Source organism: Schistocerca piceifrons, chromosome 1, assembly GCF_021461385.2.
Source record: "Schistocerca piceifrons isolate TAMUIC-IGC-003096 chromosome 1, iqSchPice1.1, whole genome shotgun sequence".
NCBI lineage: Eukaryota > Metazoa > Arthropoda > Insecta > Orthoptera > Acrididae > Schistocerca > Schistocerca piceifrons.
In genome coordinates this window covers 1,060,247,151-1,060,535,508 of record NC_060138.1, presented here as the reverse complement: position 1 = coordinate 1,060,535,508, position 288,358 = coordinate 1,060,247,151, and the positions used below count along the sequence as shown (strand labels likewise).

Genomic DNA, 288,358 nt, shown 5'->3' with positions numbered 1-288,358 from the left:
AAATGTGTATAAAATGAGATTGACAGGAAGTGCAAAATGGCTAAGCAGAAATGGTTAGAGAGCAGATGATCTAGAAGCATATTTCACTAAGGGAAAGATAGATAATGCCCACATGAAAATTAGAGGCCCTTAGAGAAAAGAGAAGCAGCTGTATGAATATTAAGTCAGATGGAATACCAGTCCTAAGCAAAGAAGGGAAAGGTAGGAGTATATAAAGGATATATACAAGAGAGAGGAGCTTGAAGGCAATGTTACAGAACTGGAAGAGGATGTAGATGATGTGATGGAAGATATGATATTGTAATAAGAATTTGACTGAAAGACCTAAGTCCAAGCAAGGCAAAAGTGGTAGATGACATGGACAGAATTACTAACAGCCTTTGGAGAGCTCCCTATGACAAAACTCTTCCATGTGGTATGCAATGTGTAGGAGACAGGCAAAATACCCTCAGACTTCAAGAAGAATATAATAATTCCAATTAAGTAAGCAGGTGCAGACAGGTGTATTACTGAACTATCAGTTTAATAAGTCATGGTTACAAAATAACATAGATTATTTACAGAAGAGTGGAGAAACTGTTAGAATCCAACCTCGAGGAAGATCAATTTGGAATCTGGAGAAATGTAGGAAAACGTAGGGCATTATTGACCCTACAACTTCACATAAAAGGTAGGTTATGAAAAGGCAAACCTACGTTTATAGTATTTGTAAACTAGGAAAAGCTTTTGACAATGTTTACTGGACTGCTCTGTTTGAATTCTGAGGGTAGCAGGGGTAAAACACAGGGGGAGAGAGGCTATTTATAACTTGTACAGAAACCAGGTGGCAGTTACAAGAGTGGAAGGAGAGGAAGGGAAATGAAAGGGAAGCAGTGGTTGAGAAGGGAGTGGGGGGGGGGGGGGGGGGTAGCCAGTCACCAGTTTTACTTGATCCTTATATTGAGCAAGCGGTAGAGGAAACCAAAGAAAAATTTGGAGCATGAATTAAAGTTCAGGAAGAAGAAATAAAAACTTCAAGATTGTTGATGACATTGTAATTCTGCCAGAGACAGCAAAGAACTTGGAAGAGCAGTTTAATGGAATGGACAGTGTTTTGAAAGGAGAATATAAGATGAACATCAACAAAAGCAAAATGAGGATAATGGGATGTAGTCGAACTAAATCAGGTGATGCTGACTGAATTAGAATAGGAAATGACACACTTATAGTAGTTGAGTTTTGGTATTTGGGCAGCAAAATAACTGGTGATGCCTGAAACAGAGAGGATATAAAATGTAGACTAGCAATTGCAAAAAAGAGAAATTTAATGCCAAATATAGATTTAACTGCCTTGTTATTCAAATATGAAGAGGCTTGCACAGGATTAACATGGAGAGCTGCATCAAACCAGTCTTTGAAGACCCCCAACAGCAACATTTAATCTACTCTTCATTTGGAAATACTAATTAAAAACTTCATTTCAACATTTCATGTGCCAAATAACTTCTTCAGTAAATTTCTCTCTTATTTCCACCTCTTCCTCTCACTAGAATGCATACATTGTCCAAAATTATATATTCTTCATGAAAGCAAATGTTTTTTGAGAGCTGTACATACATTTACTTGCTTGTCTTAAGAGTTAAAAAAAAGTGCATTGATATTTGTAAAAATGTTGCTTAAATAGGTAACATGAAGGGGACAATTTCTACCAAATAATCTTTCAATTTGAAACTGTGCACTAAAAACCACATACCTCATCCCTCATCTAAAAGTGAGTTATCAATTCTTGAGATAAGCATTTGCCTTCAGTATGGAAAGTAAGTGAGATGCAATTTCTTCTGTGGTTTCAGGCAGATCCCATTTCATTAGGTACAACAGATGCTCTTCCCATGTCCTCATTACGATCTTGAATAAAGGATTATAATGTTGTAGTTTTTATGATGTTAATGACATCAAGCACTTTCTTTTCCTGCCTATGGGTCATTCTGTGGATACGAGAAGTTTTTGGTAATATTTTCAAACAATGGAACATCCAAGACGGAATGTAACAATATAACGTCCTCCCATCACCACCTACCCGAGTCCCGACACAAACATCACCTATCCCATCAAAACCAGTCGTGTGATCTACAAGCCAAGCTGCAACCACTGTGCTGCATTCTATATGGGCACGACAACCAACAAGTTGTCTGTCTGTATGAATGGTCACCGACAAATTGTGGCCAAGAAACAAATGGACCACCCTCTTGCTGAACAAGCTGCCAAACATGGCATCCTTCATTTCAGTCACGGCTTCACAGCCTGTACCATATGGATCCTTCCCACCAACACCAGGTGGGAACTTTCTATGCAATACATCCTACGTTCCTGTAACCCTCCTAGCCTCAACCTTCATTAGTCACTGTCATCACGAATCCAGACCCTTCCCTGTTCCCATTCTAGCACTACACAGCTGTCATTCCACCATCTCATCCAGTCTTTTTACTTCACTCCTTTTCCACTACTCCTTACCCTCTCTCCACCTCTCTTCTGCTCTCCATCTAACCTGCAGCACTTCACTGTCTGCCACCCCTACCATACTATCCCTCCTTCTCCCCACTCCACGCCCCAGCCTCCTCATTAACCTCACCCAGTCGCCACTCCCATCATGCACTGGTGCTGCTGCTCGCAGTGTGGTTTGTCGCCTGAGACTGCAGTCGTGTTTGTGAGTTGTGCGTGTGTAGTCTATTATTGACAATGGCCTTACAGCTGAAAGCTTTATTTGTGACAGTCTTTTTATTGTGCCTATCTGTGACTCAGCATCTCCACTGTTTGGTAATGTTTTAATTTTCTGTGCAACATTATTAGTTATGCCTCTCACATTCTTTGTTCCACTGGTACAGCAATTCAGTTGCCTTGTGGTATTTTACTCTCTTCGAGAAAAGGACTTAGGGAATCAAATATTTCACCTCCAGTATTAAATGTTTGTGAGACTAGCATAGAACAACCTCCAGCAATGAGATGTCTTGGTGGTACCTAACAATTACAATTAACACTGAGAGACTAACTACACTTTTGTGAAGGAAACTTTCATGACTTTTTAAGTACAGTAGGTTCATACTTTATATTGGTTGCTAAATTTATGATGCACTGGGCTGCCATGTCGTCCTAAAGGGGGATTCTATCTGATTCTTTTGCAGACTGTTCAGCTAAAATACATTTTTCTGTCTCTGTAAGTTAAAGTTTAATATCATTTTCTGTAGCAGAGTAAACTTCACCATATTGAGTTGTCTCATAGCCAACTTAAAAAAAAAAAAACCCTTGATTGCGGTTTGAACCATAAACATTATTAATTTTAAATGTAAAGTCACATTTTCAAATGAAGGATTCAACTTTTTCCTGTAAGCTCACTGTGAGCAGGTTCCTAGTTTTTTTAGTATCTGCCTTAGGGTAACTACTCATAGAAGCATTAACTGGCATTACTGCTGTTGAGGTATATCCATTGGTGTCATTTTCATTACTACCATAGTTCTCTTTAGTTAAAGAGCTAGGTATAAGGTTTGAAGTACACATTATGTTCTACAATAGAATGCTTTAGAGACCTCTCCATCCTGCAACAAACTATAGTCGCAGCTACATTTTAAGGTTGAATGAAATTTAAAGGGTCTCATTCACGATATTTTTAACAGCAGAAATATAAAACTCAAAGGGAACTATTAATACAGGCATTCACTTTTATGATTTCATTAAAAAGGTGGTTCAGGGGGAGTTTTATAGGAATTGATAACAAACGTACAAGCACTCATCATTTATAAATAAGGTTTACAAAGCATAATTCACCTGGTCTCTGAAAAATACACCATTATTCAGTATTATGATTCATACCAACTGTACAAATTGGTAAGTGGATGTGAGGGTTAGCTGTTCTATTTTTTAGATGTGTTGATTTTTGTTTTTGAAGTTACATTGAGTGTTATAAAAGGGCATGTGACTTCCACAGGACCCTTGTGTAATCTCCATGGAACCCAGAGTTCAGTGTAAAACAGTTTAAGAAACACTTTTTGATGCAGTTACCATAAAAATAATTGCTGCTGTTGCAGTATTAATTGTATTGTTGGTCTCTTTTGATGACTTTTGTCTGCACTGTGGGTCTGTGACTCCAAACTCAGCAGAATGTCCTCTTCAAATAGCAAATCAGGAGGCATGCTATGGATCCAAAAATCATGGGTGTAGTATTCATGTGCACTTTTGTGGAATTTGATCAAAGGTTTATTAGTAAAGTCAAAAACCATCAGATGTTGTCCTTGCACTGTTCCTAGGTATAGACTCCCAAACTATTAAGGGAGATGGTTTCTTTGAAGAAGGTAGCTCATAAGTCTGTTACAATGAGAAGGTAATCCATTTTAAAATGGCCATGTTTTAGATAGAGGTACACTGATTTATTACACTTCCTGAAGATGTGCTAGAGAGTAATCTGAAGAATAACCCTTCAGTTTAAATGCGATTGGCTTATTTTGACTGGAAGAAATGCAGTTATTTATATTTCGCATCTCAGGTCATAAGTCTCCCCTGACCTGCAGTTCTTGGTGGCTTTCCCGAAATCTACCCCTTTTCCTAGACCTCTCCAGTTCTTTTCCTTCACCTCTCTTCCTTCCCCTTCAACAGTTTTGCCTGAAGGAGGAGCCACTGGCTCTGAAAGCTTGCCTGATTACAATCTCTTTTATGTGTGTGTTCTGCTGCTGCTTGGTGAGTAGATTTTTTTTACTTATCCAATTACACTATGCTGATTAACTTCGTTAGACAAGATTTTTCTCTTTGTCCTTATCTACTGTGATTTAGAATTAGTGAAGATTTTGGGAATCAGATTATGTCTAATGTGTAATGTATCAAGTGAGCCTTGACACAGATATTCCTGAAGTGTGTGCTTTTGCTGTAGATATGTTCAACAAACTATCAGATGAGATGGTCTTAATGGTGTTCCGTTGGCTACCAAAAAAGACACTTGCACTCACAGCACGTGTCTGTAAGAGATGGAAAAGGATTTCCTTAGATGAAGCATTATGGACTCGTATAGATCTTGGATCCCGCGTTTTACAGTCTGGAAGTATGGAGCATATCATGAAAAGAGGTGTCCTGATTCTTCGTCTTTCACAGGCAGTTGTAAGTATTTAATATTCTTGCAATTTCATTATTTTTTGCTCTATACTTCAGAATTACCAGAACAATAATTTGTTTGAAAATAGTAGCCTATACATTTATTACACAATAAAGCTCTTCCCATGTTAAAGAAATACGCACCAGACATGTGCAAAAGAATCCTCAAGTTTTCATTTATCTTTGCTACAGTTGTTTGCTTCTGTAGCTGGTAAATGTATCCACTTCCTCTTCAGTATTGTTGCTAACAATAGAAAGGCTCAGTGTAATGAAATGTGAAGTTAGTTCAAGATGATCTGTGAGCTTGTTTTTGAATCGAGCTAGGTTTTCTGATCTGTTTGAGGTAGCATGGCAGAAAAATATGTAGGATACTGAAAAGTTCTAAACTCTTGACACTCTTGACACTCCTGATGGAAATGCTAAAACCTATTTCTGGTCATATCAGCTGTCATTGTACATTCATTATTGTAAAGTGCTTGAACTAATCTGTCAACTTTGCAGTAGCTGTTCATTATTTAGCAAGAGGTAAAGCGCTGACAAACAAAGTAGGGGTGATCAGTTATGTTGTGCCCCCCCCCCCCTCTTCTGTCATAATGACTAATGGTGAATAAATGCTTGACAGAAATACACTTCGTAAATAAGTATCTGTTAACATTTCTCTACCATACAATTCAGAGTTTGGAGAGAAGCTGCAACCTTGATCATGTGTATATAACATTTTAAGGAGACAGTATATCTGGCCAGAATGTGTTAAAGTGAAATGTGTGGTCCTCCACTCTAATAAGACATGCTGAACAATTTGTACTTAGTTGCAGAAGCGCTTGAACGTTCCTCCATTACAGAGATAAAATTTTCTGTAGTCATTACAAAATTGTTATTACGATCAAAATATTATTTAGAACCATTAGGCTGGAAGAACCTTCAGTATTCTTAAATGGTCTCTCATTAATATTTTTCCACATATCTTTGCCATGACAAATTGCCTTTTCACTTCTGCCTGTTTCTTCAGCAGACATTAGTTTGAAAATTTTTCTGTCCTCCGCCTGCATGAGTGGCTGACATTGTCAAAGCTTCACCTTCCATTGCTGATAGCAGACTAGTCGAATTTGTGGCTGCAGATAAGTCCCTGGAATGCCAATGTCTGAGGCTTTTTCTGTGGTTGTTACCACTGTAGTGCTCTGTGTTACCTGAAATAAACATTTGCTGCAGCATGGTAATCCAGGATCCATTCTCCTTGAGGCTTTTCTCTTTCTTGTTGTCGTGTATGGATTTCTATAGCTACGTTGAATGAGTGAGTGTTAGCTCTTACCTACAGCAAGAACTTCTGTGTAGAGTAATTTTATTAACAATATAATGAAAAGGGAAGATGCTACTCACCATATAGTGGAGATGCTGAGTCGCAGATAGGCCACGAAAGCTATGTGACGGTCTTCTTGTTGTGCCTATCTGTGAATCAGCATCTCCACTATATGGTGAACAGCAACTTTCCTTTTCATAATATTGTTACATTCCATCCTGGATTTTCCATTGTTTGGTTAATTTTATGTGGTTGGTTGGACACTGTGCATGCTGTGCCACAGCTGATTTCTCCACTTCTCCCGTATGGCAGTGCCACTTCTGTTCGGTGATCCTTAGTTTGGTTGATCGTATAGTCATTCCAACACAGCTTTTCCACATGTATGTGATACGCAGTATATTCCAGACACCGAAAGTGTCTCCATTTTATCATTTGCCGATTGGAGGGTGATTCTGTGATGTTGGGAATGTACAACAGAAAGGCTGTACCCGACATGTTTCTTTGTGATTTCTCTCTTCACTATATTTGTGATTCTATGAAACTTCTTATGTAGCTGGTGGAGAACCCATTGTTCCTCGGAATGTTTTCCAGGTGTTGTATCCTGTGTATGAGCTACTGATGCTCACATATGTCTTCCGCACATTAAAAACATATTAATTATTCCTTTTTCTGGCTCAAGTGGTAATTAGATAGCTCGTACAGGTATTGGTTTGTGTGTATCAGTTTTGGATACATTTTGTGTTCCAGTTTTCATCATTCAACATAACCCATCTAGAAAGGGTGCTGTTGCTCCTTTTCTACCTCCAAAGTAAATTTTGTTGACATCAAGACTGTTCAGATGTTGCAAGAAGTCACCAAGCTGATCCTCACCATCACTTCACACAAGGAAGTTATCATCGTCGTAGCTGCTCCACACCTTAATTTTACAGTCTCTCATCGTGAGACATGCACGAAAGAGCTATTTCATGTAGAATGGCAACTTTACGAACAGCTGTAATGCGTCTAAATGGGTAGTCCACTTAGTCAGGTGGTGGCAAACTACTTCATGGGACATTTTGAAACACAGGCACTGGACTTGAGATGTTATAAAAGTAATTTGTGGTATAGATACATTGAAGATTCCTTCATTGTGGGGAACCATGGTGAGGAACAGCTCAATACGTTCCTGAGACATCTGAACAATTTTGATTTCAACATAAAATTTACTATTGCGATAGAAAAGGACCAACAACTAAACTTTTTAGATGAGGGATGGTGAAAACCTGGAACACAGTGTGTACTGAAAACTAACACACACCGACTGATGCCTACATAATCTCTCATCCACTACCTGAGCCAGACAAGAGGGATGATTAACTCCCCTAACTTGGTGGGGAACGCCGGCAGACTTTAATACATTATAAAATGCTCCGCATGTGGGGACAGCCTTTGTCCTCACCCACGAGATTTGCATGCGGTTTTTTGTCAGGGCACTGATTACCATGATGTTGAGTGCCCCATCAACCATCATTATTAGGGATGATTAATACACTTGTAAATCTCAAAATATAAATGTGGGAGCCTCAATACCTTATATGTGAGATAGGACACCTGAAAAGCGTTCTGAAGAGCAATGGGCACTCCATTAGTTATGAAACAAGTGTCATGGAATCACTCGGCAATGCACATTGGAAGAAGAAATGTTGCATACCAACTGCCTGCCATACATTCCCGGAGATACAGATTCAGCAGTCTATTGCATAAACAAGGCATAAAGATAATGTCAAAGATGATCAAAGAGGTCTCAGATTTTGCAAAGGACAAAAGGGACCCACTTGCAATGTTGAGAGAATACTGCATACTAGGTACATGTGATAGTCTGTTGGAATGACTGGATGATCAATCAACACCAGGATCACCGAAAATAAACAGCGCTGCTGGTTGGGACAAGTGAAGTCGGTTGTGGCAGGGTATGTGCTTTGTAAGGCTTACCACATAATAAAATTTGCCGACATTGAAGTTCTTGCCATGAATAGCTTCAACAAGAGGAAATCCTCAAGGTGAATTGAGCTTGGATTGCTGTGCTGAAGTGAACAACCATTGCAGGTAGCAAGGGAGGAACCACAGCAGTAACAACCATGTAAAAGCCATAAGCTTTACTGCAGTCCACCACTATCAGCGGACAGTGAAACTTTAACATTGCCAGCCACTCATGTTGCTGAAATGTCAGAATAATCATCAAACATTGCCCACAGAACCCGAGACAGAAACCAAAGGCAATTTGTCAAGAAGTGGCTATGAAAACTTAACAATTTTGCCTTTTTGCCTTGTTTTTGAAAGTGAAAACTCAAGTTGATATGGATGAAGTGTCTTTGGATGTGGGAAGGTCCATTTCTTTCTAACGGATACCAATTGTGACTACATTTCAGTTTATAAAATAAACATACTCAGTCGTGAAACTAGAATAGTTTGCAAGTTTTTCTACTGTGCCCACTCACAATTTCCTAAAAAGTTCATTGCTGTTGACATAAATTGATCAAGATAGTACTATTGAAGTTTTTGCCAAATATTTAATCATGGTTTTTGTATCTTAAAAGCTTAATTTTTTCCTTTTCCTTTTTCTTTTTCAGATTCCTGACCCAGTTTTCCTATCCAGCTGTCCACTGACAGAAGAATGCAGACTACAATATTTAGACCTTAGTATGGCTAGTGTTTCTGAAAAAGGTAAAGCCACCTTGTGGTTGTGTGGATGTTACATTTGGTGACTTTTTGAACTGTTTGTATGGTAAATATTGTTGATAGTTGCTGAACTTGCTGCGATATTTCATTGCTTATAGTGAGAAATGCACTAAATCCTTTATCTATGCAATGTAAGGTGTTTTGTGTAGATGGTTTGTATAATGTCAAGTGGCACTGAAACTTCATGCAAGCCGTTATTGAGAGCTTTGAGAGTTTATGTACTTTGAGTTATTTGGTTTCCTGTGTAATATTAAAACATAAAATATTGTAAGAGTAGACTCCTGCAGATATAAAAGTGATTGTCATACATTATTTGTGGGATAAAAAAACGTTAGCCATCATCCAAACTGCATTTTTGTGTACACTGTTGTGTCTAAGGTTAAATGCAGTTCTTTAGTTTTTGTGCACAAGTGTATTAATGTGCCCTAAACATTCCACCTTACCAAAATTAATTTTTGTTTCTAGAATTTTATCCCTAATAACTTCAGAATTACGAAGTGTGAATTCCAGTCAACATTGCCAACTTTTTGTTAATTTGCAAATGTTATAAATGTGTTTTTGTCTCTCCAACCTGCCATTGCTGTTCAGTTTAACTTTCTCCCTTTATGTATTTTTTAGTAGGCCTAACAATGCAATTTGGACTCACAGTTTACTTATCAAACATTGATGTATCCTGCATACCAGGTGGAACAGTTTTACAGTTGATTCTCCCAAGGATCTAAATAGTTCAGAGTGAATATCTGCTCCAGATATCTTGTTTTTACACTTTGTCAGTGCGTCTCATACAAAGTTATTTGCTTGGCGCTGGCGGCGCTAATTTGGATTACTTGGTTTGTCGCCAGCCGTTCTTGACATTGAGAGATTGTAAATTGTTAAGTTTTACTAATCTCGTAGTTAGTTCTCATAAGTTTTCAACCCTGTTCCCCCACTTTCATGAAATTTCAATGATACACATACGCAAATAAGTACAAAACTTGGTTCATATATTTATTTGCATTGTCTTTGGTACTTAGTATTTCTCTTTTATATGATATGCAACAAAACAGTCTCCAAGATGTAATGCAACTCCACAAGACTTGCACTGTAAGTTTGTTGTTCTCTTGTTTGTTTCTGGAAAATGTATGGCAGTGTCTTCGTTTTCGTTTCGGAAATATGTAGGCCTATTAGTTGGTGTTGCTTTGTTACTGGAAAGTCTGTCAACCGGATCATGAGACGTATGCGATGCAGTGACAACCTCCAAGTTATGCTCTGTGCATTCATCGTAAATAATTGTCATCTCTTTCGTCTGCCACGATGAAAGTGCACAAATACTTATAAAAACAAAAAACTTGTTGATGTATGTAACTTAGTGTTACCTAAACAGAACACCAACAGAATGCAAAAGATAGTAAAGTGCTGTCACTGGCTACTGTGCGATACTATGCTCACGACACCACTGTGGTGTCGCCGGCCGCTGTGCGATACTATGCTCACGACACCGCTGTGGTGTCGCCGGCCGCTGTGCGATACTATGCTCACGACACCGCTGTGGTGTCGCCGGCCGCTGTGCGATACTATGCTCACGACACCGCTGTGGTGTCGCCGGCCGCTGTGCGATACTATGCTCACGACGCCGCTGTGGTGTCGCCGGCCGCTGTGCGATACTATGCTCACGACGCCGCTGTGGTGTCGCCGGCCGCTGTGCGATACTATGCTCACGACGCCGCTGTGGTGTCGCCGGCCGCTGTGCGATACTATGCTCACGACGCCGCTGTGGTGTCGCCGGCCGCAGTGCGATACTATGCTCACGACGCCGCTGTGGTGTCGCCGGCCGCTGTGCGATACTATGCTCACGACGCCGCTGTGGTGTCGCCGGCCGCCGTGCGATACTATGCTCACGACACCGCTGTGGTGTCGCCGGCCACCGGTGTGTTAATTTAGAAGTTTCAGTATTTTGTCTAATTTTCACATCTCCCATCTTCATTCCTTTCCATAATATTGTCTTAGTTCATTACCTTTCCCTTTAATATACACCTTCCATCTTCCAGCTTTCCCTTCTTTTCTTTGCTTTGTTTTGGCTTGCCATCTGAAAACTTTATATTTATGCAGCCCTTTTATTATTTTTTATTTTTTTTAAGATGACTTCAATTTTTCTACATGTGTTGTCCATCTTTCCCATAGTCATGTGTGCTTCTACAGTCTTCTGTTAGTTGTCTCACTGTCCTTGATATACAATTTTGCACTTTCTTTCATCTCGTATTTTAGATATCAGTTTTCTGTTTTACTTACTTCATTTGCTGCCTTCTGTATTTTCTTCTTCTATCAGTTGAAATCAATGTCCTATGTCTTAACCAAGGATTTATATTGCACATTTTTGTTTTACTTAGTTGTTCCTAAGCTGCCTTCACTATTTTATCTCTTGAAACTACCCATTCTAATTTTACTGAATTTATTTATCTTTTGTCATCCAAGGACCCTCACAATGATACAGGGTTTGTCAAGGTAATACAGTGCCAGTTAATTGACCAAAATATGATTCTACATACATACATACATACATACATAATGTGCTTTAAGAAGATAGGACAGGTAGCCTGTGGGGATAGGACAGGTGGTCAGCTGTGGTCTTGATTAAGGAACCATCCCGACATTTGCATAGCAAAGCAGGAAAAATCCCAATCAGGATGGCTAAACGGAGCAGCTCCATCCTCCCAAATATGAGGTCAACAGCTGTACTGCCTCACTCAGTAATTCTCTATTGTATAGTCCAGTCACTATAATTTCCTGCAGCAGTTTCTTCAGTTTCAATCTGTCATCCAAACAATAGAAAATCCAGTATGGAATAGTGACAATATTATGAAGAAGATATTTGCTCCTCACCATGTAGCAGAGATACTGAGTCACAGATAGGCACAACAAAGGCTGTCAAAGCTTTTGGCCAACCAGGCCTTCATCTGAATAAATCTCTAGCTGTCAAGGCCAGACTGTGAGCAGTAGTGCGTGATGGGAGAAGCATGCTGGGTTGTGGAGTTGTAAGGAAGAGGATGGGGTGAGGAGGACAAGGACAGCAGAGTCGGGGTGGGGGACAGTAAAGCGCTGCTTGTGGGAGCATACAGGGACATAAGGTGGCGCAAGGGTAGGGTAGCTAGGTGCAATTGGGAGAGTGGAGGGAGGGTTCAGTGGAAAAGAGGTAAAGACTGCAGGTGCATTGATGGACTACACAGCTGTGTAGTGCTGGAATGGGAACAGGGAAGGGGATAGGTGGATAAAGGACAATGACTAATGACTAATAGAGGTTGGGGGCCAGGAGGATACAGGAATGTAGGATATACCGTAGAGAGAGTAACTATCTGTGCAATTTAGAAAAGCTAGTGTTGTTGAGAATGATCCAGATGGCACAGGCTGTGAAGCAGTCATTGAGATGATGGTGATGTTGGGCAGTGTGCTCAGCTTGTTAGTTGTCATGCCCATGTAGTATTCAGCATAGTGGTTGCAGCTTAACTCATAGATCACAGAACTGGTTTCACAGGTAGCTCTGCCTTTTATGGGATAGGTAATGCTTGTGACAGGACTGGAATAGGTGGTGGTGGTGGTGGTGGTGGTGGTGGTGGTGGTGGTGGGAGGGATAGGTCTTGCATGTCGGCCTGTTAAAGGGATATGAACCATGAGGTTAGGAGTTGGGAACAGAGATTGTGTAGGCAGGGACATTGATATTGTGAAGGTTCAGTGGGTGGTGGATTACCAAAGTGGGAAGGATAATGGGTAGGACATTCCTCATTTCTGGGCATGATGAGAATGTTGAAACCCTGGCAGAGAACGTGATTCAGTTGCTCCATTCCTGGGTGGTGCCAAGTCATGAGGGAAATACTGCTCTGCGGCCAGATGGTGGGACTTTGGGAGGTGGTGGGTGACTGGAGAGATAAGGCACGGGAGATCTGTTTTCGTGCTGGGCTGGGAAGGTAATTACATCCTGTGAAGGCTTCAGTATCTTTAAAGAGGGACTGCTCATTACTGCATATGCAACAGCCCTGAGTGACTAGGCTGTATGGAAGGGACTTCTTGGTACAGAAGGCTGGCAGCTAACGACGTGGTGGTATTGCTGGTGGTTGGTCTGTTTGATATGTAAGGGGGTACTGATGTGTAGCAATCTTCGAGGTGGTCAGTCTATAGTTCAAGCTCGGAAGTATGAGCAGTCCACATTGCACTTGGAAATGTTTCGCAGTGTAAAACCTGATTTCTGAATCTCTCAGGGTGCCTGGGCCCCTTCCTCATATTCAACTTACTTTCATAATTCTTAAAGTGTTTGTAGCATGGTTAATTTTTTTATGTGAAAAATTCTACTGGCTGGCTGCTGCTTCCCTTCTTTTTTCTAGTAGTTCAGGTTTTCTCTTCTTTGTCTTCTTTTTCGCATTAGCAAATTACAATCACAATTAAATTTTTCTTTTTATATACTGATTTTCACATCATACATCTTTTCTTTATCTTCATCTGCTGAATTAGTATGCATGTACTGTTTGTTCATTCTTCATGCAAAGGCTGTTGGGAAGCCTGTGCTTAAGCCGCTGTGGGGAGCAGAATAGTGTTAGAGGGATGGCACCAACCAAGCTTATATGCAGGAGGGGACAGGGGATGCCAGCTCCCCCTCCCTAAGAAGAAATTATAATATTCATAAACAAAACTTGGATCCTACTCTGCCACACAGGCGATTGTATCAATTCCATCTAAGTTTGACTAAATATAGAACAAAAAATAGATGTTCAGTGGTAACTAGTGTATGCAAACAATTCATCCAGAAATGTGAAACCTAATTCGTTGTTCAATGTTATTTTCCATCTACTTGAAGAGTAGATGACTCTGGGTTCTGAAAACATAGTGTAGCATTTCTGTTTTGGAGGGTACATGTACTTGTGCTGTGCTGTGGGGTGATCGATATGGTTGACCGTGAACACACTTTGTACTCTGCAGTCGCAGTGCAGACAAATTTACTGCTCCAAGATGACCAGTTTCAACAGTATTAACCTGTCACCAGCTGATGAAGGTACATGGAATATTGTATATATCCGGTGTATGTACTGTAGTCTCTCTCTACCCCCCTCCATTACACCTTTTTCCTCTTAGATTAGATGATGGCAGCATAAGACTGTTGAAACTAGTCATCTTGTAGCAATAAGTATGTGCACTGCGATAACACACATGTGGTGTGTTCATTTTCAGTTTCTCCTTCGTATTGTGGTTCTTCCCCTTTTCTGTACCAGCAATTGTTAAGATCTACAAAAAGTATTATTATAGGTTGTATTCACATATATCTGATGTTACCTGGCTTACAGCTAAATAATTGTTAAAATCTCATATCTATAATCTTTCAATTTTGCAAGTTTGTGAAGTATTTGGAAGGTCCCTTAAGTCGTGCAGATAAAAATGTAAATGAGACAAGATAGGCATAACATAAAAATGAGTTATGTCATTATGGCTGCTCAGTGCCATTTTCTGTTGTGCATGTGGATTACTATTTTTCCAGTGCAGCTGAGCTGCACCACTCACTTTGGAAAATGCACGACTGTCAGTCTCAGCACAAATCTATCTTCGAGCTATATTCACTACTGTGGTCATAAAACAATCCATTCAATGGGGATTTACTAATTTTTGTTGTGGCATGATAAAGATATCTGAACTTTCCCCTCTCCTACAAAATAGTTAATATAAGCTACATTATCTACTTTGAGTAAAGTACTCGTTATGGAAGTAGTATGACAGGGAGTATACAACCCGGGAAATCTGGGAAAAACCCGGGAATTCTTTCATCCAGGAGAAAACCGGGAAAAACCTGGGAATTTTTCATTGTTTTAGTTTTTAGTTAAAAGTTTTGACTAGTAAGAATTGGTTCTCTAGCAAAGAATGTTACTGTATCCTGCCACTGGAGAATGATACTGCAGCAATAAAATATAAGGGAGGAAAACAATAAAACTGTAGTGGCAGTGGAAATGCTCAATTTACAACAAAAAACACTGTGCATGCACAAGCGTCTGCGAATAGCAAAAATATGTCAAAGGCTGTAGGGTGAAGATTATGTAATTCTTCGAAACAATAAACTGCTTGCTGTGAGCATGACATCACAACTGTTAACATTAGGTTTGTTTGACCACTTGCCAGTGGGCTGATGCGCATCCGTAGTTGACTCACATATGGGCAGTACCTTCTCCTGCTTCCTGCTACTTGAAGTGTGGCTGTTAGCTGTATGGGCAGTAGCAGTAAACAGCCAGATGCAAATGAGAAAAATTTTTCCTGCGCGCCCTAGCTGCCAGATTCGCGCATGTGTAGAGTTGTCAGAGTTGTAGTGGGGAGGGGGTTAGTCTCCTCATGACCCGTATTTGCGTTAAGTGACATTTAGTGATTTCGCTGCTTCTCTTGGTTAACAGCTCCCACGTCAAATGAAAACAAAATGGGTTACTGTGACTGGGAGCTATCAAGTGAATTAAAATACATTCTCATAATTACAGAGGGGAAAAATATATTATTAGTTTTCTGATTTTATTTTATTTCCAAGTTACTAGCAGTCAAGAATTAATCGCCTTGCAGAACAGTAAAGTTATTTTTGCAAGTTTGCTAAAGAAATTTGGCTTTATTAATCTTTCCACTGAGGCAACATTTTATTTGAAACAAAGTGTTTCATTCCACAGCATTGGCTAGTTCCAACTGTTTGCTGAATTTGAAGTGCACATCATCATCTTCTGCCATGTATGGCATTATGCCATAATAAAGAACCAAAAATGAGATTGTAGAGTATCAGATGGGACCTGCTTCAGTGTGAACCTGGAAAAAACCAATGTGCACTTCAAGCCGAATTATGCCTTTTAGTATGGTTTACGTGTGGGTATAACATTAACCATTGAAAGTATTTATAAGTTTTACGGTTCCGAAGGAAAATCTACAGAAAACCTACTGTCACTTAGCACGGAAAAAGTGTATTTTCGCCCGGGAAAAATCATAATTTTTAAAATGGGATATCTGGGAATATGCTGGGAGTAATCAGGGATTTTTTCCTTGTCTCCGTGTACACCCTGTATGACAATATTGTTCTTTAATTTGAATGTATGAGCACTTAAACACGGATTGAAGGAATGGTTAAAAAATACAGCTGTCTTGTGGAGAATGGTTGCATGGTTAAGTACTGATACCGTTATTACATGAATGGTGTGTTGGTATCTTATCTCACTGATAAGAATCTGACCAAGTATTGTTCCCAAACAAGTTCTTTAATTACTAAATTGAGGTAGAGGGTCTGCCTTTTTGCTATAGCCAATGTAGCGGTTGAGGGATGGCTACGATGCAGGATGGCTACGATGCAGGATGGCTACGATGCAGGATAGCAGACCAGTGAAGGCCCAGAGACCTGGCTGTCAAAATTAACACTGTATTTTACTTGTACATTTGTGCATCAGTGTCTGGTAGCCTCCACTCCACCTGGGGAGAACCTGGTGGCCAGCGAGATGACAGCCAGCTTTCAAACAGCTGGCTGCACATCTACCCACAGCTTTGCTTATGTCTGTGCTTGGTGTGTGATGCAAGAGCCCATTGCACAGCTCATAGTGCACAAAGGCTGTTGACAAACTTGCTGTGGTGAATGACAGTGCCCCAGCTGCTGTTGGTGTGCAGTACACACACCACAATAGTGGAAGACAGCTGTCGTGCTACCCCTGTGGGCAAGAGTCCAGGTTGCTGATGGAGTGTGCCTGGGGTGTCCCACTGTACCCTGGCACTAACAAGGGAACCCCATCTGCACACCATCACCAATATAATTCAAATTTGTGGTATACGCATGTGATTGACGTGGGAGTTGAGGATGACCAAGCATTAAGAAAAATTAGCATGTCTGACATGAGTCAAGTGACTCAGGAGCTCCAATGCAGCAGTTGACGCAGCAGGAAGTGTATACTGTAGAATGTTAATCGTAAGGTTATGTGATAATTTGTTTTATTTTCGGTTTTTTATTTTCGGTTTTTTATTTTCGGTTTTTTATTTTCGGTTTTTTATTTTCGGTTTTTTATTTTCGGTTTTTTATTTTCGGTTTTTTATTTTCGGTTTTTTATTTTCGGTTTTTTATTTTCGGTTTTTTATTTTCGGTTTTTTATTTTCGGTTTTTTATTTTCGGTTTTTTATTTTCGGTTTTTTATTTTCGGTTTTTTATTTTCGGTTTTTTATTTTCGGTTTTTTATTTTCGGTTTTTTATTTTCGGTTTTTTATTTTCGGTTTTTTATTTTCGGTTTTTTATTTTCGGTTTTTTATTTTCGGTTTTTTATTTTCGGTTTTTTATTTTCGGTTTTTTATTTTCGGTTTTTTATTTTCGGTTTTTTATTTTCGGTTTTTTATTTTCGGTTTTTTATTTTCGGTTTTTTATTTTCGGTTTTTTATTTTCGGTTTTTTATTTTCGGTTTTTTATTTTCGGTTTTTTATTTTCGGTTTTTTATTTTCGGTTTTTTATTTTCGGTTTTTTATTTTCGGTTTTTTATTTTCGGTTTTTTATTTTCGGTTTTTTATTTTCGGTTTTTTATTTTCGGTTTTTTATTTTCGGTTTTTTATTTTCGGTTTTTTATTTTCGGTTTTTTATTTTCGGTTTTTTATTTTCGGTTTTTTATTTTCGGTTTTTTATTTTCGGTTTTTTATTTTCGGTTTTTTATTTTCGGTTTTTTATTTTCGGTTTTTTATTTTCGGTTTTTTATTTTCGGTTTTTTATTTTCGGTTTTTTATTTTCGGTTTTTTATTTTCGGTTTTTTATTTTCGGTTTTTTATTTTCGGTTTTTTATTTTCGGTTTTTTATTTTCGGTTTTTTATTTTCGGTTTTTTATTTTCGGTTTTTTATTTTCGGTTTTTTATTTTCGGTTTTTTATTTTCGGTTTTTTATTTTCGGTTTTTTATTTTCGGTTTTTTATTTTCGGTTTTTTATTTTCGGTTTTTTATTTTCGGTTTTTTATTTTCGGTTTTTTATTTTCGGTTTTTTATTTTCGGTTTTTTATTTTCGGTTTTTTATTTTCGGTTTTTTATTTTCGGTTTTTTATTTTCGGTTTTTTATTTTCGGTTTTTTATTTTCGGTTTTTTATTTTCGGTTTTTTATTTTCGGTTTTTTATTTTCGGTTTTTTATTTTCGGTTTTTTATTTTCGGTTTTTTATTTTCGGTTTTTTATTTTCGGTTTTTTATTTTCGGTTTTTTATTTTCGGTTTTTTATTTTCGGTTTTTTATTTTCGGTTTTTTATTTTCGGTTTTTTATTTTCGGTTTTTTATTTTCGGTTTTTTATTTTCGGTTTTTTATTTTCGGTTTTTTATCTTCGGTTTTTTATTGCTCACTCTGCAAATTAACCAAAATAGTGCCCAGTATATTATATTTATTATTATTTTCATAATAGACACAAAAAGGAAAGAAACAGGAAAATTTAGATTTCAAATAAATTTTTCAAGAAAGGTTATATTTAAAGTGTCCACGATTACTCTAAAAATAATGTTGTAAGAGGTGCTTGCAATTAAAACTTAGTTATAAAAGTGGTGTTTGTAATGTTAAAGATGTTGAGAAAATTACTGCCTGCCCTGTTTTTATGATGAATATCACCACAGTGTGTAAAAATTGACAATTGTAAAATAATGTGTGTCTGATTTTACCTATGGAGCTCTCTCATGTATGCCTTAACTTCCCTTCTTGGAAAATTATTTGCAATCCATATTTTTCCCTTGTCTTTCCTTTTCATGCCTCTTATGACAAAATGTATAAATACCATATACTGAGCATTACTAAGGTTTATTTGTGGTGTAAGTAACATGAAAATAAACATAAGATGAACTCGAGCCCATGACCCTTGAGTTACCATTCTGTACTCTTTCTGCTGCCCCGAGTGCCACCTGGGAGTACTCTACCACAAATGCTCATTCATTGCCCGACCAGTGCCAAAAATGCTGTTTTTTCTGAACACATGGCTGTCTAGAGCTTCCACTTGCCGCATTCATTCCTGGTCAAGCCCTGCCTACACCATAAATTTGGGTGAGATTGATGATGATCAGTAGGCATGATCCTCTTGTAAGTTCGAAAGTTGCATTTAGAGCAGGAAGGTGGTACTGCAGTGGAGATCCAAACACGTGACAGCTGCTTGCAGCTCCATGTGGTCTCCTCATCTGGTGTAATCCCCATGCCCTGGTAGAATTGCTGGTCTGCAAATGAAACTGCTGCAAAAATGATAGCAGTGCAGCTGTTAACACCAATGTGCCTCTTCTAGTCATGTTCTTGGCAACACCAATGGAACCTGTTGGTGGAGAAATTCCCTTGCCTATATTGCAAGAACAGTGCATGACCAGTGCACTGGCATATTTCACCAAGTGAGCTCGGTCTGTCCTGCTATAATTCAACAGCTTTGTTGCTGTAAGTGAAATTCTCCACCACAAACTGGCAGGTTTCCCCATGAAGTGGCAGTGGCACTATACTGCTATCATATTTTTTGGATTAATTAGCACCTATCCAAACAGCCTTTTTTAGCAGACTCTACATAGTTATTTGATACATAAGGAATCTTTTGTGAGCTGCGTAGCTAGTAGGTAACTGATTTTATGCAGTAATAATCACTTACACTACAAAATCTCTAAAATAATCACAGAAATATGTAATTTCCACTTATTCAGTATTAAAACAACTGAGTTTGAAGTAAAATTTGCTCTAAATGCTTAAAATGTTAAATAAGGCTACAAAACGTCATAAAGTCATTATTTTTTCTTAAATTTTACTGTAAAGTATCATATTTGTACAGATATCCACCTCTCTTTTGTTCCAGAGTGTAATGAAATTTTGGAAGAATTCAAAGATAAATCCCTTCCTTTTGTTTATAACAGGAAGAACTTCTTTTTGCGTTACACGGATTTAGCAGTTTGTGTAAAACAGTACTTGCTTGCTCTGTTATGTATTGCTCGTAAAACAGTGTCAGTTAACGTCTCCAATATTCAAAATTGGATGTATCCTAAGTTTCGTGAAGAGCATTGCAGTATTTAAAGAGCACATATGCAATATAATTTATTTTTAAATTAAGCAACCATAGCTGCTTCCTTGGTGAGATTAGTTCTCTCTCTTGTGCAATACAGCTGCACATTTGCCATGTTCAGTTATTTGAGTCAGCTGTATCAGGCCAAAGCCCCAAGATCGCCAGATGAGAGAACCATGGATTTTGGAAGTTATAGAATATTCAAAATTAAAAACAGACAAGAGTCCTTACAAATACTTGATTTGGGAGCTACGTTAATATGTTCTTAGTTATGTAATTGTGAACAGACTGTCTCAAAATGTGCAAATAAAATGTAGAGTGGAACCGTGTGTAGCGTTTATAATTCGTTCCAGAATTTTACTCATACTGTGAAACACTTGTTAAGCAAGACAGTTTATCTCATATAAATTAATGTAAAATATGATGATGTGTTCCATGCAGAAAAAGTACTAGAATTTTTGTTTTATTCATACTATTTATTCAAAGAAGATTATACATAGCGTATTATGTACTTTATTAGTCACAATACGTAATTAATTATTGTGTACTGGGAAGCTATCTATGGCCATTTGCTTCTGCTGACACTTCAACACTTGTCAAAAATGTGACACAGCATTATTGCCAAATAAATTTTTAGCATGTGTAGCCACTGCTTTATTGGCATGATTATTTTCAGTGTAAAAGCAACTGATTTCCATGCTTTCAACATTTCTCTTATTGCACCAGATGATGCTGCTTTGCTGTTGCTGCCGCTGCCTCTTAGGAACTCCTCTCCACAACTTCCTGCTGTGAAACACACTGCAACTCCATAAGCTCTTAGTGATCATTTCTTGGCCGTGATCTTCCACAAGCTTATCAATATCGTTGTTATCCACTTCTAGTCCCATGATCTTGGGTAAAGACAGTATGCCTGTCACATTTGACAGTGCACTCAGTCCAAAGCTGCTTCCAAGCAGAAGTGAGAGTCCTCGTGGTAACCCCTTCTCACACCTTGATAGTCTTGATGCAGTCAACAACATTGAAGTGATAATTTTAAAAACTCTGAGAGTGAAATTGGTAGCTTTTCAGTCAACTCAAAGCAATGCTCAGTGTGTGTTTGAGTGTAGAGCCTATTAAAATTAGAAATAATTTGCTGGTCCATAGGCTGATTGAACAGAGTGGTGTTGGGAAGCAGAAATTGGATCTTGATGAATTGAAATTCTTCAAGGTGGTGGTGTTGTAGGCTTGGTGAATGGGCAGAAGTGTTGTCCATAGTGAGCAAGGCATGGCGTGGTAGATTAATCTCCAGCAAATATTTTTTCACCAAAGGACCAAACATTTCATTGATCCAATCACAAAAAAGATCACGTCATTCAAGCCTTGTGGTTGGACCTCCACATCACATTTAACCAACTCTTCTGGACTTTACACTTCAAGGCTCATGGAGTTTCTGAATGGTAAACAAGCAGTAGTTTAATTTCCAAATCACCACTTGCATTGGCACAGAATAGCAGTGTGAGGCGGTCTTTCATTGGCTTGTGACCAGGCAATGCAGAGATGTCACAGCTCTGTCACAGAGCTGACCTCAGGTGCGACTGAGCCGGCCAGCCCACCCTCTCCTCAGTGTGGGTGGAGGACTGTGTCGAGGTCTCGAGCCTCAAGGCAAAGGGTGCATGGGGATACAGGCTCCTTCCAAATCCGATGAACTTTGCAAATAGATTCAGTGTGCTATCTGATGCTGGGGGGAGGCTGAGCTGGATCAGAATGCACCTTCTGCCAGGATAGTGGCCGCTCCTTCAGCAAGGTCCAGATAGGCACATGAGGGTTGGGGTTTGTTAGTTACTGGGAGCTCCAATGTTAGGCATGACATGGAGCACCTCAGGAACATAGCGGCTAGGGCAGGGAAGTAGTCAAACATTCACTCGGTGTGCTTGCTGGGGGGCCTTGTCAGAGATGTGGAAGAGGGTCTTCCAGCGGCTATTGAGCTTGCAGGGTGCAGCCAGCGGCAGATTGTTGCACATGTCGGCACCAATGATGCCTGTCGCCGGGGCTCCGAGGAAATCCTGGGTCCTTCAGACACCTGACTAAGTTGGGGAACGCAGCCTCCATCTCTCGAGGAGTGGAATTCAAGCTGACAATCTGCGGCATCGAACGCAGGGTGGACCGGGGTCCTCTGGTTTGAAGTCGAATGGAGAATCTAAACCAGAGGCTACATTGACTCTGTGACAAAAATTCCTAGACCTATGCTATGGGGTGGAAGATTGCAGGACACCTCTCGATAGATCAGGGGTGCACTACACATGGGTAGCACAGTACTTCTGGTGTGCACATGGTTTTTTTTAGATTAGGTTCCTCCCCATGGGAAACAAACTGTTGGCCTGAAAAATTACCAGTTCATGACTCTGATGTGGGTGTGCCAACTGTAAAAATTGTTAGTTCACCTAAACAAGTCATTCCAAAGGATTTAAATACGCTAAATCTCATGTTAGTAAGATTCCAGAGTTACTCTCCAAAATAAACAGTAGTAATGCCAATATTGTATTAGGTGCTGAAAACTTGTTGAAACCAGACATAAATAGCAGTGAAATTTTTAACTTGGATTGGACAATGTTTAGGAAGGATAGGACTGATGCTATGGGCGGTGATGTGTTCATTGCAGTTACTAGCTGTTTAAATGCAGTTGAGTTTGATAGTGGGTCGGATTGTGAAATAGTCTGGATAAAGCTGTCAGACAAGGATTGGCCATTGTATTAGGATGTTTCTATAGACCACCAGCATCCGCAACAAATGTCACAGAACGTTTCAAAGGAAGCCTTGAGTGCATAGGAAATAAGTATCCAAATTATCCATTAGTTATAGGTGGAGACTTTAATCTGGCATTTGTTGACTGGGAAAATTACAAGTTTATCACAGGGGGCAGAAGCAAAGACTCACATGAAGTTATTCTAGGAGCGCTCTCAACATACAACCTTGAGCAATTTGTTAGAAATCAAACTCGAGATGGGGAAAATATTAGATATCGTGGCAACTAACAGACCTGACCTTTTTGAGGTAGTTAATCTAGAAGAAGGTATTAGTGACCATAATGTCGTTGTGGCTTCTATGTCAGTAGAAGTTGCAAAAAAAAAAAACAAAGAAACAGCGAGTTTTCTTGTTTGGGAAAACAGTGTCATTAATGAATGTCTTCATAGTCAGCTTCATGCATTCACTGCAGGACAGAAAGATATTGATCATTTTTGGTCGGAATTTAAAGGTATTGTCCACCACGTGCTAGAGAAGTATGTGCCTAGCAAAAATATACCACCTTGGTACAACAAACATATTAGGAAGTTTCTGAGAAAGCAGAGAATTTTGCACAGTCGTTTTAAACGTAGTCACTGCCCCGCTCACAAACAGAAATTATGTGAAATGAAAGCAGCTGTCAAAAGGTCAATGGGAGATTCTTTTAATGAATTTGAAAGCAATATTTTATCTGCAGATTTTAAAAATAACCCCCAAAAATTTTGATCCTACCTAAAATCTATGAACACTACAGATAATTCAACACCTTCTCTTGCTGACAGTACGGGTAATGTAACGGATGATGATAAACAGAAGGCCAAAATTCTAAACCTAGCTTTCAAAAACTCGTTTATGGTAGAGGACTGCAGCACCATTCCCCCTTTCAATTATTGAACAAACGTAAGAATGGCTGACGTAGTGTTTAGTGTATCTGGGATTGTAAAACAGTTAATATCCTTAAACGCCAGGAAGGCATCGGGCCCAGACAGTATCCCCATAAGATTTTATGTTGATTATGCTACAAATATAGCACCATTCTTATCCATCATCTATCAGAGATCAATGGAAGAGCAGAAAGTTCCATGAGACTGGAAGAAGGCCCAGATCATAGCAATCTATAAAAAGGGTAGAAAACCGGATGCACATAATTATTGGCCAATTTCACTGACATTGATTTGTTGAAGAATCATGGAACATATTTTGTGTTCACACATAATGACCTTTCTAGACTGAGAAGCTCATCTGCAGGAACCAGCACGGTTTTAGGAAACAGCGGTTATGCGAGACACAGCTGGCCCTCTTTGTGCATCATATAGAACAGGCTCTAGATACTGGCTCCCAGGTTGATGCCATGTTTCTCAACTTTCAAAAGGCATTCGACTCAGTTCCACACTTTCACTTGCTCCAAAAAGTGCGCACTTACGGTCTGTCCGATGACATATGTGGTTGGATAGAAAGTTTTCTAACAGACAGAGAGCAGTATGTTGTCCTGAATGGGGTGACTTCAACAGAAACTTCAGGTGTGCCCCAGGACAGCGTAATAGGTCCACTGCTTTTTACGATTTACATAAAGATCTGGTTGATGGTATTGACAGCAGCATTAGACTGTTTGCCAATGATGGCGTAGTCTTCAGGAAAGTTGTATCACACAAAAGTTGTGAACAATCAACGAGGATTTGCAGAAAATAAATGTGTCGTGTAATGACTGGCAGTTATCTCTCTATATTAGTAAGTGTAACCTACTGCGTATAACAAGGCTAAAAACCCTATTAATGTAAGAGTACAAAGTAAATGCCCAGTCTTTGGAAGTGGTAACATCCGTCAAGTATCTGGGTGTGACTATTCAAAATGATCTCAAATGAAATGATCAGATTACACAAGTAACGGTCAAGGCGAACTTTAGATTGCGGTTTATTGGTAGAGTCCTGAAGCTGCGCAGTCCTTCAACGAAGGAAATTGCTTACAATATTTTAGTTTGTCCAGTCTTAGAATATTGTTCGTCTGTATGGGACCTTTATCAGTTGGGTCTGATTCAAAGAGATTGAGAAGGTCCAAAGAAGAGCAGCAAGATTTGTGACTGGTACATTTAGCCATTGCAGGAGTGTTACAAATGATACCTAGGAACAACAACAATAAGAATAATAACTGTACTTATCTTTAAACCAATTATGCAGTATGAAAACAAACAGTCACAGATGTTTTCTAAAGGCCTTGAATGTTATTTTTCTTCTATACATTGCATTTTATTGCAACAACCTCAATTAATTTAATGTTCCTTGCTACAAATTAGTACTGCATTTGAAAAAAAAAAAAAAAAACTCTGTGTAATGCGCATTCATGAATCCATGAGACTTCTGTGGCAAAAGTTATACCATGCGCACACACCCGTGATATCTACTGGAAGACAAAGTATGTTGTGAAATATTACTCTCTCTATAAGTATTTTTTTTTGTTACTGAGCAGGAAAATTGCACTTAATTGAGGGAAAACTGTGATTTTAATAAGCTGTTAGTGTTAGTTGACGTTTCTGGAATGGGGTAAAAGTTGATAGATGCATGTCAGTACAAAATACAGTTGAGATCCACATGCCACAAGAATACTGGATTGGGGCACATGCAGCCCACAGGCTGCCGTTTGATGACTACCGTGCCACAGCTTGTAGCAATAGAGCACACTGCTGATGGTAGGATACCACACTGTAGAATGCTACAGCTGCATTATTGCAGGGCCTAGCTGCAGAATTATGTAGGTGGCTGGCCTGCATACCCTTGCAGGTTGCAATGGTCCGATTGAGGCCAATGCCGGAACAACTGTTACACAATGTGTAAACATTGACCTTGACAATTAATGCTTTATCTTTTACTGAAACACTAAATGGTACAAAATCCATGGTAAAATTCAGGGTGAAATTTCAGAACATTTTGAAATTGAAACAGGAATGAGACAAGCTGATGGACTCCCTCCATTGCTTTCCAACTGTGTCTTAGTAGTAGTACTGTATTTAAAGAGTAGAAGACGACCCTCTTTTTCTCAAGAAGCTTCTTGAGAAAATTCTATTTTTAACGTATTTTGACTAATGTTACAAAATTTTGACAAAGTATCTGCCTAAAAAGTCAACATTATACCTGTTCTAAATTTGTCCCCTTTATTGTCTACATTTGAATAATACAAGAAGAAATAAAATAAACAAAGAGAAACAGTGTACATTAATTTGCAGACCATTTTCATTCCTACATATTTTGCTTTCTAATCCTGCTATCTGTAGTTTCACAATTTTTAATCATTGTGCAAATAGCACAGTGTGAAATTTATATCTTTGATTCCCATATCTTTGGCTGTTTCTTCTGAATGTTGAGTTCTGAGGTTGTGGTTTCTGTGGGACCAGAGAACACAGCTATTTTAATTTGAACACATCAGATTTTGCTACTATACTGACATGAGAATGTTAGTGGTTCTTGCTTCCAAATGTATTGTTTGCTCACCACTCTTTGTTTCCATAGAACCAGCAGCTGACATGACGACTTTAGTTTCCATCATATGTCAGCTGAGTGTCGACAGCATTGCAGCACGAAACACACAAGCACACCACTGGCCCCTATCTAGATTTTCGCAGTCTCCTGAACACATGGAAACGTATGTTGAGTATTTGTCCAATTTTAAAGTCAATTCAGACTATAAATGGATTCAGGCAAACTGCGGTTTAAACACGGTAAATGTTCCCAAAAGCCAAAGTACAGTTGTAGATTCCCACAGTTAGTAATATGACATAATTTGCTGCCAGCTCACTGCTCCCCTTTACGCACTCATCTACTTCTTAGCCGAAACTGGAACCAGTGTTCCTCCTCCAACCCTTCTATAGTGGTGTGCTTGAGCAACTGTGAAACATGAACTGCAATATCTTCTAGGTTGTAGGTCATAGGTAACAGCAACTAATACGTAAATAAGATCTCGTACTTTGTTCGTTTCTTTGAGCTACTCATGAGTGGTACTTTCTCCACAACGGGTCTTTCCACTGCAATTTATTCTTGTGACAATAATCGCAGTTAATAGGATTTGTGTTTTTTAAACATGTATTATAGATTAATTTTCCTTATGGTTTCATCTGATTGTCACCATAATGTTCTAAAGCGGATTCAAAGCTGGTAGCATTTTTACCTGGTATTAATATGTGAACAGCGACTGAATGTATTTGCGACCTACTTAATAAATTATTACAGTCTCTCATAAACAAATAAAATACTGATCTGGATTCAGAATAAAGTAATATTTCTTGAAGGACATTATTTCCACTTTTGAATGTTACTTATTCTTAAAAAGCAGCATTCATTTTTGTACATGGTATCCATAGGTGTATGAACTTGTATTCCAAACCTGTTCAGGTACAACAAGAGTTTGTGAGATAGAATTTAGTGCTATTTCCTCCTGTGCCTCACAAAATTGTCGAATTTTAAGCAGATCAATAGATTTTTTGTAGTGGCTAGTTCATAGTTTCTTTTGTATTGTGTATACTATGGCGTGAGAATCAAATGTCGTGTGACTGTTCGAGCTACATCGATATTGTATCAAGCACTTCAGAAAATCTTGAGCCTGTTGGAACACAAGTATCATTTGCCCAGCCCTTCAGATTTCTTCAAAATAAAGCTGCACATGGCCTCAATATCCAAAGCTTCATCTGTAAATGTAAGACAATCCCTATATACTCTATTAAACTACGTAAAAATGTTAGCATCTGCAGCAATAATTTAATCTGCAAATGTAAGATGACCCTGTGTTTTTCAAATGACGGATCTGGGAAAAAACCTTGTCTTATATTCAGGTAAACATGATAATCCAAGTCTGGCAGAAACTAAAATCAGTTAAAAATGAATGAACCAGTCAAATTAGGAACAAGACAATATTAGGATAGAATGCTCAGCTTTTTCAGACAACCTGGCAGTTCCATGTCATGACAGTGAAACAGCAGAAAAAAAAATAGAAATTCTTGAAGGAACAGTGGGAAGAGTAGGCTTAAAATTCAGCATGTTTCAAAAAAAATTTATTTAATTTGGGGGTACTTCGATATAAGAGATTTTTCACAGTAGCAAAGATTAAAAAGTGCTCATAGTTCTTAAGGTTTTCAATTTAGAGCCCATATTTATGACATTTTTGTTTTAATGTGTGGAACATGTCCACAAAGTTTTCTTGTAACACACTATATTGTATGGAAAAAAATACATGTTGAACAACAACCTGCTATCTAAAATCCTGAAAACTAATATGGGAAAATTTGAGTTCAATTCAAGTATTTACTGTATTTTATGGATTGTAAGATGTTATGGACTATAAGATGCATCTTAATTTCAGGCATTTTAAAAAATTTTACCATTTTTATTTGATTACAAAACCAGATAAAAAAATCTTAGGTCATAAAACTGAACTGACCTTTAAAATCCTGGAAAGTCATGTGCACACACGCACAGTCACCCAGAACCGTGCGTCGGGGGAGACTTACTGGATCTTTCCTTCTCATCCCGTCCGGTAAGTCTTCCTTGACGCGCAGTTCTGGGTGACTATTCAGAAATCCACCCCTTTTCCTTCACCTCTCTTCCTTCCCCTTCAACCCTTCTGCCAGGAGGTGGTGCCACTGGCTCCGAAAGCTTCTGTAAGTATAACTTTCATGTGTGTGCGTGTGCTGCCATCACTTGGTGAGTAGGCTTTATCTTTCCAATTACATTGTTGTGTTGCTTGATTGTAGGTAGTTTCAAAGCTACCTCTGGCACGAATTCATGTTGGGTTTCTTCCATTTGTTCCATTTCTCTTGTTTACACTTTAAATGATTCATTTATTGAGACATCAAGAGGTTGCAGTTGTGAAGTCCTCCCAGAATAACAGCAAGCTCTGTATTTTCCTCTTTGTTCCTCGTTAATAGAATTTTTCAAGCGACTAGTAAACTGATCTAGCACAAGAAGAGAACTTCTATTCAATAAAGCACCTTTCCTTGTCTCCCAAACTGTTGATCGATAATTTCATACCAGCCTTGTCCGTCCAGTACTTGTAATGTACGTGAACACCACCTGGTGGTATTTTGGAAGGTTTTGGCATAGTTTTGTGCTTGACAATGATTGTTGGATTAAGATTAGTATCAGCACAACATGAAAGGACAACAGTGTAGTGCATTTCATCTTGTCCACTTTTTTCGTAGTAATAGTTTTAGCACCTTTCATGCCAACAGTTCTGTTATTTGGCACATCAAATGTCAGTAGTACATATTTGGTATTTGGCTTAGTTCCACATTGATTTTCTTTTGATGTTGAATAATAAAGTGACAGAAACAGATTACTCTTTATACTCTTTATGGCATTTTCTGAGATTTTGGTTTTCGTTCGCATGCTAAGTACATGACGCTTCGTAAACCTGTACCAACATCTAACTCCACCCTTACACTATGGTGCTAATTTAAGAGCGTGTATTTGAATCATTTTTTTTATTAATTTCAGTGCCATTTTGATGGTATGCTTGAATCCATTCAATACGTGCTCTTCTAGTTTTGGCCATTTCGGATTCAGTGCTCTAGTTGCGCATTTAGTCTTCCTAAATTTTTTCAGTCCTCCTATGCTAGCCCACCAATCATGAATGGTTTTTTCTGTTGGAGGACTGAAGTCTCACTCAGCTGCTCTGTTACCGTGTTCTGCACATGCTATTAATTTAAATTTGTAGCCCACATCATATGAATACCTTTTTATTTTTTTCCATTACTGAAGTAGCTACTATCACTTTCAATTCAGGATGCCAAATTAAAAACCTTTCAGCCAAACCTTTTTTTACTTGGCAACCAGTTTCAGCTTTTTGATATACCATCTTCAGGCCCCTGACCCGCGTGTAGGAAGATTCTACCTCGGTTGTGATCAAAATAGGCCAGCAATACTGGTATTCGTAGATTTGCTATAGTGATCACTTCAGTCCTCAAGATAGCATATTAAAATGCTGAATCTGGTTGCCAAATAAAATAAAGTTGGAAACTAGATGGCTGAAAGGTGTTTATTTTGACATCCTGTATCAAACAGCTGAGTCCTGCAACCATCTCTGCAAAGATGAACATAAACTTTCAGTTCAATTTCACTGGTGCTGTAGACTGCAATGATGCATCATAGGCTAGATAGTGTTCTGGGTTTTTGATGGCAGTGCAGGAGGAGGAGACTTAGCGTGCTTGTGAATCCCTGCAACTCATGTTGGTCGCATTGGTGCTCTGCTGCTACTAGTTGAATCCAATGTTGCCAGATAAAGATAGGTTTTACACATCATTGAATATATGGCCATTTTTAAAAGTGACAGGAATTTAAAATCAAACACTGGACATTTTTATATTAGAGTATGATGCAACGTGAATTTCGGAGACAGTTTTTCAAAGGAAATAGTCCATGTTATAGTCCATAAAATACAGTTATGTGGCAAGTTTTCAAAATGCTGGCATTGCATGCACTGTAGTGGAAGTCATTTTCTGTATCGTATGAGACTGCTGTAACTATGCTACTCTAATTAGATTATTTATATTGTGCCAGAGATTTTTTTATTACCTTGCCTGAAATACCAAGTGGTGCAAACAAGGATTCGTAGTGTCATATGGTATGGGATGCAGTGAAATATAATCTGCTATACACATAAATACTGGTCATTGAAATTTTCTGTATACAGTTCAGGTTCTGGTAGTATGATCCTAGAAAGCTGTCCATATAGTATTGAGCTTCTCATTGATTTGTGTTCGTCGTTTGGGGTTCTAAGTGATTACCATTCCCAGTTGCTTTATCATGTCAGTCTGCTGCGACCAGATAGACTGAATGTATTATTTGTGCGGCCCTAAAATTAACAGATAGGTTTCCTTTTCACTCACTTTTGCTTCACTTGCTAAGTGAAGTGTCACAGATAATGGGCATCTCTGTTCTATGGCTTGTTTCATCTTGATGGGTTGTATTAAATGTCAGTCTATTTTTATTTTGGAATGGGTGCCAGTAATGCCTTGTTCAGTTATTTTGGTTGCTTTCTTGCTGAAGCGCATTCTTGTTACTTACAGCAGAAACATATGGGTAACTCAATCAAAAGCCTTGTCAAAATGAAGGCAAGGCAAGTGCTGCCTTGGTTTAACGACAAGTATGTTAAGATCCCTTTGCTCTGCTAAAGTGTTTAACGTGACAATTCGTAACTGCATTCATTCAGTAATGTCCAATAACTTCAAGCAACAGTGGTTTGATCCTATTATTAATTACCCATGTAAAAATTTTAAAATCTGTATTCAATAAGGTGTGGAGCTGCTGTAGGATTAACCCTTAACCAGAATCGTGAGTCATTTTGGACCCACCGTCAATAATAAAACCATCTAACAAAGGAAATGTGCAGAGTTTCAGCTTCGCGCACCTGTGACATCTCAGTACACTGTGAGGTGCACCAGGGACCGGGAGCTCGCTGCTTGAAATTTACTGGAAGTGGAGGCAAGTGCCATCCCAGGGTCTAATTTGACCAGAGATTCCAGATACAGTACTTTTTTAGTCAGTGTATATTGACTTATTTTGTGGTGTTTCAGGCTTTTTATTGCCACAATGCAACTTGGTCTCACTGATAAAGAAATATGAACTATTATTGGATGAAAATTATTCACACGCAGAATATGTAAGTGATTTTCAACCTTGTGACAAAGAGAAATAAGTGACGATGAAAATACACAAGGAATTTCTTCTGATTCAAGTAATTCATCGTCTGATGATTCAGTAGAGATAGTTGGCTGTCAAGTAGTGCATATTTTCAAGGTAAAAAGCAATTAAAGTGGTCTACTCATGTACCAGATAGGTCCAGAGTCAGAAGCCACATCATCACTCACCTGCCTGGTCTCATTGGTACAGTTCGTAAAAACGAAACATGTCACAAAGTGAATCATGGTAATTGCTGATATCAGATAAAATGAGTGCACGTATTAGCACACTAATCAGAAAATAACAGAATATTCAGAAAAGTATAAAACTAATGTTACTTACACTAACCATGTGAGTATCGTGGAAATGAAAGCATTTGTTGGGTGATTGCTATTATCAGGTGTGTTCAAATCTGGCCATGAAGATATAGTTAGTCTATGGGCAACTGATGGGACAGGCAGAGGTATATTCAGAATAACAATGTTAGTCAAGCGATTTATGTTCCTGTTATTTGCTTTGAGATTTGATGATGTGAATTCTATGGAAGAAAGAATAATAATGATCGCACTGCTCTCATCTCAGAAATATTTGAAAATTTCATTCAGAACTGTCAAAAATCTATAGCTGCTCAGAATATTTGACAGTTGATGAAATGATTTGCACTTTTAGAGGGAAATGTGTTTTCAGGGTTTATATGAAATCGAAGCCTGCTAAATATGGCATCACGATTATGTGCCTTTGCGATGCTAAAACACACTATTTATACAATGCTTTTATCAATACAGGCAAAGCAATCACTAATAAAACAAGCCAACTTTCAGTTGTAGCTTGCAGAACCTTTATTTGGAACAAACAGAAATATAACTGGTCCTCTTCTCTGGAGCTGGTTGATAAACTGATTGAAAATGGTGTGACTTAATGTTGGAATGATGTGCAAAAATAAAAGGGAAATACCACCAGAATTTTTAGCCAATAAACAATGTGTAGTAGGCTTTACGTTATTCGGTTTCGTGAAGAGAAAAACATTGGCATCTTATATCCCAAAAAGAATCAAAGCATAGTGGTGATCTCATCAAAGCACCGTGACAGTTCAGTAAATGAAAACAGTGGGAACCCTGAGATGGTTGAATTTTACAACAGAACAAAAGGTGGTGTTGATACATTAGATCAGAAATGCACCAATTATTCAGTCTCTAGAACAATTCGACGAAGGCCATGTGTAATTTTTTCAGCAATATTGAATGTTGCAAGTGCAAATAGATTCATATTCTATAAGGCATCAAATGGTGGAAAACGTATGAAACATTATCATTACATATAAGAAATTGGACTAAATTTGATAATACCATTTATCACCAAAAGTAAGATGGAGTATTGAAAGGAAGATGGAGCATTCTTCATTTTCAGTAGATTTGAAGAGTAGGATAGATAATTTTCTAGGGGCAGCTGATGAACCACAAAATGACCTAAGACTAGAAAATTCACCTTGTAATCAAAGTGGCTCATGAAAAAGAGGAAGATGTTATTTATGTGGTCCTAAAACTGACAGCAAACAATCACAAAAATGTGACAGATGTTTTAAATTCATCTGTAAAAGACGCGCAGAAAAATTGTGTACTAAGTGCCATTCTTAGTTCAGGTACTGATATAGATAACATTTGGACACTTCCATGTTTTGTTTTCATTATTTTTGTTTGATTGATGGCATAGAGACTATCTATTTATGTTAAGGGGAAGTTACGAGAAACTCCATAGTATATCTAGGTTTTCTAATCTAAGCCTTTTTTGTAATCATGTAGCATTCAAAGGTAAGGTACTACATATTCTTGTAAAATATGAGACATAGGACTTAAAGTTAAAAAATAATACAATGAAAAATTTTTGCTTAATAAAAGTTGATTCACATTTGAAATAAAATTTATTTTAATACAATCATTACACATTAATGCAGATGAATAGAAAAAAGAATCCTGTAATGTTTGAATACTCCATCAGTAGTGTAGTGCTTGGCACAGTCACATTGATTAAATATTTGGGCGTAACATTGCAGAGCGATATGAAGTGGGACAAGCATGTAATGGCAGTTGTGGGGAAGGCGGATGGTCGTCTTCGGTTCATTGGTAGAATTTTGGGGAGATGTGGTTCATCTGTAAAGGAGACTGCTTATAGAACACTGGTGCGACCTATTCTTGAGTACTGCTCGAGCGTTTGGGATCCCTATCGGGTTGGACTGAGGGAGGACATAGAAGCAATTCAGAGGCTGGCTGCTAGATTTGTTACTGGTAGGTTTGATCATCACGCGAGTGTTACAGAAATGCTTCAGGAATTCGGGTGGGAGTCTCTAGAAGAAAGGAATAGTTCTTTTCGTGAATCACTACTGAGGAAATTTAGAGAACCAGCATTTCAGGCTGACTGCTGTAAAATTTTACTGTCGCCAACTTACATTTCGCGGAATAACCACAAAGATAAGAGAGATTAGGACTCGTACAGAGGCATATAGGCAGTAATTTTTCCCTCGTTCTGTTTGGGAGTGGAACAGGGAGAGAAGATGCTAGTTGTGATACGAGGTACCCTCCGTCATGCACCGTATGGTGGATTGCAGAGTATGGATGTAGATGTTGAGTACTCTGATAGGAGGAAACCAGCTCATTCAAGAAGTGTGAGGGTGCGTGCCCCTGCATGGTGCCAGCTGGACTAACGGTGGCAGTGCTGTATTTTGGCAGGTGGTAGTGATGGGTGGGATAGGTAGAGGTGTAGAGAGAGGGAGGTGGAGAGCAAGTAAATGGGCTAGGCATGTTCTGCATGATTGTAGAGGCCATTGGGATGTGATGCATGCTGAAGGTGACATGAATTGGCAGGGGGTGACAGTATGTAGGAAGGGGAAAGTGTTTGGTGGAGGGCACAGGAGCAATGGGTTACCTGAGATTGAGGCCAGGGTGATTATGGAAGCGGAGGATGTGTTTTAAGGATAAATTCCATCTGCATAGTTCAGTGATGCTAGTAGTGGAGGAAAGATCCAGATGGCTTGGGTTGTGAAACAAGCCATTGAAATTTACAATGTTGTGCCACCAGGTGATCAACATTGTTCTTGGCAAGTTTGGCGGTGGCCATTCAACCTGGTGGATATCTAGTTACAGCTTTTTATGTTGATACGACTATGCCGCCTCCGCCTCCGCCTCCGCCTCCGCCTCCGCCTCCTCCTCCGCCTCCTCCTCCGCCTCCTCCTCCGCCTCCTCCTCCGCCTCCTCCTCCGCCTCCTCCTCCGCCTCCTCCTCCTCCTCCTCCTCCTCCTCCTCCTCCTCCTCCTCCTCCCCCCACAAAACCATGGACCTTGCTGTTGGTGAGGCGGCTTGCATGCCTCAGTGAGACAGATAACTGTACTGTAGGTGCAACCACAACAGAGGCATATCTGTTGAGAGGCCAGACGAACAGTTGGTTCCTGAAGAGTGGCAGCAGCTTTTCAGTAGTTGCAGAGGCAACAGTCTGGATGACAGATTGATCTTACACTGTGACATCAATAAAAACAACCATTCAGTGCTGGTACTGTGGATGACTGAAAGCGAGGAAAAACTACAGCCATAATTTTTCCCAAGGGGCAAGCAGCTCTACTGTATGGTTGAATGAAATGGCAATATCGTGAGTGAAATATTCCTGAGGTCCCCTCAGGGGCTCAGCATTGATTTGCTGAGTACGAACTTGCCAACGCAAGGGTTCCAGAGTTGTGGACTGGTAAGTGCCTCTAGTAAGGGGCCAGTAGGGGGGGTGCTGAGGATCCACCACTCCGTGAAGTTTGTAGCATGCCACTTTCAGCTCCTCACATTGTGGCAACATGTGTCCTATATGCTGATATTAGGGCAGCCCTCAGTCTCAATGGAGATCTGCCCACCATCCTCGCAGATACTGAGTCCAGTGTTAAAAAGAGTGGTGAACTGTCAGGGCTCCTCCCTAAATTGGTGGGGAAAGGAGGCAGACTTTAACACATTATAAACTGCTCCGCATGCAGGGACAGCCTTCATCCCCATCCGTGAGATTAGCATGCTGACTTTACATCAGGGTTCTGATGAGCGTGATGTCAAGTGCCCCTCACCTCAAATCATCGTAATATTCCAGTTGTAAAATAGTCCCCCATTAGGATCTCCAGGTGGGGATTACTCAGGAGGATGTTGTTATCAGGAGAAACAAAACTGGATTTCTACAGATCAGAATGTGTAACAGCACATCACTTAATCAAACAGGAGGTTAGAAAATGGATAGGTTAAAGTTATAGTGGAAGTCAGTGAAGTTCGGTGGCAGGAGGAACAAGACTTCTGTCAGGTGAATGCAGGGTTATAAATACACAATCAAATACGAGTAGTGCAAGAGTCAGTTTAATGATGAATAAGAAAATAGGAAATGCAGGTAAGCTAGTATGAGCAGCATAGGGAACACACATGCCAACTAGCCCAACAGATGACGAAGAGATTGAAAAATGTATTATGAGGTAAAAGAAATTAGATAATTGAGGAAGCTGATGAGGGACTGGAATTCGATAGTAGGATACTGCATAGCATACCATTCATTTCCGATCATTTCAAAGAATATGATTGAGTTCCTGCAACTGTCTTCCATCTTTTGGACTGACTGTATGAAAACTTGCACTATTTTATTCAAGACCAGAGAGATCTCATTTTAAACTTCGAGAGGCATTTCGAGGAGGAGTGGACATATTTGCACCACTGGAAGGCTTCACAGAAAGGCATCCATCTCATCCACTGACGTTTTATCGCATTACATATAAGAAAAAAATTTTAAATTATTTTCAGATTTGTCTAATGCGTCACCAGGCCGAGATTCCTGACATCTGTTAACACAACATTACGGTAATACAAATGGAAGACACAAGTTAGGGGTCCACTGATAGTGATATGGAAGCAAAAAGTAAAAAATGTAACTCCCGTCTAGTTCATGTTCTTCAGTAAGAATCTTTCCCCATCATTAGCTTTCTTACTTTGTGATGAGTGCTTGAAAAGTCATGAAAAAAGAATAAAAATTTGTTCATTTCGTTGTCTAAAAGGCTTCTGTTTCTTGTTTACCACCTAAATAGGACCTAAATCTTCTCATTTAGTTTTCAGTTAGTCTGTAAGTGTGCAATCCGCTAAAAAATTGTGATCAAAAACTTCCTGTGATAACCGATCTTCAACAACTTAAAATGGTATTAGTTACGTGAGAGTTCGTGTTCTGACCACCACTTGTTGGAATACTTGTTGGAATAAGTAATTCACTGCTTGAATTTTGAAGCCAAGTCACTTACATGTGTTACAAAGCACAATACCACCAAGTCATCTCCTCAGCTGGCCTCCTTCACTACACTTTTAACTGTATGGTTATCGTCCTTGGGATAGTGTACAGTCATAATAAAAGTCAATAGAACATGTTTGTAGAATGCCATACTGCTTTGAGAGAGTGATAAAAACTGATTCATGGCACAAGTAACAGTTCTTTTATTGCTATCAGTTTAAGCACTTTCCTTATTAATCGCATTCCGTTTGTATGCTGTCAGTCAATACTTAATGAACAGTCATTTCTTTCAGAGGGTCTGACTTCTGTTGGTCTGATGCTTGAGAAATTTACATGTGGAGCTTATCACAAGCATGGCAAACATCCTTCAGTGGTTTCTTGATATGAATATTCAGCTGGTCAAACAGTTTTGGATACACAGCTAAATGTATGGACTGCTCAGACTCAACATGTGTGGGTGTGTTGTCTGTAGTGAGGTGGGAGGTAAGGTTTAACTTTTTCTTGTATAGTGACTTCCGTATAATGATGTAGTGTTTATGCACTACATTCCTTACGGCCTTGCCATCTGTGGACATTGTCTGCAGTGGAAAGCAGGTAGCGCTGAAATGTACTGATAACCTTACCAGAGCCTTTACTGTCGGCTCATCCATAAACAAATCTCTGTGCCATCTGCTCCTCTGACACCAGTAAACCTGTTAACTAGCGTCCAACCAGCATTCTTCTGATCATCCAGCATCATTGTGACATTGAAAAGCTCACCATATCCTCCACCAGGGTTTAGACTACCTTTTGTCATCCCCTGAGATAAGGGATATCCCACTCACATCCCCCAAAGTAGTGTTCCACCACACACGCAACCTAGAGACCATCCTTGTCCATACCTGTTCCAATGCTGCATCCCATGGGTCACTCACTTGTGGTCGCCCCTATTGCAGAATCTGTCACACCCCCACCTGCCACGTGTTACTGCAGTACAATCATGGACTTTCCTTTCCAATAAAAGGCAGGGATATGTGTGAAAGCATATCACCTGTGCTGCAATTACTGTACAGCATTCTATGGAGGCATGACACTTAACCAATTCTCTACTCTCATGAATGGCCACCACCAAATAGTAGCAAACTGCAAACTTGGCCATCCAGTTGCCAAACAGGCTGAATACCATAGCACAAATGACTTCAGCAGCTGCTTCACTATGGAGGCCCTACAGATACTCCTTTCTAGTGTAAGTTACTCTGAACTGCACAGATGGGAATTCTCTCTTTATCAAATCCTGTGTGCTCTCAATCCCCTTGGCCTAAATCTCCCCTGCCATGTCGGTGCGCATGATGTTTTTCCCTATCCTCAGTGCTCTTTCCATCTTGTTATGCAAATGTGGAGTCATCTGTCCAAAGAACTGCCTGTTTCCCACTACCCCCTTTTTGTATCCTCCTCAACCGTCTGCCCCCATCTCCCTTCAGCTCAGGCAACTGTTTTTATTGATCAGGTACCAATAATCAGTAGTGCCGTGGCCACAGGAGTGTGAGAGAGACTCTGTGTGACGGTGGGTACTTCTGCTAGAAAAAGATGCATGAAAGTGTTAATGCCGTTTTCTGTTACGTGTTTCTATGCTCTATGCATCAGTCTAAGGTGACTGCCTTTCTTCTATTTACATATTACTCCATCCAGGAGTTTCCATTATTGTTAAATTATAACTAATTTAACTTCAACTTGTTTCATAAATATTTATTTATCTTCACATTTCTAGTGAAAGGCACGTTCTAATTCCTGAAAATACATGAGAAAACTTTAGCTTTCTGGCTGTAGAAGTATCAGATGAGCTGTTCAACAAACAATTTGTTTTATTTTTGCAAACAAGTTAGTGTTCTCTTTCTGCTTCAGTGACCTCCCATGTGCTTGGTCAAATGTATTTTCTGTTGTCACCAAAACCAAAAATACACTGCTGACCACCCAAAATGCAACATTCTGAAGGAAGCAACCAAATTTGGTGAAATTTGCAGCACGTGTTTCTGGCAGTGAAAGCTGCACGTGATTATCATTTCAGCAAAGGTACACATCATGGGTGCCAGTAATGCCAGGTTCAAGCTCTTCATAGAGGAAATAGATGGGCAAGTGGACATACTGTAATTGTTCTTTCATGCAGTTGTTTTGCATAAGCAGCTTCAGTATGCCTCACAGAAGACAGCAAGCATCATTAGTGCATGTTTTGGAGTTAGACCGAGAAGAAATAGTTGCCTGTAGGGATTGTGTTTTATCCTTCAGAGACATGGGTGATAGTGTCAGACAGAACCAACCAACTGCTAGATGCAGGGAGGAATGACAGACTGATGGGACCAATGGAACCTCTTGTTGCACCAGTACACGTGACCACAAGCATATTGCGTGCATGGCATTGATGGATTGCTCTGCCACATCATGAACCGTATCAAAACAAATCCAGTCCATTGCACAACAATCAATGTCCACACATACCATTCAGCATTGTTTGTAGTAGAGCAGACTGTCCACAGGATGTTCATTGCCATGTTTACGGCTGAGTCAACACCAAAGACATTTGTGCTGGCAATGGTGCGATGAATAACAGACGTGGACAATAAAATGGAACAACATTGTCTTTTCTGACAAATCCCAACTCTGCCTGCACCACTATAATGATCGGATTAGTCTCTTGACAGATTGTGGTGAGAGACTGTTGAACTGTTGCCTTATGCATTGCCACACTGGTCCTGCAGCCGGTATTATTTGGGGTTGTATTTGATTCCACTCCTACACCCCCTAGTATGCATTGCCAGTACTCTAACCAGCTCTGAAATGCTGGAGCCTGAGCTTGCTGACAGCCACATTGCAACAGGATAATGCACAACCACATGTGGCATGCAACGTTCAAGATAACTTTGTCACTCATAGGATTGTGCTGCTGTCTTGGCTTCCCTTTCCTCCCTATCTGGTTGATGACTGCAGAATGAATGCTACATCAGGTCAACTTTGGCAATATGTGGAAGCAGTATGAATTGCTACACTGCATCAGCACAACCAAAGCCCATTTGAGTCAATACTGAGTGTGCAGCAGTAGTTATAGCCACCAATGGCAGTAACAGGCAGTATTGATTTCATCATTTTACTCACTTCATGTGGGACTGTATTTTCAACTGTGATCTTTGTACAGTGTGTTATCCCCCAAATCTGACTGGCTGTGATATCTCTGGTCATTCTTGGTGTTGCATTTTTGATGGTCAGCAGTGAAGATTATCCTTCTACTTACGTTCTAAGGCTGCACAACATTTCCAATGACCATCTTGTCCATTTTGGAGTCAGACTTTACTCTGCTTTTTCTCTTGATCAGCTTCTTCGTGTTTTCATTCTTGTCATATGGAGCAACCAAAATTTCGGTGTCAATCAGGGCACTGCAGACTTTCATACAATCATCAAAGTGTACAGAATTGTCAAATGTCACATTTTTTCCCATCATGAGGATGGTCCCAGGTGTCATGATTAAGTGAATCAATTTCACTGCTCTCTTGTTGTGGCAGTTGGTTATTTGCCTCATTGATGATCAACATTTATTGGATCAGTTCAAAACTGTCACAGTAGCTTGTTTCCATGCTTACCAGTAATGGTCATCACTGCCAAAACTTATGTTCAACATCATATTTAACACCATCCAACACAATTGTCTCAACTTCTTTGCAGTACAAAGTTTGAAAATTCTGAATTAGTCTGTGGCCAAGCAGTTGTAATTTCAAGGAGGGGTTCTCGGGAAAACAGTAAGTGTCACATTACCTGGAGGTGGTGGGATATTGTAAACTGTGCAATTGTCTAGAAAATGCACACTTTCGCATCTGTTTCGCCATATTTTTGTCCAGGTTCAAGGGCCACTGTTGGAGCAATAACAGAGGAAATCATCTAATACCCATGAACTATCTAAAATTACCAGCTTTTATTACCACAAGACACTTCAGTTTCTTACATCCATCCATGTTCACTACAAGCAACAGTGCTAACCTTCTTTGTCATGTTTTCTCCCTTCCTGTAGAATGACACAGATCTTATCTTTGCCAGCAGCGAAATTACTTGATTTTTCCATGCTAAATAAGCTGTCATCAGTGCTCGCATTCTCACCATAAAGCATCATAAAAATTGTTTTTTTCTTTTTATTTCTTAACAAGGTACCCCTCACTAGCGGTGAATGACTTAGCCTTATCTATAAGCATATACCGTAACCTCCAATAGGCATATTTTGCCACTCTGTGTTCTACGGGCCCAATAAACTACTGCTTTTTTGTGATAGACTAACTTTTTTGAAGATAGTTTTACTACTAATTTATGTACTGTGATATGTTACATATTGTTGAGTAAGCAAAGGGATATTGCAGTGGCTTGAGACTACCAGAACAGTTAAGTGTTAGATAGGTATTGACTTTGAATAAGTATTTTCTGTTTTCTAGTGATGTGTTGTCAACCATTTCAATTTGAGTGCACCAGAACACAAGATTTCTTTGATTTATTAGGACTTTTTTGCAAAAGTACAAGCAATTAGTGAATTTATTGAGGAATTTGATTCATCAGGGTTTGAATTAGGAAGAGTAGATTTAATACCCTTTTGATAAAGTTGTTATTCCCTGGAAGAAAATGCTATTATCTTATTTTTCTTTTTTTGGTCTTACAACTTTCCAACCAAAGAAAAGTGAATTTCTTACATCATGATCTATTACCTTATTTGTTACATTGAAATTACAGGCATTAAGAATCTGTCTTCCCCATTGTTAACTGTGGTGATATTTATGTGACATTTCTCACAATAGTAAATTGATTTGTATGTATTTCCCTAGGAATGGCCCAGCTCCTGTCAGCATGTCACTTTCTGCGCAAACTTAGTTTAGAGAACTGTGTTTTGAATCCTGATTGCTGTGCAGCCATTGGTGAGAATTCTGGTTTGGAAGTCCTTAACATGTCTGGCTGTGAAGGTGTGAATGAGGGAGGAATTACCAGTATAATCACTGGTTGCTCCAGGTACGTTTGTTTAGCATTGTGTAGATAGACTGTATATCAGTGATATAAGTAAACATTAACTTTAATATTCTCCCTTGCCTGTCCACAGCAGTAGATCATAAACTATGTTTTGGTTCTTTTCAACCATCATTTTATTATCTGAAGCAAAAGAGAATTTGTATGCCAGCACTAAATCAATACAGCACAAGAAATTAAAGTAATAAAGTTAACTATATTTAAATATTTTGCTTTCTTAGCTTTTAAGTGAAACCTTAGAGAGGAAAGGATGTGAATGTTTTGCTAGCTCATATTAGAAAGTATTGGACGTTGTCACTCAGTGAGACTTCAGTCAGCCACAGGCATTTAGAATGAGCCCATTTCCTCTGTACCTGGTTAGCTGAAAAACTCTTTCACGCCAAACATCACCACCTCATGGAGTAATAAGCATACAAAATAAAGCTGTTCTATTCTACACTTGTTTATTAATATATTTGACTTTCACATCCATAGCTTCCACCTAAGTCGCAAAATGTGTTCAGATGTTTGCTGAACTGAGAGCGTTAAATGGTTTGACTGGAAATACTCTCTTCTTGAAGCAATGATTAAGAGTGCAGCATGGCTTTTAAAATTTGTTAGGAATCAGGGCTTGCCTCAAATTGTTAGGGAACAGATTTAGCAGTTGTAGTTACTTCATATATTTTTTATATCGATATTCAGCTAGTCACATGTGCCCCCAGGAAAGATTGAGCCCAACTAACCTTAATTTCACAAAGTAATATTTTATGTTAAAATTGCCATCATTTTGCATGGAAGGACATGTTCTTGAGTGTATTTGGTACCACAACCACTGTCATTCATATTTTTATTCTTTGTTTTAATATATTTCTTATTTTAAAGTGTAAATAATTTTAAATTTATAAAAAGTAACCTTTGTGTTTTAAGGTTACCCATCCAATGTAGTTTTTAACTAAGATGATAATGAGATGGCATTGGCATTTGAGTGTTGGCTCTCTGCATGTCTTGTAATGCATACTCTGTCAGAAACTGACATCATAAAACTTTGTCAGAAAACACTAATTTACACTGCTGGAAAAAAATACAGTGCTCAAGGACTGTGGTCAGGAGCACTGAGGTATAATATGTGTATACTGAAGAGTTTGTGTTGGTGATTCATCAATAGTCAGATGGTGCTCAGGGGGCCTGTCTGGGCACCCTCAGTTTGGACTCTGCAGGCAGTAACTCTGCCAAGTTAGAGGTGAACAGTGTTGGCATAATTCATTGTAGGCTACAACTATACCCCACTAAAAAAGTAGATACTCCTGCTGAACAGCTTCAATCACTAGAACTGGGTCCCATAGTGAGCATGTGGGAAGCTGTAGAGAAACATATCAACAGATTGCTGCACATATTGAGCACAGTGTATTGGTGGTGTCGCTGCTTTCAACAGTTGTCTGCGGAACATTCCCACACCTGGTCCACAGGTTCTGAACATCTGTGTAGTACAGATGCATATAAAGATCTTTGCATTGTGCGCATGATGCTGGCCTACAAATCATCCATGGATGTAATTCGGACACATGTTTCACCTGCTATGTCATCAGGGACCATTAGGAACCATCTGCTTGCAGCAGGATTAAGGTAAAGGGTGCCTCTGGCCAGGCTGCCACTCTACCACAACACAGCCAAGGATGGCTACTCTGGTGTTGTGAAAGAGTTGACTGGAGAGTGAAATGGTGTGCTGCTGTTTTCACTGATGAGTGTAGGTTCTGTCTGTATGCGAATGATGGACATCTGTATGCGAATGATGGACATACCTTGTATGCCATAGACCTGGTGAGCTGCCTATTCCAGAGTGCATTTGCCCAAAACACACAGGTCTGATATCAGACTTTATGGTGTGGGGTGCCGTCATTACAACTTGCAGTCACATTGATATTTCTACAGGGTAAACTAACCAGTATCTGTTACTTTGCAGAGGCTATTAGCCCCACGCCACTGCCATTTCTTCGACAGGAAGGTGACATATTCTTTCAGCAGGACAATGAACATCCACATACGGCTGCTGTGCCACAGCATGACCTTCATGATGTACAACTGGCCTGACAAGCAAGGTCACATATGGAACATGATGAAATGGGGACTTGCTCCAACAAAAGTTGCGAGCTGCTAGGAACAATTTATAACAAGATGCCATTTAACACCTTCATGATAGTTTGCATACAAGAATATACGTATGCATCCCTTATAGAGAGGAGGGTACACTATGTGTCAATAAGACTATTTAGGCACCCTTTACTGTGACATGTTTCCTTGATTCCACTACTGGTGAGGTGCAATGCAAACAATGTCAAAACAATAGCTTAAATTAGTGCAAGTTACTAATTTTTCTACAAAAAAGAATCTTCGGTGTATTTAAATCCAGATAACCAGAAAAGACAAAATCAAAGCAGCAGTTTACATTGGTGTAAATGACTGATACTACATACGTCCTCTTCGTGAGAGTGGGGATGAGACTGTGGAATAGGATACAGAATCCCAAAAAGGGTTGTGGTTTTGCACAAGGTATGTAAAAAAAAAAAGGGGGGGGGGGCACTCCAAAGGAGAGGGGGGGGGGGGGGGGCGGGCAAGGTGTCAGCAACCTGCAAGGCACAGACAATGTGCCAGAAACAGGAATGGTTTACTAAACAGTGGTCCAGCCGCGCATACTCTACACTTGTTCGGAAAGGACTGTACGGGCAGTATGTAAAATTTACACATACACATTCAGCAAGGGTGCTGATAATCAAGCCATTGAGTACCCTAAAACTAGAATTGTCTTCAATCCATCTCCTCCTCCTCCTCCTCCTCCTCCTCGTCCATCATCATCATATCTTGTCGCACAGGAATAGGGCACAGTTATCCGTTGTAATAAGGTATTTTCAAGATTGAACTTATCCATGTGTTCAACCAGTACCAATTCTACTGCACGATATTTTGAGAACTGCAGTTTGCACAATATTTTGTCTGTTTGAATTTACCTGAATGCCATCTGGGCTTCATGGCAAAGCACAAACCCTTCAGCTATTCATGGATGTACATTTAGCATTCTGCTATATGTATGTTGATGGCATCTACACTCATGATGTCGCAAGGGTCTCTAAACTCATTTTGAGTATACGTGTGGTGAGCATGGAGCCCCAAGCAATTGCTGTACTTCCTTCTTGTGCTGCAGTCTTTCTCTCTTACTGTATTTGTCCTCAGATATAGTCTCTAGTATAGGTTCCCTGTTGTAAACTAAGCTTGTTTGAAGGACATACATTGTGGCCTGTACAGCGCTCTTGGATTTAACGCATTTGTCTTCCACAACTTCAGAGGCAAAACCAAAAATTTGACATTGAATGCACAGATACTCTGCATTTGTTTCCAGTCAGTCTTTCTAAACAGAACTATTTTCCGAACTTATTTAACATTCCTTGTTACAACTGTAGCTACTGGTGTTATAACTGCTGTTTAATCCCTGTTTCCTTTCTCTTTAACTATTTTGAAAATTTTAAATTTTTTAGTTACTCTGAAGTCATACTAGAAGTCTCCAATATTTGCGCTGCTGCCGAAAATGAATTACTGCACAACACTCCAATTTATCAGTTGATTGTGTCATTTTGTTTTGGTTCTTTCAGCCGCATGCTGTGGTATTGTGGCATGAGGATTTCAGTGGTTACCAGGAATGGAAACATCTGCCTGCAAACAAATAAAAAAATTACCTAACTTTGTTTGAGGTGATAACTAGAGCTAACTATACCTAGTACTCTAACCTGAGTAGCAGCTTCTGTTTTGTAGTGTACATCTGACTTGTTGCACGGAGCCCTACAGTTGTACAGCCAATATCTGAGTTTAAGATGACTACATTGGAAACTGTCATAGAATTGTCAGAGCCTTTGATTTAAAACCCTCTGCTTGATTGCAAACCAGAGGATCACAATTGAGTACAATACTGCAAAAGGGAGTCGTGCTTCTACCATCTATGTGAGGCTAGATGTCTTGTCTAATTCAGTCAGCAGTTCAAACTATCAGGATGGTCTCAGAGCTGAGGCAATGACCATAAGCTTTCTTGCCAAGGTCTTTCCTCAGAGTGTAAATTATTTACAATTGACTAACTGTCATGCATAGTTAACAATTTTCTTCACATTGCCAAAGTAAAAAATTTTCATACCTCATGCTCAGGTCATGTTTTGTTCACTTGATTTGGAAGATGCAAAGTGCCTTATAAATGTATCAACAATAAATTGTTCATGATATTTGGACCAGAGGACTCACAGATAAAATGTCTTCAGGAAGAATTACTGTGACTTTATATTAACTGGATGTTTTTCTATGGTCCTGTGTTAAATTTGTTTGCAGTATAGATCCTCTAAGACACCGCACAGACAATTTTTAACAATATTGTTACTAAATGGCAATAATTTTCGGAGCACTGAATTAATTGGCTCTGCTTTCCTCACCAGTAAGTGTCTAACATTTTGGTGACTTGGTGTGAGTGTGGGTCTGGGTTATACTGAATTATTTCCCCAAATTACATTCCACTTCTTTACAAGATGACTTACTTTGGGTTTGTAGCCACTCTTCTCTACTGATAGCTGGCTGCTGGAAACACTCTTGACTTCTTCTGTCAAATAATGCTAGGTACAGGAAACCTCTTTCTACTAGTGAAATAAGTAGCCACTTAAACTTTACTTTTGTCAATCAACGATGTATTAGACTTTAAAGCACAATAACAATTCCCACTTTCAACATAATATGTAACTTCAGTAAGTCTCTCTTACAGTCGCATGTTAGAAACAAATTGATTTACAGTTAAGACAGTTGGCTTGACTACCATGACTTTCTTAAAATGAATCAGAAAATACGTCTTGCCTCCACCAAGGCTGAGTCAAGAGTCTAAAAGAGTACTTTTTCAAGTGTTCTTGTTTCACATAACAATAGTCAGTGACACAATAAGCACAGAGCAGCATATAAACTGCATTGTTCTTCCTTACACATGCACTAAAACCTGTATGGGTTGCCCGACAGGTACTTGTCGGTGCCAGTCGACCGCCGCGTCTACTTTCTTCCCGCGACCGATTTTAAACCTGCACACACACAAACATGTGATGTACAGTAGGTAGGATTTTACCATCCCACTCTCGTATCTAGAATATCATGTGTTCGAGATGGTAGAAGACTTGAGTGGTTCTAGAATTTACACAGAAATTCTCGAATCACTAAAAGTGTTGCACTGATTTTTGAGCCAATTATTGGTGTTGTCATTGTAATTTGCTTTCTTGTTCACACTGAAAAAAAACAATGGTTTGGTATTTAAATGGGACTCAGTTGCTTATCATTTGTAGCTGTGAAACTGTAAATGTCACTAAGTGTCCTCCGCAAAAAGTTTCACTATTTTGTTTCCCAGGTCTCTTATGTCAGTTGGTGAAGTTCAGATAGTGTTTGCTTTATTGTTATTGTCGGAACAGCAACGGCAAGTAAGGAATATTTGCTGTATTGTTTTGTTTATATTTAGTGTTTGATTAGCCTCTTACACCACTGACAGGAAGAAATATTAGACATGTCTATCATCCCAGCAACTTTCCTGTATGTTGCTGATTTTATGGAGATAATGTTGGCCTGGTCTGGAAATTGTCTGGTGTGATAGCCCTTGAGTGGATCAGAAACTGTCCAGCACATACTAGCGGAATGGTGCAGTTTGGTGGCCTTCAATGAAGATTGTCAGACTCCTTGTGTCACTAAATTGTAATACAGTAACCATAGCCACTGCATTTATGATATTCTGAGAACTCTGTGTATCGTTTTATTGAAGTAGCTTTGCCAGTCTGTTATCTGTAGGTTACAAATGAACGAAGTATGTGCCAGTTTTAATTTGATGACAGGAACATGTTCTGCAAGTGGTGTTGCCATCACCCGACCAGCATGGTTGGCTGAGTTGGTGCTGAATCAGGAACTTCCTTATGCAGATTAAAACAGGCTGGAATATGTGGTGTTCTTTTGTAGTCTGTTGTCCATTACTCCAGGTAATGTGGTTTCACATACCAGCTGAATCACTTTGAATTAGTTTTCAGTGTCTGTAGCATTAAAACTGCAGTGAAAAAGCAGTCATTTTTTCTCAAATCTCACTCAGTACTGAAATAATGAGATGAAACAAAAAACAATGGTTGCTGAATGTCTGCCACATTTTTCTAAATGATAAATACCTGGTGACTGAAAATCACAGACTGGTATATGTAGACAAAAGCTGATGTTAAAGCTTTCAAACCTGATGATTGGGGAGGAAATCTTTTATTTCCATATCCTAAAACACCTTCCCAACTGGATGAGGCATAGTAAATGGGAAAGCAAATCAAAGTTAGCTTTTGTTTCTGGGTTCCGCTCAGTTACTGAGTGGGGTAGCTCAGTTACTGAGTGGGGTAGCTCAGTTACTGAGTGGGGTAGCTCAGTTACTGAGTGGGGTAGCTCAGTTACTGAGTGGGGTAGCTCAGTTTTAGCACACTGGACTCGCATTCGGAAGGACAACACTTCAAACCCAGGTCCAGCCATCCTGATTTAGGTTTCCCTAAATTCCTTAAGGCAAGTGCTAGGATGGTTGAAGGTTATGGCCGCCTTCCTTCTCCATCCTTCCCTAATCAGAGCATGTGTTCCATCTCTAATGACCTCGTTGCCGATGGGATGTTAAACACTGAACTCCTCGTCCTCCTCGTCCTCGTCCTCCTCCTCCTCGTCCTCCTCCTCCTCGTCCTCCTCCTCCTCGTCCTCCTCCTCCTCGTCCTCCTCCTCCTCGTCCTCCTCCTCCTCGTCCTCCTCCTCCTCGTCCTCCTCCTCCTCGTCCTCCTCCTCCTCGTCCTCCTCCTCCTCCTCGTCCTCCTCCTCGTCCTCCTCCTCCTCCTCGTCCTCCTCCTCCTCGTCGTCCTCGTCCTCCTCCTCCTCGTCGTCCTCGTCCTCCTCCTCCTCGTCGTCCTCGTCCTCCTCCTCCTCGTCCTCCTCGTCCTCCTCCTCCTCGTCCTCCTCGTCCTCGTCCTCCTCGTCCTCCTCGTCCTCGTCCTCCTCGTCCTCGTCCTCGCCGTCCTCGTCCTCGTCCTCGCCGTCCTCGTCCTCGTCCTCGCCGTCCTCGTCCTCGTCCTCGCCGTCCTCGTCCTCGTCCTCGCCGTCCTCGTCCTCGTCCTCGCCGTCCTCGTCCTCGTCCTCGCCGTCCTCGTCCTCGTCCTCGCCGTCCTCGTCCTCGTCCTCGCCGTCCTCGCCGTCCTCGTCCTCGCCGTCCTCGTCCTCGTCCTCGCCGTCCTCGCCGTCCTCGTCCTCGCCGTCCTCGTCCTCGTCCTCGCCGTCCTCGCCGTCCTCGTCCTCGCCGTCCTCGTCCTCGTCCTCGCCGTCCTCGTCCTCGTCCTCGCCGTCCTCGTCCTCGTCCTCGCCGTCCTCGTCCTCGTCCTCGCCGTCCTCGTCCTCGTCCTCGCCGTCCTCGTCCTCGTCCTCGCCGTCCTCGTCCTCGCCGTCCTCGTCCTCGTCCTCGCCGTCCTCGTCCTCGCCGTCCTCGTCCTCGTCCTCGCCGTCCTCGTCCTCGCCGTCCTCGTCCTCGTCCTCGCCGTCCTCGTCCTCGTCCTCGCCGTCCTCGTCCTCGCCGTCCTCGTCCTCGCCGTCCTCGTCCTCGTCCTCGCCGTCCTCGTCCTCGCCGTCCTCGTCCTCGCCGTCCTCGTCCTCGTCCTCGCCGTCCTCGTCCTCGCCGTCCTCGTCCTCGTCCTCGCCGTCCTCGTCCTCGTCCTCGTCCTCGCCGTCCTCGTCCTCGTCCTCGTCCTCGCCGTCCTCGTCCTCGTCCTCGCCGTCCTCGTCCTCGTCCTCGTCCTCGTCCTCGCCGTCCTCGTCCTCGCCGTCCTCGTCCTCGCCGTCCTCGTCCTCGTCCTCGTCCTCGCCGTCCTCGTCCTCGTCCTCGTCCTCGTCCTCGCCGTCCTCGTCCTCGCCGTCCTCGTCCTCGCCGTCCTCGTCCTCGTCCTCGTCCTCGCCGTCCTCGTCCTCGCCGTCCTCGTCCTCGCCGTCCTCGTCCTCGTCCTCGTCCTCGCCGTCCTCGTCCTCGTCCTCGCCGTCCTCGTCCTCGTCCTCGCCGTCCTCGTCCTCGTCCTCGCCGTCCTCGTCCTCGTCCTCGCCGTCCTCGTCCTCGTCCTCGCCGTCCTCGTCCTCGTCCTCGCCGTCCTCGTCCTCGTCCTCGCCGTCCTCGTCCTCGCCGTCCTCGTCCTCGTCCTCGCCGTCCTCGTCCTCGTCCTCGTCCTCGTCCTCGCCGTCCTCGTCCTCGCCGTCCTCGTCCTCGCCGTCCTCGTCCTCCTCGTCCTCGTCCTCGTCCTCGTCCTCGTCCTCGCCGTCCTCGTCCTCGCCGTCCTCGTCCTCGTCCTCGCCGTCCTCGTCCTCGCCGTCCTCGCCGTCCTCGTCCTCGTCCTCGCCGTCCTCGTCCTCGTCCTCGCCGTCCTCGTCCTCGTCCTCGTCCTCGCCGTCCTCGTCCTCGCCGTCCTCGTCCTCGTCCTCGTCCTCGCCGTCCTCGTCCTCGTCCTCGCCGTCCTCGTCCTCGTCCTCGCCGTCCTCGTCCTCGTCCTCGCCGTCCTCGTCCTCGCCGTCCTCGTCCTCGCCGTCCTCGTCCTCGCCGTCCTCGTCCTCGTCCTCGTCCTCGCCGTCCTCGTCCTCGCCGTCCTCGTCCTCGTCCTCGCCGTCCTCGTCCTCGTCCTCGCCGTCCTCGTCCTCGTCCTCGCCGTCCTCGTCCTCGCCGTCCTCGCCGTCCTCGTCCTCGCCGTCCTCGCCGTCCTCGTCCTCGCCGTCCTCGTCCTCGTCCTCGCCGTCCTCGTCCTCGTCCTCGCCGTCCTCGTCCTCGCCGTCCTCGTCCTCGTCCTCGTCCTCGCCGTCCTCGTCCTCCTCGTCCTCGCCGTCCTCGTCCTCGCCGTCCTCGTCCTCGCCGTCCTCGTCCTCGCCGTCCTCGTCCTCGCCGTCCTCGTCCTCGCCGTCCTCGTCCTCGCCGTCCTCGTCCTCGCCGTCCTCGTCCTCGCCGTCCTCGTCCTCGCCGTCCTCGTCCTCGTCCTCCTCGTCCTCGCCGTCCTCGTCCTCGCCGTCCTCGTCCTCCTCGTCCTCCTCGTCCTCGCCGTCCTCGTCCTCGTCCTCCTCGTCCTCGCCGTCCTCGTCCTCCTCGTCCTCGCCGTCCTCGTCCTCCTCGCCGTCCTCGTCCTCCTCGTCCTCGCCGTCCTCGTCCTCCTCGCCGTCCTCGTCCTCCTCGTCCTCGCCGTCCTCGTCCTCCTCGCCGTCCTCGTCCTCGCCGTCCTCGTCCTCGTCCTCCTCGTCCTCGCCGTCCTCGTCCTCGTCCTCCTCGTCCTCGCCGTCCTCGTCCTCGTCCTCCTCCCAGTTACGTCTTAGTAAATAAGCAGTTTATACCTTTGTTTCTAGTTTGCAGTGCAGCTGCTTTATCTAACATGAGTTGCTGCTAGTAATGTGTGACAGTAGTTTGATCACATACTTCCATGTCAATCTTCTGGACTTCATCACCAGAGCTGTATTGTTGTTGTTGTGGTCTTCAGTCCTGAGACTGGTTTGATGCAGCTCTCCATGCTACTCTATCCTGTGCAAGCTTTTTCATCTCCCAGTACCTACTGCAACCTACATCCTTCTGAATCTGCTTAGTGTATTCATCTCTTGGTCTCCCTCTACGATTTTTACCCTCCATGCTGCCCTCCAATACTAAATTGGTGATCCCTTGATGCCTCAGAACATGTCCCACCAACCGATCCCTTCTTCTGGTCAAGTTGTGCCACAAACTTCTCTTCTCCCCAATCCTATTCAATACTTCCTCATTAGTTATGTGATCTACCCATCTAACCTTCAGCATTCTTCTGTAGCACCACATTTCGAAAGCTTCTATTCAGAGCTGTATATATTCTTTTATACGAAAAAAAGTTGTTTCTTCGACACTAAATTTCAATATTAAATTTCTGTACCAATTGTAATCTAACATTGGATGTAATTTGTCAATATGTAAGATACATTAACAACTTCAAACAAAGCTGAGATGTTATTTCACAGTTAAATAGTTTTCTCTCTCCCAAAAGTTTGTCTAGTTACCTTTTCAGTATGATTGTTTTGTTGCTATATTTTTTCTTGTGAAATCTGTGTATCTCCAGAACAGGGTGGCAATTCGTGAGATGCTTATTTCCACGTCCTACAGATATTTCTTCTTGCTAAATCCCCATGGCCGCTGTCTCATGCTGAAGATGTGCATTGTTCCTCAATATAGCTCTTGATATGCACAACAAAATAAGATAATGCAAGATAGCTGAATCTTGATATTGCATGTCTTACCTTAAGTTGCTATTTTCTTAATACATAAATTACTGTTGTATCATTCATTGGTGACATGTAGGGATACACCTCACTTCCCTAGAGTGATGTGTAATTCTACAAGTTTTGTTGCTTTTATAGATGTCACATTTTAATATTAAGACTTTCTTTCCTTCCCATAGATTATCATCACTGAATCTGGCCTGGACTAATCTCAGTAAAGGTGCACTAGAAATGTTGTGTTCTAAAGTACCAAAATCACTCCAAAGACTGAATATAAGTGGCTGCAAAAAAACAATGGAGGATAAAAGTAAGTGATTAACCTTGTAGAGCTTTGAGATTAATATTGTGGTAGTAAAAAAACTAATACTATTTATTTAGAGCAGTGGGTCTCAAATTTTTTGAGCTTCGAGTGCATTCAAAAGGCCGCAAATAATTGTGGGTGCACTACATGCACATTTCTGAGGAATATTTTACAACAGTCAATACAGAAAAAATACTGTGATAAAATAACAATTAAGGCATTTTATTTTGAATTTTGCACCGAGACTACAGAAAATACAACTTACATCAATAAAAACCACGCATTATCACAATATGAACAAATAGTTTTTGTATAAATAATGAATCATGAAGCACAATTTTTACCCAAATGCGACTGCCGAGTGCCATTTTGCCTCCTACCCTGCCAAGACTAAAGGCAAGAGAAACTGTTAAGTGAAGCATATTGAAATGAAATAATGCAATAAAACTAACGATTAATTCAGATTATAGAGAAAAGTAATAATGCAATACAAATGAAACTTACCTTATGTCTAATCTTTCTAGTGATCATGAAAAACGTGGGCCTGATATGTCCTCGCGATTTCTTCAAGGGTTGGAGATATATTTTAAAGACAAAACTCTCATTTCCTCATCAATACATTCAAAAGTTCCTCTTTTTTTACATTTAATTGTGGTGAGGGCAGAAAATCCCAATTCACATAAATGACATTGAAAATTGAAGTAAAATGTTGAGACTTTTTAGATATTGACACGTATTATTCTTTTATAGAAATCCAAAAAGCTTCAAGAGACAATTCCTTGAGCTTAATCATCAGTCCATAGTCAGTAGATGTAGCTGCCAGTTCTTCATCTGTTAATGTTAAGCCAAAATCACCTGAAGTTTTCATGAATGAATTTCAAATCCAATTAAACTGTTCAGTGTTGAGGGATGAAAAATATTAGCTCAGTTTCTCCTTTAAACTTATTAAAAGATCTACTACTATTGGAAGTATATCATTTATGCACATGCTTGTTACCAATGGGAACATTTCCTAGTTACCGTGAACAACTTTTCTCTTCCATATTTGTAGTTTTCTGTGAAATGCTTTAATTTTGTTGGATGTGAGGATATTTTCTTCTTTCCCTTGCATGCTAGTGTTCAAAATATTAAACTGCTGAAATTTCGGCCAAATACTGCACAAAGGCAATAAAAAATTCACTCTGAAGGAGGTTGCAAAAATGTAAATGTTCCACTTCTTCGAAAATCACGAAGTCCTTGTTGTATCTCGTGCACACAGGTAAGTACTTCCCCCTCAACCACCACCTGACTTCTGTGTGTAAAAGCAATCATCTGTGTTGCAACTCCATGTCGATACAAAGTTTTTCGAATAAACTGGTTTTGACAGGTCTTGTTTTAATAAAGTTTACCATCTGATCAACTTGCTCGAAGACTTCTCTCTGTTTTTCTCCCAATGATTTTGCTTTTAACACCTCTGTATGAAGAAAGCAGTGAGTTACGATAACACCTTCATTTGGTTTTTTTACGAAAATAGTAAGGCATTTAACACAGCCTACCATTGAAGGGGTGTCATCTGTACAAATGATTACACATGACTTCCGTGTTAACTGCCACTTAAGATAATCTTCTAAAATGTTGAAAACCTCCTCACCTTTAGTAGACACATTTAATTCTTTGCAAAAAAAAGAAACTGATTTACTATTTGTTCTTGATTAATGAAATGGACAAATGCTAAGAATTGCGATTGGTTGGTAATATCTGTTGATTCATCAACTTGCAATGCAAAGTTTGAGTGCTTGAGTTTATTAGTGCATACAGTTTTCTCAAAATCAGTAGATATTTCTATAATATGCCTGTGAACTGTATCATTCGACAAAGGAATCTTGCTTTTCATAGTTGCTTCATTTCCTAGCATTGTCATGACCATTTGTTTACAAGCAGGCAAAATAAGTGACTCACCCATAGTACGAGCTTCCACACTCTTTGCTATTAGTTCAGAGACTTGGTAGGAAGTGATCAGATCTTTATCAAAAACTGCCATTACACTTTCAAAAACAATTTGCTCCTTTGTTTGCTGTTCACACAAGCTCTTGAAATACATTATGGGCTTACCTTGCAAATGGTCAGTGCATTGTTTTAAAGTGCTTGCTCAGTTTACTAGGAAGCAGAGATTCATTTGCTTTTTTATGCCCACATACTAAGCATAGTGGGAAAGGATAATCTTCATTCCCAGTCCAAGTGAAACCATAGCTTAAGTAGCTTTCATTTTACTTACTAGTAGCCTGCTATTTTGCTTTTTTACTTGCACTTAGTGTGTGTTCACTTCCAGAATCGGATTCTTTGACGGCATGCTTGTTTTTCACTTTTCTGTCTGCCTCAGACATATATGCATAATCGTTAAAGCCAGGTTTGTGGAGAAGAGAACACTCAATGAAAGCAAATTCTGAGAACATGCAAGTCCACGTAAAATGATGGATCAAAATCCAAGAAACAGAATATCACTGATGGTAGCTCTTGCAATAGACTGTATTAGATTGAATCGTGGCTGCCTGACATGACCCTTTGCTGTTGCTACTCATCATAAATGAGTTGCAAAAAGGAACAATGAAAACCAATCCCTCCAACCAAAGACAATCTAATCCTAACATTGAATCCTGCTTCTCCCAGTTTGTACCTCCTCCCCTCCCACCTAGCCAACTATTGGTAACCTTCTAGGATTTCCTAACATCCATCTTGGCCTCACCATCCTTCCTCAGCTCTCCTTCCTGAGAACACAAACAGTTCAGCAGAAGAAAGGACAGTCACAAAACAGATCCTCACTTAATTATCTTACTAGCAGACAAAGGTTCCACCAGGCAGTGACTGCCTGGCAGAAGGCCTGTACCAATTGTCTGACTCATCCACCTATAACTTCTGCCAGTGGTCCCACCTCAGAAGTCCAACATAACCTCCAATCCCTGCTTAAAGCTTTAGATCCTTCCCAGAACCTCCCCTTCCAGGAATCATTTCCCTCCCTCCCCCCCTCCCTGTGGGTCTGGGGGCTAGAATAGGCCCGAGGTGTTCCTGCCTGTCGTAAGAGGTGACTAAAGGAGTCTCTTACTTTTTGGCCCTACAAGTTCCGGTCCCATATTATGGTTTGACCTGCCACTTTCCAAATTCTACAGAAGTGTGGGCCATATGGGTGGTGAATGGATTATGCATAGTGTCCTTAGATTTGACCTCCTGAACATCTTCTCATGTCTTTGCATCTCCCCTCGCAATTCAACTATCTGGGCAAGGACACTTTCCGGGGTATGTCATCTACTTCTGTTGTCTCCTGTCCTCTTTTGCCACCATGACTATTGGATTTCTCTTCACCCAATGTCCAGCACAGTAGCCAGTTTGTTGCGGTGGGGCTGTCATGTACCCATTTGGTGGTAGCCCCCTGACAACACAGGGGTCCCACTACTGATGCCTGAGCTGTAAACTCCCTATGTACGCCAAGGAATAGATGCCTGTCTTCCTGGGACATCAGGACTCCTGGCAACAGCCACAAAGCCAGGTAGCCTTTGCTGTGGCTGGGTGCCGCCCGTAAGGAGAGCCCCTGATTTTAGTGGGTGGCATCAGGGCGGATGACCTGCAATGAAGCGGACTAAGTCATCTTTTGCTGGTGACCGTACAGCACCAGCAGTCTCTAAGAAGGGCAAGATTGAGTACAATGCTGACAGATATGACCCTAAATCGTTTCCCTCCCTTGCTACACCATGGGAGGAACATAGGGCTACAGAAAGAGAGAGCCATATTTGCCTCAGTATTTAGTATGTAGCAGAATGGGCAGGGACTGCTTCATACCTATGAAGTCTGTTTTTTGTTGACCATCTTGAGGATAAGTTTGAGGAAGTGACAGTGCTGTCAAAGATGACAAGTGGTGCAGCATCCCCAGCCCAATCCTTGGTGTTACTCACTTGTGACCGGTTGGGTGACATTCCTGTTTCTGTCACTCCCCATGAAAGCCTCAACATGGTCCAGGAGATTATTTTTCATCGCAACTTCCACTTGCAGTCTGATGATGAGCTCCACACCAATCTAGAACAGTGGGGTGTTCATTTCATTCGCCGTGTTTACAGGGGACCCAAAGACAACAGGGTTGCTACCGGTGCCTTCATCTTGGCCTTTGAGGTCAAGGTGATGGTTTACCGCTGTGATGTTAAACCATGCGTCCCTCCCCCTATGTGAAGCTTTAAGTGCTGGAAGTTCGGGCAATTGTCTTCCCGCTGCACTTTCAATGCCACATGTCAAGACTGCGGACATCCACTGCATCCAGATATTCCCTGTGCCCCTACTCCCACTTGTATCAACTGTGGAGAGCAGCACTCCCCCTCCTCGCCAGACTACACATACTCCAAAAGGAGTGGAAAATTGTGGAGTGAAAGACTTAGGACTGGTTGACTTACCAAGAGGATAAATATAAATTTGAACGATTATATCTCGTTTGATTGACGACCACATATGCTGCAGCTACATTACCATCACAATTACCAATTGTACCACACACTGTGCCACGAACAGTTGGCCCACTGGGCCTCCAGAATACGAGAATACGTCTTCCCCTTGGAGGTAGGGGGAAAATCTCCTTCTGTTGCTCCCAAAGTACATACTTAGGGAGCAAATCCCCCCCGCCCCTGCCCCCGCAAGCACAGGGGACATCGGTCCCTCCTCTTCAGCCGTAGAAGCAACAGCCTCCTCTGGCTCCTCTCATGTGGAAGGGGTCCCTTGGGACCCTCTCTCCCAAGGTCTCCACTAATGCCACAATGGACGCTCGCCTGTGGCTAAAGGAGCCAAAAGCTGCTAGACAAAGAGCTTCACAATCCTCCTCGGTGCCTGAAGCTACTCCAGATAAGTCCTCTCAGCAAGCCCCTAAAGAGAAGTGAGAGGGCAAGCAAGCAAACAAACAAAGGAATCTGATAAGAAAAAGGATCCTCCGGTGGTGGCACCACCACCACCACCACCACCACCACCTACCAATTCTGCACCTGCAGATGAGGTGGAGATATCAGCATCCCCTGACAACCTGGGTCTCACTGATTCCTCATCCACAAAAGGAATGGATACAAATACTCAATCGGTGGCAGCATGTAACCCTGAGGTGTAACCTGCCTCTTTGCATGCTTCATGCCTTCCCAGTCTCCCCACTTTCTCGTCGAGGCATTGCAGTCCTGCCCATCCTCCATTTCTTGGGCAAGGACACCTTCATGGGTGCATTTTCCTCCATCCAGTATGCAAAGTCGTTTTCTGTGCCAACGATGGCCATGGAATTCTTTGCACCTCATATCCAAACACTGTAGCCAGTCCGTTGTATTGGGGCCACCATGTACCCTGTTGGTTGTAGCACCCTGACTACACAGGGATTGCTCTGCTGATGCCTGCAACACTAACTCCCCTTGTATGCCAAGCAGTAGATGCCTGTCACCCTGGGGCATCGGGACTCCCAGCAATGGCCATCCTGCCAGGTGGCCTTTGCTGCAGCTGGGTGGCACCTGTGGGGAGGTCAGAGTGGGTGGCATCAGGCCAGGTGACGCGGGATGAAGCGTATGACATCACCACTTGGTGGTGATCAAATGCCAGTGGTCTCTTAAGCATTCCAAGTCTCAGTACAATGCAAGGAAGTATGATCCTAAATCATTCCCCTCCCTGGCCACACCACGGGAGGAAGGCTAGGCTATGGAAGGCAGCGAACCTTATTCGCCCCAGAACGTCATATGTTCGAGAGCTGATGGGGGCTCCTTTGTCTCGATGAAGCCTCAGTTTTTTGTAGAGCATTTAGAGAACAAGTTCAGGGAGGTGGAGGGCTTGTCCAAAATGCGGTCAGGTTCAGTCTTGATGAAAACAGCATCCTCTGCCCAGTCACGAGTATTACTCACTTGTGAAAAGCTGGGGGATGTTTAGGTTACCATCACCCCTCATAAGAGCTTAAATATGGTCCAGAGTATTATATTCCACAGGGTCCTTCATTTGCAGTCCGGCAACGAGCTGTGCGCCAACTTAGAACGATGAGGAGTTTATTACATCTGGCACATCTCTTGGGATCCAAGGGATAATCAGTTTGCCACCCGTGCCTTCATCTTGGCCTTTCGGGGTGACACATTACCCAAGATGGTCAAGGTGATGGTCTACCTCTGTGATGTCAAGCCATATATCCCTCCCCCAATCTGGTGCTTTAAGTGCTGAAAGTTCGGCCATATGTCTTCCTGCTGTACTTCCAGTATCACATGTTGAGAATGTGGACACCCATCCCATCACAATACTCAAAGTGCCCTGCCTCACATCTGTGTCAGCTGCAGAGTGTGTCGTTCCCCTTGGTCACCAGACTGCAGGATTTTACAGCGAGAAAGGTAAATCATGGAATACAAGACCCTGGACCGACTGACCTACACTGAGGCTAAGAGTAAATATGAATGCCTACATCCTTGGCTATGACCTCCTCTTACGCTGCCGCTGTGAGAACAGTTGTAGCCTCCTCAGTTCCACAAGTTCCTGTCAGCTCTCAGGGCCGGAAGCCTACACCTGCCCCCTTGATGGTGGGGGGCAGTTCCCTCCCTGTTCCTCCCGCACCACCTACCTTGGGAGCACTGTCCCCCCAACCATCAGGGACACCAGTCCCCACTTCTGAGCTGCAGGAGCGTAAGTCTTCTTCGGCTCCTCTCACTAAGAAGGGGTCCCTTGGTTCACTACCCTTCCAGGTTTATGCCAGTGGGTAAGATGACACCCCCCAGTGGCTGAAGAGCCCAGAAGCAGCTGGTCGTAGGTCTTCACGATCATCCTCCATCCCGGAGATGGACGCCCTCCCAGCCAGAGAAACCCAAGGAGCAGCAAGAGAAATCCAAACCAAGGGAAATGTGTTGGCACCCACACCACCACTACCTACAAGCTCTGCGTCTGCGGATGAGGTGAAGATTCTGGCATCCGCTGAGTACCTAGATCTCACCAGACCCTCAGGCACAATGGATATAGACTGCTTAGGCAAAAAGTCGGTGGCAGCAGGTGACTCTGAGGCGTAGACTGCCTCATTGAGTGTTCCATGCCTTCCCAGCCTCATGATCACGGGTTACCCTCCAGTGGAATTGCTGTGGTTTTTTCGGCCACCTGACTGAGCTACGGCAACTGTTAAGCTTCACACCTGCTTTCTGCATTGCCCTCCAGGAAACCTGGTTCCTGGCAATGCAGACCCCTGCCCTTTGCGGCTATAGCGGATGTTAAAAGAACTATAGTGACTATAATAGTGTCAGGTGGAGCTTGCATTTATGTCCTAAACTCAGTCTGTAGTGAACCTGTGCTCCTTCAAACACCTCTTGAAGCTGTGCCTGTCAGAATGACAATGATGCAGGAAATAACTGTCTGCTATGTATATCTTCCTCCAAATGGTGCACTACCCCTGAACGCAATGGTTGCACTGATTCGTCAACTCCCTAAACCTTTCCTACATTTGGGAGATTTTAATGCCCATAACCCCGCGTGGTGTGGCACTGCGCGTACTGGCCGATGTAGACATGTCGAAACTTTACTGTCTAGTTAAACCTCTGCCTCTTAAATACTGGGTCCACCACACATTTCAGTGTGGCTCATGGTAGTTACTCTGCCATTGATTTATCCCTCTGCAGTCCAGGACTTCACCAATCTGTCCACTGGAGAGCCCACGATGACTAGTGTGGTAGACCATTTCCTGTCACCCCCCCAGCGCCATTCCCCTGGACGTCTACCAGGATGGGCTGTAAACAAGGCAGACTGGGATGCTTTCACCTGTGCTGTCACAGTTGAATCTCCCCCACATGGTATCATCGATGTGATAGTTGAGCAGGTCACTAGAATGATCATTCCTGCGGCGGAAAACACGCACGCTTGTTCTGTAGTGTGCCTCCAGGGAAAATCGATACCTTGGTGGTTGCTGGAAATCGCTGAAGCCATTAAAGAGTGTCGGCGAGCTCTACAGTGACATAAGCAACACCCTTTCTTACAGCACCTAATAGCTTTTAAACAGCTCTGTGCACGCATTGGCCAGCTTATAAAAAGACGGAAACAGGAGTGTTGGGAGAGGTATGTCTCGGCCATTGGGTGCCATACATCACCTTCCCAAGTCTGGACAAAGATCAGACATGTTTGTGGGTACCAGACCCTGACAGGTATTACTGGCATTAACTTCAATGACATGTTATCTACTGACACAAACGCAATTGCCGAGCACTTTGCTGAGCACTATGCTCGAGCCTCCACGTCAGAATTATCCGCCAGCATTTCGCACCATCAAACAGGGGATGGAAAGGAAAGCCCTCTCGTTCACTGAACATCAGAGTGAACCCTATAATGCTCCATTTGCAGAGTGGGAGCTCCTCAGTGTCCTTGCACATTGCCCTGACTCAGTTCCTGGGCTGGATCAGATCCAATCAGATGATCAAACATCGCTCCTCCGACTACAAGTGACATCTCCTAGTAGTCCTCTTCAACCGGATGGTGTCTTTCCATTGCAATGGCGGGAGAGGACCATTCTTCCAGTGCTCAAACCTGGTAAAAACCCACATGATGTGGATAGCTATTGGCACATCAGCCTCACCAACATTCTTTGTAAGCTGTTAAAATGTATGGTAAGTCAGTGATTGGGTTGGACCCTGGAGTCACGTGGCCTACTGGCTCCATGCCAGGGTGGTTTCTGCCAGGGTCGCTCTACCATTGATAATCTAGTTTCCTTAAAGTCTGCCATCCGAACAGCCTTTTCCAGGCGTCAGCACCTGGAGGCTGTCTTTTGATTTATGAAAAGCTTAAGAAACAACCTGGTGACGTCATATCCTTGCCACATTATAGGAGTGTAGTCTCCGGGGCCCACACCAGATTTTTATCAAAAATTTCCTATTGTTCAGTACTTTCCATGTCCAAGTTGGTGCCTCCCATAGTTGCCTCCATATCCAGGTGAATGGGGTCCTGCAGGGCTCTGTAGTGAATGTATCTTTATTTTTAGTGGCCATTAATGGTCTATCAGAAGCTGTCAGGCTGTTGGTCTCATCTTCTGTGTATGCAGACGACTTCTGCATCTTGTACTGCTCCTCCAGTACTGGTGTTGCCGAGCGGTGCCTACAGGGAGCCATCGACAAGGCAGTCATGGGCTCTAGCCCACAGCTTCCAGTTTTCAGCCGTGAAGTCGTGTATCATGCACTGCTGTCGGTGTCATACTGTTCATCCGGACCCAGAACTTTACCTTAATGACGGTCCACTCATGGTAGTAGAGACCAATCGATTCTTAGGACTGATTTTCGATACCCTATTGACGTGGCTTCCTCATCTTCGTCAGCTGAAGTGGAAGTACAGGCAGCACCTCAATGCCCTCTGTTGCTGCAGCTCTACAGAGCTCTTGTTCAATTCCACCTTGACTTTGGGAGTCTGGTTTATGTTTCGGCAGTGCTCTCAGCACTGCATTTACTTGACCCAGTGCACCACTGTGGTGATAGGGTAGCGACTGGAGCTTTTAGGATGAGTTTGGTGACCAGCGTCCTGGTGGAGGCTGGAGTCCCTCCATTGAAGGTTAGGTGTGCACAACTGCTCACCAGTTACATTGCACACATTCATAATTCTCCTGAGCATCCGCAGTTGTTCATCTTCTGCATTGGACGCCCAGGTCAGGGCTTAAGATCGCAGTTCGTGTCCGATCTCTCTTGTCCGACGTGGAGTCCTTGCCTTTGCCACCTATACTAGAGGTCCATTCACATACACCTGCATGGTGTACACCTAGTTCGTAGCTTCACCTGGATCTTTCACATAAGTTAAACCCGCAGCTCTTCGCTGTCGATTCCTCTCAATTCTTCACGTGTACCGCGACCATGAAGTGGTTTACACTGACGGCTCAATGACTGATGGTCACGTTGGCTTCGTGTATGTTCATGGAGGACATATTGAGCAGCACTCCTTGGCACTGCAGAGCTGGCGGCCATTTCTCGTGCTCTTGAGCGCACCCACTCATGTCCTCGCGAGTCGTTTCTCCTCTGTACTGACTCCTTGAGCAGCCTGCAAGCTATCAACCAGTGCTACCCCCGCCACTTTGCTAGCGACCATCCAGGAGTCCATCTATGCCCTGGAACGGTCCAGTGTGGTGTTTGTGTGGTCCTCAGGCCACGTTGGAATCCCAGGAAATGAAATTGACGACAGGCTAGCCAAACAGGGTACATGGAAACTGCTTCTGGAGATCGACATCGCTGTAACTGACGTGTGATCATTATTACACCACAACGTTTTTCCAGCTTTGGGAGACTGAATGGCATAATCTCGGTACGCACAAGAAACTGCGTGCCCTTAAGGAGACTATGAATGTGTGGAAGACCTCCATGCGGGCCTCTCGACTCTGTGGTTCTCTGCTGGGTCTGCATTTGCCATACATGGCTAACACATGGCTACCTCCTCCGTTGCTATGACACATCTCAGTGTCACTGTGGCTCACATATGACTGTCGTCCACATCTTGCTGGACTGTCCACTTTTAGCTGTTCTGCAGCAGACTTTTAACCTTCCCAGCACCCTACCTTCGGTGTTCGGTGACAATGCCTCAACAGCAGACTTAGTTTTAAGTTTATCCGTGTGGGAGGGTTTTTATTGTACCATCTAAGGGTGAGCATTTAGCCAACTCTCCAAGGTAGCCACCCTCCCTCCATTTTAACTCTGTCGCACTTTCTTTGCATCAGTTTGTATCAGTTTGTCTTGGTGGATATCTTTTCCCTACATGTGTTCATCTCAGCTTGTCTTTTTGGGGTGGACATTCTAATGTGTTGCAGAGTGGCTGGCTCACTGGCTCATCCTCTTTTATTATTGTGATCAGTTAGCCCATACCATCTGCTCTATGGTTTTAATACCTTCTTCTACTTTTCCTTGTGGTCCGTGTTTTCCCACTTTTTTGTTTGTTCCATTTGTTTGGTGTTGGGTGTTTTTTGTACCTTGAGCCTTGCTTGTGCCAGGAAAAAGGGACTGGTGTCCTTGTACTTTGATGCCTTTGTACCCTCAACCAATCTCCTCACCCTCATGAAATGCGTGTGCCCCCCCCCCCCCCCCCCTCCGTGCCACACACACATACACACACACACACACACACACACACACACACACACACACACACGGCACTGAAAGAATGTTGGCCCTCGTTGACCAGTGCCTCAAGCAAATTGTCTGATATCTAGCCTCCCATGTCAATGATATCAACCATTTCCTTCACTGAATCTTCACCATCCCCAACCCTTTACCTCCTGGATTCAGACTCATCTTGTTGATGCCGTTTCCTTACACACCAACATCCCTTATGCCCATGATCTTGCTGTTATTGAACACTACCTCTTCCAGTGTCTTTCAGACCCCAAACCCGCCATCACATTCCTCATATGCCTTACTAACTGTATGAACCTAACAAATAACTTCTTATTGTTTGAAGTGAAGGAATACAAAAAAATGTGGCACAGCCATGGACACCCACATGGCACCCTCTTACACCAACCTGTTGATGAGCCATGTAGAGGAAACCTTCCTAGTCTCCCAAAACTCCAAACACCTGCTCTGGGTCAGGTTCATTGGTGATATCTTCATGATCTGGGCTATTGACAAAGACATCCTACCCTCATTACTTCACAACCTCAATACCTTCTGTCCCATTCACCAGGTCCTACTCACCCTGCATGTCACGGTCCTGGATATTGACCACCTCATCTCTGATGGTTCCATCCACACCTCTGCCCACATTAAACCCACCAACCACCTGCGATTAACCTTTACGCATCAAAAAATCACTCCCATACAGCCTTGCCACCTGTGAGTGGCTAGTATGCCAAAGGTCTCACAAGGACATTAACAGGTGCATGGTGTTTTTTTTTTAAGAAGGCTTTGACCAAAAGCTCAATTTGTAACAGGCTTGTTGTGTCTGCAACTCAATGTGTCTTTATAGTGAACAGCAGTCTATCCTTTTTATAATATTGTTTGTATACCAATTTGGACTTTCCAAACTGTGTACTTACCTATTACTGAAAGAGGAACAATAGGATTCAAATTATTTTTACTACTGTATGTGTATTTTCCTTATTGAGAAAAAATAAGTTTAACATTAGGTGCTACATATGCTGGAAGAAAATATTGCTCCAAACGCAGGACTGATGGAGAGACAAGCGGCAGCACGAATTTAAAAATAACAGTTGGGTGATAAGGTGTTCATAGAAGGTGGTGGTGGCTTGTTTAGCTTCTTATATGGATTGTAATACTTGCTACATCCATAGCATATTTACTGGTATGTCTTGCCTCAGTGCCATACAGTTAGCAGTACAGAACATATCAACAGTGATGGAGTTTTGATTTGGCAAAGCTGAGGTTCACAAGTTGACAGTTAATTAACATCACCATTAATTTAAAAACATAAGCTGTGAGTGTTCTTTTGTGACCACCTTTGTGTGCTGTGGTGGAATGTTGCCACTGGGACCTTGGCTTGGTTACCTGTTTCACGAGAATGATACAGGCATGAGTTCTTCAGAGGTTAAACTACCAAAAAACTGTGGAGAGTTTTGAAGCCTTTTGAATAGAGAGAGAAATCCCAATGCATTGTAAAGAAAAGACTGAGTTAAGAATTCCTGAGTTAATCCTTTGATTGTATGGGTGAGCACCTGGATGATTTCAGTATAGGTTCAAGGTGTAATGAGAAGTAGGGTTCTCCAGGACAGCAAATGAAAAGTTGCCCAGGCAGTGACAAAGAATTGCACTTCTTTTGTTACCAGCTGCCATGACCCATGTTTGTCAGTCAAACAATTGCTGAAGGAAGTGGGTAACACACCAGCTGTAAGAATGAAATAGTTTACAACTACACTCTACATGATAGGGAATTTAACACTGTCTGTGACATCTCTCTCTGCACCGAGAATTCTTTTTAATCTATCATGGAGCACAATTTCCTTACAAGGAGGCAAAACATGCTATTCAATTAAAACTTGGGAAGGGCCCATATCTGCATCGTGAATAGTGTTGCTTTTGCTATTTGTTTGGAGTAATGCCTTAGGTTGGTTTGTCAATTGCAGCCTTGTCTGGATCATGGAATCGAGCAGTTTCTTATTCACTTTTAGTGTAGATTCAGAGGACCACCAGGCATAACCTTACTCTGCTGGATATGCCTTTGCAAAATGCTTTCTAAACGAGGCATGAGAAGCTGCATGGCTCTGCTTGGAGGCTCAATATCCTCATAAGTTGTAGGGACATATCCCTTTTTATGATCCCTGTTTAATTACTAAGTTGATAGCATCTTTGATTTCATTTCATGTCAAAGAATTGTATTCCTAAAGTAACTTTAATTGTGAATTTCTTGAATTGTTGTAAATATCGTAAGATACAGTGGGCATCCCATTAAATGTTCCTAGTTTATGAGGATTTTTAAATTTCCTGCCCTTCTTCTACTCCCTCAGCATTTGCGTGGCAGTTGTAGTTAGCAACTAGCAGGCTGGATGTGTAAGAAAAACCAGTTCAAAATTTTAGTGTGAGAAATCGGTGTGTGTTATTCTTAACAGTGACATTGATGTTAATCTTCCTGAAACTTGAATATGACACCATGTCATATTTGAAAGATTCAGTTGGTTCTCTGGGCCTTACTTTCAATGAGTATGTTCCCTAGTTGCCTTACCTGAAGGAGCTCTAAAATGGTTGATCATTGTGTTTGATATATTTTAAAATTCATCAGGCACAAAACATGGATAGTAGGAAAAAAAAACTACTCTGCATTTGGTTTGGCTATGTTTGCACAGCAAATGAGCCTGTACCCACCATACATGTGATGTCAAAGCAGGAAATCATTGGCAAAAGTCAATTGTTGCTGAATGTTCATACAAACCTTAACACGCACAAAAGATTACTGATATGTTTTTGTGTTAGTTATATCCTGTTGCAGACTTGCTGTCTCTTACTGTTATCAACTGATCGCAACCCTGAGCAGTTCCAAACCTTTCATATCAAATAAACTGCTGTTGGATTACCCCTTACTCAGAACATAGAGAACATGGTGATCATCATCCTGACTGTTCCTGATAGTTACTGAATATTTATTCTAACTGAACTTGATGCTGACCATATGCACAGTGCTGTCAAAAAGTTTCTAGTCTAACAAATTCAAAATCAAAGGTCTAACTGTTTTTTGTCAGAAGCTTCTTTTCGTTAAGAATTTGTAGATCATAACTTTCTGGATCTTCTAGAGTCACACCCTGTTTTAAGTACTGGAAAGAGAAAATATTCAGGAGCTGATATATCAAATGACTAAGGTGGATGATGTTATATTGACTTTTTATCTAGAAACTGGTGGTTCATTGCTAGGAAATGAGTGTGGTATTACACACACACACACACACACACACACACACACACACACACCGGGGGGGGGGGGGGGGGTCCTAACAGTGGGTAGTAATAAGCCATGCATGGTGAGGTCCTGCCATCACATTCATCATACCAAACACTATTGTGCAATGCAATGCAGTCAGCCTGACCCCTTTCTGACTAAAGCACTGTCCATTAACATAAAACTGCACCAGAACAACACCACCACCACCCCCCCCCCCCCTTCTCCCCATCTACACGCTGGACATCAGCCTTACCTTTTAAGCTAGAAGTTTAATTGTGTTAGTGGTTTGTGTGCTCATTTTCGGTTCATAGGAGACTAACTACATTTGTGGGTTTCATTGGTTCAGGTTTACAATGATCACATGTGCACGCCGCTGCCGCCATACATACACACTTGCTTTTAAATGCGTTTAGCAAGTAAACCAAAAATACTACAATTTTTTTAACTGATTGATTGCTTTTATTTTCCAGATGTTGAACAGTTAGTTAACAGGTGCCCAGATCTTGTAGAATTGGATTTAAGTGATTGTATTAACCTGACTGATGCTACATTAACAGCCGTTTGTCAACTAAGTAAAATAGAGTATGTTGCTTGCAGTCGTTGTTATGGTATAACACCAGCTGGATATTAGTAAGTAATTACACAATATTCTTTATGATAACATGTTCTATGTGCCATCCTTTTGAGGTAGAATTAGTGCCAGTACTATAAAATGTGACTCTCAAAAAGCAATGCTGTTGGATTTATAGTAGACATTACACATGCTAATATGTCAACAAAAACAATTTTTAAAAATTTATTATAAGTGGCTATATTCTGGTGCTATCCTTGTCTCGAATGTATTAATAAGCTACTTCGACAAAGCCATTACTTCCTAAAATCATGCCCTGATAAGAGGTCCATTTTACTTGACAGAACGGCTTTTCATCGACACGCATGTGGGCTGCCGAGCTAGCTGCTCAAGACAATTTTTAGAAAACATGTTCATAAGTATTTCACATGACTTGTCTGTCTGTACCCCCCACCCCACAATGTATCCAGACATCCCAGTCTATATTCGGCAGGTTAAAGTCTCCTCCAACTAGTATTGCATGATTTTGGTAATTGTACGCTGTTGACTGTAGCTTTCTTTGAATGACTCTAGAACGCTCATAGTGGAATTGGGTGGCTGGTAAAAAATCCAGCAATTACCAGAATGGGAATTTCACTCTGCAGCGGAGTGTGCGCTGATATGAAACTTCCTGGCAGATTAAAACTGTGTGTCCGACCGAGACTTGAACTCGGGACCTTTGCCTTTCGCGGGCAAGTGCTCTACCATCTGAGCTACCGAAGCGCGACTCACGCCTGGTCCACACAGCTTTACTTCTGCCACTATCTCGTCTCCTACCTTCAAAGGAAAGCTGTTAGGACCGGGCGTGAGTCGTGCTTCGGTAGCTCAGATGGTAGAGCACTTGCCCGCGAAAGGCAAAGGTCCCGAGTTCGAGTCTCGGTCGGGCACACAGTTTTAATCTGCCAGAAGTTTCATCCAGCAATTAACTTAGTTCCACCTTCACCTGTTATACACAAGATGATTTCACTGTCACACTCAGCTTTGACTTCACTAGAGACAATAATTTTGTCAACTGCAATGAACACTCCCCCTCGTATGGCCTCTAATCTGTCTTTCCGGTGTATGTTCCATGACTCACTAAATACCTCAGAGCCTTCCTCTTTAGGTTTCAGCCAGCTCTTGGTCCCAAGAATAATTTGAGCATGAAAACTTTCCTGGAGGGCAGTAAATTCGATAACGTTATTATTAATACAATAACAGTTTGCTGACCTATCAAGGGGTGCCCTACAAATCCCCACACGATTCTTCTCGCAGACTTGAGTTTCTCAGGACTCTGCAAGTTGAAACTGGCGTTACAACCTGTCCTTGGTTCTCGCCACCCACCTGGCCTCCGTTTACGTAAATTTCTTCGGTTTGGCATTTATTTTCAGTAAGTATTGCTTTCTTCCCTGCCTTTAGTTTTCTATATACACTCCTGGAAATTGAAATAAGAACACCATGAATTCATTGTCCCAGGAAGGGGAAACTTTATTGACACATTCCTGGGGTCAGATACATCACATGATCACACTGACAGAACCACAGGCACATAGACACAGGCAACAGAGCATGCACAATGTCGGCACTAGTACGGTGTATATCCACCTTTCGCAGCAATGCAGACTGCTATTCTCCCATGGAGACGATCGTAGAGATGCTGGATGTAGTCCTGTGGAACGGCTTGCCATGCCATTTCCACCTGGCGCCTCAGTTGGACCAGCGTTCGTGCTGGACGTGCAGACCATGTGAGACGACGCTTCATCCAGTCCCAAACATGCTCAATGGGGGACAGATCCGGAGATCTTGCTAGCCAGGGTAGTTGACTTAAACCTTCTAGAGCACGTTGGGTGGCACGGGATACATGCGGACGTGCATTGTCCTGTTGGAACAGCAAGTTCCCTTGCCGGTCTAGGAATGGTAGAACGATGGGTTCGATGACGGTTTGGATGTACCGTGCACTATTCAGTGTCCCCTCGATGATCACCAGTGGTGTACGGCCAGTGTAGGAGATCGCTCCCCACACCATGATGCCGGGTGTTGGCCCTGTGTGCCTCGGTCGTATGCAGTCCTGATTGTGGCGCTCACCTGCACGGCGCAAAACACGCATACGACCATCATTGGCACCAAGGCAGAAGCGACTCTCATTGCTGAAGACGACACGTCTCCATTCGTCCCTCCATTCACGCCTGTCGCGACACCACTGGAGGCGGGCTGCACGATGTTGGGGCGTGAGCGGAAGACGGCCTAACGGTGTGCGGGACCGTAGCCCAGCTTCATGGAGACGGTTGCGAATGGTCCTCGCCGATACCCCAGGAGCAACAGTGTCCCTAATTTGCTGGGAAGTGGCGGTGCGGTCCCCTACGGCACTGCGTAGGATCCTACGGTCTTGGCGTGCATCCGTGCGTCGCTGCGGTCCGGTCCCAGGTCGACGGGCACGTGCACCTTCCGCCGACCACTGGCGACATCATCGATGTACTGTGGAGACCTCACGCCCCACGTGTTGAGCAATTCGGCGGTATGTCCACCCGGCCTCCCGCATGCCCACTATACACCCTCGCTCAAAGTCCGTCAACTGCACATACGGTTCACGTCCACGCTGTCGCGGCATGCTACCAGTGTTAAAGACTGCGATGGAGCTCCGTATGCCACGGCAAACTGGCTGACACTGACGGCGGCGGTGCACAAATGCTGCGCAGCTAGCGCCATTCGACGGCCAACACCGCGGTTCCTGGTGTGTCCGTTGTGCCGTGCGTGTGATCATTGCTTGTACAGCCCTCTCGCAGCGTCCGGAGCAAGTATGGTGTGTCTGACACACCGGTGTCAATGTGTTCTTTTTTCCATTTCCAGGAGTGTATTTTATCTTCTGACTTGTCTATTTTTCATTGCCCCCGCCCCCATCTCCATCTGCCTACCACATATAATACACTTGGCTTTCCACTCTTATTACATCTTGCATGATATTTTGTCAAAATCTTTGTCTTGCTTATTACCCTTCTTCCACATCAGAGCTCTCATGTTTTCAAATCTTACCCATTGCAGTCTCCAACAGTCGACCTTTCCTTCTCATTCCATCAGGTAAGTGTCCCCCCCCTACCTGAGGTTCTGGGCAACTTTTCAGCAACTCTCCCAATTTCCTAAACCTTTCCAGTCCTTTTCCTTCATCTTTCTTCCTTCTTCTTCAATCCTTCTGCAGGAGGAGGAGCCACTGGGTCCAAAAGCTTGCATATTTCCTTACCTTTTGTGTCCTTCCTCCTGCTGCTGCATGTTGGGTAGATTTTTTACCCATACAATTACATTACATTACACACTCTTAATTTTTATAATGTTTATGTATCACCAGTGTTTGTGAATAAATGTTCAATACACACAGTGTGTCCTTCTGCAAGTATTCCAAAAGCTGTTTTTAATACAGGAACTGCTGATCCAGGAGCCTGACTATACAATGTTAGAAGAAAGATTCTCGTGATAAAAGCAGCCATCTTTTAATGTATTAAAACAACTGTTATTTGTATTTGCTCACCATTACTGGTACTTTGATTTATAATGTAATTGAAGTAATTGGATAGATAGTCTACTCACCAAGTGGCAGCAGGAGAACACACACAAAAAAGGTTTTACATGTACAAGCTTTAGGAACCTGAACTTCCATCCTCCTGAAGGAGGATTGAAGGAGAAGGAAGAGAGGAGTGAAGGAAAAGGTCTGGAGAGATTTAGGAAATGGTTAGAGTTTGGAAATGTCATCCGGAACCCCTAATCAGAGGAGACTCGAGATGGGATCCTTCTCATCCCATCAACTATTTCTTGCTGCCTCAGGAGGTGCCCTATCAACCCGTCATTTTTTTCTTCCCGTTTGCTTTAGTACCTGTTCGTTGGTTATTTGATCTACCTGTCTGTTCTTCAGCATTATGTAGCACCATATTCCAAAAGGTTCTGTTTTCTTGTGTGTTTCACTTCCACATACAGCCACATTCTAAAAAAATACTTTGAGAAAAGACTTCTTAACACTCAACTTTATGAATACTAGGCGTTGTGCTTCAGTGATTGTATACAATATAAAAATGACATTCAAATCACAATTTACTTTCATTCTGACTACTTATTATAACTGAAAGAAGTTACCTCCAGTAGAATGAAAATAAACTATGATTTGGGCTGTAACTGTCTCTTACTATTTAAATTTATATTTAGTGTTAACACATTACTTTTTCAGGAAAGCATTCCTTGTTATTGGCAATCAAATTTTGTATCCTCTTTACTTCTGTCATCAGTTGTTTGCTGCCCCAATACCAAAGTTACCTACTACTTAGTCTCATTTCCATTTAACTAGTCGTAGTCTGTTGCAGTCTTTTCCAGCTTTATGAAATTATTACCAAAGCTTAAATACTCTTCTTCCTGAACTTCGCTTCTTTCCAAATTTCTCCTTGGTTTCATTCTGTTTGCTCGGTTTATAAACTGAATGACATGAGGGATAGGTTGCAACCCTGTCTCAGTACTTTCTGAACTATTGCATATCTTTCACATCCTTCAGCTCGCATAATTGCAGTTGATAAAAAAATTACTCTTTTTTTTTTGTTTGCAAGTCTCACTTGGAACAATTTCTTTGACAAGAACTCTAGTACATATTGAGCAAGTAGTGAATCTTAAATATCAGGTCTTCATATGTTTGATGATGCTGGGCTACAATAATACCCAAATGTATGTTGGAAATCCATTCCTGGTTAATGGCTAATAGGCTGACATTAAAATATATAAAACACATTACATTCAGCTCCACACCTGTCTGATGTGGATGACATTTTACTTATCTACAAAGAAGGTTAGTGAATTATTTTAATGATTGAGGATAGAAACACATTTTGCAAAATAAGTTTAATGCAATTCCCTTTTTTAATTAGAATATTTTCCACCTTACCTGTGATACATGTAAACTGATTTACTTCACATACTCCCTTCCCTAAATCATATATGACATATTTTGGGGTAAACCAGTATAGTTGTACATGACATTTTTAGTTTAAAAGTTTGCTTTTGGGCCCATGTGGCATTAATATATGAAACTCTTGTAGATGACTGTTTCACAAGCTGGTGACACTTACTCCGTGATCACTATACATCTTCCCTCCAATGAGATTTGTTAATAAGTGCTAATCTGAAAATGACTCGGAGGTATCTAGATGTGCTGCCCAAGTTTTTATTTGCTATCAAGATAGTACAGCATATGTTTTAAAGAGGGCTTTTACATTATTCGCCATTTGTCCTTGACAACAATCTTGTTTTCAAGACCAAGTGAATACTTTTCTCATGCTTAACTTCTTTTCTCTGCTAAAGCCCACTTCATTATCAAAATGAAATTTCAAACATAATATTTGCGTAATAACTCAGCTATGCTACTTAGTTATCTTGATTTCTCTCTCCCAAATCATTCCATGTGAGTGCTGTGACGGTTATCATCATTCAACTTTAGCTGTTACTATCCCCATTATTAGTAATTTGATATTGACATCTTAAACAACCCTGTCATTTTTTGTACTTATTCTTCTCTCAGTATAGAGCCATGTCCTGTGCTTATTGCAAAATTGTCATGGTCCTGCAAGTAAAATCTGTTTGTAATTTCTCAGAGGTTATAACTGAATGCAGTCTGTTAATGCCATCTGAAATCCCTGTAAAAGGGAAAATAATTTAAGTTTTATTGTGGATACAATAGGTGTGATTTTCAAATGAAAATTTGGTGGTTTCCAAGGCATTTGTGATACCAGAACATTTTGACAACTACGAGGTTTGTTCAAAAAATATTGAATTTGCTTTTTTCTCCGTAAAGCGATGCTTTGTGTGGTGAAGGTGTAGTTATGGTTATTCACGTGCAGTTGTGAATTTTTTTTCACTAGCAGAATGTGCTACTTGCAGGAAGTCAGCCTATGAGTAATGTTACGTAGTGAGCACTCGTCAGTTTTCAGTAAGTTGTAATACGACGGAAAGAAGTAGAGCAGCGATATTTCATTAAATTTTGCCAAAAGCTTGGTGATACACAAGCTGCAACTATTTGCAATATTCAGCTGCCTTCCAAGGAGGTTGCCGAGAGCAACTAATGGGTAATGGAGTGGTGAAACCGGATCGAAGATGGCCCCATCTGTGGACAATAAACATCATTTAGGCTGATCGCCAACAAGCCTAAAAGGCAATGTTGTTGAACAAGCATGGATTTTGGTTGTGGAGGACACTGTATCACAATAGGAGAACTTGAATGAGTTAGAGAGGAGAGCATCTGCAGAACTTGGACCAAAGTTACTGACAATAAAGGAGCAGCAATGCCATCTGGAAATACCATAGGACATGTTCGAAAATGCAATTACCCCAATTTTCTGAATACTGTGAGCACAGGTGATGAGACATCAGTTTGTGGATATGACCAAGAAACAGAGATGCAGTCATCACAATGGACACAAATCATTCCCAAGGACAAATAATAAAAATTGCAACTTTGTGGAAATATTGAGGTCAAATCAACCATTTTCTTACATTCATAGGGTGGTGCATCATGAGTATGATGCCAAATGATCACAAAGTAATGTTTTATGAGGTCATTATTCACCATCGTGGTCCGACACAGTGCAAATGGTCAGATCTGTAAGCACAAAAACTTGGTACCCATCCTTTCTGGGCATCTATTTCAACTTTCCTCGCCAAATAAAACATTCATGTTGTTATTCAGGCTGTCTGCTCCTATGACATACCTCTGTGTGACTTCTATTTCCCAATCTGAAAAGTCACTAAAAGGAACATAATTTGAGTCAGGAGAAGACATAGTGCAGAATATAATGGCCTTGACTCATCTTTATTCCAGAAGACTTTTCCAGGAGTGTTACCAACAATGGTGTCTGTGCTGTTAGAAGTGTGCATGATACCAAGGAGCTTTGAAACGGATGAGAGTTCTGTTCTTTCAAACCAATAAATGTATTTCTGCCAACCAAAGGTCCAATACTTTTTGGACAAACCTCATATATACCCTAATGTTCTGTTCATGCAAAATACTGGTTATTAGGATGGTGCTACGTGTCTTTATTATTGAACAAAGTAAGTTTACTCTTCAATATTGGTTAAAGTACTTTCACTGACTAATATTTTTGTGTGTTTTTATTTCATATAGCCAGTTAGCATCAGTTACTTCACTGGCATACCTGGATATATTCAACCTCTTTCAAAAGCCAGCACTTGCAGCAATACAGTTAAAACTACCAAATGTTGAGATAAACAAGTTCCTTTTCTCAAGTGTTGCCCGCCCTACGGTTGGTATACGTCGCACTAGTATATGGGGCTTACGTGTACGTGACTAACATGCTGCTTATTCTTGTGATTTTGGATTGTAGTACTTTCATAGAACAGTAGTTGTGAAATATGCTCAAGTATTGAATTGAAAGGTCTATGATCTCAGTTTCTGTGAAACAGCTTAAGAATGTGTTCATACATAATAGTTCAAAAGCAAAAGTATTTCATAAGGTGTTCTGAAAATGAAGAATTTGCATTTTGAAGTGACAGTATGTTTATTTATTGTTGTTTAGTTTAAGTTAATATTTGTTGTACTGCGGTTGAGGATTGTACATGTGCGTGGTTTGAATTTAAGGTCCCTTCCTCCACAAGTCATAATATCAGATTAACTTACCTTTAGTGCCAGAAGCTTGTACAAAGGTTTATTCGTATTTACTGTTTGTACGGACATAACAAAGTTTAAGAGATTGTGATTTACATGAAGCCTGTTTGTGCAGGGGTATTCTTTAATTTTGCACGTTGGTGGTGATTTTTAACCAAACAGAATCCAAATTCAAGTATCTGTGATAAATTTAACATTGTATATTTGCTGCATACTATCTGGAAAAATTTTTCCCCGAGAGTGACTTTAATTCAATATTTTTGCAGCTTATTTTTGTTAATATGTTGTTAAAAACATTTTCGTATTGGATATGAAATCTGTCATATTTTTTAGACCTGTTTTATCTGTAAGTGTGTGTGTGTTTTTTTAAGAATAAGTTTACATAAATTTGTTGCGAACCTTCCAGAAATATTCTTTTCAGCTGTGTAATATGTTTGTAAAGTGTAATATTGAAGTTAACTGCATAATTATCAGCTGAGTATTTGCAACAACCCCTCATTTTATGCTATTGGTTGTAACATTTTTTTATGTTAAATTTCAGATGTGTTGTACTGGTTAGTGTAAATAGAACTGGATCTATGTTATGTGACTGGGTGATCATTTGATCATAAAGTCTGTGGTATGTTTGTAATAAAACCATTATTTTGAATTTTTGTTTATCAAATTTTTGTCCCCATCAGTCCACAGTTTCAGTGGTTACTTGGGCAATAGAACAGTGTGAAAAGTGTAGACTACAGTGTGATATTTACAATGTTACACAAATGGGCCATATAAGATACTTCCTGGACGTGCATTACGAGTGATACCCCTTGCATGTTCTCACACTCATGTGTGAATGTACTTAATGTTGCATAAACAACACAGAACATTTCTAAGCTTCCAGACAGTGTCCCCCTCCTGAGCAAACTAGTAACAGACCTGCATGACTACACTGTCACAGCTGGCTACATTCTAGTGACATTATAGTTCACGTCGGTTGAGTGGCTCTATTGGGTGAAGCTGGTTATAGGAGAAAGGTATGGGCTACAGTGGTTACTAAATCCATCAAGAAGGCTAGGAGAGGTTTTACCCTGGATAGAGCAAATAAGTGGCTGTTAACATCTCACTTAATGAACAGATGTAATTTAGTTCTAATATGATGAACATACAGGAATAACGGATCAAGTTTAAAGTGTAAATCATACTCTTGAGAAATATATGCCAAGTAAGCGAATTATGGATGAAAAAGACCCACCTATGTTTAATGACAAAATTACTGAGAAAAAAAGATTGTTGCAGTCTCTGTTCAAAAAAAGACACAAACATCAGCAGGTGAAAGTTAGAAATTCATCTGTTCATGAAAAGAGCCATGAAAGAAGCATAAGACAAATTCCGCAGTCATAGGTTACCAAAATGACAAGCTGAGAATCCTAGAAAATTGTGTTCCTGCATGAAGTCGCTAAGTGTGTTGAAGCCTTCTGTGCAATCATTTCTAGACCAATCTGATTTGGCAGAAGACAGCAAAGGGCAAGCTGAAATTCTAAATTTTGTATTTAGAAAATTGTACACGTAGGGTTGTACAGGCATAACATCGTTTGGCCACCTCCTACATGTAGGGCACAATAGTAGCATCCCTGGTGCCGAAAAGCAGATGAAAGAGTTCAGAACAAATAAGTTGCTAGGTCCAGATGGAACCCACAATTCAGTTTTACACTCTGTGGTTGACCATTACTTAGCTTGCATGTATCGGAAAAGTCACACCAGGTGGAAAGTTCCAAGAGACTGAAGAAAGTGCAGGTCAATCCCATGAAGGAAGGAAAAGGGTAAAAGTACATACCTCTCAAAATTACAGGCCAATATGTTTTAACATTTGTGTGCTCCAGAATTCTTGAACACATTAAAAGTTTCAGTATAACAAATATCCTTGAGAGAGAAGAGCTCCAATCTGCATATCGTTACGGATTTAGACCATATTGCTCGTGTGAAACTCGGCTTACTCTCTTCTTTCACAATGGTGTACAAACCATATATAAAGGGCAGCAGGCCATGTTCCACATTTCTAAATCTCTGGAAAGCATTTGACACTGCTGACTGTTAAACAATGTCTGAGCAAAAAGAATAGATCCTCAGATATGTTAGTGGCTGAAAGACTTCTTACGTGATCGAACCCAGTATATTGTTCTGCGGTGTGTTCATCAGTGACTAAGGTACCATCAGGAGTGCCTCCAGAAAATGTGATATGACTGCTCTTTTTCACACATACATATACACTGACAGATGGGGGTGCAAACAATGGAAAATCCAGGATGGAATGTAACAGTACACAATACATGAAAAAGAAACTTGCTACTCATCATATAGTGGAGGTGTTGAGTTGCACGTGCAACACACACACACACACACACACACACACACACACACACACACACACTCAGCAGCCTCTGGCAGCTGAAGCCACAGCTATCAGGACTGTTTGCTGATGTTGCTGTCGCTTGCAGGACAGTGTTGTCTTTGGTAGGATGAGACAAGATGTCAAGACAGAATTTTTAGGTGGTGTGATGAACACCAGATTGCTCTAAATGTATAAAAATGCAAATTCATGCAGATGAGTAGTAAAAACTGTCCTGTAATGTTTAACTATAGCATTAGTGGTGTGTAGTCAAATTGATTAAATATTTGGACATAACTTGCTGAATGACACACAATGGGATAGGTACAGAAGGTTGGTTGCAGGGAATGTGAATGAACGACTTTGGTTTATTGGGAGAATTCTAGAAAAGTGCGGCTCATATAAACTGAAGAACCAAAGAAACTATTACACTTGCCTAATATCCTGTAGAGCCCCACAAGCACGCAGGAATACCACAACACGATGTCTCATGGACTTGACTAATGTCTAAAGTAGTGCTGGAGAAATTGACACCATTAATCCTGCAGGACTGTCCATACATCTATAAGAGTACAAGGGGGTGGAGATCTCTACTGAACAGCACATTGCAAGGCATCCCACAAACGCTCAAAATTGATATCTGGGGAGTTTGGTGGCCAGCAATGTACATTTCGTGTAGGGAGCGCAAGAACAAGATGAGAAATTGAGGCTCACACAGAAGCATACAGGTAGTTGTTTTTCCCTCGCTCCATTTGTTAATGGAACAGGAAAGAGAATGACTAGCAATAGTACAAGGTACCTGCATTAGGCACTGTGTAATGACTTATGAAATATATTTGTAGGTGTAAGTACAATTAGAGAGAAGATTGGCTGGCTGCTGGGAGGCAGAGGCAGCAAATACATGTGATAAGAACATTGTTACCATTGAGCTCATTCTGCTGCTGGCAGGGATAGGTGCGTATTGCATACAGTGATGTGATGGCTGGGAAGAGTAGGGTATGTGTGTGTAGAATGACTGATGTCTGGTGGGGAGGAGATTCCACAGGGAAAAATAAGCAGGGACTAGCAGAGATTGACCACGTGTTGAACCAACATTCATCCTGACCTCAGCAATATAGTGTTAAATTATTTATATTCCATTCATATTTGTACTTAATGTTTTTTTATTTCAGTTAACCAGCTTGAAAAAAAAGCAGGCTATCTGAAGTTTCCAACTGCTTGTAACTTCTCACTCATGGACTCCCTTCCTTCTATAACTTTCTTGCCATAGGTCTTAAAATTTCTGTTTTCTTTTGTTCTGAATTCCCTTCCCTTCCTTCTATAACTTTCTTGCCATAGGTCTTAAAATTTGTTTTCTTTTGTTCTGAATTCCCTTGAAGTATTTCTTGTAACTTGCATCTTCAAATTTTATTGTAGTCTTGCTCCAATACTTAATATCTCCATAAGACTATATGTTTATGGTTGAGATTGATGTGCATTCTTACCAGTATCCAGCTTCTTAATATACACAGTAAGCTTTACTTATCACCACTGTGCATACAGTTCTGTGTGTTGCACATTTTTATCATCGGATTTATGATACATCTCTGTAATGTTGTGTGTGTTTGGGTTGGTTTTTTAGCCCTAATATTCTGTTGTAAGTATACCTGACAGAACATGTCCTGTCAACTATTAAACAAGTCAGAAAAACACCAATCTTATATTTACCCTTTACCAATGGATCAGGGCTCAAACTCAAATCCCTTCTTTCAACAGACAGTCCTCTTTAAAAACTTCCACTCTGAAGCAGTAAAAGATTCATTCTGTGTTGCAAGGTAATTCAGTCTTGATAATCATGTCAGGCTTTGATGCAAATTGATTTCTGAAACTTTCGGGTTACCTGTGAAATGGCATAGGTCCTCCAATGAAACATGCAGGAATTTGATTTGAACCCAGGTTTCGAAGGTAGAGGTATTTATAATTCCACTTTTTCCTTACAGTTAAGATAATTTGTTTGCCAGTGACACTTCCATTCCCAGAGTTATTGTAAATATATTTTATTTGTAAAGTAGTAGTTCCTTTGAAGAAAACTGGTCAATCACAAGATGCTGTTTTTCCTTATTCACTCCAGCTAGAATGATTAACATGTTAATACATCCAAATTAATATGCTGGTTACATTCTTGATAGGTGTAAAGACAAAACATCAAATCTATTCATGTAATCAGTGTGTTGCAAAAATAGATTAAATTCTATGACCTCTAATTGAAATGTAAAGTCCCAAAGACTTTCCTCTCAAAGTTAATACACTTCTTCATTTATGCGTGAGTGCCTGTGTGCGCGTGCACACACACACACACACACACACACACGCACACGCACACACACACACACACACACACACACACACACACACACACAGTGCTTCAGTACTTCAGGTCACACACAGATTTAATTTGATTATTTCAGGAGGGTGTAACAGGTTACAGTTGTACCAGCACTGCTGAATGTGTGGAGGAGGGGGGTGGGGGGCAGCACCAATTTTGTCAAGGTAGCAACAGTAGGAATGCTTCTTGCATACCTTGCTTAATTTAGATCTCTACCCAGTTAATACAGCAGGTTGTCTGAATCGAAATTTGATTTGACCTGAACAATTTTATAAATGAACAAATTCTCAGCAGCACTAGTAGAGTAGACATTTCTATGGGAGACACATGAACTTTGACATAGTTAGGTTCACACAGCACAGCCGAAACATGGGATCATAAATGAAACGAGGTTCAACAGTGGTGCCAGAGCAGTTATTCCTTGACACCATTATTGATTTTCAAGGTTGGCAACAAATGTGGAGCACTCTTAGCCCAAAGTCTTCAATTTCTGAAAATTCAGCAGTGAGGAGCTGATAGAATAACATATTATTGTTATTCCTTTGCTTAATACTGTAGGAACAGTAAATTGTGGCGATAGCTAATAGATGCAAATCACAGCTGTCACTCTATTGAGAAATTTTGATCTAAGAGTGTGCTGTTCACAACTTAAACAAACAATACAAAAGTAATTTTAAGTTAGTGGCTGTTTTGACACAGATGACAAACAATAATGCAGTGGGAAGAAAATTTGATTTCACAGATGCAAAAGTTTGTAGATAGCATCAAATGAAGAATGATTTATTGTTGGTAGTTCTACATGTCGTGCTTTGAGGACCAAATTGGGAATTAAAAAGTACAAGCTGATGCGTGATGATGAAGAGGGCTGGAATTAAGTTACAATGCATAACTACTCTAGATCAGAGACTTCTTGCAGTTTTTACTGAAAAACTACATGCATGTCTGTGTCCTACACTGTATAATCTAAGAAAACAGTACGACTTTTAAATAGGTAGTGTTAATGTTTTTAGGTGTTCTTAAGATACCTTATTAATAAAATGGTTTACAAATTTGAGGTGAGAAATAAAAATTTCTAAAGCAACCTCTTCAAAAAAAGGGTCATCTTATGTTCAGGGTTGGCTCATTGTCTGGGAAATAAGATAGTTTTATTACCCATGAAGTTCCTTACATCGCTCATTAGATGGCCAAAACTTTTTTATGGCTGAATGCCTCATTCCTTTCTGTGCCACACTGCAGGTTAGTGGTTAATAGTGTAAACCATTTTTCCTGCTATTATTTTTATGAATGTTGTTGTTTCCAAACTGTGATTGAATGTTTGTTGACTACAAACTACAGAAGAGAATAAATGTACTGTCAGTATGCCCAACTGTTTAAAAGAAGTGTCTACAAGAGATTCTAGAGTGGACACAACACATTATCCTTCTGCTTCTGTGGAACAATAACTTTTCAGGGTTCCATACCTCAACCAGTAAAAGTAGGGCCATTATTGGATGCTTTGTCAATCTGTCTGTCCATCTGTGAAGACCCCTTTTTTCACAGGGAACAGATAGATATTACATTGAAATTTGTCAAATACTAAGGTCTTTAGTCCATTGGTAATGTAAAAAAAATTAAGCTTCTAAGTCAGTGCAATGAGAAGATATCATCACCCATCAAAACATATTAATGAAGTGTTTGTATACAAAATTAAGTTTGTATGGGAGCCTCAGAATGCAGATACTGCTTGCACTTGCCTGATTTTTTTCCCTCACTCAGTGATGAGTTACCCCAGAAGTGATGCTATATGACGTTCTATTACTTCATTTCTTGAACTGTCGATGTCCATTTTCTGAGCTGCTTCAAGGAAATGGTTTTTAAATATGATTACCTTCTAATCATTATGATTTATTACTTGGCTTTTGCATTAACAGTGGCGTCCTCACATTCCTTAACTGTTATGTTTCCCTTTTAACTAAGCCATATAAATTTAATTTCATTATCTGAATTACTGATTTCAGACATTGTGCAGAGATTTAGGATTAAAAATAAGTTTTCTTGAGACAGCACGCTATTTCCTTTAATATGAAATTAATCCTACGTCTGGTCGTCCTAACTATTTCAATTTCATTTTACTTGCACATGATTTTAATCCCTAAAGCAGCTGTTAAAGATTGATAGTAACCTGTACGTAAAAATATTATATTTGTGATTGGTGTGTATTCCATTATACACACACCTCCAGTCAGTGTCTTGTAAGGCTGCCTTGAAACTTTCTGTTGTCTGTTCATTAATTACTGTTTCCCATGATACCACTTCATTTTAATCGGGTAAGTTGTTTGGTATGACTAGTTGTGCATCATGGTCAGAGACGATTCTCTACGGGATAAACTTATATGTTTGTAGGAAGTACAGTACTCGGTGTAGTAGTTATACATAACAGTGACTAACATGTACAATTCCAAACAAATAAATGTTATTGTGTACAAGATACAAAGCATATTGTCACAAACATTGATTATAGTGAACTAACTGAGAGTCCTGAGAGGATAGCTGAGCTACCTCACGGCAGCTAGGTTTTCCTAGACGACTCCATGGAGTTACGTCCCCACACTGGCAGCTCCCCCTCCCACCCATAGTGTGGAGCATGTGAGAGAAAGCTGTGTGCGCTAATGGGATGTTGGTGCAGTGGAGGTGTTAATCACTGAAATATTGTAACCTGCAATGTGCACCAGTGGGCATAAGGCGCAGCCAAAGTGTGAATTGGGTGGAGCCGCCGGAGGCTGAGGTGAGGGGGATGGCGATATGGTGGAATATTGGTCTGCAGTCGGCGAGGCAGCAAGAGGCACGACATCATCGGCACAGAGGAGGGGGTAGTATACCAGGCATGACGATTAGAGGCTCGCAAGGTGGCAGGAGATACAGCATAGTGAGTGGCAGGAGCAGCGTATACAGGGGCAGTGGTGATGAGGGAGAGAGGCAGATTTGTTCCCTTTTGTTCTTACGTGTGGCATATCCCCAAAGTGTCAACCAAATATCCAATGAAGATGACACAGAATTGCCATAGTTGGCATTTATTGTTATTAATTATGATTCTGTGTGCCCCTAACTTGTCCAACACGGTACGAAAATTAATCTTGTGTTCATCGGGAGACTGCAAGAAAATTATCACGTCATCTATGTAAATACAGAAGGATGCATTAAATAGGAGTTCAATGAATCTCTGCGAGGTCTGAGCTGCGTGTTTGAACCCATATGACATAAATAAAAACTTGAACGGACCAAATGGTGAGATAATTGCAGTTTTTCATATATCCTCATCAGCCATAAGTATCTGTAAATAGGCAGTTTTACAGTCAACAACATGGAATATAGTGGCACCAACAAGTTTGTGAGCGAACTCTTGCAAGTTTGATACCGGGTAACTGTCTTTTATAGTCTGGGCATTGAGGTACCGATAATCACCACACAATCGCTGAGTGTTATCCTCTTTGAATAGAAGCTTGATAGGAGAAGCCCACATACTGTCAGATGGCCGTACAATACCAGCATGCAAGAGTTCATTCACGGTGGCTTTTGCCACTTTAAGTTTGTGGGAGGTAGGTGTGAGGACAACAGCGGATCGGCGGGCCTGGGATTGTGTTGGTGCATCCCGTCACGGATGGTACAAATAGTCTATGGCTGGATGGGCTGGCTTGCAGTTGGGACCAAGGGCATAGCAACAGGTGTTGTAACACCATAGTCGGCAGACAAACCAGTTACGGAGGCACCATCAATAACACCGGGTGTGATAGGGCGAGCACCATTTGGTAATGGCACTTGACTGACATGTCGTGAGTCTGACATTATGTCTTCGTTGTTGGGCAGTGGATGTAGATATTGTAGAACGCTGAGTTGCTATTGAAATGTTTGAAGCTGACTACATGTCTTAGCGATGCACGATTGGAGGTGGTCATTCGTTGCTCACATATCAGAGTTATAATGCTGGAGATCTGAGTGCATGGTGGTGTCATGCGGAGCTCATATGGAAGCGTTTGACACTTCCAGATGAGATTGAGAGGCATCTCTGACTACGAAGTAAGAGACGGAGGTGTATCATTGGCAAGGAGGGAGTTGCTAATCTTACCACTGATGAAACCTGGTCATAGTGCTGCAGGAGAAGAGCTCTGTTCAGGTCTGGCAGTAAATGATAGTGTCTGAGGAAGTTGGCTCCTAACCATGGGTTCCACCGTATCAGCCAAGTACATCCAGGGCATATGTGCGTGGTTGCTGAGACCGAAAGTGATGGAGGTGCTGCCAGGCACTGGTATCAAGGGGGTCATCAGCTGCGCACAGTTGCATGGACGAGATAAAAGTGTACGGGGAGCAAAATACAGTGGAATTGTGCTGACATTGACTCCATTGTCAACCAGAAGGTAAGAATTCAGTTGTGTGTCGTAAGCGAAGAAGTGAGAGCCATCCGATCAGGAATGAGACCTGCAGCGCTATCACATAGTAGTGATCTGTGGCGATCTAAAGAGGACAAGTGACCTGGTGCACTGGTATCGGACTGAGAGAACTTTGTGTATGAGCAAGGCTGTCTACAATGTAGTGCGCTGGAGCCGAAGCGATTGTGGAACCAGCACAGGCAGTGCGCATGGTTAGGCATAGTGCCTGGCCGCTCGCATTGTTTTGACTGTCAGGTATGGGTCAGTGATTGGGTGGAGGCCACTGATGTTAGTCTGCACAGTAGGTGGTAGTTTGTTTGTCAGCTGGCAGACCCCATGGAGCAGTAGCAGGTGCCAGATTGACTAGGTTCAGCAAGTCAAGGTCGACATCAGATGGCCAAAGTCTGTGCGGTAGAAGGTGCAATGTAGTGGCTGGGACTGCAGCCAGGTCATTGTCTAGGCCCACCCGGGGTTGTATGTTGTCAGCATTGCAGTTGAGGTCTTTGTCAGCTGTAGTATAGTTATGAAGAGAATTAATAAACAAGTGATGCTGTTCGAGTGCTAGCATTATGTCAGCCAGGTGTAGTTTGAAATCTACTTGAGCGTCCTTGTACTTAAACATAGCCATTTGAATGCCCTCTGGCGGTTATAATAGCCATAAGATTTACAGGGCACGATCCAGGTGTAGGCTCATATCAATTTGCAGGCAAAGCTAGCACCATAGCGCAGAAAGCGTACTGTGACAGTGACGTTTCACTTATAACTATATGAAGTTGTTGCTTTGGTAAACAGGATAGGCATTGGACCAGAAGTGCTTTGACAGTCTCATAATTGTTTGTTTGTGTGTACACAGGAAGCAGAAAGTAGCTAATGAGATTGATGATATCACCGAGGTGGTTGAGAAGTACTGCAAATTTGTCATTATCCTTAGTGACGCCTGCAGACTGCATTAGGCACTCATTAGGTGCGAATCATATGTAGGTGAGTCCATGTCCAACAGGGGGCGTTTCGACCGAGGACGTGCAGAATGCTAAGGGCCACGGTTATTTTAGGCTTGCACCATCATGATGTGAGCATAGCCCAGCATAGTAGATGTGGCAGGAGAGGAGGCATTGTGGATCAGTGCATTATAAAGTGGTGAAGAGATTGCGACACAGCAGGCGCGGAAGCATTGGGAGCGGCGCTTTGTTAAATGGTAGAGAAATGCAGAAGAATCAGGGTGGAGTGCGTCATACTGGAACAGACATGTGCAGCATGTTAGACGCGAGCCAAGCATGAAGGTAGACATGATCAGCAGTTGTGATTTGTAGTGCTGGTCCACGGAAGCTGCTGGATGCAGTGAGTATGTGATATGCTCATGAGGTTATGAATCTAGTAAGGCAGTTGCATTGAATCCTGGCATTACACGAGGAGGAGGAGTTAGAGTGCCTGTGCATTGTGTGTAGTGGTGGCAGCTGCAAGCAAACATGGTGTGGGTGGTGGAGTTGTGACGTCACTCAGGTGATGTGGTGGCCATCACGACACAGATGACAATTGCGAATGTTGCTTGATGATATAGTCCGTGTTGGATAATTCACTTTTACAGCCAGGAAGACCTCTCGAACCCACGTTATTTTGTCTGGGATGTGGTAAATAGTTGGAAACAATTTGAGGATTGTTTAGCGGGGCCATTGTTGACCAACTGTTGTGGCATTCTGGTGGATGTCCATGTAGTTTTGCAAAACACTGGGAATGTTAATGCACGTTAATTCACTGGCACCAAAGGAATGTCCATGGGAATAAATGCCATTATTTCCTGCGTGAAAGTTCAGGGCACTATGTGTACTGAGGAATGGGGTGGCAGGAAGCCATTGTTCATGCAGAATCTAATTCGTTGTCGCAGAAATGCTAGGTAAATAGTCACCCAGCCATTACAGTGCTATCACTGATAATGATACATTGAGAATTCGAGACACATCATCGGCCGGTTTTGTGTGAAGTGGCAAGAGTTTGACACGGTAGACGTGGAAACAGTAGAAGCATATTCGTCGGTTCACTACACGCCGCTGAATCGGAGGTTTTGTTCAGCTTTGACGAAATTGTACCAAACTAAGGTATGGAAAGTTAGTGAAGTTCAGAAGCTCTGATGAAGAGGCGAGTGTGACATCCCTCGGAGTAGGAAAGGTTGAGCTGGAGGTAGCTGTCGCATTACAATGGACTGGGGCAAGAGATTTTACATTTTAAACAAGGCGCGGTTGAAATTTCTGGCACCACTATAGGAAGTATGACACTTCGGATAGCAGTTACATGTAACAACAGCTAACAGGTTGTACTATTCCACACAGATATATTTCATTGTCCTACAAGGTACAAAGCATGTTGTCACGAACTTCAATCAGAGTTAACTAACTACAGGTCCAGAGAAGTTAGTTTAGCAGCCTCAGGGCAGCGATATTGTTCTGGGCGACTCCATGGAGCTATGTCACCACATGTTATTAAGATCACGTACAAAAATGTTGTCTATTATCTTTTGCTTTCCTGTTTAATACTGTAGGAAGATTAACAGAACAAATGTTATAAGTGTTAAGTAATGTTTCCAAATCATTCCTTTTATCTGAACATTCCAGGAAATTAATATTAAATATCTCCCCAGACTATAATTTCCTCTCTTTTGTCTGCTTGGTGGCATAATGACAACTCACATTTTTGTAAGACTATTTGAAAGTTTTTCAGTGGGGGTATTACATACTTCAATAATTATCGACGACTTTTCTGGTTGTATCAGTTAACAATCACTGGCTTCCAATTGTTTTTCTAAGCAGAAACTGCTGATATCAGTAGAATTTAACTTTACATTAATTTACATACACAATAATTCTCATTTCTCCACATTTTTCATACAGAATTGACTGTTAATTTATAGTCCTATGTTTAACATATGGATGTCCGCCACCGTAGCTGAATGGGCAGTGCGTCGGCTTCTCATGCAAGAGGGCCCAGGTTCGATTCCTGACTGGGTTGGAGATTCTGGGTGTTTGTGTCATTTTCACCATCATTATTTCATCCTCATCAATGCGCATGCCACCGAAGTGGCGTCACCTCAAAAGACTTGCACCAGGCGTTTAGGTCTACCTGCTGGGAGGCCCTCGCCACACGACATTGCATTTCAACGTATGGATTCCTGTTTTTGCACGGTCCTTATAGACATAATACATAGCTTTCTAATGATCTTATGCATAGTGATAAAGTCATTCAAAGAAGTTTCTTTGTTTTTGGCATTTTATTTACCAGGACGCCTTTTAATGAATGAGATGTTTAACCTAAAAAAGGCTTACCTCTCTCACCTTTAATCACATAAATTCTACCATTGGTGACGGTATGCCCCACCCTCTACCCCGTTTTGTTTCCAGCCATCAGTATGGCTAATCTGTCTTGCCTCTTCCTGTTAAGTTGTAGGCAATGTCTTGTGTAGTCCCACCACCCACTAGCAGCAGCTGACACAGCATCCATGTGACCTCATTTGTCAGTTCCTGGTAAATGCTCCAGATGGCTTTGTTCATCCAGGGTTGATTGTTTCACTGCTGGATCCCACGCTTGTTTGTGATGTTGCTGCACGTAGTTTCTCAAGGTCATTCTTGGTACTGTATTGTCTATTTTTGACCAGGCTGTTGTCTGCTCCCTCAGTTGTCAAGACATGGTTCTCTTTTCTCAGATCCCTAGAATGTGCCTCAATATCCTCTATTACCTGGCTAAGGCTAGTGCTATGTTTTATAATAATTGTGACCTGGCACCTTGAACATAGTACATCCTGCAGATGTTGTCATACACCTATCCTGTGGCTGAGTGCTACCTAGCAGCAAGACCTCTCTCTTTCTATTCATCTTAATAACCTATTTATCCATGGGACAGCCTCACTATGAATCCCACCTTCTGTCACACTGCAGTCACCTCAGTGAAACCATTATTCAGCCCCCACACACTAATCTCAAACTATTAACTAACCTATTGCAACATGCACATTTGTCTCCCGCAGTTGTACCATTATCAATAATTAAGCTGATAGCTGTTTTTGTGTATTAGTGATGTAACATGCACATTTGTCCCCCTTGGTTGTTCTATTATAATTAATTACACTGGTAGCTGTTTTTATGTATTAGTGACCTGTTACGGTTGTGTTTACGCTGACTGATCCCTCTAAACAAATTATGCCTAAAGGTCGTGACTTTTAACACTGAGTAAACTTACATAAACTTGACCAAAATCAAACCTGCATTAACTTTTGTTTATAAACTCTAAGGGTTTTGTTACTTAATCTTCTATGTGAAATGTAAATAAATAAATAAATAAATGAAAATGAATTATTAACCCATGTTTAATAAACAAATTTTAGCCTGAGAATGTGATTTTCCTTCTAATGATTTTTTTTTTTTTTTTAAATTGATAATGCAGCTGCAAACATGCAACATTTTTATTATGAACTGGAACAGGCACAAATACATTTATTTACTATGCAGTATGGACAAAATTAATTGTTAAAATCCAACTAATAATGCAACTTTGCAGTAGCGTGGAATGACAGTATCTCATCTATTATAATGTGCTGCCGTAGTTACCGGTACATGAGCATGTGGCTTTCACTCATGTGATAGTGTTTTTCGTACATGAACAGTATCACAATTGTTTGGAGTAATATTTATAATATTTTATCTTACTTATAACTGCTCAGTAAAGAATGTTTATAGGAAAGAAAACAGGATTATTATCTGAATTAAATCATGAAAACAGCATTATTTTGTGTACCAGGATGGCGATTCTTCTGGAAAACCTAGAATTCTCAGTGAATAAAATTATACCTATAAAAATCGGGGAAATATCTGGGAATTTCATAAAATCTCAGGGAATTTTGTGCTTTTAACCTAGCATTGAAATTTGATTTTTAGTTTTATAAATCACAAATTTTAAAATACATAATACCTCAAAGTGTGTAAATTATATGAATATTATTCCATATAAATTGCTGATGTTTAAAAAACTGAGGTTAAACTACTGTTCATGGTTAGTACATCTCAGCTGAGAAGAGAGGAAAGTCGTTACTGTGGCAGGCTACCCCACCCTCCATACTCACTGCCCCCCCCCCCTCCCCGCTGTTAATTTATCAGGACCTTATTAAGACAACTTCTTCATCTTGGACAGTTTCCAGCCACTGGCTGGGTCTGTCGGGAACACAAGCCTCTCCATCGTGTTCTGTCTTTCCACCATTCCCCCTCTTCCACCTTCGTCCAGTTCTCTCCTCTTCTCATCACACATTCCTTTACTCCCTTCACCCATCTATCTCTTGGTCTTCCTCTGGGCCTCTTCCCCTCCAGTTGCAGATCAAACATCCTCTTTGGAATTCTTCCCTCATCCATTCTCTTCATGTGTCCATACCACTGCAGTCTTGATTTTTCTATCCTGTCCTGTACTGGTTCCTCCTTTAGTCTTTCCCTCACATACAAATTTCGCAATCTGTCTCGTCTTGTTACACCCAACCTGCTCCTCTGGAACTTCATTTCACTAGCCTGTATTCTACTTTTGTCGCTTTTGTGCATTACCCATGTCTCACTTCCGTATGTCAATACGGGGACAAAGTAGGTTCGGTATATAATTCCCTTGGATTTCTGTGGCACCTCCTTGCTCCAAATAAGCCCCCTAATGCATTTGTAGAACTGCCCTGCTTTTCTGCACCTTTCATTTATTTCCATTGCGTTTCCCCCCTTACTTTCAATCACGCTTCCCAGGTACTTGAAGTTCTCTACCACTTGTAGTTTTTCCCCTCCACAAGTTATATCCACATTTGGCCTATTCTTCTTCCTTGTTGTGACGATTATTTCACTTTTCTTTGCAGAGAAATGCATTCCATATTGTGCTGCCGTTGCCTCCCATGCATCTAACTGCTCTTGCACCTCCTTCACGCAATTTCCCCATAACATCAGGTCATCGGCAAAGAGCACTGCTTTCATTTTATGATCTCCAATTGCATCTGATACTTGCTGTAGGATTTCATCCATAACAATAATAAACAATAAAGGCGAAAGTGCACTTCCCTGTCGCAGCCCATTTTCCAGCTTGAACCATGCAGTACGTTCCCTCCCCACTTTCACACAACTCTCACTTCCCTCATACATTTTTCTGACTTTTCGTGTTATCTCTTCATCTATCCCTTTTGCGTTCAGCACATCCCAGAGCTTGTCCCTACAGATACTGTCATACGCCTTCTCAGTATCCAAAAAGGCCATGATTAAGTCCTTCCCGTACTCATAGTGCCTTTCCTGCAGTTGCCTTACCGCAAATATGAGGTCCGTTGTTGATCTTCCCGGTCTGAAACCGTACTGCTCCTCTTGCAGTCTACTTTCAATACTGCTTCTTATTCTCTTCTCCAGCATCTTTTCATAGATTTTTCCACAGTGGCATAGCAGGGTGATTCCTCTGTAGTTCTCACATCTCCTTTTATCCCCTTTCTTGAAGATCGGGACTATAATTCCTTTCTTCCAATCCTCAGGAATTCTGTTCTCCTTCCACACCACCCTCAGCACTCTGTATAGCCACTGGGTTCCTACTTCTCCTGCTGCTCGTATCATATCCACTGTTACTTCGTCCCAACCTGGTGCCTTGCCCCCTTTCATCCTCTTTATGGCTTCTTCCACTTCATTCCAAGTTAGATCATCAATTTCCCCACTATTATAATCATCTGCTGCCTTAGGCTCTCCATCGCTGTTAGTTACCCGCTTGGCGGCATTCAACAGATCTTCAAAGTACTCCTTCCAAATCTTTTTGAGCTCATGCATTTCCTCCACAACTCTTCCATTATTATCCATGATCCTCAGGCACTCGCTTCTGTCGTTCCTCTTATTTCTTACCATGGTGTAAAGTACTTTTTTGTTCCCTTCACTGTCCTCTTCTAACATTCTTGTCCATTTTTCCATCCACTTCTTCTTCTCCGCCCTTACTATGGTCTGTGCCGCTTTCTTGCTTTCCTTATATTTTACCCTAGCTTCCTCTGTTCGGGTCTGGAACCATTCTCTGAAGGCTTTGTTCTTTCGAAGTACTGCCTCTTTACATATGTTGTTCCACCATGGGGTTTCTCTACTTCTCCTCTTTGTGCTAGTTCTTCCGCACACAGTCTCAGCTGCCTCAACTAGAGCCCTCTTAAAATCGCCCCATTCTTCTTCCACTGTTCTCTGATCTTCCTTTGGCAGCTTCTTCCTGATCAGTGTCTGGTACTGGGTCCTCCGTTCATCCTCTTTCAGCATCCATGTCTTCAACCTTTTCTCCTGTATATCTGTTGCCCTCCTATCTTTTTTCTCTCTCAGGGTGGCTACCAACAGCCGATGGTCACTGTCTAAGGCCTAAGATGGTATGACCTTAACATCTGTGAGGCTGCTCATCATCTGCCTATCCACTAGTACATAGTCTACTACTGAAGTTTGGGACCAGTCGCCACTGTACCAAGTTATTTTGTGACTACTCCTCTTCTTGTACCAGGAATTTGCGATCGCCAGCCCATTCCTCTTGCAGAATTCCAGCAACAATTTTCCTTCTCTATTTTGGTTCCCCCAGCCCTCTGGTCCCATTATCTCCTCGAATCCTTTCCTGTCTGTGCCAACATGTGCATTGAGGTCCCCTATTATAATCTGATTTCCTCCATTTAGCTGCTTTTGCATGTCATCTTCAAATTTCTCCTTCTCCTTTTTTGTACACCCCACCTGTGGGGCATATGCTTGGATGATTTCAATGCTTTTTCCTTTCACCCGTACTCTGGCTTTTATCATTCGATCATTGATACCTTCCACCTCCTCCTGCAGACCCTCTCTGACCACTATTGCCACTCCATTTCTTCCCCTCTCATTCCCTATCCAGTACAGTTTACATCCTTTACTTAGTGGTTTTTCACCAACTCCTCTCCACCTAGTCTCAGCAAGTCCCAAGATGTCCAATTTCCTCCTTTCCATCATTTCTACAATTTCTTCTAACTTCCCAGTTAGAGTCCTTACGTTTAAGGTGCCCAGCCGTAAACCATCTCGTAATCCTTTTCCATTGCTTGGTCGGTTTCCTTTAAATCCGTTCCGTGATCCGAGGCATGTTTCCTTTTTAAAAGCAATTGATTTATCCACTACTGGCTTGCTAGGCCTATCGCAGCTTCACCAGAGCCCCGTTAGCCGTCACGTTTCAGGGTTCCCATAGGGCCTTCTCAGCTACCGTAGCGGTCCTGGGGCACACAAAGTCCCCGCTGTACGTCGCCCCTAAAGGCAATCCCCTACTTTGTGCCGTTGCCCATCTCCCACGACTTGGACGAGGGGTTGGACATTTTCCTCATTTCCATGCATGGAATTCGCAGTGATTCTTAATAGCCACACTGTGTGTGGACATATATCACAGTTTATCTGCTTATGGCTACTTGTTGAAAATGAAGATGCAAGTCATTATGCAAATGTCTGCTTGTGTGTGTGTGTGTGTGTGGGGGGGGGGGGGGGGGGGGGGGGCGCGTGCATATACCTGTCCTTTTTTCCCCCTAAGTTAAGTCTTTCCGCTCCCAGGATTGGAATGACTCCTTACCCTCTCCCTTAAAACCCGCATCCTTTCGTCTTTCCCTCTCCTTCCCTCTTTCCTGATGAAGCAACCGTTGGTTGCGAAAGCTTGAATTTTGTGTGTATGTTTGTGTGTCTATCAACCTGCCAGCACTTTCGTTTATTAGATTTGATAGGTTGGAGTATTTTTCAAAAGTGTGGTTGAAAAATTAACAAAACCACTATGAGGGGACTTCAGAAATTAAGTCAAGTAATAGTAAATGAGTCAGAATGTTTTACCAATCGTTCAGTTCATCTACAATAGAAATTTGCTGCTTGGTCCTGGAGCCATTCGATAACACCTGTGTGAATACCATTGTTTGAAAATATTTTTCGTATTGGTCTTCTTTCAGCATGCCAAAAAGTTGGAAATCGCATCGTGCAGGAAGTGAACTTCCCAATAAGCATAGCTGCATCTGTGCAGCACATTGTTGGCAGAATTTCACTATGGGATGTGACATTGCATTCTGTCCGTATGCTGCCAGTACTCCATGTTGAATCTGTGTGCACTGTAGATTTGTGCCCAGAAGAATTATACAGTCTTGCATACTTCAACTTTAGAGTACATTTCCAGTTGGCACGCCATTTGTGTTGTGCACTATGATGCATCTGTTTTCTGTACCACAGTGGTTGTGGTGTGGGACATAACTTCAATTATTTGATTTTTTTCAAATATCTCAATGCCAGGTAAGATACATTTTAATCCAGATATGGCAAGAAAGTTTGAAGACTGCAAATAAAAAAAAAATTAAACCAGTTGCTAAATGTACTTCTTATTCATGTTGTAAACACAACACAGTCAACTGTGGAACAGACATGGCTGACTATGTTTCAGAAATTCAAAATAGGAATAGACTTCACATAGTTTACAAGATTCATTGTGACCCAAGACTAATTTTGACTTGTTTGTTAGACGATTTTCATTATGGCTGCTAATATCAATTACATCCAAGCTTGTATTGGCTGATGCACATTTTGATACCCAACTCTAGGGCATGTTCTCTCCATTCTGAAATTTACCAGATTATAAACTGTTATCTCAAGATTATATCTCCAAGTGCGTAGAGAAACTGTTTATTTCACACTTTGGTTGAATGCATATATTAAAAGTCCCCCTTCCATTTTGAAATTTACTAAGTCCTGCCAACTTTGTGCCTGCTTAAGTTCATATGTACGGCTGTATCAAGAGTGTTTTTCAACTCTCACAAATCAAATTCAAAACTTGTATAAACTTATAAAAATCACATTTCAGTGCTGGTTGTCTGTAATTAATTTTCTAAAAGGAGAAATGCCCTGAAAATCCTTGTGTGAACCACATATTTGTCCATGTGAGCTGATAAAACTTAAATCAGATTTCATAATAATTGGTGCTTTGCACAAGCCATCTTATTGCCCCTGACACTAATGAGAGATATTCAAGAATCTAAGGTGGTTTACCATTCACTCTTCCTCCAGTCATTTTGTGAGGCATATTTGGTAGTAATCTTGTTTGATTCTTCTAAAACTTACTCAAAATTTTAATGCTAAATCATTCCTTTTACAGAGATCACTTCCAAAACACTTTCAGTGCATAATTTGGAAATTAATTTAAAACTATAACTTCTAAGACTTGTCTCTTCATTTGTTGAATGGAACCTCATGCCTCTAAACAGGTTCTTTCATTGTGTTTGATCCTCTTTTTTCATAAAAAAGATCCTGTCATTTAAATCCATATTTAAACATTTGCATGCATATTTTATCTCGTTTATAAATAAAGCTGCCCATCACAGTGGTTTTATAATTTACCTGTTCAGAACATTTTATACTAACTAAACATTTTTTGTGCAAAAAAAAAGTAATAATTAAAACAAAGTCTTATGGGTCTGTGCTGGAGTTGCATATTTCGGTACTACAGCTTCCACCAGTTCTGTCATCTGAAAGGCAGCTGGATGCATAGTAGTTTGTCTCCTGTTCTGTTGTGTGATGTCATTTTGTGTTCCACTGACTATGGACTGCTGCTTGAAAACTCAGAATTTGGTAAATGCAAAATACAGATTGTGAGGGAACACATTGACATAAAATCTGTATTTGTTTTATTCTCATTTTGTGGTTCTGTATGCTTTTGTACCTTATCATCTACTTCCCTTGTAAGTAAACATGGCTAGTTACCAATGAAATTAATGAAAACAAATGTATTTGAACTATTTTTCTTAATACCTCTTGATATCAACTGTACTCTTGCAAACTGAGATTTATAGTCTGTTCATACAAACTGCTTTCCCAGAAATACTTTCTGTGTTACATTTGATTAAAGTTTTCTGTATTAGCTTTATTCTCTCTGCTGCTCATCAAACTAACTGTTATAAGTAAAAACAAAGATGAGGTGACTTACCGAACAAAAGCGCTGGCAGGTCGATAGACACACAAACAAACACAAACATACACACAAAATTCAAGCTTTCGCAACAAACTGTTGCCTCATCAGGAAAGAGGGAAGGAGAGGGGAAGACGAAAGGAAGTGGGTTTTAAGGGAGAGGGTAAGGAGTCATTCCAATCCCGGGAGCGGAAAGACTTACCTTAGGGGGAAAAAAGGACAGGTATACACTCGCACACACGCACATATCCATCCACACATACAGACACAAGCAGACATATTTAAAGACAAAGAGTTTGGGCAGAGATGTCAGTCGAGGCAGAAGTGTAGAGGCAAAGAAGTTGTTGAAAGACAGGTGAGGTATGAGTGGCGGCAACTTGAAATTAGCGGAGATTGAGGCCTGGCGGATGACGAGAAGAGAGGATATACTGAAGGGCAAGTTCCCATCTCCGGAGTTCGGATAGGTTGGTGTTGGTGGGAAGTATCCAGATAACCCGGACGGTGTAACACTGTGCCAAGATGTGCTGGCTGTGCACCAAGGCATGTTTAGCCACAGGGTGATCCTCATTACCAACAAACACTGTCTGCCTGTGTCCATTCATGCGAATGGACAGTTTGTTGCTGGTCATTCCCACATAGAATGCATCACAGTGTAGGCAGGTCAGTTGGTAAATCACGTGGGTGCTTTCACACGTGGCTCTGCCTCTGATCGTGTACACCTTCCGGGTTACAGGACTGGAGTAGGTGGTGGTGGGAGGGTGCATGGGACAGGTTTTGCATCGGGGGCGGTTACAAGGATAGGAGCCAGAGGGTAGGGAAGGTGGTTTGGGGATTTCATGGGGATGAACTAACAGGTTACGAAGGTTAGGTGGGCGGCGGAAAGACACTCTTGGCGGAGTGGGGAGGATTTCATGAAGGATGGATCTCATTTCAGGGCAGGATTTGAGGAAGTCGTATCCCTGCTGGAGAGCCACATTCAGAGTCTGGTCCAGTCCCGGAAAGTATCCTGTCACAAGCGGGGCACTTTTGTGGTTCTTCTGTGGGGGATTCTGGGTTTGAGGGGACGAGGAAGTGGCTCTGGTTATTTGCTTCTGTACCAGGTCGGGAGGGTAGTTGCGGGATGCGAAAGCTGTTTTCAGGTTGTTGGTGTACTGATTCAGGGATTCCGGACTGGAGCAGATTCGTTTGCCACGAAGACCTAGGCTGTAGGGAAGGGACCGTTTGATGTGGAATGGGTGGCAGCTGTCATAATGGAGGTACTGTTGCTTGTTGGTGGGTTTGATGTGGACGGATGTGTGAAGTTGGCCATTGGACAGGTGGAGGTCAACGTCAAGGAAAGTGGCATGGGATTTGGAGTAGGACCAGGTGAAACTGATGGAACGTGGAATGTTTCCTTCCATCACATTAACTGTTATAAGTGTTACTTACTTACCTACCTTTCTTCTTGTCATGTCTTTTCTTCTTTCTTCTCCTTCTGAAGTAGAACAGTTATAGATTTGCTGCCTAATACTTCATAGATATTCTGTAAATAATTTTGCAAGTCCCTTTCATATTCTTTACCATCATCTATTAACATTTCTGTTGAAATACCATCCCATTTTAGTCCTAACTAGAATAACATGTTTCTTGTAATTTTGCATTACTTCCAGAATGGCACTATTTTCATTACAAATTACCTGATTTCCTGATTCATCATTTGCATTATAACATTCATTCATTTTGTTACTGCATCTTTTGCTGTCTAAACTGATGAAGTAGGGTCTTCTCAACAGAAGTTTGTTTTATCTTCATACTGTTACTGCTATCAGTTGTTTATCTAGGTCAGGTTTCAATATATCTTTACACATCCTCTAAAAGACAGATTTTTGAAAACTACACTGTATTTGATCTTGTAGCGCCAGATTCAACTGTCAGGCATGTGACAAAGCTTCTTAGAATTCTCGTAGCCCTACTAAACATATTTTCAAAATATTATTGTTTTCTTGCCTTCATGATACAGTTTCTTGGCCCAAATGAGCTATCTACATGAATGCACAATATTAACAGTGCAGTTTATTTTTTGTGTATACGTAATAACCAGACACTTTTGGGATAATTTACATAGGAAATACACCAGATATGTTCTGGCACATAAGAGACAATTGCTCACTAATTCATTGATGTCACTGAGCACAATCAGTGTGACCCTATGTTCTGGGATAATTTGATTTCACTTTTAATGACCTCCCTGGGCCCTTTGTCTCAGGCTTCACAGAATCAAACTGAGTGTATTTGCATGACTCAGATACATTTTGTATTCACTTTGTGGGGCAAACAGAGACTTGTACTGGCTTGGCACTGCAGTGACTCCATGGTGGAGAGTAGTACTTCCTCAAATCCTTCATCATCTTAAATGACTGAATTGACTTAGGAAAGATCCATTATAAAGCATCTATAACCTTAATGTTACATGCCAAAGTTTGTCACATACGTTATCACTTATCATACAAAACACAACAATTGATTTAAATTACACACACCAATTTTCTATTAATAGTTCTCCAACATATTACATGCATGCAAATGTTCCCCAATAATCTTTCTCGTAGGAAGAACACAACACAGCTATAATCGAAAAATCCAATAACTAATAAATGGATACAGCAATTCAGCTTTTAGTTGAGGCAGTGCTTCTGGTTCACCTTGGAATGGGTGAATTCTACTCAAATGGACAATTTTATGGGTTGGGAGTAATATTTTAGTATTAACTGGGGATGTTGCTTTGACTTCCTGGTGGGATCTTTGGTACTACAGAATTAACTATTTTGTTTTCCTCTTTGGAACATAGGGTTTAGATATCATAATCTACTGCCCAATTTGATAGATTGATTTCACTTTTTTATTGTGATTGTTTTCTGTCTTTCTAGAGTCTTTGTGTTCCTTTTTTTTGACCTGACATCATACTCCTTTTACCCTTTTAGAAAATCATGAACATAGGATACATCCTCCCCTGTAGTAGTTCAATGTAATACAAAAGCTGAGGGCATTTTCTGAGCAAAAACGACCTTGTAGGGCTAAAAACCCATGTTTTTGTAGACTTGTGAATCGTATGTGCTGACAACATACTGTAATAGGGTGTCCCAATCATCGTAGCTACTATTCACATAACAAATTTGCATTTTACGCAGTGTCTTATGAGATCTCTCTGTTCTTCCATTCACTTGTGGGTGAAGGACACTGGTTAGTAACTTCTTGATGTGCAATAGTCAACATAGCTGCTTAAATAGTTCTGACATAAAGTTCGTGCCTTAGCCTGTTGTCGTTGCTTTTGGTGTGCCAAATTTCAGTAGCCATTGGTTAATGAAAGCATGAGTCACAGTGCCTGCTAGTTGATATGGTATTGTGATCATGTCCAAGTGATGTCAGAAATGATCAATCGTAGTTAACACATCTGTTTCCCACTGGTGTTTGTACAAAAGGGCCAAGAATGTCAAGGCCGACCCTTTGGAAAGGTTTCTCTGCCACAGGCAGTCTTTGCAATGGGATTAACTGTCAGCTCAGCTCGGCACTTTGAGCGCAAGAGATACAGTTCCTTAAGTAACATTCAATGTATTGTTTCCTCTGTAGCAAACAGTAATTTTCCATAATACTTTGTCCTGTAAACAGGCTGGCAGCACAATGTGACGGCTATACCATTTTTGCTTGTAAAGCTCTGTCACCAGAGCTGAACGGCTTATGTTTTGTGTACCGCTGACAATAGAGGTTGGCAGCATGAGCTCTGTGCCATTCCTCTGTGCTTATTCCAATGCATTCCATCGCATGTACTTTGTAGCTTAACCTGTCAACTGATATGAGACTTCCCTGGATGATGTATTGCCTCAAAATTGAACTCACTGAGCCTTAAGGCCCAGCATGTCAGCCTACTGGCTGTATCCTTCAATTCCAGAAGCCATTTTAGTGCAGCATGTTCTTTTATGACCTCAAAACGCCTCCCATGCAGATAGCAACCATAAAATGAGATACCAAATATTACTACCAATATTTCCTTTATTGTTGTTGAATAGTTCTTTTCTACTTAATTCAATTGCCTGGCAACATAACCTATGGGGTGTTTCTTCCTATCCACTTCTTGGCTCAGAACACAGCTGAGGGCATGGTTGTTTGTATCATAAGACAAAATCCAGCTGTTTTTTATAGTCTGGAAAAATTAGAACTGGAATCATGGTGAGTAATCCTTCAACCATTGACATGTGTCTTGACAGTCTGGAATCCAGTTAAATTTTACACCATCTTTAGCAAATGTCTAAAGGGTCTTCCTACTTCCCCATATTTTGGAATATATTTTCTGTAGAAAATCGTGATCCCAATACACAATTGTGCTCCTTTTACCTTGCTAGGCATTGTAAAATTGAGGGTCAGTACACACGCTGTACTAGTCAATAATGTGACCAAAATAGCAGACTTCCTGCAATATAGAGCGATAATTTTCTGAGGCAGATGTGCTGCATGAATCCATTCAAATACTTTTCGCAGTTGCACCATGTGCTCCTGGATGACCTTTTAGTGTATTGTTATGTTATCTAGATACACTCTTGTGCACTGGTCTTACCCAAAGTCTCAGGTGTTCTTTGCGAAAGTTTGGCTCTTTCAGCCATAAAATCAAGACAGTACAATGTCTCATCCAGCTCTACTGTGGGCTGTGCAGATCGACTTTGGCATGACGTTTACTCAGGAAGTCCAGACACAGAATGATGTCATAGCTAACACCCATGGAAAGCAGAACTACCACACACATTCACTCAAAAACTCACATGTGGAACTGAGAGAATTCACACTTTCACCACCCATACCACTTAACCTACAATGTGGTGGGCTGAAACTCACCATCTTACATGACTTTCCATTTATACTGCAAATAAACAAACTTATTTTGCACCAGGTGTCCCATAGTTGAACTTACTGGGAGCATTACACAGTGTCACACCACCCTCCTGGCCCGTTTAACCCAGGAGCCCATGTGCTTCATAGATTGCACCACCTATGCACCTGTGGACACTTCTGAATAGAATGTTCCACTTGCTTGCACTTCTGACATTGTGGCTTCATGCAGAAATGTTGAATGTGGCCTAGAGCACCACACCTATAACATGTAATCTCTGCGTTAACTACTACCCATTTTCAGTTATAGAATCAATTTCAGTCAAAGCTACTGCAGTTGCCACTACCTCGTCCAGGGTTCTCAAAAACTTCATTTGTACATTCCGTGACATTTCAGGTGACAGTTCCCACAAAAACTCGTAAGTGTCCTTTGTTCTGCCTCCTGCGCAGTGGCTTTATTGACACGATTACCATTCATTAATTTGTACATACTGACCCTGATTTTCCTGATGCGGTCCACCAAACTCTTTATTCATTCTCCTTGCTTTTACGTTACACCAAGACCAAGTGTCCCACAAGTTCTCTATGCACATCAGGTATGTCCTGACACCCCCTACCAATCTAAGAAGAGCTATACTTAACAACTATTTATCACTCCAGTTCCCTAATTTTTCAGCTGCATGCAAACTAACCAATACAAAAATATCTTCCCCAGACTTATTGGAAAACAGTGTCATCAATGATAGGTGAAGGCATGCCTGAAGATTGCCCTTGCCTTCTTTCATCCTTAAAATGATTCACTTTTCTACACACTACTTCATTGTCAGCTCTAACCTTAGCTACCTCATTTAGTAGATACTGAACTGCCTTCTGGGTTGTTGCTTTCCCAGGGACATTCATTTCAATTGGACCCATCACAAGCATATAATATACCCAAGACAGAAGGGAAAAGACTCACACACTAGGCATCTGACTTGTGAGCAGGACAACTGGGTCCGAATCGCAGATGTGGTACAAATTTTAATTCGACACTTTAGTCTGCATATATGCAAGAGTAAGACAGGCCCAAAACAAAACACTGGTTGCCGGTACTTGCTTGAAAACATGCTCTGAACCCCAATGTTGCTGCACCACCTCCTCCTCAAGGCTCCTTTGGACAACCAATTCCAACCCCAGCAGGTATTCTGACACCAATATGGTAACAGATCATCTGTACGGAAAGTTGTGGACAAGTGGTTCTCTGCTGGAGATTATTGATGGAGCAGGAGAAGAAGGTGGCCAATCAGCTGACAGACATAAACAGGAATTGTTCAGCAGATCCGAAAGACAGACAGACTGCAGATGAGAGGGGGTGATCCTTGGACCTCAACACATCAGTGTGGATGTGCTGATCCAGATAGTCCCTGTGGAAGGTAGCAGTGGCCCAGCTTCCATAGCGTGCTGGCACATGCAGCTGATGGCCGCAAGGATGTGGCGTGGCAACAAGTGGACACTCAGGCAGCGGTCGTTGGTTTGCGGCCAAACGGAAGCAGTGTCATAGGTGCCACAAAGACTGACACAGGACAGCGCATCATTGGATGGCCCAGTTGTGATGACTTACTGACCAGATGATCCTGATGGTTTAAGTATGCTTTCTATGTGCCGACAGTTGTGGCAGGCCCCTGTGTCTGGACCCCCCAGGGACTCGTGGTTCTTTAGTGAGTTCGTGCATGGCACACCGAGGCCCTGAGCTATTGCAGCCCATTTTTCCTTCCCTGGCTGCATTTCCTTCACTGTGCCCCCTCCATCCCTCCCCACCTCCCTCCCCACCTCCTTCCCCCCTCCCTCCCTCCCCCTCCCTCCCCCTCCCTCCCTCCCTCCCCCCTCCCTCCCTCCCTCCTCCCTCCCTCCTCCCTCCTCCTCCCTCCCTCCTCCCTCCCTCCCCCCTCCCTCCCCCCGTCCTCCCTCCTCCCTCCCCCCTCCCTCCCCCCTCCCTACCTCCCCCTTCCCTCCCTCCCCCCTCCTCCCCCCTTCCCTCCCTCCCCCCTCCTCCCTCCCCCCCTCCCCACCTCCTCCCTCCCTCCCCACCTCCTTCCCTCCCTCCCCACCTCCTCCCTCCCCCCACCTCCCCCCTCCCACCTCCCTCCCTCCCCACCTCCCTCCCTCCCCACCTCCCTCCCTCCCCACCTCCCTCCCCACCTCCCTCCCTCCCCACCTCCCTCCCCACCTCCCTCCCTCCCCACCTCCCTCCCCACCTCCCCACCTCCCTCCCTCCCTCCCCACCTCCCTCCCTCCCTCCCCACCTCCTCCCTCCCTCCCCACCTCCTCCCTCCCTCCCCACCTCCCTCCCTCCCTCCCTCCCCACCTCCCTCCCTCCCTCCCCACCTCCCTCCCTCCCTCCCCACCTCCCTCCCTCCCCTCCCTCCCCACCTCCCTCCCCACCTCCCTCCCTCCCTCCCCACCTCACTCCCTCCCTCCCCACCTCACTCCCTCCCTCCCCACCTCACTCCCTCCCCTCCCCACCTCACTCCCTCCCCCCCTCCCTCCCTCCCTCCCCTCCCCCCTCCCTCCCTCCCCTCCCCCCCCTCCCCCCTCCCTCCCTCCCCTCCCCCCTCCCTCCCTCCCTCCCCCCCTCCCTCCCTCCCCTCCCCACCTCCCTCCCTCCCTCCCTCCCCACCTCCCTCCCTCCCTCCCTCCCCACCTCCCTCCCCACCTCCCTCCCTCCCTCCCCACCTCCATCCCTCCCTCCCCACCTCCCTCCCTCCCCACCTCCCTCCCTCCCTCCCTCCCTCCCCACCTCCCTCCCTCCCTCCCCACCTCCCTCCCTCCCTCTCCCTCCCTCTCCACCTCTCCCCACCTCTCTCCCCCTCCCTCCCTCTCCACCTCTCCCCACCCTCTCTCCCCCTCCCTCCCTCTCCCCACCTCTCCCTCCCTCCCCCCTCCCTCCTCCCTCCCCCCTCCTTCCCTCCCCCCTCCCTCCCTCTCCACCTCCCTCCCTCCCCACCTCACTCCCCCTCCCTTCCTCCCCTCCCTCCCCCCTCCTTCCCCCATCCTTCCCCCTCCCTCCCCCCTACCTCCCCCCTCCCCCCTCTCCCTCCCTCCCTATCCTCGCTCCATTTTCTATTTCAGATTCTACTGTTTTCCAACAGATCACTTTACTTTTGCACCATTTGTTTTAGGTGAAAGGGTAAATGGTGACATCTTTACTATTTTTAATAAGATCTTAGTTTTCATAATTCTGAACCTAAGAACCTTGTTGCCTTCATAATCTATTTTTAAAATCACCCGAGCTCTTCTCTCCGTCGCCACCGAGTGAGGGAGGATGACGGTTCAAATCCACATCCGGCCATCCTGATTCAGGTTTTCTGTGATTTCGCTAAATTATTTCAGGCAAATGCGAGGATGGTTCCTTCAAAAGTGCATGGCCGACTTCCTTCCCTAATCTAATGGGACAGATGACCAAGCTTTTTGGTCCCCTCTCCTGAATCAACCAAGCCACTAACAAACCTCTCCACCCCAGACATTTCTTCTTAAATAAAAAGCATTCATTGCAGAACAATGAGCAGTAAAAATTAAAGTGCTGTATGGATCCAAATATCTGGGGATTGGTCTCCAGGTAGCCCCACGCTTTTTGTCAGTTATCACTTCTTTCAGCTTTGGCAATGCCTGACAATGTGAAAAATGCTGACTTGCCCCTAGGTCCCTGATAATTGGACAAGTCAGTTCAAAGGTCTGAGAAAGGCAAGGGTGTACCATTTCCCACAGGGCCTAGTGTGTCAAAGCTCTGTGATTTTCAAACAAACCATTGGGTACGTAACAGCACGTTACATACTAATGTTTGATGTAGATGACTGTTTAATTAATTACATATGCTAATAGCTTTACAATACATATATTGCCTTGTGATGATTATTCTTATTCGCTGTTGAAAAAACAGCAGTCATTTTAAAATTTATAATAGAATTTTTTTAAAGTCACAATTTAATGTGAAAGAAAAATGTTTATTAAGCAATGAAGAAAATCAAAAATTTCTGGCAGACAATAACAACCTCATTAAGCACTCTGCTTATTATAAAAGGAACTCCTGAGTATTCTGTTGACAATAAAGTCAACACTATAAAAGGTTTTTGGAGTGTGGCATCAATCTACAGGTTTCCTGTTTCATGGGAACCTGTCCCCATACACATTCTCCAGCTTCTCTTTCATTGATATTCTGTCCTCTGTTCTTAATAAGTCCTTTCATGTGACATCATCAGAGCTTTTGACCCCACTCTATCCTATATTACTCACAAAATTCAACTGTTGACTCATTATTATTTATTTAGCGTATGGTTAATACAGACATATCATTAAATTAAATTACATATACATATTATGTACATATTGACACACAAGAAACATAAGTTTGTCTTTACAACTGAATATCCAGTCCTTCAATTCAGCGCACTGCATCTGGAGTTGCTAGCAGGAAGTCCTCTTTGGCGCCATGATAGGCTCGAATCCTGCATTAACTGACAATCTGGTATGGAGCCCCGCAGTCACAGGCTGGATCAGGCAGCTTCTTCCACTTAAGAGAGCATTCCTGCATCGACCATGGCAGGTACGGATTCTGTTGAGAGTAGTCCAGGTCTTGCGTGGTAGGTCGAGTCCACTTGGAAGTTTAGCACTAGAGATGATGTTATGCAGGTGCACATCTGTCACTGCTGCCCACCGACCTTTCCATTCTTCAAGAGGTTTGAAATCTTTAGCAGCCATGTCAGCAGCATCGCACAGAGTTGGATGGCGTGATTTCAGCCTCTTGTGATTTAAAAGTGGCAGGTCGCTATGTACGGGTAGGTTAGAATTCCTGGAGATCTTGTGGAATTCTCTCATAAGGGCAGTACATCTGCGTAGATAAGGAGGCATTATACCGGTTAACAGTGGAAGCCAATAAACTGGAGTATATCTGATTGTGCCAAATATTATGCGCATTGTCGTATTCAGCTGGGTATCAACAAGCCTTGTATGATGACTGTTCATCCAAACAGGTGCACAGTACTCAGCACTTGAGTACACCAAGCCCAGAGCTGAAGATCCCCAGGTAGTTCCGCATAGCTTATGGAGGATGTTGTTTCGAGTCCTCAACTTCTGAGCTAAGTTAAGAAGGTGTTGTTTGAAGCATAGTGTACGATCCAGGATGACACCAAGATATTTTGGGTTCCAGTTATGATGAAGAATTCTGCCTCTGAAACTTACTTCCAGTTTTACGTTCACCAACCGGTTGTTTAGATGGAAGCAACACACTTATGTTTTACTGACACTGGGTTGGAGTCTCCAGATTTTGAAATAATTATCTAATGCAGACAGGTCGTTGGCTAGGATCTCTTCTGTTGTCTTCATTTCCTGGTGTTTTACGGCTAGAGCCAGGTCATCGGCATAGCAGTATTTTCTGGATGAAGTGTCAGGTAGATCAAAATATATATAGGTTGAACAGTAAGGGTGAAAGGACGGACCCTTGAGGCAATCCGTTGTTCAGCTTCCTCTCCTCACTTATGTTGTTTCCAGTGATTACCTGGAACTTCCGATCACTTAGCATGCTGTTAATCAGTCGAGCCATTGTTCTGCAGGGTATGATGCGGAGAAATTTGACTCATTGATCATGGGTTAGAGAGACTAATAGTGATACTTTTGTGTCGCTTAGAGACACCATTCATCACCACCATAAATATTTAGGTGTATAGGTTTTGCTGATCCATATACCTAGCAATCCATAATTGTGCCACATGACTTGTGTTGCTGGATTGTAGGTGTGCCTTGAACAGTGTAAATAAGCAGTCAGTTTTTCTCAGGTGTAAACCTCAAACTAGTGTGTGCCATCCGCTTCTGAAATTCTGTGATGGTCATCAGCAACTGTCAGACTATTGCTGCAGGTCTGAAAGAGCAAAATATTGTGAAATCGTCCAAAAATAGGGAGGCCTCTACTGGCTCCGTAACTGTGGACACAATGCTGTTAATAACAATTGCAGAGGTGCCAAGCTCAGGACACATCACTGAGGTACAATTCACCTACTCAAACTTGTCTCTCATAACTTCTCTAACCCAGTACCTGGAGTTTATTATTTATTTAGCATACAGATAATAAACACAGTGGTCTACAGATGTATACATTTATGCAAATGAGGAACAATGAACTTGACAAGGTTACATGTGTTTCATAACTGAATGTCCAGTTCTTCAATCCAGTGCGCATCATGTGGTGTGGCTTGTGGGAAATCTTCATTACTGTGATAAGCTCAAATCTGATGGTCACTGACAGTCCAATAATTGCTGACAATGTCACTTAGTCTGGTATGGAGTTCCACAGACACAATCTGGAGTGGGCAGTGTTTTGCACTTGTAGGGTGCACCATTGCTCTTGCCATGGCCCATTTGGATTCAGTTCAGGGTAGTCAGTCTTGTGCGATAGGTGAGGTCCACTTGGGAGTTTAGCACCAGAGACGATGGTATACAGTTACACATCTGTTACTACTACTCACCAACCTTTTGATTCTTCAAGTGGTTTACAACCTCTGGCAACCTGGCCAGAAGAATTGTGCAGAGTAGGATGTCATGATTGTAGTCTTTAAAGATTTAAAAGTTGCAGGTCACTATGTGTGGGCAGATTAGGATTCCTTGAGATATTGTTGGCTTGTCTTGTAAGAGCAGTAATTCTGTACAATTCAGGTGACTTAATACCTGTTAACCTTGGAAGATCTGAAAGCACCAGATATATTCACATGGTTTTATTCAACTGGGTGTTGTCACCAAACTCAAGGCTGAAGATAGTTGTGTGGTTCCTGATGATCGCCAGATAGTTACACACAACTTATGGAGGATGTTGTTGTTGTTGTTGTTGGTGGTGGTGGTGGTGGTGGTGGTGGTGGTGGTCTTCAGTCCTGAGACTGGTTTGATGCAGCTCTCCATGCTACTCTATCCTGTGCAAGCTGCTTCATCTCCCAGTACGTACTGCAGCCTACATCCTTCTGAATCTGCTTAATGTATTCATCTCTTGGTCTTCCTCTATGGTTTTTACCCTCCACACTGCCCTCCAATACTAAATTGGTGATCCCTTGATGCCTCAGAACATGTCCTACTAACCGATCCCTTCTTCTAGTCAAGTTGTGCCACAAACTCCTCTTCTCCCCAATTCTATTCAATACCTCCTCATTAGTTATGTGATCTACCCATTTAATCTTCCATCATTCTTCTGTAGCACCACATTTCGAAAGCTTCTGTTCTCTTCTTGTTGCAACTATTTATCGTTCATGTTTCACTTCCATACATGGCTACACTCCATACAAATACTCTTAGAAACGACTTCCTGACACTTAAATCTATCCTCGATGTAACAAATTTCTCTTCTTCAGAAATGCTTTCCTTCCCATTGCCAGTCTGCATTTTATATCCTCTCTACTCCAACCATCATCAGTTATTTTGCTCCCCAAATAGCAAAACTCCTTTACTACTTTAAGTGTCTCATTTCCTTATCTAATTCCCTCAGCATCACCCGACTTAATTCGACTACGTTCCATTATCCTCATTTTGCTTTTGTTGATGTTCATCTTATATCCTCCTTTCAAGACACTATCCATTCCGTTCAACTGCTCTTCCAAGTCCTTTACTGTCTCTGACAGAATTACAACGTCATCAGCAAACCCAAAGTTTTTATTTCTTCTCCATGGATTTTAATACCTACTCCGAATTTTTCTTTTGTTTCTTTTATTGCTTGCTCAATATACAGATTGAATAGTATTGGGGAGAGGCTACAACCCTGTCTCACTCCCTTCCCAACCACTGCTTCCCTTTGATGTCCCTCAACTCTTATAATTGCCATCTGGTTTCTGTACAAATTGTAAATAGCCTTTCGCTCTCTGCATTTTACCCCTGCCACCTTCAAAATTTGAGAGAGAGTATTCCAGTCAACATTGTTAAAAGCTTTCTCTAAGTCTACAAATGCTAGAAACGTACGTTTGCCTTTCCTTAATCTATTTCTAAGATAAGTCGTAGGGTCAGTATTGTCTCACGTGTTCCAACGTTTCTACGGAATCCAAACTGATCTTCCCCGAGGTCGGCTTCTACCAGATTTCCATTTGTCTGTAAAGAATTTGCGTTAGTATTTTGCAGCCGTGACTTATTAAACTGATAGTTCGGTAATTTTCACATCTGTCAACACCTGCTTTCTTTGGGATTGGAATTATTATATTCTTCTTGAAGTCTGAGGGTATTTCGCCTGTCTCATACATTTTGCACACCAGATGGTAGAGTTTTGTGAGGCCTGGCCGTCAGTAGTTCTAATGGAATGTTGTCTATTCCCGGGGCCTTGTTTTGACTTAGGTCTTCCAGTGCTCTGTCAAACTCTTCACGCAGTATTGTATCTCCCATTTCATCTTCCATCTACATCCTCTTCTGTTTCCATAATATTGCCCTCAAGTACCTCGCCCTTGTATAGACCCTCTATATACTCCTTCCACCTTTCTGCTTTCCCTTCTTTGCTTAGAACTGGATTTCCATCTGAACTCTTGATATTCATACAAGTGGTTCTCTTTTCTCCCAAGGTCTCTTTAATTTTCCTGTAGGCAGTATCTACCTTACTCCTAGTTAAATAAGCCTCTACATCCTACTCCTAGTTAAATAAGCCTCTACATCCTTACATTTGTCCTCTAGCCATCCCTGCTTAGCCATTATGCACTTCCTGTCGATCTCATTTTTGAGACATTTGTATTCCTTTTTGCCTGCTTCATTTACTGCATTTTTATATTTTCTCCTTTATTCAGTTAAATTCAGTATTTCTTCTGTCACCCAAGGATTTCTACTAGCCATCATCTTTTTACCTACTTGATCCTCCACTGCCTTCACTACTTCATCCCTCAGAGCTACCCATTCTTCTTCTACTGTATTTCTTTCCCCCATTCTTGTCAATTGTTCCCTTATGCTCTCCCAGAAACTCTGTACAACCTCTGGTTTAGTCAGTTTATCCAGATCCCATCTCCTTAAATTCCCACCTTTTTGCAGTTTCTTCAGTTTTAATCTGCAGATCACAACCAATAGATAGTGTTCAGATGGAAACGTCTTACAATTTAAAACCTGGTTCCTAAATCTGTCTTACCATTATATAATCTATCTGAAACCTTCCAGTATCTCCCAGCTTCTTCCATGTATACAACCTTCTTTTATGATTCTTGAACCAAGTGTTAGCTATGATTAAGTTAAGCTGTGTGCAAAATTCTACCAGGCAGCTTCCTCTTTCATTTCTTACCCCCCAATCCATATTCAACTACCTCGTTTCCTTCTTTTCCTATTCCTACTATTGAATTCCAGTCACCCATGACTATTAAATTTTCGTCTCCCTATCTGAGCAATTTCTGTTACCTCATCATACATTTCTTCAATTTCTTCGTCATCTGCAGAACTAGTTGGCATATAAACTTGTACTACTGTAGTAGGCGTGGGCTTCATATCTATCTTGGCCACAACAATGTGTTCACTATGCTGTTTGTAGTAGCTTACCCGCACTCCTATTTTTTTATTCTTATTAAACCTACTCCTGCATTACCCCTATTTGATTTTGTATTTGTAACCCTGTATTCACCTGACCAAAAGTCTTGTTCCTCCTGCTTCCGAACTTCGCTAATTCCCTCTATATCTAACTTTAACCTACCCATTCCCATTTTAAATTTTCTAACCTACCTGCCCGATTAAGGGATCTGACATTCCACTCTCTGATCCATAGAATGCCAGTTTTCTTTCTCCTGATAACAACGTCCTCTTGAGTAGTCCCCTCCCGGAGATCCGAATGAGGGACTATTTTACCCAAAAGAACACCATCATCATTTAACCACACAGTAAAGCTACATGTCTTCGGGAAAAATTACGGCTGTAGTTTCCCTTTGCTTTCAGCCGTTCGCAGTACCAGTACAGCAAGGCCGTTTTGGTTAGTGTTACAAGGCCAGATCAGTCAATCATCCAGCCTGTTGCCCCTGCAACTACTGAAAAGGCTGCTGCCCCTCTTCAGTAACCACACGTTTGTCTGGCCTCGCAACAGATACTCCTCTGTTGTGGTTGCACTTACGGTACGGCTATCTGTATCGCTGAGACACGCAAGCCTCCCCACCAACAGTAAGGTCTATGGTTCATGGGGCGGAGGGTATTGTTAAGAGTCTTCAGTTTCTGGGCTAGGTTCAGGTGGTGTCCATAGGAGGACAGCTTTGGCTGAAGATGACTTGTAGACATTTTGGGTTAGAGTTATGATTAGGAACCCTGCCTCTAAAACTTACATTCAGTTTCACATCTGCCAGATAATTATTCAGAAGTAAGTGAAGCATCTCTGTTGTGTTCACTTGTGGATGGAGACTCTAGATTTTAAAATAAACACGTGTGTGGTCGGTATCTTTTCTGTTTGTTCCACTCCCTCATGTTGTATGGCAAAAGCAATGTCATTGGCATAGCAGAATATTCTAGTCTGGACAGTATCAGGAAGTCCAGACAGGTACAAGTTTAACAGTAATAGTAAGAGAACTGCTCTGTGGGGCAGTCTGTTGCTGAACTTACTCTCCCTGCTTATCTTGCTTCCAGTGATTACCTGGAATCTCTGCTCACTTAGCGTGCTGTTAACAAGTCATGCCAACTTTATGCAGCATATAATTTGAAGTAGCTGATAGATTACGACTTCCCTCCACACTGTGTGGAAGACAGCAGCGAAACCAAACACCATGGATATTTTTAGCTTTATTTGGAACCCTGCCTCCATGAGTTATGTAAGAGACAAAATTTGGTCACAGCAGCTGCACTGTGGTTTGTAGCCTGCATGAACAATTGGAATGTTCCCTAGGACAGCATTATTTATTCCATTATAGACCAGCCTTTCAAAAAGTTTGTAACAGCAGTTAAGAAGGGCTGTGGGGCAATAGCTTTCTACCTCATTGCTAGGTTTACCAGGTTCCAAATTATATGTTGTTTTCACCTTCTTAAACTCCATTGAAGGCGACAAGTAACCAGGACATCAGTAAAGAAATCTGTCAGATTGCTTGTTGGCTTACCGTCCCATATGAATCAGGAATTCAGGGTGTATGCCATCAGATCAAGTAGCCTTAAAAGGTTTGAAGTCCTTCTGTGCTAAGTCAATGTCTGGATCTGTGAGGGCCTTGCATATTCTAATGGAGATGCAGATGTTTCCATATCATAAAACTGACATCTAATACAAGTGGTGTGCAGTAATGATGTGGGAATCAATGTGATCTGCTGTCACTTAGAAAATTTTCTGCAAACTGGTCCACTTTCTCGTGATCTTCTCAAAAGACTGCTTTCCTGCTCAAGTGAGTAAAGTCCATATCCCTGACTGTACTGCCCACTTTTTTCTTGGAGATAGGTTCAAGCTAAATGAAAGTACAGTTGCTATCCCAGGTCCCCACTTTGCTGGAAGGATTGATACAGTGTTTCACTTTCTATCCCAGAATTTAGTCTTTTCGATATCCTCTTGGCATAAACATTCTACCTGTTGCCGTGATTGAACCCGTGAAGCATTGGTAGTTGTTATGTGATAGAAGGTTACAGCAAATACACTTGTCGAGTTTCTACAGAAAACTTCTTCCAGTCATATTTTTGGAAGTTCATTGAGCATGTGGAGCTGATCAGATGACAGGGGCTGTGATGCCAACTTTAGTAATAAACGTTTGTTGCTGCCTGCGAGGAAAGGCATGTATCACTTGTCTTGTGATGTTTATGGGAAAGCCCTTTTCATTGTATCTAACAAAATGTATTGTGGAAGTTGAGTTCGTGCTCTAAGCAGCTGACCTGAAAGTACCTTGATTTGTTTGCCTCAAAAAACCTTTCTGCAAGCATGCATCATTGATGGAGTACTTCCAAAAGTTGTTGTGACTGTTGAAGTGTCTTGCATAATGGCAGGGTGTTGTGTAGTCTGAATGACAAAATTGGAGAATTGTCTTAGGTTGTATGTAAAAAATTTTGATATGATACAACAGAATTTTATGACAACAGTATAAATCTCTGTCTACACATTTTCACTAATTGGGGAAAGCCTCATTTGTATTTCTACAGACATATATAGCAACTCCATATGACCTGTGGTATGTTACTCCAAGCTCAGTGTAACCAGGAATTTGACATCTACTTCAGAATTGTTCGTTGGAAGCAAGTGTTTCCTGAATGGGGACAGTATCAATATCATTGTCCAGCAAGAATTTTGACAAGTAGTGACACCTTGCCTCACTAATACTTTTGAAGTTCATTTGGGGGAGTTGATTAATTGGTCCCATGTTCCTCATTAATGATCTCTGAGAAGAACTGTTTCTGCTGTTTGGTTGATGTGTCATTGTGTGCAACTCCTGAGAGATCCAGAGGATGGTCTGGGTTCCAGTATCGCCGTTGTTCATTTATCACTAGCCAGGAATCATGTGTTGCTTAAAGAATGCTATGAATGTGAACAACTTTACCTCACAATATCTGGAGTATCAAAAAGATAGGAAGAACCATAAAAAGGTGAGGAAGTTTACCCAGCACCAACACTGATTTTGTTTTCCGAGGATTTTGCACCTCCCCAAGTGGCATTACAGGCCTTCTAAAGATTGAAAAATACACAGACTAGGTGATGTCTGCATAGGAAAGCCTGCTGTATAGCTGTCTCAAGTATTCAGGTTATCATTGGTCATGTGATACCTCTTTAACCACAATTGGAAGCAGACTAAATAATTGTCTGGTTTCAAAAAACATAGACCAAGTGGCAGCTCCCTATTCACTCCAGAACTTCCCCATGTGAGGTACTACTACTACTACTACTACTACTACTACAAAAAATACAGTGCCCTCCTAGTGCCAGGAGTGGCATTAAGACTGCATCCGTCAGTGTGTTGGAAAGGGGTTCTGTGTCTCCCTATTAGGTTGCAGCATAGCTGAAACAACCCTGGGCCAACCCACTTGTTGCCACACATGTGTAGAGTATGCAGCAGATGTTTTGCTGGGACACCCTTATTCATCCTCGATATGGTCCTGATCTCTCCACCCAAGTGATTTCCATATTTTTTGGAGTCTTGAAGAGAGACATCCATGGCTGTCAATTTGCTTTAGATGAAGAGGTGCATGCCTGGGTATAATCATGGTTCTGCAGGCAACTGCAATATTTTTCCATGAAGACACTGGCCATTGTGTCTTACAGTGGAATAAATGTATTAACAGTTATGGAGATTATTTTTGACATAGTAAACAGTTTACTTACTTTTTTTCTGTCTGCCTTGTTTTGACTTTACTATCTCTTATATTTTATTGTAACTAGATACCTTGCCATGATGAGTCTACTATGCTGACTGCAGCTTCCAGTTAAAGAAGGAGCAGTTAAGAAATTCCTCATTCGCAGAACAAAAACATCTATTGCCTTGTCAATTACGGCATTGTGCTTCTGTGAAAGTGATTTCTGGCCAGCTATAGTTGTCTCTCTGGTTAAAAGTTCTGTGATTGTGTTGTTTCTCACGTTCAACTGTAGACTATTATTTGAAATTGGCTCAGTAACTGGGCACTTTCCACCATGTTCAGAAATGTTCCTCATAGTTACCCATGCAGTGGTGGACTTGGTGATATGATTTTGGTGTTAAGCAAGTCACGTCACAATCTCTTCCTGCTCTTAATAATTTGGCTGTAACTACCACATAAACTGCAATATTTTCTCCAGTTAATTGGCATTTAAATAAAATCAGAGCATTATGCCAGTCCTTATTTGCAGAGCCACACTCCTAATTTAACCAAAAGTCAATCTCTCTGTCTTTGCCAATTTTGGTGACTTCCTTTCGGGCACTGTTCAGTCTGTTTGGTGATTCTAGGTTGGGAAGTTGGCACATGTGTGCATATAGTTTTCCACTTTCCTTTGAGGAGAAACTGCAAGAGCTGGAGAGCCTAATTTGAAATTAATGACAGATGACAACCCCATAGGAATACTGAAACACACAGTGCATCCCATGTCTAGAAAAAACTCCTGGGACAGAGTGGTTAGAGCACCATAACATGCCATGTACAAATAAAGTTGAGAAGTATGTTTGTCATGATGCTGATTTAAGAACTAAAATAGCTACAAACACACTCAACTTTGATGTCGTCATGACTTACATGATATAAAATCAATGCGTACTCTCATAATTAGCAATATTTCACTCAGCGTTAAGACTGTCAACACAGACATGCATATTAAGGCAATGAGGCCATGTAAATGGAGGTAAAAACAGTCTTTCTGTTACTGAGTTGCTGTGTTTCCCTTACTGAACTTCCTGTGAATTGCTGGTTCACCATGTATGGTCATAGTAACGATGCCAGGTTTATTCTCAGGACCAGGTGTGGTCACATTGTGGAGGGTGCCTTTACCTGGCTTGATTATTTTCTGCAGGCTGTTAGGCTGCAAGCCCTCACTTGGACTAGACTTCAGGCAGCTAACTTTATTAAAATGTTCTTGTAATTTTTTAGAATTTCTTGTCATTTTGATGACACTTACTTTTAATTTAACTGCATGTCAGTTAAGTAGTTTTGTAATTGATATGTAGAGAAATATAAATGCTTTTAATAAAATATTCAACGGGTTGCATTGTGGGATGGGGGGCTCATGACCATCTGTGACTGTCATCCCCTTTCCCCTGACAACTACTCATGGTTGTACCAGTATAAAATATGTTTAGAAACTGCTGCCAAAGTAGATGTTTAGGAAATTTGTAACCACATTTAGATACAAGAAGAGAAAAGGATCTACATAGATTTTGTAGAGACCATAGAATCCGCAGATGGATCCACAGGGTATGAAATGTCATATGCGCTATTTAAAACAGTGTAAAGTTATTCGTGAATGAAGGCAGTGCACACACAATTCTACAATACTATAAAAGCTACTATATATTTGTATCTTTTCAACTCCTTTTTTTTCCCCTATAGGTAGCATACTGAAGATATCTTGCATTAGTATAACATTTTTTTGTAACTTGGGGTATTGCTGTGTACATATCCATGATGATTTCTAGTTCCATAAATAACTTGGATTGATGCTATAAATGCTTAATTAGACAAACATGGTTTGGTGAATCTATCAATAATTATTTTATTTCTCTAAACTACTATCCCATTGTAGGTAAATGGCTATTTGTATATTAAGTTCACGCCTTATTTGCAGAAATTAATACACGAAAATAAAAGAAACTTTCCAGGTCTTTACTTAAGCACTGTGTAAAGATAAAATAATAAGATCTTTGCACAGCAAAAAATATATATATCTTTGGTTGTTAGGTCTGCTGAAAGTGTTTGTTGATAGTGGTTCAATGCGTGTGCCAACCGTGCACGTCAGTGTCAGGTATAGTGATTCACGGACAAAATTGGAACGGAAGCATGGGTGTTGTCAGTTTTTAAATAGTTCTGTGTTTCCTTGTGTTTTATTTCGAGGGGCTGTATAGCTCTTAATATAGTAAGAGGACGAAAACTACAAAGTTTTTGTCTCGAAAGGTACTGGCATCAACGAGCCCAACAGAATTGTGGAAGTATAGTGTTTACGGCATGGAAAATTTACTGGAACACGAGCGAACAGCTGGTGGTGTACCAAGTGTGTCACCAGATGTGAGAATTAACATAGAAGGCAGAACGGAAAATAGTCTTCCGACAAGTAATGTGGACAATATTCTTTTGTCAGAAGGTGACAACAATCGGAATCCTGCCGGAAAACCATCGAAAGACCTAAATGCAGCGTTTATTCAAAAGGAAAGTGCAACAACAGATGCTTTAGGAAGTGCGAAAAGAAAGCGTAATAATAGTTCAGAAAGTTTAAGTAATGCTGATGAAGTAGAAGGGGAAGGTAAGTATATATTTTTTGACACTTCTCTTTCAGAACTGGTATTACACCATAACGGTTGTTAGGAAGTGGGCACATGTTTGGTTGGGCTTGGTTACATTAGTGAACATTTTGTGATTATAGTTTACGCCCGTAACGAATAAGATCATTCAAGAATGTGAAACGAATCGAGGTTGACATTAATAAGCGAAAGACGCCGTTGTCTGACAACAAATTACGTATACGATTACTGATGTTTGTTATTAATAGGTAGCCTTTGAAATATACTTCTACTAAACCAAAATGACAATTTCTTGCTTGGCATAAAAGAATCTGAGCAGAAAACAGAACAAAATTAAAGATAGTTAAAAACCAATGCAATAGGAAGCAATGAGAGCTTGGAATACACACAGTAAAACTCCAAGGTGAAATCTGGACAATTTCTTGACCAGTACTATTTTTAAGAAAGGTAGGAAAATAACATAATTTATTAAATAATAGGAATGTACATCTAAGTCATGTAAGTGGTGGCATTTCTTGCACACAACTTTTCGCAAACTTACTACTGGACGTGATACTAAGTCTCGGTTGAAAAAAATGTTACTACCGTCTGAATTTGTGAACTGAATACCGAGATTGCATGTGTAACCGAACGTTGGCTTCGCAAAGACTATGTTAGGTCAACTATGTTCCCTGTATGCAAACTTGCCATTTATTTATTGCAGAACCAATAGTAAGTGTGATGGAACAGCTATTTTTGAAAAAGATTATTTAAATTTTACAGCAGTAGAAAAGTATCAAAACCCGACAAGAAGTAAGTGTGTGAACTATCTGTAGCTAAATGATATAAAATGTGATGAAATGAAATCAGTTGTGTGTGGAAGTTTAATTGTGGTCTTTTTGCAAAATTCCGATTATAGAAATGAGATGTTAAATATAGCCAGCAGTTTTGGTTTTATACAGACAGTAACTCTCCAACTAGAATTGCTGTCAAAAGTGTAACTGCTGTTGACCAAATTTCTGTAAGACTGTGACCTTAACTATAACACCATACAATGATCGCAAAGCTCCTGTGCTTTGAACTAAACACTGACAGTAAATGCAGGCCAAGAACTAAAGTAATTGATCGGTGAGAGTTCAGTGATGACAGTATCAGTGTGTTCAACTTTATGCTGTCAAGGCAAACATGGCAGGAATATCCACTGTAAACCTTAAGTGAATAGCGTATTTGACAGTTTCCACAATGTGTATCTGGGTCATTCCGTGGTAATTCATGTTACAAAGTGATGTTTATATTATAGGTTTTGGACGATTAACAGAAGGAAATGTTTCTATTAAATATTTTTTACACCTCAAAACATACCTTATACAGAATGCTCTATAAACCTATGTCACAATAATTGTTACATTACTACATTTATAAAACCATACCTTATAATTATTCTTGGTAACTCAAGTTACATTTCCAAGATATGGCTTTTGCATATGATACATTTCTTGTAAGTTTTACACACAATACCAGAAGATCTTAAAAGTGTTTTATCAAAGTTCCAAACATTTAATCTCCAATAAAATAAATATTAAAACATAATGAACAGGTAACTCGCATTGCAACATATGGTAACTCACGTTACATTGTCACAGATCAGTCGAACTTGAAATAACCACGGGAATTTACAACACTTGGAGTGTTCAGTTTTATGACAGGCTTGTCTTTAGTGTAGTATATCTCATCTATAATTTTAGGCCACTTCCAAAACTTCCCATCTTTCATCATAACATCAACTATAAACTCACCATTTCCAATTTTAGTAACATTACCAGGAAAATATGAATTGTCACATTTTACCACCACCCAGTCGTCTACTTGTATATGTAGTGATTTTTCTGTTCTGTTAGTGTTTTCCTCTGCATCTGATGTAGTGGTGTGTCCTACAACTTAATTATTATAGAGTTCCTAGTGATTAATTTTAGAAATGTTCAAGAAAGGTTTGCAGTTCTTGATTAATCAGAGAGATGTAGTTTTTTGCTTCTTTGGCTAAAGTCTTATTCACCCATAAGGACTGCTATCACATTAGAAGAAGAATTCAACAATGCTTTTACAGAAAATCTTTTGCATTGTTTACAACACATGTCCTGCTTTTCACATTAGACCAAACTTGGCATTTGACAGCCCCACCAATTCCATCCACTGGCCGCTTCCCATGAGAAGTTGCAAAGCTCTTCCATGTAATTCTTTTGGCATGATTCTTACTCTTACTTAGAACTTTTATAGCCTCTGCAATATATCTTTTTTTAAACTGGGAAGCAGGACCATCTGACCACATTGTATCTTCTCTAATATTTTTTGGCAGTTCTTCAAGAAATCTATCAACATAGGAATGACAGTGTTTTTTGTGTGGTCCATATTAGCAGATACCATCAAGTAGTACCTGATTGCCAAATCATGGCAGTAAAAATACTAATTTGATTCTGCTGCCAATGTGCACATTGAATTTCATCTTGACTTACACATGTAAATTTTTCAGAAAAGTAGATTTGCATCATGGCAGTTGGCATCGCAGAAGGCAGTCATTGTTTATCACTCTGATAGTTCTCGGATTGCTCCCTCTTAAAGTAGCCGTGCTCTAAAAATTTAAGTCCCATGGTAAGAATATGATCATTAAGGTTCTGTAATGTACCTTCTTCCTCTACTTTCAAAATTCTGCCATCACTCTCCTGCCACACATACTATTTCACACCGTACTCTTGTACACCAGTATATAAATCAAGAAGTTTGACTGCCAATAAATCTTTACATTTCATTCACTTTCTCATACAACAATTGGCTGTAGGCTCTGCTCATAGAAAAAATTGTGGCAAGTTACTGGTGTACTTTGGTATTTGAGGTACTGGGCTATGAAGAGAGTTAATAGCGCAGATGAAAATAAGAGTAAGTTGCAAATACAATGTCTTTGCATCCAGGGGCCTGTCTGCTAATGTCATCCCTTTCATAGAATTGCTCACTGCGCTTACTATTTCATCACTTATTTTTTGTTTAGAGATTCTTTCTACTTCTAAAGGTTCAACAAATGAATGATACAGTGATCTAATAACACCTTTATGTTTTCTGGGTGATGCGGGAAGTACACGTTTCACTTTTGATATGGCTTTTCCCATTGAAGACCTATTTTTATATCGTGGAGAAGCAGAACTATTTGGTGTAGCCGAAGATGCTTCCTTTAGCCACTTCCTGTACTGGGCAGCTCTTTCTCTAACATTCCGTTTCTTGACTGCAGCAATCCTTTCTTGTTCTCTTGTACTCAAACATTTTTCCTGCTCCTGCTTCTTTTCCCTGAATTTTTTCATAGTTTTCTTGTGTTTGATTTTATACTCTTCATATCTGCCTTTGTCTTTCAATTTCTGCCTTCTTCTTCTCATCTTTTTAATTACACTGAAAGGCATTCTGCAAAAATTGCAAATTGTTGTAAAGTAGAAATAGCTATTCCCTATGAGATTTTATGTGGCATATGGAGTTAAGTATACGTTAAGTATGTTGAAATATATTGTTAGTTGTGTTGCATGTAATTCAGAACCAATCTGACAGCTCAAAATTATAACTAATCCTACAAAAATTATTGTAACTCACATTACGTAAGTTAACTCATGTTACGTGAATTAAATATCCTATACCAGGAAAAGGCTTCCAGGTGGAAATTTATTTGAGATCCCAAATTATCAGGTACACTCATGTGAATGACAGCATGGCATATAAGTTTCTATGCTTTAATGTATTTTGTGAAAATCGTAAAAAAAAATTGGCATTTGGTAACTCATGTTACACATTTTGGGTTAGGTTATATAAATGTTTTTATGTTTATCGTTAAATTGTTTGCTTCTAGAAATATACCAAACAGAAGAAGTTACACACTTTAAAGTTATATACAAACCATAAAGAATTATTATAAATTTCATGATTTTTTTCTTACATTCAAATTGATCAGATCTTCTGCATGAACAGACTCAACAATAGTCTTCAAAACAATGGCTCCCACAAGTAAACAATAGGTCTTGGAGGGAAAAACCAATCTTGCCAGCAAAATTCAATACCCAACCTACATATGTAACGGGGGGGGGGGGGGGGGGGGGGGAATATTCGCACAGAAAAATTAATTTTTTGGTTGTGATTCTTCGTTTACATGGAATGACCCATCTGCATTATTTTCACATAGCATTTCTAATTAAAAAGAAAGCTTAAGATTGTAAAAAACAAATTTTGGATAAAAATGGTATTACAACTTCCAGTAGAAAGAGGAAAAATTCTCCACTCTGTCAAACACAAGAATACATCAGAATATAGAAATTATGTGTGTGTGGGGGGGGGGGGGGGCGATATTCAACAGGGTAGTAAAAGATGGCAAATAAGAACCACATTTCAAGTGCAAAAAATAAAATGAAAGCTGTCTCGAAGGCTATTGGAGCAGAAGCTGGCACAGAATGGTCTTCATCAAAGAATATATCTCTGCAAATTGAAAATAACTCACCCTCAAATCCAAAAGATGTAGCTCATAAGTTTAACATGTATTTTATGTTTATAGCAAATCAGTGTGAATACAGACCTATGTGGCTACCAAATTTATTTAAATACTATTGTTAAGTTGTGTTCCTTCAAGAAGTCAGAGAGAGAGAGAGAGAAATATGAAGCAAATACTGAGGTCACTCAAAAACAAATATTCTTGTGGGCTGAATGGTGTGCCAGATTGCATACTCAAAAACTCCTCTCATTATGCAATAAAACCACTAATGTATGTTGTAAACATACCCTTATCAACTGAAATCTTTCTCGGAAGTGTAAAAGCAGCTAAAGTAACTCCTCTGTTCAGAAAGAAGGGGACACTGAAAATGTGAAAAACTATTTTACAGCATCACAACTCATTGTTTTCTCAACAGTAGGTTTCAAAGTTACACTACAAAAACATTCATTACTGTCACCAAATCAGCATGGCTTCAGCAAGTCCAAATCTTCATTAGGCCTAACAGCTATGTATGAGTACTTAGCTCTTTTTAAAGCACTGGATGCTCGTATTTTTGTAAGTCTCTCAAAAGCATTTGACATAATTGACCATTACCTTTTTTAGTCACAAATTTGCTCAAAATGGTGTCGGAGGGATCCCAAATCAGTGTATAAGATCTTAACTAGAAGACAGCAGCAGATGGCGATTTTAAGGCATAATAACATTAAAGAAAATGTCATTATATCAACAACATCACATCTATCCAATAAATCATCAATAAAAGGCTCTTTGCTAAGAACTTTATTTTTCCTTCTTTGTATTGATGATTTAAATGACATTAAAGTGAAAAAATAAATCTTACATAATGGCGGTGAAGACACTGTGCAAGTTCAAAAAATCACAGAAAATGACTGGGAAACGACAACAGTAGTAAAACTCGGCATGTTATCACACCTCAAAGAAAGGAGACAAACACCCAACATCAAAGCCATTACAAGTTGTAGATTGTGCAGCAGACCACAGCTACCAACATAAACATTCAGTAGTTTCATGTAAGAAAGGAAACAAAGTAATCCACCGAAGATAGCACAAAAAAGTGATGCAACATGTCTGGGTGAGGGAAAATTCTTACGGTCTCTTGCATAAGGCAGGATTCCTCATCCAACAGTTAAATTATTCAGCAGCCCACCTAATGAGTTAAAATTGCAGCAACATAAAAATATATTTAAATATAAACACACACACACACACACAAATAAATTTGACTTGTCTTATATTCAGTACACCATTTAAATATGTAATGAATCAAATGGACCAAATAAATGAAATTAAATGTCAGATCAGGTGGAAGTTTACTAGTTTGTTATGTTTTTATTTTTGTAGTCAGCGGAAAATTGCGTTAGGTAAGTACAAACAAACCACATTGTATTCTATGAAAAACAAGTGTGTGTGTGTGTGTGTGTGTGTGTGTGTGTGTGTGTGTGTGTGTGTGTGTGTGTTGATGACACAAGCTTTCATATTTTTCATATGAAAGTGAATTTGCTGATGGAAGCCACTACTGTTTATGCCATTTCTTCTCATTTCCTGCCCTACTGTTTGATAAGTTGGAAAGGATTAATTTACTTTACCCTTTACTTGCTAAATCGTTTTTTTTCTCCCCATTGTGATGCAGTGTAACAAACTAGATTCTTCATACAGTTATTTCCAAATGATTAAAACTTTTAATGCATGTTAAAACTCACATTACCCAGTGTTTCACTAGCAGGCACATAAAATGGACATGCTAGTGATAACCCTTTTTGCTGTTAACTGTACATACTGAGCAGCTCCCAATACCTTGTCACATTTACATTTAAACACTGAGACCCATACTACACTGGGAAAGAATTTTGTCAAATATTTCTTATAAAAGACATTTTAGAACATCTTTGACAGTGTACTGGAGTATTTTTATCATAACTTTTTTAAAAGTTGAAGCATTGTCCTAGCTTTCATAAAAGGTCTGTCAAAAATCTTTGACAGTGTAACATAGTGCTAGTGACCTACCCATGACCGATTTCACAGCATAGCTAGGTACATAGCCTTTTTCGTAAAGAAGCCATCGATAATGCAAATTTCGTTTAGTGCAGTTAATTAATGATTCCATTTTTTATACTTGCCTCGCATGACTCATCTTGGTAATACTGGTGTCAAAGATTTGTATTTTGGCATAAGAAATGTTCATGTAGTATCATCGTGTTTAGTGCCTATTTTGTTACCTACTGTGTAATAATATATGAATATTATTGTGGTAAGGAAATGCCAAACCCTTCTGCCTCTACATCACAAATGACAACCTCAAAAATTTGTGAGTTGTAGTTAGATACATAGTTTTTCTGTTTATAACGAATGTGAGATAGTGAAGTTTGGTCCTCCTCAGTTTAAAGTGACTAGGCAGACATGTTAAATGTATGCTATGTCTTTACACACAGTTTTAGTTGTCACTTGGCTAATGTTTTTAAGCACCGACATCACATTTCCTGAAAGACTGTTGAAGCTGTTTTAGCTTAAGCAGAGGAAGACTGTGGTGCAGTTTGGAAGTACTTAAGCTACAATCAAAATATTTGTGTGGCTTAATTAGTGAAATATAAAGTGACAGTAATAGAAGAAACAGAAAAAGTCAAACAGATCTCTTGTATTTTCTAATTACCCATTGTGTGTCATTCACCAGCCATAGCTGGGCAGACAGCATCAAGTTTACGGTAATATTAGTACAGTAAAATGATACAATGTTGCAGTTCAAACTATGACATTAAAATGAACACTATAAAATATAAAGTTAAGAATTAGATTACAGTATACTTTACAGTAAAAAGATAATCAGTATTAGAACACAGTGAAGTAAAATATCAGAATTGCTGTTTTGATAATCACTAGAGTTCCAGCTCAGATAGGCACTGTTTTATTACCAGAGAAGCATTCTTCAGTACTGTGCAATGGTTACTCTTTTAATATGCAAAAAAAAGTTCTAAATTATTTGATGAGTAATGAATGAATATTGTTAAGTAGAGGATGAATAACGTTAGTGGCATGTTGACCTGTCTATACTGCCTTTGTAGTGAGTGCTGTATTGATGAACTTCTTTTCTCTTTCTGTGGTCTTATTACTTGTACTGTGGAACATTGCTTGGGCTACTGTTAGTTTAAGTAAACACTATCAACCATATAACATAGGAGTCAGCTTAATTTTTCAAGAAACTCCTAGACAGAATAGAAGGAAATTTTTCAGTCTCATTTGAAGCGTGTGGATTACTGCTAAGATTTTTGAATTCTTGTGATAGCTTATTGAAATTGGAAGCAGCAGTATACTGCACACCTTTCTGCACAAGTCAAGGAAATGCAATCCTAATGCAGGTCGAACTGCCCGTTTCCGGGCCAAAAATATTCTTTGATAATGGGAAGAGTTACCCAAAATATAATACCATACGACATAAGCAAATGAAAATAAACAAAGTAGACTAATTTTTGTGCCTTGTGATCATTTAACTTCAGATATCATTTGAATGGGGGGGGCGGCAGCATTAAGTCTCTGAACAAGATCTTGAGCATGGGCTTTCCACGACAATTTACTAAACACCTAGAAATTTGAACTTTTCAGTTTCACCAATCATATGGCCATTCTGTGAAATTAAAATGTCGTGTTTTGTTGAATTGTGTGCTAAAAATAGTAAAAACTGGGTCTTATTGTGATTTAGCAGTAGTTTATTTTCTACAAGCCATGTACTTAGGTCACGAACTACCCTGCTTGAAACACAGCCATTGTTGCACATAACACCCTTTACTACCAAACTGGTGCATTAAACAAACAGAAATATTTTACAATTACCTGTGATACTTTAGTATTACGGGCATATCATTTATATAAATAAGGAACAGGAGTGGGCCCAACACTGATTCCTGGTGTACCCCAATTTGCCGTGCCCCACCCAGACTCCACATCACAGCCATTCTCAACACTGTGAATAATGACCTTTTGCTGTCTGTTGTTAAAGTAAGAGGTGAACCAATTGTGAGCTACTCTCCGTATTCCATAATGGTCCAACTTCTGGAGCAATATTCTGTGATCAACACAATCAAACACCATAGTTAAATCAAAAAATCTGCCTAGCGTTCGAAACCTTTTGTTTAACCAATCCAATACATGTTGGAGAAAAGTGAATATAGCATTTTCAGTTGTTAAAGCACTTCTAAGCTGAACTGTGCATATGATAGCAAATTATGTGATATAAAAAAATGATCAGTTATCCTTACTTTTCAATAACTTGAGCAAACACTGATGGCATAGAAATAGGTCTAAAAATTATCTACATTAGGGTCAGTCCATTTCAAATCACCCAAGCGGTGTTGCTCAACATTTTTGATTTTCTCGATTTTTTTATCATGAGTTCCCTATAGGCAGTCATTCACAAAACACTGTTTTAAAATTTTTTATAAGTGATAGTTTTTATCTGGCAGCCGTTTTTACAATGGCGGTTGGGCAAATTTTAGTGGAAATCGACGTTTGCGGAAAGTTTAATTGCCATGTTATTTTAAAAGATATCAGAATAATTCAAAAACCAGTGTGCTCAGCATGAAATGAACTTCAGGCATATTTTTTTTTTTTTTTTTTAATTTTTCTATCATGTACGAGTCACTCAAACTCTTTCTGTAAAGCCGCTGATAAAATTTATCGATCTTCACTTTTTAAGGTCTTCAGTTTTCATGAAGGAAGAGAGACTCACTAATAATATGTTATCTCTGTGTTGTGTACTTACATAACTACCTGCAGTAAAAGTTGCAGTCCTGAGAATGCACTCCTGCTTTTTCTAGAGCTTTTAAAAAATGGCCAAAACCCTTATAACGTCAATTTTTGCAGGTCAATATCTAAAAAGGGACTGAATGAAAACAAGTGAAAATTTTACAGAATGTTCTTTATTCTCATGGGAATATCTCACAAAAAAATTATGACTGAGACTCAACTACATGGAGAGTAATAGAGCAGCAAATTTAAGTAAAAACGCTACCCCTCTACATGCTCATGCAGTGCCAAGTTAGCAAACAAGGGCTTGAAATGATTACAGTTGACATTGGTCAAATGATGTTTAAATCATTACATATAATAAATGATCAAATATTTCTACTTTTAAATAACAATGGGCAGAGATAACAATTGGTAAGAGTTCTATTTCTTAAAATTAACGGTACATTTGTTGTACTACACTTGCGTACAGTATACACATAATAATGTTTCTCCATGTACACAGATTTAAAACTTCAGTTGTAACTACTTGCCAGCTGCAATTTTCATTAGGGAGTTAAACAAACACGATATTTCATAGCATAGTTTATCAGTTATGTTGTGTGTTCTACCAGACACTTTGTGAATTCCTTTGGAGTTACTTTTCATATTACTTTCTTTGCAGGACCCAAGACAATAAATAAGTGAATAATAGTTTTGTAAGTGTAGATCTGAAGTCTCCAATCTTCAACTGTTTTCAAGAATAGTAGATTTTTCAAGTATTGAAATGAGTTGTTTTGTAGCTGAACTAATAAGTGAACAGTTCCATAAACAACACTGCAAGAAGAAAGTGCATCCAGAATTGATAAGAGTGAGTGACTTGCCAGCTGAAGAACAATGTTTGTTAAAAATAATAATTTCGAAAGAAATTTCTAATATTTGTTATTATCACAAAGATAAATATTTAGACAAATACAACCACATTTTTGGTAAAAAGTGTTGTGACCCATTTGGTACTCACAAAAAGCCAGTTAAAAATGGTTTGCGTAAAATACTAGTTGAACACCTAAACAAAACAAAATGTGGATATTAACCTAATTCCTGGACAAGCTCTATGCCCAACTTGCACATCAAGAATATTTGTAAATAAACCAGCTGAAAAAGTGGCAATTAGTCTTGAGAATGATCCTGAATTTCTTCCTGGGCCTTTTGAATTGGTTGAGGATGATCCTTGCATCAAGTAGAATCAATCTGTGAAACTTTGGAATTATCTCCTTTATGTAAAATAATAAAGCTCAACAAAGACCAGCGACTATCAGCTTTACAAAGAAAAACTGATAAAATTACAAGTGCTGTCAAGCAAAAATTGGAAGAATCTTTCCATAATGACTTAGATGCTCAGAATGTAAATAGTACAGAAAATGTACAAAGTGAGTATGATATAACCAAAATGAAAGAAAAATTCAAAGTTTCCAGTAAAGATGACAAAATAAAGATAATTAGCCTCTTCCCAAGATCATGGTCAAAGAAAAAAAACAATCGAGGAATTTGGTGCATCTGAATACATGGTGAAGTTAACTAGGCAGCTAGTTATGGATCAAGGTATCTTACCACATCTTTCGAAAAGACAATTTGCCAACAAAATAAGTGAAGTTGTTATTAATAGTGTTAAAGAATTTTACGAGGATGATGACAACAGTCGCATGTGTCCTGGTAAAAAGGAATGTGTTTCAACTGTGATTGACAATGTTAAAGTGCAGAAGCTGAAAAGGTTAATTCTTCTCTCGCTGAATGAGCTCTACAGCCTCTATAAACAAAAATACCCAGATAACAAAATTGGCCGCTTTATGTTTTGTGTTCTATGACCAAAGTGGTGTGTTCTTCTGGGTTCATCAGGAACTCATACTGTATGTGTTTGCAAACACCATCAAAATGCAAAGCTTATGATGGAAGGAGCAAAGCTTAATGCAAATTATAAAGATCTAATAGCTTTCATGGTGTGTGATATTGATAATGAAAAATGTATGCTTGACATATGTGCAGGATGTCCTGGACCAGATATCTTAAAAAATGAACTTCACATCTTGCCTGATGAAGTAGTTTTCAAACAATGGGTACAAACTGATAGAGTTGACCTTATTACATAGGTAATGCCCAGTGAGGAATTTTTACCGTCTCTTGTCGATAAGCTGGTGCTTTTAAAATCCCATCACTTTATCTCAAAAGCTCAAGCCCAGTATTTTAAGGAAACGAAAGAAAACCTGAAAGAAACCCACTGTTTAGTGATTGGTGATTTTGCACTCCACTGGAACTCACAACAGTGTCTGGTAGAACACACAACATAACTGATAAACTATGCAATGAAATATCGTGTTTGTTTAACTCCCTAATGAAAATTGCAGCTGGCAAGTAGTTACAACTGAACATCTTCAATTTTTGGGTCCTGTCCTCCTCAGTTGCGCGTAATACTACGGTATGTTGATGATTTTCACTTATGGACCGTCTGACAGCAACTGAATAAAACACAATTTTAGTGCCATACGCGTTTCGCCTTTATTTTCTGCAAGGCATCATCAGTGGCCTGTAATATGTACATATGTTAGCTATTTTATTTACATTTTTTGTCACTGTGCCTATAGGTTATAAACAGTTCTGGTGGTTGGTATTTCCTATTAAGTAGTAATGTTTTGAACTGTACTTACAGGTTGCGTAGACAGTTTCTTACATATTACGCTCCTGTTGCATTTTTGGTCATGTTCTTCTTCCTATGAGCGCCAATTTGCTGTTTTTTCTGCATTCCACAGCACTATGCACTGAACGCTTTTTTTAATGCAATGTTTTGGTTTCTGTTGCCGACTGTCAAATGTTTTTGCCAAAGATCGAATATTACTGCCAAACTTATGAGTGTAACTATCGAAGTATCAGTGGTCTGTTCGTGTATGCATTTTTTTTTGTGTGTGTGTGTGTGTGGTGTGTGTGTGTGTGTGTGTGTGTGTGTGTGTATTTTTGTTTATGTCCTGTGTATGTGTGTGTGTGTTTTGGTGTGATATATATATATATATATATATATATATATATTTTGTGCTGTGTATGTGTGTCTGTCTGTATTTTGGTGTTTTGCAATTTTTTTTTTTTTTTTTTTTTTTTTTATTTTTTTTTTTGAGTGTGTGTGTGTGTGTGTGTGTGTGTGTGTGTGTGTGTGTGTGTGTGTGTGTATTTTGGTGTTATATACTTTTTTTATGTTATCATTTCCTTTATTAAGTGTAGTAAGGAGCCTGTGCTGATGTGTGTTTGTTCATTTATCACATGTTTGTTTTCTGCTATGGCTTTCTGGATGTGGAAGTTCTCTTGCATTTGTATAAGATGTTTGTCATGGTTGCTTATTCTCATTATTTTCATTTCTTGTTCCATGTTTGTAGGATGATGGTTGTAGTGTTTTAAATGCTCTGCAAATGTGGAATGGTTTGTTTCATACTTCCAACATCTGATATGTTCTTTGTATCTTGTTTCAAAATTCCTGCATGTCATGCCTATGTATACTGCATCACAACTTTGACATTCAAGTTTATATATTCCTGATTGTTGGAATTTGTCCCTCTTGGTAGCTGGCTGGCTTAGGTGTGATTGAAGGGTTTGCCCAGGCTTATATGCTATTTTGAAGCCCTGTCTCTTTAGGATGTTTGCAACTCTGTGTGTTAGTTTATGTGTGTAGGTCATGGTGTACCATCTGGTTCTTTTCTGTGTGGTGTTGTCATTGTGTGTGTTTGTTGAGTGTGTTTGTAAGTTTTCAGCTTGTGAGTTCTTTTGTATTGTGGAAATGTTGTGTTTGTTTTTTATTTGTGTTTTTATTTTTTGATTGAGCCTGTGTACCACATGTGTGTCATACCCGTTGTTCCTAGCTATTTGTATGATCGTGTTCATTTCTTGTTCATAGTTTCTCTTACTGAGTGGGATTCTGTTTAATCTATGTAACATGTGCCTTAGTGCTGCAAATTTCTGGCTTTGGGGGTTGTTGGATGTGGAATGTATTATTGTGTCCGTGGCTGTTGGTTTTCTAAAGATGTTAAATGTGTGTTTTCCATTTTCTTTTTTAATTGTAATGTCAAGAAAATTTATTTGATTTTCTTTTTCAAGTGTGAATTTTATGTTCTTATGAGCTTTGTTTATTTCTGAATGGAGTTCATCTATTTTTTCACTTGGCTCGTCTACCAAACAAATAATGTCATCCACGTATCTGTACCAATATATGATTTTGAAACTTTCATTTGTGGTTATCTTATCAAATATCAGATTTTCAAGGTGACTGATGAAAATGTTTGCTAGTGTTCCTGATATTGGGGATCCCATGGGCAGTCCATCAGTTTGTAGATAATATTCTTCCTCAAACTGAAAGTAGTTTTGTTCAGTTGTCAGTCTGAGCATATCTGTTATTTCTTTTATTGCGTCTGTGGTGAGGTTGCTGTGGGATGAGAGATTTTGTTCTATGATTTCTATTGTTTCTGTGATAGGGATGGAGGTATACATATTTTCTATATCGAATGAAATCAGTGATGCTGTGTGTGGTACCTGTATGTTCTGTATATTTTCTATTAGGTTTCCTGTGTTTATCACTGTTCTGTTGTTTTCTACTTTATAGTGTTTTGTAACTAACTTTTGGAGGTGTTTGGCTATGCGGTATGTTGGGGCTTTCTTGAAGTTGATAACAGGTCTCATTGGCATTCCGTCTTTATGTACTTTCGGTTGACTGCGGAGTGTTGGTGCTTGTGGGTTTTTCTGTGTTAAGTAGTATTTTTGTTTGTCTGTGTGCAATTGTCAACGTGTACAACAGGTTCAAGAAAATACATCTGAGACTCTATAAGACGATACAGCATATAAAATTCAACAGAACATGCAAAAAGAACGATTTAATTCCAAGCTACATTAATGTAAAGGTTAAAAACAGTTCTACAGTGGCACAAAAGTCGAAATCATTTGCAGAACGATATTGGTTACTACATGAAATTAAGATGCTCTATTCGAAAAAACAGCACCTAAACATGATGCTCTATGAGACTCATCTAGAATTGGCAAAAAACGTAGGAAACGCCGCAGTTTTCATGGCACTAGTAGAAAAAACTGAGCACAACACATACATAGCAATGAAACATTTACAAAACAAACATAAACACAAGATAATGAAACTAACAGTAAAAAAGACGCAAAAATACATTTACAGTTTAAATGTGAAACCACATGAACACCAACACTCATTCCATCCACGCTTAGTTAACCTAACAGAGACAGAACTACACGAAAACGAAAAAATGCTCTTGGAAAAAGGTTTGAAACACTGCACCAATAGCAAGGTGAACAATCAATACATAGAAAATCTCATAGTAGAAACCGAACACATCCTTACACGTGAAGAACAACAAAATAATTGCGAAATAAACATAGGACTGACAAGAGAACTAGTAAAAGAAGAAATAAAAGGCATAATAAAACAAACACAGCAGACACACAATAAGAGCAACCAAACAGAAGCAGCTACTATGAAAAGGTTAAAACAAAAGTTAACAAACAACAACGTATTAATAACAAGAGCAGACAAGGGCAATGTAACAGTACTCATGGATAAAGAGCAATACATCACAAAAACCAAGGAATACATAAACACCAACGCAATACAAAAACTGAAGTCAGATCCAACTACACGATTCCAGGCAAATGTGAAACGAACACTGAAAAACATTGAACACACACTCACAGACAAACAAAAATACTACTTAACACAGAAAAACCCACAAGCACCAACACTCCGCAGTCAACCGAAAGTACATAAAGACGGAATGCCAATGAGACCTGTTATCAACTTCAAGAAAGCCCCAACATACCGCATAGCCAAACACCTCCAAAAGTTAGTTACAAAACACTATAAAGTAGAAAACAACAGAACAGTGATAAACACAGGAAACCTAATAGAAAATATACAGAACATACAGGTACCACACACAGCATCACTGATTTCATTCGATATAGAAAATATGTATACCTCCATCCCTATCACAGAAACAATAGAAATCATAGAACAAAATCTCTCATCCCACAGCAACCTCACCACAGACGCAATAAAAGAAATAACAGATATGCTCAGACTGACAACTGAACAAAACTACTTTCAGTTTGAGGAAGAATATTATCTACAAACTGATGGACTGCCCATGGGATCCCCAATATCAGGAACACTAGCAAACATTTTCATCAGTCACCTTGAAAATCTGATATTTGATAAGATAACCACAAATGAAAGTTTCAAAATCATATATTGGTACAGATACGTGGATGACATTATTTGTTTGGTAGACGAGCCAAGTGAAAAAATAGATGAACTCCATTCAGAAATAAACAAAGCTCATAAGAACATAAAATTCACACTTGAAAAAGAAAAAGAAAATCAAATAAATTTTCTTGACATTACAATTAAAAAAGAAAATGGAAAACATACATTTAACATCTTTAGAAAACCAACAGCCACGGACACAATAATACATTCCACATCCAACCACCCCCAAAGCCAGAAATTTGCAGCACTAAGGCACATGTTACATAGATTAAACAGAATCCCACTCAGTAAGAGAAACTATGAACAAGAAATGAACACGATCATACAAATAGCTAGGAACAACGGGTATGACACACATGTGGTACACAGGCTCAATCAAAAAATAAAAACACAAATAAAAAACAAACACAACATTTCCACAATACAAAAGAACTCACAAGCTGAAAACTTACAAACACACTCAACAAACACACACAATGACAACACCACACAGAAAAGAACCAGATGGTACACCATGACCTACACACATAAACTAACACACAGAGTTGCAAACATCCTAAAGAGACAGGGCTTCAAAATAGCATATAAGCCTGGGCAAACCCTTCAATCACACCTAAGCCAGCCAGCTACCAAGAGGGACAAATTCCAACAATCAGGAATATATAAACTTGAATGTCAAAGTTGTGATGCAGTATACATAGGCATGACATGCAGGAATTTTGAAACAAGATACAAAGAACATATCAGATGTTGGAAGTATGAAACAAACCATTCCACATTTGCAGAGCATTTAAAACACTACAACCATCATCCTACAAACATGGAACAAGAAATGAAAATAATGAGAATAAGCAACCATGACAAACATCTTATACAAATGCAAGAGAACTTCCACATCCAGAAAGCCATAGCAGAAAACAAACATGTGATAAATGAACAAACACACATCAGCACAGGCTCCTTACTACACTTAATAAAGGAAATGATAACATAAAAAAAGTATATAACACCAAAATACACACACACACACACACACCCTCCAAAAAAAAAAAAAAAAAAAAAAATGCATAACACCAAAATACAGACAGACACACATACACAGCACAAATATATATATATATATATATATATATATATATATATATATATATATATATATATATATATATATATATATATATATATATATATATATATATATATATCACACACCAAAACACACACACACACATACACAGGGCATAAACAAAAATAAATAATTAAATACAATAAAATAAAATAATATGACACCAAAAACACACACACACACACAAGCGCACACACAAATGCATACACGAACAGACCACTGATACTTCGATAGTTACACTCATAAGTTTGGCAGTAATATTCGATCTTTGGCAAAAACATTTGACAGTCGGCAACAGAAACCAAAACATTGCATTAAAAAAAGCGTTCAGTGCATAGTGCTGTGGAATGCAGAAAAAACAGCAAATTGGCGCTCATAGGAAGAAGAACATGACCAAAAATGCAACAGGAGCGTAATATGTAAGAAACTGTCTACGCAACCTGTAAGTACAGTTCAAAACATTACTACTTAATAGGAAATACCAACCACCAGAACTGTTTATAACCTATAGGCACAGTGACAAAAAATGTAAATAAAATAGCTAACATATGTACATATTACAGGCCACTGATGATGCCTTGCAGAAAATAAAGGCGAAACGCGTATGGCACTAAAATTGTGTTTTATTCAGTTGCTGTCAGACGGTCCATAAGTGAAAATCATCAACATACCGTAGTTACAACTGAAGTTTTAAATCTGTGTACATGGAGAAACATTATTATGTGTATACTGTACGCAAGTGTAGTACAACAAATGTACCGTTAATTTTAAGAAATAGAACTCTTACCAATTGTTATCTCTGCCCATTGTTATTTAAAAGTAGAAATATTTGATCATTTATTATATGTAATGATTTAAACATCATTTGACCAATGTCAACTGTAATCATTTCAAGCCCTTGTTTGCTAACTTGGCACTGCATGAGCATGTAGAGGGGTAGCGTTTTTACTGAAATTTGCTGCTCTATTACTCTCAATGTAGTTGAGTCTCAGTCATAATTTTTTTTGTGAGATATTCCCATGAGAATAAAGAACATTCTGTAAAATTATCACTTGTTTTCATCCAGTCCCTTTTTAGATATTGACCTGCGAAAATTGACATTATAAGGGTTTTGGCCATTTTTTAAAGCTCTAGAAAAAGCAGGAGTGCATTCTCAGGACTGCAACTTTTACTGCAGGTAGTTATGTAAGTACACAACACAGAGATAACATATTATTAGTGAGTCTCCCTTCCTTCATGAAAACTGAAGACCTTAAAAAGTGAAGATTGATAAATTTTATCAGAGTCTTTACAGAAAGAGTTTGAGTGACACTCTTGCATGATAGAAAATTTTGTAAAAATTATGCCTGAAGTTCATTTCATGCTGAGCACACTGGTTTTTGAATTATTCTGATATCTTTTAAAATAACTTGACAATTAAACTTTCCGCAAACGTCGATTTCCTCTAAAATTTGCCCGACTGCCATTGTAAAAATTGCTGCCAGAAAAAAACTATGACATAAAATTTTTTAAAACAGTGTTTTGTGAATGCCTGCCTATAGGGAACTCATGATAAAAAAAATTAAGAAAATCAAAAATGTTGGGCAACAAATTTTATTCATATTGGGTGATTTAAAAAAAGGGGGAGAGGGATAATCCCTCTCCCCCTTTTTGTAAAGCAGCTTTACTACTGAGTACTTCAATTGTTCAGGAAACTGACCATTCTTAAAGGAAACATTACAAATATGGCTAGGTACAGGGCTGACATGTGGAGCACAATACTTTAATATTCTGCAAGGCATTCCATCATATCCATGAGAGTCTTTAGTCTTCAGTGATTTAATTATTGACTCAATCTCCCCCTTGCCAGTACCACAGAGGAGTATTTCAGACATCAGTCTTGGAAAGGCATTTTCCAAGAGTGTTCTATGATTGCCTGTAAAAACTGAGTTTTTATTTAATTCACCAAGAAAATGATTGTTAAATGCTGTACATATATCTGACTTGTCGGTAACAGTAGTATTTTTACTACGAACTGACTATATCATTGACCTTGTGCTGTTAACCACACTTTCTTGGTAACTGACCGTATAATTGTAATTTTATCCTGTGAATTAGCTATTGTTTTTGTGTACCACACACTCGTTACCTTCCTAATAACATTTCTAAGTACCTTACAATACTGTTTGTAATGGCTATTGTAGCTTGATTGTGACTTCTCTAACATGTTGATGTAATTCCCACTTTGCTCTACATGATATCCCACTAGTCAGCTACCCAGCCTGCCTTTTGCTGCTAGTCCTCTGTTTAGAGCATTTTACTGGAAAACAATTTTCAAAGAGCATGAGAATTTGTTAAGGAAAGCACTATATTTGTCATCTTTGTTATCGGTATTATAAACATCTTGCCACTCTTATTCATTAACGAGGTTTAAAAGCACTCTGTTGCTGCTGATTAGCTATCTTACATAGTTTGTAATCGTATACAAAAGCCTTTTAGTGTTAAAATTTGTGCATCACGGCCATTCACCCTTTTACTAGTAAAATGCCCATCTGGTAATGAAGAATGAATAAAAATATTTTCTACGGCTGTGCTACTGTTCCCCTGCTTCATGGTTGGAAAAAAACAATCTACATCAGATCATATGAGTTTAGGAGATCTACCAACATCATTTTTCTTGCACAATCATATACAAAATTAATATTGAAGTCACTACATATAGCTAATTTTTGGTACTTCCTATAAAGTGAACCATGAACCCTCTCTAGCTTGAGCAGAAATGCTCTGAAGTCAGAGTCAGGGGACCTATAAAAAACAATTAGAAGCTTAGTTTCACGAAATTCAACTGTCCTTGCACAACATTCAAACACCTGTTCAGTGCAGTGCTGTGATACCTCTATGGACTCAAATGGAATACTGTTTTTTTATGTCTGCAAAGAACTACTTGCAAAACAGCCAGCTAATCTGTATCCTGGTACAGGAAGCCTCTGAATTGTCAAATTACTTAAGTGGTGCTCTAATAAACCGGTAATGCCTGAGTCAACATCTATAAGCAGTTCACTATTTCTCTAATACTTGTTATATTTTGATAAAATATGCTGATTCCTTCTCTACATGGATACCTGATCTCCTCTGAAGGTGATTTCTTTGTTAGAGGGACTTCCTTTAAGCAGATATACCTAGCTGACTTCTGTCTTTAAAAAAAAAAAGGTGCAGTCTAACACCAATTACTGCAGGAATTTTTCCTAGATGATCCCACCAGCTCCCACTGCACTGTCACCTATAAGATTTGCCAGCCTTCCCTTCCTACACATACCGAGGAGCAAGCCATGCCTGGTGAAACTCGACCTATTGATACTCAGCTAGCATCACCGCAATGTGAGCCATGCCCTCCGGCCTCCGCCATTAGTGCTCTCTCCAGCCTCATGTTAACACATCTTCCTGCAACATTAAGATGATGCTGATCATGGTGCTGAAACAGTTGCACAAAGTGCACATAGTGCCACCAGTTTGAGTAGCTATCTTGACCAGGTCACCACATACACCATATTCCCGGACCCTACCAAGACTATTCCCTGCTCCACCCACAATCTCTACCTAATCCTCTTTCATAAAATTCCTACGTAACTTTCATATGCTGTCAGTCACTTGAGCCAACCCTGCACTAGGCTTCACAATGCTGGTGACCTGGTACTCACTCCCCAACACTTCCTGGGTACTCACTCCCCAACACTTCCTCGCAACTGCTATCCCACACTTCTACTGTGCGAACTATCTAGCAGCAGAATCTTCTTCTTTCTGTTAGAATTTGCAACTATGCTTCCTAACTTCTGAGGACTGTTGCATATTTCCTACACCTACACCTACAAGAGGCTCACCTCCTCTCAACTCTGACGGTTAGTCAAATCTATTGCATAAACACAAAGTACAACTGTGTGAATATCTCCTTCTCCTAGTTACCAAGTGCCAGTTTCCATTCCCCAGCATCCTTGACCCTCCTCAACCTATGTAGTTCCTCCTCTGTGTCGTGTAACTGCATCTGAAAGGTCCAGATCTTACACCCCCACTCCTCTATCAACTTAATTCTACTACAGATTCTGCATTCTCAAGAGAGGATCTCACTAGAATGCCCACTGGCTTCCCCACTGCATAACCCCCCCCCCATGAAAATACTTTGAACACATCCAACACCATAACCCATTACTCACAAACCTACGACAAAGCCCACACTTCTCACTATTGGCAAAATTTTAACAGTTACTGAAAAAACTAAATGCTTACGTTACCTAAGTTCGATTATATTCTTTAGTTTCCTTGAAAGGTATAGAACCTGTGAGTGTTTGGAACATTCATATATAGTGTGTTGTTGCCAGGGTATTTGTATTGGCAAAAATGCCCAGAAACTTAAAACCTCCCGTCACCCAGTGCTTCAGTACCAGCCTCAGTGTTTCGCCTTCATTATCTTTCACCTTGTTCATAATAAAACAAGGCTACAGAATAGGACTTCGACTGACAGCCTGAACTACATTCTCCCCTTTATTATGTCATTAATGAAAATTAAGAACAAGAGAGGCACTATTATTGGTCCATGTGGCATACCGAGTTTTAACTTCAACTGAGTCTGTTCGTCCCCTTGCACTGATACAATATGTTGTCTGTTATTTAGATAAAATTCAGTTATTATTAAATTGTCTTTCCCGAATCCACCCCAGTTGTCCAGTTGCAGAAACGAGACCTACAGTTTAACGTGGAAACCAACCAACGTGTTGTTTCATGTGACTCCTCACATCATTGAGAGGTGAAAGCTAGGTAAAACACAGACAAAGTTCTGTGGCCCAACTGGGATTCAGTCCCACAACCTCTTGGTTACTGCTAGATCACCAGGCCCGACTACAGGGCCTTATTTGAGAACAATCAAATGCCTTATTAAGGTCGCATAATGCCATTGCTATAGACTCCTTGCCTTCAAAGATGCAGACTATTTTGTAACTAACACCCCTGCGGGTCCCGGTGTTAGAATAGGCCCGAGGTATTCCTGCCTGTCGTAAGAGGTGACTAAAAGGAGTCTCACACCTTTCAGCTTTTATGTGATGGACCCCTGCAACGTTTGATCTCCATTTTTCAAAATGTCCCGAAGAGCAAACCAGTTGGGGAAGGGTGCCTAACGTGATGCATCATGTCCATCATGCATTGAGGTCTTTAGCCCACTTTCTCGTCGAGGCATTGCAGTCCTGCCCACCCTCCATTTCTTGGGCAAGGACACTTTCACAGGTGCATTTTCCTCCATCAAGTATGCAAAGTCGTTTTCTGTGCCAAAGATGGCCATGGAATTCTTTGCACCTCATATCCAAATACTGTAGCCAGTCCGTTGTATTGGGGCCACCATGTACCCTGTTGGTTGTAGCACCCTGACTACACAGGGATTGCTCTGCTGATGCCTGCAACACTAACTCCCCTTGTATGCCAAGCAGTAGATGCCTGTCACCCTGGGGCATCGGGACTCCCAGCAATGGCCATCCTGCCAGGTGGCCTTTGCTGCAGCTGGGTGGCACCTGTGGGGAGGTCAGAGTGGGTGGCATCAGGCCAGGTGACGCGGGATGAAGTGTATGACATCATCACTTGGTGGTGATCAAATGCCAGCGGTCTCTTAAGCATTCCAAGTCTCAGTACAATGCAAGGAAGTATGATCCTAAATCATTCCCCTCCTGGCCACACCACGGGAGGAAGGCTAGCCTATGGATGGCAGCGAACCTTATTCGCCCCAGAACGTCATATGTTCGAGAGCTGATGGGGGCTCCTTTGTCTCGATGAAGCCTCAGTTTTTTGTAGAGCATTTAGAGAACAAGTTCAGGGAGGTGGAGGGCTTGTCCAAAATGCGGTCAGGTTCAGTCTTGATGAAAACAGCATCCTCTGCCCAGTCACGGGTATTACTCACTTGTGAAAAGCTGGGGGATGTTTCCGTTACCATCACCCCTCATAAGAGCTTAAATATGGTCCAGAGTATTATATTCCACAGGGTCCTTCATTTGCAGTCCGGCAACGAGCTGTGCGCCAACTTAGAACGATGAGGAGTTTATTACATCTGGCACATCTCTTGGGATCCAAGGGATAATCAGGTTGCCACCCGTGCCTTCATCTTGGCCTTTGGGGGTGACACATTACCCAAGATGGTCAAGGTGATGGTCTACCTCTGTGATGTCAAGCCATATATCCCTCCCCAATCTGGTGCTTTAAGTGCTGAAAGTTCGGCCATATGTCTTCCTGCTGTACTTCCAGTATCACATGTTGAGAATGTGGACACCCATCCCATCACAATACTCAAAGTGCCCTGCCTCACATCTGTGTCAGCTGCAGAGAGTGTCGTTCCCCTTGGTCACCAGACTGCAGGATTTTACAGCGAGAAAGGTAAATCATGGAATACAAGACCCTGGACCGACTGACCTACACTGAGGCTAAGAGTAAATATGAGTGTTCCTGTCAGCTCTCAGGGCCGGAAGCCTACACCTGCCCCCTTGATGGTGGGGGGCAGTTCCCTCCCTGTTCCTCCCGCACCACCTACCTTGGGAGCACTGTCCCCCCAACCATCAGGGACACCAGTCCCCACTTCTGAGCTGCAGGAGCGTAAGTCTTCTTCGGCTCCTCTCACTAAGAAGGGGTCCCTTGGGTCACTACCCTTCCCAGGTTTATGCCAGTGGGTAAGATGACACCCCCCAGTGGCTGAAGAGCCCAGAAGCAGCTGGTCGTAGGTCTTCACGATCATCCTCCATCCCGGAGATGGACGCCCTCCCAGCCAGAGAAACCCAAGGAGCAGCAAGAGAAATCCAAACCAAGGGAAATGTGTTGGCACCCACACCACCACTACCTACAAGCTCTGCGTCTGCAGATGAGGTGAAGATTCTGGCATCCGCTGAGTACCTAGATCTCACCAGACCCTCAGGCACAATGGATATACACTCCTGGAAATTGAAATAAGAACACCGTGAATTCATTGTCCCAGGAAGGGGAAACTTTATTGACACATTCCTGGGGTCAGATACATCACATGATCACACTGACAGAACCACAGGCACATAGACACAGGCAACAGAGCATGCACAATGTCGGCACTAGTACAGTGTATATCCACCTTTCGCAGCAATGCAGGCTGCTATTCTCCCATGGAGACGATCGTAGAGATGCTGGATGTAGTCCTGTGGAACGGCTTGCCATGCCATTTCCACCTGGCGCCTCAGTTGGACCAGCGTTCGTGCTGGACGTGCAGACCGCGTGAGACGACGCTTCATCCAGTCCCAAACATGCTCAATGGGGGACAGATCCGGAGATCTTGCTGGCCAGGGTAGTTGACTTGCACCTTCTAGAGCACGTTGGGTGGCACGGGATACATGCGGACGTGCATTGTCCTGTTGGAACAGCAAGTTCCCTTGCCGGTCTAGGAATGGTAGAACGATGGGTTCGATGACGGTTTGGATGTACCGTGCACTATTCAGTGTCCCCTCGACGATCACCAGTGGTGTATGGCCAGTGTAGGAGATCGCTCCCCACAGCATGATGCCGGGTGTTGGCCCTGTGTGCCTCGGTCGTATGCAGTCCTGATTGTGGCGCTCACCTGCACGGCGCCAAACACGCATACGACCATCATTGGCACCAAGGCAGAAGCGACTCTCATCGCTGAAGACGACACGTCTCCATTCTTCCCTCCATTCACGCCTGTCGCGACACCACTGGAGGCGGGCTGCACGTTGTTGGGGCGTGAGCGGAAGACGGCCTAACGGTGAGCGGGACCGTAGCCCAGCTTCATGGAGACGGTTGCAAATGGTCCTCGCCGATACCCCAGGAGCAACAGTGTCCCTAATTTGCTGGGAAGTGGCGGTGCGGTCCCCTACGGCACTGCGTAGGATCCTACGGTCTTGGCATGCATCCGTGCGTCGCTGCGGTCCGGTCCCAGGTCGACGGGCACGTGCACCTTCCGCCGACCACTGGCGACAACATTGATGTACTGTGGAGACCTCACGCCCCACGTGTTGAGCAATTCGGCGGTACGTCCACCCAGCCTCCCGCATGCCCACTATACGCCCTCGCTCAAAGTCCGTCAACTGCACATACGGTTCACGTCCACGCTGTCGCGGCATGCTACCAGTGTTAAAGACTGCGATGGAGCTCCGTATGCCACGGCAAACTGGCTGACACTGACGGCGGCGGTGCACAAATGCTGCGCAGCTAGCGCCATTCGACGGCCAACACCGCGGTTCTTGGTGTGTCCGCTGTGCCGTGCGTGTGATCATTGCTTGTACAGCCCTCTCGCAGTGTCCGGAGCAAGTATGGTGGGTCTGACACACCGGTGTCAATGTGTTCTTTTTTCCATTTCCAGGAGTGTAGACTGCTTAGGCAAAAAGTCGGTGGCAGCAGGTGACTCTGAGGCGTAGACTGCCTCATTGAGTGTTCCATGCCTTCCCAGCCTCATGATCACGGGTTACCCTCCAGTGGAATTGCTGTGGTTTTTTCGGCCACCTGACTGAGCTACGGCAACTGTTAAGCTTCACACCTGCTTTCTGCAGTGCCCTCCAGGAAACCTGGTTCCTGGCAATGCAGACCCCTGCCCTTCGTGGCTACAGGGGATAATCTAAGAACCGTAGTTAATATAATAGTGTGTCAGGTGGAGTTTGTGTTTATGTCCTGAACTTGGTATGTAGTGAACGTGTGCCCCTTCAAACTCCTCTTGAAGCTGTGGCTGTCAGGATATGGACAATGCTCGAAATAGCTGTCTGCAACATATACCACCATCCGGATGGTGCGGTACTCCTGAACATATTGGCTGCACTGATTGATCAACTCCCAAAACCTTTCCTACTTTTGGGAAATTTTAACAGCTAAAACCCCTTATTGGGTAGCACCATGCTCACTTACCGTGGCACAGATGTCGAAAATTTACTGCCCCTACTTGACCTCTGCCTGTTAAATACTGGGGCCGCCATACATTTCTGTGTGGCTCATGATAGTTACTCGCCCATTGATTTATCAATTTGCAGCCTAGGACTTCTCTTATCTATCCATTGGACAGCACATGACGACATGTGTGGTAGTGACCACTTCCCCATCTTTCTGTCACTCCCCCCCGGCGTATGCCCATGGACGCCTACCCAGATGGGCTTTAAACAAGGCAGGCTGGGTAGCCTTCACCTCTGCTGTCACCGTTGAATTTCCCACACACTGTGCCGTCGATGTGATTGAGCAGGTCACTACAACGATCACTTCTGTAGTGGAAAACTCGATCCCTTCTTCTCTAGGGTGCCCTTGGTGAAAGACAGTCCCTTGGTGGTTGCCAGAAGTCGCTGAGGCAGTTACAGAGCATTGGCGAGCTCTACAGACATAAGCGGCACACTTCCCTAGAGCACCTAATAGCCTTTAAGCAGCTCCGTGCCTGTGTTCACCTGCTTATAAAACGATGGAAATAGGAGTGTTGGGAGAGAAACATGTCAACCATTAGGTGCCATATGCCACCTTCCCAAGTCTGGGCGAAGATCAGACGTCTTTTTGGGTGCCAGATCCCAACAGATGTCCCTGGCGTTAACATCAATGGCGTGCTTTCTACCGAAGCAGACACGATTGCTGAGCACTATGCTCGAGCCTCTGTGTCGGAGAACTACCCCCCAGTCTTTCGCACCCTCAAACGGCAGATGGAAAGGGAAATACTCTCGTTCACTACACGCGACAGTGAATCCTATAACACCCACTTTACAGAGTGGGAGCTCCTCATGACTCTTGCACATTGCCCCAACACAGCTCCTGGGCCAGATCGATTCCACAGTCAGATAATTAAACATCTCCCATCTGACTACAAGCCATATCTCCTCATCATCTTCAACCGGGTCTGGTGTAATGGTGTCTTTCCATCGCAATGGCGGAAGAGCACCATCATTCCGGTGCTAAAACCTGGTAAAAATCCGCTTGATGTGTATAGTTATCGGCCCATCAGCCTCACCAACATTCTCTGTAAGCTGCAGGAACGTATGGTGTGTCGGCGGTTGGATTGGGTCCTGGAGTCATGTGGTCTACTGGCTCCACGTCAGGGTGGCTTCCGCCAAGGTCGCTCTACCACTGATTATCTTGTGTCCCTAGAGTCTGCCATTCAAACAGCCTTTTCCAGATGCCAACACCTAGTTGCCGTCTTTTTTGACTTGCGTAAAGCATACGATACAACCTGGCGACATCATATCCTCCTGGTTTTTTATCCAAAACTTCCTGTCGCTCTGTACTTCCCGTGTCCTTGTTGATGCCTCCCATAGTTCCCCCCATTTTCAGGAGAATGGTGTTCTGCAGGGCTCTGTATTGAGTGTATCTCTATTTTTAGTGGCCATTAATAGCCTAGCAGCAGCTGTAGTGCCGGCAGTCTCCCTTTCTCTGTATGTGGATGACTTCTGCATTTCGTATTGCTCCTCCAGTTCTGGTGTTGCTGGTCCTGTTGCTGGTGTGGTGTCTACAGGGAGCCATTCACAAGGCGCAGTCATGGGCTCTAGCCACGGCTTCCAGTTTTCAGCCGCGAAGTCGTGTGTCATGCACTTCTCTCGCCATCGTACCATCCATCCGGAACCATCTCGGCATCGTACCAAGAACTTTATCTCCGACGGGAGATTTTAGAACAAGTCCGGTGACCGTTGTGCTGGTGGCGGGCGGAGTCCCTCCATTGTGGATTCGACATGCACAACTGCTCGCCAGTTATGTTGCACACATTCTTAGTTCTCCTGAGCATCCGAATTACTGTCTCCTTTTCCCACCCGCGGCAGTCCATCTCCCGCATTGGCAGTCCAGGTCAAGGCTTACAATTCCGGTTCACATGTGATCCCTTCTCTCCAAACTGGAGTCCTTGTGTTTACCTCTTCTATTAGAGGTCCATTCACATACACCTCCATGGTGTACACCTTGGCCGAAGCTTCATGCAGACCTTTTACATGGCCGTAAGGACTCCATTAACCCCTACGCTCTCTGCTGTCACTTCCTCTCAATTCCTGACATGTTCTGGCGCTATGAAGTTGTTACAGCAATAGCTCGATGGCTGATGGTAATGTTGGCTTCGCCTACGTCCTCAGCATTCCTTGCCCGCTGGCTTTAGTGTATTCACTGCAGCGCTTGTGGCCATATCTCGTGCACTTCAGTACATCCGTTCGTGTTCTGGTGAGTAGTTTCTTCTCTGTTCTGACTCCCTAAGCAGCTTACAAGCTATTTGTGTGTGTGTGTGTGTGTGTGTGTGTGTGTGTGTGTGTGTGTGTGTGTGTGTGTGGACGCCAGGCAATGAACTTGCTAACAGGCTTCGCGGAAACCGCTTCTGGAGATGGGCATCTCTGAAACTGACCTTAGCCCTAAGGTTTTTCGGCTTTTGGAGATGGAGCGGCATAACAGTATGCACAACAATCTGCGTGTCGTTAAGGAGACTGTGAATGTGTGGAAGTCTTCCTTGCAGGCTTCTCGCAGGGAATCAGTTGTCCTTTGTCGGCTCCACATTGGCCATACATGGCTCACACCTGGTTACCTCCTTCCCAGTGAGGACCCACCTCATTGTCGCTGTGGCTCCCAAATAACAGTCATCCACCTCTTGCTGGACTGCCCACTTTTTGCTGCTTTTGGGGGGAGGGGGGGGGGGACTTTTAACTTTCCCAGCACCCTACCTTCGGTGTTGGGAGACAGTGCCTCAACAGCAGCTTTAGTTTTACGTTTTATTCGCAAGGGTGGGTTTTATCATTTGATCTGAGTTTTAGCGCATGTCCTTTGTCCCTCTGTGTCCTTCACCTTAGAACTTTTAGGGTGGAGGCTTTAATGTGTTGCAGAGTGGCTGGCTTCTCCTTTTTTATGGCCAGTCAGCCATGGTAATACTGCTTTCTTGTTTTTAATCTCTTCTTCGTGTTTATTGCATGTCTCTAGTTTTCTTGTCCTATTTGGCCACTGTAGTGTTTGTTGTCCTTCTGTCGTTCTTCTGGTTCTTCCTTTTCCCTGTTATTGTACTGTACGGCTTTGTTTTCTACTTTTCCTTGGGATTGTTCTACTGGGAACAAGGGACCGATGACCTCGCAGTTTGGTGCCCCCCCTCTTTTAAAGCAACCAATCAGCCTAATTTGTAACTAAATCAAGTACTGCTGTTGTTGTTGAATTTCCCCAATGAAAGCCGTGCTGTGTGTCATAAAAGAGGTTATTTCCTTCATAACAAGTTAATAGCTGGTAAAGAAGTGGTAGTAAGGGCAATGCAACACCTGTACTTATATGGTGGAAAAAGAGGATGGAGACCAAAACAAGTTGGTGAACTGGTGACAATGGGAGTTACTTAAAGCCCTCTGGAGATAATGTTAATGCATACAAGGCATGCTGTACTGAAATGATCTTTCTATAGGAAGGAAGTGGTTTCGCTGTTTAGTTAACATGCTGCTGCCCAGCATAGGGTAAAAGAACATCTCCAGGATCTGTTCTGCCAACTAATCAGGGAGCCCTTGAGACCCACATGACTAAGTTATTGTCCCTTGAAAGTGGCATTATTCTCCAATCTGAGCTGTTTCTAAAGATCTTGTTGGCAGAATGTTAAATGCTAACCTTCATTCCTTCTTTCTTTCCAGCAGAAAACTTAAGATTCACCTAAACTGACGTTGATATAACAAAATAGCCAGAACAAGAATAAAGAAGTGTTAACATTGGATTTACAACCATGTGCATTTGACTAACTGATTCTGTAGCTTTTTCTTGGTCATACGGTATTACTGTGTGTGTTGGGTGTTGCACGTAAGATGGACACACCTGTTATTTCATTAAAAATAAATAAAAATGTTGAGGCATAGTCCATATCAATTCAGGCAGGCTAGGAAAAAATCTTACCTTAATAGTCTTGGATGTTTTTGAATTTAGCATGTGTTAAAATGAAAGACTAAGTAAGGAACACATCCCCCCCCCCACCCCCCGGCACTGCGCATATCATTTTGAAGACGCAATTTTGGAAAAAAAAATTTAAAATGCTGTATATCTGGAACAGTTCTATTGGTGGTGGTTGCTTTTTTTAAATAGATAATTGCTTTTTGCTTTATGATTACAGAGAAATCCTCCTTTTTTTCTGTTAGTACTCCCTGAAAAGGAGAGCTTCCACTTTTAGGTTGAACAGGTTTTTTAAACAGTTGAAATTTTTGCCGTACATAAAACCTGTTTTATTATAACATAACAGGCTCATAAAAATCAAAACCTAGCCTTATTTAACATAATTTTAGTTTTGAAGGATGCGTAAGAGACCCACTTTTCAAGCATTTTAAATGGTTCCAAAATGCATGTGAAAGGTCCAAAGACTTAAAGGTTTCAATTTATGCAACTTCTGTGCACTCTGTTTTGTACTGAAATTAGCCAGTTAATGAACTAAAAATGTGTTCCACTGCTTCAGTATCTTTCTATGATATAGGGCGATGCCTTCCTGTTGAACCAGTAGGAACTGGAGCACTTACAATCTTCAAAACATTGTGACAGGAAGTGAGCACTGATGGTGTCGTTGCTGTCCTTCAGCTGGAAACCTATATCCAGCAGCTGGTGCATGTGATAGCATAAAGATCACTACTATTTTGTTTAACTCATAACTGGTGTCTGTAATCTATGCAATCCACCAGTCACAGTCATACACACTCGCCACAAACATCCCCCTTCTTAGGTTGTGAATCTGAATATTATCCTGTTGTTTCTGAGGTGTTGGCTGAACAAACTTGCTCTTTCGAGTGCTTGCAATATGAGTTCGCCCATCACTTTTGAGTCCACAAAGTGTCTTCTGAATTCCTTTCACAGGAGTAGTTTATATGGACCATTCTTCTTTTTTCTTCTCACGGAATTCTTCAATTTCCTCTTTGGACAAAAGAATGAGGGCCGTGGATGTGTAAGATTTCACGACTCTCGTAAAATCCTCAGCATTCTGAATCGCAGCTGTAAGGCCCCTTCCCTGACCAGTAGCACTGTATACGCAGTCAGTTGGCATAAACGACTTACTCGATTCAAACAGCTGGTAATGATTTTTAAAATGACTAGGAGCACCATCAGAAATAATGATGATCTTCTCTGCCCCCGTTTGCAGTTGAAGAATTTTGCGCATTGCCAGCAAAGCATGTGCCGAGTCATGTCTTGTGTCATCACTTATAACTGCAACGCTTGTGGTATTGTTTTGAAAATAAGTCACTCCTGTAAAAATTGAAACCTGATCATTGCTCCAATGATCCCTTGCATCCCTTGTACTTCTTGTGGTAAAATTACAGACCAGTTCACAGCAAAATCACAGTGAAGCACTAAACATAGTTCTTCAGCTTGTACATAGCCTTTCACTTCTGCAATGTGTTGTTGTTGCAATTTCTTCAGATACTGGTGTGTTATTGGTTTCACTGACCATTTACCATGTTCCTCAATGAAACTGTCAAAGGCAACAGTTTTATTAATTAGTTTATTTTCCTCCCATGTTGCATATGTAATTTCTACAGAGTTATCTGCTACGTCTTCCAGGCCAACTGTATGCAAAGACAGTCCTCCCTTTCGAGGGCAGTCACCACATTCTTGAAACAAACAAGCCTCTCGCTTTATGTCACAGACTACCAATGACTTCACACGCCCAACCAGGATGTTATATGTCACGTGCTCCAGTAAGTTCTTCAAAGTTACCACACATAGTTAAAAATTCATGCAGTACACACGTAAACAGACATCTCTAGGCAGGTGTGGAACTATCCACTTAGGTCGTAGTGCATAAAATTTTGATCTTCCAATATATGAAGTTGTGTAGTTGCTCTCATAAATTGCAAAAGTTTCTTTAATACTGCGAGTCATGTACCATTTCACTTCCACAACTTTTTGACCTTCAACTGTCACAGTTATATGGTCTTTTCTTTTCTTGGCACTCTGGTGAGAACAGTCCCATTTATCTTCCAGATAAAATGACTACACTATTTGCACTTGAGCTGCTTCTACAGGATGACCATAATAGGGTTTTGGTTTTCCAAAGACCCCTTTTACAGACCCCACATTTCTTGATTTGTCTACCATGTACTTTGATACTGATGGAACATGGTTTAAAAATTGTTTTCCTTGAAAATATCTCTGGAATAATAATTAAAACTTGCACCTTTTCACTGTAGGATGCACAGTATTCAACAGCTGAATTGATATTTGTGAAAACTTCCTGCCAAGATATGCAAGAGTGCTTTGCTTCATTTTCTTCTGAAAATGGAATTTCTACTTTGAAGAGTGTGGTCGGTCTTGCTGTAGTGTATTCATCCATAGCTTTACAAATTTCTCTGCACTTTTTTTGATGCATAGAGCTAATGACTTGACTTCACTGACTATGGTTTTTAACAGGACTGACACGTACCTCTGTAGTTGACTGATTCAGGGTATTTAATTCTTCCTCTATTGATGCAAAATCTTCATCATCTGCACCATGGGAGGCTTCACCTTGTTCACATACTATCATTGTTGTTATTCTGTCAAAACATTTAGAACTGAAAAGCCGTCATTGAAAACATCTTCACTTTGAAACAGTCTTCAAATGAGAACACTTATTCCCAACCTAAACAAAGTCTGTTTTTTTGTCTGTGTTATATATTGCTCTTTTAATGATATGCAAATAGTCAGCTCTCTTCACTCTCCTGTGGCCCCAATCAGTGGTCCCGGTCAGAAGACATTTCAAACAGTCCTTTCCACAAAACACATTGCTACTGTGTCAACTGGCAAATTCCTCATGAAAATGCATAACTCACCGGATGGTCTCAGGTTTATTAGAAGCCTCTTCAGTGAACAAATTAGCACTGAACAAATACAAGACAGAAACCTGCAGTGAACAACGATAAAGAAACTGACAAGAAACTACAACAAAGTGTAGGATATATCTGCAACAATGAAAGTGAAAAGCAATAAGTGCAACAAAGAAAGAGATAAGAAATAACTGCAACAAAGACAATAGAAATAAACATTGTAACAAAGAAATTAGTAACAAACAACTTCAGTGAAGACATACATTACCCTTGAAAGTTAAAAAAATGATTTTTTAAAATAAAACCTGTTCAGCGTGGAAATGGAAGCTCTCTTTTATAGAGAATATAGTACTACATCATACTAATCAACAGAAAAAATTGAACTTTTTTGGATTGGCATTTTTGAAGAAAAAAAGATTTCTGTGAATTACAAAAAAAATTCGAAAGGCGACACTAAAAGAACTTTGACAGTTATGTCCAAACAGAGGATACTGTTGTAATCATAAAGCAATTTATCTTTCAAATAAAAAGAAAAACCTCTAACAGAATATCTAGAACTGTTACAGAAATACAGCAATTGAAAAAATTTTCTGAAATTCGCACCGTCAAAATGGTGTTCACAGTGTCGTCTTTGGTGGCCTGTATCTCGGGGCAAGAATTTTTTTGGAGAAAGCATGCGCGTTTCTTGCTTTCTCCTGAATTTTAACATGTGCTAAATTCAATAAATCAGAGACTGTGAAGGTAACCCCCCTGCCTGAAGTGATACGAGTTATGCCTTGACGATATTGTCACGTGCAGGGACCAGCATTTTGTTTTGTACGTGCTCGAAGCTCTGCCAAGAAATTCAAGTAGAGTTGTGTACTGGTCTGGTTTCTTCTAAAATAAGTGGGAGTGTAAAGAAAAGTGAAGCCTAAAGTTATCAGCACAGTGAAATTTTGCAGCCATTAATATGTAAACAAATATAGCATTGCTTAAACTTAGTTATGTGCAGAGTTATGACTAACTTTGAGAAACATTTAACTGCAGAAGTTAACGGGCATTTTTGCTTAACACTGTAATACCATAGCATTAGATGATGATAAAAAACCTGCAAATTCCTAATGCCTCCCATAATTTTTGAAAACATGATGATATGAACCATTTATGAAATGTTAGGTGTATCCAAGTTGTGTGTGACACCATGTGTAAAATAAAATACATTAATTAAATTTTATTGTTGTTCAACTGCTAAAGCAGTAGATTGTCAAGTTACAAATGTACACACATCAAAAAAGTTTTGCATCATCCTGTTTCCCAGAGCTCCTGAAGATAGACGTTGACAGTGGATATTGTATCACCGACATAGTCCCTTCGACTGTTCAGAAACGTCACTGAACCCACCCAAAGATGTAAACAACCATACATGAGCAGTGCATATTAGAGGGTGGGGTCTGACAGCCATTCAGTTCCAGTCATTCCACTAGGAAGGAGGTACACAGCTCAAGTTGTCTGTAGTTCAACCATGCCTAGACGGTCAATACCGCAGTTCTATCGTGTTCACATTGCTACTTTGTGCCAGGAGGGCTCTCAACAAGGGAAGTGTCCAGGCGTCTCAGAGTGAGCCAAAGCGATGTTTTTTGGACATGGAGGAGATACAGAGAGACAGGAACTGTTGATGACATGCCTCGCTCAGGCCACCTAAGGGCTACTGCTGCAGTGGCTTGGAGGAACCCTGACAGCAATGCCACCACGTTGAATAATGCTTTTCATGCAGCCACAGGACGTCGTGTTATGACTCAAACTGTGAGCAATTGGCCACATGATGCGCAACTTCAATCCCGACGTCCATGGTGAGAACCATCTTTGCAACCACGACACTGGTGGCCCTGGAAGGCATCGTAATGGCTGTATGATATGTGAATGCCTTCCGCCGACCGATAGTGCAACCATATCGGCAGCATATTGTCGAGGCGTTCGTCTTCATGGATGACAATTCGCACCCCCATCGTGCAAATCTTGTGAATGACTTCCTTCAGGATAATGACATCGTTCGACGAGAGTGTAGAGTGGCCAGCATGTTCTCCAGGCATGAACCCTATCGTGCATGCCTGGGATAGATTGAAAAGGGCTGTTTATGGACGATGTGACACACCAACCACTCTGAGGGATCTACACCAAATTATCGTTGAGGAGTGGGACAATCTGGACCAACAGTGCCTTGATAAACTTGTTGATAGTATGACACGACAAATACAGACATGCATCAGTGCAAGAGGACGTGCTACTAGGTATTAAAGGTACCGGTGTGCACGGCAGTCTGGACCACCACCTCTGAAGGTCTTGCTGTATGGTGGTACAACATGCAGTATTTGGTTTTCATGAGTAATAAAATTGGCAGAAATGATTTTTATGTTGATCTCTATTCCAATTTTCTGTACAGGTTCCGGAACTCTCAGAACCAAGATGATGCAAAACTTTTTTTGATGTGTGCATGTGATGTGTTACATACACAAAGAAGATTAGTTGATAAAAGCTAAAACTTTAATGAGTTAATTTTCAATAAAGTACAATATTTAAGCTGAAACAATTTGACCAAGATGTCTTACATTAACAACACTAAAGAAATCATGGTACACTTACCAGACAATAACTACTAGGCTATCACATTTTCACATTCATAAATTCATTAACTGAGTAAACAGAATTAAGGAATAACCGACAATACAATCTGTCGTTAAACAAGTTGAATGGAGCTTCTGTTCATTCTAGAGCCAGTTATGCTGTTAATCAGTCACTTGTTGACCAGTCTAGTGTGGTGGTAGAATGTAGCAAAAGGTAAAGCCGAAATTTTAAATTTCACATTTAAGAAATCTTTCACACAGGAGCAACATGCACTACACCACTTCAAAAAAATCTCCAACCTGTTCATTTCCTACTCTCACCTTGAATTACAACTATCCACCACCTCTGGAGAGACTCCAAACCTCCCTCACCTCCCTTCATAGCCGACAAACCCTTCCTTGCAAGCCTACTACATTTACCACACCCTCAGAAACTCCTTCCTACCACCATACAGAATCCAGAACCTAAACAGACTCAAAACACGGCCGTGAACCTTTCTTCCAAAAGCCTTAGTCCCACAGAAGTATCAGTCACTTCCAAAAGTCTTATTTTTTGCTCCACTCCCAAGTTTAATCATGCTTGACTTGTTGACAACCTTCTCCTGGTCCGTGCAGTGGAAACACTTTTTCTCCACCAACCTTACCAATCAGTCTCATTCCAAAACCAATATTTGACCCTTGCTCCATTGATGTCCAGTTGCAGCTTGAGCTTTGCATTCCCTGCTGCTGGTATGGGCACCAGCAATATAGCTTGCAGCACACTAATAGTCAATGTTGTTGTGGCCAAGGCAGATACTTGCTAGGTGCTCCAGTTTGAAGCATGCAAAACGGGTGATGTCATGTAAAGGACAGTGACTTTTTTGATGCCATGTGCCACAATCTGAATACAATTTGATGGCAAAAACTTTTTGAGATCTTTTGACGATGGTGAGGAGGAAATTGTGCATGAGCCTCTGCTCGCTTTGGGATATGCTGAGGGTAAACAAAGCGCTTCTGTTTCTGTGCGTCCAGTGACAAAGAGGGCGGTGGTCCCCTAATTACTGTACTAACTACTGAATCTTGTGTAGCTGGACTACCGAACAAACGGATACTTGGAAAATCGAATGATGAGGTTGATTGGAAGTCGTAAGTTGATCGTAGAGCACAATGGCGACCAATACCACTAACAATGTTGATACCAGAGGAATCGTGTAAGATAGCTTATGCTGATGCAATATTTCACACAGGGTTGCATCCTACGACTAAAGCCTTCACGCCAACTTCTCTGACAGCATCAAGATGTATAATACTATCGCAGATTAACGATTCTGCATGTAATGGAACGCACTGTTGAAAGGTAAAAGCATACTTGTGTGCCATGCCTTGCAAGTGAGCAGCTCATGCTGTGTAGGATTGCTTACATCGCTTAAGACTTTGATTAAACTGTAGCCTAGCTGCGGTGGCGCAAACGACAAACCTCAGAGAAACTCTTAACTTCTAGGATTTGAGAGTGGGTGCAGTTTCTGCACCACTTTGTGAAATTTATTATTAAAAGACAGTAAGAGTATACACTTATGTTCAGGCTCAGTTATTTGACTTGCCTTGCAGTGAAGAATAAAGTGAGGTACATAGACCTCCCGAGTCTCATTTGCCTCATTTAAGCAAGCATATGGTAGAGGGGGAGGTGAGGAAACTGCAGCTGCATACTATTGTGGTTTTGCAGCAGTTGTAACAGGAATATCTGCTGTTGCTGGGTAAATTGTCCCTGTTTTAATTACTGTTACAGTCATTGTTGCTTTTGCAGCTGAAGCTGCTGCTGCCACAACTTTAGAAACTCAAATCCATGCTTCATTGGAATAATTGCACAGTTAGAAGAAAAGGGGGCTATACATTCGTCATATGTGGATGAGTTGAAAATTTCATTTGTGTATGGAAAGTTCTTATCGCCATCTTTCTGTTTTACTCTACATAGGTAGAACACAGTTTATGACCACTCACATTGGTGGTAATGCAGAGACCAATGGAACCAAAAGGCCATTCCTTAGGTCTATGACAGCATCTTTAGTACATTCAGCAGTTCATGGAGCTGTCAAAATCACAAATGTAATGTAGGAAGATCAGAATTACTGTTCAGAGGTGTGTAACTAAAGGCTTCAAAGACGCTCAAGTGTCAGGCCATGGTGTTTACAGCGAGTCTCTCATCAGTGGATGGCTCCATGTGATATGCTTGCTACAGGGGCAGTGCCTTACCCGGAAGCAAGCTGTAGCTGGAGTATGTAGCCCAAATATCTCTGACCTGCTCTCCATATCGACACTCAGGCTGGGCAAAGAATCCAAATCATTCAGATATTGAATTAGGTTGAAGCAATAAGGGCTCCAGATGATTTCGTCTGTGTGGTATTGCTCATGACTCAGCAAATGTGGGCCCTGAATTGTTCCATTGTGGCCGTTCATAGCCGCCTCACATTAAACAAGCTTTAAGCAGTGAAATATGAATGCTCAGATATGCTATAGAGCTATATGCTACGTCACACCATGCCTTGTTGCCACTGCAACTCTTCCATTCACCCCTCTTCAGCTGTAGTTTTTAGCACCTCTGCCCTAATATTTGCAAAACCTTCTGTCTCTTCATTTTATTGTGTTTTCCATTTGGTATTGTGTCTCATTGACCCATTGCTTTACAAAAGACCTAATCAAGCTTGAATACTGTATGGTCGTTTGGATGTGATTATAAGGGATTGTTCTGCTGCCAGATTCTGATACATATGAGCTTCCAGCTGCAGAACCGTATTAATAGATGACTGAATGGCAGGATATACATTGCAGTTGCTTCTCAGTTGGTATCATCTACATCACATCATCTCTGCTGAGTGAAGCATCACAGCGGTCAAAAACACTGGACTAACATTTACAAGGAATGGATGTCAAATTCCTACCCAGATGTCAAATTTTGGTATTCCTATGTTTTCCATAAACTAAGGACAATGCCAGGAAAGGATGCAGCTAATACTGGGCCATGTTTTTATCTATAGATGATACTAAATAAACATCGTCACCACTTTTTTCTGTATGTATGTGAACATTCACCTCAAGAAACTACTGTAGGGATTTTGATACTGTTTTAATAGGTAAACTGGTTCACCAGAAAGGTTTGTGTATATAGTTTATTAATGTTTTATGCAAATTGACTGAACTAAAATGATTTAAAATACCCTGCCACAGCCGAAACGTACGATCCATGTCAAAAGAAATACCCGTGCCACCGGTAATGGAACCCCGCCCGCCCATCTGATGCAGCGGTCCACTGCAGTGAGGAGGTAATGGTACCCTTCCGACGGCAATAGAGGTCCCACGATGTCCAGGTACACATGTGTGAAACATTGCATCATAAGTGCTTTGTGCATGTGTCGTCCAGTCTTGACCCTCTGACAGTCTAAGCATGTTTTTGCCCAACTACGGCAGTCCTTCTTTATGTTGTTGTTGTTGTTGTGGTCTTCAGTCCTGAGACTGGTTTGATGCAGCTCTCCATGCTACTCTATCCTGTGCAAGCTTCATCATCTCCCAGTACCTACTGCAGCCTACATCCTTCTGAATCTGCTTAGTGTATTCATCTCTTGGTCTCCCTCTACGATTTTTACCCTCCACACTGCCCTCCAATACTAAATTGGTGATCCCTCGATGTCTCAGAACGTGTCCTACCAACCGATCCCTTCTTCTAATCAAGTTGTGCCACAGGCTCCTCTTCTCCCCAATTCTATTCAATACCTCCTCATTAGTTATGTGATCTACCCATCTAATCTTCATCATTCTTCTGTAGCACCACATTTCGAAAGCTTCTATTCTCTTCTTGTCTAAACTATTTATCGTCCACGTTTCACTTCCATACATGGCTACACTCCATACAAATACTTTAAGGAGCGACTTCCTGACATTTAAATCAATACTCGATGTTAACAAGTTTCTCTTCTTCAGAAACGCTTTCCTTGCCATTGCCAGTCTACATTTTATATCCTCTCTGCTCCAACCATCATCAGTTATTTTGCTCCCCAAGTAGCAAAACTCCTTTACTACTTTAAGTGTCTCATTTCCTAATCTAATTCCCTCAGCATCACCCGACTTAATTCGACTAAATTCCATTATCCTCGTTTTGCTTTTGTTGATGTTCATCTTATACCCTCCTTTCAAGACACTGTCCATTCCGTTCAACTGCTCTTCCAAGTCCCTTGCTGTCTCTGACAAAATTACAATGTCATCAGCAAACCTCAAAGTTTTTATTTCTTCTCCATGGATTTTAATACCTACTCCAAACTTTTCTTCTGTTTCCTTTATTGCTTGCTCAATATACAGATTGAATAACATCGGGGATAGGCTACAACCCTGTCTCACTCCCTTCCCAACCACTGCTTCCCTTTCATACCCCTCGACTCTTATAACTGCCATCTGGTTTCCGTACAAATTGTAAATAGCCTTTTGCTCCCTGTATTTTACCCCTGCCACCTCCAGAATTTGAAAGAAAGTCAACATTGTCAAAAGCTTTCTCTAAGTCTATGAATGCTAGAAACGTAGGTTTGCCTTTCCTTAATCTTTCTTCTAAGATAAGTCGTAGGGTCAGTATTACCTCACGTGTTCCAACATTTCTACGAAATCCAAACTGATCTTCCCCGAGGTCGGCTTCTACCAGTTTTTCCATTCGTCTGTAAAGTATTCGTGTTAGTATTTTGCAGCTGTGATTAAACTGATAGTTCGGTAATTTTCACATCTGTCAACACCTGCTTTCTTTGGGATTGGTATTATTATATTCTTCTTGAAGTCTGAGGGTATTTCGCCTGTCTCATACATCTTGCTCACCAGACGATAGAGTTTTGTCAGGACTGGCTCTCCCAAGGCTGTCAGTAGTTCTAATGGAATGTTGTCTACTCCGGGGGCCTTGTTTCGACTTATGTCTTTCAGTGCTCTGTCAAACTCTTCATGCAGTATCATATCTCCCATTTCATCTTCATCTACATCCTCTTCCATTTCCATAATATTGTCCTCGAGAACGCCGTCCTTGTATAGACCCTCTATATACTCCTTCCACCTTTCTGCTTTCCCTTCTTTGCTTAGAACTAGGTTTCCGCCTGAGCTCTTGATATTCATACAAGTAGTTCTCTTTTCTCCAAAGGTCTCTTTAATTTTCCTGTAGACAGTATCTATCTTACCCCTAGTGAGATAAGCCTCTACATCCTTACATTTGTCCTTTAGCCATCCCTGCTTAGCCATTTTGCACTTCCTGTCAATCTCATTTTTGAGACGTTTGTATTCCTTTTTGCCTGATTCATTTACTGAATTTTTATATCTTGTCCTTTCCTCAATTAAATTCATTATTTCTTCTGTTATCCAAGGATTTCTTCTAGCCCTCGTCTTTTTACCTATTTGATCCTCTGCTGCCTTCAGTTCATAACCAGTAGATTGTGGTCAGAGTCCACATCTGCACCTGGAAATGTCTTACAATTTAAAACCTGGTTCCTAAATCTCTGTCTTACCATTATATAATCTATCTGATACCTTCTAGTATATCCAGGCTTCTTCCATGGATACAACCTTCTTTTATGAGTCTTGAACCAAGTGTTAGCTATGATTAAGTTATGCTCTGCACAAAATTCTACCAGGCGGCTTCCTCTTTCATTTCTTAGCCCCAATCCATATTCACCTACTATGTTTCCTTTTCTCCCTTTTCCTACTCTCGAATTCCAGTCACCCATGACTATTAAATTTCCGTCTCCCTTCACTACCTGAATAATCTCATCATACATTTCATCAAGTTCTTAATCATCTGCAGAGCTAGTTGGCATATAAACTTGTACTACTGTAGTAGGCGTGGGCTTCATGTCTTTCTAGGCCACAATAATGTGTTCACTATGCTGTTGGTAGTAGCTTACCCGCACTCCTATTTTTTTATTCATTATTAAACCTACTCCTGCATTACCCCTATTTTATTTTGTATTTATAACCCTGTATTTACCTGACCAGAAGTCTTGTTCCTCCTGCCACCGAACTTCACTAATTCCCACTATATCTAACTTTAACCTATCCATTTCCCTTTTTAAATTTTCTAACCTACCTGCCCGATTAAGGGATCTGACATTCCACGCTCCGATCTGTAGAATGCCAGTTTTCTTTCTCCTGATAACGACGTCCTCCTGAGTAGTCCCCGCCCGGAGATCCGAATGGGGGACTATTTTACCTGCGGAATATTTTACCCAAGAGGACGCCATCATCATTTAACCATACAGTAAAGCTGCATGCCCTCGGGAAGAATTGCGCCTGTAGTTTCCCCTTGCTTTCAGCCGTTCGCAGTACCAGAACAGCAAGGCCGTTTCGGTTAGTGTTACAGGGCCATATCAGTCAATCATCCAGACCGTTGCCCCTGCAACTATTGAAAAGGCTGCTGCCCCTCTTCAGGAACCACACGTTTGTCTGGCCTCTCAACAGATACCCCTCCATTGTGGTTGCACCTACAATACAGCTATCTGTATCATTGAGGCACGCAAGCCTCCCCACTAACGGCTAGGTCCATGGTTCATGTTGGGCCACACAAATCTGTCCGTCATCAGTTTGACGCTGGTGTTTATTCCTGGACGAGCCAGCCCATGGACGCTGCCAATAATTGCCATCGCACTTTCGTAGGTACGAAAGGTCTTGGTTTTCCCTGTGATACATCGCCCGAAACTCTCAGACGTTCACCACCAGGTTGTCTTTGCCGCAGACATAACCCAGATGTACTGTCACAACGGAATTCGACGAGTTATTGGTCTGTATCTTGCGCAGCAGCTAGCTCCTTGTAGTCAGTAGCCCGAGAGATTGAATCCAACCGAGACAGGAAATCTGCCATGACGTTCTCAGTTCCTTTTATATGCTGCAGGTCAGTCGTGAATTGAGCGATGAATTCAAGTTGTCTAAATTGTCGTGGTGAGCAGGCATCCTTGTTCCTACTGAAGGCGAAAGTAATCGGCTTGTGGTCTGTGGAAACCGTGAATGGCCTGGCTTCCAATTGTGGCCGGAAATGTCTGACAGCTTCATAAATTGCCAGCAATTCCTTATCGTAGGCACTCCATATCACTTGTGATAACGTAAGCTTGCGGGAGAAGAAGCTCGGTGGCTTCCAGTGGCCTTCGACATGCTGGGATAGAGCTGTGTCGGGGTCACTACTTTGGTCACTACAGCTTGTCTCTGTCCGCTGAAGAAATACAATGTAGTAGTCAAGCAATAATTTTTTATTAACTAAAGCTTGAACACGAATCAACTGCACGACATGAGTCAATACAAAGAATACTTACAAAAATCAAAGAGTAAAACAGATTGTCCGTTATTACTGCTATGCCACACAAGTCATCCAACCATAGATACTTAGTGCTATCTGTGCAAAGCCAGGGCAGGTCGATAGTTTCATTTGAGAAGGTACTCTACTTCAAATGACCTCTTCAGCAAGGGGTGTTAATCTCATTTTGTTGCCTTCACTTCTCTCTCTCATCTCCTGCATGGAATGAGTGTATGTCCTTGACTGTAGTTATTTCCAGTGATCCAACGTCTCTGACTGACGTGGGGCTGCAGATAGACAGTGACATAATGGTTGAAAACAAATCATCTTTTGGAAGGAAATTGTTATTTAGCTTCTTGTACTGTGGTGGGCACTTAAAAGTTTAGTAACATTCAACACATACAAGGGATAATCATAAAGCTTTAATTACATCCTTACAAAAATCTCAAGTTATGTAATGTAGTTATTTGTCTGTAGTTTTGGTACACATTGACGTCACTGTGCCCCAGTTCTGCAGTACACTGGTAGAGGAGCAAAACAGAATGGGGCAGGCAACTTATAAACTGGAGATGGGCTGTGGTGCTATGTTTTGCCTCATCTAGTGTGTGCTGCACTACCTTAGCATGGGAATTTCAGTGTGTACCAGAATGGAAAAAATGTACCTGCAGACAAACAAAATATTAAATTTTATGAGGTTTTATTTTATGACTTCCCCTTGTAGAAGCAGACTTTTGATTGTGTCATATTAGCCTTGCATCATGTACTGTGGTGCAGTATAGCAACATTTTTAATCCTACCTGCCAGGCATAGATAAGTGTGTGGAAGACATTATACTGATGCATATTCTACCCACCTCGTATTCCTTTCATCTGATAGTCTCGTAGAATAAATGATTGTGCCCGTGTTGCTACAATTAAAAAATTCTCAAGTTTACTGTATGCAGAACTTTTTCTTGGGCTATTGTAGTCACATGATAAGTTTGATCACAGGTAGACTTCACTTGCACAAAGACTGGTTCCTTTATCTTTAGTAGCATACTTCAATATGAGGAGAACAGCTTCAGCAAAAATCTTTTTTCTGAAATAGTATCGGATTATTGGGATGAATTCTGTGATTATGTTGACCTGTATGTCTTGTATATTTGTCTTTAGGTGTTGCACAAAGTGTCATTTTTTTAAAAATATTTTTATGTATTATTGTATTCCCCAGTACTATTAATTAAGGATGTTACTGTTTGCTTGAACAGTAGGAGCCAGTCCAACCATAAAGAAAAACCAACTAACAAAAAGCCCAGAGAGTTGTTAAATCACTGACTGTACCTTTTGTATAATTTCTCCTAAATATGTCATGAGAAGTGTCTACTTCCATAGTATCTAACCAGAGAATTTTTTTCACTTGAAGCATGTTATGTGGAAAATCTGATTTAAATTATGATAAATTGAAGCAGTTGAGATTCTCGAAACAGATCAATCCTTCAAAGTTGAATTATAGCTCCGAAATGTGTTGAACTAAAATAGAAAATTGATATTGAAGACTGATTTGAGGGAATACCTGGAAACAAAGTAATTGTTAATTGGGAATGAACTACTTCTTGTTTATGTTGTCCTGACAGTCAGACGCAAAACATAGACAACTGATGAGAGAGTGGAAGCACAGACAGAACAAGTTGCACTTCTGTCACACATTACTGGTCCTACACGTGTGCTTACTGCTTTGTCACAGCATAACATGACTGCAACTTCATAATGGCTGTTGTAGACATATGTAGTGGATTTTGAGATTGCCAATATTGACTGTCACAAAACACAGATAGCCTGTAGTGTAACATCTTCAGCCAGTCCAGAAATAGGGAGCCTTTGGTCAAGTTGCCGTTTACAAAAAGTATGTGTAACTAGATATGCAGATCTATGAAGGATCTATTGAAACTGCACCAAGACTCTGGTTTACATATTAGGAAGGCTAAAATGTTGCAACACGATGTATATTTTCATATAATAGAATGGACTAACAAGAATAAAAGAAGTGCGGGATGTAGAATTAGAAAATCGTTCTGATGTATTTTGTAGTACATCATAATTATTTATTCCTGCTGCTGAGTTTTGATATTCTATGCCTTTCACTTTCATATAAATTGTCTGGAGAAAATATTCTGCCTGTCTGTCTTCTGTTAAACCTTAAGACTTACAGGAAAAGGCACAAACTTAAGTAACTGAAATAGCTCCAGTAAGTCGTAGAACTGCTTAAAGCAATATCCAAACATCTGTTTGTGTAGTGTTACTGCTAAAATTTAAATGGCAGAAAGATATTTTTATTTGATATAATAACAATTTAACGAGTATCAGATTTTTTTTTTACTTTATTTGTACTGAGTAGCATTGCTTCTGGCCGAATTTCATGATTCGGCGTCAGTGAGAAGTACCTTATGGGTTTTGATGAGTGAGTTTGCAAGTGCCAAAATATGTGACGTAAATGACTGAATCTTTTGATTGCATTGACTTATAACCTTAAATTTTTTACTCTGCCAAGGGGCCATAGAGTTTAGTACATGACATAAATTTGAACTTGATACACCAATCTACTTGAAAGAAAAAGAAGTCTTATAAGACAAACAGCCAGACAGGCAGCTAAAAATGACAAAAAAATATATGTATTGTGTGATCTAATAACAAATTAAGAATTTTTTGATTTTTTCCTGTACTTGTACTGTGAAACCTTGCTGCTTGCCACACTGCGCAATTCTAGGTCAACAGAAAGGACCCTATAGATTTGAATTTTCAAGTATCAAAGAGTTACAGATGCGAAAGTAGGGCACAAAAACTAAAAGTATCATTTAGCACACTCTCAGTAGTATCACAGTACTTTCAGTAACATGTACTATGAACTGTTCTATGGCAACCACAAAAAATTTTAAATACAAGTTTCATTAATTTTTGTTAATTTTAACTCTCGGCATACTTTTTAAAGAAATATTAGCATGTAAGTAAAGCCCTAAAGCTGAAAATATTGTATATGACATCACTGGAAAAAGTGACATCTACTACTAATACTTCACTTCTTGTGTTAAGTTTAACTGAAAAATTTCTGGTCTCTGGTAGAAGAAGTCATTAAAAACATTATTTTTTAAGAGTTTTAAAATATAAAAAACGAATTAGATTTCAGTATTTTCAAAATGTGTACCTAAAGTACTCCCCCCACCCTTTGTATTGCGAGGGTTAATCTAAACTGTGCAGAAATTTCCTAGAACCTATGTCACCTAAATTTTTTTCCATTAACCAATTTGTGGTAGCAGTCAGCATGTTTTCATTAATTTCTGAATAAGGTTTTGACCTGCAAAATTCTATATAATTAGAGAATACCGAAGAAAAATTAAATTTCGAAGGAGTGAAAAGTGAGAGATTGGTCAAGAACATAGGCCTACATCGGCCTTAGAAAGACACTGGCTAAGATAATGAAAGGATTCTGATATGACAGAAACTTTTGGTTCATACTCTTGAAAAGAAATAGATATTGTCTAGGTTATTCAGTATCAATTCAGAAGTAATCCAGTAACATAATTAGAACTCTCTCTCTCTCTCTCTCTCTCTCTCTCTCTCTCTCTCTCTCTTTCTCGTATGTAAAAGTTTGACCTAATCTACATAATGTTTAAATATTACCTTGTGGTGAAGCTTCCAAACATAATAGTTGGGTGAGTGTAGGCAAACCACGCAGAAATACAAGCTCATGGCTGTGAGATAGATGTAAGCTGTTTAGAAGTTGTAAGGCTTCCATGGCTTAACTGGGATACCTGCATACGTTTTACTGAATGTAGTGGCGAGCTCACTTTTCTCTTTAATCCAGCAAAGATGCCACTGGTGCTTAAAAAGAGAAGAGCAAAATTTCATATCAAGGGTAAAAAGTGTAATTAAAGTATTAATTTATGTACTGAATGTAGTTTTCACCCTGTATGGTATTAAAAGTCTATTGTAAATTTCAGAAAACTGTGTGAAAGTAATGTATTAATGAAGTTGTTTTTTAAACAAAAAATAAAAAAGGCTGTCTGTACAGTTAGTTGGTGTATTTCTGTCACAACCTTTTGTTTAAGAATATCCAACATTTCCAAAAATAGTTTCAGGTAAACTGGAACCAGCTTAAGAATAGTGTAGTATTTTTATTTCTGCTGCATATCAACTTTCTCTGTACCCCATGTGTCCAAGCATATAGCAAGAATTCATTACCACATATCCTTGTAGCACTTCTTCTTGGTATGTTTGCTTTCAAGACCAGATTGGCCTTTGGAATACACAGCATGTTATTTGACTGTACTTGTCAAGAATATATTACTTATCTTGGTGCATTTGATACATGGGATGACCTAGATGCGACAGTAAATCATCATGAATGTCATTTGCAGTGGATACTTTGCCACAAAGTGAATGTGTTTCTTCTGGAACAGATCTTAAGCTGTACATAAGCCTTTCTCTGACTATCTGTTATTCTGCAAAATGATTCGAAGGAACATAATCATGGACTTTGGAAGAAAGTTGGGGGTGGAGGAGGAGGAGGGGGAGGGGTTGGCAGCAGCAGAGTGAGACTTTATGTTGCCCTTCCAGATGTTCTGAGGTAGATAGAATGGCTGTGAAAGCCAGAGATTCATTTTGTGCCCTAATCTAGCACATTGATTCAGTAGGTCTCGTTCCCCAGAAGTGAATCATTTCAGTATGCATTGTAGAGCCAAAATGATTGTAGCACACAGTTCACCAAGTAAAAGAAAACTATAAGATTACCTGCTCCCATCCATATACAGTTTCGGATTATTCATAACGTGAATGAGCTGAGAATGGGAAATGTTATCTATTCTTTGGTAAGTATTTCAGTGATGATAAATAGAGAAAATGGATGGTGTTTTGGTTTTCATTATGAGTATTGTCACCATTTGTCTTTATGTACACAAATTTGACAAAAAATCATATACTTTCATTTTGTTAGATTGATTACAAAATGAAGTATGAGGGTAATGTTGGTATTTCAATGGTTCGTAGAGTTTGGCCAGTTGAATAATAGTCTTGAGAGTTACAGAGAAATGTAGCATTATAATTACATGAAATTATTTTGTTATATTAACACCAAGAATTTTATTAAAAGTAATTGTTGTAAGTGATGATTAACGTGCTGAAGTTTAACTTTCTGTCAATAAGATTTTAAACCAAAGAGAGACAGTAATAAGCTCAAAAAGAAGTAATGTATTTGCATGAACAGTGGGCTCTTGTTTTTTTAGAATTTCATCCATCTTTGTTTGGAAGCTGCTCAGATGATTATTTTACAGCCTCTTTAATGTACTCGGGCGAATTTTGTCTACTATATATGACTACTGCAGCTGTCTTTCTTACCTTAAAATGATGACAAGCTAATTTTTGATAATCATTTGCAGAAGAGAGTGTAGCATCTGGGCTGGAATCAGATATAGAAGACAATGATTCTGATTTGGACACTAAGAAAATACCAATACTTCCAACATCTCTATCAGCATATGACACGTCCATTGACAAAAATCTGCCTGATACAGTAACATTATTGACAACACCTGCTGGCGCCAAAGTATATCTGATTGGCACTGCACACTTCAGTGTGGAAAGTCAGGAAGATGTCTCGAAGGTAAACTATATCTTCTGTGAAATTCAATCTCTCTTTTTTTCTGTCCTTGTCATAATTATCAGAATATGTTACAGTTACACATTTCACTGTTAATTTGTTTTAATTTTTGGCTAATAAGGATTTGTTTATACTGTAGATAATAAGAGCTGTGCAGCCCCACATCGTTCTAGTGGAATTATGTAGAGCACGTGTCAATATTTTACAGTTGGATGAGAAGACTATTTTAGAAGAAGCTAAAAATATAAATTTTGGTAAGATATTCTTTTCCGCAGTATGCAGGACTTTATTATTACTGTGGAAAACACTTTCCAAAAATTACTCTTATTCTTTTTTTCCCTTCATAAATTAATACACTCACCCTAGATTAAATGCTTTTCGTCTTTCTTCTTTAAAACTGGGGGTGGTGATCTAAATGTTCTCTGTAATTGTGATGCCAGAATCCATCTGCAACCATTTACGCACAGAAGTAACTGACAAATAAAAGTAAGTATCAGATGTGCAGAATCTTCTGCATTTACAGTTTTAAAAGTGTATAAAGTTGACACGTGTGTACACACCTCCAATTGTGAATCATAGTGGGGCAGTATCTCACTGTTCTGGAAGGGTGTTCACATGTTTGCAAAGCTTTCCCAGTGCTTTAAAAGTAGTTTTTGTGCCTTAAAATATTTATGAAGTTGGCACAATTCAAATTCTGCTTCTACTTATACTGAGATTGTTAAATTGCCTGCTGTACCATCTAGAGATTGTTAAATTGCTTGCTGTACCATCTTTGAAAGTGAAGGTAATTGTTCTTAAAGACAAATGTAACATTGCTTTTCTTTTCTTTTAGAGATTGTTAAATTGCTTGCTGTACCATCTTTGAAAGTGAAGGTAATTGTTCTTAAAGACAAATGTAATATTGATTTTCTTTTCTTTTTCTTGTTTTTATGCTTAAATACATGCAACTATACAAAATTTCTTCAAATTGTTTTTCTTCTTTGTCCAAACATCATAATTAAATTGTACGTAGCTGTAACAGATATTAATATTAAATTAAACAGTGGAAAATCCAGGATGGAATGTAACAGTATTATGAAACGGATAGTTGCTACTCACCACATAGTGGAGATGCTGAGTCGGAGTTATAGAAACAACAAAAAGGCTGTCAAAAGTGAGCTTTCAGCCAACAAGGTCTATGTTGAAAATAGACAACAAAACACACACACACACACACACACACACACACACACACACACTGGCAGCCAGCTGATGCCCACACACACTGGCAGCCAGCTGATGCCAAACTGCCTTCTGGCAGTCAGTTAGTCAGAAGGCACTCTGGCTTCAGCTGCCACAGATTGTGGTCAGGTGTGTGTGTGTGTGTGTGTGTGTGTGTGTGTGTATGTGTGTGTGTGTGTGTGTGTATTTTCAACAAAGGCCTTGTTGGCTGAAAGCTCACTTCTGACAGTCTTTTTGTTGTGCCTATCTGCAACTCAGCATCTCTACTATATGGTGAGTAGCAACTATCCTTTTCGAGATATAAATGCTATTGTTTTTAATGTACACAATGACATGAAGTGTTTAGTGAAATCATGTGGTTATAAATACAAATTATTGACTGTAATAAATACTCACAAGGAGGGGATTAAAACAATTTTAAAATAGTTCGACCAGTCTTCTTTCAAAGAAGGAAGGAAAAAAATGTTACTGGATAGAAGATAAATGACTTAGTCCAACAAATTGTTTTGCAACAACCAGAAAAGGCACTATTACAGGGTTTCCTCATGTAATAACTGTTTGAAAGGCTCTCGGGTATAATGTTGTATGCTGTTGTGGAAACTATATAGTTTTTCAGCAAATAAGTAGTTCATCATCTTCAGGTCCTCTAATGAATAGCCAGTTTATACACTGCTTGCACATTTTGACTGGGCCCCTCTGATTGGTGGAAGGTGACTGTATTCATGGTGCTCCAATATGTTTACGCTCGTTGCCAACCATAGCTGTGTAACAGTGTTGTGTGCCATTACAATAAGTAGCCATTGTGAACATAGTGTTGTTCTGTGTGCGTTGTTGTGTATAGTGATTGCTAATATTATTTACAAAAATGAGCAAACTTCTGCGTCACTTCTGCAATGCATCAGTCCATTACATGTTCATTTCTTTTCTAAGCTATGAGTTGGCTGCTCTGGGAAAAGGAAACTTGGCTTGTCTCAGTAGCCAGTGGACTATGAGCTGATAGCAACCTTCTGCTCCCAGAATCCTCCGCTAAGGGGCCAAGTAAAAGTGTGCAATCAGTATTACTTCAGTTGAAAAGTGCAGGAAGAGGAGAGAGGCTGTAAGATCATCATGTAAAATGTGATGTTAACTTCCAGAACCCTCTTCTGCAGAAACAGATTACAAATCACATTGTGATATCAGACTGCTGTCAGTGGTTCCTGTGAAATCCAGTTCTTGTCGATTAAATAATTCACCATACATATTTTGACCACTTCTGTAACCCCCCTGCGGGTCCGGGTGTTAGAATAGGCCTGAGGTATTCCTGCCTGTCGTAAGAGGCGACTAAAAGGAGTCTCACACTTTTTGGCCCTATGAGTTCAGGTCCCATTCTATGGTTTGACCTGTCACTTACCAATTTCTACAGAAGTGCGGGCCATGTGAGGAAGGATGCCTTACATGGAGCACGATTGGCCTTAGATTCGATCTCCTGAATCTCTTGTCGTGGCTTTGCATCTCCACCTGCGATTCAACTATTTGGGTGAGGACACTTTCCGGGGTATGTCATCATCCATTGTCTCCTGTCCTCTTTCGCCTTCATGACAATATTGGATTTCTCTGCACCCAATATCTAGCACAGTAGCCAGTCTGTTGTGATGGGGCCTTCATGTACCCATTTGGTGGTAGCCCCCTGACAACACGTGGATCGCACTGCTGATGCCTGAGCTGTAAACCGCCCACATACTGCCTGTCTTCCTGGGGCATCAGGACTCCCGGCGATGGCCATCATGCCAGTTGGCCTTTGCTGTCGCTGGGTGGCACCCGTGGGGAGAGCCCCTGGTTGGAGTGGGTGGCATCAGGGCGGATGACCCACAATGAAGCAGACTAAGTCATCTCTTGCTGTTGACTGTATGGCACCAGCAAGCTCTAAGAAGGACAAGATAGAATACAATGTTGATAGGTATGACCCTAAATCGTTTCCCTCCCTCCCTACGCCATGTGAGGAATGTAGAGCTACAGAATGGAGAGAGCCATATTCGCCTCGGTTTTTAATCTGTAGCAGAACCGACGGGGACTCTTTTCTACCGACAAAGCTTCAGTTTTTCGTTGAATGCCTTGAGGATATGTTTGGAGGAGTGACAGCGCTGTCCAAGATGTGAAACGGCGCATTGTTGATTCAGACAGCATCCCCACTCCCCATAAAAACTTCAACATGGTCCAGGGGATTATTTTCCATAGTGACCTCCTCTTGCAGTCTGACGATGAGCTCCGTGCCAATTTAGAATGACGGTGTGTTCATTTCATCCGGTGCATTTACAGGGACCTAAAGACAACAGGTTTGCTACCGATGCCTTCATCTTGGCCTTTGAGGTTATTCATTGCCTGAAAAGGTCAAGGTGATGGTTTACCGCTGTGACGTTAAACTATAATCCCTCCCCCAATGTGGTGCTTTAAGCGCTGCAAGTTCGGGCACATATCTTCCCACTGCACTTCCAGCACCACATGTAGAGACTGCAGATGTCCACTGCACCCAGTTACTGCATGTGCGCCACCTCCCACTCGCATCAACTGTGGAGAACACACTCCCCTTGCTCGCCCGACTGCCCAGTTTTCCAAAAGGAGCGGAAAATTATGGAATACAAGACCCTGGACCGGTTGACTTATACAGAGGCTATACGTAAATTCGAAAGATTACACCCCATTCAGTTGATGTCGGCATATGCTTCAGCTATATCACCATCACCATCGCCGTCCCAAGTGCCAGTGGTTCCTCACTCTATGCTACGAATAGTGGCCCCTCTGGGCCACCAGAATACATCCACCCCATTGGTGGTAGGGGGCAAATCTTCCTCCGATGCTCCCAAAGCACCTACTTCAGGAGCAATTCCCCACTCCCCCCTCCCCCAAAATGCAGGGGACATTGGTTCCCTCCCCCCTACCGGAGAAGCAACAGCCTCCTCCTGCTCCTGTTGTGCGGAAAGGGTCCCTTGGGGGCCCCCTCTTCCAAGGTCTCTACTAATGCCATGGTGGACACTTGCCAGTTGGCTCAAGGAGCCAAAAGCTGCTGGACGAAGAGCTTCACTGTCTTGCTTCATGCCTGAAGCTGCTTCAGAGAAATATTCCCAGCAAGCCCCTAAAGAGAAGCAAGAGAGCAAGCAAACTAAGAAGAAGTCTGCTAAGAAACAGGACCCTCTGCTGGCCCCAACACCACCACTCCCTATCAATTCTGCATCTGAGGATGCAGTAGAGATATTAGCGTCCCCTGTGGACCTGGATCTCACTGATGCCTCATCCACCATAGAAATGGCTAGAAATACTCAGTTGGAGGCAGTAGGTGACCCTGAGGCATAACCTGCTTCCTTGCACGCTTCATGCCTTCCCACCCTCATGATAACGTCATCCTCCAGTGCAATTGCTGTGTTTTTTTCCACCACCTGGCTGAGCTACGGCAACTATTAAGCTTCACACCTGCTTTTTGCATTGCCCTCCAGGAAACGTGTTTTTCAGCAATGTGGAACCCTGTCCTCCGCGGCTATAAGGGATACTACAGGAACCTGTAGCAACTATAATTGAGTGTTAGGTGGAGTTTGCGTCTATGTCCTGAACTCAGTATGCAGTAAACATGTGCCCCTTCAAACCCCTCTTGAAGCTGTGGCTGTCAGGACAAGGACGATGCAGGAAATAACTGTCTGCAATGTACATCTTCCTCCAGATGGTGTACTACCGCTGAATGCATTGGCTGCACTTATTGATCAAGACCCTAGACCTTTCCCACTTTTGGGAGATGTTAACACTCATAACCCCTTGTGAAGTGGTACAGTTCTTACTGGCCGAGGCAGAGATGTCAAAAATTTACTGTCACAACTCGACCTCTGCCTTTTAAATACTGGGGCTGCCACACATTTCAGTGTGGCACATAGCACGTATTTGGCCATTGATGGCTCGGTTTGCAGTCCTGGTCTTTTTTCCATCTATCCACTGGAGAACACATGATTCCCTGTGTGGTAGTGACCACTTCCCCATCTTCCTGTCACTGCCCTGGTGTCAAGCCCACAGGTGCCTGCCCAGGTGGGCTTTAAACAAGTCGGATGGGAAACTTTCACCTCTGCTGTCACCATTGAATCTCCTGCACATGGTAACATCAATGTGGTGGTTGAGCAGGTAACTACAGCGATTGTTTCTATGGTGGAAAATGTGATCCCTCATTCTTAAGGGTGCCCCCGGCGAAAGACAGTCCCTTGGTGGTCGCCAGAAGTTGCCGTAGCAATTAAGGAGCGTCGGCGAGCTCTACAGCGGCATAAGCTGCACCCTTACCTGGAGCACATCATAGCCTTTAATGGCTCCATGCATGCATTTGCTAATTTATCAAACAACGGAAGCAGGAGGGCTGGGAGAGATATGTCTCAACCATCGGGTGCCATACGTCACCTTCCCAAGTCTGGGCAATGATCAAACGCCTTCTCAGGTACCAGACCCCAACAGGTGTTCCTGATGTTACCGTAAATGGCGTGTTATCTACCGATACAAATGCGATTGCCGAGCACTTTGCTTGAGCCTCTGCATCAGACAATTACCCCCAGCCTTTTGCACTCTCAGACTGCGGCTGGAAGGGAACATCCTCTCGTTCACTACACGCCACAGTGAATCCTATAACGCCCCACTTACAGAGTGGGAGCTCCTCAGTGCCCTTGCACATTGCCCCGACACAGCTCCTGGGCCTGATTGAATCCACAGCCAGATTATTAAGCATCTCTCACCTGACTACAAGTGACATCTCGTCATCTTCAACACTATCCGGTGCAATGGCGTCTTTCTATCGCAATGGTGGGAGAGCACCATCATTCCGGAGCTCAAACCCAGTAAAAACCCACTTGATGTGGATAGCTATCGGCCCATCAGCCTCACCAACGTTCTTTGTAAGCTGCTGGAATGTATGATATGTCATCGGTTGGGTTGGGTACTGTAGTCACATGGCCTACTGGTTTCATGTCAGGGTGGCTTCCGCCAGGGTCGCTCTACCACTGATAATCTTGTGTCCCTCGAGTCTACCATTCAAACATCATATCCTTGCCACATTGTATGAGTGTGGTCTTTGGGGCCTGCACCCGATGTTTATCCAAAATAAATGTCGCTCCGTATTTGGAAGGTAGGAGACGAGGTACTGGCAGAAGTAAAGCTGTGAGTACCGGGCGTGAGTCGTGCTTCGGTAGCTCAGTCGGTAGAACACTTGCCCACGAAAGGCAAAAGTCCCGAGTTCGAGTCTTGGTCGGGCACACAGTTTTAATCTGCCAGGAAGTTTCATATCAGCGCACACTCCGCTGCAGAGTGAAAATCTCATTCTGGAAACTGTTAGATCGTTTGAAAAAATTTCAGGTGAACTCATTTCCGGCTTTAGCCGGCTTTCTGTTCCTATAACTATTTGAGCTTCAGTGCTTTCAATTAGAGCTTGGAGCTTTGGTTCTTTCCCAACACAGCTACAACAATTTACAACTACAATACCGATCGTTTCTACAACTACTTTACTGTGCTTTACCTGCCCCCTTTTAGACGGATGCCCTTTCTGTGGTTTGCTGAGACCCTCTAACTCTAAAAAACCGTCCAGTCCCTTCCACACAGCCCTCGCTACCCATGTAGCCACATCCTGCATTTAGTGAAAGCGAATCGGGAAACCCACCACCCGATGGTGCAAGTCAAGGAATCTGCAGCCTACACGGTCACACAACCGCCTGAGCCTCAGATTCAGACCCAAAGGACCACAGTCGGTTCTGTCGACGATGCTGCAAATGGTGAGCTCCACCTTAATCTCGGAAGCAAGACTGGCAGTCTTTACCATTTCCACTAGCCGCCCGAAACCAGAGAAGAACTCTGATCCAAAGTGACACATGTCATTGGTACCGACATGGGCAATCACCTGCAGTTGGCTGCACCCTGTACTCTTCATGGCATCCAAAAGCACCCTTTCCATATCCAGAATGTCTTCCCCCCCGTATGCGCACGAAGTCCACACTGGCTTCCTTCCCCTCCTTGGCAGCCATGTTCCTAAGGGGCTCCATTACGCACCTAATGTTGGAGCTCCCAACTACCAGCAAACCCACCCTTTGTGAATGCCCAGACCTTGCGGGCTGAGAAGCTTCCTCTGGAACAGGGTGGACAACTGCATCTGTCTCATAGACTTCGTCAGTCACAGATAATGCTCGAATGCCCAAAACCTGTTCATCAACCAAACCGGGGAGGCCCTACGATCGGACCCATGAAAAGTCTTTCGCTGCCTGCCAGACTTCGGAATGATCTCCCACACGGCCACGGGTGAGGGGTCAACCTCAGTGCAGGCAGTACCCGGGGCAGACACAGCAGTGGATCAATCGGGGGACACATGGGTAATGCTCGACACCTCTCGCATCCCTGCATCCGACCCCCCACAGTGATGCCCCTTGGCAACAGCCTCAAGCTGTCTGATGGAAGCCAACACTGCCTGTTGCTGTGAGTGAAGGGTCACCAACTCAGCTTGCATCTGTACACAGCAATCACAGTGCCTATCCATTTCTGAAATACTCTTGTTTAAAACTCATAAAGATATGTAATAAACAAACGGTGTACTTGCCTTATTAGCAGCAGGAACTCATGGTGCTCTCTCGCTGACGGGCTAACCGACACTCTTCGTCTGACTACAAGTGACATCTCCTCATGATCTTCAACCAGATCTAGTGCAGTGGCATCTTTCCATCACACTGGTGGGAGAGCACCATCATACCAGTGCTCAAACCCAGCAAAAACCCACTCCATATGGATAGCTATTGGCCCATCAGCCTCACCAACGTTCTTTGTAAGCTGCTGGAACGTATGATGTGTCAGCGGTTGGGTTGGGTCCTGGAGTCATGTGGCCTACTGGCTCCATGCCAGGGCGGCTTCTGCCTGGGTCTCTCTGTCACTGATAATCTTGTGTCCCTCAAGTCTGCCATCCAAAGGAAAAAATACTGCCAGTATGTATTCTGGTGATATGGAGGCTTTAGTATGAAAACCATTCAAAAATGAATGCTATTTTGTCAGAAACGGACATTTTGAGCCTGTTGCTGTGTACAAAATATATGTTGACTCTTACACAGAAGATTACAGCAACCAACCACTTTTTACAATGCTGTTTATTTATTTATTTAAACAGCGCCATTACTAGTTTCGAACAGAGGGGCTCATCATCAGATGGCTGGTTCACCTATTACATTAGATTTTGCCTTTTGTTTCCCCAACTGATGAAATTTCCTCAGGGTGGTGGTGCCCTACAACCGAAACAAGATGTGAGACAACATCTTTTTAACTGTATTTGTGCCTCACAACAATTTTAAGTGATGTAAACAAATTATTATTATTATTATTATTTCTTCTTTCTCTTCTCAGACGTTATGTCTGGTCAAAAATGGAAAGTGACGCGGACCTTGATCAAGCGTGACGTCCTTTTAACTGTTCGGTATATGTTATATTGCATTTAGGAACTATCGGGTAATTGAACGTGTATCAATAATTACAGATTTCTGTAGTTGTATATATACGTTTGGATGTAGCTGTATTACGTTGATGTACTGGTGGATATTGTGTGGTATGACTCCTGTAGTTGATAGTATAATAGGTATAATGTCAACTTTATCCTGATGCCACATGTCCTTGACTTCCTCAGCCAGTTGGATGTATTTTTCAATTTTTTCTCCTGTTTTCTTCTGTATATTTGTTGTATTGGGTATGGATATTTCGATTAGTTGTGTTGATTTCTTCTTTTTATTGGTGAGTATGATGTCAGGTTTGTTATGTGGTGTTGTTTTATCTGTTATAATGGTTCTGTTCCAGTATAATTTGTATTCATCATTTTCCAGTACATTTTGCGGTGCATACTTGTATGTGGGAACATGTTGTTTTATTAGTTTATGTTGTATGGCTTGTTGTTGATGTCTTATTTTTGCTACATTGTCGTGTCTTCTGGGGTATTCTGTATTTGCTAGTATTGTACATCCACTTGTTATGTGATCTACTGTTTCTATTTGTTGTTTGCAAAGTCTGCATTTATCTGTTGTGGTATTGGGATCTTTAATAATATGCTTTCTGTAACATCTATTGCAATCATGAATTCTTCACTCTCACTGTATATATTGCCTTTTGTTAGCCATGTGTTGGATGCATCTTGATCGATGTGCGGCTGTGTTAGATGATACGGGTGCTTGCCTTGTAGTGTTTTCTTTTTCCAATTTACTTTCTTCGTATCTGTTGATGTTATGTGATCTAGAGGGTTGTAGAAGTGGTTATGAAATTGCAGTGGTGTAGCCGATGTATTTATATGAGTGATTGCTTTGTGTATTTTGCTAGTTTCTGCTCGTTCTAGAAAGAATTTTCTTAAATTGTCTACCTGTCCATAATGTAGGTTTTTTTATGTCGATAAATCCCCTTCCTCCTTCCTTTCTGCTTAATGTGAATCTTTCTGTTGCTGAATGTATGTGATGTACTCTATATTTGTGGCATTGTGATCGTGTAAGTGTATTGAGTGCTTCTAGGTCTGTGTTACTCCATTTCACTATTCCAAATGAGTAGGTCAATATTGGTATAGCATAAGTATTTATAGCTTTTGTCTTGTTTCTTGCTGTCAATTCTGTTTTCAGTATTTTTGTTAGCCTTTGTCTATATTTTTCTTTTAGTTCTTCTTTAATATTTGTATTGTCTATTCCTATTTTTTGTCTGTATCCTAGAAATTTATAGGCATCTGTTTTTTCCATCGCTTCTCTGCAGTCGCTGTGGTTATCCAATATGTAATCTTCTTGTTTAGTGTGTTTTCCCTTGACTATACTATTTTTCTTACATTTGACTGTTCCAAAACCCATATTTATATCATTGCTGAATACTTCTGTTATCTTTAGTAATTGGTTGAGTTGTTGATTTGTGCTGCCAGTAGTTTTAGTTATATAGCAAATGTGTGATTTTGTGTTGGTATGTTGCAGTAATATTGTATCCATAATTTGTATTGTTTAGCATGTTGGATAGTGGGTTCAGAGCAAGGCAGAACCAGAAAGGACTTAATGAGGCCCCTTGGTATATTCCACGCTTAATCTGTATTGGCTGTGATGTGATATTATTTGAATTTGTTTGGATATGAAGTATGGTTTTCCAATTTTTCATTGCTATGTTTAGGAACTGTATCAATTTAGGATCTACTTTGTATATTTCCAATACTTGTAGTAACCATGAATGGGGTATACTATCAAAAGCTTTTTGGTAATCAATGTATGCATAGTGTAGCGACCTTTGTTTAGTTTTAGCTTGATATGTCACTTCTGCATCTATTATCAGTTGCTCTTTACATTCTCGTGCTCCTTTGCAGCAGCCTTTTTGTTCTTCATTTATAATTTTGTTCTGTGTTGTATGTGTCATTAATTTCTGTGTAATGACTGAAGTTAATATTTTGTATATTGTTGGTAGGCATGTTATGGGGCGATATTTAGCTGGGTTTGCTGTGTCTGGTTGATCTTTAGGTTTCAGATAGGTTATTCCATGTGTAAGTGTATCAGGGAATGTGTATGGGTCTGCAATGTAACTGTTAAATAATTTAGTTAGATGTGAATGTGTTAGGTGAACTTCTTTAGCCAGAAATTTGCTATTTTATCTTTTCCAGGGGCTTTCCAAATGTGCGTAGAATTAATTGCTGGGGTGACTTCATGTTGCAATATTACCACTTCAGGCATTTGTGGTATCATCTTGTATGTGTCTGTTTCTGCTTGTATCCACCGTGCATGTCTGTTATGTTGTACCGTGTTTGACCATATGTTGCTCCAGAAGTGTTCCATGTCTGTTATGTTTGGTGGATTGTCTATTTTAATGTGGGTGTTATCTATTGTCTGGTAAAATCTCTTTTGGTTTGTGTTGAATGTTTGGTTTTGTTTCCTTCTATTTTCACTTTTTTTGTATCTTCTAAGTCGTTTGGCCAATGCTTGTAATTTTTGCTTCTTTTCATCTAATTGCTCTATTGCTTCTTGTTGTGAGATTTTATCTAACCTTTTTCGTTTTTTGTCTGATATTTCATTTCTTATAAATTGTGTTAGCTGTCCGATGTCTTTTCTCAGTTTTTCTATTCTGATCTGTAGCCTGTGTTGCCATGCTGGTTTTGTGGGTTTCTTCTGTGTGTTGGTTGGTTCTGATCTCTGCCTAGTGTGTATATTTAGTGTAATGAGTGCTCCTATATAAACCAGTAATTGTAACTCTTCCATAGTTGTATTTTCATTTATTTTGTTGTGTATGATTGTGTTGATAGTTGTTATTGTTGTTTCGATTTGTGGGTTATTTGGTGGTCTATGCAAGAATGGTCTAATGTGTCTTTGTATTCTATATACGTCAGCTGAAATTTTTCTTCTATATCTAACATGTGTGTCACTTCGTGTTCTATTTGTGCTTGTTCTGGTGGCTGTCTTAAGATTTCGTTTTCCTCTGATTGTTTAATTGATGCGTGTTGTTCTTGGTTTGTTTGCTCTGGGATGTTTTGAGTTCATTACTGTATTTTTTTCTTCTGACTGTACATTATTTTGTTCCAGTATTTGTTGTACTTGTTGTTTGATGTTTTCTAATTCTGACTGGGGTATCCTGTTATTTTTGATTATTACAATAGATCTGATCAGCTAGTCTTTGTTCTGTTAAAAATATTAATTCTGGGTATCTGGTAATAAATGTTGTGTATACTTGTGATCTGTATCCAGTTGTGTTGGTTCCTAAGTTTGTTGCCTGGTAATAACAGAACATGAGGTGTCGGTTAACTTCATCTGACCATCTCATCCTCTGTCTTTGTTTCCCTTCTAGGGTGGTTGCAGGAATCATGTCCTGCAAAACACCTCTATTTGTGTCCTGAACCAACTAATCACACTAAAAGTGGGGTTAGCCCTATTAGTGGTTTGTTCTTTTCGTCGCCTTTTACGACTGGCAGAACATACCGGAGGCCTACTCTTTTCCCAGGCCTCCACGGGGATTATTATTATTATTATTGTTATTATTATTATTATCATTAAAGGGAAGATGTTTTGGTTACTTACGATGAAGAATCTCTGCCGTTATGTTCCAGTGCAGGCTGCTTATCATCTTGCAGCAGTGAAAACTGTATAATGCAATTTTTTGTGTATAAATATGCAGATAATGTAATGCACCACTCACACACTAAGAGGTTTCATCACATGGAGGTATGTATAGAAAGATGGTGATAATACAACCATAACAATGCCAAAGACTTCCACTCTCAGGGTTATTTCATTATGTACATGTATGTGACAGTAGAAATTTACAAATTGCTAATGTTACATTACTTCTCTGCCCTGCCTCTGCACTTCCGCTTCGACTGACATCTCTGCCCAAACTCTTTGTCTTTAAATATGTCTGCTTGTGTCTGTATATGTGTGGATGGATATGTGTGTGTGTGCGCGAGTGTATACCCGTCCTTTTTTCCCCCTAAGGTAAGTCTTTCCGCTCCCGGGATTGGAATGACTCCTTACCCTTTCCCTTAAAACCCACATCCTTTCGTCTTTCCCTCTCCTTCCCTCTTTCCTGATGAGGCAACAGTTTGTTGCGAAAGCTTGAATTTTGTGTGTATGTTTGTGTTTGTTTGTGTGTCTATCGACCTGCCAGCGCTTTCGTTTGGTAAGTCACATCATCTTTGTTTTTAGATATATTTTTCCCACGTGGAATGTTTCCCTCTATTATATTATTATTTACATTGAAAGATAACTGCTTAAAATTAAGATAAACAAATAAAGCAGTCAGTTATAAAGTGTTAGTGTAGTGATATTACGTAAATATTATGGTATACATTGGAACAAAAGTAAATGATAAGGGCAAGATGCACATAAATAATAATTACAACTGTGAACATATTATGGCAGACATTGGGAGCACAGTAAATGGGTTGGAATGGATGTACATATATAAATATTTCTATGGTGGACATTTTATGTTTTTCTTTCTTCTTTATTTTAATTGGAAAGCAGGTGAATGAAATTTTGAAGAAAGTTTGCATTGGCAACTCAGTTTGTTCATTGAAGAGATTTCGTGGTGATTTGCTTTTATGTACATATATTTCAATCTCCTCAACCAAATTCATAAGGCTACCTGTCTTAACATGGTGTAATACTTTTACATGGTCTCCAATGCTCTTTATTGCGTGACTGTTAGCAGTTGTGTGCAAGGCAAATATGGATTTTGAAATGTTGTTCTAATATATGGCATCAATGCTTGGTACAAGTATGGTTCAAGGAGCATATAGAAGCAAATCACCACAAAATCTCCTCAATGAACAAACTGAGTTAGCCAGTGCAGCCTTTCTTCAAAATTTCATTCACCTGCTTTACAATAAAAATAAAAAGAACCATGCAGTATCCACTGTTTTAATATTTATATACGCACATCCACCCCAACTCATTTGCTGTACTTTCAATGTATGCCATAATATGTCCATAGTTGTAATATTTATGTACACCTGGCCCTTATCATTTACTTTTGTTCCAATGTATACCATAATATTTGTGTAATATCACTGCACTAACATTTTATAACTGACTGCTTTATTTGCTTGTCTTAATTTTGAGCAGTTCTGTTTCAATTTAAATAGTAAGTAATGTAACTTTAGCAATTTGTAAATTCCTAGTACTGTCATATACACGTACATAATGAAATATCTCTGAGAGTGGAGGTCTTTGGCATTTTTAGGGTTGTAATATTGCCATCTTTGTATACATACCTCCATGTGATGACACTTCTTGGTGTGTGAGTGGTGCTTTACCTTATGTGCATATTTATACACAAAAAATGCATTAAACAGTAAAAAAGTGCATTGTATAGTTTTCAATGCTGCAAGATGATAAGCAGCCTACGCTGGCCACACAGTGGCGTGGATTCTTCATCGTAAGTAACTGAAACATCTTCCCTTTAATGAATAATAATTTGTTTACATTACTTGAAATCGCTGTGAGGCACAAATACTGTTAAAAAGACTTTGCCTCACATCTTGTTTTGCTTGTGGAGCACCACCACCACCCCAAGGAAATTTCATCAGGTGGGGAAACAAAAGATGAAATCTAATGTAAAATGTGAACTAGCCGTCTGAAGATGAACTAGTCAGTTCAAAACTGGTAACTGCACTGTTTAAGTAAATAAACAGCATTGTAAGAAGTGTCTGGTTACTGTAATCTTCTATGTAAGAGTTAACCTGTACATTAAAAAACTGACGTTTGCTCTCCAAGCAGTAGAGATATGATATTAAAGAGAGACACAATAATAAACAAATTGATCAGGGCATGCATAGAATTAGTGTATGTGACTAAGACCATGATGAAAATGATTTGTTGGTGGATGAGACACATAGCCAAGTAATTGTATTGTAATAGACCAAGGACATAATGTGCTGAATTCCAAGAGGTACAAAAGAAGTGCAGTTGATGTCAAATGTATAATATGGCCTGATGGATGTCATCAGAAGCTCCACTAGACAGTTTATGAATACTGTTGTTATACTTGGGGTAGTTGCAACAATTTTGAAATTGTAGTGTAATGCAAAAAAGATCTGAAAACCCACCAAGTAGTGGGGTGTGCTCCATTGGCAGTTGATCATGAACAAAAGTGAAAATAACTTATTGTGTATAAGTGTGCAGAGAGATCTATTGTTGTTTGATTACACTAGTAATGATCAATCCCTGGGAACAGTCACAATCTTAAAATATCTGGGAACTGCCTTTCTGATCATTTTTATGCATGATAATCACTTAAAATTAATTATGTGCAATATACATGAGTGATTGAAATACGTTGGAAGAATACTAAGAAAATGTAATTAATATACAAGCAAGGCAGCTTACAAAACCCTAGTTTTACAGTTTCTTTAATACATTTTGCCACTGCAGTATCTTTACCAGTTAGTTATGATTCAAATGTATTTCATCACATATTAGGTACTCATTGCAAATGTATCACAGGCATGTCTGTAAAAAAATCTAGTGGCAAATAGTAAAAGAGAGGTGTTGCCTATCACACTAATGAAATTCAGAGAATGCATATTTCAAGAAGAGTTGAGCAACATACTACTTACCTCACAAGTAGGTCATAAAATGGCCACGATAATAAAATTAGACATATTGATCTCTTATAAAATATCTTTGCACAATTCATAAATGAAGCAGTAATGGTAGGCTGAATAACATTGGTACCCAATGTACTTGTTGTCACATACTGTAAAGTGCCTTGTAAAAACTGCTCATATGTAATAAGCATTGGAATGAGAAGTTGTGAGTACAATGTTTAAATCAAAAAATAAAAGAACTGTACTTGGACGGTAGAGGGTGCCAGCTGCTGAAACAAACAGTTGTAACAGGCTCCAAAACACCCAAATTTAATACTACAGATGGATCATTAGCTTTCAGTATTCCTTATTTGTGGACAGTACCTTGAGTGGAAGGAGAAGTGACTCCGAACATTGTAGAAACAGTGGCAGCTAGCAATGCAAAGGTAGCATTAGGCCTTAACAGCTGAGATGTAATTTCCAGCTTACTAATGACAGTGAAACTTTGATATTCTGTAGGTCAAATACAATAACCAAGTGCAAAATAAATAATAAGTTGCACTGGGAAATGCTTTATAAGTGCACGAAGGCAAGGAAAATGCATATGAAAGGAAATTCTGTAAAAAATAAAATAAAAATAAAAAAAGGTCAGGCCCTGAAGACCAAGTGATAGTTGACCAATTGCCATCTCATCCTCAGTCATTCATCATCAGATGCAGTATGGAGGTGCTGTATAGGGTCCAGTCCTCCCACCAAGGAAATATCCCTGGCAGCATCGAGAATTAAACACATGGTCCCTTGCAAGAGTGTGTGAGTGTCTGTTGTGTTGACCACACAGCTATGGAGGTGGACACAAGAAGTAAGAAAGTGCTGTATGTATCCTTAGTGGATAAGCAGAGCAAAAGTGTGGGTTCAATTCGAGGAAGTTTTCCAGGATGTGAGGATGTTGCTGTTGTTGTGGTCTTCAGTCCTGAGACTGGTTTGATGCAGCTTTCCATGTTACTCTATCCTGTGCAAGCTTCTTTATCTCCCAGTACCTACTGCAGCCTACATCCTTCTGAATGTGCATAGTGTATTCATCTCTTGGTCTCCCTCTACGATTTTTACCCTCCAAGCTGCCCTACAGTACTAAATTGGTGATCCCTTGATGCCTCAGAACATGTCCTACCAACCAATCCCTTCTTCTAATCAAGTTGTGCCACAAACTCCTCTTCTCCCCAATTCTATTCAATACCTCCTCATTAGTTATGTGATCTACCCATCTAATCTTCAGCATTCTTCTGTACCACCACATTTTGAAAGCTTCTATTCTCTTCTTGTCTAAACTATTTATTGTCCATGTTTCACTTACATACATAGCTACACTCCATACAAATACTTTCAGAAACGACTTCCTGACACTTAAATCTATACTCGATGTTAACAAATTTCTCTTCTTCAGAAACACTTTCCTTGCCATTGCCAGTCTACATTTTATATTCTCTCTACTTCGACCATCATTGGTTATTTTGCTCCCCAAGTAGCAAAACTCCTTTACTACTTTAAGTGTCTCATTTCCTAATCTAATTCCCTCAGCATCACCCGACTTAATTCGACTACATTCCATTATCCTTGTTTTGCTTTTGTTGATGTTCATCTTATACCCTCCTTTCAAGACACTGTCCATTCATTTCAACTGCTCTTCCAAGTCCTTTGCTGTCTCTGACAGAATTACTTTGTCATCGGCGAACTTCAAAGTTTTTATTTCTTCTCCATGGATTTTAATACCTACTCCGAACTTTTCTTTTGTTTCCTTTACTGCTTGCTCAATATACAGATTGAATAGCATCAGGGAGAGGCTACAATCCTGTCTCACTCCCTTCCCAACCACTGCTTCCCTTTCATGTCCCTTGACTCTTATAACTGCCATCTGGTTTCCGTACAAATTGTAAATAGCCTTTTGCTCCCTGTATTTTACCCCTGCCACCTCCAGAATTTGAAAGAAAGTCAACATTGTCAAAAGCTTTCTCTAAGTCTACGAATGCTAGAAACATAGGTTTGCCTTTCCTTAATCTATTTTCTAAGATAAGTCGTAGGGTCAGTATTGCGTCACGTGTTCCAACATTTCTACGGAATCCAAACTGATCTTCCCCGAGGTCAGCTTCTACCAGTTTTTCCATTCGTCTGTAAAGAATTCGTGTTAGTATTTTGCAGCTGTGACTTATTAAATTGATAGTTCAGTAATTTTCACATCTGTCAACACCTGCTTGCTTTGGGATTGGATTTACTATGTTCTTCTTGCAGTCTGAGGGAATTTCGCCTGTCTCATACACCTTGCTCACCAGATGGTAGAGTTTTGTCAGGACTGGCTCTCCCAAGGCCGTCAGTAGTTCTGATGGAATGTTGTCTACTCCAGGGGCCTTGTTTCGACTCAGGTCTTTCAGTGCTCTATAAAACTCTTCACTCAGTATCGTATCTCCCATTTCATCTTCATCTACATCTTCTTCCATTTCCGTAATATTGTCCTCAAGAACATCGCCCCTGTATAGACCCTCTATATACTCCTTCCACCTTTCTGCTTTCCCTTCTTTGCTTAGAACTGGGTTTCCATCCGAGCTCTTGATATTCATGCAAGTGGTTCTCTTTTCTCCAAAGGTCTCTTTAACATGTGAGGATATACAACACAAAGCAAACTATTAGTAATAACTTGTATTAAGAGAAATAAACATATTACATAACATCTGATATGTTGAGCGAAGGAAAGTGCAGGATACAATGTTCATAGATAATTTGTTCTTCTCCGCTGGCTAGCTGGTGTACGTCTGCTGTATGGCTCGTCGTCTTCTCAGCAGGAAGACTCGGTGCTCTTCTTCTATTGGCTGCCTCGTGACAGGGCACCCTCGTGGCGGCCCGCAGCAACTTTGCTGCCAACCTGCGTTTCGTCTCGTGGCGGGCGTAGTATCGCAGCTATCGATACTGCAGAAACAATAATAAATATGTTCATTCCATCTTCCTCAGCACCTTTAAAAATTTTCCCATAAAGGCTGGCATCTGAACACATTAGTGCTCTTTTTAACATGTAAATCATCTCTCACTCTCACAAGGTCCCCTAACTGTAACTTGCTCACACTCATTAGTCCATCACTGTAGGTCGCTCATACCCATTACCCCACTTGCCCATATTTACTCACTCTTTCAGCCCAATTAATTGTCATTATCTCTTTGTGCCTCTTTAACTGTCACTGTGTCCTGTCTCACAGCCGCAATCTGCTTCATTGTGTGCTTCTGCTACTTCCCGCTCTCACTGTCACTGTCTCCCTCTTGCTGCTAATATCTCATTCGTTTCCTTCTCACTGCTGCTCTCTCTTCTCACTGTCCCTATCTCTCTCTTCCTCGTTGTTGTACAAGATTCTCATTATTGCTTCCACTTTCTCTTTATTCCTCTGCCACTGGCACTCTCCTTCAATCTTTTCGTGTCACTGTTCTGGCTCTGTGTTCCACTGCTGCTGTGTCCCCCCCCCCCCCAATTAGCTCCCCCCCCCAATTAGCTCCCCCCCCCCCCTCTCTCTCTCTCTCTCTCTCTCTCTCTCTCTCTCTCTCTCTCTCTCTCTCTCTCTCTCTCTCTCTCTCATCCACTGTTATTGTCTCCTTCACTATTACCACAATTACTGTCTACCGTCTGCCAGTATTTATTACTTTTCTGTCCTCTTCTCTATCAGAATAAAAAAGTGCAAATATGTTCACATGCCATAATTTTTGGGAAAATTTTCAGAGGTGAACAGGAGCATATTCGCCTTTCTTGTGCTCCAATAGGAGAATTTTTTTCCCCTGGTTCCCTTCTTTTCCCCTCTACAGTAGGGCATGTCACTTATATGAAAGGGAATTTATGGGTCAATAAAATTTTGATAGTTTACATATGTGAAATTGAAATAATGTGAAACTAACTTTATGCCTCAAGCCGGACTTTATAAACTACATTTTCACCTCATCTTATTTTACATGTACAACTAGGGTAACTCTGATCCTCTGTATCTTGAAGGTGGGTAAAGTTGGCAAGAAAATTTTCTACATTGTTTGAGATCACAATCGTCGGAGTATACTGTATTTTATGGACTATAAGATGCTACAGACTACACGATGCACCTTAATTACTAAGCATATTTTTGTTTTTTTAAACAACACTTCTATAATGGATTGCAAAGCCCGACTAGATAAAAAAATTATTAGTTTATAAAACGGAAGTGACCTTTAAATTCCCTGAAAATCATCATCTGAACTTTCTCCTCCTCCTCCTCCTCCTCCTCCTCTTCATCATGATCATATATAAGATGGTCTTCACTGCCACCAAGAATGTTACTTATACTGCACTTCTTGAAAGATTTAAAAATATCTTCTCTCCCTCTGACACAGTTGTTTGATTGTAGGTCGTTGTAAAGCTCCCTTTAGCATGAATTCATTTTGGGTTTCAGCCATTGTCTGCTTGTTCCATTTCTCTCTCATATACACATTCAGTGGTTTATTTATTGAGACATCAAGAGGTTGCAATTGTGGAGTAAGTCTTCCTGGAATAACAGTAAACCCTGTATTTTCCTGTCTCAGTTTCTCTTTCACAGAATTTTTCAAATGACTACTAAACTGTTCTGGCTCAAGAAGAGAGTTCTTCTTCAATAAAGCACCTTTTTTTCTCCCTCACACTCTGTTAATCCATAATTTCATACCAGTCTTGTCTATCCAACCCTTGTCATCTACATGAATACCACCACCTAACAGTGTTTCAGAAGGTTTTGGCCTAGTTTTGTGCTTGAAAATGATCATTGGATTGAGTTTAGTACTGTCAGCACAACCTGAAAGGACAACAGTGTAGTACATTTCTTCGTGTCCACTTCTTTTTACAGTTAAAATTTTAGCACCTTTCGTGCCAACGGTTTTGTTACTCGGCACATCAAATGTCGGAGTAGTTTTGTCCATATTCACTATTTGGCTTAGTTCCACACTGGTTTTCTTTTCTTGTTGAATAATAAAGCAATGGATTTTCTTATAATCATTTATTCAAAATGACGGTCACAATCGCGTTATATATTTTGCCGCCAACCGGTTTCAACCCGCGATGGGGTCATCTTCAGGGCATAGTTACCAACCGTGCACAGGCAGGGTGACGACTCCAGTGAGCGACCAAATGGTGTAAATTGCCCTGAAGATGACCCCATCGCGGGTTGAAACCAGTTTGCGGCAAAATAAAGAATGCGATTGTGACTGTCATTTTGGGTAATTGATTATAAGTAAGCTGTTATCTCCACACAATTATGTTGTCTAAAAATTAATGGATTTTCTCTTCATAGTCTTTTGTCATTTTCTGAGATAATTTGGTTTTGGTTCGCATGTCAAGTCCATGACATATCATAAACCTGCAGCACTAGCTTACGAGTGTGTAATTGACATTTTTGTGTTAATTCCAATGCCAATTTGATGGTGTCTGTGGATCCATTTCAATACTTCTTCTTCTAGATTCAGCCATTTTGCATTCAGTCCTCTATTTGCACATTTAGTCTCCTCCCCCCCTCTCTCTCTCTTTCTCTAGCCCACCAATCACGAAGGTTTTTGCTGATGGTGGACGGCCGAAATGTCACTCAGCTGTTCTGTTTCCCATGTTCTTTTGTGTATGCTATTACTTTAGATTTATAGCTCGCATCATAAAAATACCCTTTAATTTTTTCCCATTTAGAAACTAGCTACTAACAAAAATATTGTACCGTTGCTGACAACACAAATCACTTTCGGTTCAAATTCACTGGCACCGTAGACTGCAATAACGCATCATAGGGTAAACAGTGTTCTGGGTTTGTGATCACAGGAAGGAGGGAGACAGTGTTAGCAAGCTTGTGAATCCCTGCAGCTCTTGTTCATCAGATCGGTGCACTGCAGCTCCCAATTGGATCCAACATGCCTGATAAAGAGAGGTTTCCCGTGGGAGCGAATATATGGCCATTTTTAAGACTGGTAGGAATTTTAAATCAAGCATTGGACATTTTCATATTAATTTTGATTATAAGACACACCTGAATTTTGGAGGCAATTTTTCAAAGAAAAAAGTGCGTCTTATAGTCTTTAAAATACGGTATCATAAAAATGTCAACCATTTTCTGTACACAGCTGTTTCAGAATACGAGGCTCAGTTTAGGTACCCAAAACGTGTTTTTGGGGTATTTCTCAGTAGTAGATAATATTTTTGAAAACTAGACGATGGTATTTCTAAATAAATGCTCAGAGAATATACCATTAAAATTTGAGCAATTTGTTGCAGTTAGTTCTTTAGATACTCAACACTGACAGCAAAAAAAGAAAAAAAAAATTGTGACAAATGTTTTTCTAGGCTTTTCTGAGGAACCACCATTAACTTAAAGGTGCCCCCACAAGGCCTTTAAAACATACCATAGATCGCCTCTAATGCAAGAAGAACCAACTGATTTGCTCCATTTGCGTAAGCTGGAGGAAGTGTGTAATATTCAAACTTTGAGTCTGTACGGTAGGATAGTTAGCAGTAAGATGATCCTTATGTTGGGTATACAAATGGTCCTATCCCAAGGGCTATCCAAAACACTTGACCCTCCGTGTTATCAATAGAACAAGAGTTATGATCCCCAGAAAAATCCCTTTTTATGTGCGGCATTTTGTAAAATGTTGATAGTGCATGCTGTTCCATGCTCTTCAATGTGGAACACTAGCTGACAAGGCAAGAGGAATTTCATTGCAAAAAAAGGGGGGGGGGGGGTCAATTGGAAGGGGAATATGGAACAGCCAAAAGGTCAAAAGGTAATACACCTGCATAAATTAAATCAGCTGGTGCCATTTCCAAGTAAATGTGTATTGAGAGTAGATACTAGTGGTACAATATGTGTGACATGAAAGTGGATTCATCTCATGTTCTGCAGCATGCTCAGCTGGATGTTGTCAGTGTAGACAGTTTACTTTTGACCTGAGGACTTGTGTGGTATCAGAGGCAGAGGTACCTGTGAAGGCAGTTGTGTCATATACCAGCTCATCTTTAATTTCTACACAGCCATTTATGTGGTCATGGCCAACAACAAGCTCTCCTCCTGAATGAATGACCCTTGCTAAACTATGGCCAAAAGGGAAGTTTACCACCAGTGGCAGAAAATGCTGCTGATCAAAAAACGCTTGACTTCAGTGGCTGCTTCATAAACCAGGCCATCTGGATTTCCTGCCACACCATTCTCCCGTATCTCTCTCGCTCTCACCACCAATACCAAATTCTCTGAATTATGTAGACAGGAATTGTTCTTACAATACTGTCTTCTCAGAACCCCTGGCCTCAATATTCATTAAGCCAGTTACATACCCACCTCCACTTCTCTTCTCATGCGTCCATCTTCTCAACATTAATCTACCCCACACACACTTTCTCTGTTGTATTCGCTTCCCAAACCCATTCTTTCATTCCATCATGTACCATACAGAACTCCCCTGCCACCTCTACAGAGGGAGGAGGGGTCATCCTGTTGGCACGTATCTATCCTAATCACTTATTGTATTTCCCTTCCAACTGTCAGTCTCCTCTTCAGCCCCTCCAAACTTCCTCGGTCCTCTCACCATGCCAGTGGGGCTGCAGTTGGCTGAGTGACTGTAGCAAGGGGGTGGGGGAGTGAGAGAATGTACTTCAACTGTGCAGTAGTGATTGGTTATTTTTACACAGTCCTTTAAAAGACATTAATTTTTGAATTTAATAAAAAGTCCATATCTTCAAATATGTGGCAGTTAAGGAAATGAAATAGACATAGCTATGGAAATGACTGAAATTTGGGCACACGCAATAATAGTAATAATTCTCTCTCTGAAGTATTCATTGATTGGCATTCCACACTATAGTACAGTGTGTATTTGAGGAAGTTTGCTGTTTATGAGATGAGAGTGCTCATCCATTCCATTCATCTGTTCAACTCTGATCTGTTTTCATACACAAATTATACTTTAATGAGGTTTGCTACTTTTTATAAATATTCATGTGTAAGATATAATTCAAGGTTATTTTATGATAATGATCATGTAATATGATTGAAATAACTTTTGTCATTATGAATTTGAAGCATGATATTGTGAGGTTGGCATATGGTGCACAGTGTACCAAACTGCTACAGTTTCAATGAGATACGTTTCTCTACAGAAGACATGCACATTTCAATAAAAACAGAAATTATTGGAATATTTATTCCCAGTGCTAGATTAGTTGAAATGTGAGACACAAAATTATTTTAATTGAATTTCAGTATTTCTTTTATTGTCTTTGTCATTATATGGGCCATCTTCAAACTTTTTAAAATTATTGTTTAATAGTCTTTAATACTTAAACAATTTAATTATTTATGCTAGCTCCACAGTTGTCCAAATATTTAGTACAGTTCACTAAAAAAAATTTCATTCTCTTCTTATTTGATTTCATGCTTCTTTCAATAATTTGTTTTCAGAGAGGAAATCCTTGCCAAATTTATTGAAATTGTACATTGCTAAGAAAGAATTTCATTGGATATCTGAATTAACTTTTTAGTTTTTAATGACTACCCCATGAGGTATTAATAGTAAAATTTTGTAATTTCACATCTACATAGCCAGTTGATAGTAGCTTCTATAGCTTTCTTTGCCCTCCTTGTGTTAGTGTTTTATCTCTCAGGAAACAAGACAAACAATTTTGCTTAATGAATTTCTGTAAATTCCTGTGTATTAAAATAATAGCCATTGCAGTTGCTTTTTTATTTGTTAATGACATCATTAACTGTAAAAGCTAAAAGCAAACATGGTGTCATCTTAAAAAATTATGAAGGCTGTAGATCCATATTACAAGTAGTTCATTGCAATTGTATTTTAAGGGTAAGATATGTTGTGGTTTTTTTTCCCATTAATATATTTTGGCAAAACATATTTAGTTTGAAAGTGTCCTGTCTGTAATTGTAATATGTTACTATTAAACGAGCCAAGACTTGATTCTGATTACAGATAATTGCCATACATTAATGTTTGTTTATATGATCATTTGTCCTCACTGTGAATTACCAAGTTATTATAACCAGACAGTAACAAGTACAGCTTAATAATATATCGATGGGAACCTCGTAACTCCATTTTGTTAAGTTTTGCAGGTGAAGCAGAATCAGTTTCTTAAAAAAATAATGAAGTTATATAGAAAGTCGCTACATGTGTAACCGTATAGTAGAAGCGTAGTTATTGACAGATTGGAGAAATCCATGCACTTTCAAATCTCTCTTTGTTTATGGAGTGACTAGTTACTGGAATTACGAACTTTCACAGACAGATGGAGGTTTTTATTGTCTACCATTGATGTGTATGTTTACTTAAAGAGCATTCAAAAACAAGTGAACATTAAGGCCTCGAATTTCATAAAGTTTTTCAGAGGTACATTCCCCCACTATTTCTGTTTTTATAATATTAATGTTAGTGCGGGTATAAATTATCCATAATGCACCTGCAGTATGCTGCCATCATTATTTACAGTATATAATGAAAACGATTAAGCCCTAAGTGACTGAACCAAGCACATTTCAAACTTATGTAAGTATTACTTGACAATGAAGTTAAGAGTCAGAAATTGAAAGCTATACTTTAGTGATGTAATTGTTTATAAGTACAATTGCTTCATGGTAACACAATGCAAACATTTTTGTCTATATGTTTTACAGAAAAAATTCGGTCAACTATTAAGCAGAATGGCTTATTTCATGGACTGATGTACATACTGTTGTTAAGCATGTCGGCACACTTGACAAAGCAGCTGGGAATGGCTCCAGGTGGTGAATTTCGACGAGCTTTTGCTGAAGTAAGCAGTTTACGAATGACAGGACGTCACCTATTTTTTGTTACATTAATGAAATTGTGTGAGGGAACATTTACAGCCTTTTATTCATTTGCCTTCTGACCATTACAAATTCCTTGCAGTATTGTTGAAATGTTGTAGGTTACAGTAAATCTTTAAACATAATAAAATGTTAATTGAAATTACACAAAAAAGAAATCTGAGTGTGGGGCTCTATGGTTCATGCACTTTCATAAACACTCTAAGATAGATAAAATAGTGTTAGGTGCTATTCTCCCTCTCTCCCCCCCTATCTCCCCCTCCACCTCTCCCTCCCTCCCTCCCCCTCCCCCCCCTCTCTCTCTCCTGTGTGTGTGTGTCTGTGTGTGTGTGTGTGTCTGTGTGTGTGTGTGTGTGTGTGTGTGTGAGAGAGAGAGAGAGAGAGAGAGAGAGAGAGAGAGAGAGAGAGCAACTGCAGCAGTAGTGTATGGGGTGTATCGTAGCTAAAGTCCATGTTAGAAAGTTATGTTAAATTTAAAACTGGTGCTAGTGTTTCAGATATAACCAGAAATTGGCATATTTGTACATACTCATTATTACTTGGTGTATTTCGTATTCTTCATAAGCAAACTAATGCTTTCACTTACCTAGTTAGTTTGTTTTATGTTCCATGGATCATTTGCATCATAAATCATAATCATGTGGAAAGAGTCAGTTTACGTACACAATGCATTCCGTGAGTGCCTTAATGTAGAAAGAATTTAGACATGTACATTGTTTATCAGTACAAGATATATTCTATAATATAGAGATGTAGCAATAATGTTTAGCCACATATCGGGATTCCTCTTCAGTGTCATCTGTATATAAAGCACTTTGAAATTTTCTGAAGTGTGTGTAGTTTTAGCATCTATAGTACAAAAAGGAGATAGTGAGTGGCACTTTAACCAGACATCCGATGATGTTGAGTATAAGTACAGATATATGCTTTCTTGGGAAGCTAGTGTGGTTATGATATGCTTCACCAGTCAGCTCAGTTAAGCCTTGTCCGATTTATTCACCAATCTGGGCTGTAATTAAAGTACTGGACACTGGAGTCATACATGGGAGGTGTAGGATTCAAATCTCCAGCCAGATAACCAGATTATGTTTAGTATTATTTCCCTACATCACATAAAGTGAACTCCAGCTTAAGCCCCCCCCCCCCCCCACCCCAGAAAAAAAGGTCATATCTTTCCTGCCACATTCTTGTACAATCTGAGCTCTTGCACTGTCTGTGATTTGAAGCGACACAAAAATCTTATCTTCTTTCATTTGCTGTTATTAATCTCATAGTACTGTAATATCACTTAAAAATAGAAACAAATCAAATTACAACTGAAACAGTTGTGTGAAAGTGCCATTAAAACATTGTTCCAAATATGTTTCTTATTTGCTTCATTGGATGTTCCCTCTCATTCTTTCTGCCCCCATAATGCCCTTATCTCCAAGCTTGCAGATGGGACTGTCCTTTGCTTCCTAATTTCTTTTTTTTATATTTCTGGCCGTCTCTTAGGTATGTGCTTTCTTTCTTCTTTTGTATGTTTCTATTTTTCGGTGTGTTTTCTTTCTGCTTGTGCCTTCTTTGCCCTCAATGAAAGAGTAAGAGGATAGAATTCTAAAGTTTTGTATCAGTTCTTAATTTTTGAAACCTTGAAAGACAGAACTCTAGAGTATAGCACGTACTAGTTGCCTCCATCAGTTTATTTTAAAAATCACATGAGCACTCAGCATCTCTTCATATTGGTTATTACTTTCTGATGGTAAGACCTTTCTGTTTTGTATTATCATTACATGATTAGCTTATGCCAAAAGAGCCTTCTAAAATGAAGCGTTGGCTTCCACATAGTATTTACTATTGTCTGACACATGTTTTGATTTGTTGCTTACTTCATTTGATTTTGGAAGCTACCATGCTTTTGCTTATTTATAGTTAGTAAAATTTGTTAGTCTAACTCAAGAAAAGTTTTTATTTTGATAGATTTTTCTTGTTTTTCTTCAAAGGCACAAAAAGTTCCACACTGCATATTGCACATGGGGGACCGGCCAATTCACATAACCTTGCAACGTGCACTGGCTGCCTTATCATGGTGGCAAACTCTCCGTTTGACGTGGCATTTGCTTACTTCTAAGGAACCTATCAGGTATAGTAGTGCCAAATAACTTGGTAAATAATGTGTCGTCCCTCATAGCTTTTCTCTTTCAAATATATTTCTGTAAGTAGTACATTATCTGGTCAAAATTATCCAGGCACCTATTAGTGGACATTAATATGAGGTGTGTCCACTATTAACCTTTATGATGTGTAGATTATTATTATTATTATTATTATTATTATTATTATTAATTTTTTTTTTTTGGGTGGGGGGGGGGGGGTCTTTCAATGAGATATCTGAATATCTGTGGAGGGTGGCAACCCATTCTTCCTCAAAAACTAAAACCAGAGAATATAATGATGTTTGGGTCTGAAGTGAAGTTGACATTCTAACTCATCCCCTCATCCCAAAGATGTTCCATTGTGCATTTGACGGGACTCTGGGCAGGCTACTCCATTCCAGGATTGTTACTGTCCACAAACCATTGCCTCATATGTTGCTTTATGACAGCGTGTATTGTCATGCTGATACAGTCAATCATCATCTCTGAACTGTCCCTCTAATGTATGCAGTACACAACGCTGTAAAATATGTTCATATCCATCCACATTTAGTGTTTTTGTAAGAGCAATAAGTTTATTATATCCTAACCATGGAAGATGAGGGCAGATGTGGACTCTGATCACAATCTATTGGTTATGAACTTTAGACTAAAACTGAAGAAACTGCAAAATGGTGGGAATTTGAAGAGATGGGACCTGGATAAACTGAAAGAACCAGAGGCTGTAGAGAGCTTCAGGGAAAGTATTAGGGAATGATTGACAAGAATGGGGGAAATAAATACAGTAGAAGAAGAATGGGTATCTTTGAGAGATGAAATAGTGAAGGCAGCAGAGGATCAAGTAGGTAAAAAGACGAGGGCTAATAGAAATACTTGGGTAATAGAAGAGATATTAAATTTAATTGATGAAAGGAGAAAATATAAAAATGCAGTAAATGAAACAGGCAAAAAGGAATTAAAAGTCTCAAAAATGAGATCGACAGGAAGTGCAAAATGTCTGAAGAGGGATGGCAAGTGGACAAATGTAAGGATGTAGAGGTGCACTAGGGGTAAGATAGATACTGCCTACAGGAAAATTAGAGAGACCTTTGCAGAAAAGAGAACCACTTGCATGAATATCAAGAGCTCAGATGGAAACCCAGTTCTAAGGAAAGAAGGGAAATCAGAAAGGTGGAAGGAGTATATAGAGGGTCTATACAAGGGCGATGTTCTTGAGGACAATGTTATAGAAATGGAAGAGAATATAGATGAAGATGAAATAGGAGATATGATACTGCGTGAAGAGTTTGACAGAGCACTGAAAGACCTAACTCAAAACAAGGCCCCTGGAATAGACAACATTCCATTGGAAATACTGACAGCCTCGGGAGAGCCAGGCCTCACAAAACTCTACCATCTAGTGAGCAAGATGTATGAGACAGGCGAAATACCCTCACACTTCAAGAAGAATACAATAATTCCAATCCCAAAGAAAGCAGGTGTTGACAGATGTGAAATTACCGAACTATCAGTTTAATAAGCCAAGGCTGCAAAATACTAACACGAATTCGTTACAGACGAATGGAAAAACTGGTAGAAGCCGACCTCGGGGAAGATCAGTTTGGGTTCCATAGAAATGTTCGAACACTTGAGGCAATACTGACCCTACGACTTAACTTAGAAAATAGATTAAGGAAAGGCAAACCTATGTTTCTAGCATTTGTAGACTTAGAGAAAGCTTTTGACAACATTGACTGGAATACTCTCTTTCAAATTCTGAAGGTGGCCTGGGTAAAATACAGGGAATGAAAGACTATTTACAATTTGTACAGAAACCAGATGGTAGGTATAAGAGTCGAGGGGCATGAAAGGGAAGCAGTGGTTGGGAAGGGAGTGAAACAGGGTTGTAGCCTCTCCCCGATGTTGTTCAATCTGTATATTGAGCAAGCAATAAAGGAAACAAAAGAAAAATTCGGAGTAGGTATTAAAATCCATGGAGAAGAAATAAAAACTTTGAGGTTCGCTGAGGACATTGTAATTCTGTCAGAGACAGCAAGGGACTTGGAAGAGCAGTTGAACGGAATGGACAGTGTCTTGAAAGGAGGGTATAAGATGAACATCAACAAAAGCAAAACGAGGGTAATGGAATGTAGTCGAATTAAATCGGGTGATGCTGCGGCAATTAGATTAGGAAATGAGACGCTTAAAGTAGTAAATGAATTTTGCTATTTGGTGAGCAAAATAACTGATGATGGTCGAAGTAGAGAGGAAATAAAATGTAGACTGGCAATGGCAAGGAAAGCGTTTCTGAAGAAGAGAAATTTGCTAACATCGAGTATAGATTTAAGTGTCAGGAAGTTGTTTCTGAAAGTATTTGTGTGGAGTGTAGCCTTGTATGGAAGTGAAACGTGAATGATAAATAGTTTAGACAAGAAGAGAATAGAAGCTTTTGAAATGTGTTACGTACTGAATAGAATTGGAGAGAAGAGGAGTTTGTGGCGCAACTTGACTAGAAGAAGGGATCGGTTGGTAGCTCATATTCTGAGACATCAAGGGCTCACCAATTTAGTATTGGAGGGAAGTGTGGAGGGTAAAAATCATAAGGGAGACCAAGAGATGAATACACTAAACGGATTCAGTAGGATGAAGGTTGCAGTAGGTACTGGGAGATGAAGAGGCTTGTACATGATAGTATCATGGAAAGCTGCATCAAACCAGTCTCTGGACTGAAGACAACAACAACAACAACAACCACCATGGAAAACATCCCCATATTGTACCACCTCTCCCGTACCTCACTTTGGCACTAAACGTGAAGGCAGGTAATGTTCTCCAGCCAATCACCAATCCAGATCCTTCCATTAGATTGCCACAAGTTTTAGTGTGAGTGGTATCCCACTTTACACCACCTCAAGTGACACTTAGCAGTGATTACAGAAATGCATGGCTGGTGAGAGGGTTGTTGGACAATTATACCCTATTCTTTTTAACTCTCTATGCACAGTCATCATGCTAGCTGGACTGATGCTAGCACTTTGAAACTCACAGGTGATTACTTCCGATAATGAAACACGATTTTTTGCATCCATCCTCCTTAGTGCTCAATGGTCCCTACCTGTCAGTACATGAGATCTGCCTGGTCTTGGTTTAGTTGTGGTCATTCCTTCACATTTCCGTTTCAGAATCACATCACCAACAGTCGACTTGAGCAGCTTTGAAAGGAGTTGAAATGTATTATGTATTTGTTACACGATTGATGTCCAGTGACTAGTCACTGAGTGAGACCCCCCGCCCCCTCCCGATTGGCCTGCTATTCCCCACCTCCTTTGATACTGGTGGGTCTGCCTTTATTGACATTAAGTGGTTAATTCCACAATACATAGGGTTATCTGAGTACTTTTGATCAGATAGTGTTGATATGCTTTCAGTTTTTTAGTAATGCTTTGATATCTGCGATTTACAGAATTTCTAAATGAAATTTTATTGGGGTTGGACAGTCAGGCAGTAATGTGCAAAAGTTCTGTCGTCTACACTCTAATTTGTGCTGGGAGAATGTTTTCCACAGTTGACGGAAAATGTACATTTGTCAGCCAGAGTGTCATATTTAACCAGTTACTTTTATAACAAGTTCACTTCCAGTATACAGTATGCTAACACAGTTTATTGTGGCTAACAGTGCCTTAAAATTACCTAAAAGATAAAAAAGTGTGTGCCAAACTAGGATTTGATCTAAATTCTCATCTTTCATGGACAACAAAGATAGCCATATATATATCTCTATGCACAACTCAAAGCTACATTATTTTCCAATGCACATAGAGCATCTCATGAATACCATGGCTAACAAATCAAACAAGACTGATTACATTGTTAGAGAATTATTTTTTGTTGCATAATAGTGCACAGCTGCCTTGAAGGGCAACAAAAAGGACCTTAGAATATCATCAATATGCTGCTATGCTGTAAGGGTGCCGTGGTTGACAACCAAAGGGGTCCTACTATGAAAAGAAATGTCACCCGATACCATCACTCATGGTTGTCGGGCTGTGTGGCAGGTGACATTCAGGTTGGTATCCCACTGCTGACCAGGGCCTCTCCAGACAGCATTTGAGAAACTACAAGTAAATTATATACACTAAAGAATGTTCTCCCACAAGACTGAGTTTTGTTCCCTCATTTATTTAGCTTTTACACTAGCATCATATGTCTCCACTGACTCTTTAATGTTTAGCTATGCTGGCGATCTAACAATAGTAACTCATATCAAACAATGGAAAATCCAGGATGGAATGTTGTTGACGAAGGCCTTAATGGCCGAAAGCTTTAATTGCGAGAGTCTTGTGTCTATCAGCGACTCAGCATCTTAGCTGTATGGTGGATAGTAACTCAAAGCAGCATATTCAAAGAATGTGAACAAATACATACTAAAGATCTAGGAAAGTTTGAACAGTATTACAAAAAGTGGAGACTTTGCCCTAACTCTAATAAAACAGAAGTCAGTTTATTCCACCTGACCATCAGAATGGCAAACAGAGAACTAAATATAATCTACAATTAAAAATTATGACTTCGTTGAAATCCCAGATATTTGGTTGTGACCTTGACATATCCCTGACATTTAGGAAACACCTAGAACTAGCAGGACAAAAGCTAAAGTCAAGAAGTAATATATTAATGAAACTGTGTAGTGCTAGCTGGGTATATAATGCAAATGCTGTGGTAACCCTGGCACATGCACTTGTATATCCTGTTGCCAAATACTGTTCTCCTATTGGGAGAAGAAGTAGTCATGCAGTCAAAATAGATATCCATCTACATGATGCAATGAGGATCATGATAGGAATTTTTAGTCCCACAACACCAAGGCTGTGAGTACTCTCCATTATTGCCTCACGTAAATCTCTGAGTGATAACACATGAATGAGTGAAACTCAAGAAAAGATCCAGAGACTTACAATTCATGAAACATTGAACAGTTTACCATGCACTCAACTAAACTCCAGAGAACCTATATGAGTAAACAGCCAACCCCAGAAAGCTGTGGTCTAGGAGCAGAATGTGCAAGAGATTATAGGCAAAACAAAGCTGACCACCCAACGACGGGAACAAACACTGGACCACGTTTTCCACAACTGTCCCAAAAACAGTCATGCATACTTGGAAAGACTTTGCAGACTATGAGGTCTCAGTGAAATACGGTTGAGCACCAGAACTTTAAAAAACAGATGCAGTTGTGCATGTGTGTCTTGTTGGGGCAGAGAAAGGAGGCACGGCAGAGCATTCAATTTAGTTGACAGCTAAGGAGGCATGCTGGCCTTGCTAGTCTGGACTCGGGGAGGCACCATTTGCCAGGAGGTGGCGGCAGTACTTGAGTCACTTAGCTGAGCAGACAACAGAATTCAGTCTCCATGATTGGCAAAAACAATAGTATGATAAATACCACAGCTGCACAAATGCAGCAGGTAAATGAGTGATTAGGCTCAGCAACGGGAAAAACGTGACAGCACTTGCTATTGGAGAGGAGCGTGACAGGCTAGCTGCCATGACAAACAAAGACTCCTCTACTTACTAATAGAACAGTCTTATCTAAAACCCAATTCAAGACAGCTACAAAATAACCAATCACGTCCACAGAAAGGAAAAATGAAGTCGAGTGGCCAGGTTAAGACAATAGTTGGCAAGAGAATTGAAGTGACACCACAGTACTGGTTGCCATTGATATATTCCTGCATTGTTGAAACAGCTAGTTACTTCCTACACCTTTGATTCAAATGAATACGCTCTCCTGTGTAATAGTAAGATTATAGAGATTAAGATAAATATCTTAGAACTTTCTCAGAATTCCATCACACCAACAAAATGAGTACGTGTACCCCACAAAAGACACAAGGCACAATGATGTCAGTGCAGGCAACCATGTGCAAATGCATGTAAGTATAACAATGTATGGAATGAAGAGTGGCAAGAAACATGGTGGCAGGAAGGCCACCAATATTGTAGTGTACAACCAATATACCTTAGAAAATTGTGGTTGACGTATTAAACACATTCAGTATATGATATGTAACATAAATGATAATTGTACATTTCCTTCAGGGAAACTTCCATAGTCCCAGTCTACTACTCCACAACATCATGTGCTGCGCGAATTATATTGGGGGAGGGGGGGGGGGGGGGGGGGGGGGGCTGTAGCTTGAAACAGTTGAAACAGGATTAATCCAAAAGGAGCTATTATTCAGTAAGATTGTTACCTTTGCTCTGAAATTATTTTCATTTTATCGGGACTTTCATTATCAAATGCTTCAGTATTAGTTGAGTAAAATTTCTATTTATTAATAAATATGGAATTGAAATAAAAGCACAAAAAGCATGGCACTACAGATATTTGGACTAGTGACCTTATTATTACAATCCTATCACATATTGGTCTGCTAGCAAACACATTAATATGCCAAAATTTTTAGTACTTAACAGCCATAAAAAATCATCTAATCTTCAGTAATGCATTAGAAACTTTATGTGTTGGCATTGACGTTCAAATCCTCTAAGTATGAAGAAAATCAAAGCGAACCTGTCTGTAAGTTCTCCTGGTTGGACCAGGGAACAACGCTCCTCCTGTATTTCTGAGTATATTGCACATTCATCAGAAAATAACATTCCTAAGTGCGAGCTGCAGACAGTCGCTGTATTTTCTTTCTTTAAATCTCAGGGAGGGGAGGGGGAGGCGGCAGCGCTATCTATATACTCTTCATGATATCTGGTAGCACTCATTCCACGTCTGGAATGACTCTAGGTGGAGTCTTCTCCTCCTTGGCAGCCATTACACATGTGACAATAGGGCTCCCAACAGCCGATAATCCTACCAACTGTGAAGGCCCAGATCTTGCCCATCCACTCCACCCTCCCCCCCCCCCCCCCCCCTTTCCAGTTTGTAGAGCACTGATGGGAGGATTAGTAAAAATATTTTATAACATTGACAAAAAATGAATGGGCTTATAGTTCTTTATATATTCTGTGCCTCCATTTACGTGAATTAAAACATTTATAGCATGAATCCAAAAACTGATTATTGCTTTCTTACATAGAACTTTAATGAAAAATTCTTGAAGGTAGCTTTGTGTATATCCATAAGGTCATAAAGTATGCTTCATTACATTTCTTTTTTGGGATAACTCATCGTGCAATAACTACATGCTGATAATTATTTGTGGAGTAAATTCAAGGACACCCTACTGAAATCCATTCAAGGAATTGTAAGGACTAAATACAGCTTCAAGGTATATGTATTTCTTCTTAGAGTTTATTGAAAATTAAAAAATCCCTTTTGTTTAATCAGTAGTTCAGTTCATAAATGAAATACTAGTGGTCAGAGCAATCTGCATGAAGACTTAAAAGCACTGAATTAGGTGTAATAAATTGGCCATTATACAATACCATATTATATTTTTAATGTCTTGCCAGCAACCACGAGAAGTTTAGCTGCTAATAGAGTTTAGGAAGAGCCGGAAGGACTTACTAGTGAGCAATTCCTATGACACCAATGAGTTTCTTAGCAGAACCGTGTATGTCATTGATAATTTCAGAAAATAAAAGTGCTAGGTGATACTCAACTTCTCTCTCTCTCTCTCTCTCTCTCTCTTTCTCTCTCTCGAACATACACATACAAAATCAAGCAATTGAATTACAGGCACCTACCTGATTGCTTCACCTCATGGTAGCTGCATGTCATAGCATGGATTCTCCAAACATAGTGATTAGCTAGCGATGGATGCAAGTATTGGTCAACAGGATTGAGGTCAAATGAATTGGTGGACTACGCAAGGGTCTTCATGTGTACAGAGTTTTTGTGAAGAATTCCAACAAAATTTGGAAGAGATGGTGTGATGCATTGCCTAGCTGAAGGTAAAGGTCATGTGTGATGTCCTGCAGGCAAACAAACAGATGTACATTATGGACAGTAGTTATGGTTTGCTAGGTAAAGACATTGACAGAGGAATCGGATATAAGGCTTCTATCAAAAGGGTATGATTCATTATTGAATGTTAATCTTAGATGTGGTATTCTTATAAAACAGGGTTATCAAGAGACAAAATAGATTCAAGGAATGAGTGTGTCACAGGTACCATCAGTGAAATATTCTAAAAAAAGTAATTGTGCGTCATGAAGAAGATTGATCTTAAAATTCACCCTCCACCTAATGTGTTGAGACTTAAGGAATACATTACTTCCTCCCATTTATATTTGGTTCATACGTAACTGTATATGCAGTTTTTCACCTGAAACATCATTTATGAATGGTATTTTTTTCTACAGGAGTACATTCATGATATGGCCGGACATTCACTTCAAAAGAGAGCAGTCTGAAAAGTTTTGAAAAGAATGAAGGAAATTTTTTCTCTGTAATTCTGAATGTGTTTGTTATAAAGACACATCACTATGTTCATCTGTGATCAGCTTCATGTGTTGTTTTCAAACACAGGAACTGCTCTCATGCTAACCCTGAAAAATGACATCTGATATAAAGGGTATAGCAGAGAAAATTGCCTTAATTTTACAGCTGGGTAATTAATAGACTGAAACCTATTCCTCTGCATTGATCAGTTATAATAGTTGCTGGACTGAAGCCCTTAAATATGTTTAACTGATTTTCAACAGTGTGTGTGTCTGCTCCATCTTAATCAGCAAATTTGCACACATATTGAAGATATTGTTTATGTGCCTTCATGGCTGAAGGTTTTGTATAATCTCAAAGACAAAGTGGTACTGTCATGGTTACCATTAACAGTGAGATACTGTACCACTTGTGAATCAGATAGGACTAACCGTACATGCGTGTGCCTTATACAGAAGACAAACTTGGTGCTTTATGGGTATAATAAGCATTTTGAAACCCTTGTACTCTTTGTTGCAAACCTGTTTTGTGACAGTATTGTAGCTTCAGTCCCTCTTCCAACAGTGCAATGTTGGACGGAAAACTGGAATTATCTATTTTTTGCTTTTATTTTTTATGTAAGTACAAATCTTATTAAAACTAAGAAAAAAGGCAGAACTGTATTTAGCAGTGTGTTTTTATGATGCAAATAATTTGTTTTGCTGTTAATCATAGTAATGCTGCTTTGTGACATTTTACAGCTTTGACTGTAAAATATTGCCTTAAAATGACAAAAAAGTTGGGTCTAATGTATTCTTTATCTGCTGTTGAATTGGAAAACCAAATTTGTTCTCATGTATTTGTTTGCTGGTGATTTGTACATTCACTTGTTACAGTTTTATGATTTTCAAGGCCAGTGCTAGCGATGGGGAAAACATATTAAAAATGGCTTATGGTGTAATGCCTCATTGAGTTGTATTATTAATAAAATATATTAAATAATTCAGTAAAAGCCTGATATACTATGTATTCACATGTAAGACTGTAAGAACCTTACTACAAACTGCTTGTAGCATTTTGGTAATATGATTTGCCCTTGTGACCTTCAAGCCCTGAAAACAATAGCCAAAGTGATAAAAGACATTGTTGATGCAGGACAAAATGAGACCTGTAAATCTGACAAGAGATAAAATTGATGAAAAGATACAATGTAAACCAAACCTTATTTGAGCATGGCGCTAAAGAAAAAGTGTGGAATGACTTGCTACAAAAACCTAGCTGACTTCTTTAAGGCAGTGGGAAAATGAAGCTACAATAGCTTGCAGACAATGCCTTAAACAGTTATGCTTTTTATAGTCCATAGTTCAGTACAGTATTTTATTTGGAATTACTGTTGTGTTATTTTTGGTCACCATTTGAGTGAAGTTTATCTGATTGCTACATTAACCAAGTTTTTTAATGTTTTACTTCTAATAGTCTTTAAATTTAAATACATTGAAATATATAGTAAATATAACATTGCATTATGTGCATTTCCAAACTTTTCATGCATGGTTTGTCATTCCACTGCTCACTCTCCACTTGCATGCACTATGGTGCAGGACCGAGCAAGGTGACGCAGTGGTTAGCACACTGGACTCGCATTCGGGAGGACGACGGTTCAATCCCACGTCCGGCCATCCTGATTTAGGTTTTCCGTGATTTCCCTAAATTGCTTTAGGCAAATGCCGGGATGGTTCTTTTCAAAGGGCACGGCCGACTTCTTTCCCCATTCCGATGAGACCGATGGGCTCGCTGTCTGGTCTCCTCCCGCAAAACAGCCAACCAATAATGCAGGGGTAGTCCATGTCCCCCTGCAAATACATCATATCAGGCTTTTGTCATACATGGTGACCTTAAGCAGGTGCATAGAGCACTGAAGTAAAGAAAGAAAAATGAGAATCTTCAGAAAATTAATTACTGCATTAAATAACGGTCTATATTGATAGACATAAAAAAGGAAGAAAGTTTTCTTAGTCTTTGAATTTTTAAGTTGATTTCATGTTTCCAGTTAACATTCCTTCTAATATATTTTAAGTAACAAAGAGTTTTGTATGTATCTTTTGCAGTAAAGAAGAGGTTGAACGTTGTAAACGACGCGATTTGTTGGAGGAAATGTTGGCAGAAATGACGGGGGAATTTCCCGCCCTTTCAACAGTGTTTGTAAATGAGAGAGATATTTATTTGACACATTCATTGCAGTTAGCAGCAGATCTTCAGCAGCCAACACCTGCAGGTTGTGTATAAAGTTTTAAATTATTTTTTTCCTTGTAATGCATTGTTTTGTTAAACAATACCGTCTTTATTCAAAAATGATTGAAAGAATGTACTTTATTTGAGTGATATACAACATTAGCAATCAGAAGAGCATATGCACATTTGTAAATTACTATGAGGTGGCAACACTCAGTGTAAGTGATACAATATGGAAAGCAATTATACTCTTCCTCATACAACACCATTTTTGTAAGAGAAAGACTCCAGATTGTGTCAATCACAAAAATGCATGACCTGCACTGACACCAGGTTTTGGAGGGCAAGTAAGAAATTCAGCTTCCTAAAGGTGTAAGACTGAATGGCAACAACAGCTGCAATCTTGTGAACTTGTGTGGTTGAGATGTGTCATTACAGAATGGTGGACTGATATAAAAAAATGAGGATGTTCCTTGCACAGTTAGCAAGAAAAAGAATATATGGGGGAAACTAGTAGAAGGAATAGACTGATAGGATGTATTTTAAGACATTAGGAAATTAGTTGCATAGTACTAGAAGCGGGGTGCAGTGGACAAGCACTGTAGGGGAGCACAGGTTGAAAAATATAAAACAAATAACTGAGGACATTGACTGTTAAGTGTTGCTCTCAGGTAAATAAATTAGCATTAGAGAGGAAATGGTGGGGACCACATCATATCAGTTGGAAGAATGATGGCAGGCCAGGAATGGGGCAGTTGCAAGAGATCAAATGGGACCCTGACACCATCCTTGCTGCTTAGCTGTGTTTTCTTATACTGCCAGTAAACCTGACAAGCCACAGTGAACACCAGTGAACAAACATCAGCGAATAAAACATTCTTTTGGATGTAAATGATGGACAGGCATTAGCAGACACCATTGGATCATGCTCATTTCACACTTGGTGGTGCGTGTTCCCCTGGTTGCCAGTCCTTCAAAGTAAGTTAACACACTCCAATTTGACTCTTGCCTTTTGTGAGCAACAAGAGCATTTGCTTTCACAGTATTATGTTTTTCTTCCATGAACTCCTTTTGTTATTAAATAAGAGTTGAGCAAGCAATGGAGCGATTCAGAAGAGAGTATAATGTTGATAATAGAAGAATATGGATTTCACAGATGCTTGGGAAACCAAGAAGTTCAGAACACAAAATGCTAAACAAGAAAATTGTGCTTGATTGGAAATTGGAAAAGCACTCAACAATCCAATGTTGGAGAAGTTAGGAATAAAATTATTAGTTGCTCACTTCAAGTGGGAAGGGAGTCAAAAGAACACAAGCTTGGGAATGGGTGAAATGTGAAACGAATACTTATGAGCACAGCTGTTTCCAGTTGCTAAGAACCATAACATAAGTGCTAGCCTTTCCTTAGTTGATATTGCTTCTAGTTTTCTGTACAATAACAGTGAGCAGGCAGTGAAAGAACGCTGCTGACTGATGTACAGAGTTTTGGAATGAGAACAAGAAAGGCTGGAATCACAACTAAATGAAAAGTGCTCTACCATCATGCTTTTGACCATAACTAGTATTCTGTTTATACTCAAATGCAAATGGTAGTGAACGCTAGTGAAATGGAATGTTCTGAGAATGTTCAGTTTGCTTGTGTTCACTTCCATTCTTCTGGTGTAATAGGGCTTAAGAAAAGAAAAAATTATAAAAAGGACAGATTGCTACCCATTGTAAAGGTGATGTGTTGAGTTGCAGACATTCACAATGAAAAGACTGTTACATATAAGCTTTTGACTGAAACCTTCTTCTGGAGGGGGATTACAACACACACATTCATCCAAGCAAGTACACCTCACACTCATGACTGGCTGCTGCAGCCTTTTCGTAGTGTTGTTGATATTCTAAACTGGACTTTCCATTGTTTGAAAAAAAGCTTACACTAATAATGCTGTTCTGCTTCTATGCTGTCAGTCGGTCAGTCTCTGTGGCTTTTGAGTGACCTAAGTAGTTGTAGAAAGCTATATATTCTATTAAACATATTCACAATTAACTCTATGACGTAAAACACAGCCGTGTAGCAGATATTTAACTAAAGAAACAGCACTCACTGTGTGGTGTAGCTAGTATTGAGTTTAGTTCTCAAAGCAAACACAAATGTGTGCTCACCTTTCCCCCCTCCCCCAACACACACACACACACACACATACACACACATACACATACACACTGGGAGAGGAATATCATGGTTGGATTTCTAACATTGACCATGTTATCATTCTAGTGTATTCTTTTCACTTACTCCTTTGCGACACCTTCTGCATCCCCTTCTCCACAACACATCCCAAGAGATGCTAAAATCCATGGATACTAAAATTCATATCTTATGAATTTTAAGAGAGTCTTGTTTAATTTTCACGTAGCATAATTGACTCTGGTTCTCTTTAATTACAGGTATTACACCATCACGAGTTGTAGGTGTCGTTGGCATTGGTCATGTGCCAGGTATTGTACAGAATTGGGGAAAGGTATCTCCAGAAGACATTCCACCAATTATGCGCATTCCACCTCCAACACTAACAAGTAGAGTCCTCAAATTCACTGTGAAAGCCTCAGTGGTGGGTCTTGTTATTTGGGGCTGTTCCAGATTTGTACCTGTCCCTGGCCTAAATTCAATCAAGGCCAGCCTGCAGAACCTTACAAAGGTATGTGCCAAAGTGTCTTTATGTTTTATCTCTTTTCTTAAGATGTTTTGCAGCATTCAGAGACAGAGGTTCCTTCATGTCACAAAAGAGAGGAAAAGGTTAAAGAACATTAATCAAAAAACTATTAGAAGGTGAAATAAACAGTGAAAGACAAACAGCAGGCCAGATTTGGAAATCTTAACAGTTATAACTCACAGATAGACTGTTTGACAAGTCACATGTTAGGTGCTGTCTGAAAATTATAGTATAAAGAAAGAAGACAAAAATGTGCAACATCAGAGATACATGAAACTATTAGCAAATTGTAGAGAGAAAATAATCAGGTAAGGAAGGGTAATAGAAGACAGGAATTTGTTAAGGAAATGAGCAAGAAGAAATAAAAAGAAAACAGTAACAGTGAGTACTTCTCCTTTTTACCTGTGCTGCTGCTTGATAAATAGAAAAAATGGCCCTCTGTGCTTGTTTATAGTCAATTGTTCAAGAAGTGTGTGTTTCTTGTGAAATCAGTTTTAACGTTAATTGCCCAATTTGGCTCTGCCCAGCTCCCACCCAATCCCCCCACCCACCCACCCCCACCCCCCCCCCCCCAAAAAAAGAGAGAGAGAGAGAAAAAGAAAAAAAATCACTGCCCTTGATCCTTTCTGCCTATATATTTATGTATGATATCTACATCTACATCAGTTCTCAGCAAACCACCGTGAAGAAAGTGGCAGAAGGTACATTCCACTGTTCCCAGTTGTTAGGGTTTCTTTGCATTCCAGTCATATACGGAGTGCGGGAAAAATGATTGTTTTGGATTCCTCTGCACGTGCAGTAATTATTCAGATCTTATCCTCACAGTTACTATGTGAGTGATACATGGGGATTGTAGTATATTCCTAGAATCGCAATTTAAAGCCGTTTCTTGAAACTTAATTAACACACTTTCTCAGGATAATTTTCATCTATCTTCAAGAGTCTACTAGTTCCATTCCTTCAGTATCTCTGTGACAGACTCCCACAGGTCAGTCAAACCTGTGACCATTCACACTGCTCTTCTCTGCATACGTTCAATACCCCCCGTTAGTCCTGTTTGGTACAGGTCCCACACACTTGAGCAGTATTCTAGAACCAGTTGCACGAGTCATTTTTAAGCAATCTCCTTTGTAAACTGATTGCACTTCTCCATTATTCTACAAATAAACCAAAGACTACTACCTGCTTTACCCACGCCTGAGCCTTTTCGATCATTCCATTTTGTATCCCTGCAAACTGTCACACCCAGGTAAATATACGAGATGGCCGACTCCAACAGTGACTCATTGATATTACAGATATAGGATGACTCATTGATATTACAGACATAGGGTATTACTTTTCTTATGAAATATACAGTTTTATGTTTGAATATTTAAGGGGGGTTGGAGTGCCCTATCCCAACAATGTTAAATTTAGTGACTTTGCTTCCCTGTATTTCAGGAACCACTGTAGCCATTGAATGAAACTTTTACAGTTCTGAGTCTACTGAGCTACAATAATTGCATTTCTGCCACTGCTTTCATAAATGCAATTTTTTAATTACACGGTTAAAATTTTGTGTACTTTTTGTATGTTATCCTAAATAATTTTAATTATACAGAACATTATGTTCTTCTTTTAGTTCAGTAGACTCAAGATATGTATGTTATTACTCCAGATATGTATGTTATTACTCCCTGAAAATTTTGAACACTCTACTCGAAGTGGTTTGTAAGATTTAGGGAAAAATACAACAGGAAATGTAATTTTTCAGGAGCGGCTTATAAAGTTTCAAAAGACTGTAACTTGCTTAATTTTTTTTTATTTTTAGTCACTCAGAAGCACCCTGCACCATACTGTATATCATCCTCTTCATCTTTTTCTGTTTTTTCTTCTTTCTGGACTCCTTAGTGGCCAACTGTGCGGCATACTCTGCTTTATCAATTCTAACCTTGTCCATCCGTTCAAGTTCTCTGATGCAGTTTGCTCCAGGATTAACTCCCATATGCTGTAGCACTTTCACCCTACCAATGTTGTCGTCATTAAAAGCAATAACAGCATAACTGACCCCCCACTTCAGTGTCTTCATTCCAACAAATACATTTTTTTGGTAAGCAAGTCCATATAAGATTACTGAACAACTCATTGGGATTTTGAGTCTGACCATGGAGACACTTCAGCAATTCAGGATGTGCCAGGTCTCTGTAAATAGGTTTTATGATATCCACGAGTGCTGCTGGGATGGAATGTTTATGTCTGTATGAACTGTACAGGGCATTGCGGTAATTGCACCATGAATCAGGTCCAGGAGGGCAAAGGTGGTGTACTGGTTTTTCATCAGTTGACAGTGTGGAAGAAGGTAGCCCATACTGCCTGCTTCATTTTCAACAAATCATCAGTATTATTTCTAATGGTCATCCCATAATACTGCTGTAATTCATCAATCATTTTGTCTGCCAGCCTACCTCTTATGATTTTACCATCAGAAAGTTTCTTGTCTGTTAAACTTTGTTTCAACTTCCATAACCCAGTGCCCATCCTCTTCTGGATACGACCAACACATTCCTGTTCCGTGATAATCTTCTCACCATAAGGCTGAGTGGCTACTACACTTGTTATATGCTTTTGTGTCTCCACTACCTAAGAACTTAGTGTAACACACTCCCCTTTCGTTCGTAGATTGATCCAAAATTTCCATAGGCGCAGAGGCCTCCATACCACCACTTGTTCCTTCATAATTTCTGTCACAGATATGCCCTTCTTCATTCCCTGATTTACACTTATAACAGTGTTTGGTTAAAATCTGGAAATCTATTACCTTTCCAGTATCCATACCAGTCACCGTAGCAACAGAATTCGCAGAACCGTAGCCGCGCTTCTGCCAAGTGCCATCAAAAGCTACTGGTATGTCAGTCATACTATCATTTATTTCAACAGCTTCGTTTGCAGCACCCTTCATTGACTCACATTCATCAGATTCCACAGCAGCTCCAATAAATCATGCATACTTGTTGATTTTACAAGGTGGGCATGGCATATTCATCACGGCACGCATTGTTTCTGCTACAGTGTGTCCTTTGCCAATAGCTCTCAATCCATAAAACCACCTAACATTTACTTTACATTTATCAGAATTCCAAAATGAATGAGTATATTTACAATTGGCACAATTAATGATAAGTTTCCTGGCTAGTCAGTTTGACACCTCACTGTCTTCATGTAAACTAATTGGCCCTCCATATATTTTACAACACACACATTCACGTAACACACTTGTTAGAATGTGTAAATCTGTCAGAATATAACCTAACCTACCATTTACATCACTTCTGTTTTGAGAAAACGGTGTATCACAACCTTTTATATAAATCTTTGAAGCACTAATGGGCGTTTCTCTAGATACTGACGAATTTGCCTGTATTTCTTTGTCTGTAACTTCACACACCACATGTTGAACACAATGTTTCCCTTTATTCGAAAATGTGTTACCGTGAAACCCATGTTTCATAAAAACACAGCATTTTGGCATCATACTTCACTTTTTGAGAGATTTACCAATCTGTTCGTCACTTTTCCTCGGAAATACATTAGCACTTTGACATACAACGCGTGTTTATACTATGAAATGATACAATACTGTTTTTGACAGTGCTACCAATACAAACATGTAATTTAATCTGTATAACACAGCCTTCTACATAAAAAATTACAGATTTTATTAGATCGTGAAGTATGCGTGCAAAAATTCTAATATTTTCCACCGGTGTAGATTATATTAAAAAAAATAAAATAAAATAAAATACTTCCCATGTGAGTCTATAACTGATATAAATATACATCATTTTATTCAGAAAATGGCTAACTCCCCTTAAAGCAAGTTACCAACCTTTTCACCACTTCGAAATCTTATCTAGATCTGACTGGATATTTATACAGCTTCTTTCATATAGTACTTCTTTATAGATAACTGCATCTTCTAAGGTCATTAATATAAAACATGAACAGCAAGGATCCCACGGCACTTCCTAGAGACACACCCGAAGTTATTTCTACACCTGACGATGACCATCCATACTGCGTCCTCCTTACCAAAAAGTCCTCAATCCAGTCACAAACTTCACTTGATGCCCCATAAGATTGTACTTTTGACAATAGGCATAGGTGCAGTACTGAGTCAAATTCTTTTTGAAACTCAATAAATACTGCAGCTAGTTGGCTGCCTTGACCCAAAGCTTTCAGTATGTCAAGTGAGAAAAGTGCATGCTGGGTTTCACATGATCAAAGTTTTTGTAATCCCTAGTGGTTGGAATTGAGGAGGTTGTTCTGTTCAAAATATCTCATTCTGTTTGAGGTAATAATATGTTCTAAGATTCTACAACAAATCGAAGTCATTGATATTGGAAAGTTGTTTTGTGGGTCACTTCTACTACCCTTGTTGTAGAAACTTGCGACCTGTGTTTGTTTCCAAGAACTGGGCACTGTTTTTGTTTAAAGGATCCATGGTAGATTATAGTTAGAAGAAGGGGCTAAGCCAGGTGCAAATTGAGGTTAGAATCTGACAAGTATTCCATCAGGCTCTTGAGCTTTGTTCAGTTTTAACCATTTTAGCTGTTTCTCAACACCACTGACACTAAGACTTATTTCACTCATCCTTTAAGTGCTGTGAAGATTAAATTGTGACAATTCGTCAGGTTTTCCTTTGCATTTATTTTTGCTCTTCAAAGCTGTTAGCTTAATTTCTTCCAGGTAACAAATGCAGATTGTTGTGGTGTCTACAAAATACCTATACCATATCGACAGTATCTATTTTTTATAAACTTCAAGTTGAACAAATATATTTCAAGGAAGACGCAATTTGAAAGTCACAGATCAAGTAAACAGAGTAAGACGTGTGTACACTTTAACAGTCAAATCATAACTGAGTCCGGGTATAGCGGCCGCTGGCTGGCTGGCCGCTTCGGTCGCACTGCTGCTGCATGGCTGGCAGACGGCGCCACATGTAGAGGGCGTACGTAACTGCGCGGCGGCACTTTGAAAGATCGGTGAGTCACAACACTTTTCCCCCCTTTGAAGTTTTTGCACAGGTCTTGATGGAGGTGGCCTGTAGATTGCTAACATCCATAGGTGTTGTTTGACTGGCCGTAAAGTCTCGAGGAGGAGGCTTCCCTTACAGACGGAAGTGTCCCCGATGATAACGGGTCGAGATGAAAGGAGACATGGGGGTCGAAACTGCTGGGGCCCCGTGCACCAATCTGCCCGTTGTGGCAAGTCTGGTTGTTATAACAGGCGACATGGGCGATGTGTTCACGTCCGTAGGAGAAGGAGGCGAGTAGAGTTGCTCCGACAGATGATGGTCATCTGGTTCCTGCATGGGCATGTCTCCTGGTGGCGTCAGTTCTTGTGCTGGCACCGATATGATGGCGAGAGGACTGTATTGTGAGTAATGAGAGATTCCAGTATCCCGAGCGTCAGGTAGAGCCGAAGGTGGTGTAGCTGCATCCGGAACAGGCGTTTCCGGCACACAAGGCTGAAGCTGGTCCGAATGACACACTGTAACACCCGTGTCCGTCTGGATTTCATACAGGCGTTGGCCACGGTGTCGTAAGATGCGGCCAGGACTCCATTTTGGCCGCCTGCCATATCCCCGCACCCATACAAGGTCGTGGGCGGTGAACCGGCCAAGCAAAGGCACCCGCGGCCATGAGGTGGAAGGCCACAGAAGATGAAGTAGCGTGCGGGGCTGTCGGCCATGTAAGAGCTCAGCCGGGCTGTGGTCGCCCAGGGGGGTGAAACGTAACAAGCCAGAAATTGGAGAAGTGCATCATCAGCAGCAGAAGAAGTCAGGAGTTTCCTCATCTGAGCCTTAAATGTGCGGACCAGTCGTTCAGCCTCACCGTTTGCTGTGGATGGAACGGAGGGGCCGTGACATGCATGACGCCGTGACGGGCACAAAAATCCGCAAATTGTCGACCATTATCAGTAACGAGAGTAGAGGGAAGGCCTTCCGAAGAGAAAATGGGAGCTCGAGAAAATGGGAGCTAGAGCATTGGTGGTTGCCACGGTGGTAGCCGACGTGCAACGGACAATGAAAGGAAAGGTAGAGTAGGTGTCAATAACGAGAAGCCAATAAGTACCTAAAAAGGTCCCGTGAAGTCAGCATGAATATGCTCCCACGGCTTCTCAGGCGAAGGCCACGGTGACAAAGATGACTTCGGGGCGGCGGCCTGTGACGCACAAGGGCCGCAGGCAGCGACCATGTGTGCGATTTCAGAGTCAATGCCGGGCCAGTACACATGACAGCGCGCCAGAGACTTTGTGCAAGAGGCACTCCAGTGCCCTTGGTGAAGGAGGCGCAAGACCGAAGCACGCAAAGACGCAGGTACCCCAACACGCGGCGAAGCATTTTCAGTGGAAAGGAGGGTAACACCATCCCTAGCCTTGAGGCGGTAACGCAAAGTGTAGTAGTTCCCCAACGGATCTTAGCGGACGGACGATCTGACCAATCCTTCTGAATACAGCATAAAACCCGGGAGAGGGTAGGATCAGAACCCGTAGCAGCCGCCAGCCGGTCCCCAGTGATGGGGAACCTGTCCACAACCCGCTGTGCGGCAACATCCAGGTGGAAACACAAAAGTTCGTCCCTATCGAATGCCAGATCAGGACCCATGGGAAGGCGAGACAGTGCATCAGCATTCACATGTTGAGCCGTCGGCCGGAAATGAATCTCATAATTGAAACGAGACAAGTAAAGAGCCCAACACTGGAGGCGGTGTGCAGCCTTGTCGGGAAGTGACGTTGATGGATGAAACAAGGAAACAAGTGGTTTCTGGTCCTTAAAGGACTGCACCAACCCCGTATTGAGAGGCGTCCGTGTCAAGAACAAGATGTTGGCCAGGTCGATAAGTAGCCAGGCACGGGGCCTGTTTCAGCATAGTCTTCAATTTCTGGAAAGCCGCGTCGCATGATGCGGACCAGTGAAAAGGCACGTTTTTATGCAACAGGCGATGCAACGGCTGAGCCACCAAAGCAGCAGATGGTAAAAACTTGTGATAGTATGCTGTTTTCCCCAAGAAGGCCTGCAATTCCTTAACAGATGTGGGGCAAGGAAGAGCATCGATCGCAGCAACAGTTTGCTGAAGCGGATGAATACCATCCCGAGAGAGTTGAAACCCCAAGTACGTGATAGATGCCTGAAAAAATTTTGCTTTCTGAAGATTACACTTAAGACCGGCAGCCTGTAAGACATGAAAAGTGTGCAGAGATTTTGAAGATGTTCGTCAGTGGTGGAGCCAGTGACAACAATGTTGTCCTGGTAATTTATACACCCAGGGACAGTGAGCAATAATTGTTCCAAGAATCACTGAAAGAGAGCAGGGGCGCTGGCAACCCTGAATGGCAATCGTTGGTATTGATAGAGGCCAAAAGGCGTGTTAAGGACCAGAAACTGCTGGGAAGCAGCATCGAGAGGAAGTTGATGATAAGCTTCTGTCAGGTCAAGTTTAGAAAAATACTGGCCTCCAGCAAGTTTAGTGAACAATTCTTCAGGTCAAGGCATAGGGTAAGTGTCGATAATGCATTGAGCATTTGCAGTGGCTTTGAAATTGCCACAGAGACGAATATCACCATTTGGCTTAGCAACGACTACGACAGGAGAGGACCACTCGCTGGAAGTGACAGGAAGCAAGACCCCTGAAGCAGTGAGACAATCCAGCTCCCATTTGACCTGATCCCGAAGGGCCACAGGAATGGGCCGAGCCCGAAAAAACTTAGGCCAAGCAGTGGGTTTGAGCATGATATGAGCTTCAAAGTCGTATGCACGGCCTAACCCAGGGGAAAAAAGGGACGAAAATGTTGTTGACAAGGAGTCCAATTGAGCATAAGGAATGGCATGAGAGACGATATTGAAAGAGTCATCTATGGAGAACCCAAAAATGTGAAAGGCGTCGAAACCAAAAAGATTCTCCGCTTTACTACGGTCGACCACAAATAGGGAACAGTGCGAATGACAGATTTGTAAGGTACCTCAGCATCAAATTGTCCCAAGAGAGAAATCTTCTGTTTATTGTAAGTCCGTAATTGCCTAGTGACAGGTGACAGGATTGGAGAACCCAATTGAAGATATGTCTGAGAATTGATGATAGTGGCGGCAGAACCAGTATCCACCTGCATGTGAACATCTTGACCAAGTATTTGGACAATGAGGGATAACTTCCCTGAAAGGGAAGAAGTACAATTGACAGACAACACAGAATTAGAATCAGCATCATGTTCATGAACATCATGTATGCGGTCGTATTTGCAAACGGATGACACATGACCCTTTTTTTTTTTTGTGACACACGGCACAGTGTTGTGGACAATCTTCTCATGAATGTTTCATAAAAAACCGCGGTCATGAAGGAAGTTGCTGTGGGTTTTGCTGCAGTTTCTTAGAGGTTTGTTTACGGTTAGGCCGAGGCTGCGCTTGGGAGCGTACTGTGGCCAGGTCGGCCGGCGAGGGCACGCCACACGCTTCGCCAACATCGCACAGAGGTTGTACTTCCCCGACGTCGCTCCATGCCTCTATTTGCGCTCCAGTGGCGTGAGAAATTTCAAAAGTCTGAGCGATGGATAGGACTTCATCTAGGGTCGGATTGGCCAACTGAAGGGCATGTTGCCTAACTTCTTTGTCGGGTGCCGATCAGGTAATAGCATCCCATACCATGGAATCGACGTAGGATTCTTTATAAACTTCAGTAACAAATTGACGTTTTCTACTGAGGCTGTGAAGTTCAGCAGCCCAAGCGCGATAGGATTGATTCGGTTGTTTTTGACAACGATAAAAGGCAACACGAGAGGCTACCACATGCGTTTACTTTTGAAAATAGACGGACAGGAGTGAGCACATTTCAGCAAAGGACAAAGATGCAGGATCTTTCAAAGGAACCAATTGCGACAACAACCGTTACATTTGAGGTAAAATCCATGAAAGGAACAGAGACTTACAGGTTTGTTCGTCCGCGAAATGAAATGTCAAGAAGTGCTGTCGAAGATGGTTTTCGTAATCAGACCAGTCTTCCGCCGTCTCATCGTAAGGAGGAAAAGGAGGTAGAGACAACGACGAGAGACGCCCCGATTTTGATGCCGCGACAAAATCACGAATCACATGTGTGAGAAGCGTTTGCTGTTCAATGAGACCTTGCAATAGTTGCTCTAAAGCAGCCATGGAAACATGTGGGTCAACGATGGAAAAGAAAACTCCCATCCTCGTCGCCAATTGTTATAACTTCAAGTTGAACAAATATATTTCAAGGAAAACGCAATACATGAAAGTCACAGATCAAGTAAACAGAGTAAGACATGTGTACACTTTAACAGTCAAATCCTAACTGAGTTCTAGTCTAGCGGCCGCTGGCTCGCTGGCCGCTGCTGCATGGCTGGCAGACAGCGCCGCATGTAGAGGACACGTGTAACTGCGCGGTGGCACTTTGAAAGATCGGCGAGTCACAACACTATTATGGGACTCTATCTGTACCAGTGATGTAATGACATTCAAAATTTACAGGATGCATTATGGTAAAATGGAATTGTGGTTTATTTATCTCATGACAAACATTTGCAATCCGTTTGGTTTGAGTACAGGAGACATGTCAGAAATTTATAATACAGTTAACAGTGATTTTTACACCAATAAGTAATACCACTAAAATAAATAATAACGCTATAATGATATTTCTTGGAATATGTAACACATTGTATCCAGGTCAAATTTCCAGTTCGTTCTGCACGAATTCATCCACTGAGTAATAACATTTCAGTGTCAGTGCCTCATATAGCTGTCTTTTAATTGGACCTAATACATCTGCATTAACTTGTTCCCTTTTAATATATTACAAATTTTTGTTTCCGTGTATTGAGGTCTGAGGCAGGGGGTTTGGAGCATAAAATTTTCTTTGTTTCTAGTATCATGTGACTGGGAAAAATGGTTTCTCTAAATAATTCATTTATGGTGTACAAAACGGTAATATTTTTAAGTTTTTAGATAATAGATGAGTGGATGACATGGTTATTTATGATTTGCAGTGCACATATTTCAGATGATTTTTTTTCTGTATTTTTTGTATCCACACTATGTCGAGTTACCCAAAAAACCATATTGTACCTAAAATGTACTCAATGTAGCTTGTATATGCAACCTTTCGTGTGTCCATGTCAGTCGCAGTTGATAATATTTGCATTGCAAATGCAACGTTGCTCCGCTCATTTGCTAGGTATTGAATGTGTGCCTACCAGCTCAAATTTTTATCTACATTGAAACCTAACAATTTTACCAATCAGATTTTTCTATATCTTGGTTGTTGTGAACAATATTAATCTGCTTAAATTTTGACTGTTTGGTTTTGAATTGCATCCTGTGAGTCTTAGATATGTTTAGATTCAACCTATTTAGCTGAAACTAAGGTACTGAGGGTACTGAACACATATTTGGGAATTTTTTCAAAGTCCTGATTTTCAACTAAGACAGAAGTATCATCTACAAACAGAGCTGATAGTTAATGGTGAGTTGTTAACATAGTGTGTGTGTGGAGGGGGGGGGGGCATTATATGGAGCCTTGTGGACCACCCTGAGGGGTCCCCCCCCCCCCCCCCTTCCCTAGTCAGAAAAATAATTTGCGCTGTTAAAAAAATGCTAACTTCTTGCTTTCTATTTGATAAGTGGGATTTAGCCATTGTAGGGCTTTGCTGCTAATGCCATAATTTTCAAGTTTGTAAATAAGCAATGCATTGTTCACAGAATCAAACGCCTTTGTGAGGTTGCAGAAAATTCCTGCCACCTTATATCTGTTGTCTAACGATGTACTTATTTTCTCAATGAAACTGTTTGCTGCATCTGTGGTGTTTTTCCCCTGCTGAAAAACAAATTGATTGTTTAGAATATTTTGTGATGAAGTTTTTCAGATGTTTTAAATATGACTGGGAGAATTGAGATAGGACGATAATTTCCCATGATCTCTCTTGATTCCTTCTTAAAGAGTGGTTTGACTTAACATATTTCAGTGCCTCTGGGTAACAGCCCTCTTCAAAACATTGATTTATTATTTGAGCTAGTGGGTTTGCAATTTTATTGTGTACCACTTTAATAACTTTAGTGGATATTCCATCCCAACGTACTGATTTTTTGGTTTTTTAATGTTAGGATAGCGTTTTCTACATACTTCACAGAAGTTTTCAGAGTTTTCATTCACGCCAAAGGGATTTACTTTGTTGTGATAATCTGTTATATCTACATCAGACTTTGCCACATTTGTAAAGAATTCATTAAAGTACTCTGGTATTTGAGTTGGACTTACAGTAATATTTCCTTCAATGTCAATTGTTGAAATTTCTTGGTTACAGGCTTCAACACCTAACTCAGATTCAATGACAGACCACACAGCCTTTGCCTTGTTTTTATGGTTTACAATTAGCCTGGTATTTGCCAGTTGTTTTGCTACCTTGACAACTCTTAAGCATAGTTCTATAGAGTAACATATTCAATGAAATCAATATCTTCGTTATATTTTAATTCTCTGTGCAGTTGTATTTTCCTTACACTGGAAATTTTTGTGCCCTGGGCAATCACTTTAATTTATTTGTCATTATATTTCTGCAGAGTCTAGTTGTAAATGTTTCATTAAAGACACCAAGAAAACTGTTTAGGAATTTCTCAAAGTTTTCATCACTTGAGTTACAATGCTCAAAAGACCATTTTTTCTCTTTTAGCTTCTTACTAAATATTAGCAAGTTTTCTTTGCTAAAGTTCCTTCTCGTAAGGGTTCTCATATGTGAAATGTTCCTGTCTGTCTGTGGCAGCTCAATGAACAGTGCACAGTGATCTGAAGTACCTAGGTCTAGACAAAATTTATACACATTTTCATATGCATAATTAATTAGAACATTGTGAATATGGGTTGCTGATTGGTCATTGTCTCTGGTCGATTCAAAGAAATTGAATTAGAAACCATATTTCTTTACTAAGTCAGTGAATCTTGAAGCGTAGCTACTATCATGTGTGATATCAATATTAAAACAGCAGGTAGTACAGTTGTTTTCTTTTTTCTCTGCTAAGGTGTTCTAGCATAATTTGAAACTTAGATAAGAATCGTTCTGTTGTTGACGTCCCTAAGATTCTGTTTATTGATATTATAACATATATTATTCAATCCACTATTTCTACACAGCAGCTCTCAGACACACTTAAATAATGATAACAGGTTCTGGTCTCATAATTTATATCCTATGTAGAAGTATACATGAGCCTCCACATGATTTGTTTCTTCTGCAAAAGCTACTTGCTAATGTGAAGTTTCCTATTTTGTTTAAATTTTTAATTGTGTCCTCAGTAAGCCAGTGCTCATTTAAACAAACAGCTCTAATATTTGCACTTTCTGCCAGAATGATTTCCAGTTCATCTATTTTGGAGCTTTTAATGTTTGAAGCATCAGTGTTTAAACCATTTGTATTCCAGTAGATATCCTCTCTACTTTGACTATTACTTATAGACTTTAGCACTTTTCTTGCCAGACAACAGTTTGGTTTTGTCTTTCTTAATTCTACACAAGTTTTGTCACTCCCATCACTACTTATCAGTTTCCCTTACTTTTTATAACCTGGCAAGTAAATATCTATGAATCTGTATATTTTTGAGCCCAACCTATTCAGATGTAGACCATCTTTGGCAAGACACTTCTCACTTAGAAATTTGTTGGGATCAATGAAAATTACTCTTAGTTTAGTCCACTGTGCTTTTAATATTGCCATATATTCTCTGCACATAGCACTCATTTACCAATCTCCTTACACAATTCCACTAATTGTTATTCTCGAATTTGTGTAGAGGCTTCTGGCTGTTTGAAAAAGGTTTATTGTGTTGTTTACAATTTCTTCTTTGTTGTTGTTTCGAATGGAATTTGTTACCGCTTGAATAAAAACACCCTTTGGATTTCTATTACACTTATTTGCTGTGCTCTGTCTTGAGTTTGACATTGTTTAGATGTTTATGCAATTGATGGTCCTGATTCCTCGTCAAATGTCAATTTTGTAGTTTGGAATGACTATGTTATTCAACAATGTGTCACCTATAACAAAGAATTCACTTTCTGTCTTACTATAACTATTCTTTTTGTCTTTTTATATGTTACAGTGGTCCACTTATATTACATTAGTTCTTCCGTATCTTCAGTTTCTTTTTCTTTTGTAATGGCGGCTGAATTTTTTCATGGTTTGTCAGTTGTACCACACTGCCATCATGAGATCATGTGATTATTTTTTATTGTGCAATATTTCATATTGCACAATATATTTGACTGTATTGAGAAGGTTGTGGAACATATTGACAGATTTACTGTAATTAGATTTTATTAAGCAGACTGCTTGGATTGTATAGTTTCTGGCTAATACTGCACACTTTTCTCAGCTCAGTTGTGTATGCCAGACTGTTTGTTTTGTGTGATTTGTTGTGTTGTGAAATGGAATCGGCATTGAAGTCAGCAGAATGCATGTTCATTTTAGTATTATTGGAAGTATATAGGATTTTGCCAACTTTATGGTGTGTTAAATCAAACAAGTATACCAATGGTCAAAGGAAAACAGAGCAGTGTGATGAGTTGTTGTTGAAATATGGCGAAATGTACCCAGAATTAAATTCATTGCATACAAATTATAGGAAAGAACTTAAAAGAATTAAAAGTGCAATATAAGTGGTAAACATTGTGGTACTTTGATGACATGAACTTTTTGCAAGGGCAAGAAATTTTAGTGCAATTTAAATAAAATGTGTGTACTTCTTGTTTTTAAAATTGGATCTAAATAAATATTACATAGGTATAGTCATAATTGCAGGTGTAACCATTTGCAAAAGTATATCAAATGAGTAAGTGCCCATCCTCAGAAACAACCATTAATCATTTAACTCGCCTATCCTCTAGTAACTGAGGAAATTTTCATACGTCATTCTGCCTCTTTTCTTATACCACTCCTTCATCCATTACTTTTTCTCCTCACTGTTCCTTATTTCCATACATGAGTGCAAAGCCAGTCCAAGAGCCAAATAACAGCCGACATCCATTTCTGCCATGTTTGCTATTTAACATTAATATTGTGCAATATCAACTTGCTGTCTGGAGCCACCATAAATATATTGCACAATATTATTGATAGTTTAGGAGCCGTTTAAAAGATCTAAATGCACCAGGAAGACACTTTCATTGTGGCACAGGTCATAAATTATTGATGGAACATCTGCACCCTTTCTCTTTACTTAATTAACGTATTGAACATTGCGGTCTGAGCAAGAGAGCCTCATAGTCCGACACAGCTTCTCACCTGTAGCCTCAGCAGAGCATTGTAATCTAGACAGTTGATGTTGCTCTCTTCTGCGTCATATTGTTCTCTAGCATGTGAAGGAACTCTTTCCATTCTTCATCCTTTTATTGGATGTGGAAGGGCAGAATCAGTGCACTTGGATTTCACTTGCTACCCTCGGTGTGTGTACATCAACACGACAATTATGCTAGCTGCAAGTCCTCACTCAGCATTCCACTAGCAGCAGCAGCACAGCACTCAGCAACAGTGATGCACATGCTACAGCTGCCCACCCAGAATTGATGACGTGGATGTCCAGAAACGGCACGAAAAACTGTATAGCCTTCACCATGAAATACATGAAAGAGAATGACACATTCTAGACACAAATAGCATAAACACACATTCACTTAAACAATTTCACTGACAAACCAGGTATATGTAGTTGTGGAAATTCATCTTACTTCAACTACTGTTCCATAAAACTTCAATGTTGTTGTTGTTGTGGTCTTCAGTCCTGAGACTGGTTTGATGCAGCTCTCCATGCTACTCTATCCTGTGCAAGCTTTTTCATCTCCCAGTACCTACTGCAACCTACATCCTTCTGAATCTGCTTAGTGTATTCATCTCTTGGTCTCCCTCTACGATTTTTACCCTCCACGCTGCCCTCCAATACTAAATTGGTGATCCCTTGATGCCTCAGAACATGTCCTACCAACCGATCCCTTCTTCTGGTCAAGTTGTGCCACAAACTTCTCTTCTCCCCAATCCTATTCAATACTTCCTCATTAGTTATGTGATCTACCCATCTAATCTTCAGCATTCTTCTGTAGCACCACATTTCGAAAGCTTCTATTCTCTTCTTGTCCAAACTATTTATCGTCCATGTTTCACTTCCATACATGGCTACGCTCCATACGAATACTTTCAGAAATGACTTCCTGACACTTAAATCTATACTCGATGTTAACAAATTTCTCTTCTTCAGAAACGCTTTCCTTGCCATTGCCAGCCTACATTTTATATCCTCTCTACTTCGACCATCATCAGTTATTTTGTTCCCCAAATAGCAAAACTCCTTTACTACTTTAAGTGCCTCATTTCCTAATCTAATTCCCTCAGCATCACCCGACTTGATTAGACTACATTCCATTATCCTTGTTTTGCTTTTGTTGATGTTCATCTTATATCCTCCTTTCAAGACACTGTCCATTCCATTCAACTGCTCTTCCAAGTCCTTTGCTGTCTCTGACAGAATTACAATGTCATCGGCGAACCTCAAAGTTTTTATTTCTTCTCCATGAATTTTAATACCTACTCCGAATTTTTCTTTTGTTTCCTTTACTGCTTGCTCAATATACAGATATGCTAAGTAAAATCAACTGCCTCCATAAGCTCCCATTAAACAGCTTGGTGCACAGTTGTTGCATGGCATTGCCAACAGATGACAGCACAGCAGTCAGTCTTCTGTTTACTACAGTGTGGGTTCGTTCTCTATGCAGTTGTAGAAAAGAAAAACGAGTTGCATGTATTGAATAGTGACTATAATGTATTAACTAAATGTCAGAGCAGGGCCGGCTCTAGGAGGAGGTGAGCCATGCTCCCACTCAGGGTGGCAGGTTTTTGGTACTGGCAAAATCTTAACTTTTAATATGGTTCCAAAAGACAATGAAAGTTTCAGTAAATGAGGAAGTGAGAGACTAAGTTGTAAATACAAATTATTTATAGAATCTAGTGTCTCACTGGAAATTGTCCACGGTGTTGTGAAACATGGCAAATGAAGCATTGGAGTTGGTCGTTGCCAACTCAGTTTTTACCATGTGCCTACACAACAATCGAAAGGTACGTCAATTTGAAAGCTCGCACAGAAGCGAAAAACTTTATTATGAAGAAATAAAAGTAAATGAAAGCAAATGATGGCCTAACAGTTCCTATACAGCAACCAGGAACAGTTACAGCAGTACCACTGACAAAAACACTTTTTAATAAATAAATAAATAAAGAATAATTTAATAAATAAATAAATAAAGAATAAGTAAAATATGCACTGCCCGTCATGTCCCATGAATCGAGACATTGAGGTTGAGTGGCGTTAACAGCATGGAAATATGCATAGAGTGCTTCCCTCCCATTTGGCTCTGTCATTAATACCACTTACATTCGTCGTCATCTTGCCAACCCGCTACAAATTAATGTTTTCTGCTTTGTCTGTAGCTTCTTTTCAGTTTTCGCTTATTTCATTTTCCTTTTTGGTGTTGCCATACTCAGTAGATATCAGTATAAAGATCATAACAGAAAAAACCTGCCAAACCTTGTTTTGGAGCTGAAGCTACTTAACTACACTGCATGAACTGTTTATCCAGTTTCATTGTTTGTATTTCAACAACATTATTTGGGATTTAACTGTCCTATTTCTCTACAGTAAATGAAAGTGTGTTCAAAAATGCTTGTTTTGAGCCATAAGTCGTGGTCATGGAATGTCAGAAAGCACACCTTGCCGATATCCAATCACAGCCATTTTTCCGACATATAATACGGACACAGTAAATCAGGCATTGGCGATTTATACTTTTTTTTCCAAACAAAACATTTGTATGAAAGTCAATCGCTGTCCTTAATTGCACAGCAGAAGCTCTGACGATACTGCCAACAGTACAGTACTCAGCTGTGCTAGTTGCTACTGGTCTCTCACCGCGTGCTTCCTTTTGTGCAGGAAGCAAGAAACAGTGAACAGATCTTAATTACGTACTCTGCGAATGACGCAACTTCATATCACACAACATAATTTTATTGGACTTACAACAAATGTATTACACTGTAAGCGTTTCACTTCTGTTTCACTACTGGTGCCCCATACCTGGCTCTAGTCTTAAAGAAGTATTCATGTCAAAAAGACCTACAAGTACATTTGTTATGAAAAAATAAGATGTTATGGATGAATGACATGAAAAGGGTTGAATATGTTTGAATACCTTGTGACAAAACCAGCTTTTGTTTCAAATGAAGCAGAAAGAAATATGGAATCATTTACTCATCCAGTATTGCGTATGGGAGCAAAAATTAAGCAGAACACAAGTGACATATTTACAATGCAGTTCAAAGAGTGCAATACACACAAGGACATTGTAATCAGGATCATATTTTCAATATGCCATATTTACAATGCAGTTCAAAGAGTGCAATACACACAAGGACATTGTAATCAGGATCATATTTTCAATATGATGACAGCCACGTGATTGAAATTACAATGTACACTTCACCACAACAATCAGTAAAACACGCACACCTCACACACACAGACTGCTAATTCCAGCATCTCAGGCCGAGACACTGGAGTTGGCAGAGAGAGAGAGAGTGTGTGTGTGTTTTACTGACGAAAACTGTGGGCGAAAGCTATATGTAATTGTCTTTTAATTGTGCCTGTCTGCAACTTGACCTGCCTTCTTTATGGTAAGTAGCAATCTGTCTTTTCCTACATTGTAGATATGGCTACCTGGAGCTCCCATTGTTTGCTACTTATATTAGGCTATTGTACAGATCAAGAAATATGGCTCAAAAATATTTCAAAATTAATTTTACTCATTAAAGAACACCTTTCAAACGAAATTTGCCCTCATTAGAAAACTCTTATTAGTGTGTTTGATGTTGCCAAATGATTCCTACGATATCCCGATTTTCATATCCAACATCTGTGGGTCCATTTATTCCTTCATCAACAGCTAAAAGCTGTTCAATTCCCATATGAATAATTTCACTTGTCACCATTTTGTGTTTCCAACTCGTGTGTAGAAACACTAACGTGCACGTAAGGGTAGTGGGTAGTGGTGGGAGGATGCACGTGTAAGAAATTCATGCCTATAGAAACCTGACTTTAGAGTGGTGGAGGCAATAATAAAGGGAGATGGCACTACGAATACTGAGAGTAAGCATTGGATGAGGGGGGGGCTGTCCGCCATATTGTTAAAACCAAAACGAGGATTTCTCCCTTAAAACACTGTGTGAAACTTACCCACTCTACTTAAAGCTACTGAACTGACAGTCACAGGCACGTCTTAGTATGTACTTAGATACGACATCGTTTGTCGGTATACTGATAATCAGACGGTTCAAAACTTAATGTATCGATGCAAAATTACATGTGTTAAGCATTAACTACATGACAGCAAAACAGCTGACAGAACAAATGACTCAAGATCCTTCTGATCATTTCACTACCAGAATGTATGACTATCATAATGTAAGCAGCATGTAGTCAGAGGCACACGACAGTATTGTATGAAAATTATTGATTGAGCTTAAATGCAATTGAGCATTACCACTAAAACCAAAAGCTTACACTAAATGTCAAGTAAAGCCTATTTTTTTCTCTCTCTCTCTCTCTTGCACATTCATACAATTTTATAGTACAGGTTATAGCATCAGGGCTGTGATAAGAGTTAAATACAAGGAAGAAGAAACTCTAGTGTTGGATCGGAAAATAGATTTCGCTCAGGGATAAATCAGGTGCCAGAAACACCTTTATAGTAGAAATAAAACTCGTAAAGTAAAATTATGTCTGCTTTGGCAAACTAACCCACAGGTTGCATGTAAATATCATCTGCAGACATGCCATTTTTTCAATATTTTATAATCTTATTGCGTTTGTTGATGTCGATATGTTGAATAACTAATTTGTTGTTGAACAGCTGCCACATCACACTCGGGGGCTGTTCCCCACTTGTAATTCACAATTTGTACAGTGCTTGGTCTAGCAAACCATGAGGTTTATATGACACGCTTTTTTGGTTACATATTAAGTCAATCATTAACGGTTGTGGGTTACATCATTTGTTTTCAAATATTGTCTGGCCGCTTGTGCAATTACTCCCCAATAACTGCAACTGACTGTTCATGTTTCAAAATTCAGCCACCATGGAGCAGTGGTGGAAGACAAGTGGTGTCACAAACTATGACCGAGTTGAACTATTTGTGTCAAGACAAAAGTTGTGGCATTTTAGCGACACCACTGAAAACTAGGTGATCACTTATGCTACTGCAGTGCCACTGCGATGTGCCGACAGCTGTGGTATCATTGTAGTTGCGTGTGTGTACCAGGGATTGTAACGTCAAAAAGACTACTACAGTGCAAGAGAGGCAGCACAATACACTAAATACTCATAAATATTTGCTCGCAACTATGAGAACTTCTTGAAATCTTTTGTGCTAAGCATAAAAAATACGTAACTGGTGCTGTTTTTCATTGTTACATTGGCAGGCTTTCCAGAAACATCGATTCTGATGAATGAAATTGAGTCAAATGTTTCTGTTTCACATTTGTGACTGGCACTTCTTGGAACCGCGGCGATACAAAATGTTAACTGTAGAATGAAAGGAGTTAGTAGTAAATTTAAATGTCTTGCACAATGCGGCAGTTTTCCAAGCATCTTATATCTTCTGAACTATGTGTCATAGAATGATATAATATTGTAGGTATGTTCAGTAGCTTATGTGGATACTGTTTGCAAATAGAGGCAGGAGCAAGGAAGTAATAAATTTAAATGCATGATGCAGTAGTTTCTCACGCACCTTATTCTTTATGTATGGTGTTGTATCCCCAGATTTGTGTGTCGTACAGTGATATAATTTCGCACTTGCGTTCAGTGGTATATGTGCATACTGTCTGTAAAATGTATCACGAATACAGTTATTAGTAAAGAAGTAGTAAATCATAACATCATGCCAAAAGTGATACTTTCATTGCATGAACAGCAGAAAAGTAGGAAGCAATAAACATTTTTCCTTTCATCATTTTCTGGGGGTTGTCAGAGAGGAAAAATTTCGTATATGTTTGAAATTGTGTGTACAGTTCGTTGCATGTCACTAATTCTCAAATACGGGATGACAAAGTATGGGTATTCTCGCGTCATAGGCCGCACTGCTTTTTCACCCCCTCGATAAGTGGGTTGTTCTTACCCTCACAGTAATTCTTACCAGACCATAAATGATATCTGTACCAATTTGGCTGAAATCGGTCCAGTGGTTTAGGAGGAGATGTGGAAAACACATACACCTATTTTTATTATATGTATGGATAGTGACAGATTTGATAAGATTGTCTCATTGATTTTGGTAACATAAATTTTGTTGCTGATTGGTACTAATTATCTGCTATGTATTGTCAGTGTTAATAAATACAATGTAGTAAATACCCAGACATTACAAATGCCAGAAACTGAGTGATTTCAAGAAAAATTATCACTGATTAAGTTGGTAAGGAGTGGCTGCAGTGTGTCCATTGGTTATGAATTTCATATGCAGTTTAACGTTACAATATAATTATGTGTAACAGTGCATCAGATATATTTCTACCTGTGTTGCCTCCCCTACAAAGTGAGTCAAGTAAATTTGTGTGTCATTTATAGCAGTGAGTACAGTATGTGACCAACAATTATCGGATCTTGTGGTCCGATCCTTGTATGGAAGAGGTAAAATTTATTCATTTTGAAAGTGAAGTTATGGAAAGTGAGAGCTTTTTGCTTTCAATATCCCAGAAATCAAATGAAGACCACACTTCTGCAGAAAAGTTCCTCAGGGAATAAAATTACACCAGGATGTACTAAATTTTTGCAAGGTTGAGAAGTACCAAATCTCTAAAAGTCTAACAAGAACCTAGTACTTGTTCAGTTGTTTTCATCAACGAGAATGCTATGAGACTGAAAACACAAAGCAAGGTTATTAAACTAGAAGGAATACCTCTGGTCAGTCGAATTGTGATCATCCAGTGGCCACCACGTGGATAGCTTTCATTGAACCGTAACCCATTGGAACTGGGAGAATGCCTTTGCTGAAAGCATTTGGATGATCATGATGTTTGTGATCCTTAAGGTCAGTTCACACTGACTTTCAAAACAATCGTAATCCATCGCAAATGGCGGCATCCACACTGTTTGTTACATCATGGCACCGTCAAGGTTTCCTGGGAAGAAAGTTTTTTATGGCTTACATCATCATATATTTTGATCATGTGACCCCAAAGGTCATTTCTTGGGTAACCCACAGTTCACAAGACTTCCAAAAAATGTGACATCATTTTGCTGTCACATTCTGTATCAAAGACAAAAAGAGCTGTCTATTGACTATCTACATCTACTTTCTGCAAACCACCTGAGTTGCAGGGCATAAGGTACATCCTTTGTACCAGTTATTAGGGCTTCTTTCTGTTCCATTCACATATGTACCATGGAAAGAATGATTGTTTGAATGCCTCTGTGCTTGTAGTAATTATTCTAATCTTATCCTAATGATATCTATGTTAGCCCTACATAGAGGCTTCTAGGATATCACTAGAGTCATCATTTAAAGTCGGTTCTTGAAACAGTTAATAGACCTCCTCAGTATAGTTTATGTCTATGTTCAAGAGTCTACCAGTTTAGTTCCTTCAGTATCTCTGTAGCACTCTGCCATGGATCAAACAAACCTGTGAGACCATTTGTGCTGCACTTCTCTGTATACGTTCAAAATTCCCGGTTAGGCGTATTTGGTACGGGTCCCACACACTTGAGCAATATTCTAGAACTGGCCTCACAAGTGATATGTAAGGAATCTCCTTTGTAGATCATTTTAAGATTGTGGGACATGTCACTGGTTTGCAAATGTCGCCCACAGATTGCTGCAGAAAATTAAACATAGGTTGCCATTCGTATGGTTAAGCTGCAAAAGTGTACTTGCCGACCACCGTTTCCGCGTTTTTCAGAAATAAAATGAAAACATACTGAAACCGAATGTAGTACGGCAGTGTTGGATGTGGAAACTTGGCGCCATTCACCTCAAGTGAAGAGAGAACTGGAGGTTATGCTTTTTCTTTGCTGCAGGTATATGGTAACCAAGACATTTTGTCATTTATAAAAACCTGAAGTTATGCATTGATGTGGCTGGGCAACGGATAAGGAGAATTATTGGCTACAATTAAATCCGCTCCTTATGAAAAAGTTGTACTGTTTTACCCAATATACCTTCATCAAAGCCAAAAATGAGGTGACCTACTGATTTACTAGCAAAAGACCTGAAGTCCGACATTGATTCCAATAATTTTTATATCCAACAGTGTTCATTAAGATTTCTCAATAAAATATATGTTTAGAAACTGTGAAAACTACTGTCATAAGTTGGTCTGTCATTAGAAAGTACGAGTAGCTATTCCAGCAGGCAATTTAAAGCAGCACCTCATTTATCTTTTGCCCTGTGAATAAATGCTATTTCAGAACACAGAGAATCTCTCGAAAACGTGCCATTATTGGTAAAATTTGTTGTAACAAAATTATGAAAAATGTCATATTGCTGGTTAAAGATGTACTTCGTTTAAAGACATTTTAGTTTTGCCAAATAAGTGTCCTGAAAGAACCAGCCCGTAAATTTTCTGTTATACTTTATAGATGACAAACTAAGTTGCCTTTTAATTCTTTTGCAAATGTGTCAGTCCTTTCTATTCTTTTTAGACTGTTGTTGTTGTTGTTGTTGTTGTTGTTGTGGTCTTCACTCCTGAGACTGGTTTAATGCAGCTCTCCATGCTACTCTATCATGTGCAAGCTTCTTCATCTCCCAGTACCTACTGCAGCCTACATCTTTCTGAATATGTTTAGTGTATTCATCTCTTGGTCTCCCTCTACGATTTTTACCCTCCACGCTGCCCTCCAATACTAAATTGGTGATCTCTCGATGTCTCAGAACATGTCCTACCAACCGATCCCTTCTTCTAGTTAAGTTGTGCCACAAGCTCCTCTTCTCCCCACTTCTATTCAATACCTCCTCATTAGTTATGTGATCTACCCATCTAATCTTCAGCATTCTTCTGTAGCACCACATTTCGAAAGCTTCTATTCTCTTCTTGTCCAAACTATTTATCGTCCACGTTTCACTTCCATACATGGCTACACTCCATACAAATACTTTCAGAAACGACTTCCTGACATTTAAATCTATACTCGATGTTAAATTTTTCTTCTTCAGAAACGCTTTCCTTTCCATTGCCAGTCTACATTTTATATCCTCTCTACTTCGACCATCTTTTACCAGGTGATCAACATGTTTTGAATGTTTATTCGCATTTGCGTGTTTCATGCCTGATTTGAAAGTTATTAACAATTCATATAATGTCATATATTACAGAACATACTTCTATTAACTTAGTAAGGTAGACCCAGAACTTTGTTAAAATGTGAAGCTGAAGAAAAAAAATATGCAGACAGGGCAGGATGCGAACCTGCTACAAAGCTACACTACATTCTGTAACTAAACGCTTATACCCACAATGACTTAGCGAAAGCTTGCAATTTTTACTGTTACTTAGATCTCATGAAGGCTTTAACTGCCAGTGAGTCATTATGTGCCATTATTTTGAAGTGGCATACTTTTAGTGCATACAAGTTACGATACAAAGTTACGGAATCCAATATGCTTCCCAAGCACCCTGCATCGAACGTTAACGGTATTCGATAGCAGTTCCTGTGGTCTGCTGTATGTGCGCGTGATGTCAGAAAGATGTCATGGTTTTTTCCAACGAGCCCGTACACGTTCAAACAATGTTTCAGTTTAACCTCACTTTGAAGCAGACGCTGTTCGTGTTCGTATTTATTTTGATAGTAGTGAGAACGGCCATAAGTGCAGACAAAGGAATCCTAGCATTCACTTTGGGACTGTGTTTAATGAAGAAGAAGAAGAAGACTCTGGTCCAGGGAATGGCTTAAAATTAGAGCTTTATCCATGAAAATACTCTAAAGGAAACATTACGCTCACAACCCGATGAGTATGTCAACTGTCTTCGAGTGGACAAACTCCTAAAAGACCAAACTTGCTGTCAAGTTCGCTCTTGTCTATCCACGAATGTATCAAACAATCTCGTACGCCTACTAAGAAAGCTTGTCAATTTAACCTTAACTTTTGAAGTAGACACTTTTCGTGTATGTTGTATTTTGGCACCTGTGGGAATGGCTACAAATGCAGATAAAGCTAGTCTAACATTGCCTCTGGCACTGTGTTTAAAGAAGAAGAAAACAATACGCCGGTCCAGAGAATGGTTTAAAATGAGAAATATACAACTGGAAGTCTCTCAATGGAAATGTTTCACTCAGAACCTGATTATTACATCTACTTTCTGCGGAAGGATAGTGAACGTTTAATAACTTGTTTAACGTTACTTCACCCTCACATTGAAAAAGAAGACACAAGTCTGCGACTATTTATTCTCTTCTGCTTGGTCCACTAATGACAGGTTATTAAAGCATTGCAATGTGGCAACATATAGCCCACATCGTCCGTGGAAGAACCAGATAACTTCGATTTATTTTATTTCATTCCACTCCTCTTGTATGTCACTGTATGCGTTATAAAATATTGATTTTTTTCATAAACTCTTAATGCACAATATACATCTGGGGAGGTGTGGTACCTCTACCATCTTTCTGTCAATCAAAATTTCTCTCGAACGCGTCCTGCGCGATCTATGCTTGACAAACACGTCAAACTGCGCTGTGCACGGTCAAATGTTTGGCAAACGTAGTTAAGTTTGACAATGTTCTACCGTTTACAGGGTCTTGTGACCTGCAGTGGCACATGCTGTGACGTACGTGTCACGGCTACGGCTGCGGTCACAGTGGCTCCAATATCTGTGTGGATTCCGCCGACGACCGACATCGGCCGGAGGTGGCTGATTTTTTCAAATCAGTACGCCACTACGTGCGCGGTCACACTATAGCTGATAGTATCTCCCGAACGTACAGACTTCGGTCGACAATCGGTGAAATTCGAAGCAGTTTGTTTTCTTCGGTCAGATCGAAATATGGAGTGTGAGAAACTGATAAGTTTAGTCCAAGAAAAAGTGAGTTTGTGGCGTCCTGAACATGAAAATATCATAATCGGAACATAGTTCGGAATCCATGGACCGAAATCGCAGGTGTATTCGAAACCTCACACAGGCAAAATCTTTATTGGAAATTTTAGGCATAGATTACAACCTCAAAAAATAAATTGTTCAAGTGAAAAGGGTGGTGTATCGTGCTTGTAGTAGGTTGCCATTATCTGTCTACAAATCTTAATATTAAGTGGTGTGCAGATGTGGTGTACGGTATGTACTTTTAAGTGCTTTAGGTTTTCAGAATATCTTATGCTACACTCTATGCTTGCTTTCACTCGTGTGCTAAGTGACAGTCATTGAAGGTTAATTGACCTACGTCTGCACAACTTTAAAGAAATACAGTGAAACAATATTTTAACTTGCTTTTGAAGGTCGCCATGAATTATCTCGGGTTCCTATGTAACAACGTTTCTCCCGTCGTCTCACATGTTCGTAAAACTTGTCTAGTTCTTCCGACAACTGAGGACAGAGCGTATAGTACTCGCCACATTCTTTACGATACAGAAACAAGCATTCACGTGCATTCGGCGTTTCGTTAACACTGGAAGCAGCTATGCAGCACTCGTATCCAAGCACAGGGGCGCAGGGGCGTCGTGGTATCTATCCCACCCTGCGAGATTGAAATCTAACCTACTTCTACGTAGGCTAGATTCTAACCTAACCTAACCTAACCTAACCTCCTTGACCCTGCCAAAAATTGACGAAGGAGATCGGACTCACTATGACCACGCTGTCGGCCGATGTTACCGGGCTACGTCTGGCGACGGTGTCTGACGACCGTTATCGGTGCCTCTGTGAACGCAGCCTAAGGCTGCGGTCATAAAGGCATCGATATCAGTGTATTCCGCAGCCGCGGCTGAAGACGGTCGATCTTTTCAAATCAGTATGCCACTATGAGCGCGGTCATACTGTACTCGACCTCATCGCCCGAACGTGTAGACTTCGGACGGCAATCGATGAAATTCAGTCTTTTTATTTCTCTTGGTCAAGTCGACCTATGTTCTCACATATGAGCTGTGAGAAATCGATATTTAACCAAGAAAGAATGAGTTTGTGGCATCCTGAGGATAAAAATATCATAGACGGGATATAGTTCGGAATTTGTCTACTGAGATAGCAGGTTTATTGGAAACCACAAATAGGCAAAATCTTTTGTCGGAAATTTTAGGTGTGAATTAATAATTTTTTTCAAATGAGAAGGCTGGCTTCTTATGCCTAAAGTTACTGTAGTGGATCTTTGTGTTGTAGTAGGTGGACATTAGCTGCCTACGAATTATTATTACTGCTTACTGCCGTTTTTATGCAAAGCTAATTTCTTAATTCTTGCACCGCAAATCCAGTGTTAAATATTTTCTAAGGCTAATTTTGAAGCTATGCGTTGTGCATATTCACTAAAAAGACACTGTGATAACTTATAGATGATTTCCTTTATTAAAAGCTGAAATAATACTGCCACAAGAACCCTTGTTACTTCCTTTCTCAAACCAAATGAGCAAGTGTTTAAAAGACCACAGAAGCTTCCTGTTCTAGACTCTGATTATCTGAATATGCTGCCACTGTTGTATTAATTTTCACCATCTTTAGAATAAAGTGGGCTGCTGTGAAACTCGCAGATATAACATTCATTAGTTAAATAATTCTTCTTTGCTTTCACACAAGTTTTATCTGTGCATCATATAATAGAAACAGGACCAGCCTTCACCTCGTAACTTAACCGTTGTATGTTCGTAACCTCATTGGCAAAACCTTGATGCACAAAAGTCTCACATCCTACCACCGGTGCATAATAAACCATGCCCGGAACAACGTGTTTGGGAGAGAGCTTTAAAGCGGTGTATCGTTGAAACGACATATTTTCTTAATATACCCGTGTAAATATGAAACACACCAAGAACTGCATTTTAGATTCAAAGTTAGCTGTTCTTTGTCACGCTAATCAGTGGTGGGAGAAGGAAAATGCTGACACAAAGTTAAAGCATTTTTAACTCTTGCATGAAGGCGTTTACCTCCTCACCTTATTTTCATAAAATTTGTCGCCTAATTCCAATAACTGATGACAACGTACAGTACTCGCGACGATCTTTTCGAAGCAGATATAGCTTATTTACATGCATTCGGTATCTTTTTTTATAGCAAACGCCGCACTGAAGCACTCTTCTCCAAACACAAAGGCGTCGTGGTATCAATCCCACCTTTGGAGGTTAAAATCTAACCTATACGTCTTACGAATAACAGATTCTAATCTAACCTAACCTAACCTCCTTGACCCTGCCACTAACTGACGACGGAGATCGCCAACCCATGAAATAAATTTTTTTTTATTTTTTTCCATAACGAAACTGATAAGTTTACTCAAAGTCGGACTTTGTGGCATCCTGAGCATAAAAAATCATAACCGACATAAAGTTAGAAATCTACGGACAAAATACCAGGTTTATTGGAAACCTCAAGTGGGTAAAATCTTTATCAGAAATTTTAGGTGTGGATTATAACGTGGAAAAATAATTTGTTCAAGTGCCAAGGATGGCTTACGTTTGCTTGAAGTTACTGCAGTGGATCTTTTTGCGTTGTGGTAGGTAGACATCAACATTCTATAAATTATTGTTACTCCTTACCGGCAGTATGGTCGGGATTTGTTATAGCGTAGTGATTCTGTTACATGAAGTAATTTGCAAATGTGCACGTATATGTTTCCACTTTTCAGTGCTTTAGGTGTTCAGAGTATCTTACACTAAGCTTTGTGTTTGTCTTTCACACGTATTCTGAATGAGTCACGGAAGGTTTATTGACGTACGCCTGCACAACGTTAAATAAATTCAGCAAAACAGATTTCGAGTAGGTCCGTACTTTGAGGTGTGTTAAAAATCCGATTCTCACATTAAAGATGCAGTTCTGGTTCTAGTAAAAACCATATGTGACATCTTTCGGATAATTAGGCCTGTAACACTTTCTGGAAAGTACAGTTTCAAAGTTTCTGTGTGATATGTTGGATGTTATTTACGATGACGTAAATACCGATTTAAATTCTAATATTTTCACTTTGACACCCCAAATAGGGATTGGAGCGCTTGCAAGGAGGAACTCGGGGTTCTTGCCGGGCTAACCGGCTTTCACAGGTACAGGAACACTAAGAAGTCTAATAATTCAGCCCAGCTACTTGTGCGAGCTGGCTCGCTCTCACACCACTGCAGTGAGTAACCACGTACCGCATAAGGATGGCTCGTCAACGTGTTTCGTGGCAAATTTATTTTTAAGACTGTTATATTAATGAGAAATTGCAGTGAAATTCAATATTATGAGAAATGGCAATGAAATTCAACATCTCTTTTTAATATTGTAGGTTGTAAGGTCCACCACTTCTGCGAAACACAATTTTTTTTTTTTGCTAGTTCCCAAACATGTTTCAGCACCACTGTGCCATCATCAGTGGGTTTCCATTTTATTTAATCTTTACACTTGGTGTGCATGATTTTTCAGGATCATCTGTGTATTATTTATTACAGGTAGCTTGTCATGTTTTCGTGTGGCAAGCCGTTTAGTCTCAGCAACACGTAAATATAACACGTATTTTCAGAAATAAGGTCGTAACAGCACTTTGCACTTCACCAAAACCCAGTGTAATTGTTCGACAATTACGCTTTGTGCTGAAACATGTTTGGGAACTTGGAAAAAACGGTGTTTTGCATAACTGGCGGACCTTACATCCTACAATTTTAACTGCAAACACGGTAAGCACAAGGAGCTGCAAATCAGATTGTGAATATCTCTCTTAATATTTTGATGATGCAAAGAGCCGTAGGCAGGAGGGGTGGGGGGGGGGGGAGGGGGAGGGGCCAGCTAAATAAGGTGGTATTTCTTACGACTATTGGAGCCTTATGATGACTGCCATTTTAGGACGAAATTTAAATTGACGAACTTATATTTCATTACCATTTTATTTAAACGTTATACATAAAAACGCAGAATGTCAGTTATTATTTTAAAGGATCAACGTGTGTTACCATTTTTTGAGTAATACTAATTCGAACGCAAGCTCTTATGTTGTCAGTGAGCTTCTGTGGGCGGATTGCGTTCTCTTCATGACGTAAAAAGCAGCATGCACATTTTAGTCGAAACATTGACTCAATCATAGCTGTAGATCTCTAAAGTCGTGAAGCTTTACAGAAACAGAAGTCGACGAGACATAATTTTTCTGTATAACTATAATCACCCAAACATCACAGTGCAGGTGTTTAAGTTCTAGCTGTAGCCGAGTTTCCACAGTCAGCATAACCCGGGAACCAGCGAAAGTGCGCGACCATCCGCAAGCTGAAAAGCAGTTGTGGTAACTTGATCTGACTGCAGATTCATTCGTTGAGTGTTGATCCACAAAAACAAAAATGTATTTTTGTAATGAAAATGTTGGGCAAACTATTGAGATCTTTATTTCTGTACTCCCATATGATGAATACTTTCTTCAGTCATATCGCGTAAGAGGGTTTTTTTTTTTTTCATCTTTTTTTCACATCTGCTTCTCTCTGTTCGCCTTCCAAGTGTCCCTAATCTTTTGCATGGAAGCTATTGTAATGCTGTTGTAAACTGAATTTTTTTTCGTTCTGTTCAAAGTTTTGAAGCACACTAGTAGAACATTTAAGCGTATCAAGATACCATCACATATATAAAAAAACATGTACCGCGTGATCAAAAAGTCAGTATAAATTTGAAAACTGAATAAATCACGGAATAATGTAGATAGACAGGTACAAATTTACACACATGCTTGGAATGACATGGGGTTTTATTAGAACCAAAAAAATACAAACGTTCAAAAAATGTCCGACAGATGGCGCTTCATCTGATCAGAATAGCAATAATTAGCATAACAAAGAAAGACAAAGCAAAGATGATGTTCTTTACAGGAAATGCTCAGTATGTCCACCATCACTCGTCAACTCACTGTAGTCGAGGAATAACGTGAACAGCACTGTAAAGCATGTCCGGAGTTATGGTGAGGCATTGGCGTCGGATATTGTCTTTCAGCATCCCTAGAGATGTCGGTCGATCACGATTCACTTGCGACTTCAGGTAACCCCAAAGCCAGTAACCGCACGGACTGAGGTCTGGGGACCTGAGAGGCCAGGCATGACGAAAGTGGCGGCTGAGCACACGATCATCACCGAACGACGCGCGCTAGAGATCTTTCACGCGTCTAGCAATATGGGGTGGAGCGCCATCCTGCATAAACAGCGTACATTCCAGCAGGTGTTTATCAGCCACGCTGTGGATGATGCGATTCTGTAACATATCGGCGTACCTCTCACCCCTCACGATAGCAGTTTTGCTGTCCAGCGCCATCCGTCGGACATTTTGTGAACTTTTTTTTTTTTTTTTTTTTTGTTCTAATAAAACCCCATGTCATTTCAAGCATGTGTGTCGATTTTTACCTCTCTATCTACATTATTCCGTGGTTTATTAAGTTTTCAAATTTATACTGACTTTTTGATCACCCTGTAGAGTAGTCTTCCTGAAATGATACATTTACGTTGATTTGTCTGCTTTGAAGTTCCTAATGCTACCGTTATGCTCCTTTCCATCCCTTTAAAAACAGCTACACTTTTATTTTAAGGGGAGATTCCACCCTGAAACTTCTGTGTTCTAATTATAAGCACGTCTAAGAAATGTTTGAAGTACGGACTGCACAAGGGGGTACAGCACAACGAGAGATGCCAAAAATCTATCACCATCAAACAGAACCAGCTTTACACCGAACTTGGCATAAACTCGAACTGGGAAAAACAAGTTGCAAGATTTCAAGGAAAACTGAAAAGAAACAGCAGTCAGTCGTTGGAAATCAGTTCCTTTGTCTGTTGACTGTGTAAATATAAATTTAGGATATATAATGAAGTCCTGTTCAGTACAATCAACAAGCTCCAAGGAAATAGGCATTGGCTGACGATCAGATATCCATGCTACTGTACTTCCTCAAGAAGATTATGAGTAGGTTTTTATTCAGAAATTTCAAGAAAAAAGCTACCTTGATCTTCAAATTACAAGAAGCCTCGTTTAAGTAAGAAGGGAAAAAGTAGTAGTTGTTGTTCTAAACTCAGTGCAACTTTTTTATCATAAATATTAACCAATATGATTGAAATTTTTGCAGAAAGTAGTCTCCATGTGAAACTTCCTGGCAGGTTAAAACTGTGTGCCGGACCGAGACTCGAACTCGGGACCTTTGCCTTTCGCGGGCAAGTGCTCTACCAACTGAGCTACCCAAGCACGACTCACGCCCCGTCCTCACAGCTTTACTTCTGCCAGTATCTCGTCTCCTACCTTCCTCCTTTCTTTCAGGAATGCTAGTTCTGCAGGGTTCGCAGGGGAGCTTCTGTAAAGTTTGGAAGGTAGGAGACGAGATACTGGCAGAAGTAAAGCTGTGAGGACGGGGCGTGAGTCGTGCTTGGGTAGCTCAGTTGGTAGAGCACTATCCCCCGAAAGGCAAAGGTCCCCAGTTCGAATCTCGGTCCGGCACACAGTTTTAATCTGCCAGGAAATTTCATATCAGCGCACATTCCGCTGCAGAGTGGAAATCTCATTCTAGTCTCCATGTGTTTGCGTACTTCTACGCATTAATATTATCGAAAATGTAATTTATACCCACTTGAGACTCCTGCTCTAGCCACGGCCTGTCTATCTTATGAACTTTAGGTTACACTCATTTCTTAGGGTTCGCTGAACCTTTTTGCGTTCTGCGCATCTCGTCATTATAAGCGCACTTGCGGAGCGCGCAGCCAGCGCATTGAGACGCGTAAAGATGTGTCCACACGATGCGCATAAATTTCCAATAGCAGTACTACACATGAGCTTCTGTGCATGCGTATTTTCATGGAAACGGGGGCCGCGAGTGAACGCATTCCTACTCGCCTTCGGTGGGAATCTTTGCGCTTTTTAGCAGACGACGGGCAGCTAGGGGTCTATATACGTTTGTGTAGTGTGTTGAGATTATGCTGTGAAGCGATTTATGTTCACTTTTGCCTCCAAAGGAAGCATACTTAAGTGCATAGACGATACAGATAAGAAAAAGTGTGCAGTGCCGCTTCTGAAGACTATTGGAATTAAAATTTGCAATGTGTTGCCTTGAGCGTCACGTATTAGATAAAGTCTCTGATCACATTTGTGTAAACAGTTAGATACCGTAAGCTTCGAAGTAGGAAAACTGAGAAGAAAAACGCAAAAATTCATGAAAAGTGGGTATTATAACTGAGGACGAATATTCATGCTACGGCGACTTGAAAGCAGTACTGAGGAACCTGACATCTGAACAAAAGTAGTGATGGGATATGTGTTGCTCCTCAAGAAACTACTAAAAATAGAAATGAAGCGCACTGGTGGTGGAAAAAATCAAAACTGAAAAACACAGCCACTGTTCTAGTGGATTCGGGCGTCTATGAAATACCCAAACTTGTCGGGTCCGAGGATGCTAATGTACGTATCATATTTCATGATTAAATACAAATGACGCATTGAAAGTAAAGTTACCTTCACATAACGACGAAGAAACTCCCTTAAGTATTTCTCAGTTTCAGAAATGATCATTTTTATTTATGCCTGTTAACGTTGATCCAGTGTGCAAAGGAATTGCATGGGTATGGAACGAGTCAGTTATACATAAAATTTGTACTTATAGATACAAATTGTAGTATTGTGTAGGAACAAAATGTGCTAATAATTACAAGTTCAGGCATTTTCTACAGTGAAAAGAATTATAAAACAATCAAATAATAAATTATAATTATTCCACGTTACAAGTTACAACTTTGATAGAACTGAAATGCTTTGTTCTGAAATGAGGAATACATAATTCCAACGAGTATGTAAGTCGCCAGTTACTACGTAATAAAATCTTATCGCCAGCCTTATTGCTGCAGTTTCCAAACCAGAAAATCTAAAATCTCGTCTTCACCCCTTCTGAAATTTGCAGACATAACTTTGCCATCACTTTGTATTTCTCGTACCTCTGTTGTTTACATACTTTTTACCTACAGTCGCTTTTGCCGGTTTTCTTTTTCTGACACCTTTTCATCACAGTAAACACAATGCAAGCTCCCAAACAAAGAAGGAGATTGATAGCAGACTGGTTGCAAAATGAGGCAACGTATGGTCACAGTTGTGTTGTTTAGTTTGTGGTGTTTATAAAAGTTTGTCGAAAAAAGCTCTGCTGTAACCGGATGCATGTCGTACAGCAGGGCAGAAGGTCGGAATATAATCCACCATTCTTTCCCAAGAGATGTTCAACTGCAGAAAGTCTTAATTACGAAGCGCCACCGAAAGATAGCGTCAGTGTTACATCAGCAGTGTGATCGTTACATTTCATGCGTGATGATTACGTCCGTAGAGCAGAACTTCTTAATCTACCACCTGGGAAAGTGGTTAAACCAGACGCAGTACCGGATGTAAATACACTCCTGGAAATTGAAATAAGAACACCGTGAATTCATTGTCCCAGGAAGGGGAAACTTTATTGACACATTCCTGGGGTCAGATACATCACATGATCACACTGACAGAACCACAGACACATAGACACAGGCAACAGAGCATGCACAATGTCGGCACTAGTACAGTGTATATCCACCTTTCGCAGCAATGCAGGCTGCTATTCTCCCATGGAGATGATCGTAGAGATGCTGGATGTAGTCCTGTGGAACGGCTTGCCATGCCATTTCCACCTGGCGCCTCAGTTGGACCAGCGTTCGTGCTGGACGTGCAGACCGCGTGAGACGACGCTTCATCCAGTCCCAAACATGCTCAATGGGGGACAGATCCGGAGATCTTGCTGGCCAGGGTAGTTGACTTACACCTTCTAGAGCACGTTGGGTGGCACGGGATACATGCGGACGTGCATTGTCCTGTTGGAACAGCAAGTTCCCTTGCCGGTCTAGGAATGGTAGAACGATGGGTTCGATGACGGTTTGGATGTACCGTGCACTATTCAGTGTCCCCTCGACGATCACCAGTGGTGTACGGCCAGTGTAGGAGATCGCTCCCCACACCATGTTGCCGGGTGTTGGCCCTGTGTGCCTCGGTCGTATGCAGTCCTGATTGTGGCGCTCACCTGCGCGGCGCCAAACACGCATACGACCATCATTGGCACCAAGGCAGAAGCGACTCTCATCGCTGAAGACGACACGTCTCCATTCGTCCCTCCATTCACGCCTGTCGCGACACCACTGGAGGCGGGCTGCACGATGTTGGGGCGTGAGCGGAAGACGGCCTAACGGTGTGCGGGACCGTAGCCCAGCTTCATGGAGACGGTTGCGAATGGTCCTCGCCGATACCCCAGGAGCAACAGTGTCCCTAATTTGCTGGGAAGTGGCGGTGCGGTCCCCTACGGCACTGCGTAGGATCCTACGGTCTTGGCGTGCATCCGTGCGTCGCTGCGGTCCAGTCCCAGATCGACGGGCACGTGCACCTTCCGCCGACCACTGGCGACAACATCGATGTACTGTGGAGACCTCACGCCCCACGTGTTGAGCAATTCGGCGGTACGTCCACCCGGCCTCCCGCATGCCCACTATACGCCCTCGCTCAAAGTCCGTCAACTGCACATACGGTTCACGTCCACGCTGTCGCGGCATGCTACCGGTGTTAAAGACTGCGATGGAGCTCCGTATGCCACGACAAACTGGCTGACACTGACGGCAGCGGTGCACATATGCTGCGCAGCTAGCGCCATTCGACGGCCAACACCGCGGTTCCTGGTGTGTCCGCTGTGCCGCGCGTGTGATCATTGCTTGTACAGCCCTCTCGCAGTGTCCGGAGCAAGTATGGTGGGTCTGACACACCGGTGTCAATGTGTTCTTTTTTCCATTTCCAGGAGTGTATACCAGGAAATGTTCCCAGTCTAAGTGGTAACTCGGCTGGAGAGAGAGAGAAAAAAAATAGATCACACAACAGCTTACAGATGTGAGAGATTGACAGTAAACATATCTGTGAACTTAGCAAACCCATAGAAAAATGAGAATATCGGAACTGCAGACTGGCAGCTATGTGTGCAAGACTGGGACATTGTGAGAAATGCCTCAAATTAAATGTGAAAGCTTGTGTTGAGAAAATAAAACGTCAGCAAAACTATCCTAAGAAGCGAGTGCAGAAGAAGGTGACAGAAATTTCCAAGAACGCAGATAAACTGCTTGCTAAGTGGAAAGAACTACCAAAGTAGCAAAGAGAGGACATTAAAAAGTAGTTACTCATAGTACTGATTTAGGAAGTGTAATTTTTCTAAAAGAAACCAAGACAGTTTCCCATTTCCAGGATAATCAACACTGACAAGATGAAGAACACGCTCTTTCAGATGCTTTCCTGGTGTCCTTACACGTGTTTTGCAGCTAATGAGAGCCCAGTCATCTGTATTGTCAAAAGTTGAACTGCTGTCATACGACGAAATGAAAGTAGACAGCAGTGTTGCATACTATTTAGTTGAAGATCGTGTTGTAGAGCGGGCGTTTTATTTATTATGATACGCGGTTTGTTTTCAGGATGTATGCAACCAGTATGCTATGATTTTGACCCACAGATAACAACTGATCAGTTAAAACACTATCACTTGCTCCATACAAGATGTTGGTTACAATGTTGTTGAAATAGTGTGCGATCTCGGCACAAAAAGTAGATCTGTTTGAAAAGATCTTGATGTGACAAATTGCTGCTTTCCAAATCCACAGTTTGAAAATAAACGAATCTAAGTGTTTTCAGATGATCAACATTTATTTAAATCAATGAGGAACCACTTTCTAGATGACGTGATAAATCTTCCAGTGGGAAAACTGTTGATAAATCCGTTGTAGAAAGCTTCTCGCATTAAATAGAAGAGAAATGAAGTTGTGTCCCAAACTGTCACGTATTCATCTGACTGTAAAGGGCAGAGAACGTCAAAGGGTTTATTTAGCAATGCATCATTTTCGAGTACCACGGCTAAAGCCATACAGTACCGTACCTGACAATTCCCCATTTTCAAACGACGCATTTGACATCGTAATTGCCCGAAAATTCAAGGACAAGAATAGGGTGTCATGTGGTTATGGGTTGCACGACGATGTCACTATACGTGTGCTGAAAAAGTGCGCAGTACAAATCGTTTGCTCCCCCGGAAAGGCATGAAACAACTGCTCGCTCTTTATTTGGACTGTTTGAGATATTCAGCCTCTGCAGATGAAATGTATTCCTACTGCACGGTTGAACCAAGACGCATTGGAACACTTTGCTCACAGATAAGAGGACTTTGTCATTTCCACTTGAATCCTTCCCCAATAAAAGTGCAGCATCGATTACAACTGCTACTCTTGGGGCACAATACTCATGAGAATGAAACTTCGTTAGAGGCAGATGACAGTGACGGACTTTTGGTGTCACATCAGTTCAGAGGAATTTTGCCCAGTATGAGCGACGCACTAGAAGAGGTACGTGGTGAAAGAGAACTGCAGGATATTACTGTTCCTCTACTACCTGCACCAAAAGAATCAGATGTCAGAGATGGATCTGACTGCTCTGCAGAAGGATTCAGATAAATGGATGACTACATTGCGCATGAGAATGAAACTTCGTTAGAGGCAGATGACAGTGACGGACTTTTGGTGTCACATCAGTTCAGAGGAATTTTGCCCAGTATGAGCGACGCACTAGAAAAGGTAGGTGGTGAAAGAGAACTGCAGGGTATTACTGTTCCTCTACTACCTGCACCAAAAGAATCAGATGTCAGAGATGGATCTGACTGCTCTGCAGAAGGATTCAGATAAATGGATGACTACATTGCGCATAGTGGACGACACACTGGGTACACCATATAGTGATATTTTAAGGCCTTATGCCATGCTGTGGAACATTTTGGCTGTATTAAAGTTGCACCTCGCGGTGAGCGTACAATACCGACAGGTGACTGGCTGCGTAGAGGGTCGCAGTTTAAACACATTTTTAATGTATTCAACGGTTTGCGAAGTATTTCGAAGGAAAAAAAAATGTGGTGAAACAAATCTGTGCTGCTGTCCAAACCAAATATGCCGATTTTTCATCCGAAATTCTCAAACTATATGTCAGAAGGTTTTCCATTCGTATGCGCTTCCTCAATATGAAGCTGAAAATAACAAAAGGCAGCAACACAAAAGAGAGAATCCCAGCAGTGGCACTCTTCACCCACTATTAATAATTAAACAGGTAAATTAGCTGTTGTAAATAATTTTGTGCCACTCATTGCAGTTATAACGAGTTACTTGTGCTTAAGAGCCGCTGCCTCGCTTTGGTCCTATAGTGACGTCAGTATGCCAGCCAATCGGAACCCGCTTCGCTTCGGACCTAACGCACCTTTTAATAACCTTTGCCGATACATAATAATGCGCACATGTCCATACTTCGTTTCGTCGTGCTTTTCCTTGTTGATATCAGTTGTAATTCGTTACTTTTGTTATTTGTGATAAATTGTTACCTTTCGTTAAAATTTGTTATAATGAATGGTGAAAGATCCATAGAAGCAGTGAGGCAGCAGTCTGAATTGTTCGACATTAAATTACTTGCCCTCTGCTACATTTATAAAGTGGATTTTGATACATACCGGAATCGAATGTAATATTTTACAGTGAAATGGTTTGCAACATGGCTGCAACTTGAACTGAAAAAAGTGTCTGATAGGTTATTATTTATTTATTTTCGTTACAGCCATCTATGGGCTACGTTTACACAACTTCCCTCACTTTCTAAAGTTCTCTTTCTTCCTCTTTCGCCAGTACTCCTTCATCCGTTGGCTCACTCGTGCACGTTCTTCTGCCGAGAATACTCTGTTCTTCCTCGTTTTCTCCTCGAAGAAATCCTTCACCTCCGCAACCTTTTCCCTAAAGATATGCCTTTTCACAATTTCTTCTGCCGTGATCCCGCATTTTTCTAGATCCCAGTGCACTTCTTTCACCCATGGAACTTTTGTCTTCCTGTTCTCCTGGAAGAGAAGAACCTTGTTGGCGAGCCTCTCTGATACCATTCTTTTAATATGTCCATAGAAAGACAGTCTTCTTTTCTTCATTGTGGTGGTGATATTTTCAAGTCGTTGATAAAGTTCTTGCTATTCATTAGATATTTTTCTGGGCCCAAGAATCTTTCCAAGGAATTACCTTTCTTTCTTTTCCAAGTCTGAAAGTCCCTTCCTGGTTGTTGTCTCAGATGCATATAAACATTCAGGTTTGACGACTGTGCTGTAGTGTTGGAATTTGGCCTGGTATGAGAGTGATTTAGATTTGTATGTGTTCTGACACAATCTGAATGCTATTTCCATTTTTCTTGCCCGTTCTTCAATTGCTGCCTTTTCATTGTTGTTTGGAGACAAAATCTGGTACTTGAACTTTTGAACTCTTTCGATGTCGTCATACTTGGTCCTCATTGTCCAGACTGGATCAGTGGCATTTATGTTCATATATTGTGTCTTCTCAAAAGATATTTGCAATCGTACTTTCACTGCTGTTTCCTTGAGGACTTCAATCTGTTTAGTTGCAATTTGCAGATTCTCTGCAAAAAACACTGTATCATCTGCAAACGCGAGGCATTCAAATGTAAGACCAGACTGTTTGCGGCCTAGCCTAATTCTATTTTGAAAGTTGAACTGACTCTTTTCGCCATTCCCTGATAACTTTTCTAAAACACAGTTGAACAAGATCGGAGAGAGACCGTCTCCTAGTCTCAAACCTGTTTTGATTTCAAAGGGCTCTGACAGTTCTAAAAATTTAATTTGTGATCGGGTGTTTGTTAGTATTTGCTGAATAAGCCTCGTTTTTTATCACCAATCCTAAATTCTTTCAGCACTTCTATTAATGTGTCTCTATCAACGAACTCGTACGACTCTTTAAAATCCACAAATGTCATTATAACTTTATCAACTGCTAGTGTCTTTGTTTTGATTAAGGTTTTGATGGTAAAGATCTGCTGTGCACACGATCTTCCTGTCTTAAAGCCGGCTTGATATTCACCTAATTGTTGATCTATGTGTTGTTCTATTTTATGTTTGAGAGCAATTGCAAGGATCTTGTATGCTACTTGTAGAAGTGATATTCCTCTGCAATTATTGACTTTGGATTTGTCTCCTTTCTTGTGCAGTGGATGGATGGCAGCATCTCTCCATTCGTCTGGGATCTCTCCCATGAGTCAGATTTTTTGAAAGTCTTTCAAGTCGTCGTTCCAGGAAACTGTCTCCTGCTTACTTCTAAAGTTCTGCAACAATTGAATCTTTGCCAGACACTTTGTTATTTTTCAAGCCCCTGATGATCTTTCGTATTTCATTTTTATCTGGTGGAGTGGAATCAGGAAGTTTGTTTTATGGTTTGTGGAAGTTTAATTTTTCTGGTGGTGGGTCACAGCTGAGCAACTCTTTGAAGTATCTAGCCAAGTGTTCACAATTCTGTTTGTTGTTCATAATCAATTTGCCCTGATCAATTTTGAAACAGATGTTGGGTGATGAGTAACCTCTTTAGTTTTGATTTAAGTGTCAGATAGAAGCTTCTGGTGTTGTTCTTCTGGAAATTCTCTTTTAGCTCCTTTAATTGATCTCTTTCAAACCTTCGTTTGGTGTTCCTAAATACTTTTTCTGTCCTCCTCCTTTGGGTTTTAAATTCTTCGAAGTTCTGTTTGGTAGAATTCCACTTGTGCCAAGCTTCAGAACGCTTCGGTAGGGCATCTTCACATTCATCATCCCACCATGGATATCTCTTTTTCTTAGCAAGGAAAATTGTTTGTTTCGCTGCTTCCTGAATCTTTTGAGCCATTTTGTTCCACTCGTTGGAGTTTAACGTGTCAAGTTTATACTGATACTTCACAACTATTTCTTCACTGATTTTCAGTTCTTCAATTCTGTACTTCTGTATTCTGAAGGTTTTCTTTCTCCGATTGCTGGGGATTGGTTTCACTTTGACCCTTGTCAGATAATGGTCGGAATCAAAATTAGCAACTTTCTGCACTTTGCCGTTCATTATTTCCTTCGGGCTGGTGGTCGCTACATGATCAATCTGAAATTCTTCTAACATGGAATTGGGTGGTAGCCATTTTTTCATCTGCTTTCGAGCCGTCTTAAACTGGGCGAACGTAATTTTCATTCCAAATGATTCACGAACATCAATCAATCTTTCACCATTTCTGTTTGTCCTTCTGTGAGCTACATATTTGCCCATAATGCTCCGGAAATTTCTCTCTTTCCCATAAGGATCTTGACATGCTTGTCTGGGGTTATGAACAGTTCTTCTTCGAGTTGTGACCAAAATTCTTCTACCTTCTCTGGGTTCTTTCTATTGTCTTCATTGATTGGCGCATGGGCATTGAGTATGGTGAATAATTTGTTTCCACTTGCAAGAGTTACTATAGACAGTCTAGGAGATGGAGATATGAACTCTACTATAGATTCAGTTATAGAATTATGAATGAAGGAGGCAGTTCCAAGGATTAACGCTGCATTCTTCGTTTTCTCTGTTTTCTTAACTTTATTAGCTGGTCGACCTTTCTATATCCTGCAATTGCCCATAGCTGACACTTCATCTGTTGTGAATCTTGTTTCTTGGCCTGCTAGAAGTTTGATTTTGTATTTATCAAGTACTTTGATCAGTTCCTTTTGTTTTCCAATTTTCAATAGGGTGTTCACGTTAAGTGTACCAAGGAAATGTTTCTCCTTCGTTGTGAGTTTGCTAAGTGATGGATCCTCCGACTGATCCAACCATGATGGTGTAGGGCCCACAGAATCCATTGCCCTACTTGAACCAAGATTTTGGCCCCGGATTGAGCCGGCTGGTGTACTAGTTTCCGTACGTTGTGCCATCATGGTAGTTGCGCGGGTTTAGATTTGTGGGATAGGGTGAAACCCTACCCAAAAATATAACCAAGTTGGTGCGACCTGAAGTAACTAGAACAGCCGTCCCTAACATGGAATCAGACGCTGACCAGGAAGCCGCCCGATACGGGAACCGTTGCGCCTGGGTTTAATATGATTTCATCATGGAGTTTGCTCCCCTCGGTTCTTCCACTCTCAACGCCATTGGGAAATATACTGCTTCCTCTTCTGCCGCTAAGACCGTTGATTATTAAGACAAATTATTAAGAGAAATTTATTTGTATTTAACGTTTTATAAAGAAATGGCTGAAACCTTCTGGCACAGCAGCAGTACAAAATGCTTTTTTTGTGAAGTGTACGTCAAGTAATGTATTAGGGTTATTTGTTTAAATATGTGTTTGTGGCAGCCTTATTTATTGATAAGTAGCTCTCAGAATTGTATGTAAACAGTTTTACAAGCATCAGTGGTCAATATTTATGTAGTTTCACCAGCGAACCGAAGTACAAATAAGGTATGTGAACTACAAAAACCAAAAACAAAATGTAAAGAAAACCCATAAATCTTGAAGGGAAAGGTATTGATAAAATTGCACAAAAAACTGCACTTGAGTGGAAGCTAAACTTAAGCCTAAATAACCCTTTTTTGTGGGGTGTGATGGCAGCTAGTAACATTCTGTTCTCTTTAGTAATTCTTAATTGAATGAGACTTTTCTGTAGTGACTTTTCTCGCTTTTCTGTCTTCCTTTTCTAATATACAAGCGATCCCTACATATGTGCAATTCCGCGTAAAAGAGCTGAGAATCTTCTTGCGAAAAAAAAACATGGCAATAAAAAAAGAAGGGACGTGTCATTACGTCACAAACTTGAAGCCGACGCCTACCGTCTTAATAGCCCAAAATATTAGGTTCACCGCGGTGATACTTTTCCGTGACGTCACTCTGACGTGTTGGGTGCTTTTGTGGAGACGTTGGTTCAGTCTAAAGTATAAAAGAATCACATTTCATTCGTAAGTATTGCAATTAAAGCAATATTTTCTTTTGTAGAAATGAATTTTTATTGCACTTTTAATTTTATTGTAATGGTTTTATTTCTTTCATTTGACTTTAGATCTGCCTTACTTTACTCAGTGTCCGTTCTTTCATATGTCTTTCATGCCTTCCAAGTCGCAAACGCTCCGACATTTGGGCCACACTGTATCAGTGGTTTCGTCCCCGCATAACATAGGCTACGCAACCGCGCTGATTGTTGGGGCAGCATCTGATGGCCTAAATCCCGCTCGCCGATAACTGTTATTCATTGTTCACTCTTCCTCCCCATTGAAAAAAGATTCTGGCTAGAACAGCTGGAGACTGCGGTCATGTGTACGAGAGTTTAATAGGTGTGATTGAATGTGTAAGTGTGCTGTGCTTCCTTTCGGAAGAAGGCTTTGGCTGGAAATTCATATGCACTGTCTTTTCGTGTGCCTGCCTCGTGCTCGGTATGTGAATAGCAATCCATCCATTTCAAAATATAGTTATTCCTTCCTAACTTTGTTGTATGTTGTAAGTAATCCAGTGCACTTCAACAGGAACAGCGATGTGCGTAATTACAATACTAGAAGAAATAAATGACATTCATTACACCACATTAAGGTTATCTGTAGCGCAAACAGGAGTTCACAATGCTGCAACCAAAAGTTCTGATCACTTACTCATTGACATAAAATGCCTGACACACAGCAAAGTATAATTCGAAACTGAACTGAAAACGTATCTCCCTGATAACTCCTATGCTGCTTAAGATTATCTATTACTGTAATGTGTAAAAGGTGATTGGTAGAAATTACTAATATCTGTATGTCTTTAATTTTAAAAAAATGTAAAAACTAATATACGATCATATCGTTCCATATCACTACGATTTATCTTGCAAATGATTCATGGAACATGAACTAACTATAGCCATATTACAAAGCATGGTATAGAGTTATATACTTTGAATTCCTCATAGTGAAATTCAAAAGAAAAATCAAGCAGATGATCAAAGTAGACGTACATTCTAGTTATACTGTGTTTTGTTATTCCTGAAAATCTGGCAGAGTTACTGCCAAGAAATATCCCTATCCCGGGAAAAAATCAAATAGACTACTCTTGTATAGGTAGGCCTACATCTTACACAGATTAGGCTATCATTACCAAAAAGTTACATACATGTTAAAGCAAAATATCCACATTAAGGGGTTTTAAGCGTTTGAGACCAGTCCCATAATTACATTTATAGCATCCAGTAACGGTGGAAGATACTTAAAAAATTCTATCGTTTTCAAACCTGTTAAGTTGCTATTATTGGACACACGCTGAATGACGCATCTTAGGTAAGATTTCAAGTGAGAAGATGAGTAAACTACAGCGAGACTAATATACTGACAATCTAATAAAACGAGAACTCTTTATCGCATGTAGTTCTGTTTCTTTGACATTTCAGCGCTCAGAGCTGTTCTAAACTGAAGCCTACACTCACATTTTTGGTAAATATTGAACGGGGCCTCTCCACGCCCACACTTGCATGGTGACCGTTCAGAATGATTTGTCACTTCTTCTTTGGTTAGTACCTAAAAAGAATACCGCGAAAATTCAACTATTTATTTATGCCTGGTTTGTTAACCATTTGTAACTTTCAGAGAAGAGTCACGAGTGGGGAGTTTTGAGTAAAACCTACACATTTATCTTGTCGCCAAATTTAAATTAGTATCTTTCGCCAAAGCTCACCGAAGTTTACACAGTCTTACCCGACAAAAGTGTTGCGCAGACGCAATTGCGAGAGAATTCTGAAACAGTGGTTTATTAAGTTTAATATGTGACGAACTGAGGAAAAGTAAGGTGAGCATCTTATGAAAAAGGGCATTCTAGGGACAAAATAAACTTGTAATGACTTCACTTACATTGTTCCAAAACCCATAGTATTTCTCGTTTCACGAGCTATCGGTGGCCCATAAAAATCACATTCTTTCATCGGAAAAGTCGGTAGTTAGTGGAATAATACGGTAGATAATGACGTTTTGCGTGATAACCATACAGGAAAATACTGTCCCATTTGTGTGCTGTCATTTGCCAAAATCTCATTTCGATATCTCAAACCTTTTATGAAATAGAGGAATGTTGTGGATATTTCATTCTGGCTTTATCGCTGACGCGGTGCGAACGCAAATGAGTGAGCTACGTCAGATCAATTTTCTCAAGATTGGTGACAGATAGAAACCTCCAACTAAGTCGAAAGAAAAATTCAATATGACAGCATACGCAGCAACATATTACATAATATCCGCCAGATGTAAAATCATAGCGACCCCTATTTTTCATTGCAAACATTCTCGAATTTCGCGAAGTGTCTTTCTTCCACATAATGTCCCAATAACTATGACCATTAACGAAGTGATGGGCACATCATAATGAACCTGACGTGTAAAGCTACAGGTAAAGCAAAAATGAAATTTTTTACCGATTAAGTCCTGTAAGTATTTGTATGGAGTGTAGCCATGTATGGAAGTGAAACATGGACGATAAATAGCTTGGACAAGAAGAGAATAGAAGCTTTCGAAATGTGGTGCTACAGAAGAATGCTGAAGATTAGATGGGTAGATCACATAACTAATGAGGAAGTATTGAATAGGATTGAGGAGAAGAGAAGTTTGTGGCACAACTTGACCAGAAGAAGGGATCGGTTGGTAGGACATGTTCTGAGGCATCAAGGGATCACCAATTTAGCATTGGAGGGCAGCGTGGAGGGTAAAAATCGTAGAGGGAGACCAAGAGATGAATACACTAAGCAGATTCAGAAGGATGTAGGTTGCAGTAGGTACTGGGAGATGAAAATGCACAGGATAGAGTAGCATGGAGAGCTGCATCAAACCAGTCTCAGGACTGAAGACCCCAACAACAACAACAAGTCCTGTAAAATAGTTTGAGAAAGATTGCAGGGCGTGCGGGTCGATTCTGTCATCGCCGAGCGGCCGAAAGGCGGCAAATGCCCGTCTTCGCCTCCCCTCCCCTTTTCTGACAAAGGAATTAACTCTACCAGTTCTTTTTTGGACGAAAACTGGTCGGTTTCGTCGGCCACCTTGAGCTATACACGATGCGCCTAAACCGTACACCTATGCACCAGCGCTCGAAGCGGGCGTACCGATTACACACGTCGGTTTTCACGTTGACATATTACACCATCCACGCGGAATGCACCTGGCGCACATGCGCAGTAGATGGTAATAACGCGCAAAAAGCAAATAGACCTGTGTATCTCTTGTAAAGCCGTTCGTTCTACCGCACGAAACGCAAGGGAGACCATGTGACATATTGGAACGTCATCCGTTGACATTATTTCCGTGAAGCCCGAAGATCCGCAAGAATTTCGGAACTTCGTGAGGACGAACATGGCCAGTGGCAGCTGCTTTGTAAGAGCACGGAGTGGCCGAGCGGTTCTAGGCGCTACAGTCTGGAACCGCGCGACCGCTACGGTCGCAGGTTTGAATCCTGCCTCGGGCATGGATGTGTGTGATGTCCTTAGGTTAGTTAGTTTTAAGTAGTTCTAAGTTCTAGGGGACTGATGACCTCAGAAGTAAATTCCCATAATGCTCAGAACCATTTTGTAAGAGCACCCAAACTTCCGACACTTAGCGGATTTATTTGTTATTTTTCTTTGAACGATGTTAATCGTAACATAGACGCTGCAATCTGAAAGACATAGTACTTAATACACACCGCGCCAAGACTCCATGAAATTTGGCAACAGTGTCGCAAGCACACCCTCAGTTGTGCACGTTTTAGGGAGTTTTTGAGCATGCGCAACACAACGTGCACGGCTCACGATGTGCGCAGCTAGCCGTTGCCACCTTCGACCATGGATACTAGTAGACTGGCCTTGCTGTGCAGAAGCCGCAGGGCTGGTGTGGCTCCAACATAAACCAAATGACTGTTGGCAAAACGTGGCGGGATTTCAAATCAGCGGTCTGCCATCCTATGTTTGTATCGTATTTTCCCCACATTTCTCAATTGACTGCCAAACGCTTCCAACAAAGATTACTTTTTTATTTGCGAAAAATTATGCCAGAACTAAATTTGACCTGGATTTGTTCACAGTACCATTTATAAAATCTAACAAATACATCAAACGCCACTCAGTCAACTATAAGTGCCAAAATTGTCGACTTTAGGAGCAAGTCCATTTCAGAGTATCAATTTTAGGTGCACTTCAAAGGTTCAGTTCCCACTGTTTTTACAAAATTTTAAACTATCAGTTTAAAAAAATGATATTTTAGGTGAAAGGTGAGACTTTGAAGTTTCAGAAAATAATTTTGGAGCCTAGGTTTAAAAATTACAGACACTGTAAGTATAAATTATAAATATACATTGTAAATAATAACTAACCTATCAAAACACTTCTCCGCGAAGTGCTTCGAGCAAAGGCGCGTATGTGCAGATGGCTTAAAGTTTTTCCGTTTCAGGGCCTGTATCCAAAGCTGCCTTCGGCTTCCATCCTTAGCGAACCTATGAGTAGGAACGAGAAACAATTATACTTACTTCTGTAACCGAATTATCACAGATACTTTCCAAAATGTAATATGAGTCTGACTTTACAGGCATCACTTTCAACACTTTAATTTACGTGATACTCTATTTCAAGTGTAAAAAAGATATAAAAGTCACTTCAGCAGATTTCAATAAACGCATGTGCACTATCATAGAAACACTCATACGTGAAATGTAATGCCATTTCCCCCGACAAAACGTTGAGTACAGCCATAAGCGCAACACGAAACAACCATGTTTTGCCAACATTCACGTGACTTCAGCCCAGAGATGTTGGAGCCACGAAAATGAGGTCAGGGTCAGTCTATTATATTTATGGTCGAAGGTTGCCACTCAAGTGTATGTCAGTGCCACCAGGTGGTAGGTAGCACACTGCGACAGGCTTATTCCCGTTCGCTCGGCATGAATACTCTTCAGATCCGCAAATTCGCTCGTTACATACTGCTGTAAAATCAAATTGGTCGTCAGTATATGTTAAAGTTGTACTGACAGTAAACATATTTTGTAGGTTTCTGAATGAGTTGTAATCTACTTGAGTCGCTGACAAGGGGAACTATAAATCGCACCCCCTCCGATTTTGTGGTAAGAGGGCCCAGTGGACAGCAGGTCAAAACCTGAACACAGGTCAAGTATGAAAACAGGAAGAAGGTGTACTGAACAATGAAAAAAAAAAAAACTTGTGAATGGTCCAAGGAAAAGCAGTCAATATGAGCAAGCTCACACGGTATTCGACTACTAAGCAGGCGACTCGTGATCAAATCCCCAGGGTACCAATTTTTTTCCGTTGTTCGCTGTATTCAAATTTTGGTCTGTGTCGTCCGTTTGCGAAAGCGAGGTGTAAGGAAGGGACCTATAATGACAGTTCATTCTGCACAACTGCTCTGTTAGCAGCCAAAAAGAAAAGTGGCTTTCGAATGAGGATCACAAGCTGTTGGTGAAAACTCAACCGCATCCTCCACCGGTAAACACGCCTGATGTGTCATACACAGCATTAGTGACAGTACGTGTGTCATATGATAGGAAACTCTTACTGATGCAACTGATTTGCACTCCTGGTGAGTGAGATATGCCTCCTTGCTCACTTTAGGTGTTCGTATGAATGTGATGATCACTCCCAAGGAACTGATGAAAACACAAGCTGCAAAAAAATGAACGCAACCGTTTATCAATTACACACTTTATCTGTGTTGTGTCGAAGTTTGAAGTTTTGACTCTTGAATTCCTTTGTTGCAACATAGTTTACATCCGTTTATTCGTTGTTTTCATTTCTGTGTGATGTCTATGTGGTTTCTCGCCTGCTCTCACCATTCATCACATTTACTTGCGCCGGCCGCGGTGGTCTAGCGGTTCTAGGCGCGCAGTCCGGAACCGCGCGACTGCTACGGTCCTGTGTGTGATGTCCTTAGATTATTTAGGTTTAAGTAGTTCTAAGTTCTAGGGGCTGATGACCACAGATGTTAAGTCCCATAGTGCTCAGAGCCATTTGAACCATATTTACTTGCGACGGTAACGTATTCGTACCACGTGACTCATATTTTGTTACCAGTGTGTAGCTTGACAACTGCCAAGACTACAGGAAGAGAACAGACATTTCAGTGACCGGACGGACAGTTCATAATGTTGTGAAAGAAAAATAAAATAAAAACATATGGCACAAAGGATTTTTGAACACGGCTAGCCCGATTCACTGTACAACACCGTGATGACACGCCTCTGAATTCGCGCTTAATATTGCACTGTTTCTATTTTTTTATACCGGGTGATCAAAAAGTCAGTATAAATTTGAAAACTTAATAAACCACGGAATAATGTAAATGGAGAGGTAAAAATTGACACACATGCTTGGAATGACATTTTACACATGCTTGGAATGACATTTTATTAGAACAAAAAAAAAAGTTCACAAAATGTCCGACGGATGGCGCTGGACAGCAAAACGTCAGTAACTGCTACCGTGACGGGTAAGAGGTACGCCGATATGTTACAGAATCGCATCATCCCCAGCCTGACTGATAAACACCTGCTGGAACTACGATGTTTATGCAGGATGGCGCTCCACCCCTTATTGCTAGACGCGTGAAAGATCTCTTGCGCGCGTCGTTTGGTGATGATCGTATGCTCAGCCGCCACTTTCGTCATGCTTGGCCTCCCAGGTCCCCAGACCTCAGTCCGTGCGATTATTGGCTTTGGGGTTACCTGAAGACGCAAGTGTATCGTGCTCTACGGATGCTGAAAGACAACATCCGACGCCAGTGCCTCACCATAACTCTGGACATGCTTTACAGTGCTGTTCACAACACTATTCCTCGACTATGGCTATTGTTGAGGAATGATGGTGGACGTATTGAGCATTTCCTGTAAAGAACATCATCTTTGCTTTGTCTTACTTTGTTATGCTAATTATTGCTATTCTGATCAGATGAAGCGCCATCTGTCGGACATTTTTTAACTTTTGTATTTTTTTGGTTCTAATACAACCCCACGTCATTCCAAGCATGTTTGTCAATTTGTACCTCTCTATCTACATTATTCCGTGATTTATTCAGTTTTCAAATTTATACTGACTTTTTGATCACATGGTATTATTCAGTACACCGTCTTCCTATTTTCATGCTTGATCTTCGTCCAGTTTCAGACGGGCTATCGAGACTTCTTCCCACTAAATCTGAAGGGGGTGCGTGGGAGTTTCCCTTGTGAGAAACATTGGGGCGTAAAGCACATCACCGTCCATTGTAAGACTGTAGGATTTATTCATGCTTCTGAAATCTGTTGATCTTATGGTGAGTCAGATTTACCTGTGCTGTGGGCCCACATTGCATACATGAAAATTCACGAAAAGCTGTATCAATGGTTTCTCTGTTATTCACTTAATTGTGGGACTGACAGCGGTGTGGCTTAGACCCATATGGATCTCAGCGTCTCATTTGTATTCTAATCAAGTGACCATGTTGGTAGACATTGCTACTTGAGTTTAACCATTTCCACAAACGGCAATTTGTGGTTCAAAATGGTTCAAATGGCTCTGAGCACTATGCGACTTAACTTCTGAGGTCATCAGTCGCCTAGAACTTAGAACTAATTAAACCTAACTAACCTAAGGACACCACACACATCCATGCCCGAGGCAGGATTCGAACCTGCGACCGTAGCGGTCGCTCGGCTCCAGACTGTAGCGCCTAGAACCGCACGACCACTCCGGCCGGCGGCAATTTGTGTTTGGAGTTGGTTGTTTACTGGGCGGTAATTGGCTTTCATGTGAAGTGTAAACATGAGCTATGTTGAATCTATTTTAAATGGTAACAGAAAAGTACAGCTTTGAGGACGGGCCGTGCTCAAGTTGTTGTATGGGTGCAGCGTCAAATACATCTCTTAGGGATCTTGCATATTTGTCCGAAAAAATAGAAAAGCACAAAAACTCCTACTTACGCTAAAATCCGGAACGGCCAGTTGTGAGAACTTACGCATTATTTCGTTATTGCCCCGAAGTGTACATAATTATATACAAAACAACAAAATTCCACCAAACAACTCTTTTCTCAGAGAAGTTATGCATCGTATTATATGGCTCTAAGCACTATGGGGCTTAAAATCTGAGGTCATCGGTCCCCTAGACCTAATCTAAGGACATCACACACATCCATGTCCGAGGCAGGATTCGGACCTGCTACCGTAGCAGCAGCGCGGTTCCAGACTGAAGTGCGTAGAACCGCTCGTCCACAGCAGCCAGCTGTATCTTATTATAATTATTGTTATTAATGTTGTTGTAGTTGGCAGTGGCTGTAGATTTGTAAATTTTGTGGTAAGCATAGCATAACCCTTATACAGCATATGCTATTAATTTCACTCTGTCAAATTTTTCTGAATCTAAAAATTTGTGAACGCCTAGAATGTATTCTCACGAGCCACCACTGGTCATGGCCTGTTTCGATATCCTGCTGTCTATGATAGAAGATGGAATTAGCAAGTGTGACACAGTCCTAAGGGAGGTTACCTCGGCTTCTCAAAAGTAAGAATTAAATCACACGTTTATATGTCTCGTTATCATACCAGCCTAGATCACTGATAAAATACCGGTACGTGCCCTGTTGTGTTGCGGGCTGGGTGTAACATTGTTTCCTGGCGACTGGGCAATATCTGACTTTCAGCCACAGAATAGCACAGCCCATTTCAAAAGTTGTTGTGGATGTTGCATTGCAGTGGTTTGCAACTCCTTAAGGACCATTACTTAAAGGTGCACCTGTGTTATTTTTCAGAGTACTACTCAGAGTTTTGCAGTCCTTGTCTGTTGATGTGTGGGATGTCCTTAGGTTAGTTACGTTTAAGTAGTTCTAAGTCTAGGGGACTGATGACCTCATAAGTTAAGTCCCATAGTGCTTAGATCCATTTGAGCACTGTGCGAAACTGCACAGACTTTCTCGCCTATCATTGCCAGTTTCTCCTCCCTGGCATGCTGAAATAAAACAAGAGATGCAACCAAATTAAACATGATGTTTCGTAAGCTAAGGCATTGCGATACAAATCAAAAATCACCGTGTAACCTTATATGCATATTACTCATAAATTATTTTATTATGATACAGCGGGTCATGTATACACCTTCCCTTGGTGTATGTCTTAATTACACCCCTAAAAGCCTGTTAACTCCATTCCATTTCTAGAATACGAAGCAACCAGTGGAAAGAAATCTGAAAATTGCCACTAGTCATCGAACAATAAGCAAATAATTAACAGAAAACACTCCGGTTTCCCCTTCTGCGCAAGTGTGCTTGCGCTGATTGACGGCAGTTTAGAACTGCTCTTGATTCTGGCGCGCGGATGATGTGTCTGCTTTATGTTCGTAGTTTCACCCGTCTAACCGCTAGATGGCTGTCGCGCTAGACCAGTATCGACCGCGGTGTATCGTCGTGTACACACTTTTAAGTGTGTGGTGCCACCTCTGTCCTTTTACCTCCATGAAAAAAACCGCAGTTTCCGCGAAAAAACGATCGAGGCCGGCCAATGTGTATTGGCATTTCCGAACGAACACGAAATCTATTCTGCGCATTTGAATGCTCACTTCAAAGATATTCCACTCTTATAAATCAGCTGTTTCGCCGTCTTTATCTTCAGTGTTCAAGTTGACAGATCATTCGGACGAGGCGGTGTCTTGCGTTACATTCGTCTGGACTAAGACTGAAGTTTACAGTACTACACAGTAAAACCGTGTTTCCCAATCACTGAGCAGTATATATGATTTGAATGTGCGTAACCATAATGTCATCAAAACATTGTGAAATAAGTAAATAATTACGTTTGTATTCAGCGTGGAATATACGGTACACAACCGCAGCAGGGAGTAAAATCAACACTGAAATGTCATGTACAGTAGGAGACTCGCAACTTCTGCATATATGCTTTTTCACACCTGCACCCTCGCCAGTTATCGTGTACAGTGGTGTGTGCTGGCGGCGAAGTCAATCACAGAAATGTGGAGTTCAATTAAAAAAAAAAAACTGTAGAATAATAACACAAGACTACTGTTAATGAATCGTTGTTTAACGCCACAGTACTTACTCTTCTTCTTGTAAAAGCGGTCTGTTAAATGTTAAGTTGCTTTAGTACATGATACTACGATAAAGTGAACGTTGTCGCTAAACTCAAGACAAATTTATTAAGTCTCGTTTATCCCGTGCTTTTACATTCATTTACTGTTTATCAAATTGCAGTCTCAGTTTTAGTTATTTCCTGTTACAGTATAGCGGAAGTTTATTGTCTCGCGCAAGAATTGACTTTAATGTACAATAGACTCGTCAAAACACAAAAATTGGTGTAATGTTTTTTCCCCCTAAAATATCGTTAATATGATATACTGTACTGGATACGTAACTGATACACAGTTCATGATTTCAATTAAAATGACAAGCTGTAAACATAAGTATGTGTTTTCTCCATCTCAAATTTTCATATCATCTTTCATGACCTCTTCAGTTGAATAATATCAATTCTGCACCAGTTCGTCATATCTCTCTCTCTCTCTCTCTCTCTCTCTCTCTCTCTCTCTCTCTCTTTCTTTCCTTTGGCTTTGTATATTCATAGTTGCTGCTATCCTTTCCAACAGCTATTTGCTGCATGTTTTCTGTGGCATTTCTGAATGGCTGTACTTTTTGTATTGCCATTTACCTGTTCAGGTAAACTAACAACACTGTCTCATCTGTTACGCAGGAAATGTTAACTAGTACAGTTATTCAGTTATCTACTGTAAGATAAATTAATTATTACTGTCAAAGTACACTGACAATTTTGCTTCAGCTACTCTTTGCATGTAATATGCATGTATGTTCGATTAAGTGCTGTTTTATTGCACATTCATTATAGTGCTGCATAACGTAGCCTCATTTTTCTAATATCAGGTTTATTTCTTTTCTTTTACAGTGATGAGAAGATGGCAATGAAGGCAAATTAATAGTTGTATGATTCTATTTTTTTACAAAAAGCAGTGCTGATATTTTAAAAATTTGTTCATATGAACGAAACGGTTTTATCAACACCACACAAAGTGGCATGTGTGAGAGAAATGCTTCTACACATATTGACGATGAAAATTATGATGTTTTTAAAATAAATAAAGTGGACATTTTATGATTATGTGTGACAATGTTTTATCTAGCTCAGTGGACAGTGAGATCCTAACTGGAGATGAAGAAAAGCTGGCTGACAATTACAACCATCCCATTGAAGGTCTAATTTATACACCATGTAACATACCAGGCCCAGGAGCTAATATTGAAGACTTTGAAACACAATATGCTGTGGGATGCAGCTGCAGAAATGGTATTTGTGTTTCAGAATTGGATTGTGAATGTATAAGATCTTACAACAGAAGCTATGATGGAAACGGGTGCTTGTTGCCAGAGAGGATTGTTGGTTGTATTATGGAGTGCAACTCCTTGTGTCTTTGTGGACACGAGTCCAGATGTGGAAATAGAATTTGTCAACTTGGTCCAGCAGATGGGCTGGAGATATGTATGACAGGTAATGGGAAAGGTATGGGACTCAGGACAACAAAGAAAATTGCTGTAGGTTCTTTTATCTGTGAATATGCTGGAGAAATAATAGGAATAGAGGAAGCAAAGCGTAGAGCACAGTCACAAAGTGACAGTGACATGAACTATATATTTGTTTTGAATGAACATTTAGCCAATGGTAATTTGTTAAAAACCTGTGTTGATCCTACAGTGATTGGAAACATTGGTCGTTATATCAATCATTCTTGTCAGCCGAATTCAGTTGTCATCCCAGTGAGAACAAACACGCTAATTCCTAAAATTGGTATCTTTGCTGCAGATGTGATACAGCCTGGTGAAGAAATAACATTTGATTATGGAGGTAACAGCAGTGCTGAATGTAATGTAAAGAGCAACAAACTTTGCCTTTGTGGTTCTACCAATTGTAAAAAGTACCTTCCATATGATGCTTTGTTGTATTTAGAGTGAAAATGTAATATACATACACTTATGTGGATTTAAGTTTTAAATGTAGTTCATTAGATCATTAAGAATGAAGGAATATATTGTTATTGTAATGTGTTAAGATTGTTGACAATTTCAGTGTATCTCTGGAATAATGGTGCAAACTGCTGCTACTGTTAAATATGAAGTATCAGTTAATGCAAACTTGTATAATAGAGTACGGCAGCTCTTTTATATATAAAATAGTCATGAAGCTATAATGAATGGCCTTTTATTTTACACATTATCAAATTTCTGAGAATAGAGTTAAGAAGATTTTTTTAGCAATTTTCCTGACATTGAACCATAGCAACTTTGTATTTGACAGGATTGTGGTGTGTGTCAAGTATCATGTGCAATTTAAGTACACACACATTTTTACCACTGCATACTGATTCTGACAGTGCACAGAGGTAGCGTGAGTGCTGATACACTCTATTGGAGGATTCGAAAGTTGGAAAGGGCCATTTTTAGAGATATGTCCTGTTAAACGTTAGTTCACATCAGTGTCAGGGTACAAATGTGTTGGAAACTATGTTAAGGTTATATGCCCTTTTTGCCAACAGAGGTAGGGCATGGAGGTATTTTCATACATGAAATGTTTACTTGAGAACCCTTGGTAATGTCTACCACTATCTGTCACCATAAGAAACTATCAGAGCCCATGGATCCAATTGCATCCTGCAAAGTAACCCGTTCCTTCAGCAAGACCCCCCGGGGTGGATTAAGGATGTAGCAGTCGCTATCCAGGATCGCCAATGGACGCTGCAATGATTTTAGACACCATTCACAGACCAACCTTTTCAAGCATCTCTATGCCAAGGCTCGCTACTTTATTAAGTAGAGTAAAAAGGAATGCCAGGAGCGCAACTTTTTCTCTCTGGGACTATATGCCTCTTCATTGCAGGTTTGGTCCAAGCTCTGTAGCTTTTTGGACCACCAGTGACAATCAACTTTCCAGGGTCGTATCCTATAGATAACTCTGTGAACTGATCCATCGGTCTTTGCAGAATACCTCGCAGCACACTTCGTGACTGCTTCAGTGTCTTCTTCCTCTACTGCTACATTTCTGCAGCAGAAATGCTGAGTTGAACAAATGCCCCTCTGTTTCATCCCTCATCGAGCTCCTATAATGACCCCTTCACTGAATGGGGATTCGTGCTGGGTCTTACCTCTTCACATGACACGACCCCAGACTCAGATTCCAACCAAAACCAGATGATCCAACACTTGAACGTTACCCAGTGGCAACATGTCCTCAGCGTCTTCAACTGCATTTGGCTCACAGATGCCTTCCCATTGCAGTGGCGAGACAGGGTAGCTATCCCCATCCGTAGGTCGGCATAGAACCCAACGTCTCTCAACTCCTACTACCCAATTAGCCTGACCAATGTACTTTGTAAATTGCTTGAGAGGGTGGTTAGCTTTAAATTATATTGGGTACTCGAATCTTGGGGCCTTTTGTCCCTGTATCAGTGTGGCTTCTGGGAAGGACAATCCACAACTGACAATTTACTCCGATTGGAAACAAGCAATCCAAGAGGCTTGTACTAATTACCGGCACCTTGTTGTGGTCTTCTTTGACCTACATAAGGCATATGACACAGCTTGGCACCATCATATTTTAGTTACTCTCCATGACTGGGGCTTTCGCCCCCCCCCCCCCCCCCCCTCCTTCCAAGTTTTCAAGTTTTATCGCACTGGCTCTTCCGCGTTCGAGTTGGCATTTCACTCAGTAGTCCTTGGATCCAGGAGAACAGTATGCCACAGGGTTGTGTGTTAAGTGTCACACTCTTCCTCATTGCCATCGATGGTCTTGTAACCTCTGTTGTGCCTCTGGTTGCTCAGAGATTGTATGTCTGTGAATTTTGCATCCGATGCAGCTTCAAGGCGCTATCTGATGGGCCTGTATGTGGGTCCTCTCCCATGGCTTCCTGTTTTCTCCCTCCAAAACCCAGGTTATGCATTTTTACCGTCGACCCACAGCATACTCTGATGCAGAACTTTATTAAGACAACCAGTGCCTAGATGATGTAGGACAGTCTCGTTTCTTCGGCCTTATTTTTGATGAAAAGCTCCCGTGGCTGCCCCATATTCACCACCTGAAGACTACCCACATGCAGAAGCTTAATGCTCTCCGCCTCATGGCCCACACATCTTGGAGTGCAGACCTAACTAGTCTTCTCCAACTTTATCATGTTCCTGTTTTGTCCAGACTACATTATCTTTGTCAGGTTTATGGCCCGGCAGCTCCTTCCACTCTGAAACTACTTGACCCTGATCATCATAAGCGGTGCATCTGCCTATCGGTGTCTTTCGCACTAGTCCTGCCGCCAGTCTCTTCATAGAAGTGGGGATTCCTCCTCTATAAATACGACAGAGCTAACTCCTGGTTTCTTACTCAGTTGCCATTCAACAATACACTGATCATCCCATGCACCTTGTCCTGTTTGCAAATGACGGATGCCTCTTTCCTGATACCCGCTCTCGGGTGGGATTGCCGGTTGGAATGCAACTCGGAATGCAACTCACTTCCCTCCGTTAGGATCTCTATCTCCACTCACTGGAATGAGCCCTGTGTATTTCCTCCTGCACCCCCCTTGGATAGTGCCTCAATCACAGTTTAGGACCGACCTATTCTAGGGTCCTAAGGTCTCTGTCGCTCCTATGCTATTCCAGTGTCTTATAAATTCCATCCGTGAAGTGTTCCTGGGTGCTACAACCTTCTGCACTGATGGTTTAAAATAATAGATAGGCGGGATACTCTTTTACATCTCCTACTGGCATGAACACCATTTATTTCTGTAGTGTGTTCATAGCAGAACTGCTGGCCATGAACAGGTCCCTCCATTTTGTTTCTCAAGCCTCCCTCCACAGTGTTTCAATATATAGGGACTTAATGAGTAGCTTGCAGACTATGGACTATTGCTGTTGTCATCACCCTTTGGTCTCTGCTATCCATGACCTTCGGTGTGCCCGTGTCTGTGCCACCCGTCCATTGTCTTCCTGGCATCCCAGGGAATGAACTGGTTGACCATTTGGCTAGAGAGGTACATGCTTACCCCCAATCCCTTTCATGATTCGAGGTGCAAATGTGCAGGTACACATCAGATTTCTCTTGTCCAAAAGTGGAATGACATCTGGCCCACTACTGCTCTCAGAAATTAACTCCTTTGACCCCTCTGACAGGATCCACCCACTTTTAGCAGACTTCTATCTTGTGCAAGTAACTTTTGAATCACGCGACTAACAACCTCACCTTTTAGTCCTATAACCTCCCTCAATCAATTATTCAGCAAGTCAGTACACTTCCCCCAACTTGGAATTTTCATCAGTCAATTTTAACAATTTCTGGTGACTTGAAGGTTGCTCTGACAACTGTCATTTAGTTGTGGACTACAGTTTAGCTTTGATGGATCACGATGGCTCCCAAACACTTTCACTGTGTTGTATAGTCTTTGTTACTGCTTACTGCCAACATCATTGGAGTAAAAGTGGAGCTACATGGTACTAGGTAAGTGTGTCTAATTTGTTTGTATCTGAGTTTAACAGTGTACAAAACAAAGTGAGTGCACATTTTGATCCCCGGTATCACTTGCATACAGTTCAGAAGGTTCCTTAGAGAATAGAGAGAAAAGGCAACAAGGGGAAGGAGAAGTTGACTGCCCAAAATCCACAACATGAAATGATGGTTGAATAGAATGATATAGAGAACTGTGGAAGCAAGTTAACTAAATCATTGGAATCAGGAACACAGTGTTAAAAACTCCATATACAATAATTATAATGTGCATATGAATCGCTGTTTGTCAAATAGAAGACCTCAGAAGCTGAGTCCCATAGTGCTCAGAGCCATTTTTTGTCAAATAGAAGTGCTACGCCATGAGCAAGCACTAATCTATTCTCAATAGGTTGGTCATACTACTGTTATATGTAAGGATGGTTGTTGTTATTGAAACAAGTGGTTTTCGGTTACACCGATACTTTTCATCTCCAGTTAAACCTGAATGTTAAAACCACTCAAAGTGGTTTTTGAAATAACCGAACCCTTTTTTTCTTTTTTTTTTTTTTTTCCAGGAACAAATGTAGATTTTTGAACACACACTGAAAACTTCCAATGAAGGTGAAGGAGTAGGAGATCATGGACAATATTAGGTTGAGGCTGCAGCAGAAATTGGTCTCATTGTATCCAGAAATGTTTGGGAAGGTGAAGGAGATGGGTGTGGCGACAGCGAGGGTGAAAGGTCCCAAGTTGATGACTTCTCTGTATCACCACTTATGGATGGTATCAGTTTTTCATCCTGAAGCAACTACAAAGTTAATGGCTCAGCTATTACCGCAAGTTGATAGCACATCAATAAAATTATGGGTATATCAATCAGATTTACCTTTTGTTCCTTGGAACATTGTGGATGTTTTCTCCTTATGTCACTAGTTGGTTGCACATAACCCCGTTTTTAAGGTCTTAAAGCAAATGGAGCATTGTACAGTGAAACCTCGCTTAATGGGCTCCTCTCATAATGCACAATTCACATAACAAGCAAAACAAATTGTAAAAAAATTACTCACATAACGAGTGACGACAATTTAGTGTGACATCGCCAGCCGTTCGCTTGCTGCTGGGGAAACATTAAACAGTATGATCAGCTTTCATTGTCAGCACTGGTATATGAACACTGTCTTTAGTACATATTGCAGCCTGGTTTAGTGCTGTTTCTGCTACAATCTTAGTACGGCTTTTGCTCCCGCATTTTTCTAAACTTGTGTTAACACAATGTTTTTTATGTGAAAATTTTAATAATCTTCATAGAAATGTCCCAGGAGATGAAGCCACAAGAAGACAACCACAAGAGAATGAAAATGGCCTTATAAATGAAATGTAAAATAATTGAAAAACGAAAGTGGTGTGCACGTTGCTGATTTAGCAAGCACATACAATCAGTTGTATTAACTATTTGCACTATCCTCAAGAACAAGGACAAGATTAAGGAGATAGGTGCTTCAAAGGGAGTGACAAGAGTATCCAAACAACAGTTTCGTATTCTGAACGATGTCGAAAGGTTGATCCATATATAGGTAAATGAAAAGTTATTGCAAGGTGACACTATTGACAAGAACATCACATGTGAGAAGGAATTTCACTGGAGAATCGCAGCAAGGCAGCCTGCTCCAACACAAAGGCAGCAGAGAACTTTATCATCATCTTCAAGATGCTCATACATTCTAGGGGTTATCTGCTGCAGCGGGTTTTTAATTGCGATGAGGCGGATCTTTCCTGGAAAATTCGGCCAAAGCGTATGTTTATAGCAGAGGAGAATGCATTGCCCTGTCACAAGCCAATGAAAGACTGTCTCACGCTGCTATTCTGTGCTGGTGTAAGGGGCAATTTGAAAATTAAACTGCTGCTTGTTACCATTCAGAAACTCCACATGCCTTCGAGAAGTGAAGTCTAGAAGAGCAGGTCAAATGTGATGTTGAGCTACAAGGCTTTAATGACATGTGATCTTTTTTGAGATTGGATCAATGAAGTGTTTGATCCTTCAGTGAAAAAAATATTTGCTTGAGATGAATCTGCCACTCCACGTCTTGCTTGATACAGACAATGATCGTGTCCGTTCTCCAGGCCAACAAGACCAACCCCTTGAAGAATTTCAATTCATCCAGATCCAATTTCTGCCTCCCAACACCACTCTGTTACTCCAGCCTATGGATCAGCAGATTACTAACTTTAAGAAACTCTACACCAAAGGACTCTTCGAGCTTTGCTTTGAGTTGACTGTAGCTACCAATCTCACTGTCAGAGAGTTTTGGAAATACCACTTCAGTGTCATTGCCTGCGCCAAGATGATCAAAAAGATGTGGGAAGGGGTTACCAAGAGAACTTGCACTTCTGCTTGGAAGAAGCTTTGGCTGGAGTGTGTTGTCGAATGTGACTCGTGAGGCATTTGAGTTAGTACCTGTGGAAAGTCAGTGAGATTGTGTCTTTGACCGAGAGTGTGGGACTAGAAGTGGATAACAATGATATCGATGAGCCTGTGGGAGATCACAGCAAGAAATGACCGCCGAAGAGCTTATAGAGCTGTAGTGTGTTTCACTGCAGGAAGTTGTGGAGAGTTCTTCAGAAGAGGAGGTGGTAAAAGCAAAGCAGCAGTCTTGTGACGCAATAAGAGAAATGCCGAAAGCGTGGGAATCAGTTGCATCATACACCGAAAATCATCGCCCCATTAAAGCAGTGGCTATGCACACTACAAATTTATTTGATGGTAATGCTGTGTTGTATTTTCGGCAAGTACTGAAGTGTTTGCAGAAATAAATGACTAGATAATCATAGTAAAATAAGAATTAGCTATGTATTGTGACTAATAAAGCACAAAATACTGCATGGAACACATTATCACATTTTACGTTAATTTATACAGGATAAGTTGTTTCGCTTAATGAGTGTTTCACAGCATGAATAAGATTCTGGGTCAAATTGTGCTCACTATGCAAGGTACCACTGTACTTCATTGCTAACACATTACATAAAACACTTCCAATCTACGGGTAGTACCATTCTGCAACACAACAGATGTCCGAGGATGCTAATAAAAAACACCAAATATACCAGGTGGTGGCAATTCATTCACATTTACCGTCTAATAGGCTACAATACATGGCAACAGGTAAGTTATTGTTACTGCAATGATGTACCAATTCTTAGATAGTGTTTGTCACTGGTTTCTAATCATAGGCCTTCTATTAAAATAGTGCTGATCACTTTTCCCATTTTCTACAATAATCAAATATTTCAAAGTGGTGGGAATTTTTCATGAATAAAGATTATTCATTTTTTTAGTATTATTTAAAAACAAAAGATTTAACACTGCTGCTCTGACAAGTTGATATGCTGGTGTTTTTCCCCCAGCTCTAGTAAAAAAAGAGGAACACCTTTTATGACCAAATCCAAACAAATACTAAAAAATATTAGTTATTCAGAACGAAAACACTGGTATCAATTTTAACCAATTGATTTTTCCCATCCCTACTGACATGTAAGGGACGAACAAAACATGTTCATGCTAGTCTGTGCTGACTAGTGTCAATTGTAATGATAATTACCATTTTTGGAGCAGCACATGCTTGGTTTAGTTAGGTGAACAGAAAATTACGGAATCAAGATTATTCAGAGTGTGGAGGGAATGCAAAGCATTACAGGTAACTACCAATACAACCTGTCTTGCAGCAACAGTGGAAAAAATTTACATAAAAGATAAGGCTCTATACATAATGATATGCAGGTGACACTGACACTTGTACCTGAAACTGCAAGTATGGCTCCAAAGATAAATTAGTCCCATTGTCTGTGACCTTAGGCAAACACTTGCCTACATTGTTAGTAGAAAGTGCTTCAGAAAACAAAAACCAAGGCATACATTTCATCCCACATACAGTTAAAAAAAAGTCATCAGCAGCAAAATGAAAATTTCCGCAGAAAATAATAAAGTTAAAAGTCTTAAGCCATTTGACCATGTGCTGCACTGGTTCTCTTACAAGGATCGAATGATGTACTCTCAACTCAACATCTGGAACATTGTGTCATCTAATTAAAAGCCTCACTGTTTACCCCATTAACCATCAACGATCCAAACTATCTCGACTATTTCTTCTTAATAGAGATTTTTATCCACTAAACATGCTATTTGTTAGTCAAGCAGTTGAGTGTATAAAGGTATAACTATGCATCCTAAGCACAGTGCAGGACACACACTTTATTGTTGCTGTGAGGTCAGGCATTGCAAGCAACATAATAGTGTGTAATTGTGTGTCATCAGTCTCTTGATGTGCTCTCCTGCTATTACTGTCACTACTCAGTGAGAAAAGGATAACCACTTGCCAAACCAGGCATATCAAACAGATTGAGTAGTAGCGGAAAGGAAGCTGTACAATTTATGCTCAGTAATCACAGCTTTTCATGTAGCTATAGCAAAATGCCATGAATTATTAAGAAGAAAGAGCTGGTTCGATGCCATCAACAAAGTTTTACACGTGTGTAGGAGACCAATAAGAATGATTTCTGGGGTAGTGCCTAGTTTACAGGTGTAAGATGCCATGGATTCTACATCCAGTAAGAGAGACATTCAGCAGACAGTGATGGACATGTGACTGAATTGTTGTCAACACAAGCAAGGATTAATCCTCCTGATACCACAGATACTAGACAAGAAAGGCTATTCGGATTATAATGACGACAAGTATTTCTAAAACTGCCTGTTTGACATTTGAATCATGGCTTGTTATGTCATGCATTGTCACAATAAAATACATTACACCATGTTTTGACACCTTACAAAGCCAATAAAAGAAACCACCCTCATTCTTCACAGCAGTATATGGAAGAAAGCTATTAGCCTACCCAACGTTCCACAAAAGCCAATATCTTACAATATATGTGTTTTTCAATGTTGAGAAAATCTATGTTACCACTTTGATGCATATCATTATACGGCTCCACTGTTGGAGCTTTAGTGACCGTCTCCTAATCATTGTATTGTCGCTCTTGCCTCAGCGCTATTTTTCTAACAGTCAGACAGGTTTAAGCAAGGGCACAGTGTTTGTCAGGGGACCATCCTAAGCATTATCACTTTCAGTTTCATCATGAAGAAGAACCCACTTCATCGACAATTTTGCTCTTCGTAGCCTTGGAGTTGACTTATTAAAAGTTTGAAGGAGTGGGCAATATACACTAATTATAGGTTGTAACCAAAGAAACATAAATGTCCATATTCCAATGCTCAAGATGCATTTACATTCACAGTTCAAGAGAAACGCCATTCTGAAAATGAATGGTTCAGTGAGGTTTCAGGGCCAAGCATTTGACAAGAAATGCTTTTGTTTATAAGAGACAACTTATTGAAGTTAACTTCTGTGAGGAGCTAGTTTGTCAACAGGTGCATATAGACCCAGTCAGATACCCTGCCTGTGTGCTGCTGCCAGCCATTTGGAGGGAGTTCATTATGTGACAGGTTCTTGCTGATGTGAAACCACCAAGGCATCTTGTCGACCATAGAACCTGGGAAAGAACCTCATAAAACCAAGAAAAGAACTTGTTAATCACCCACACTATAAAGTAATCTGCATTTTGGTGAAGCAAGACATGGCTCTTTGTTTGGACAGGTTCTCAGTTCATCATCAATGGTGGAGACGACTGACACCCAAGATTCTATGGGTTGGAGAGCTATTTTTAATCTGCTGCACTGTAATGGTAAGGTAGCTCAAGTCACATTTTCGACTTAAATTTTATAAAGTACATTCAAATGATGAACTATGAAGGCATTACCTGAATGGGCAGAAGTTGGTGGATGTGATGAACATGTACAGGAGAAGAAAAAAATTAGTTTCAGAAAAATTGCATGATTTTTTCAAGAGAAAGAGCTTCACAAGCTGGTCAAGTCAATAATGCTTTGGTCCATCTTCTGTCCGTATGGAAGCATTACCCAGCTTGGCACCTATTGATAGAGTTGTTGGTTGTTCTCCTAAAGACAGGCATTAGAAACTCAAGCCATGTGGGGATGGGCATTAGCTTTCTGAAATGTAAGACCAGGATGGCTTGCCATGAAGGGTAACAAAAAGGGGGCATAGAACATTGTGGATGTACCACTGTGCAGTAATGGTGCTGCTATGAAAAGAAGTGGCACCCAGACCATCACTCCTGATTATTGGGTCATATGGCAGCCAACAATCGGGTTGTATGCCACCACTGTCTGGAGCATCTCCAGACACATTGTTGACCTGGAATCCCAATCTGAGCCCCAATGAGAAGTGAAGACATATCCGGAGATGCCACAGAGCAGTGAGATACCGACCTAAGTGATGCCTGCCATACAGTCCGACAACCAGGAGTGATTGGCTGCAGTGTCATTTTTTTTTTTTTTTTTTTTCCACAGCAGGACCCCCGGATTGTCATCTACAGCAAGTTTTGGTGGTACTTCTACAATGTTCTACACCTCCTTTTGTTGCCCTTCATGGCAAGCCATCCTGGACTTATATTTCAGCAAGGTAATGCCCGCCCGCACACAGCAAGAGTGCTTGTTTTTGTGCTTGCCAAACCACACCTTGATCAACAAGGTCATCTGACCTCTCCCCAATTAACAATGTTTGAAGCGTTATGGGCAGGCCCCTCCAACCAGCTCGGGATTTTGATGATCAAACTTGCCAATTGGAAGTAATATGGTACGATATCTGTCGGGAGGACATCTAGCAACTCTTATCACTCAATGCCAAGCCAAATGAGTGCTTACATAATGGCCAGAGGCGGATAAACATTTCATAAACTTTTTCCGTTTTTGAAGTTCTTTCTCTTGATTAAATCATCTAGTTTTTTTCTGAAATTGTAATCATTTATTTGTCTGTACATGTACATCGTATCTACCATACCAGCACTTCAACTTCAAGTGGCAACTTTGAGTGCTGCATGTATGTGGGGAGCAACCTCAGCTTCTCTGTGATTCATACCTGTTGTGTCCTCATCATCAACATTCCAAATGAGTTCAACGTCTTTGATGCATGAAGGCAGTGAAGTTGATTAGATGTATTTGGACTACAAATTCTCATTTGTTCCAATTCACTAGATATACTGGAAGCCATCCAGTGTTGCCCTCAGCACAGAATCCAGTCATGAGTTCTATTTTTCACATGGCACATTTATGGAAGGTGGTGGTATTTTTATGAGTATCTGGACACTAGATATACTGGAAGCCATCCAGTGTCGCACTCACCACAGAATCCAGTCAAGAATTCTATTTTTCACATGGCTCATTTAGGGAAGGTGGTGGTATTTCTATGAGTATCTGGACATGTGGGCAGTGAATTGATGCCTCTGGCAACAAAGTAGATCTGCACATAACCTACCTTAACAATAACAATGACAATGTGTGAAGTCATTCTACACTCAATATCCTCACTGTTGAGGCGTAAGTTCACCAAAACAGGATGAAACAGAAAAGGTCGAAATACTGAATGTGGTCACTTGAATTTATTTTGCCGTAAAATGGTGCAATACAGCTCCTCCTTTCGATTACTGCATGAGAGCTGTAGTGGTAGGTATTGAGATAAGCAATTTTGGAACAGAAAATCAACTAAAACTACTCAACTGGCAACAGTTCTGGATGAGATACCTGTAGGGAGTTGTTACCAGGCTGCTACTGTTTGCAATTTATATTAATGATGTAGCATTGTAGTGCATAATGTTGGACGCTATTTGGGGTCAATGCTGTTGTCTATAGGAAGGCTTCAATGCCTTAAGACTGGTGAAAGGTATGATGACCTGCAGGAGATTGATGACTGGTGGACTGAATGTAAATAAGTATAACATGTTGTGCATAAATAATTGAAGTGATACATTTAGTTACACTGTTGGAGACAAATCACTGGGAACACAACTGCTGTAAAATACTTTGGAGTAACCATCTGGCTTGACCACATAAAACAAATAGTAAGGAAACCTGATACTGAGCTGTGATCTGTTGGGAGTATCTTCAAGTAAAGTAATTCATACAAAAACAAAGTGACTTGTAGATTTGTAGGACTGATTCTTTAGTATTGTTCTCTTTATTAAAAAGAGAGAGATAGAGAGAAACTCCAGTGCAGAGCGGCACATTTCGTCACAGGGTTGTTTACTCAGTGGGAGAGAGTAACAGATGTGCCCAACAAAGTTAAGTGCAGACATCGCAAGAGAGGTTTACTGTTGGAAGTTTGAGAGCTTACATTCCAAGAAGGGCTGGGCAGCATGTTACTTTCTCCCACATACCCATTGGAAAATTGTAATAATAAAATTAGATGTCGTACAGAATTTTACCGACAGTCATTTTTCCCACATGCTGCTCATGAGTGGAACAAGAAAGGGAAGAAAATATAGTGTTACTAAAAGTATGCTCCACCACACCATAAGGTCACTTATGGAGTATAGATTCAGATGTGACTTTTGGAGGAAAGGAACTGCAGCTAGTGAAGTGAATTACCCAGATCTGATGTGTATTTGACTGGACAAAAATTGGTAGCTACTGAAATTTGAATTGCTCATTGTGTTACGTAGGAGCCAAACACATTACAGTGTGTACAGCACTGTTCATAAGTGTAAAAGATATTTGTAATATTGAGAGTGTGTTGCCTTATTGACACTCAGCACAAATCTGTGAAAATAAAAAATTTATCCATGTCAGTTGTAGGATTTCAGGTGCAGAAAAGGATTTTTAAGTCATGACATTGAAACAAGCTAAAGTGGTATTGCAAAACTTAACTACTTTCAAATCAGTGCCTACTTGATTCTCCAGTTCCCTCCATCACTGTAAAATTTCCTTCCTTCACAAGAGCAATGAAGCAGTCACAATTAGTCTATTGTTGATGATGAGGCATGACTTGTGAATACAGTATAGCTGGACTCCCAAAGCAGGATGCTCCAAGTGTTTGACAAACTTGCACTTTAACTGGCTGTTATAGAACAAATGGTGCTACCACAGACATAACTCACCTTGTTAAACTGTCAGCCATTGCAGCAGAATACTGCCACTGCATTTGGGGTAATGTCTGATGTGACAAATTGCTCCTGGATGATTTTCCCATTTCAGTATATTGGTCCTACAAAGAAGTTAAGTAGTTTAGTCTCTCCAGCCTTGTCCACTAGCATTTAGGCCCCTAGGTGAACAGTCATCACATTGGAGCATTCTACTACTATTATATGGAAGTTGGCACTGTGATTACTTACTGGCTTATTCTTTTCTTGGTTACCAAAGGACACATACCGGTAGATATCCATCAGAGAATGAAGAATGTGTACGGAGTAGCACATCCATCAAAAACCTTCATTGTGGAATGGTGTGTCAAGTTCTGTGCTGTTTGTGATTCGATGTAAGACACCATTTGATCTGGGAGGCAGGTCTCACTCATTACAGATAACAAGCGGGACAGTCGAGCACGTACCCTACAGACCTGATTTCTTCCTGTGTGATTATCACACCTTTAGCCTCTTAAATAGGCCTTGAAGGCTCAATGTTTCCTGTCGGATGAGGATGTACAGCAGACAGTTAGGACTTGTTCACTCAGCAGGACAGTGTTTTACTAAATAGGTGTCTTCACCCTGGTGTATCGGTGAGATGATTGCCCCAGCGCTCACAGCAATTTTGCCCGATTGGCGTACTGATTCTGGACACTGTAGGCTTCTAACAGAAGCTACATATAATCTTAATGCATTTTACTTTTGTATTTATCCTTCAGGCAGTTTTTAATCAGTAACTAATTGTTAATGCAAGTGTTTTCATCAATATAATCCATGTTCCTCTTCCAGCAACTATAATGCAAAGTAAAAGTCCATGCTTTTATGTCATTTGTCAGCTGACACATTGTCAATACAAAGTCCAGGAAGAAACAGCCTGGATAATAATATGAAATGATAAGCATTGCTATTTTTTTCTCCCAAAAACTAAGGCCCAGTGTCCTCAACCCTATTAAAAGACTTGTTTTTGAGTGGTTGCCAATCACTGTTTTTAACTGCATTGAAATTGGTGAGTGTAGCCTCCCCTTGCCATAATTCAGTATTAGAACTGTAATAGATCCTCAGTGTTCATGCTTTTGCTGTTGTATAGACTGGATGGTCAGCTTTGTTCACATCTATCATTGTGGAATGGTATACAAAATTCTGTGCTGGTCGTGATTCGCTGTAAAATGCCGGTCGATCTGGGAGGCCAGCCTCAGTCATTACGGATTACAAGTGGGACATTCAAGCCTGATTTCTCTCCATGGGTTTATCACACCTTCGCTCCCTTAAAAATGCCTTGAAGGGTTGACGATTCCTGTTGAATGAAGATGTGGAGCTAGACTGTGAGGGATTAATTTATTACCGTTATACCGGGTGTTATTGAGCTCTTAAGGCTTTGTAGCGTATATTACATTCAACTTACAACTATAAATAATACATCAAATGAAAGAGCAATGCCAACAGTTCTGATTGTATACCTGTGTGCATGCACTGTTTCCTGTGTCTTCCTTTAGAAAGTGCTAATAACAAAACTAGCAACTAGTGAACAGAAAGCTTTTAGGTTTTACAGCTTAGCAAGGACTGAATCTGTTGTTACAGTGCACCATGCTTTCCTTATTAAGTTCCATTCTAATCCTCCAAGTGATAACAACATCTGTAGATGGTATCATCAGTCAGAAGACACCAGCTGTGTTTTCAAAGGGAAGAGTACAAGATGGCCAGGAGTGACTGAATAACATTATGAATGAGTGAGGAAGTCTTTCATGCATAGCCTCAAGAAATCAGTTTGGAAGGCTAGTCATGAATTAGCAATTATTGTGATGTCTGTGTGAAGACTTTCAAGGCAATGATTACAACTAGATGCTTCTCATTTGCATTTGTAACAAGCTCTAAAGCCTACAGGCCATGGTGTACGAGCCATCCTTGCAAACAAAATGGTGCTGCATGATGATGAAGATTTTCTGGGTCATTTTCTCTTCATTGGTGAATCGACATTTCACCTAAGTAGAAATGTAAACACATACAATGTATGCATCTGGTGGCCAGCAAATCCCCGTGATATGGCACAGTTGAAACGAGACCCCACTAACGTGAATGTTTTTTGTGCTCACATTCACCCGATCTGACGGCATGTGATTTTTAACTATGGGAGTTACGGGACCATGTGTTTGTGCCTCTGCTACCAGCTGATCTACCCGACGTAAGAAACAGGATTGAAGATGTTGCAACAACTACTCCAGACACACTAATCAAGGTCTGGGAAGAATTCGCCTATCAACTCAATGTGTGCAATGTAACAAACAAAAGGTGCTCACATTGAACACTTGTAAGAAAAACTGTTTTGAGTTGCTCTTTCTTTTGGTGTATTATTTATAATTGTAAGTTGAATATAATAAATGCTACAAAGTCTTAAAACTCCAATATTCATTTTCAAACACCTGGTATTATCATAACTTTCTTGCAAAGTCAGAGCCATTCCATGTGGGTGGACCAACGGCAAATGTTGTCATCAGTTTTGTAATACTTTGTACCACAAGTTTATTCACAGTCTAAAACTGTCCCTCTTAGCATGGAAAATGAACTGCCTATCATTGTAATAGAGGGATATTTTTCAGTGGTACATGTCTCTTACTGCAGGGAAGAAATAGAGAGAGAAAAAAACTATTCCAATTTAACATGGAATCAAACCTCTACCCCTTTACTCAGAAAGCCTACAGGTTGACCATCCAGTTACAGTGACTACAGCAAAACTTTCCCTGTTAAAGGTATAGTTAGTATATCAATAGCGAATAACATGATTTGCAGAAAAGCATTTATGTCACCTTGGAAAAGGTCTACAATAGAGACAAGACCACTTGTGCCTAATATTTCAAGTATTAATTCCTTACTGTGTATTCTCAAAGTAAGATGGAAAAAAATGACATGTAGCATTTCATTTCTGGCAGGGCTGCACTGGTGTTGGACTGTGGCTACGATTTACTGCCACCACTTTTTGTGCTGCTAAATTTATGTGAGAGCAATTTGTCTGGACTCATGAGGTAGCATTGACCTCTGGAAGTGATCTTCCCATGGTTATAAAGTGACACTTTCCAGTACTTTTATGCAGCTACACAGATTTGCACCAGTGGGCCAAACAGTCCCTGGTGGGGTCTCCCAGCCAATAATGCCATATGATAATTTAATTTACTAAGAAAATTATCTTTTGAAACTAACTTCTACTAATAGTCTCTAAAACATTACATCAGTTCTATTTGGACTAGTTTACATTCAGTAATGAGACACCCATTACATCATTAACGAATAGACTTCATTTTTTGAAATTATATGTTCTGTTGCTTATTGTATTAGTAGATACAAGAAAAATAATTGAAGTCATATGCTGACAATGTAAATATGTGATAGAACTATTTCTGACTCGAAATTTTTTTGTTATCAAATTCTAATGGAATTTCAACAGCACAAAATGATTACCTCTAAACAAATAACTGTCAGGAGGCAAATGACAAAATTTTCCTATGTAAGGAACTGTTTCTGACAGGTGTGAATTGGGAGTTAAAATATGAAACAGCACAGCATTGCTACAATGAGCATGGAATTCTTGAAGCCACGAATTCAAGACCTGTCATCTACTGTTGCAGTCACACAGCAAACAGTGATTTGACAGTGTACAATGCCTGTAAAGCTCTTGGATAAGACAGCACCCTGTGCCTGCATACAGTATACACCAGGCAAAATCCATATATTTCTAGCTTTGTAAATTATAGTACTGGATAAATAACATAAGAAACTAACTTTTCGGGTATTAGTAGTAGAAAGTATGGAGTCAGAACTGTATCTTGGTACTTAACCTGGACTAAGTTATTTTTATTTCTGTAGAAGGGAGATAATATTTAAATAAAAATGCTGTAAAGGCTATATTTTTGTAAATGCATCAAAAAAATTGTGCACTGCATTATGAGTGACAAATTTCCCCTCAGTCGCCGTGCTTGTATTCCTGCAACTATCATTTCTTAATTCTGTGTAATTTGAGAGAAGACTGGAAAAGAATGGTAGCATGAGAATGGTGAAGCAAGACAGATACAAACATCATTTTGTACAGTTTATAAGTTCATAATTCTTGCTGAGAGAGAAGACTTTTTGATTTCAGTGCTGTAAAAATGCTATTCAACATATAGATGTATCAATTGCTGGACTACTTTAAACTTGCATGATCCTATTACTTATGATGAAACAGTTAAATGTCTTACTTATGATGAAACAGTTAAATGTCAGACTTTGTACCATTAGCAATGTACAGTCTTACGCATAAAACTTGGCTGCACAGAGACTATGTCATAGTTGTTCACTTAAGGTAGCCTATAAAACCAACTGCCCCTCACAATTCAAAGTGCAGTCTATTGCAGATTTTGGCAACACTGTCTAACCCACCAGTAATAGCAAAAACTTCCACAAACAATTCAGCAAAACAGGCTGTGGCTGCTTCAGGGTCAGAATAGTCCACACTCAAGAGTTTACTCGCCTACACCAGCCACATGCCTTACATGAAAAAGTTGACAGCAACTGGGACGCCTTTCAGTCTCATTCTAAGAAAAATGACCAACAAAACTACTTTCATGGTACTTCTTCACCATACTGCACTCTGCTGATTTCACAAACAAACCAATCCAGGAGATTGTTTGTGAACTCATACCTCACATCTTAATGTTTAAATGTGTTGTACTAGTGCAAATTAAATACAATTCACCATGATAACCTTGCAATAAAAGTCTGTTTTAATGAAACATGAGTTATCTTTATCACAAGCAAGACTGTACCGTCATGAATGCATTATACTTTTCATAAATAAAATTGTGTGTTCACAAAAACCAAAAATTATGTCAGCAGAAGCAGAAAGAGGCATTATCAATTGTGCAGTATCATAATTTTTCGCCGTTACACTGTGAGGTTCTGGACGTAGCACAATGACTTCGGTTGAAGTTTTCTGAAGGTTTCCTTATTGATTTTCAGTGTGCTGCTTGTAACTCTGTAAAGTAATGGCTAAAAACCTAGCCTTCAGTGAAATTGGAACCATGAGCCAAAGCAGCCTTCAATTTACAATTTACAATTTGCAAATGAACAACTGCAATATTCATCTCTCACTTATCATCACAGTGGTGGCCAGAACAGATAAGTCGCAATTTGAAAAACTAGACTAGTCGCAGTCTGCAGATGGAACGACTTTCCTGGACTGAAACGATAAACTGATAATCTTATGTCACACCTTAAGTGAAAACTACAGTGATTATTCAATGGATATATCATGAAAAATCAAGTGAATTTAACAGGACAGTTCTGTTCATGAAGTAACTCGGTTACAATGTTGTTAAACTCATTCTGTGTTCTTGTCAGGATTCAGTTACACTACCAGCAGGAAGAATATCAACCAGCGCCTTCCTTGAGCAGGCTTGTAAGTGACAACAACTTGCATCTCAAAGACTCAGCTGCAAAGAGTCAGAATACCAAAATTGTTTGTCACTAAGTTTTATTCTCAGTTTGTGTAACTAAGTTTAAGGACTAGAGTACAGTTACTGTAATAATACTAATATTAATTGTAAAGATATTTATAGTAATACTCTGCTGCACCGACTGCAAACTAAATCAATAACTGCAACAATTATTTTTGTTTTTCTGTCTTAAGCATACTGAAAAGCTTTTCTTAATATGGGATTCAAATTTTTGGAGCATTCCAGTTGTTATGTTGTAAACATTATGAGTAAACAACACTTTTCTTTACCATTATAGACTTTGTAAATAATTTTCTTAAGAACACTGTCGTCGGCACTATCTCCGAAACACGGGAGCACAAATGAAAAGATATCTACATAGCCTGTGACAGCTGTTGTATAAGAACATTTGAACAACCTAACTTTCGACACCTTTTGGATTTATTGATTATTTTTCTCTGCAGTGCTGTTAAAAGCAACAGAGATGTGGTAACCTGAAATACACAGCACCAAATTTACCACTCTGTGTTACATTGTTCCTCTAGACGCAGTGAAACTTGGCATCAGGATCGCGAGCATGTCATCAGTTGTGCATGTTTGAAGGAGCTTTTCCACATGTGCAACTGGCTTGATGTAATTGCCTTATGGGCCAAATACATTGTGATTTGATAAACAACATGCACAGTTCCCAGTGTGCACAGCTAGCCCCTAACCACACAGTACTGGTTTATGTCAGTGACACTAGGTGGTAGCACACTGCAGCAGACTTTCATCGCCATTTGCTTGGCATAAATCTCACTAGATGGTAGCACATTCATCAAATATGCCAATTCACTCACTATATAGTAAAATTAGATCGAACGTTAGTATATGTTATAGTTGTACTGATAGAAAAAAACTTATTTTGTGGTATTTTGATTGGGATATAAGTATATTAAGTTTTGGATTTTATCACTAGAGGTGCAGAGAGCCATGAAGCACATCATTGTCAATTGTGAGACTGTAGCATTTATTCCTGCTTCTGACATCTGTTGATCTTATGGTATGTGTCAGGTTTACCTGTACTGTAGGCCCATGTTGTACGTATATATGAACATTCATGAAAAGCTGTCTCACTGCCTTCTCTGATATTCACTTAAATGTGGGGTCGAAGACGATGTGCTTTTGGCCCTTATGGCTCTCAGCAACTCATTTGTAGTCAATTGACCTTTTTAGTAGATAGTACTACTTGAATTTAATCATTTCTGCAAATTGCAGTTTGTGTTTGGAGATGGTTGTTTGCTGTGCAGAAATCAGCTTTCTTGTGTAGCATCAACCTGAACTATGTTGAGAAAAGTTAGCAAAGCTAGGAAGAAATTATGGCCACCCAAACCAGACCTGATGTCTGAGAAAGTCACGAAATCAAAAAAGTGTGACTACAAGTGAACATTAAACAAAGAAATATATAATAAGCATAAGTTGCAGTGTGAGTGCAACATAAGAATGTCTGATTTTCAGTCCAGAAGTTAATTCATTAACTAATGTATGTGTTACGGATCTTGTACATTTGCCCGACAAAACAAAAGAAGCACAGAAACTTCCACATAACACAAAAATGTGAAACAGATAGTAGTGTAAGTTTAAACATTATTTCGTTCTTACCATAAACTGTACTTAATTACATACAAAACAACAAAATTCCATAGTTTAGCATATTATTATTATTTCTTTCCTTTCTCAGACATTATGTCTGGTTAAAAATGGAAAGTGACATGGACCTTGATCAAGCGTGACTTCCTTTTAACTGTACGGTATGTGTTACATTGCATTTAGGAACTTTTGGGTAATTAAACATGTATCAATAATTACAGATTTTTGTAGTTGTATATATATATATATATATATATTTGGATGTAGCTGTATTGCGTTGATGTACTGGTGGATTATGTGTGGTATGACTCTGTAGTTGATAGTATAATTGGTATAATGTCAACTTTATCCTGATGCCACATGTCCTTGACTTCCTCAGCCAGTTGGATGTATTTTTCAATTTTTTCTCCTGTTTTCTTCTGTATATTTGTTGTATTGAGTATGGATATTTCGATTAGTTGTGTTAATTTCTTCTTTTTATTGGTGAGTATGATGTCAGGTTTGTTATGTGGTGTTGTTTTATCTGTTATAATGGTTCTGTTCCAGTATAATTTGTATTCAATCATTTTGTGGTGCATACTTGTATGTGGGAATGTGTTGTTTTACTAGTTTACGTTGTTTGGCATGTTGTTGATGTATTATTCTTGCTACATTGTCATGTCTTCTGGTGTATTCTGTATTTGCTAGTATTGTACATCCACTTGTTATGTGATCTACTGTTTCTATTTGTTGTTTGCAAAGTCTGCATTTATCTGTTGTGGTTATGAAATTGCAATGGTGTAGCTGATGTATTTATATGAGTGATTGCTTTGTGTATTTTGCTAGTTTCTGCTCGTTCTAGAAAGAATTTTCTTAAATTGTCTACCAGTCCATAATGTAGGTTTTTTATGTCGATAAATCCCCTTCCTCCTTCCTTTCTGCTTAATGTGAATCTTTCTGTTGCTGAATGTATGTGATGTATTCTATATTTGTGGCATTGTGATCATATAAGTGTATTGAGTGCTTCTAGTTCTGTGTTGCTCCATTTCACTACTCCAAATGAATAGGTCAATCTTGGTATAGCATAAGTATTTATAGCTTTTGTCTTGTTTCTTGCTGTCAGTTCTGTTTTCAGTATTTTTGTTAGTCTTTGTCTATATTTTTCTTTTAGTTCTATTTTAATATTTGTATTATCTATTCCTATTTTTTGCCTGTATCCTAGTTATTTATAGGCATCTGTTTTTTCCATTGCTTCTATGCACAGTCGCTGTGTTTATCCAATAAGTAATCTTCTTGTTTAGTGTGTTTTCCCTTGACTATGCTATTTTTCTTACATTTGTCTGTTCCGAAAGCCATATTTATATCGTTGCTGAATACTTCTGTTACCTTTAGTAATTGGTTGAATTGTTGATTTGTGCTGCCAGTAGTTTTAGATCATCCATGTATGGCAAATGTGTGATTTTGTGTGGGTATGTTCCAGTAATATTATATCCATAATTTGTATTATTTAGCATGTTGGATAGTGGGTTCAGAGCAAGGCAGAACCAGAAAGGACTTAATGAGTCTCCTTGGTATATTCCATGCTTAATCTGTATTGGCTATGATGTGATATTGTTTGAATTTGTTTGGATATTAAGTGTGGTTTTCCAATTTTTCATTACTATGTTTAGGAACTGTATCAATTTAGGATCTACTTCGTATATTTCCAATATCTGTAGTAACCATGAGTGAGGTACACTATCAAAAGCTTTTTGGTAATCAATGTATGCGTAGTGTAGCGACCTTTGTTTAGTTTTAGCTTGATATGTCACTTTTGCATCTATTATCAGTTGCTCTTTACATTCTCGTGCTCCTTTGCAGCAGCCTTTTTGTTCTTCATTTATAATTTTGTTCTGTGTTGAATGTGTCATTAATTTCTGAGTAATGACTGAAGTTAATATTTTGTATATTGTTGGTAGGCATGTTATGGGGCGATATTTTGCTGGGTTTGCTGTGTCTGGTTGATCTTTAGGTTTCATATAAGTTATTCCTTGTGTAAGTGTATCAGGGACTGTGTATGGGTCTGCAATGTAACTGTTAAATAATTTAGTTAGATGTGAATGTGTTGAGGTGAACTTCTTTAGCCAGAAATTTACTATTTTATCTTTTCCAGGGGCTTTCGAATTGTGCGTAGAATTAATTGCTCGGGTGACTTCGTGCTGCAAGATTACCACTTCAGGCATTTGTGGTATCATCTTGTATGTGTCTGTTTCTGCTTGTATCCACCGTGCATGTCTGTTATGTTGTACCGGGTTCAACCATCTGTTGCTCCAGAAGTGTTCCATGTCTTTTATGTTTGGTGGATTGTCTATTTTAATGTGTGTGTTATCTATTGTCTGGTAAAATTTCTTTTGGTTTGTGTTGAATGTTTGGTTTTGTTTCCTACTATTTTCACTTTTTTTGTATCTTCTAAGTTGTTTGGCAAATGCTTGTAATTTCTGATTCTTTTCATCTAATTGCTCTATCATTTCTTGTTGTGAGATTTTACCTAACCTTTTTCGTTTTTTGTCTGATATTTCATTTCTTAAAAATTGTGTTAGCTGTCCAATGTCTTTTCTCAGTTTTTCTATTCTGATCTGTAGCCTGTGTTGCCATGCTGGTTTTGTGGGTTTCTTGTGTGTGTTGGTTGGTTCCGATCTCTGCCTAGTGTGTATATTTAGTGTAGTGAGTGCTCCTATATAAACCAGTAGTTGTAACTCTTCCATAGTTGTATTTTCATTTATTTTGTTGTGTGTGATTGTGCTGATAGTTGTTATTGTTGTTTCGACTTGTGGGTTATTTGGGGGTCTATGTATTCTATATATGCCAGCTGAAATTTTTCTTCTATATCTAACATGTGTGTCACTTCGTGTTCTATTTGTGCTTGTTCTGGTGGCTGTCTTAAGATTTCGTTTTCCTCTGATTGTTTAATTGATGCGTGTTGTTCTTTGTTTGTTTGCTCTGAGATGTTTGAGTCCATTACTGTATTTTCTTCTTCTTCTGATTGCACATTATTTTGCTCCAGTATTTGTTGTACTTGTTTGATGTTTTCTAATTCTGACTGGGGTATCCTGTTATTTTTGATTATTACACGGATCTGATCAGCTAGTCTTTGTTCTGTTAAAAAATTTTAATTCTGGGTATCTGGTAATAAATGTTGTGTATACTTGTGATCTGTATCCTGCTGTGTTGGTTCCCAAGTTTGTTGCTTGGTAATAACAGAACATGAGGTGTCGGTTATCTTCATCTGAGCATCTCATCCTCTGTCTTTGTTTTCCTTCTAGAGTGGTTGCAGGAAGCATATCCTGCAAAACACTTCTATTTGGAGTTAAATCATTTTCCGTGTGGCTAGCAGTGTCGTTACCATTGTGGACGGGCATAGGGTTTCAGCGTCGTCCCCGACCATGACAGCGTTTGTCTGAGGCTTCATTAGTTCTGTCCTGAACCAACTAATCACACTAAAAGGGGGGTTAGCCCTATCAGTGGTTTGTTCTTTTCATCGCCTTTTATGACTGGCAGAACATACTGGAGGCCTATTCTTTTGCCAGGCCTCCACGGGGTTTATTATTATTATTATTATTATTATTGACAGTGGCTGAAGTTGTATAAATATGCTGATAAGTAAACTGTTACACAGGAGATGCCATTGATTTCACACACTCATATGTATCTGAATTTAAAAATTTGTGAACACCCAGAATTTATACATATGAGCTGCTACTGAGTCTACAGAGTGACTGTGTAAGCTATGAACAACATAAAGTTCCAAATCAGGGAAGTCTACTGTGCATGGAAACCATAAACTAAGACTGAAAAAGCAAGCTCAGAGAGGAGTGGAGAAAATCAAAACTACTAGCATGAAAGGAAAAGCAGTCATCACCAGAACTTGGAACAAGGATCAGAGTATGCAGACAATAGTATCTAGAATATGTCATCATTTACCGAAACTGTCATTCCGTCTCTAAATCCTGAAAGACATCTGCTCACAATGATTACAATATTACTACTTCTGTGGACTGTCAATAAAAGCAAAGTGTGCAGCGCTTCACAGTCAGTGTAGAGTGTTTTTAAGTAATGGCTTATATGAATGATGCCTCTAGGCTACCATGCTATTTGCATGAGAATTATAGGGTGTAATGTGACGGCTGTGGTAGTAGGTGGTTCCCTGTCAGGATCCTGATAAGACCTCAATCTTCTCAGGGTGTTGCAACCCTGCCCTGTATGAGCACTTGTTTTTCCTCGTCTGAATGCTGCCCAGGTTTCAATTATGTTGAACGAATTCTAGTAGTCTGTAAATGCGATGTGATGTGATGTGGGGCATTATCCTCTGTATATTTCTCTATCAGTGTGAAGACTGCTTGGATATTATCAATAGTTCTGAATCATTTTGTCAATCCCACCTGTTTGACTGGCTGGTAAATGTTAAATTTCAGACTCCGATGGTTTGTAATAATTTTTACTAGCATTTGTAAAATATAGATGTAAGTCTCCATGTTTGTGCTGGCAACTTCTTTGAAGAGGAGAATGGCTTCTGCATTTTTCCGTGCTTCTGGAATTTTCCCTTCCCCGAAGTATATATTTAGTAGAATTAGAAATGCTTCTTTATCTCTCCTCCAAATTTTAAGCATCTCGCTCATGATGGGATCTTCTCCTAATGCCTTACAATTCTTGAGATGTTTCCATTTCATTTTCATTGATAGGTTCCAGTTCTTCCAATCCCACATGCATAACAACTCTTCATGATTCAACATGCAGGCTTTGGCTTAAAAATGATTGTCTGTAGAGCTTCTGATGATTGTACGCAACAATTTTTATTATTTCATGTCTTTCAGTAAAAACTTCCCCTTGGCCATTCTGAATGTCTTTTTGTTGTTTGGAATGAAGGACTCTCACTTTCATATTTATTTTGATGGTCTCCTTGATCAGCCTTGTGTTTTGCATTCACTGATCTCTTCTGATCAGCTTCCTTACATTTTTGTTGAAGTTTCTTTATTTGGGTGTGTCTCTGCCAGTGTTTTACCTTTCTTCTTTAAGTGTTCTGTTTCGAGGCTGAATCTTGGATCTATCTGTTTTTGGAGTGCACTGACCTTTTTACTGCTGTTTGAATACTGCTGGTAATTTCTGTCAAGAGTTCATTCAGCTCCATCTAACTTTTCTGTTGGTAGTTGCTTATCCATGCATTGCCTGAACTCAGTTGTTCTCTCTTTCAGCTCATTTATTATAGTCTGGATTTTCCTTTCCATCATACACTTTCTCTTGAGCTGAGTGTTAATATGGATCCTGGCTCTGTCTAGCCTTTCGTCATTTCGATTATTGAAATGATTTATGACTGACACATCTGAGCATGTTCATTTTTTCAGTGTGAGGGTGTAGTGTGTTTCATTCTTAACCATGCCATCAAAGCTTCTCCAGGCCCACTTTCTTTTCAGATTTTTCTTATGTATTGTGCTCACACGGTATAAACGTTCTTTGTTAAGGAAGTTCATCTGACTGTGAAGCGCTGCATAGAAAATTAGCACCATGCACAGCTAGGTTCTATCTGTCTTACATATGATGCACCTTGAAAAGCTCTTCAACTCAGACACTCTGCTTTTATTGACAAAGCATCAGAAGTGGTAATATTGTAATCAAAAAGAGTACATGATTTTTGTCATTCTTCCAGTATTTATAAACTGTATGACACTTTTGCTCTTCAATGATTTATTCTAGACATAATTGTCATCATTCTGTGTTCCTAATGACAACTGCTTGTGCTTTCACATAAGCAGGTGTGATTTTCTCTACTTTTCCTGAGCCCGCTTTTTCGGTCATGGTGTATGGTTTTTATGCATAGTAGCCTTTCTTTATTTGGAACTTTATGTTATTCAGAGCTTACAAGTCACTCAATAGATGTCTACATTTTGCCATCAACTCTGCTTTGTTATCTCTTCATTTGTGCTCCTCTGTTTTGAGGATAGTGACAATGACAGCACTCTTGAGAAAAGTATATCCAAAGTCTATAATAATCAAACAAAGTGTTACCTGTTCATAAAGTTTACAGTATAACCACTGGAATGCTCCAAAAATGTGAATCCCATCTGTTTTCAGTACACTTACAACAGAAAAACAAAAATTATTGTTACAGTTACTGAGTTAGTTTGCAGTCGATGCACCTGAGTATTACTAGAAAAACAAGGGAACATTATAGTCTTGTAGTAACTTCACTCTAGTCCTTAAACCTAGTAAAAGAAATGGGAATAAAACTAAGTGATATATAATTCTGGTATTCTGATCCTCAGCAGCCATGTCTTTAATATGCAAGTTGTTGTCACTTACAATCTCAATCTCACTCAAGGAACTCATCGTTGGTATTCTTCCCGCTGGTAGTGTAATTGTATCTTGGCAACAATGCAGAATAAGTTTGACATGGAACAAGTTACGTCCTGGATGGCACAGAATTATCCTGTTAAATTCACTTGATTTTTTGTGATATTTCCATTGAATAATCACTGTAATTTTCACATAAGGTGTGACATAAGATCATCAGTTTATGGTTTTCAGTCCAGGAAAGTCATTCCATCTGCATATTGCGACTAATCTCATCTTTCAAGTTGTGATTTATCTGTACTAGCAACCATTGGGATAATAAGTAAGAGACAAATACTGCAGCTCTTCACTAGATTTGAGGTAATGTGGTCACTTGTAAAGTGGAGGCTGCTTTGGATCATGGTCCCAGTCTCACTGAAGGCCAGGTTTTTAGTTATTATGTTAAAGAGCTAGAAGCAGCACACTGAAAATCAATATGGAAATCTTCAGGAAACTTCACCAAAAGTCATTGTGCTACATCCAGTACCTCATAGTGTAACACCGAAAAATTATGATACTGCACCCTTGATAATGCCTCTTTCTGCTTCTATTGACATAATTTTTGGTTTTTGTGAACATACTATTTATTTATGAAAAGCCACATTTCCATACTACTTAAGTATGTCACAGGATACCAAGTAAACACAGACTGTTTCAAAGCTCAAAATGAGTAATACCTTAGTTAATTTGTATCAATATAGTCTTGCGTGTGGTACAGATACTTCATGTTTCATTGAAATAGACTTTTGTCGTTAAGGTTGTTGTGGTAAATTGTAATTCATTTGCAGTAGTAAAATCCATTTTATGGCTTTTTAGTTAATTTATTGGACACAACAGTAAACATAAGAGAGAAATTAATCATCAACAGTATAGTGTCTATTCTGACCTTGAAGCAGCCATAAGCCATTTTGTGGAATTGTTTGTAGAAGTTTTCGCTATTATTAATGGGTTAGGAAGTGAAATGAAGGTCCATCAGGTTGATAGTTTTACCAGATAGCTGAAATACAGTTTAAAAACTAGAGGAAGGAGGGTACCCATTCCTGAGTCTGTGTCTACACTGTGCAACATTTACCACTAGCTGACAAAGCACAATAACAACTCAAGAAGAAGACAACACTTCCTCCAGACAATTCCACATCCTACAGTGTTGCCAGATCATGCATATGTCTGGACTTACAATTAGTCTTGAAGTTATTCGCTGTAGTAGACCTGCTAAGTGTCACTAGACCATGGCACAAGACTTGGCAGTTCGGGCAGGTGCTATAAGACAGCTCCGATCTATTCAAGCTACTAAATGACGTTAACTACTTAGCGGTAAATCTTCTATATTTTACACAGAAAGTTTTCTTGTACTGCTTCAGTTACAACTCGTAGCTCCAAACAGATCAGAACATGTCCTGTCCAGTTGTTTGACATTTCAGAACAGATTGCTTGAATGGCAGTTCTTGTTAATGACCTTCAGTTGTTCAGGCATTGACGTCATTGTTCGTGGTGTTCACTCCGTGTCTTCCAGGGCAGAGCCAAGTTGTGACATCAAAGCATACACAGGCCTTCACAGCAGGTGGAGAGGCACACACTCTGTCATGCCTTGTCGATGTTCTGAGCTTATGTCTTTTACATCAGATCTGCAGATAAGGCAAACTAGAGAGTACCCAGCAGAATAACAACTACGTTCCCCTTTTTCACAGACATCTTTCATCAGCCTAATGCAGATACTGAGACAAAAGGTGTTGTGTAACTCAGCTTACTTGACTAACTGCAACACCGCATAACACTGAAAATTATTCACTAAATAACAATAGTTTTTACTTTCATTTGATTACCATCATCATAATATTCTGTCTGCATTTAAAAATGCAACAATCGTTACATTTCATCCAGGATTTTCCACTGGGCATTTAAGGTCCTTTAAGACCATACTCATTTTTATTTCCCTAAACAACCAAAAACATACATAAACATATTTCTTTTCTTTCAGTCTTTGTAATTAATGAACATTAGGTTTACCAGGATAAATTTGATGGTTACTGTCCATAGGAGAGCTTCTGTGAAGTTTGGAAGGCAGGAGAAGAGGTACTGGTACTGTAGACTTAAAGCTCTTAGTCATGCTTGGGTAGCTCAGTTGGTAGAGCACTTGCCCATGAAAGGCAAAGGTTCCAGTTTTAATCTGCCAGGGAAGTTTCATCAACCACAGTCTCTCTACTTTTATCTGTACACATCAGGTGGCTGTAATTAAAATGCAGCTGGTCACGGAGATCCAGTGTGGGCTAAACTATTGTATTACAGCAGAACTTGTTACATATGTTAATGTCTATTTACACAGGAAAAAAATTCATTCCAATTTTGACTAAGATATGAAAATCTGCCATTGTGAAAGCAAGAGAGATATATAGAAATGTTTCCACATGTAATGGATAGGAACAGGACATGGGCAGAAAAAGTCAAACAATTGAGAAAGGCATAATGTAGATTTTATTACTAACTGCCACTTACACAATTTGTTCAGTATGAGCACTGGAGACGATGAAATGCTGCGTCCATAAAATGGCGTGATCAACAGCTGCTCGCAGAAGCTCCAGTGCAATTGAGCAATGTGTTCCTGTATACTGGGGTTCAGTTCAGCTAAAGACTGAGCATGTCCCTGGTAATTGCATTCTTTTAGACATCTCCAGAACCAAAACTCATAGATCAGGTGATGTTGCAGGCCATGCACCTGGAAAACTTCTGGAGATAACACCTTCATGGAAGGTTGCATTAAGCAGATCTTTCACTGGGTGAGTGACATAAGGTGTTCCCCATCTTGCATGAGAACAAAAGTTCCCACACAGTTGCACTGTTCCAAAGTGGGAATCACATATTGTACAAGATCTTGATAATGTGAGATGTCACAGTACACCTGATAGACCCTCTGGGTGTACTCTGTTCAAAGAAGAGTGGACCAAAAATAAAGGCGCATATCAATCCACACCACACAGTCACATATGGCAATTGGAATGGCTCTTTGTGCACAATGTGTGGTTTAACAGTACCCCAAATTTGGCAGTTCTATGTATTCACTGCACCCTGCAGTGTAAAATGAGTCTCGTCACTCCTCAGAATATTGCTCAGCCACATGTCATTAGTGTCTATCTGTGCCAAAAGCCAAAGAGAAAATTTAGAACATGCATTGCTGCAGCTCGTAAGATTACAGTTGCTGCACTGTGGATCTTGTATGGGTACCAGTGAAAAATAGACTGCAAAAATTTCCATACAGTTGACCATGGAATAGACAATTCTCATGACATGGCACAAGCACTAGCACTACTCAGGGTACGAGTTGCATGGTCAGTTATAGCAATAACAATCTCATCAATGTCTTCCACCAGGATTGGGTGCCTTCCTCTTCCGGGTGCCACACCAAACTCACCCATGTTTAATGACATTGGGCACCTCCTCAGACCCTTTAGTCAGCAATACTCTCTCAATGCAGCACTGTAATTGCTGCCATTTACATTAAATAGTTTTACTAATGACACACGTCTCTTTTTCTTAGTAGCCATACTGTTCACTCATGGTATGGCCTGTCAAATGACAGTGTGGATAACACACATCATGCACCATATTTGCACATGGTGAGCAAAATTGGAACCTTTTTTTTTTCAGCATAAATCGATACCACATTAACGCATTAGCATATCTACCAAGTTTCACAGCCATATGATAGTTAAAGCCCACACTGAACCTCCACAAGTAGCTGCACTTTTGTTACACAGGCCATCTAGAGGGTAACAGATGATTTGAAACAAAAAAGTAATAATATGGAAAAAAGAAACAAATTTTGTTATATACGCTTGAAAGGTACACTCTTAAGCTATTTTTCTACACAACTGCTATTCAAATTGAGGTACTGTACTTATCATACCATGACACAAGTTTTTTAATACTGTCTCTATAGAAATCTGTCACCTGAAATTGCAACCATTGGTCTGTACCGGCATGCAGTTCGGCGTCAGTATCAAAATGCTGTGTAGTGAGTCATGTCTTCATAGCTGGCAAGAGGTGATAGTTGCATGGAAACAAATCCAGGCTGTATAGTGGATGATCAAACATCTCCCGTCCAAAACCCCATAGGAACTCTCAGATACGATGGGCTGTGTGTGGATATGCGTTGTG

The 288,358-nt window shown here is 40.4% G+C and overlaps 3 protein-coding genes across 4 annotated transcripts; all 3 read left to right on the top strand.

Moving 5' to 3' along the window:
* Positions 1 to 48,495: 48,495 nt before the first annotated feature.
* LOC124777559 (uncharacterized serine-rich protein C215.13-like) lies at positions 48,496 to 51,211 on the top strand. Its single transcript, XM_047253018.1, has 2 exons — positions 48,496 to 49,446; positions 49,490 to 51,211. Exons 1-2 carry the CDS (start codon positions 48,496 to 48,498, stop codon positions 51,209 to 51,211), a joined length of 2,673 nt encoding a protein of 890 aa, XP_047108974.1.
* Positions 51,212 to 115,208: 63,997 nt separating this feature from the next.
* Positions 115,209 to 257,378, top strand: LOC124748395 (traB domain-containing protein). Of its 2 annotated transcripts, XM_047248961.1 has the most exons (9): positions 161,686 to 161,703; positions 161,856 to 161,906; positions 163,426 to 163,649; positions 163,786 to 163,900; positions 188,589 to 188,725; positions 190,745 to 190,884; positions 201,356 to 201,522; positions 203,916 to 204,166; positions 257,166 to 257,378. In XM_047248961.1, the coding sequence occupies exons 2-9, from the start codon at positions 161,861 to 161,863 to the stop codon at positions 257,166 to 257,168; spliced, it is 1,083 nt and encodes a 360-aa protein (XP_047104917.1). In that variant the 5' UTR covers positions 161,686 to 161,703; positions 161,856 to 161,860; the 3' UTR covers positions 257,169 to 257,378. The 2 variants fall into 2 exon arrangements, with proteins under 2 accessions (XP_047104916.1, XP_047104917.1); XM_047248960.1 differs by lacking the exons at positions 161,686 to 161,703; positions 161,856 to 161,906 and adding an exon at positions 115,209 to 115,751.
* LOC124777553 (histone-lysine N-methyltransferase SETMAR) lies at positions 257,378 to 258,226 on the top strand. Its single transcript, XM_047253010.1, has one exon. It carries the CDS (start codon positions 257,378 to 257,380, stop codon positions 258,224 to 258,226), a length of 849 nt encoding a protein of 282 aa, XP_047108966.1.
* Positions 258,227 to 288,358: the final 30,132 nt, after the last annotated feature.

Coding starts and splice junctions, on each gene's coding strand:
- LOC124777559 (XM_047253018.1), top strand. CDS start 48,496: ATGTTAAACACTGAACTCCTCGTCCTCCTCGTCCTCGTCCTCCTCCTC. Junction 49,447..49,489: donor TCCTCGTCCTCGCCGTCCTC/GTCCTCGCCGTC, acceptor TCCTCGTCCTCG/CCGTCCTCGTCCTCGCCGTC.
- LOC124748395 (XM_047248960.1), top strand. CDS start 115,457: ATGGAAAATTTACTGGAACACGAGCGAACAGCTGGTGGTGTACCAAGT. Junction 190,885..201,355: donor ACTTCTAAGGAACCTATCAG/GTATAGTAGTGC, acceptor TATCTTTTGCAG/TAAAGAAGAGGTTGAACGTT. Junction 201,523..203,915: donor TCAGCAGCCAACACCTGCAG/GTTGTGTATAAA, acceptor CTTTAATTACAG/GTATTACACCATCACGAGTT.
- LOC124777553 (XM_047253010.1), top strand. CDS start 257,378: ATGTGTGACAATGTTTTATCTAGCTCAGTGGACAGTGAGATCCTAACT.